The 288,358-nt window shown below is 37.2% G+C and overlaps 19 protein-coding genes, 1 long non-coding RNA gene and 4 pseudogenes across 67 annotated transcripts in view; 15 read left to right on the top strand and 9 right to left on the bottom strand.

The window, feature by feature from the left end:
- The first annotated feature begins 81,601 nt into the window (after positions 1-81,601).
- On the top strand, positions 81,602-91,226 carry LOC137748018 (NADP-dependent D-sorbitol-6-phosphate dehydrogenase-like). Of its 6 annotated transcripts, XR_015954437.1 has the most exons (11): positions 81,602-82,051; positions 82,482-82,565; positions 82,662-82,779; positions 84,090-84,222; positions 84,848-85,067; positions 85,177-85,327; positions 87,099-87,114; positions 87,499-87,654; positions 88,296-88,377; positions 88,741-88,839; positions 90,180-91,226. XR_015954437.1 is itself a non-coding variant. In XM_088682003.1 (7 exons), exons 1-7 carry the CDS (start codon positions 82,013-82,015, stop codon positions 87,104-87,106), a joined length of 753 nt encoding a protein of 250 aa, XP_088538129.1. In that variant the 5' UTR covers positions 81,602-82,012; the 3' UTR covers positions 87,107-87,774. The 6 variants fall into 6 exon arrangements, 1 of the variants encoding a protein (XP_088538129.1); XR_015954431.1 differs by having other exon boundaries at positions 87,099-87,654; XR_015954435.1 differs by having other exon boundaries at positions 87,099-87,654; positions 88,287-88,377.
- A 6,550-nt stretch (positions 91,227-97,776) lies between these two features.
- Positions 97,777-103,727, top strand: LOC137747170 (disease resistance protein RUN1-like). Of its 4 annotated transcripts, XM_088681930.1 has the most exons (8): positions 97,777-97,804; positions 98,958-99,562; positions 99,970-101,065; positions 101,185-101,484; positions 101,628-102,136; positions 102,203-102,515; positions 102,590-103,217; positions 103,311-103,727. In XM_088681930.1, exons 2-8 carry the CDS (start codon positions 99,051-99,053, stop codon positions 103,481-103,483), a joined length of 3,531 nt encoding a protein of 1,176 aa, XP_088538056.1. In that variant the 5' UTR covers positions 97,777-97,804; positions 98,958-99,050; the 3' UTR covers positions 103,484-103,727. The 4 variants fall into 4 exon arrangements, with proteins under 4 accessions (XP_088538056.1, XP_088538052.1, XP_088538054.1 ...); XM_088681926.1 differs by having other exon boundaries at positions 101,628-102,515; XM_088681928.1 differs by lacking the exon at positions 97,777-97,804 and having other exon boundaries at positions 98,926-99,562.
- On the bottom strand, positions 103,649-148,400 carry LOC148698372 (uncharacterized). The gene is made up of 2 exons (XR_015954428.1): positions 148,273-148,400; positions 103,649-103,789 (listed from the first exon to the last, which is right to left on the bottom strand). It is a non-coding gene; the product is annotated as an uncharacterized LOC148698372 (long non-coding RNA).
- On the top strand, positions 103,753-150,604 carry LOC137748659 (uncharacterized). 7 transcript variants are annotated; one of them, XM_068488826.2, is made up of 3 exons: positions 103,753-104,992; positions 105,404-105,697; positions 106,020-106,342. In XM_068488826.2, the coding sequence occupies exons 1-2, from the start codon at positions 104,627-104,629 to the stop codon at positions 105,671-105,673; spliced, it is 636 nt and encodes a 211-aa protein (XP_068344927.1). In that variant the 5' UTR covers positions 103,753-104,626; the 3' UTR covers positions 105,674-105,697; positions 106,020-106,342. The 7 variants fall into 7 exon arrangements, with proteins under 7 accessions (XP_068344927.1, XP_088538119.1, XP_088538114.1 ...); XM_088681993.1 differs by lacking the exon at positions 106,020-106,342 and adding an exon at positions 150,447-150,604 and having other exon boundaries at positions 104,561-104,992; XM_088681988.1 differs by lacking the exon at positions 106,020-106,342 and adding an exon at positions 150,433-150,604 and having other exon boundaries at positions 104,561-104,992.
- LOC137747638 (DNA gyrase subunit A, chloroplastic/mitochondrial) lies at positions 107,125-123,051 on the bottom strand. The gene is made up of 27 exons (XM_068487782.2): positions 122,405-123,051; positions 122,181-122,250; positions 122,027-122,092; positions 120,765-120,866; positions 120,084-120,128; positions 119,900-119,998; positions 119,689-119,775; positions 118,856-118,926; positions 118,301-118,409; positions 118,132-118,194; positions 117,916-117,981; positions 117,649-117,737; positions 116,580-116,628; positions 115,337-115,423; positions 114,976-115,069; positions 114,107-114,177; positions 113,923-114,012; positions 112,907-113,032; positions 112,622-112,779; positions 110,898-110,979; positions 110,631-110,795; positions 110,443-110,544; positions 108,998-109,134; positions 108,303-108,423; positions 108,149-108,203; positions 107,961-108,060; positions 107,125-107,779 (listed from the first exon to the last, which is right to left on the bottom strand). Exons 1-27 carry the CDS (start codon positions 122,824-122,826, stop codon positions 107,665-107,667), a joined length of 2,841 nt encoding a protein of 946 aa, XP_068343883.1. The 5' UTR covers positions 122,827-123,051; the 3' UTR covers positions 107,125-107,664.
- Positions 123,928-132,122, top strand: LOC137747578 (uncharacterized). The gene is made up of 8 exons (XM_068487708.2): positions 123,928-124,657; positions 124,757-124,909; positions 125,020-125,151; positions 125,278-125,388; positions 126,428-126,559; positions 127,296-127,433; positions 128,838-129,071; positions 131,356-132,122. The coding sequence occupies exons 1-8, from the start codon at positions 124,160-124,162 to the stop codon at positions 131,761-131,763; spliced, it is 1,806 nt and encodes a 601-aa protein (XP_068343809.1). The 5' UTR covers positions 123,928-124,159; the 3' UTR covers positions 131,764-132,122.
- On the top strand, positions 134,888-140,038 carry LOC137748708 (ethylene-responsive transcription factor WRI1). Its single transcript, XM_088681944.1, has 6 exons — positions 134,888-135,530; positions 135,669-135,751; positions 136,446-136,534; positions 136,705-136,829; positions 136,928-137,004; positions 139,188-140,038. Exons 1-6 carry the CDS (start codon positions 135,268-135,270, stop codon positions 139,874-139,876), a joined length of 1,326 nt encoding a protein of 441 aa, XP_088538070.1. The 5' UTR covers positions 134,888-135,267; the 3' UTR covers positions 139,877-140,038.
- Positions 143,422-148,271, top strand: LOC137747167 (TMV resistance protein N). 2 transcript variants are annotated; one of them, XM_068487201.2, is made up of 6 exons: positions 143,422-144,188; positions 144,583-145,681; positions 145,800-146,099; positions 146,247-147,068; positions 147,135-147,741; positions 147,835-148,271. In XM_068487201.2, the coding sequence occupies exons 1-6, from the start codon at positions 143,677-143,679 to the stop codon at positions 148,005-148,007; spliced, it is 3,513 nt and encodes a 1,170-aa protein (XP_068343302.1). In that variant the 5' UTR covers positions 143,422-143,676; the 3' UTR covers positions 148,008-148,271. The 2 variants fall into 2 exon arrangements, with proteins under 2 accessions (XP_068343302.1, XP_068343301.1); XM_068487200.2 differs by having other exon boundaries at positions 146,247-147,741.
- LOC137747169 (uncharacterized) lies at positions 148,858-151,043 on the top strand. 13 transcript variants are annotated; one of them, XR_011069925.2, is made up of 4 exons: positions 148,858-149,515; positions 149,927-150,217; positions 150,544-150,628; positions 150,799-151,043. XR_011069925.2 is itself a non-coding variant. In XM_068487210.2 (3 exons), exons 1-2 carry the CDS (start codon positions 149,150-149,152, stop codon positions 150,194-150,196), a joined length of 636 nt encoding a protein of 211 aa, XP_068343311.1. In that variant the 5' UTR covers positions 148,910-149,149; the 3' UTR covers positions 150,197-150,221; positions 150,799-151,043. The 13 variants fall into 13 exon arrangements, 9 of the variants coding, with proteins under 9 accessions (XP_068343311.1, XP_068343305.1, XP_068343304.1 ...); XR_015954373.1 differs by lacking the exon at positions 150,544-150,628 and adding an exon at positions 150,447-150,543 and having other exon boundaries at positions 148,910-149,515; XR_011069924.2 differs by having other exon boundaries at positions 148,910-149,515; positions 149,927-150,221.
- LOC137748019 (protein FAR1-RELATED SEQUENCE 3 pseudogene) lies at positions 150,982-155,221 on the top strand (annotated as a pseudogene). Its single transcript, XR_015951854.1, has 4 exons — positions 150,982-152,119; positions 152,468-152,617; positions 153,436-153,542; positions 154,828-155,221. The product of XR_015951854.1 is annotated as a protein FAR1-RELATED SEQUENCE 3 pseudogene (transcript).
- A 7,068-nt stretch (positions 155,222-162,289) lies between these two features.
- LOC137748194 (uncharacterized) lies at positions 162,290-165,502 on the top strand. 5 transcript variants are annotated; one of them, XM_068488300.2, is made up of 3 exons: positions 162,290-162,456; positions 163,823-164,201; positions 164,745-165,502. In XM_068488300.2, the coding sequence occupies exons 2-3, from the start codon at positions 163,881-163,883 to the stop codon at positions 165,216-165,218; spliced, it is 795 nt and encodes a 264-aa protein (XP_068344401.1). In that variant the 5' UTR covers positions 162,290-162,456; positions 163,823-163,880; the 3' UTR covers positions 165,219-165,502. The 5 variants fall into 5 exon arrangements, with proteins under 5 accessions (XP_068344401.1, XP_068344404.1, XP_088538042.1 ...); XM_068488303.2 differs by lacking the exon at positions 162,290-162,456 and adding an exon at positions 162,514-162,537; XM_088681916.1 differs by lacking the exon at positions 162,290-162,456 and adding an exon at positions 162,547-162,568.
- Positions 165,503-165,887: 385 nt separating this feature from the next.
- On the bottom strand, positions 165,888-170,358 carry LOC137748876 (putative inactive histone-lysine N-methyltransferase SUVR2). The gene is made up of 8 exons (XM_068489065.2): positions 170,199-170,358; positions 169,588-169,853; positions 169,329-169,373; positions 167,733-169,175; positions 167,351-167,616; positions 166,478-166,544; positions 166,301-166,351; positions 165,888-166,220 (listed from the first exon to the last, which is right to left on the bottom strand). Exons 2-8 carry the CDS (start codon positions 169,825-169,827, stop codon positions 166,074-166,076), a joined length of 2,259 nt encoding a protein of 752 aa, XP_068345166.1. The 5' UTR covers positions 169,828-169,853; positions 170,199-170,358; the 3' UTR covers positions 165,888-166,073.
- A 3,376-nt stretch (positions 170,359-173,734) lies between these two features.
- LOC137748277 (uncharacterized) lies at positions 173,735-183,157 on the top strand. 10 transcript variants are annotated; one of them, XM_088681869.1, is made up of 9 exons: positions 173,735-174,069; positions 174,627-174,680; positions 175,656-175,732; positions 175,983-177,717; positions 177,799-178,003; positions 178,851-179,086; positions 179,799-180,579; positions 182,064-182,205; positions 182,296-183,157. In XM_088681869.1, the coding sequence occupies exons 3-7, from the start codon at positions 175,712-175,714 to the stop codon at positions 179,903-179,905; spliced, it is 2,304 nt and encodes a 767-aa protein (XP_088537995.1). In that variant the 5' UTR covers positions 173,735-174,069; positions 174,627-174,680; positions 175,656-175,711; the 3' UTR covers positions 179,906-180,579; positions 182,064-182,205; positions 182,296-183,157. The 10 variants fall into 10 exon arrangements, with proteins under 10 accessions (XP_088537995.1, XP_088537991.1, XP_088537990.1 ...); XM_088681865.1 differs by having other exon boundaries at positions 181,076-182,205; XM_088681879.1 differs by having other exon boundaries at positions 173,749-174,069; positions 175,688-175,732.
- Positions 183,158-192,746: 9,589 nt separating this feature from the next.
- LOC137749029 (ETHYLENE INSENSITIVE 3-like 1 protein) lies at positions 192,747-196,838 on the bottom strand. The gene is made up of 2 exons (XM_068489212.2): positions 196,443-196,838; positions 192,747-195,193 (listed from the first exon to the last, which is right to left on the bottom strand). Exon 2 carries the CDS (start codon positions 195,000-195,002, stop codon positions 193,182-193,184), a length of 1,821 nt encoding a protein of 606 aa, XP_068345313.1. The 5' UTR covers positions 195,003-195,193; positions 196,443-196,838; the 3' UTR covers positions 192,747-193,181.
- A 5,268-nt stretch (positions 196,839-202,106) lies between these two features.
- On the bottom strand, positions 202,107-205,747 carry LOC137748819 (protein ETHYLENE INSENSITIVE 3 pseudogene; annotated as a pseudogene). The gene is made up of 2 exons (XR_015954308.1): positions 205,608-205,747; positions 202,107-204,458 (listed from the first exon to the last, which is right to left on the bottom strand). The product of XR_015954308.1 is annotated as a protein ETHYLENE INSENSITIVE 3 pseudogene (transcript).
- Positions 205,748-210,526: 4,779 nt separating this feature from the next.
- Positions 210,527-212,493, top strand: LOC137746648 (putative pectinesterase/pectinesterase inhibitor 24; annotated as a pseudogene).
- Positions 212,494-213,399: 906 nt separating this feature from the next.
- On the bottom strand, positions 213,400-219,526 carry LOC137746784 (putative pectinesterase/pectinesterase inhibitor 47). Its single transcript, XM_068486790.2, has 3 exons — positions 218,788-219,526; positions 213,987-214,338; positions 213,400-213,509 (listed from the first exon to the last, which is right to left on the bottom strand). Exons 1-3 carry the CDS (start codon positions 219,466-219,468, stop codon positions 213,400-213,402), a joined length of 1,143 nt encoding a protein of 380 aa, XP_068342891.1. The 5' UTR covers positions 219,469-219,526.
- A 3,681-nt stretch (positions 219,527-223,207) lies between these two features.
- LOC148698371 (uncharacterized) lies at positions 223,208-227,021 on the top strand (annotated as a pseudogene).
- Positions 227,022-230,183: 3,162 nt separating this feature from the next.
- On the bottom strand, positions 230,184-234,523 carry LOC137747427 (type I inositol polyphosphate 5-phosphatase 10). 3 transcript variants are annotated; one of them, XM_088681845.1, is made up of 11 exons: positions 234,427-234,523; positions 233,730-233,813; positions 233,525-233,588; positions 232,869-232,959; positions 232,655-232,759; positions 231,783-232,299; positions 231,493-231,686; positions 231,269-231,377; positions 230,975-231,123; positions 230,680-230,889; positions 230,184-230,601 (listed from the first exon to the last, which is right to left on the bottom strand). In XM_088681845.1, exons 2-11 carry the CDS (start codon positions 233,760-233,762, stop codon positions 230,595-230,597), a joined length of 1,479 nt encoding a protein of 492 aa, XP_088537971.1. In that variant the 5' UTR covers positions 233,763-233,813; positions 234,427-234,523; the 3' UTR covers positions 230,184-230,594. The 3 variants fall into 3 exon arrangements, with proteins under 3 accessions (XP_088537971.1, XP_068343633.1, XP_088537973.1); XM_068487532.2 differs by having other exon boundaries at positions 234,096-234,445; XM_088681847.1 differs by lacking the exon at positions 234,427-234,523 and adding an exon at positions 234,096-234,168 and having other exon boundaries at positions 233,730-233,803.
- A 13,641-nt stretch (positions 234,524-248,164) lies between these two features.
- On the top strand, positions 248,165-249,597 carry LOC148698370 (uncharacterized). Its single transcript, XM_088681838.1, has 2 exons — positions 248,165-249,172; positions 249,496-249,597. The coding sequence occupies exons 1-2, from the start codon at positions 248,263-248,265 to the stop codon at positions 249,537-249,539; spliced, it is 954 nt and encodes a 317-aa protein (XP_088537964.1). The 5' UTR covers positions 248,165-248,262; the 3' UTR covers positions 249,540-249,597.
- A 1,305-nt stretch (positions 249,598-250,902) lies between these two features.
- On the bottom strand, positions 250,903-254,916 carry LOC137747428 (type I inositol polyphosphate 5-phosphatase 10-like). Of its 2 annotated transcripts, none has more exons than XM_068487533.2 (11): positions 254,556-254,916; positions 254,190-254,273; positions 253,987-254,050; positions 253,331-253,421; positions 253,117-253,221; positions 252,245-252,761; positions 251,955-252,148; positions 251,731-251,839; positions 251,436-251,584; positions 251,141-251,350; positions 250,903-251,062 (listed from the first exon to the last, which is right to left on the bottom strand). In XM_068487533.2, the coding sequence occupies exons 2-11, from the start codon at positions 254,220-254,222 to the stop codon at positions 251,056-251,058; spliced, it is 1,479 nt and encodes a 492-aa protein (XP_068343634.1). In that variant the 5' UTR covers positions 254,223-254,273; positions 254,556-254,916; the 3' UTR covers positions 250,903-251,055. The 2 variants fall into 2 exon arrangements, with proteins under 2 accessions (XP_068343634.1, XP_068343635.1); XM_068487534.2 differs by having other exon boundaries at positions 254,190-254,263; positions 254,556-254,680.
- Positions 254,917-262,555: 7,639 nt separating this feature from the next.
- LOC137748480 (SUN domain-containing protein 1) lies at positions 262,556-266,916 on the bottom strand. The gene is made up of 2 exons (XM_068488638.2): positions 265,691-266,916; positions 262,556-263,162 (listed from the first exon to the last, which is right to left on the bottom strand). The coding sequence occupies exons 1-2, from the start codon at positions 266,753-266,755 to the stop codon at positions 262,863-262,865; spliced, it is 1,365 nt and encodes a 454-aa protein (XP_068344739.1). The 5' UTR covers positions 266,756-266,916; the 3' UTR covers positions 262,556-262,862.
- Positions 266,917-269,667: 2,751 nt separating this feature from the next.
- Positions 269,668-277,061, top strand: LOC137747560 (ABSCISIC ACID-INSENSITIVE 5-like protein 2). 3 transcript variants are annotated; one of them, XM_068487691.2, is made up of 5 exons: positions 269,668-269,898; positions 270,916-270,974; positions 271,056-271,859; positions 271,947-272,018; positions 276,835-277,061. In XM_068487691.2, the coding sequence occupies exons 2-5, from the start codon at positions 270,972-270,974 to the stop codon at positions 276,913-276,915; spliced, it is 960 nt and encodes a 319-aa protein (XP_068343792.1). In that variant the 5' UTR covers positions 269,668-269,898; positions 270,916-270,971; the 3' UTR covers positions 276,916-277,061. The 3 variants fall into 3 exon arrangements, with proteins under 3 accessions (XP_068343792.1, XP_068343791.1, XP_088537956.1); XM_068487690.2 differs by having other exon boundaries at positions 269,760-269,898; positions 270,916-271,859; XM_088681830.1 differs by having other exon boundaries at positions 269,760-269,898; positions 270,916-271,859; positions 275,181-277,061.
- A 10,578-nt stretch (positions 277,062-287,639) lies between these two features.
- LOC137747383 (protein ZINC INDUCED FACILITATOR-LIKE 1) overlaps positions 287,640-288,358 on the top strand; it is a 6,478-nt gene continuing 5,759 nt past the window's right edge. Inside the window, exon 1 of the mRNA XM_068487486.2 lies at positions 287,640-288,358. This exon is cut by the window's right edge and continues 434 nt beyond it. The gene's annotated coding sequence lies outside the window, so the exon portion shown is untranslated.

The following is a 288,358-nucleotide window of genomic DNA, read 5'->3' as shown; positions in this document are numbered from 1 at the left end:
TATGGATATGTCTATATATGTGTGATTGGTGCTGTGGACGCACAGGTAAGTGCCAGGTAAGTGGCATTCGTATTTGTACGCAGTAATAGTTTGAGATGATTAGAGAGCTCATATCTGCACCCCCGGTGTTAGTGCTCCCGCCCAGAGTTGGGGCATAGCCTTCACGTGTATGTTCACCCGCACCGCATGCTCGCCTTGGATCCAAGTTAGGTGCATAGGCTTGTTGTACATACCACATTAGGTGGTTCCGACTCGTAGGTGACCTGCGATTTATCGCCCAGCTTCACGTGATCGTAGCACTAGAGCATACATATATATTACACCAGCCTGTCGTATAGACCACGTTAGGTGGTTCCGACTCGTGTGCAGATTCAGTTATTGAGTTGAGATTGGAGCTCTATATGCAGCCGTACAGGTCACGTTAGGTGACTCACGGCTGCCAGATTATATGTTATTGATGTGAATTACGCTTGAGCATTTACATTTGATTATGAGATTCTGTCATGGCATATTCTCGAGCATGAATGGCATATTTTGGAGCATGATTGGCATATCTATACATACGTATATATGTTCATTTTCTGGGAAGTATACAGGTTTTACGGCGAGGGGTTAGAATGTATTTTGCTAAAGAGTTTTCAAAAAGCTTTGTTTTTGCCCACTCACGCTTTTGTTTTTGCGCCCCTCTAGGTTCTAGTGGTCTAGCAAGTTCGGTGGTTTTTTCCCAGAGGGCGTCCCGGCATTTCTGACAGACACTCACCATTGTAGGGTCACCTTCGGGTGTAATTATGTCGTATCTTTCCTTTTTGACTGCTGTAGACTTGCTCTGAAAGTGTGTCTCACATACACTAGTATTTGTATTAGTACTTTGTATGCTAGTGTTTTTAATTATTCGTACTTTTATATCACTATCTTATTCGCTTCCGCACACGCACATGGCTACGTCACCTTCGTGTGACGGCCAGCACGCCCTGATCTCGGTCGGGGTGTGTCACGTTACATGTTTGAGGGTGTAGAATATATATGTATCCTACATCGGGGGAAAAAAAACCCTTGCATGTACTTATAAATAATTGTTGTCAATTGAATTTATAATGAAATCCTAACTTTTCATGTGCATATTTGAGATTAATTTGAACAAGTTTGAATAGTGACCTGCTAATCCGTGGCTTGGACTGCAAGGTAGCATGCGTGCATTCTTTTACCATGAAATCACGTGCTTCTTGATGAAGATTCAATTTTGGCAGTTAACATACTCCTGGCTTGATTCGAGTCCAAAAATGCATTCTCTCATACATATTACCTGCTCCATTAGCGTAATACATTAAACATTATAATTACATATCACGGTGTAGCGAAGCCAATTTCTTTAATGAGGCGTGTGTGTGTATATCTAAAATATGCGTGTTTGTACGTGTGTGTAATGAATTATATTAACACGACCAAGTCTTACAATAATCAGGGATATTACTAAAAGAATGTCTATCATGGATTTAAAACACAAAACTCGACGACTCTGTTTACGGCAGAAAATAATACATACCCGGTCAAGCACCGACAGTGTCGAATAACAGCATTTGGGCGGTTGTTATGGTTACTGCATTAAACCTAAAACAACTTAGTACTACTCAAGTCAAAAAGACCATATTGTATTGTTTGTACTCGTCGGTTAAAGCATTTCCTCTTTGGCGCCAAATATTTACCCGACAAATTTTTTTATTGCCTACGAATTATGTTCGTCGTGTAAGAACTTTTAGTCAATGCATGCCTTTGATTTTTTTTTTTCCCTACCACTGGCAATGTCTATCGTGTAAGTGAAGGTTAACCGATGAAATTTTGCCCATTGCCTTAAACTTTGTAGGGCAACCTCAAATTTCTTGTAGTGATGTTTTTTTTTATTTTTTTTATTTTTAGTTTAATACAACATCATGCCAACTATCAAATACAAGTGACAGAGAAAGTGTACATGTACAAAACCAAATGAGAGAAAAACCAAAAAGATAAGTCAAGATTTTTTTGGCCATGCATTGATTTATTTTTCCCTATCACTGGCAATGTCTGTCGTGTAAGTGAAGGTTACCCGATGAAATTTTGCCTGTTGCCTTAAACTTTGTAGGGCAACCTCAAATTTCTGATAGTGATGTTCCTTTTTAATTTTTAATTTTTTAATTTTTTTAATTTTTTTTTTCAGTTCAATACAACATCGTGCCAACTATCAAATGTAAGTGACAGAGAAAGTGTACATATACAAAACCAAATGAGAGAAAAACCAAAACGATAAGTCAAGATTTTTTTGGCCTTCGCTTGTTTTATATTTTAATCCATGGTGTATAAATTTTTTCCTAATATTATTCAAATATATACACTTTATTAAGATGGAACAAACTAAAGTTCTATATTAAGATTGAACAAACTAAGGTTCTATATACCATAAGATTGGACGAATCAATTTTATATATGCCCTATTACATATATTGAGTACAAATATGGAAAATAAAAATAGAATTTTATACATGCGCTCTTACCGCACCGTAACTAGAAAAGGTTTTTCGCATGTGCATGAGCACGTGCAAAAAGGCGTGCGCTTGTAGAAAGGCTAGTTAATACAAATGCAATAACCTCATAATGAGCTTCATGAATTGAATTAAATGGATCTTTTTAACTAAGCGGTAGAGTCCTGTATGATGATCAAAGCTGTTCATTTTGAGGTATCCTTAATGCTATATGTGTATGAAATATTTTCAAGATTTAAGGGATTGATGTCAAGTTAAGAAGTAGTGGGTCATAAAATGTTATACAGAGGAATTAGAAAAACCTCATGACTCATGAGCGCATTACAAAAGCATGTAAGAGAAATTTGTAGATGACACCTCACAATTAGGGATTAGAAAATCCCTCTCATATGCTTATGTCATGCTCATGAAAGGTTTTTTGTCACATCCCGGCCCGGACCCCCACCACATCTCTGACTCGACTCTACCGTAGCACGATATTGTCCGCTTTGGGCCCCGACCATGCCCTCACGATTTTGTTTCTGGGAACTCACATGAGAACTTCCCAGTGGGTCACCCATCATAGGAATGCTCTCGTGCAAACTCGCTTAACTTCGGAGTTCCAATGGAATCCGAAGCCAGTGAGCTCCCAAAATGCCTCATGCTAGGTAGAGATAGGAATATACATATAAGGCATAGAAGATCCACTTCCCTGGACGATGTGGGATGTTACAATTTTCTAATCCCTTCTATGTTGCATTTTCTAGTCCATTCCTTAATAATTTGGCATCAATCCCTTCCCACATTCAAACATAACTATAGGATTAGTAAAGAACAAACTATTTTGAGAATAATTTAGTTATTTGGTTAGCAATGCACACTATTTGGATCATCTATTTATTAGTTAATTGTACAAAATGATTACATATTTTGTATTATTTCTTCCTTTTTTTTCACATATATGAGCCTTAAAGAGTGAAACTCACATTGTGAAAAGAATGAATCATATATTTGTTTGTGTTTTTTAGTAGTTAGGCTACTTTCAATATTACCAATTATTTTTATGATAGAACCCTGATTTTTTTATAATATCAAAGCAGATTGGTCCATGTGTAAATTTCAATAGTAACACGTGTTTTAGGACACCTAAGTTGTGTTATCCACATATTAGGGTTGAATATTAGCCACACGTGAATGTGCATGTTGAGAATATGAATCTCACATTAAAAAAGAAAGAGACCTAGCATGTGTGTATAAGAAGTTAGGCTATTTCCCATCCAGTCAACAAGTTTAAGATGAAGCGTCAACTTTCTTCAAATAATAGCTAGTCATAAGATTTTATGGTATTGTCTAAAAGATAGCAACTGGTACCCTTTATTTAAAAAGGGTACGTGATACCCTTTATTTTAATTAATACTTTAGAATTTTCGTCCATTTGCATAATGTTTTAAGAACAGTCCAATGTTACTAAATATCTGGCTATTTTTTATTTTTATTTTGAGTTTCATCTTAATAGCTACCAATTAACGTATAGCTTAACATAGAGATGCATTAAACAAAGAATTATCAAGAGAAATGAAATGATATCCACACACCTCTTTTATCCTTTTAGGCATAACTTTGTTTATTTTTGTTCATTGATCTTCCTTTCATTTATTTAATCTAGTGGCTAGATATATATATAGGGAGGGAAGATAGGTGTGTGAAAATCTCTTTTCTTAAAAAAAAAAAAAAATTGAAATTAGGATTTAAATCCTTGTGGTGTTAGACCGTTAGCAAATTTAGTTCAAAAATGATTCTTGTTAAATGTCCGTTAAATACATGGGTAAAAGTGTACATCTCCTTCCTTGTCTCGCTGTTCTCTATCTGGAATTTGTATTTTCTTGTCTGAGGCCATTTGGCAGCGGCCGTTGATCTTCTCTTTCTTAGAACGATTGTAAGCACGTGAGATTCTTCGGAATTTGACAGCAGCCGTTGATCTTCTCTGACTTCCGTCACTAAACGAGATTGAGGGGCTAAAGAGTGGCCAAGAACGAATGCTTGCCGCTTGCTGCATTAGTAGAATTCTGATTTGGATTGGGCCAGAGTTTTGAAATTGTATAAAAAGTTTTATTAGCTTGGAATTTTGAATTCTTACCAATGATATTCAACAATGTAGACTAAAAAGTTTATAACCTATACTGAAAAGCAGCTACCTTGATTATGCTTTGAATTTCAAATACTAGATGTCTGAAAAGATGCTACCTTGATTATGCTTTGAATTTCAAGTACTAGATGTCATATCCAGCTAATGCACATTGCGTATGTACGACACCAGATTTGAATTTCTAATTGCACACATGTATCAGGTTTATAAACCATCATTTTTATTCTTCACACTTCCGAAGATTTTTTTTTTTTTTTTTTCAAATCTGGAATTAGAACCTGATATATGTATGCATCCATAGTTTGTAATACTGTATTTCTCCGGCTACAAGATTTGGTCTGTTCTCTTGTTCCTCTATCTGCTTGATTGCTGGGGTTTAAAATAAAAAAAAGGTTGGCTGGATCAAGGATGGGAATTGGCCGGTTAGGAAACCCACGGAATGGTTGGAGATAGACAGATAGGAGAGAAGATGAATATACAAATTACAGAGATTAAAAGAGAGTGAATAAAAAGAAAGAGTGAGGTAAACTACATTTTTATCCCTGCATTTAACAGAAAAATCACTTTTGGACTAAATTTGTTAATGGACTAACACCACGAGGGTTTAAATCCAATTTTTTTTTTACCACGGAACCTATCTTTCGATTACCTTATCACCATAAGGACCATTTTATCCGATTAAGCCAAAAAAAAAAAAAAAAAATCAACGTTAATAAATCAAAACCATGTTAAAGTCCAATAAATAGTATGCACAGGCAAGAAGAAGAAAAACAACAAATAAAGCAAGTGAACAAAAATAATACTTTAAATTAATTAGAATGAAAAACTCAAATTAGAATAAAATCAGGTAGATTATGCTTAATTTCTATTGCATATGGCATTAGATAATGGGTGGGGTACTGTTGTCAAAATCGTTTCACTAAAATGGGTTATTATGTCACATCTCGATTCGGGCTCCACCACATCTCCGGCTCGATCTTGCCGTAGCACGATATTATCGGCTTTGGACCCTGACCACACTCTCAGGGTTTTGTTTCTGGGAACTCCCGTGAGCAGAACTTTCCAGTGGGTCACCCATCCTGGGATTGCTCTCGTCCAATCTCGCTTAACTTCGGAGTTCTGATGAAACTCGAAATCATTGAGTTCCCAAAAAGTCTCGTGCTATAAGGAGGTGAGTATGTACATATAAGGCACATCATCCCCCTTCCGTTGGTCTATTAGGTGGGCTTTTAGTTGCTGGTGCTGGGGAGTCCGTAACTCAAGTTTTGCACGCCATTGCTTTTCATAAATTTGATATGCTTTTCTGGAGCCGCCTTGACAAATCTGCCCAGAACTGAACTATTTAGGGATTTGTTATGCGGAAAGACATTATTCCCACATATCTTCTATCAAGATTATCAAATTAAGCAATTTTAAATTTTAAAATTTAATCCAACAACTAAAAATAAGAGTTCTTTTAAATGTTATAATAAAAATTTAATCGTTAAATTACATTTTAAGAATCTATACCACTTGATCTGATAATCTTAATGGAAGAAATCCGAAAAAAATCTCTTTTTCTCGTTCTGCAATCACAAAAGAAAAGCGTGTGGACCACTGAGGTTTGACAAACGCGAGCAGATTGCTTCCTTGCTTTAGTTGAAGCCAGATTTTTGTTATATAAGTACATTAATTGCCTTAGTAACAGATTTTGATTCTGATGCGAGAGTGAGATACAAAAAGACAGGTGGAATCAAGTATAGATGGGACAGATCAAAGGCATTGATTAGTTATTATCACACTATTTTATCCTTTTGTGTCAACAGGATTTGGTATGTATTCACTCTACTACCAATACGAAACTTCAACATGTGCATTGATTAGTTATTATCACACTATTTTATCCTTTTATGTCAACAGGATTTGGTATGTATTCACTCTACTATTTGGTATGTATTCACTCTACTACCAATACGAAACTTCAACATGTGCATTGATTAGTTATTATCACACTATTTTATCCTTTTGTGTCAACAGGATTTGGTATGTATTCACTCTACTACCAATGCGAAACTTCAACATGTCTCGTTGCAATGTAAAGTGATATTTCATTGAGTATATTTATTGTTACAGGCCATTGTCTAAAGGAACTCTATTTTTATGTCGAAACAGAAACTAGTTGTGGAGTCTATTTTTGCATTGAATTTTAAATTATCTAAAATTTGAAGTTTACTTTCATAAATCATCTTTGAAAAAATAAAATTTCAATGGAGAACAACTTACTCATTAGATTATCACGACGAAACTAATTTTAATATTTCTTAAAACACAATTTTCAAAAATTTCTTTGAACTTAAGTAGATGCGTTAAACATTTTTATTTGATTAATATGTTATGATAATATATGAAATACAACTTAAAAAATAGACATTTTGGATCATTAAAATTTGATATTGAGTGCATGCCACAACTCAACCGATCCCGATTTCTAATAAAAATTTAAATCTCTACTCACTGTTACACAATCACCGTCTAATGTAAAAATAATTTTATATACTTGATCTACAACATTCTTATGAAAAACCAATATGTATTGATCTAGTCTTTAATTTTATAGTATGTGTGTGTGTGCGCTGGTGTGTATCAAGACCGCAAAGGATATTAATATACTTTTTGTTTGGGTTAATATTTAACTTTGGGCTTAAAAGGGAAGGAAGTCCAAAAGAGCTCAATAGAGGAGATTTTGCCCGAGGCCCAGAGTTAAGCCCAGATACCCGTCTTAAGACAATGTGACGGCTCCCCATTAAATGCAAAGGTTAGGTGCTTACAAGGGAAGTGACAACTGATAGAAATCAACCAACTCTCAGCCCAAAAGCACTTTTCCGAATGGCAGAACATGTAAAAATGATGACGACTCACTACCCTCCAGTTGCTTTCGGGCAAGAGCAAAAACAGCACAGTCGGGTTAATTCGCCTATAAATAGGGGAAGAGGGCCTAGAGACAAGGACATTCAACCAATTAAACAAACAAATATACAACTTACCTCTCAGTCAAGCAAATATCTAGAAAGCTGTGCTTTGTCCAGATTCTTCATCCCTTTTAGCCTTAGACTCTCCTTAGAAAGACATCTTTTGTCTATGTAAAAGCTCTGCTACCTTCTTCAAATGTTGTAGAATCGATTTTCTTTTGTAAACCTATTTACCTTTCATCCCTCTTTCAGTACCTAACTCTTTAGAACTACAACAAAGAGATTACAAGGCGTTTAACCTTGCATGACAAGGTGAAATCTTGCCCACCTCTCTTTGTTTTGTCTTTCAATTAATAGATATATTGTTATAATGTATTCCCAAGTACATATTCAAGTCATTTCTAGTCTTTTGATGATCCAAGGTTTCATCAATTCTCAGCTCTGGTTCACTTAGTGATTTTATGGTCATAAGAAGATTAAAAGTGATTAAAATTAATGACCTGATCAAATCTTGATCTCCACCCTTTACGCATACAAGATGAAGAACTAAAAGTCCTTGATCTCAAGGCACATAAAAGAACTTAATGTAGACTTAACCCATCTATGACAATTCTTTGATAACAAGAAGTTAGAATAACTTGGGGCACAAGTAATCGGCTTAAATACACTTGTTCTACATCTGTCATACAAAGATGGCAGTGGCATGCCTGAGCACTTAAGTTAGTTTTGATTGCGAGCCTCAAGACCTACACCTAAGGCCCCACAAAGGCACCTTTCAGAACTAACTTTGTCTTCCTCTTGCAGCATCTCAGCCAGCAGGAGCCCGACAATCGACCAAAGTGCCAACTCCTCAGGGAGCTGTGTGCTCGAGCCAAGGACCCCTCCCTGCGAGATTTCCTACCCGAACACTTTTTATTTGTGTCCAAGTTATATATATGTGGACAGATAAGGAGAGTAATACAAGACTATACTGAATAATTTTATTTTTGTCCAAGTTATATATATTCAAATTATGTGTTATATAGATAGTAGCTAAACCTAATTTCAGAAGTCGACGCAAATTTTATATTATTTCTTCAATGCATGGGTTGTGATTAACGTGATCGGTCAGTATTCATTACTGAAACTTCATAAGAAAAACCCGCTAAAAGATATTACTGTATTTCGAAAGCTCGCAGAACCTTTATTATATTATATATGAATGCATGATTGTGTTAAAATATCGACATGCGAAATTTAATGCGATTAACATGCATGCAATATTCTGTCGTTTTGTGCCCCACCTCATCTGTTATCAGGGCGAACATGTGTACGCTTATATGATTTCACGTTTCAAACTCATACTAGTAGTTTTGCATGCAAATAAAAGTATTTGGAAAGAATTTTGTGCTCCTTGCCCTACGTTTTTCAAGGTTATGGACCCCTGTTGTTGACTAGTTTTTATTCCACGTAGAACCATGTTTTGGTGCATTTTTCAAATTAGACTCGCTCTTTCTATATTGATATGACATTAGTTACCGACAACACATCAACATCTGGGTAAACTACACTGTATACGTACATGCATGCGTCTTCATCTTTGCCACGCATCAAAAGAAGGATCGGCAACTTTTTTGATTGAACGGATTTCATTATGTTACAAAGACCAATTAAAAGAGACATGGCGTTTTAGTTGAGGGAAAAGCATCCAGCGTTCTTCTTTCCACGCCTCAAAAGAAGGATCGGCAACTTTTTTGATTCAACGGATTTTATTATGGTACAAAGAACAATTAGAAGAGAGATGGCGTTTTAATTGAGGGAAAAAGGATCCGTCCACGCATCAAAAGAAGCCTCGGGAACTTTTTTTGATTTAACGGATTTTAGTATGTTACAAAGAGCAATTAAAAGAGAGATGGCGTTTTAATTGAGGGAAAAGGATCCGACGTTCATCTTGTCACGCATCAAAAGGACGATCGGCAACTTTTTTTATTTAAACGGATTTTATTATGTTACAAAGAACAATTCAAAGAAATAGAGCGTTTTAATTGAGGGAAAATGGATCTTCGTCAGGTCTTTTTAGTTGAGATTCTAAAAATTTCGTAATTGTGATCGTTTATTGTATATAATACGATCATAAATTATTTTAAAATTTAAAATTTAAAACTAAATATTAATAGTACCTAACGGTTTCACGGGATCCCTAGGATCCTTAGGAAAAGGATCCAGCGATGATTCTTTTCCTTAATTGAGCCAGTAGGATCCTCTCTAGATTGTGAGAAAGGATCCTTTAATCCTATCTTGGGTAAGAAACTATTTTAAATTATATTATTTAAAATTGAACACAAACAATATCTGATAAAAATCGACCATACGATGTACAGACAGAATTAAATAATCCCATAATCCTTACAAAAAAGGATCCGACGAGAATCCTATCTCTGGGTTGTTTGTCATATTAATAGCCACGTTGTGCACATATTTCAATGATCATCGTTAGTAATTTTCAAATACAAACCTTCAATGCGGTAAATGCTTTGAAATGTCTCTTGTTAGGAATTTTAATTCACACATTTACTTAATTACAAAAAATTAAGAATTATAAATATTCTAACTCTTGAGTTAGGGATAATTTGGTATTGTTATGCATTTAAAAAAAATGTTTTTATTGTGCTGTGATAATAAATAATTCTAAAATAAAATTGTTAAGCGTTTGGTAAATTTTTTATTTTATTTATAAAGGTTCTTTTAATAATAATAATAATAATAATAATAAAACAATGTCTAAATGTTTGATAAACTTTTATATAAATTGTTTTGAATATTAAATGACTAAAAAGAATATAGTATCTATGTAATATAATAATTGTCAATGATAATAATATAGGGGCAAATATTGTAATTTTGTAGAACATGTGGGGGGGATATATGTAACATCCCGTCCCGAATTTCATTTTAACGTACGTGTGAATTTACGATTTTACCCCTAGTTCGTTCGTGTACGTTTAGTGTCGTGTGGTGTGGTGTGTAGGACCACACACCCTCACACATCACTCTCCCTCTCCCGGGATTCCCTTACTCTTTGTCTTTCCCTGTCTCTCTCTCTCTCTCTCCCCGAGTTCTTCTTCTTCTTCAACACACACGGACCACACACAAACATACTCAAATCATCACCCATCGAGGAAACCAAGGACACCATTGAACTCGTGAAGCTCGTACAAGTACAACCATACCAGTTTCAGGTGAGAAATCTTACGTTTTCACGTCGATTCGATAACGGCCGATTTGAGCACTGTTCATGCAAATGTAATCTAGCTTGTTTTTGAACATTTGAAGCTTGTAGTTGTGTTTGTGAGGTCCCAAGGAGCCTCGGAGTGCTTCGTTGGACAAATTTGGACGTCGGGAAAGCTTAGTTCAAAGTTGGCCGAACTTTGATTGTTGTTGCAGGTATAATTCCTTGATTTTTAGGCCTTAAAACTAGTCTATCGTGATTCTACTAGTCCTAAGCTTCATTTTGGTATAAAGATCGTGAAAAATGGTTGAAAAACGAGTGAGAAAACACGATTTGAAATTTTCCCAGTTTTCCGGCCACCGGCGCCGGCGACGGCGCCGGAGTCTCGCCGGAGAAGACAGGGGAATATTCCGTTAAGTTTTAACGGAATATTCCTAACGGCAGTGACGGCGTCAGTTAGGAATATTCCGTCAGTTTAACGGAATATTCCTGACGGCGTCAGTTGACGCCGTCAGTGTGCCTGGCACGTGGGCCGCGTGTGGGGGCGCGTGGGTCCGTGCCTAGTCAGGCGCGTGGGGGCGCGTGCGTGGTCCAAAAATTATTTAAAAAATATGGGTGTGATCCTAAGGTTGTGTAGAGCACGTTGGTATATTCAATTGTCCATTTTGAGCAATGTATGAGAAGTTATTACGAGAAGTTGGTTATATGCTTTTAAATTAACGTTTTCGTAGCTTTTTCGCGTATAGGTGATTCGTTTTCTGAGGACGAGCGTACACACCCGAGTCAGGGGGGCTACGACCCTTCCACTTATCAGTGAGTGGGCTTTTGTTTTCCGTATATACCTATATACATATTAATTCCCAGAAATTAAATAGAAAAGGGTATTTGTTTTATGCCATGCATCATATGAATGTTGTTTACACATCATTGCATGTATTAGTAGTGACATACATATATATATATGTGTATTTGGTGCTGTGGACGCACAGGTAAGTGCCAGGTAAGTAGTATTCATGTTGTTATGCAGTAATAGTTTGAGATGATTAGAGAGCTCATATCTGCACCCCCGGTGTTAGTGCTCCCGCCCAGAGTTGGGGCATAGCCTTCACGTGTATGTTCACCCGCACCGCATGCTCGCCTTGGATCCAAGTTAGGTGCATAGGCTTGTCGTACATACCACATTAGGTGGTTCCGACTCGTAGGTGACCCGCGATTTATCGCCCAGCTTCACGTGATCGTAGCACTAGAGCATACATATATATTACACCAGCCTGTCGTACAGACCACGTTAGGTGGTTCCAACTCGTGTGCAGATTCAGTTATTGAGTTGAGATTGGAGCTCTATATGCAGCGGTACAGGTCACGTTAGGTGACTCCCGGCTGCCAGATTATATGTTATTGATGTGAATTACGCTTGAGCATTTACATTTGATTATGAGATTCTGTTGTGGCATATTCTCGAGCATGAATGGCATATTTTGAAGCATGATTGGCATATCTATACATACGTATATATGTTTATTTTCTGGGAAGTATACAGGTTTTACGGCGAGGGGTTAGAATGTATTTTGCTAAAGAGTTTTCAAAGAACTTTGTTTTTGCCCACTCACGCTTTTGTTTTTGCGCCCCTCCAGGTTCTAGTGGTCTAGCAAGTTCGGTGGTTATTCCCAGAGGGCGTCCCAGCATTTCTGACAGACACTCACCATTGTAGGGTCACCTTCGGGTGTATTTATGTCGTATCTTTTCATTTTTGACTGCTGTAGACTTGCTCTGAAAGTGTGTCTCACATACGCTAGCACTTGGTTTAGTACTTCGTATGCTAGTGTTTTTAATTATTCGTACTGTTATATTACTATCTTATTCGCTTCCGCACGCGCATATGGCTACGTCACCTTCGAGTGACGCCCAGCACTCCCTGATCTTGGTCGGGGTGTGAGAGCTTGGTATCAGAGCCTAGGTTTGGCAGTCCTGTGTCTTTGTGAGTATTCTAATAGTTGGTGTCTTCTGTCAGAATCATGCCGCCTCGTCGGGAACCACGTCGCTCTGATGAGCCTAGTTTCCCCGATCTTACTCAGTTGGGGGAAGTTATTGCTACAGCCCTTCAGACAGTGATGCGCCCTTCCCAGAGGACTCATCTGGAGACTATGTATAATCTGAAGTTGGACAAGTTCAATGGTAGTGAGGGTCATGAGGGTGCAGAGCGTTGGTTGGAACACATAGAGAAGACTTTCCGTGTGTTGCATAAACAGGGGAACCTTCCTATGGAGAGGTGGGTTGAGACAACCTCATGGTTTCTGGAGATGGAGTCTGCAGCCTGGTGGGAACAGGAGCTTCGTAGGTTGACTCCAGCTCAGAGGACTGATTGGAATGTTTTCAAAGACGTGTTTCAGAGGAGGTTTGTACCCCCTGAGTATATTGATCGTAAAAAACAGGAATTCACCGAGTTGAAACAACGAAAGATGACGGCTAACGAGTATTATCGTAAGTTCACTGATCTGTTTCGTTACTATCCTGATGTCGCTGGTAATCCGGCGGAGATGCTTCGTCGTTTTCGCTTAGGCATTAGGAAGAGATGGCGTTCTATGGCGACTACTACTCACTGTGAGTCCTACCAAGATTTTTACGAGATATTGTTGAGGATAGAGGACTCTGAGAATATGTCGAGCGACAGTGATGAAAAGAAAGATGATAAAGGGAAAGGTCAAGTGTCGCTTGGGCCTCGCCAGACTCAGAACTTCAAGAGGGGTGGTATTAGTTCAAGTTCGTCTAGTGGTGGTTTCAGTACCTCTGGACAGGGACGAGGAGGTAGGTTTTATGGAGGTGCTCGAGGCCAGAGACAAGGTGATGGTGGTCGAAACCGAATTCCATTTTGCCGTAGATGTAATAATCGACATTTCGGCGAGTGCAGACATGGCAGTGGTGCTTGTTTCACGTGTGGACAGATGGGACATAAAGCGGTGAATTGTCCCCAGGGTCAGCAGCGGAAGCCGCAACAGACCTTTATGCCGCCACCTGCACCGATTCGGCAAATCCAAGGTCCGAGTAATTATGGCCAGGCAGGTAGAGGTGGTGCCAATCACTATCAGGGTGATGTTATTCCTTATGCTCCGGGACAGTATCAGTACCCCCAGGACCCGTATTCACAGGGTGGTTATCCCTCGTATCCTGGCAGTTACATGCCGTATCCTCCAGCTCCAACGGGTGGTTCTCAGTGGTACCAAGGAGGACAATATCAGCAGGGTGAGATTGCCACTAGTAGTGCAGGGTCTTCGAGACAGATGGGTCAGCCCAGTCAGGACGTGGAACTCAAGGTCGCGGTGTTCAAGCGAGCAGAGGTCGTGGCGGACGACAGCAGGGCCAGGGGCGTATTCACAATATTTCCCTGCAGGATGCTCAGAACAACCCGGATCTAATTATGGGTACGTTAAACATTCTTGGTTATTTTGCTAGAGTCTTAATTGATTGTGGAGCTACACATTCCGTTATTTCTCATACATTTGCTCAATTGACGCAACCTCGCCCCACACCTCTAGGATACGATTTAGAATTCGCTATGCCTAGAGGAGAGAGATGTGTTGTAGATTGTATGTACCCAGGATGTCCAGTGATAGTAGAGGGTGTTGTTATGCCCGCTGATCTTATCCCGTTAGATATTGTCGATTTTGATGTGATTTTGGGCACAGATTGGTTGCACTTCTATCGTGCCAATATTGATTGTTACGGGAAAGTAGTTACGTTTCACCGTCCTGGATTACCTAAGGTTACTTTTGTGGGTGAGCAGAGTGGGGTAGGACACGGCGTTATTTCGGCTTTGCGAGCAAAGAAGTTGTTGTCTAAAGGTTGTCAGGGGTATCTAGCTCATGTGGTGCTAGAGGAGACCGTTCCTAGCAGAGTTGAGGATGTGAGAGTGGTCAGACACTTTCCTGATGTTTTTCCTGAGGATTTACCTGGTTTACCCCCGGATCGAGATGTGGAGTTCACTATTGAGTTGCTTTCAGGTACTAATCCTATTTCATTAACTCCTTATCGTATGGCTCCCGCTGAGTTAAGGGAATTGAAAGTGCAGTTACAGGAATTAGTGGATAAAGGATTCATTCAGCCTAGTACCTCGCCTTGGGGCGCTCCAGTGTTGTTTGTGAAAAAGAAAGATGGAACTTTGAGGCTGTGTATCGACTACAGACAATTGAATCGGGTGACGATTAAAAACCGTTATCCATTGCCTCGTATCGACGATTTGTTTGATCAGCTGAGAGGTGCTTGTGTATTTTCTAAGATAGACTTGAGGTCTGGGTATTATCAGCTGAAGATTAGTAGGGATGATGTTCCTAAGACAGCGTTCAGGACTCGTTACGGTCATTACGAGTTTCTGGTTATGCCGTTTGGGTTGACGAATGCACCAGCAGCCTTTATGGATTTAATGAACCGGGTATTCCAGCCTTACTTGGATAGATTTGTTATTGTCTTCATTGACGATATTCTGGTGTATTCTAAGTCCAAAGCGGAGCATGTTCGACATCTTACTTTGGTGTTGAAGAGGTTGAGGGAACACCAATTGTATGCTAAGTTTTATAAGTGCCAGTTCTGGTTAGATCAAGTCGTGTTTTTGGGGCACATCATTTCTGCTCAAGGTATTCTGGTTGATCCTCAGAAGGTTGCAGCTGTGGAGAGTTGGGAGCAACCACGAACCATCACTGAGGTGAGAAGTTTCATTGGTTTGGCAGGGTATTATCGGAGATTCGTTAAGGATTTTTCAGTAATTGCCTTGCCATTGACGAGGTTAACGAGGAAGGACGTTAAATTTGAGTGGGATGATAAGTGTGAGCAGAGTTTCCAGCAGTTGAAGCATTGTCTTACTAATGCACCTGTTTTGGCACTCCCGGACGATAGTGGTGATTTCGAGGTTTATAGCGATGCTTCCTTGAATGGTCTGGGATGTGTGTTGATGCAGCATGGTAGGGTGATTGCTTATGCTTCGCGGCAGTTGAAACCCCATGAGATGAATTACCCTACACATGATTTGGAGTTGGCTGCTATCATCTTTGCGTTGAAGTTGTGGAGACACTATCTTTACGGAGAGAAGTGTAGGATCTTCACAGATCACAAGAGTCTTCAGTATCTCTTTACCCAGAAGGAACTTAATCTTCGTCAACGAAGGTGGTTGGAGTTGCTCAGTGATTACGATTGCACGATTGATTATCACCCTGGTCGTGCGAACGTAGTGGCTGATTCACTTAGCAGGAAGTCACATGGCCGTATTAATGCGTTGTACGCTAGTCGTATTCCTCTTTTGGTGGACTTGCGTGCCACGGGAGTAAGGTTAGAAGCAAAAGATCGAGAAGTGGCGTTACTTGCTAATTTTCAAGTTAGGCCAATCTTGGTTGATCGGGTGCTTGAAGTTCAAGTAGCTGATGAGCAGACTCAAGAACTAATCCAAGCTCGAGATCAAGGAAGGAGGAGTGATCTCAGAGTTCGTGATTCTGATGGCATGTTGATGTTAGAGGGTAGAATGTTCGTGCCCGGTAATGCGGATTTGAAGAAGGAAATTCTAGATGAAGCACATGTCTCGGCTTATGCCATGCACCCAGGAGCTACTAAAATGTATCATACCATTCGACCATTTTATTTTTGGCCGGGTATAAAAAGGGAAATAGCCGAGTATGTGAGCAATTGTGCTGTTTGTCAGCAGGTTAAAGCGGAAAGAAAGAAGCCGTTTGGATTGTTACAGCCGCTTCCCGTTCCAGAGTGGAAATGGGAAAATATTACTATGGATTTTGTGTACAAGTTGCCGCGTACACATAATGGCTTTGACGGCATTTGGGTGATCGTTGATCGGCTCACTAAGTCGGCACATTTTATTCCAGTGAGAGAAAAGTACTCTTTGAGCCGGTTAGCAGAGTTGTTTATCTCGAAGGTTGTGAAGTACCATGGTGTCCCTGTGAGTATTGTCTCGGATCGTGACCCACGATTCACATCGAAGTTTTGGGTAGCTTTTCAAGAAACTTTGGGTACGAGACTACTTTACAGTACAACATATCATCCACAGACGGACGGACAGTCAGAGAGAACTATTCAGACATTGGAAGATATGCTGCGAGCATCGGTGTTACAGTTCAGTGATGCTTGGCACCAGCGGTTAGATTTGATGGAATTTGCTTACAACAACAGTTTCCATTCGAGCATTGGCATGGCGCCATTTGAGGCCTTGTATGGTAGATCTTGTCGCACTCCGTTATGTTGGTCAGAGGTTGGAGAAAGAGTCTTAGTAGGTCCGGAGATTGTCGAGGAGACTACTCAAAATGTTCAGGTAATTAGGTCTAACTTGAAAGCAGCTCAGGATAGACAGAAAAGTTTAGCAGATCGGCATGCTACGGACAGAGTGTATGAGGTCGGAGATTGGGTGTTTCTGAAGCTTTCACCGTGGAGAGGTGTCGTGAGGTTTGGAAAGAAGGGGAAGTTGAGTCTCAGGTACATTGGACCATACATGGTCACAGAGCGAGTTGGTGAGGTAGCTTACAGATTGGAGTTGCCTCCGGAGTTGGCTAAAGTGCATAACGTTTTTCACGTGTCTATGCTCCGACATTATGTTGCTGATCCGTTGCATGTGATACCTTCTCAACCGTTAGAGATTAATCCAGATTTGACGTATGACGAGGAACCGTTAACGATCTTAGATTGGAAAGAGAAGGTTCTGAGGAACAAGACGGTGAATCTAGTGAAAGTTCTGTGGAGGAATCATTCAGTCGAAGAAGCTACATGGGAGACAGAAGATCGAATGAGGGATTTGTATCCTAGATTGTTCTTTGACTACTAGGGGTTGTTATTTGGTTATTTTGAATTTCGAGACGAAATTCTATTAAGGTGGGTAGGTTGTAACATCCCGTCCCGAATTTCATTTTAACGTACGTGTGAATTTACGATTTTACCCCTAGTTCGTTCGTGTACGTTTAGTGTCGTGTGGTGTGGTGTGTAGGACCACACACCCTCACACATCACTCTCCCTCTCCCGGGATTCCCTCACTCTTTGTCTTTCCCTGTCTCTCTCTCTCTCTCTCTCTCCCCGAGTTCTTCTTCTTCTTCAACACACACGGACCACACACAAACATACTCAAATCATCACCCATCGAGGAAACCAAGGACACCATTGAACTCGTGAAGCTCGTACGAGTACAACCATACCAGTTTCAGGTGAGAAATCTTACGTTTTCACGTCGATTCGATAACGGCCGATTTGAGCACTGTTCATGCAAATGTAATCTAGCTTGTTTTTGAACATTTGAAGCTTGTAGTTGTGTTTGTGAGGTCCCAAGGAGCCTCGGAGTGCTTCGTTGGACAAATTTGGACGTCGGGAAAGCTTAGTTCAAAGTTGGCCGAACTTTGATTGTTGTTGCAGGTATAATTCCTTGATTTTTAGGCCTTAAAACTAGTCTATCGTGATTCTACTAGTCCTAAGCTTCATTTTGGTATAAAGATCGTGAAAAATGGTTGAAAAACGAGTGAGAAAACACGATTTGAAATTTTCCCAGTTTTCCGGCCACCGGCGCCGGCGACGGCGCCGGAGTCTCGCCGGAGAAGACAGGGGAATATTCCGTTAAGTTTTAACGGAATATTCCTAACGGCAGTGACGACGTCAGTTAGGAATATTCCGTCAGTTTAACGGAATATTCCTGACGGCGTCAGTTGACGCCGTCAGTGTGCCTGGCACGTGGGCCGCGCGTGGGGGCGCGTGGGTCCGTGCCTAGTCAGGCGCGTGGGGGCGCGTGCGTGGTCCAAAAATTATTTAAAAAATATGGGTGTGATCCTAAGGTTGTGTAGAGCACGTTGGTATATTCAATTGTCCATTTTGAGCAATGTATGAGAAGTTATTACGAGAAGTTGGTTATGTGCTTTTAAATTAACGTTTTCGTGGCTTTTTCGCGTATAGGTGATTCGTTTTCCGAGGACGAGCGTACACACCCGAGTCAGGGGGGCTACGACCCTTCCACTTATCAGTGAGTGGGCTTTTGTTTTCCGTATATACCTATATACATATTAATTCCCAGAAATTAAATAGAAAAGGGTATTTGTTCTATGCCATGCATCATATGAATGTTGTTTACGCATCATTGCATGTCTTAGTAGTGACATACATATATATATATATGTGTATTTGGTGCTGTGGACGCACAGGTAAGTGCCAGGTAAGTAGTATTCATGTTGTTATGCAGTAATAGTTTGAGATGATTAGAGAGCTCATATCTGCACCCCCGGTGTTAGTGCTCCCGCCCAGAGTTGGGGCATAGCCTTCACGTGTATGTTCACCCGCACCGCATGCTCGCCTTGGATCCAAGTTAGGTGCATAGGCTTGTCGTACATACCACATTAGGTGGTTCCGACTCGTAGGTGACCCGCGATTTATCGCCCAGCTTCACGTGATCGTAGCACTAGAGCATACATATATGTTACACCAGCCTGTCGTACAGACCATGTTAGGTGGTTCCGACTCGTGTGCAGATTCAGTTATTGAGTTGAGATTGGAGCTCTATATGCAGCGGTACAGGTCACGTTAGGTGACTCCCGGCTGCCAGATTATATGTTATTGATGTGAATTACGCTTGAGCATTTACATTTGATTATGAAATTCTGTTGTGGCATATTCTCGAGCATGAATGGCATATTTTGAAGCATGATTGGCATATCTATACATACGTATATATGTTCATTTTCTGGGAAGTATACAGGTTTTACGGCGAGGGGTTAGAATGTATTTTGCTAAAGAGTTTTCAAAGAACTTTGTTTTTGCCCACTCACGCTTTTGTTTTTGCGCCCCTCCAGGTTCTAGTGGTCTAGCAAGTTCGGTGGTTATTCCCAGAGGGCATCCCAGCATTTCTGACAGACACTCACCATTGTAGGGTCACCTTCGGGTGTATTTATGTCGTATCTTTTCATTTTTGACTGCTGTAGACTTGCTCTGAAAGTGTGTCTCACATACGCTAGCACTTGGTTTAGTACTTCGTATGCTAGTGTTTTTAATTATTCGTACTGTTATATTACTATCTTATTCGCTTCCGCACGCGCACATGGCTACGTCACCTTCGAGTGACGGCCAGCACTCCCTGATCTCGGTCGGGGTGTGTCAGTATACTTGCCATCTATGTTTTTCTACTTTCATTGGCAACAAATTTTTTAAAAAACACATTTTTTTTTTTTACCAAAGACATTTTATGTTCCAAATTTTTTAATAAGTTGCTTTTTTTTCTTCTTTTTCTTTTTAAATCAGCATAATCTCTAACCAACCCTTAATTTGTTGACTATATAAGTATTCAAAACTTTTTTTTTTTTTTTTTTTTTTGTTTTTTTTTTGCCTAGTGTATGAGGTATTCGAATTGTGTGTGTGTGTATATATATATATATATATTATATTCTTGCATTCCTCCTCTAGGGATTAGCTCAATCTCCAACTTGCAAATAAAGTATTTTCATGTAGAAATTTCATAATTGGAACTATTCAATATCTAGTCATCCAACTAAATTAGTTCATCATGCTACATGGTATCTACACGGTTGAGTTATTTGATACATTTAGATGACTAAATATACCTAACAAACTTAATGTAAACAACCACGACAATGACACCGCATTTGTAGAAGGTGGTATCTACACGGTTGAGTTATTTGATACATTTAGATGACTAAATATACCTAACAAACTTAATGTAAACAACCACGACAATGACACCGCATTTGTAGAAGGGATGGGCTATCCAACACTCTTTTTACTTCTCACACATTCTTTTTAATTTTCGACTTTTGGACCAAATAAATTGAAGAAGATCAAAGAACAAAAATTAACAAGCGATGTGTAGGAGGTAAAATGAGTGTATGAATAGCACCACCCTTGTAGAAAGAAATATGAATTGAAAAGAGACGACTACCTTTTCTTGTTAATTTAAAAAAAAAAAAAAAAAAAGCTATTTGCTAGTCGAGGACTGCTAGCAAATCCTCATAATTAAATATTAATCATGCAAAAAAATTAACTATATTGAAAATTTCTTAGTTATTAAATATTTATCTAATAAATAGATGAACCATGTTTTTTACTTAAAACACTAAAATTTTGACAATGTTAATTGAAGGATTGCATAATTTCTGATTTGGTTATTTTTTACAAAATTAATTTTTAAAGTGTAATCTAGAAAGTAGAGAATCTAATCATTAAGAAACATTAAAAATGCAAAGAAGAGCAGAACAATAAGGTTGTTAGCATCCTATTTTGAGATCCATTGCTGCACCATGTAATGACCTCATCTCGTCTCACACCACTCCAATGGTCCACCACTTTCGAGTTTCTCACACACAAGAATTTCTCCAATACATGGCCTTAGTGGTCGACTTCAAATCAGGGGTCGGTGGGTTATGACAAATTTTTTTGAGTCTCAGCCGAATGAGTCAGGTGGTCAATTTCCGGACCTAAGTCTTTCTCCTCTCCTGGACACTGGAATATAATTGTAAATTGCTGCGACTTTTGATGAAAGACAAAATCACAAAATCACAAAAACCCGAATCTTGGTTCTTGGAAACCCAAATTAAAATGCAAAATCCCATGTTCTAGATTTTTAGCTTTGGGAGCATATGGAGCTGATGACAAGCATGCATGTATCTATATTATTAAAATTTGAATTTTCTAACACCTGGTTTACGAATAGCTGTAAAACATCATGGTAGCACTTGGTTAGTGTGATTTCGATCTACCAAACTGCTTTAGAAAAGAGTCAGCTAGTGACCAATTCTCCCATTTAATTCTAGAGCATCTTAAATCATATATACATGTAATTATCTCTTCAATAAAGAACAATATATAGGATACCGATACATCTTTTGACATCCACATGCAAAATGCAGTTCAAATTTCCAGAGGTAAAAACTCATACGGATAGTCAGTCTTATGCCTCTATGGTCTATATGCCTGTCATCATTTATAGTTTTGTAGGGATAAATGGCTTTGAGACTATTGGCTGGCATTATGTATATAATCTTAGTTGGGAATTATACGAGGTCTATCACGATTATTCGTTTGTCTTTCTATTTTGTAGAACTGCATGCAATTTTTTTTTGTCTTCGGGTAATTCTTGACGAGCCAAATATAGATCTAGTTACGAACAAGAATATTGATGTTAAGGAAATTTTATTTGAACCCGTATAATCTTTTTTTACACTCAATTACTTATTTTCTACATTTATATTATTTTAAATTAAAGAATTAATATCTCTTTAAACCCAAATTTACTACCTAAATTACATTCACAAACCCAGTTTATAATAAAATCCCAAATCGGATAATTTGGTAAAGTTTCTACTTCTTTATGGGAATAAAAGCTTTATGGAGTTTGACTTCTAAGGACAAGTTGAATAATTTGGTGAATTTTCTACTTGTTTATGAATCTTCCATGTTATTGGGGTTCACATAACTTGAAACAATGCATACTATGAATTGGATGTGCAATCCTTTTGACTAGCATCTTTTACTACACTAGGAGAAATGCTAGGGACATCAGAAGTGACGAGTATCAGTTAAGACCTTGGATTAGTATTTTATTGACTCCTCATAGCTCTTCTCGCTATGCACCCGAAATTGAGAGCAGCTGGGTAGTTTTACAAAATTAAATATAACATTTTTTTTAAGTGGAAGACTATGTATGCATATTCCTAAATAAATATTAAACAATATCAATACAAGGTTGAAGAATTCTCTAGTTCAGTAGTCTCATCTCTGTTAGGAATATTAAGATCCTACGGCTATGAAATGGACATGTGTCAAGAGATTATAGAGTTGGTTAAGTTGGTTATAGTGTAGCTTAGAGTGCAAGCTACCAAAGCAACTATATACATCTTGTAACAAACAATTGTAACTAACAAGAAAGATAATACAATCCCAAAAAATACTTCTCTTTCTAAACTCTATCAATCTTCGACTTCTCCCTTCTTCTCTCTTCCTGCATAATATTCTTCATCAATATTCTTCAATGGTTTACATGGTATCATCACCGAAACAAGCATAAAAAGTTTGACGTTGTTTCGATCTTGGCTTCTTTGCTTCTGTATATCTAGAATCTTTCTCTGCCATCTTCTCTGGTGATTTGGGTTCTCCGTCTTCACATCTTCTTCTTATCCTCCATTGTCAAAAGCATACACACCAAGTGTTTGTGGTTTGTTCTCTGTCAAGATTTCTTGGGAATTCACCAGAATCTACAACAATGGTGACAGCTAATTAGTTACAGATTCTATAGTCTCCAATTGCTTCCTTGATTTCATCAGTTTCAAGTTCCGTAAACATGAAACTGGATGAGACGAATTATTTGGCCTAGCATTTCCTGATGCAGTTACTTCTTGAAGGTCATAGTATCATTGGTTTTGTTGATAGTTAGATACCTTGTCCTACCCAGTTTTGTCAAGATTCTTCTGATAATTCTGCACTTCTGTCTAGTGATTCTTCTAAACGGGTTCAATCTGATGACTACAGGGTTTGGAAAATGCATGATAAAGAACTAATGCAGTTGATTACTGCAACTTTGTCTCCTTCTGCAATTTCTTGTGCGATTGGCAGTACTAGCTCTAAAGAATTGTGGACCCAACTTAAAGAACAATTTTCTACAGTCACAATAACAAGTATCTTTCAACTTAAATCTGAGCTTCAGACTATAAAGAAGGGTAATGATTCCATCACTGTATATTTGCAGAAAATTAAAAAGCAAGAGATTTATTGTCTGCTGCTGGTGTATTTTTTGATGATGATGATGTGATTCTTACACTAAATGGTCTGCCTCCTGAATTCAATACCATAAGATATGTGATTAGGGGTCGTGGGACTATGATATCATTGAAGGATCTTAAATCTCAATTACTTGCTGAAGAAACATTGCTTGAAAATGTCTTTACGTCACTTGTGGTGTCTGTACTAATGGCACAAAGCAATGGCTTAACCTCTAATAATCAGTCTTTTTCCAACTCTGATGGCAAGCATGTGAGTCCCAATTCAAATGCATATAAGTCCTTTAATCATAATAGTAAAGGCTACAATCAGTTATGTCCCAACTTCAATCCAAAATTTGGTAATAGCAAGAAATTTCATTCTAGTCCTGCCCCTGGAATTCTTGGGACATCACCACAAAGAATATTGAATTATTGCTTTCAAGCTTAAATCTGCCAAATATGTGGGAAAAATAATCATTTGACATCCACTTGTAGATTCAGAAACATAACTTTCTCACAGGGTTGTCAAATCTATGGCAAGCATAACCATCTTGCTAATGCTTGCATATATCAAAATACAAGTGTTCCCTAAGGGTGCTCCATCTATGGAAATCCAGATCACAGTGCAGAAACATGTCTTCAAAATAATGTTACTTCTTAAATGATTGTTATGCATGCTACAACACCTAATGGTATTTACTATCTATTCTCAGTGCCATTTGCACCTTCACAGCCACATGTTTGGATTACTGATTCAGGTGCCAATAATCACATGAAATTAAAGTTAAGTAATCTCTCATTGGCAACTTCATATCCATCAAATGAGACAATCCGACAGCTAATGGTGAAGGTTTAACTATCTCTCACATTGGTTCGACTCTTCTCAAAACTCCAATGCTGCTTATAAGATCTATTAGGATAATAATTGTTGTTTGATTTTCAATGCATTTTCATTTTGTAATCAAGGCAAAGCCATATGGAGGACATTGTATAAAGGGCTGTAACAATGGATTGTACCCTATCAACTTACCAAATTCTTATGCAGCTATCAATAAAGGAAGAATTGCAGCTTTTCTTGGAAAACAAATTGCAGTCAGTCTTGGGCATAATAGACTAGGCCATCCCTTTAATCCAATAGTTTCTCAAGTTTTAACATCTTCACATGTCCCTTGTGTTGCTGATAAAACACCTTCACTGTGTCACACATGTTTAGAGGGTAAATTTAGTAAGCTACCATTTTCTTCTTCAGTAGTCAAGTCTGTAAAACTTTTTGATATTGTACATAGTGATGTGTGGGGTCCTACTCCTTGTGTGTCTCTAGAAGGATTCAAATACTATGTAACCTTCATTGATCATTGTACCAAATATTATTGGATTTTCCCAATGTGCAATAAAAATGAAGTTTCAGGTATATTTGTTTCATTTTACAATTTCATTCTAAACTAGTTTAAGTATCCATTTAAACTCTCCAAGGTGATGGTGGTGGTGAATATATAAGTAAAGCAATTAAAAAATTTCTCTCTGATAAAGGCATAAAGCATCAACTAGCATGCCTTCACATACCATAACAGAATGAGATATCTAAGAGAAAACATAGACACGTTAGTGAAGCATCCATCACTTTGTTACAATCTGCTTCCTTACCATCTTTGTTTTGGTCTTTTGCTTGCCAAACCTCAGTGTACCTAATTAATAGAATGCCATCTTCTTCATTGGAAAATAAGTCTCCATTTCAATTGCTTTATAATTCCATACATGAGATACAACATTTGAAAGTATTTGGTTGTTCTTGTTATCCTTGGTTAAGACCATATAACAGTACCAAATTAGATCCCAGAACAACAAAATGTGTCATTTTGGGGTATGCATCCAAGTATAAAGGCTATCTCTATTATGATGTATCTAGAAACAAAATGTATATCTTTAGACATGTAATATTTGATGAGACAGAGCTTCCTTACCATTCTTTGGTGTCTAAACCTGACTCTATCTCTTCTTCACCACCTCCATCATGCATATAAACACCAACTCTAGTTCCATATCACATAATGTTCTTGTGTTACCAAATTCACACAATCACTCCACCATGAGTTTATCACCAGGTCCCACACCATTAGTTTCAGATCCTACATCTAGTGTCATGCCAAATACTGTCATTAATCAATCTTCAGAAGACTCCACTACAGTTCCAGTTGCAGTTTCAAGTTGCAGTGCCGAAGATTGAACTTTTAGTCAATCCATTGATTCATCAACAACATAGGCCTTTTCTTCTACACTCTTTGTGGTACCTGAATTCCAATCTAAACAACTGCAAGTGTTCTCTCTATTCCTCTAGTTAATTTACATCTTATGCAGACAAGGTCAAAGAGTGGCATTATTAAGAAAATTGCTCTACTTGCTGTTGTTCATGAATATGGAAGAGTTGATTTGTCTCAAGTTGAACCTGCAACATACAAATCTGCATTAAAATCCCCAGTATGGCATGCTGTTATGAAAGATGAGGTTTCAGCTTTACACAGTCAAGGTACAAGGTATATGGTCCTTGGTTCCACTGCTAAAATACAAGAACTTAGTTAGGTGTAAATGGGTGTTTAAGATAAAAAAGAATGCTGATGGTTCCATTGGGAGATATAAAGTACGGTTAGTGGCTAAAAGATTTAATCAAGAAAATGACATTGACTATGGAGAAACCTTTAGTCTAGTTGTTAACCATACAACAGTGAGACTAGTTATAGCATTATCGGCATATTTTGGCTGGACATTGAGACAATTGGATGTGAAAATTGCATTCTTTCATGGCATATTGCAAGAAGAAGTTTATATGGCACAACCACTTGGGTTTGTTGATTATAAACATGAAGACTATGTTTATAGATTTCATTAGTCACTATATGGATTGAAACATGCACCAAGGCTTAGAGTGAAAGGTTCACCAAGTTTTTACCAAGTTGAAGTCCACTTATACAGATTCATCATTGTTTGTGAAAATTGTTGACAGTTCTGTGGTGATCTTGCTTTTATATGTTGATGACATTATTATAACAGGGAGTGCTACATAAGTCATTACTGAGGTTATTCAATCTCTCACTAAGGAGTTTGATATCAAAGACTTGGGACCACTACACTATTTTCTAGGGATTCAAATTATGCAGAAGAAAGATGACTTATTTCTCCCCCAGGATAAATATGTTACAGATCTGTTAACTAAGTCTGAAATGTTATTGTCCAAACCTTGTGCTACTCCATGTTTTTGTTGGAAATGTGCCCTAAAACCAATCATATGATGATACTTTATGGACATTTCACATGTTAAACTAATCTAGTTTAATATTAAGGGCAAACATTATTGTTTGAGCCGTCTCATATAAATGTTATATGCTTAAACGATAAGTCCAAGGAATATGTGATTGGAAGAATGCGATCTAAAGAAGTTAGATTCATGAGACCATTCTTTTGTTGACACATCCTAAACGTTCCTGATCATAGGATTGTCAATTGGGCATTGACAGTCTGTTAAGATTAGTACGTGCTATGTCTTCTCTCAGGGAGAGTGACTAGTCTCGAGTCATTGGTGTGTGTGACATCAAGACAAGTACATAGGTGCTCAATAGAGAATGAGTTCACTGAACACGATCAACGAAGAGTTCTCATATTCATGTCACATGAGAACTCATGGTTGGGATAATGCAAATTAGTCTTTTGACCTGAGGCATCACAGTTGTCTTGTGGTTAGGTCCTTAATCTTTGATTATGTCAAAGTCACTCCATCAGGAGGGTGTCCACGACATCGTTGGGGTTAAGCCACTTAGCCATGGAGGCAAGTGAATGCGCAACAAGGGATCTCTAACCTTCAAACTGTTTGAGGGAGAATATTCTATGATATGATTAAGAATCTTTGGCCAAAGTATGAATGAGATTTAGGAATGTGTTCCAAATCACATTCAAGGTAATCATATAAGCACAAGACTCACATTGGATAGTAGACATGAATAAACTATCAAACCAAACAATGTGGTCAAGAGTATTGTATTAGAGAAAGACCGTATTGCATTTGTAATCCTAAAACTGAATAGGTTCTCCACCTCTTCTGATTAGCTTGGGTAACCATGACATGCTGCTAGGCGTCAACCATGGTTTGTGGAAGCCCTAAAAGTGTATTATCACTAACGGGAGAATTGAAAGTAAGTTTCAATTCACAATCGATTAGAAAAAGTTTTAATCGCCCACTGCCTCGCTAAAAGGAACCTAATGGATCGTTCACCGAGTAAGGTAGAGTTTGAAGAAACAACGGAGATGAGTAAGAATAATTAAATGGTTTAATTATTTATCTAAGGCTAGGATTAATTAATATGTTAATTAATCAAACGAATAAGTTCGTTAAAGACCTCGGGTTAGTTTTGGGCCGCTAGGTGATAGGAGCATATTTACGCACCTTAGTTTAGCTTGTTCTTGTTCATTTATAGTGTTTTTCCTTAGTAAAGTAGTCTTTTAAGCTAGTTTTATGTATTTTCAGGTTTTAAGGGCAAAGTATGCAAAAGGATGCATTTTGGAGCCTTTTGGAGCAAATTAGAGCTTGGAATGGACATCATATGCTTGGAGCCAAGAGGATGGACGAAATTGAAGACTTGAAGATGATGATTCCTACCTGAGCAAGGGTTCCTAGTTGAAGTAGGAAAGTCCCTAATGGAAGATGGTTTCCTAGTTGAATTAGGATTCCTAGTTAAAATGGGTTTCCTAGAAGAACAAAGTTTCCTACTCAAATAAGGTTTCCTACTTGATGAAGGAAAGACAAAATCCATATGGTCTCAAGTGAAGCAACAAGGAAGTTTTCCAAGTCCAAGAAGGAGAAGAATTCCAAGATGAAGAAGGATTAGCTTTCCTAATCCTAATGCACAAGGTTTTCAGCCACAAAGAGGAGTCCTAAACACTTTAGGACACCTTATCCTAATCCTATAGGGATGCCATGCACTTTACCTTATCTTGGAGGGTTTCTAGAAGCCTTAGATGCCCTATCCTATCTTTGCCGTGGGTTTTATCCAAATCCCCTTAGTTTTTAGGCTTTCTAGAAGCCCTAACATTATCCCTACAAAGGTGCCACACCCTTATCTCTTTTTCCCTACAAATTTGGCCCTTAAAACATGATTCTAGGAACCTTATCTTATCTCCTACAAAAGTGGCGCCCCAAATCCTTCTAGAAGTGCCAATTTCTGCCACAAAACACTTTGTTTCTAGAACCCTAAAAATCTGGCGCCTCTATTCCTTTTCCTTTGGGGTTTCCTACCTTCTAGATGGCCTATTTCCTTGTGGATTTAGGTTATTCAAGTCCATATCTGATTACACTAGGGTTTTAAGTGCCTATATATACTCATATTAACCCCTAGATCAGATGACCACCCCTCATACACATTCATTAATTCCATAAATTCGTCCAACCCTCTCCACACCCTTGCCGCAGCCACCAAACACCTTTCTCCTTAGTTTTAAGCCTTGCCGCACCATCCCCTTCCCCTAGACACTACTACATCCCTCCATGACCATGCATCCATGCACCTAAGGCCCTAAAACCTGTCCCTAGACCTTTGCCGCACCAAGGAGGAGGAGAAGGAAACTTGGGAGTTCATGCAATTCGAGTTCGCGTCGCTGGAATTTCTAGGTGTTTCTTTTCCTTTGATTTCAATGTTTAATTTCAATTCTCTTTGTTTTGTGCGTATGAGGAACTAAACCCCCCCTTGGCTAGGGGGGGATTCGAAACACATGTTTATGCTTGCGATATGATTTGATTACTTCTAATTGCGTTTCATAAGTTGTGAATTCAATTTACTTATCTATGTGAATTACATTGATTTGTGTGTGTTGGTTGAGAGTGCACGCTTAATTATCATGCATAAATTGGATGCTAGGATATAAGGAAATTTCACCTAATCGTTATGGAATTATATTCACAAGTAGTAAAGGTTGATGATCTCAATCGCGTTAAGTAAATTCTTGGCATAAGTTTCATGCAATCATAGTAACAAGTGCTTCGTCAATGCTTATGGTTTTCATAGAACTTAATGATTCTTGCTTGTATCTCTATTATGCAATCATGTAGGGGACTTGTGGGGAATGTTTTGGGTTGTCGTATGCAATCATCCAATTCAATAACGTTAGGAAAATCTGAAGGTTAATTTAAGCGAACCTAATTAACTTGGGGCGGTGAGAATTCATGGGTTATTGAAAAGCAATTGGAAATCGTTTTATATGCAAGTATAACATGTGTGGAGATGAACCCCCTAGCTAGCTTCCCATCCATTCAATTCCATCAAATTCGTTTTACAATCTGTTCTAATTTAAAAAGTTTGTTTTGTTTTTAAATTCGTCCAAAACCAATCCCCCTTTACTTTGTTGAGTCATAGTAGTTAGAAATCACTTTAGTTTGTGTTTTTAAGTGTCTTAGGACAAGTTAAAACCAATTTTCGTCCAAAGTTGTGTCTAGTGTTCAAAACTGCCCAGATTGTGTTTTTAAGGCAGTTTTGAGTGTTTTGGTGCTGTTTTGAGTCTTTTGGTTTGTTTTGGTGTTTTAAAGTTTAGTTTTGCATTCTTTGAGTCTAGTATAGTGTTTTAAACTTGTTTTTACGTATTTGAGTCAGTTTCCAAGTGATTAACAATCCCTCCTAATCCCCGGTCCAGAACGATCCCTACTTACATTCTTCACTACAATTGATAAAAAGAGGGTTTAATTTGTGTGCTTATAAATCTCGCATCAAATTTTGGCGCCGTTGCCGGGGATTAGCAACTTTGCTAATCCCTTGGATTGTTTTATTTTCGTTTGTTTTATTTTATTCTAGATTCTTCATCTTGTTTTGTTTCTTGTTTCAGGTACTAGAGAAGCAAGGCATGGCAATTGCTAATCTTCAAGCTCAAATAGCGAATCTTACGTGTCAGTTATCACTGTATGCTAAAGGGTCCACAATGCAAAGTGTCCCTACATTTGGTGCTCCTTATAGGCAAGAATATCAAGCAAATCTATGTCCACAAAGAAGTTGGGAGAATGTCAATACTTGGGGTTATCAAGATCATAATCCATCAGGGAACAATTTGTTTTCCAACATGTACAATTCAGATTGGAGTGATCATTCAAACTCTATGTGGTGGGAATCTCAAAAAGTTAAACAAGAAGGATATTGGCAGCCGTATGAGGAGTTATATTCAAGCCCTATGCAGCCACCACAACCTCATATACAACCTGCCCAAACAAATTCAGGTGCGTCTTTGTATAATGATACGCTTATTAAGTTACTCACCAATTTGTCTCAGGGGCAAGAAAATCAAAAGAAAGCAATGCAAAATCGAGACAAAAGGTTGGATCACTTGGAAAAGCAAATTGGGCAGATAGCGGAGTTTGTAGGACAATTTCAATACCAAGGCAAAGTTTTGATTTATTTCATAAAGTTTTGTTTTGAAATATTTCTTATGTTTAAATATATTAGATATTTATTTTGAAAAATTAAAGAAATTTTAGTGGGTAGGTGTGTAATGATTTATTCCATTTCACACACCCCACTTACAAAAACTTTGAAATTTTTTTTAATACTTTGCTTCAAAACCGGCCACCCTACTCAATTAGGGTCCTTGTGGGGCTTTTATGCAATTACATAAAGTTTTGATACTTTTGTGTATTTGTACTTTGACCCAAAAGTTTACGTTTTTACGTAAAGGTCCAAAATCACTAAAAGGACAAATTGTTTTGCTCCTTTAATGAAGTTTTAGCTTTTGTGGAAATTTTTGGGTTCTAGTTGTAATTACATGAAGTAGTGGACTTTTGTGTTTTTACAAAGTGACCCCAAAAGTTTAAGTTTTTGCAAAATGGCCCAAATTAGGTAGAGAACAAAATTGTTTTGTCTCTTTAAATGAGAATTGGATTTTCATTTCATTTAGCTCCATTTAAATCAATTCTATGGATACAAAAACCAAATGAAAATGTTGCATTCAAGTTTAATTAGTTAAAGCGTTAATTAATTAAAGAAAGGGTGATTATGAACCTAAGCCTACTATAATTGAGCTATGTGAAAGGCCGTTTCAAATTTGTTTGAACCATGGGAATGTGTAGATTAAATTTTGGTTGTAATTTGATATGATCAATTGTTGTAAAAGAGCATAAGTTCTTCTTTACTTTAAAGTAATTTGATTTGATCAATTGTTGTAAAAGAGCATAAGCTTTTATTTACTTTGAAGTACTCCTTTCTTGTTTTATTCGATATGCATGAAATTGGAGTAGTTGGGTCCAACGCCCAATAAGACAACACGCTTTAATGTGATTAAACGCGTAACTAAAATCAATCACTATCCCTAGACCGAGATTCAACACTAGGCTCGTGTTGAATCGAATCAAAGGTTCATAGTCATCCTAAGGCCCTAAGGCAACTATATAGTCCATCAATGAATGCAAATCTTATGTTAGTAGTACCATATAGTCTTGCTTTAAAAACCGTTTTAAAAGCATAGTGGGAGTATTATATACTACTAAATCAATCATATGGACCAATAGTTGTAATAGGACCAAAATGTTTTAATTGGATTAAAATGTATATTTATGTGATGAGACCTAAAACCCTTAACCAAACCATTATTAAGTTGATAAGCGAGAGATGCTTTGAACATTTCTTTGTAGGCCTTCCACCGTGGTGGGCTCCAATCGTTTGTGACTTGTACACCGGCTTCACCCTATAATGGGGAAGTTCAAAGTATGTGCTTACATCCAGGAGGAGTCCATAAACATATGATGAGGTGAGTGTAGACAACGAGTATGACCAACATGATATAATTCTGAGGTTATGCTTGAACCTCTACATAAACTAAGCATGGTGGGAATAACTTAACTAAGTGCAATGGTGCCAACATGATATAATTCTGAGGCATTCATTCTCTAGAGGCCAAACTAGATGGGTAATTACAAGAGTTGTAAATGACTAAAGTGTTATTCTCTCATCATTATTTTTGCTAACCAACATGATATAATTCTGAGGTGGGCTTGGTAATGGTGAGTCTCCCATGCCCCGCTAAGAGTTCAATATAACTCTCGAATTCCGATGAGGGATATGGAATTTGTAAAAAATAGTGGGTGGTGCTATTTGATTTAAAGACCCGAATCAAATGGCTTAAAATCAATCAATTTATATTCGTTATGTATTTGTTTACCAATATATTTGCAAACGCTATCCAAAACTTGACAAAGAAAAGCCGAATGCTTTAATTTCCGGACTTAGTTCTACAATCCCATAGATTGTCTTTAATGGCTTGTAGATGTAACTAAGTAGTCTCATCCTCACAATCTTCCTATTGATAATGTATCATTGGAAGAATATGTTAGATAAGTCTAACATGAGAAGGACAACACTTTTAATGTCATAATTCTTCAAATACAAATTGTTGTATGAAGAAATGAGAGTTGCATTGAACAACTCTTGAAAGTTTGTAATTATGTTTAGAACATAATGGTTGGTTGACAAAAATAGTCCATCAACATGGACTTATGATGATTTTGAATCATTGAGTGTTGAAGTGTTAAACCACTTAACGAGACGGAAATTAGGCAAGGACTTCACTTTTGTGTCCCTATCCTAATGGTTCACAAAGTTTATTGTAAACTATATAGTGAACAATAACCACACACTCTCCAAATTGTTTGATGTGTATAACACAATTGAAATAAGTTTCAAGAGAGATAGTGGGAGTTTAGGGACCATGACTATTGTAGTCAAAGGAGAAGTCAAATGAAGAAGGCAAAATAACTCCAAGGGAACAAACTTTCTTTATGAAAGGATGGACATTGGAAGGGGTATTTGCAAGAAATGTCTTGCAAGTGTCAAGAACACACCTTTCGAAGGTGTTGTAATATGTTCTTGAAATAGTTCAAAACAGTTGGTTCTTCTACTTGAATGCTTGATTCCGTATTAGTAACTATGTTTTACAATTGTTGTAAAAGTGTGCTAATAAAAAGTAGAAGATTAATGAGAGAGGAGAAAGTACTTCACATTCGGAAAGTGAATAAAATATAGATCTCTGCGAAAGCGGATTGTACTTACTTCCTCATATGAACTACCAAAGAAATTGGAAAATACTAAAGATTGTCTTTACATTCCAATTTTAAGGAACTTAAATCCGTCACTATAGTAGAGATGGATAAATGTTTTGTTTGACAAAACATTGTTCTTTATTAATCAATAATTAGATTATTGTAATTTAAATTGGTTGTCTCTATAGTAGAGATGATGTGGTAGTTTAACTGTTTAGAATACGATGATGCTTAAAACCCAAAAGGTTGCAAGGTAGTGACTAATCCCAACTGAGTTGTGATACCTCTAAAACATAAGTTACGAGTTGGTCATAGATGGATGCTTTGGATCGTTAGATCCGGATCCAATACCTTCTTGTTAAAATTGTATAGAGGCGAAATGTTCGAATCTTTATTCTTTTGGAAAGAAGAAAGAATCACAAAGTTGTTGAGGTTAATTCACTTAGATGTTAGTGGCACTTGTCCACAACATAATACTACTCATGTTGTATGACATTCACCAAAGATCACTCTCGGTTGGACTATAGTTTATTTTGAATAAACACAAGTCCGAATACTTTGCAAAAGGTTTCAAAGAATTCAAGAAATGTAAGTAGATGAGTAAGACGTCTAAAGTATTTACCTCCTTAGATTTGATCCAAGGAAAAAGTAACACTTTAGATTAATTTCCTTGAAAAATATCAAGGAAAGTAGCATCGTAAGATAATGAATTTCTCCATTAGGAGAAGAATGAACATGAATAAGATTTAGTTCGTTGGACATTATCAATTACCCATATATATATGATATATACTTCTAAGACAACCTAGTTCCTATACCACAAGCTCCAAGGTAGTCCAGAAGGATTTATAAACCGTCTCAGTTGAATGGTTTGAACTTTATGACTATGTCATAGAGTTGCACCTCTTAATTCGAAAGAAATAAGAATGAAAATCCTTCTGACTACATTGAGTGTATATACGATATATACTCAAAGAAATGGTAAAGTACCATTTGACCCGAAATAATGAAACCTTCACAGCTAATTGGTAGCTTAAGGTGACTACACTCAAAGAGAATGGTTGACTTTGAAGAAACCATCTTTGACGTAGTCTTGGTTTCAATTAATTCGAAGATTGCTAGCTACAACTAAATGGTGATTTAATGTTTGAACATAATATGGGTTTCCGAAACCATTATTAAGATAGTCTTGATAATATATGTCTAAAACTATAAATCACAAGACAGGTTAGTTGTAGAGATCCATCCATCATGGATCTTAGCAAGCTAGTGGGAGCTATAAGCGTCTTATGAGAAAAGATCAATTGTATGATTTCTCATAAAGATGTAAATGAATCTTTTGTATACTAGGTTTACAAAAGATTAGTGAGAGTTAATCGTATTCCTAAATTTATATATATATATATATGATATATTAATTTTTGGAAATGAAAAGAGTACTTCTTCGTTAAAGTTATTCTATAACGATAGAATGTATATGGGAGATATAGTCTATATAATGGAATGGAAATCTATAATGATATATTTCAAGATATAATTGGATTATATCAATCCCTAAAATAGACAAGAGATGCTAGGAAGTTTCTCATTTGATGATAAACTTCAATTAGAATGACAATTCTAGTGAGACTAGGAAGTTGTTCTTCTCAAAGGGAATGTACCCTTTGACTCCCAAAGAAATAATGCGTAAATAGAATCCTTTATGCATAAGCAGAAAGGTGATTTATGTATTTCATACTGTATGAAAAACATTGATATAAGATGTACCTAGAAAGGTACAAGACAATATCAGTGCAAGCCCAGGATCAGAACCATGGCAACTGTCAAGTGAGTCCTTAAGTATTTGAGAAATACTAAAGGATATATTACTCAATAATTGAGAAAGAATTAGAGTAACGTAATGGAAGCGTAAATGTATTAGATTATGAATCTAATCCATCATTGGATATTTCTTCATTATGAATGAAGAGATAAACAGATATCTCTTTATTATGACTAAAAAGATATTTGGATGGAAACATTAAAGTAATGACTTTAGTGTGTTCCATTATGATTGCAAAATATATTGCCATATAGAAGTTTACAACAATGTTGTTTGGGATGGGAAAGTTCATTTATGAACTCTCTATTCGGTTCCAACCAGAAAGTGTATGACACTAATGGGGCGACAGCTCAAGCCAGGGAATCAAGGTCTCATCAAGGTCCGAACTCAAATGAGAGACTGAACCACATGATTGAGAATCATATATAATGGTGACGTCGTTATTCTCAAGGTTGCTTCTATGGATAACATATAGATATCCATTGTCTATGCCTACTACTCAGCCATTTATGAAATGACTACAGAAGAGGTATCATCACTGATGATTAAGCTGATTGGCTCTAGTGCAAGTGGGAGATTGTTGGAAATGTGCCCTAAAACCAATCATATGATGATACTTTATGGACATTTCACATGTTAAACTAATCTAGTTTAATATTAAGGGCAAACATTATTGTTTGAGCCATCTCATATAAATGTTATATGCTTAAACGATAAGTCCAAGGAATATGTGATTGGAAGAATGCGATCTAAAGAAGTTAGATTCATGAGACCATTCTTTCGTTGACACATCCTAAACGTTCCTGATCATAGGATTGTCAATTGGGCATTGACAGTCCGTTAAGATCAGTACGTGCTATGTCTTCTCTCAGGGAGAGTGACTAGTCTCGAGTCATTGGTGTGCGTGACATCAAGACAAGTACGTAGGTGCTCAATAGAGAATGAGTTCACTGAACACGATCAACGAAGAGTTCTCATATTCATGTCACATGAGAACTCATGGTTGGGATAATGCAAATTAGTCTTTTGACCTGAGGCATCACAGTTGTCTTGTGGTTAGGTCCTTAATCTTTGATTATGTCAAAGTCACTCCATCAGGAGGGTGTCCACGACATCGTTGGGGTTAAGCCACTTAGCCATGGAGGCAAGTGAATGCGCAACAAGGGATCTCTAACCTTCAAACTGTTTGAGGGAGAATACTCTATGATATGATTAAGAATCTTTGGCCAAAGTATGAATGAGATTTAGGAATGTGTTCCAAATCACATTCAAGGTAATCATATAAGCACAAGACTCACATTGGATAGTAGACATGAATAAACTATCAAACCAAACAATGTGGTCAAGAGTATTGTATTAGAGAAAGACCGTATTGCATTTGTAATCCTAAAACTGAATAGGTTCTCCACCTCTTCTGATTAGCTTGGGTAACCATGACATGCTGCTAGGCGTCAACCATGGTTTGTGGAAGCCCTAAAAGTGTATTATCACTAACGGGAGAATTGAAAGTAAGTTTCAATTCACAATCGATTAGAAAAAGTTTTAATCACCCACTGCCTCGCTAAAAGGAACCTAATGGATCGTTCACCGAGTAAGGTAGAGTTTGAAGAAACAACGGAGATGAGTAAGAATAATTAAATGGTTTAATTATTTATCTAAGGCTAGGATTAATTAATATGTTAATTAATCAAACGAATAAGTTCGTTAAAGACCTCGGGTTAGTTTTGGGCCGCTAGGCCCAATGGGATTTGAATGTCAAGCCCATTAACTCAAGTTGTATGACAACTTGAATAAACAAAGGGCTTGAAAGCCCAATAAACCCTATAGGCCGGCCATGTTAGAAGAATAGGGCTTTTGGTCCATTAGGTCACTTATTTGAAGGGACTATATAAAGGACTTTATAACCTAAAATTCATTAAGGGTTGTTTTTGGGGAAAGGATGAGAACACAAGCTCTTCTTTCTCTCTAAAATTTCGGCCACCTTGGAGGGATCATCTAGCAATCAAACTCCTCCAAGGTCACTCATTTCTTCTTCATTATACCTTGGTGATGAATCATTAGAGGTTCTCAATTTTGGGAACTTGGAGAAACCTTTTCATCCATCCAAATCCATGGATCTAAGATGCAAGGAATGAAGGCCCTCTCTTTGGGTGATTAGCCTTTGCTTATGCAAAGAGGAATCTACAAAGGTATTGATTTCTCAACTCACTTTGTTTTGAGTTGAGTCTTGGTTCACCTATCTACTAGGCTTTGAAGTTCATGGGTTAAGTTTTGTTTTTGAGTGCATATAAACATGATTCCGCCTTTTAATTGTTAATTGCATGTTGTTGATGTTGCTCAAATGAACTTGTTTTTCACAAATATTCCTTCAGTTTTCCCTACAACGAGCTACTCAAAGATGATGGAAAACCTTACAATAATCTTTCACTTTACAAAAGCTTAGTTGGTGCCTTACAATACTTGACATTCTATAGACCTGACATTGCATTTGCAGTGCATCAGGTCTAATAATTTATGCAAAGCCCTATGTAATCACATTTTATGGTTGTAAAATGGATTCTCAAGTACTTAAAGGCTACTCAAAGCTGTGGTATTCATTATGTCAAAGGCTCACTTGATATTACTGCATATAATGATGCAGATTGGGTTGCGAACCCTAATGATAGAAGGTCAACTACTGGAATTGTGGTGTTCTGGGGCTCTAATCCCATTTCATGGATGTCAAAGAAACAAAACACTGTGTCTAGATCATCAACTGAAGCTGAATATTAAGCTTTATCAAATATAAATGCTGAACTTGATTGGATTAAACAACTGTTGAATTTCCTACGTGTTCCAGTTGTAGAAAAACCACTCCTTTTTGTGACAACTTATCTACTATAACACTGACTTGTAATCCAATTGAACATCAAAGTACGAAGCACATTGAGGTTGATGTACATTTTGTTCGAGAAAGGGTAGCAAAACAGCAATTGCAAGTGCACTTCGTGTCTTTGAATGAGCAGTTTGCTGATATTCTTACCAAGGGACTCTCTGCACCACTTTTTCAAACTCACTATGCAAATCTCAGGCTCAATTTCTCTGCCCCTAAGCTTGAGGGGGGATGTTAGGAATATTAAGATCCTACGGCTATGAAATGGACATGTATCAAGAGATTATAGAGTTAGTTAATTTGGTTATAGTGTAGCTTAGAGTGCAAACAACCAAAACAACTATATATATCTTGTAACAAACAATAGTAACTAACAAGAAAGAAAATACAATTCCAAAGATTACTTCTCCATCTGAACTCTCTCAATCTTTGACTTCTCCTTCCTTCTCTCTTCCTACATAATCTTCTTCATCAACATTCTTCAATGGTTTACAATCTCATCGCCTCGACTTATCATGCTAATGGCATAATTAGTTCCATCCCAAAGGGTTTTACGGTCTGTGTGTTCTGCCCATAAAACAACATATATTGCAAAGTACAACACTTTAAAAGAACCAAATAAGTAAAAACTCAGCATTATACACTACAGTTCTGTTCTCTTACTCAAAAAATGCAGAAAGTTGAAAGAAAAAAAAACAAAACTTTAACCCCAACCTATTTAGCTATCAATTAGGGTTGTGAATGAGATCCATAGCTCTGCAACTAAGAAGAACAAAGAATGGCAAGAGAAGCTCCCTATTGTTGTTCTCAAAGCTGAAGAAATTGTTTACTCCAAAGGCAATTTGGTGCCGAACTATCCGATTAGAGAACAAGCTCTAAAATTATTGGGTGGGGTTTATTAACAAATTTTAGTTTTATTGTTAATTTCGTCTTGTACTTGATGGTAATTATGCAATACGATAAAAGTGACAACTCATATTTAAAGCTTAAGCTAAGTACAGAAAAAAGTTATATAGGTTCAAATAAAATTTCTCTTATTTAATTGTTATGCAGATACTAATAAATATATAAATAAAAAGAGGTTTAGCATCCGAAGAATTGATTCGCAATACGAAAAACAATATTGATCAAAATTTTGCACATAAAACACACGTTTTTGCATGAGCTATGTGATCTGTTTAGAATTTTAAAATACTCTCTTTATTTGCTAATGGGCCATATTTCATGTCTGTTTCTACACACACACACACACATGAACAAACTTTATTAAAAATGAGAGTATAAATGTATAAATGTGTATATATATATACATAGTCTGTTTCTATACACACACACACACACGAACAAACTTTATTAAAAAATGAGAGTATAAATGTATAAATGTATGTATATATATATGACCAATTAGGGTTGAGAGTATGCCACTGTCAGAGGACAGAGCCTTATATTATGGCTGGTTCGGTGTGCATGATTGGATTAGAATGCATATATAATTACCCATTTTCAAGGTATATTGAAAGGAGAGAAGTGAAAGATGTGAAAGATTTTTTATTTAGAAGAGAATAGAAGGGGACTATGAAGTAAATTCATCCTTCTAATCCTGCTGTTTTAAGGAGAATTGGAATAAATAAGTATTTTTTTCATCAGTAATTCATCTTTTATCCTTTATTTGGTCATAATTTTCTTATTTCACTATTTAACCTGCTTTTAATTTACTAAGTTTCTATTACAATGTGTACCAAACGAGCTCAAACGGTTCAACTCACATCAATTTGAAACCAAGTGACTGATTGTATATTGAAAATATTATCACTATCAGTTGATGTGGGATGCCTGTCTTTTTTCAGTGACACTGTGCAGGCTCTAGATGCTGCTAATTTACGTCAACGTACTCCATTCAGCTGTTTTCTATTTAATGCTACTAAGTTTCTTTCGAACCGGAACAACTAAAGATTTGCAAGGCCAATTGTTGGATAGGCCACGGCCTAGTTACGCAAGATTATATCCAGGAAGAGTCCTACTTTTTCATTCTGATTGAGCATATCACGATCATCCACTGTTTATGATTAAGTTTCAATCATATTACATAAAACAAAATTGGCAAGCCTTTGGCTTCGTCCAAGTTTTGAGAGTTGGTTGGGATACATTAAGATTTGATTAGGTCAAGGGTTTCCCTCCCTAGCTACATTGTAACAGAAAAACAAAAGGAAATTGACAAGCTACCATGCATGACATAAAGTAACTAGCTAGCATAGGAATATAATTTTGATTTCTGCTTAGGGAGAGGAATAACAGGCAATACAAATTGGATCACTGGTGTTCTTAGTCAAATTCAGATGGACTCAAAGAAAGATGTCGGTGCACTTTATACAATTTTCCTTTGGATCTGCTCTCATTATTCAACACGTATTTGACAATTAGCAGCTACATATAGATTATAAATTATGTAATTTCCAATCATTATCTGCTGAATATATAAAGTCCTGCCAAATCCGGCAATAGTCCTTAATTCTAAAAACAACGTCATATATGTCGGCAAGAAATCATGACCTAAATTAGAATCTCTAGTTTCAAGAGGTTAGACGAGATTTCCTTGTAATTGATTTGTAATGAGTTTGCTGTTATTTCCTTTCCACAGTTATACTATTGACTAATAGAAAAATTATGAATAAAAGATGGTATAATTCAGTATCAATGAAATCATTCTTGCATAACATATTCAAAACTGTTGTATTGTAGGCATAATTTGACTGAACTGTATAAAGGACATAGTAGGAGAGGGGCTGGTGGCAACAGAGAGAGAAGAGAGATATGTAATTATGGGATGTGTTGTATCACCCGGCCTTTATTTATAGTAGTAGGGAAGGTTAAATCCTTACCCTAATAAGATTACAACTATAATAGGATAATATCTAACCCCAGAAAATATTCCAAGAAATCCCTAGATATGTTATAATTTACACAATTACATTCCTAATCTAATAAGACTGCAACAAGAACTTCAATTTAATCCTCAAAAATATGAGTTTTAAACTTTAACATTTTGTAAGATTAAAATCCAATTTTCGTCCATGATGCATTTAATCACCTAATTTATTAACTATGTTTTGATGTTTTATTTCTCTTTTTCTTTCAAATTTTAATGTATTAATTACATTTAAATTTTCATTTCATTTTATTCATCATAATATATTTTGATGTCTACATTTAAGTAAACTAATTTTGTTATATAATATATTCTGATGCAATTTGTGTCACATCCCAGCCCAGGGCGGATCACTTCTCGGGTCCGCTCCACCACCGTAGCACGATATTGTCCGCTTTGGGCTTACCATTCCCACACGGTTTTGTTTTTTGGGAACTCACGAGCAACTTCCCAGTGGGTTACCCATCATGGGATTGCTCTAGCCCACTTCTCGCATAACTTCGGAGTTCTTACGGAACCCGAAGCCAGTGAGCTCCCAAAAGGTCTCGTGATAGGTAGGGATGAGAATATACATATAAGGATCACTCCCCTGGGCGATGTGGGATGTCACAATCCACCCCCTTAGGGGCCTGACATCCTCGTCGGCACACCACGGCCAAGGTTAGGCTTTGATACCAATTTGTCATGTCCCGGCCCGGGCTCCCACCACATCCTGAGCCTGCTCTACCACCGTAGCACGATATTGTCCGCTTTGGGCTTACCATTCCCTCACGGTTTTGTTTTTGGGAACTCACGAGCAACTTCTCAGTGGGTCACCCATCATAGGATTGCTCTAGCCCTCTTCTCGCTTAACTTCGGAGTTCCTACGGAACCCGAAGCCAGTGAGCTCCCAAAAGGCCTCGCGCTAAGTAGGGATGGGAATATACATATAAGGATCATTCCCCTGGGCGATGTGGGATGTCACAATCCACCCCCCTTAGGGGCCCGACGTCCTTGTCGGCACACCACGACCAGGGATAGGCTCTGATACCAAATGTCACATTCCGGCCCGGGGTGGATCACTTCCTGGGCCCGCTCCACCACCGTAGCACGATATTGTCCGCTTTGGGCTTACCATTCCCTCACGGTTTTTTTTTAGGAACTCACAAGCAACTTCCCAGTGGGTCACCCATCATAGGATTGCTCTAGTCCCCTTCTCGCTTAACTTCGGAGTTCATACGGAATCCGAAGCCAGTGAGCTCCCAAAAAGCCTCATGCTAGGTAGGGATGGGAATATACATATAAGGATCACTTCCTTAGGCGATGTGGGATATCACAACCCACCCCCTCTAGGGGTCTGACGTCCTCGTCGGCACACCACGGCCAGGGTTAGGCTCTGATACCAAATTGTCACATCCCAGCCCAGAACGAATCACTTCCCGAGCCCGCTCCATCACCGTAGCACGATATTGTCCGCTTTGGGCTTACCATTCCCTCACGGTTTTGTTTTTTGGGAACTCACGAGCAACTTCCTAGTGGGTCACCCATCATGGGATTGCTCTAGCCCCCTTCTCTCTTAACTTTGGAGTTCCTACGGAACCCGAAGTCAGTGAGCTCCCAAAAGGCCTCGTGCTAGGTAGGGATGAGAATATACATATAAGGATCACTCCCCTAGGCGATGTGGGATGTCACAATTTGTATGTTCTTCATTTAGGTACATTAACTAATTTGTTATATTTAGGTATATCCATTGATACAAATATATAGGTATATTAATTCAATATAATACATTTTGGTACACACATTTCGGTATTGACATTTAGATACATTAATTTAATATACTACATTATGTACGTACATTTTGGCATCTAAATTTTGGTCTTGACATTTAGGTACCTAATTCAATATAATACATTTCGGTACATATATTTAGGTTCATTATACTATATTTTGGTACAAACATTTCAGTACAAAGAAGTCAATTTTATATATTCTGATATAGTCATTTCTATACACTTATGTATTTACATATTTTTGTCACCAATTTCTTCTAATAACTTCTTATTTATGTTCATTTATAATTGAAAGAATTAATATGTGCATATTAATAAAATTAAAATTTTAATGTGGACACATTAAATCAAAATGCATATTAAATAACAAAAATAGATTATAAATTTTAAAGAAATACACTTCAAATGATTAAATTGAATATGTAATCTAGCACTAGGTTTTTTTTTTTTTTTAATTAATTTTAATCTTTGCGAGGCCCAATGTCAAACTATCTAATTTTACATGGTATCAAAGCTAAAGAACCCTTAGCTTTGCTCTACCTCGCTTCTACCAGATTTCCTTGAGCCTATACAACGCGATTTTTCTCTTTCATATCTTTCCTCGCTTCTGCAAGATTTCCTTGATCCTATATTGTCGATCCAAATTTTCGCTGTCTTCAGTCTTGACGAAAATGCACCTGCAAAACAATCAACACCTTTGATCAAAGACCTAAGCCTTATGCGCCCACGAGATAGGGGGGTTAGGCCAATGGATCTCCAATGCCTAAGTCAATTTCTCAGAAAGAGTAAAGTATTTAGGCTTTTTGGGTAGCAAAAGTTTCTGAAAATTGGTAGAATATGAGGTATTTATAGGGATAGGGCCGGCCATGGTGTTAGGGTTTTGCCCTACACGTGACGGCATCCTATTGGCCAAGGTATTTGGAGAAATATTTTCAAGATATTAAATAGGAAATAATATCTTGAGATAATGGAGTAATTATCCCTAATTGATTTAAATTGAGATTACTTACTTAATTGGAGTCAATCTTCAATTGGAATTGTATTGAAGCCTTATCTTTAATCTTTGACTTTTTCTTCCCAAGGGAAGGTGAGCTGTGGGCAGTCATGTTCAGCTGCTGGGACTTTCAAGGGTGTGAGCTGTCGTGGGAGCATCTGACCAAAAGTCCACGTATCGCCTCTAGAATTTTTGCGATTATTTTAGGCTCCACAAATGCCCCCACACCTACTGGGCGGCATGTAGAAAAATGGCAGTAGGTGTAGAAATCCCAAGCTGCTTGGGTTTGTAAAGTTGTTTCCTAATTTGAACTTGATATTCTTTCTTGATTTGGAGATAGACTTCTTCTAGGAAAAAGAAACCAATTGCCCCTAATACCTATTCAATTTTGCCTTAAGCAAGGGATTAAATAAATTTGGAGAACAATCTTCATTCCAACAAGAAAGAAAAGCCAGAGGAAAATTTTCTTCCTCCCCTAACTTCTTCTCTTGCCCTTACAAAGAGCCATCTCTCGTTGTTGTTGTTCTTCTTCATGCCACACCAAGGTAAGAAAATTTTAAATTTTCTTCTTCTTGAATTTTTTTGGTAGTCTATGGACTTGAAAATTTGGCTTGGCAAAGGCCAAGGTTATGTGAAACACGTGGCAGTGGTGCCACTGTGCTGCTGGTGGTATGGCAAGGGAATCTGCTGTCGTGGGCCAAGAGCTTGGCTAGGCTCGGGCTGAGAAAAAAGGTGCGCTGGGGTACGGGGAGGCCAGCTTAAGCTGGACCTTCAAGTCTGTTGGGCATAAGCCTGTGCAAGTGTTGGGCATGAGCCTGTACACGGGCCGAGTCTCTTGCTGGCTTGTTGAGCCATACGACATTGGTCTTTTTGTGGTCATGTGGCCTTTGGGCCGTACCGTAGAGTGTTGGGCACGAGAAAGTGAGAAAACCATGTTTGGGCTATAGGGCCTGGCCTGCTGCTGGGCTTCTGCGGGTTGGGCTCGTGCTGAAGAAGGGTGTGAGGGCCGTGAACCCGCGAATGAGCGTTGGGCTCACAGTCCTTGTATATATAGATATATATTTATTTTTTTTCGCGAGCTGCCTTCTAAATATTTTTCTTCGTACTTTTTGCAGGGACTTTGAGATGTCTTCTTTCGATCGCAAATGTGACAAGTATCCTCCACCCTTGTATTGTCAAGGTGGTTCTTCCGGCAAAATGGGTTATTTCAAGGTTACGGATGTCAAGATCAATTCCGAGAGCTATTTCAGGATTTCTTGAGGTGTACAAGCATGCGATTCTGTCAAGGGTTTGCGTCAAACGGGTGAAAGATGATAACGGGCCATGAACCATGCTGGCAAGGGCGTCACTGCTAGGAAGAAGGCCATCAACTTCCATCCGTATTACTTCGTGTTGAGATTTACTTTTCTCATGCTGCGTCTTTTCTAAAAGATGATCTACTCCGTGAAATGCGTGCCCGCTCAGTGCTCCCCAAATACAATTCGTGCGATGATGGGATTCTCAAACTTGAGCAGGTTCTTTGATCTTGGCTTGACCATTAATGAGTTTTGGTACTTCTTCGAAATTGGCTACAAAGAAGGTGTGGGGCAGCTGAGTTCTCGCCATGGATTGCTTGATGCTTCTTGCAAAGGTGATCGTAAGTGGGCGAGAAACACCTTGGAGATAGTGGAAAGTAGAAGTCTAACTCTTCTCCTAAGCTGCATGTCCCGATTGTCTTTATCAGTAGTAAGTGAACTGCTTCATTCTTGGCCTACTTGAATTTTTGTTGAGTTGCTCCATGACTTCAGTTTACTGATCGTCCTTCTTGTTTTGTGTAGATTTGGAATTTTGCTCAACTCCAAGAACTTCAGCGAATATGAAGAAAGTGCACATCGTCTTAGGCATTCCTGCTAAGTACGCTGAATAACACTGGCTGCTCAACCCTCTTCGTCGAAAGAAAGACGGGCTGCCTCCGAAGAAAGAGATAAAGTAGATAAAGGATGAGACGCTTGCTCGTTCGATTGCTACCATAGAGCCTGCTGCCAATAAGGGTGAAAGAAGAGATCTTCCTTACTTGCTTGTGAGCCTTTGGTCGAGAAGCAGCCGATGACTTATTTTACTGCTCGCGAGGGCTCGTCTGTTATAGAGAAACTTGTCATCGATCTAACTTTTCCTAAGAGGACAAAAAAGTTTGTTGAACCTCAACCTATAAAACATGTTGCTTCGAAGGTATCCACGTCTATTACTGAGAGACTTGCCCAGTGGAAAGGTTCGGTGGTTCCCTGATGTTTGAGTTTGTATCCAAGCGTCAGTCAGGAGCTAAGTCTGGTTCGACTTCTGAGAGTTTCACCGTTATGAAGAGCAAAAAAATTGATTCTGCTGCTAAGGTGGCGCCTAGGCCTGTTCCTTATTCTTTCGTGATGCATTCGTCTACCGAGAAGAGGAAATCTGCTTACACAGATAGTTGTGAGAGATCCACCAAGTCTAAAGTTAGTGAGTTTCCCAAGGTTTGTGAGTTGTTAAAGGCTGACTGCTTGAGGACGTTGATGCATAAACCAAGTTTGTTGACAACATTGGTAAAGTTATCATCTTTTCAGGCTTTTTTGCGAAACGTCTTGCTTACTTGTTGAGGTTCTCCCTGATTGCCACAACACGTAAGACTTTGATCCTAGAAGCTGAGTCTATGTGCGTTGATCAAGATGTTGTCAAGTGAGCTAAGAAGCTCAAAGTGGCGCTGGTGGCTCAACTTCACTCGGCTGCTGAAAAGATTGAGAAACTCGAATCTGAACTCATGGTTTTAAAAAGGTCTGATGTCTATGCACTCCTTCTATACAGTTGGAAATCGCTCATAAGGAAGTAGCTCATTTGAAGAATCAGCTTAGTGCAACTCAGGTGATGTTGGAAACTGCAGAAAAGGAAGTCAGTCGTGTTTCTCCAATGGTCGAGGACCTTGAGTATGTCAATTCGAAGCTACGATCTGCTTATTCTGCCAAGTGCGAAGAACTTGTCTTCTTGCATGTTGAAGTGTTTCATTTCAAGGAGGTTGTTAGTAAGCTTGAGTCCAAGGAAATGAATCTACAATGTGTGCTGTTTGCTAGCGAAATCCTGAGGAAAGAACTGGACAAGCTACAGGGTGCTCTCAATAGGCTTATTAAGGAGAATGTGCAACTGAAGAATGAAAGAAACAGTCAGAAAGTGGCGTTTGCTTATTGTCAAGCCGATTTCTACAAGCTTGGCTATGTAAACCATCTTCAGGGCCGACCATCATATTATGAGTTTTTTTAGAATAACTTCGAGACTTTCTCCATTTCTTTAGTTGATTTGCTTGATTTCTCGTTTGAGTCTGCCTTTGGTTGAGCAATTAAGGGTCAGGTAATCCAGGCAGAGGCGGCTGAGGATGAGCTGATGGAAGCTTTGGCTGCTAGGAGCAGTGCGGCTGCTGAAGGCGTGCCAATCGAGAAACCAGTGGTTGCACAGGTTGCCAAGGAGTAACCTTTTTGCTTAGACTTAGGAATATTCTTCTTTTCCTTTTTGTTCTGCTTTACTTGAACTTTGTTGGCCTTCGAGCTGGTTTATCAATTGTTAGAAATTAAATAAATAGCTTTCCTCGTTTTTCTTCATCCTTCTATTTCGCCATTATTTTTGCAAAACTTTATCCTAGGACGGTTGGCTGGGTGAGTTGCCCCAATGAAGCAGCCAATCCCACGTCATCACTTAGGTTTTAGTTTCATCTTTGGGGCTTCAAGAGCTTTTACCTGCAAGAAGGAAAAATGCTAGATTTCTAACTTATAGAGCCTACGGCAGAACTCATTGCCTTCGTAGAAAGAAGGCAAGTTCACGTAGCTACTTATAGTTGTGAATATCGACCATGTATGGCTTTACGAGCCTTAGCCCTCCCGAAGCGTATTGCGAAATTTTTAACCTATAGAGCATCTGACCGAACACGTGCTTCTCATATAAAGTAGAGGAGTCCGTAGAGCTATTATGGCTGTATTTCGGCTTTGAGTGGCTTCTAGAACTTTGGTGTGGTTTCTTGAACTTTGGTGGCTTCTTGAGCTTTGGTGGCTTCTTGAGCTATGGTGGCTTCTTAAGCTTTGGCCATTTTGGGTACGTTGCGAAGTTTTTAACTTATAAAGCTGTCGGTCAGACTTATGCTTCTCATATAAAGCAGAGGAAGTCCGCGTAGCTACTATAGTAGTACCTCGTCTTTGTCCCTCCAAAACTTAAACGTGATTCCGTTGACTGGAAGTACTACTTTTAAATAAGTAAATGAGTCCGCATAGTTATAGCAGGTATAAGTCTCGGCTTACGGATTACCTTGGGCTGCCAACCATTTAATAGTTGCCCGGGCGTCTTACTTACAGAAGCAGATGACCTGTGTGACCACTTCAAGTGTCATCTAGGCTCTCGGAGGTTTTTTAGGCGTGAGGTGTAGGTGGAATTACACCTCAGAGGCCACATCTTTTCGAGTTGTAACTTGATTTCGTGGGTCGCTTAACTAATATTGCAATGCTTTAAAACCAAACTATGTTCATGAAGACTTACACGTCAAGGACGGACCATCTAGTCAAACCATCTAGTCTCGCGAACTGTTTCATGGACGAGAATCCTGCACTTAGCATCTCTTCCGATTAGAGACCCTGGATCCCGTAAAATTTGAATTCTTCAATCGACTAAGTCTATTCCAGGGGAATGACTATCTTGGCCAATTATGGGAGTAGTCTGGCTCAGGTGGTCACTGCATTCAGGAGAAACTGAGCAGTCATGCCACCCATCGATGTCTGGATATTCCAGATTAGTTTACTCTCTCCTAATTGGAGAGCACACGCCATATCTGTAAAGGTAAAGGGTGTCTTATACTTGTCACAGTGATGGTCAGTTTGTTTATGCATTTAGCCAGGCTTATAGGCAGTAATAGCATAATAACTGATAGTCATCAGAATGCGAGGTCTTGTTCGTCGAGCTACTTGAGTCTTCGAACATTATTCGTCATGAATAAGGTCTAAGGAACGGTAAGAGGTCACACATAGTACTTTCTCAAGTTATAGCATTCCACTACTTTTCGATTTCTTGATCATTTATGGTGGTGAGGGTGTAGCTACCCCTTCCGCCTACTCGGCTGATTTTGTAGAGACCTTGCCAGATAGGGCTATCTTTTTGGAACCTTCCCATCGGGCGATGATGAAGGTTTTTCTGAGGACTAAGTCTCGTGGTTGGAACTGCCAGATTTTTGCCCTCTTGTTGTAACTGGAGATGAGCTGCTACTGATAGGCCACAATGTGGGTGACAACATTCTCGCGCTCTTCCTGTACTAAGTCTAAGTATGTGGCCATCTTTTTCTTGTTCTGCTCTAAATTTAGCAGCACAGTGTTAATGCTTAGCACCGTGACTTTAGAATGAATGACCGCCTCATAGCCATAAACCAGGGAGAATGGAGTTTCACCAGTTACTCATCTCTTGGTGGTGTGATATGCCCATAGAACACCAGGGAACTCGTCTGGCCACTTACCTTCTTGTCTAAGAGGGACTTTTTGAGGTAGTCAAGAATGGTCTTGTTGGATGCCTCAGCTTACCTTTTCCCTTACAGATACTGGGGTATGGACATATGCTGCTTGATGCCATATTTTTTGAATAACTTTGCCGTCTTTGCCCATAAATTGTAGGTCATTGTCTGTGACAATAAAATGTGAGATACTGAAGCGGCAGAAGAGGTTTTGCCATATGAAGTGTTCTATGTCCGTTTAGGTGGTTATACTCATTGATTCGACTTCGACCTATTTTGTGAAGTAGTCGGCTGCTACAATAATCATACATGTACCCCAAGTAGCAGGCGACATTGGCCCCATAAGGTCAATCACCCACTGCATGAATGGCCAAAGACTCGTCTGCGAGTAAAGTTCGATGGTAGATAGTGCGGGCACAAGCTTAAAGCGCTGGCAGCTATCGCACATTTGTATATACTTATTGGCGTCTTGATGTATGGTTGACTAGTAGTAGCAGACATTAAAAACATAGCGGCATCCAGAGTGGTTTCCACATATGTCTTCGTGGATTGAACTAAGAATTTTTATGTCGCCAGGGCATAGGCAGTGGAGTTATGGTCCTGAAAATGATCTTCAAACGAGCATATCGTTCCACATGTAATAATGTATTGCCTTCATCTGGAGCTTTCAAGACTCTAATTTGTCTGCGATGAGCGTTCCGTTAGCTATGTAGTCGATGATGGGATCCCGCTGGTTCCTCATCTATACTCGACTTTTCCAAATACTCGACTGAGATGTAGCGCCTGAGCTGATGGTTTAAGGCGGAGCCTAGGCCTGTTAGTGCGTTTGTATGGGCATTTTTTGCTTGTGGAACTTGAGTGAGTGTGTACGCTTGGAACATCGCAAGCTGCTCTTGTACCTTCTTGAGGTATTAGACCATTCTTGTTTCCTTTGCTACGTACTCTCCTGAGGTTTGGTTGATGATCAGCTGGGAATCGGAATAAATCGTGAGCTTCTTCACCATTAGGTCTTTTGCCAATTGAAGACCTGCTAGTAGGGCTTCATACTCTACTTCTCTGTTTGACGCCTTGAAGCTTAGAGTGACCGCCTGCTGAAGCATCAAAGCGTGCAGGGTAGTGAGGAATAAGCATGCTCCTAATCATTAGTAGTTGGATGATACATCAACATGCAAGCATTGAAAATCTCTTGCAGGTAAGGCTGGTGTGACTACGGTATGCTCAGCTGCCTCTAGGGCATTTCTGGGTTAACTTGTTATGCTCGTCGAAACGTTGGCCGGTTTTCGTGCCTTTAACGTCATGCATCTGGATTATGTGGAATATCGCATTATGACGATGACTGCATGTGTTGAAGGTACGGCCTGAGCTTCTGGTTTGCAACAATTAGCGCAAAAATCAAAGTTTTGATTTTCAAGTGTTTGGTTTTCACATCAAGGAGAGCTTTTGAACTGTGGAACACAGGTGGTCGTGCCCCAATCTCTTATTGTATAATGATAGAGCTTATTACTCCTTTATATATTGCCATCTAGATGCATAGGTCCTCCGCTGCTTTCGGCTTGGATAGTAGGGGAGGTGATGTCAAGTACTTCTTCAAGTCCTGTAATGTTTTCTCACACTTCGTCTTCCATTTGTCTTGCTACGCGTCTTAATCGCCTTGAAAAGTGCTTGCATTGGTTGGTAGGCCGCGAGGGGAATTAGTTAAGTGCAGTTGCTCGTCAGGTCAAACCTTGGATCTCTTTCAAAGTGGTGGGGGGACTTCATATCCAGGATCGCTTAGATCTTCTTTGGATGTATGTTTTGCATGGTTTGATCGCTGCTTAGGGTCAATGAGATGTGCTTGACATTTTTTTCGAGTTTTCATCTTGATTCATCTGTCAGGGCATTGTCGACCTTGATGCCATCTTTTTGACCTGCTTGTTATAATTGCTATTTGACAAAAGTAGAGTTGTCTTTCTGCACTTTAGCTGCTACTGTTGTGGGTGAAAGGCTTCTTCTTAGACTATTTAAGAACTTGTACAGTGCATCTCCAAGACATGGCTTGGTCGCCTTTAATCTTTCCGACTGCTCCTCCAAGGATGCAAAATCGAATTTTTTTTTATACTTGATCGAGGTCACAGCTCTAATCTTCACTAGCTAGGGTCAGCCCAATATCCCATTATAGGGAGGTGGGTCGCTGATGATCATGAAGGTTTGTGAGAAAACAATCAATGGGCTGGTTACGTTAAGTGTAATGGTGCCAATGACAGTTGAGGTGAGTCCATGAAATCCGATCAAGACCTCTGTTTTGCATTTGATCATGCTTTCCAAGTCCATCTTCTGGATGATTGATAATTAAGGATATTGACTAAGCTGCCATTGTGCACCATAATTCTGTCAACGATGGCGTGTGCCAGTTGAACAGAAATCACCAAGGCGTTGTCATAGGGAAAGTCTAGTCCCTCAGAGTCCCGTTCGATAAAGCCGACAATTGGTCCATGTACAGCATCTATGGCTTGAACCTGAAAAACTGGTCTCGCCTGCTGGATCTTCCTCTTCTTGAAATTATTGGTGGCCCCCAGATGCTTAAACTCGGTAAAGATTCTGTTAATTAATATCATCTTGGTTGGGGGTTCTGCATCGGCATCTACTTCTCGCCTTGGCTGAGCAGCTAGTCTGTCGACATATTGGCCGCACTTTCTTTCTTTCATGAACTTCTCAAGGTACTTCATCCATGTGGTGCAGTCATTGGTTATGTGACCACGACCTCTGTGGAATGCGCAGTACTTTGTCTAGTCCATCTTGGAGGTGCCTCATTTCATAGACGACGACGGCTTGAACAACAGCCTATCCTTAAGGTTGCAAAGGATTTCGTAGGTCGAGACTGAGAACTTGGTACGTCTTGGGCACCATGCCTTCCTTCACCGGGGATCGATCCATATGTCTGCTCTCTGGCTTATTTTTGTCGTTGAGCAATTTATCGCTTGCCTTCTTCTGAGTTGACTCTGTAAAGTCAGGCGGCTTCTAGGAGCTCTTTTCTTCATCCCAGAGGGAATGCTTTTGTGCCAAACCATAAGAGTTTGTCAAGCCCATGATCAATTCTCCAAAAAATGGGTAAGCTGTTGGGAGCCCCTTTCAGAATGCTGAGCATGCGATGCTGTCATCACATCTGATAATCTTCGCCTTCTCCGCCTTGAACGTTTTAACGTATATGTGGAGTGACTCCTTTAGGTCCTTCCTTATGTTGAAGAGGTGGTCAAACTTCTTCTTGATTGAGCGGTATGATGAATATTCCTTAATGAAACCAGGGAAAGTTTGTTGAAGCTTCGAATTGACCATGGCGGCAGGGTGTGGAACCAGTCTTGCGCCTCGCCTTGGAGTGTCGTGGCAAAGATTTTGCACATGAGAGTATCATTGTTGGCATAAAGCGTCATGGCGCTTCGGTAGTGCATCAGGTGCATGCATGTCCGGATCTTCATCTTCTTTGAATATGGTGAAATATGGCTGGCTAAACTTCCACAATGGCTCCGTCTGCACGATCTCTTTTGTGAAGGGTGACTTGCTTAGGTTGGCCACGTCTCTATGAAAGGCATCGTCGATAGCGTTAATACATTGGAATTCGCGCAGTTACTTTACTACGAGCCTTTGTACTTCCTATTGGATTTACACCTAGTGGGGTAGCGGAGCCTCTAGCTGCCCCCTAGTGTTGACTTGACGGTCTATATTGCTCTTATGCATGTCCTGCTCATCTATGCAGTGGTTGCGGTGCACGTGATTTATTCTGTGCTGCTCGCCGTCGAGTTTGGTGAGGGCTGCCAGTGGAACTTAAGCTGGACTTCTCAGGTGCTCTCATCTGTCCATTATGCAACTGCCTACTCTGATGCCTTATGCATGCTAAAAACACTTTGGGAAGCTTTTCCAAGATGTTTCATCGGAACTCAAGAGTTTTGTAAGTTTTTCTACTGTCCCGGATCACAACTTGACCTCGTGATAGTATATTCCTATCCCTCATGTTCTAAGTTTCAATTCCATATATGTTATATGTTGAAAATGGTTGAGATTTGGACCCAAAACAGAGCCTTGTAACCTTGTCCAGAAAATTCTCTTTCGTGTAATCGTTAACCTTGACCGGGTCAATCCGACCCCCAACCCGATAGCTCGAACCCCGACCCATTGATTCAGACCAAACTTGATTCCAACCCATTTGCTTTTTAACTATTAACCGTTAGTTTTTCAAAATTTTCTTGAAAACCCTCATAGGCTAATTTTGATGCCCTTTTTGGCATTCATTTAGTGAAACTCCAAAGTTTTACCATAGTTGACTACCTTGGCGGCTTGTTTGACTTTTTGGTTAACAGTTGACTTTTCTGTTGACTTTTTATAAAATTTGCCTGGGACCTTTCATATTGTATTTTAAAGCCTTGATTCCAAATCCGCACTCTGTTTAGCCAAATTTAATCGTTTTAGTTGAGTTTATTAATGGGTCCCAATATTATGCTTTGGTGCGATTACTATCGGAGACTCCGACTTTCATAATTTGAACTGCCATGACCTTCCAAGTAATTTTTAGTGGGTCTTTTCTTTTATATAGTATTTATACTTATTGAGTTTCCACATCTATAATTATTAATGAATTTTCTATGTGATGACATAGTTAAATTAACGTTTATAAGAAATATCGTATTGTTGGGAAATTATGAAATAATCATACGGAATGCACAAGTATGCGTATTATAAGGGGATTCCTTAATTACGGCTATGAATAGTATTATGTTGACTATAATTATCGAATTACTATGGCATGACCTTTATTTGCTCATCGTGTGCTACACTGGTGTTTGTACTCGCCCCGACCTGGGCCAATCTTCACTTGTATGTTAACATCGCAATGTACGCTCACTTTGGTTCCATTGTAGGTGTCAATCCTATCCTAGATTGCTATAGGCAACTAAGACTCATATATGATGCGCATAGCGCCAGTCTTCATGTGATTGTAGCATTAGAGCGTAAATCGTTTCTTTACACCTACTTATGTTCATGTCAGAATACGTCTGCATGAACTCGTGTATTAGCATATGTCAATGAGCACTCAATATGATATGTTAGTTTATGCGAGATATTGTGATTACCAGATGTTATGTGTTTATTTACGAATTATTATGATGTATTGCATTCTAGAGTTATTATGGTTTACAGTAAGTATTTTTATAATATATGTAGTATACTATTTTTGGAAACTATACTTGTTTTACAGCGAGGGTTATTACTTTTTCGAAAAGGTTCTACAAAATTTTATTTTTAGGCCCACTCACCCTTATTTTTCGCCCTTCCAGGTTTTAATGGTAGAGCTTCTGTGTTGACGAGGACTCTTGGCAAATGTTGGTATAGGAGATTACCTTCGATGATATAATTCTCATTCTACTTTTAATTTACTTTACTTATGTTGTGACATCACGAGTGAAATGGGTTTAATCCCGCTCATATGTGCACTCTTGCATTTTTAGGTTTAAATTTACTCATATTTTCTACATCGCTACACTTTATAGCTTTGTCACCTTCCTAATGTCGACCAACGCAACTCCATTAATATTTCCTAAACGACAATCATTTTCTTCGTCAGGTAAAAGTTTCCCATCTTCGGGCCAAAAGTTTACCCGAAGAATGAGTTTCTGCCCTACAAAATCCTTCTGTCGCATAAATATTTTCAGTCAACCCAATATGTTGATGGTGTTCGCCCTACCAACTAAAATATTTGTCGGGTAAAATTTTTTTCACGGACAAAATGCCATCCTTCGCGTAAACTTTAATTTGTAAGGCAAGCCGTATTTTCTAGTAGTGATGGGTAACGACCAAAGCTCAGTTGAGGACTTTTTTTCACTCATATCCTCATCTCCAGTGGAGACAATATTGCAGATCGCTCTCTGACACCCGATTTAAAATTTAAAAAAAAAAAAAAAATCCATCATGAATAAGAGGACTACCCAATCCACTATTCCTTAAGCCATGTCACAGGTAGTGAACCAATTTTATCAGAATTTTTGATGCACTCTCGTCAATGGTTGATTGATAGTGGAGGCTCCTATCACGTCTACTGGCAATTTATCTTAAAAATTATATATTCCATTGAATTTTTTTTTCAACCATCGATTGCGTTGCAGTGTTCATTTTCTAGTTTCGTGTTTACTATCACTCATACGTCATATATGCTTCATACCTCGCACGACTCCTAATGTTTATATTTAGATTCCAACACTGCAATGCAGTGTCCATTTTTTGGTTATGTTTTTTTCATCACTCACACATCTTCTGCAGTTCATACAATTTTAATATTTCTCCATTCTCATAATTTTCATTAAATTTTCCATCTTTTTTAAGGTTTTTAATTATTAAGAAAGAATAATATATAATAACCTTCGCATATTAACATAGAGGATTTGAACTCGATCGAGTGGTTTGGTTCTTGCGGTGGATACTTGTATTAAAGTTTTTAGGGTTTGAATGGTTGTGTGCTTGGTGCTGATTTGGTTCAGATCAGGTTGTTGTTTGAACTCATAATTTTCAATACATTTTCCATCTTTTTTCGTTTTCGTATATTTTTGTTCAATTATGCTCTAAAATCTCAAAGCTCTTATAATACTCATTTGCAGATGGAGATCTAAATACACAGAGCATATGAGCAACAAATAAAGTCTCATTTTTTATTTGATTCTTATAAATTTTCAATAATTTATATCGTAGTAGCTGCTTTTTTTTCTTTTTTTTTCTTTTTTTTCCTTTTTTTAATTACAAATCTCTGTGGTGGTTTTTGTTTCTATGGATGCGGTTGATGAGATCTCCGGTGGGGCTGTCCCTGCTTCAACGTCATAATCTTTGTTTGAATCCTAATCAGAATTCGATGTGCAGAAGCTGGTCTATCTATTCACCAACCTCAATAGGGCTGGAAAAAAATCCCAAAAATCCCAAACCAAACCGAAAAAATCCCGATCCCAAACCAAAAAAATCCCAAACCAAAATTCCCGAAAATTTCGGTATGTCATCCCGAACCAAACCGAAATTTTCGGTATGGGATTCGGGATTACATCTCCATTTTTTCGGTATTCCCATACCGAATAGAAATAAATATTATATATATATATATTATTTTTTAATTGAGGTGTTTGCAAAGGGTGTGGAGAAAGATCATGTCATTCTTCTAGCTGCAAGGTCATCCAGAACTGAAAACCAGGATGCCATTGATGCTGCTATGGTTGGAATGCTTGCCGACCCAAAGGAGGTATAAATCATTTCCAACTTTTCTTGTATGCCCTATAATTGATTCTTCATTAATTCTGGGACGGAATTTTCAATGGATATGCTCATCTTAATGAATTCATTTATACGCAGGCCCGAGCTGGTATTAGAGAGGTGCACTTCATACTCACAGACTAATGAATTGATTTCTGTAATTAGATTTTGGACCTCTGCCTCTGCAAAGAAGATTTCAAGAAGAAGGCTTTTACCATTATTGACAAATATGCTGAACGTGGGCTTCGGTCATTGGCTGTTGCTAGACAGGTTTTATACTCAACCTTGACGTTTTTAGCATCTCTTGGATTGTTGCCTCTTTTCGACCCTCCAAGACATGATAGTGCAGAAACCATCCGCCAGGCTCTTAACCTTGGTGTAAATGTTAAGATGATTACTGGTAAATCGGTTAATATTCAACCTACTTTAATGGGTAGTGGGTAGATTGAAGCTTAATTTTAGCCCAAAAATATAATATGTCAAATTTTAGCCCAAAAACATAATATGTCAAATTTTAGTCCAAAAGTCCAAAAACATTTCGGGATTCCCGATTTGTCCCGAAATCCCGAAATTATTTCGGGATTCCCGAAAATTGGGATTCCCGAAAATTTGGTTTGGGATTGGTATTGAATTTGGGATTCCCAAAAATTTCGGTTTGGGAATCGGGACAAGGGTTTCGGTATGGGATCCCATACCGAACCACCCCTAAACCTCAATCCTTTAGCCAAAGTATTCTTCCCTTCATCTTATTCTCCCCAACACCCTTCCAATTTTGAAGACTCTTTGACCTGGTTTGGTACTGAGGTGATTCTGAAAAAAACTGCTATCAAAAAAAGCTGGGAGCTGTTTTTGTGTTTGGTAAACACTTAGCTTCAGCTTTTTTTCACAGTTTTGGATGAAAAAAAGCCAAAAACAAGAAGCTGCAAAACCCAGCTTTGAAAAACTGGCTTTTTTTCACATCTGTTTTACATAAAAATTTACCAAACACTCTAATACTGTTTTTTTTTTTTCAAAAGCACTTTTACAAAAAAGTTTACCAAACACTCTGCTGCTTTATTTCACAGCTGCTTATTCTCACAGCACAGCAGAAGCAGCTTTTTTTCAAAGCACAGCAATACCAAACCAGCCCTTTGTCTGTCAATAGCAATAGCCTCTCAGTCAATGATATGCCACGTGGTAGTACTTACTAATCAAATACCGACATGCGGAGGAGCGAGATGTAGATTAATGAGAAATTTTTCATTGTAATAAAAATACAAACGGTATATCATATGTTTTTATGCAAGTAATAGAAAATTTAATTTTTTTAAGTTATTAGCTTTTTAACACACATATTCTACTATTTGTATAATGACACATAGTGTACCACATTGTATGCCGGTCAAACTGAAAAATCTCTCAGTACTATGCTACCTAATAATTTCTTCATTATAATTATCATTCTCATTTGATGTTTTTGTTTTGTTTTGTTTTGTGTAATTTGAGTAAAGGGTTGTTCGGATTTAATTTGCGCATAAAGGTAAAATTAATATGTATTAATATGGGCATGCAACACGTGGTCTATGTATTCACCAACCTCAATCCTCTAGCCAATGTATTCTTCCCTCCATCTTTATTCTCCCCAACACCCTTCCAATTTTGAAGACTCTTTGTCTGTCAATAGCAATAACCTCTCAGCCAGTGATATGCCACGTGCTAGTACTTACTAACCAAATACCGACATGCGGACAAGCGACATGTAGATTAATGAGAAACTTTTTATTGACAAAAATATAAGTGGTACACAATATGTTTTTTTTTTTTTTTTTTTTTTTTTGTAAGTGATGGAAAATTTAATTTTTTAAGTTATTAACTTTTTAACACATATATCCCACCATTTATATATTAACACGTAATGTACCTCCTCGTATGCCGGTCACGTTGAAAAATCTCTCAGTACTGTTTTACCTAATAATTTCTTCATTATACTAATAATTCTCTTTTGATGTTTTTGTTGTTTTGTTTTGTGTAATTTGAATAAGGGGTATTTCGGGTTTAATTTGGGCATAAAGGTAAAATTAATATATATTAATATGGGCATGAAGCACGTGATCTTATTCATTTGATCTAAACTTAATTAGCAAAAATATTGCATAGATAAGGTCCAAAATAAAACTGGAACATTGATATATAGCTCACTGGTAAAGTGTTCATTGATTTATGGCTTAAAAACCTTAACTCTTAATAAGACAACTACAAATTATAAAACAATAATCTGTCTTTTAGTTAAGTTTAATAAGAGAACTTTTTTTTTTTTTTATGGTCGGTACGGAAGTCAAGAATAGGCAGTTAAATAGATGCATGTGGTCCAACATCCTAGTGGATAGGATGTTGGGTTTCCACCCATTCGTCTCGAGTTCAAGCCTCTTCCATTTCCTGATGGGTGTTATGCTACCAGCAAACCAATATGGAAGTTAGGAAAGGGAATTAGATTTTCTATGAATTCGGACACCGACAATTGATATGAATTCCTTTGTGAGGGTAAATACAGGAAAGTAAGGATTTTTATAGAGATTTTATGAATTGAAATGTTTCGAATACTTAACCACGGTAAGTTTTCTAGTGGAAATGCGGTAGATTTTAAGTCAGATTTGGTCCATGGTCTTGGGTTTGAGGCACAAAATTGATAAAAAAGCGGGTGATTCTCTTATTGAAAGCTTTGAGAGGACTGGTGATTCTCTATATTTTTTTTTTAACACTATTTTTTTTTATTTTATAAAAATATTGGATTTTAGTATAATGCTAAAGGAGAAAGAAAGTTGAGCTTGGAGGCATGAAAGAGGAATAATTGCAATCCGATCGCGATGGAATGACATTCTCTTTTATGCAGCCGCTCTAACTTGATATCTCCTTCATGTATTTATTTTTCTACTGTCTTTTCACTAATTTTGTCTTGTAAATGATTTTAAATTTCGAGGACGAAATGTTCTAAAAGGGGGTAGGTTGTTACAGCCCATACTAAATCAAGGTATATATGTTGTCACCGAGCATGTAAAATGACAATAATACCCTTTTGATTTAGTGATGTGGATGGACATATATAGTTTTAAATTAAATGGTGCTCAACGTCACGAGCACGTCGACATGAATTAATAACGAGTATGGGCGTAATTCTATTTTTCGAGTTGGTCATTTCTTCTTTGGACCCATTTTTAGGGCCTTAACTCAATGGCCCAATTAAGGGCCTTATTACTTACTCCCTCCCGTGCCTTTTTCCCTTTTTCCCCCTCATTCCAGAAAATTCCTTTTCTCCCTCACACTCTCCCGCACCTCTCCTCCTCTCGGTGATCTCGTCCCCGACATCACACACACGCACATACATATTTGCACCTACTGCAACTATCAAAATTTCTCCCTTTCTTCCTCACGCCCCATATTCACCCTTTCTCACCCTTTGGAATTGTGTAGTTTTCGTATGGTAACTTCGTCGGAATCTCGAACCCTTCGACCAAGATTTCATCTCGGGGAAGAATTTCCCCAGATTTGTTGAAAGTGAACAGTGGTCGCAGTGGTCGTTTGACCATTTTCAGACCAAATTTCCGACCAACTCCGGTTCTCCGTTGGGTATCTTAAGGGTATGATTCTCTTATCTACATTTCTAACTTCAAAATGGCTTTTGAATCATCAAGTTTGGTTTAGTATCGAACTAGAAACTAGCTAGGAAAGTTAGGAAAAAATTCCAGTTTTCTGGAATTCTTGGACCCGTGACCATTTGGCCATTTTAAGACCACTTTTCCGGCGAATCCTGTCTATTTCACGACCCCAAATGGATGTAGATCTATTCCCTGAATTCCAAAATTTACTTAGGCTTTTTAATCATGGATTTTGGTTGAGAATCGAGCTCGAAATGAGCTCTAGAAGTCTTGCGTTCTAAACGGCAAAAGTGCAGATTTTCTCGAGGAAGAAGAAAAAATAAATAAAAATAAAAATAGAATCTGTTGGGCCAGCCCAACCTTTAAACCATTTCAAATTGGACCTAAGCCATTTAATTGGCTTAGGCCTTATGTTCAAAATGGATTAAGTCCATTTAGTTTTAAGTTGGGTTTTACACTTCAACTAGATTAAGTCCAAAAATTATTCTAAAAATATGAGGATGCTCGTGGGATTGAGTAGGCCACGATGGTATATTCAAACACCCTAATTGAGCGACGTATGAGAAATTGATCCTAGGTTTTGTATATGTGCTATCGAGTAGCCCGTCCTACGTTTCTGAAGGACGAGCGAGAGTGTAGCCAAGCAAGACTCGGGGATTACGACCTAGTTACATACCAGTGAGTGGGCTTTTAGTTTTCTATATATATGTATATATGTTTTACGTTTTCCCAGAAACTGCTTTAAATGGAATTACGTTTTTAAATGCCAAGTCAATTGCATTACATTTTATCCATAATGTTGCATGACGCTGCAGACGCCTAGGTAAGCTTCAAGTGAGTATTAATGATAGAAATTGCAGTGAGTATAGTTGTAATGAGGGTCAGCCGTACAGGTCATGTTAGGTAACTCCGGCTGACACAGTACTATTGATGGATGAGGGTCAACCGTACAGGTCACATTAGGTGACTTCGACTAGTGGATGGATGAGTTATAGGTTCAGCTGTACAGGTCACGTTAGGTGACTCCGGCTGATATATCATTTTACATTGATTTATTTCATCTGGCTTACATGTTTACTTCAGAGATAATTGACAAAGCATATACTTGGATTTCCACCGCTTTGAGCATGATTCTTATATACGTATATACTACTATTTTCTGGGAAATTATACGGGTTTTACAGTGAGAGGTTATTATATTTGAAAAGTGAAATGTGTTTTCAAAACTTTGTTTTTGCCCACTCACGTTTTCTGTTTTGCGCCCCTCTAGGTTGTAACGGCTGAACGATCGTATCGACGAGGATTCTTGGCAAATCTCAATATAAGTGATTACCTCTAAGGGTATGATCCTTACCCACACTACTGTACTTTACTTATGCTCTAACAACACGTGTGAAGTGGGTGAATACCCGCTCACCAGCGCACTCTGGTATTTAGGCACTCTTAGGTTTAAATTTATTCACATTTTCCGCATCATTACACTTTATGGCTTTGTCACCTTCCAGGTGTCGGCCAGCACAACTTGATTCGAAGTCTTAGTGGACATTCCGGGTCGGGGTGTGTCAGTTGTGGCCTACTTGGAATATTCGAAGGACGACTTCTTGGAATATTTGAAGGACGAGGAGGACTACTTGAAATATTTGAAGGAAAATGACTACCCAAAATGTTTGAAGGAAGATTTAAGCATTGTTTCTTATAGTATCGTTCCATTATGTGACTGTAAAATGGAAAGAAAAAATAAATCTTAGACTCTTAATCCTAGAGTAGACTATACTATAGTATGCATAATAACTAATCCAACCATAATTCAATTAATCAATACCAATAAGCATACAAATTATTTGATAAAGAAAAATTCAATTCAACTAATCATATGAATACAACTATTCAATTCAACTAATAATCAAGAATTCAAATTTTTTTTTCACCCTAAAAAATAATTTCATAATTTCATATCAGTAATCATAGAATCATATCAATAATCAATAACTAATAACCATATTAGTGCATTACCATATGATTTTATACCAATTAAATGAAATTCATATTAAATAATTAATTAGGGTTAGGGATTATAAATTTAGGAAATAATAAATTTACCTTTGATTGAAGGCTGCAAGCCGACGACTCAGACTTCAGTAGCTGAAGAGTGGCTGGTGATGGCTACAAAAAGCCAACAGGAACTTCCTAAATTTTCCGTTCCGTTGGGCGTTGGCTGCTGGGATTTTAGGGGCAAAGCTGCTCTCTCTGTCTCTGATTGGCGAATGGGAGAGGTTGAAACAATAAAGGGGGTCACGCCCCGATCCCGACATACTTCCAGGATCGACACGTGACGTCACCAAATACTCGTATATCTCATATACCACATCTCCAAGATATAGCAAATCACAACTCGAGAATCAAATTCCAAAGTAATTCGTTTACTTTATGGTTGCATCTAACCTCCTCGTTAGACTGCCTATGTACCCTCAAATAGGGATCAAGCCATTTGTAGTTCATTTCCACAAAACCAGACGTATATTCTACTAAGTTCAAGCAGAGAAAAATAGCATTCCTTAATAATTTATTATAACCTGACAACATGTAATTCTTGGACTCAAGCTACATAACCAACCCCCATGAAAACATGATTTCTCTCCCATCCAACATATAAATCAATATGTCTCATCATGATATCATAATTCACAACATACATCATATTTAAGAACCAACGAAACACAAAACCATTCTCTAGCCGCATTAATTAATTAATTTGATCAAAGTAATAACAATCATTCCCATATCTTCTAAAATTCATACCTTATGAAATCATAATCAAATTATGAAAAATCCCGAAGGAGTCACTCAGACGTCCAACATCTTTTCTAACTCAATTCACAAGACTCTCGAACCATTGACACAAATATATATATATATATATATATATATATATATAATAACTATGGCTAGAGTTACATAGTTAGGCCAAACCTACTTTTCTAAACAATGGAATTTTAGGCCACTCCACGAAATTCAACAACCTCGGGTTCTGGACCACTTAACAGAACCAAACCAAATATGATAGCCTAGAAATGTACCATGTACAACCAATCATCATCACCTTTAGAATGCGTATGGTCCCCCATCACGGATATACCAAGCAAGACCATAGGCATAAACTCGTCATGCAGGCAGTGATCACCTATAGCGAATATACCAAGCATGATCACCCTGAATACATATGGTCCCTCATCACGGATAACCAAGCAGGACCATCCATGTACCACAACTACGTGGTGCAATCTCATCATCACACATTAAACATAATTATACGCATACCTGCTATTGATTCCACATATCAACCAGCATCCAACTATATGGAGCACAACACAAGGAATTCCCTTAATTACTAATTCTACTAAAAATCTAATAAAGTACCCAACTCATCTCTTGACTTCCATCTTCATCTCATGCTAGGTAGTAATGCCAAGTTCACATAGGTATTCAGTTGGCAAGCATATCCAAATAATTATCAAACAATATTTAGATCCCATAATTGTCATAACATTCATCATAATTATCATTCACATTATTAAAAAGTTAATCAAACACATAAATATATCACAACATCAATACACAAGCTAAATCATAGTTAATTAGCATAGGTCTATGGCTAAATATATAAAATTCACATTTCAATAGAAATCATAATTATAATACCAATTCATATTCGCAAATGATACTAATATAAGAAATTAAGATAATAACCATATCACATATGTTAAAGTTTGGTGACGTTCCAACAGTCGGATCATCGATTCACACTTTTACCAATTAACGTATCGTAGAGAATTTAGATTCCAATCATCAACTTATCTCATACAATTACCAAAACTGAGCTCAAGGCATCTATTTTAGCCTAAGAATGACATCGACGACCCCCTGGCCACGGGCCACTGTGGGCGGCGGTCGGCCGTCCCGACTCGTCGGAAAAATCCAACTATTTCCAAAAATTACCAAAATTTATAGAAATGAAGATCTCAATGAGTAGAGTAAACTTTATACTTGCGGACAAGGTCAATTTGACCGGAAAACACCACAAACTGGCCACGAACCGCCGGAACCCTAAGGTGGGTGTGCTTCGAATTCGGCTTCCAATCGACTCCGACGCCTCCAACACCGCTTGGGCTTTGTTCCTGGGGTTGAGGGGAGTCTTTTGGTGGTGGTCATGGACGGTGAAACTTTCCGGAGCCACCGAGAAAAGGGATAAAGCCGCCGGAACACCTGTGGGTTTGTGGCTTCGAACTGGAAAAATGGGAAAGACATTGGGAAATCTAACATTACAAAGATTTATGGCTCATCAAGGGCTTTCCATGGACACCAAGATCACCCAAAACTCGGATGAGGGAGATATGGCTGGGTCAAAATTGAAGTTTCGCGGGTCAAAAATGACCCAACTCGGGTCTCTCTCCCTTCCCCCTCCTTGCCCTCTTCTGATTGGGTTGTTTCCCATCTCTTAAAATCTGATTGGTTCCCTTTTTTTCTTTTTTTTTTAAAACTAACTTAACCTTTAACCCACACGCGGCGATTAAATAATTCCCACAATCTATAGTTCACAATTTCAAACATCCGTAACTATACCGTTAGAATTCGGTTGCAAACGGCTTTCGCCTATGCATTCATGGGTTCGAGATCTATTCGAAAACGTTACTTGTGACTTCAAAAGGTCCACGAATAAATAATAATTTTCCAAACTTCAGTCTTCGTAACTAGTTTAATTGAAATCTAGTTTCACATAAATTAGTATACTTTCTCGAAAAATAATATAAAATCTCAATAATACAAATACGTAGATTATAACAGTATAATCCGGGAACGGGATTTCACATTCTTTTCCCCTTAAAAAAAAAAAAAAAATTTCGTCCTCAAAATTTCAATATCAATTCCATATTCACCAATGCCATATATTTAACAGATAACGAGGCCAGAATGACATTCACACTTTCATTATACTTGAATTTGACTATCATCAAGTTCGTCAACATCGAACCACAACTCATAATTCATTTATCTTCGTTTCAAGACGATCTCAACACCAAATCTTGGTACAAGCACAAAGAGTGTCACATTTAATAAGAATTCATCAATATACTCATGATTCTGGAAACCAACCAACCAAATTTATAATTACAAACTTTCCCCATCATTCCATTTATAGTGAATAAAATCATAACCTCAGTCTACAAGTTTATTCAAGCTCAAAATAAATAAATTAACGGATAGATCATCATGATTCTCACACATATACTTAGATTCCCAGCAACATTTATTGGCAGAATAAATATTAGAAATTCTATCCATACACATTGGCAAAATATGTATCAAACATCAAGCCGCCATCTGAATCGGCTAAATAAATACCAGATTATCGAACCACATCTACCATTGGCTAGAAAAATACTATCATAATGACCACACGCATTGGTAAAACCACTTACCATCATTGACTATACATAGCCTTTACCACGATTCTTCCTCAAAATTTCTAGCCACACCCACTGGTGATACCAATATCAGAAAATTTTCACCATACTCATCATTAGTAAAACAAATATCATAAATTCCAGCCGTAATCCTCATTGGTCAAATAAATATTAGAATTTCAAGCCAAACTATCAGAATTGGCAAATCACATATCAAAATTTCCAGCCAAATTCATTGGAATTCCAAATCACAAATATTCACCACTATATATTAAACCAATCATAGCCTCGGTTTGCGATTTTATTCCCGTTCATAAAATCATCATGACTTCATAAATATTAAAATTTCAACCATAATTATCATGACCAAACACATCACACATATTTATCACTTCGTTAATTTATTCTCACAGCCCACACATAGGGCTTCTCCCCATAAACATTGGGTCTTAGTGCCCACTCATCCAGTTCTCACATTCCACGGCCTTTTCGCCCGATTCAACATTTCTCAATTGCACAGATATAATGCAACATTTCTATTTACTTATCACAATTGCACAATCATCTTAACGTTCAAAATTTTAATATCGCATAACATAATATCAACCAAGAGCAATGTCACATAAGCAACACAAGCCTTCAAACCAACAAGATCAAACGGTTAAGTAGCGTCCCGTCAGAGTTACACATTACCTTACCCCAAAAACCGTTGCAGGCCGATTAATGAATCTCAGGTTTAGTCCAACCCTGTAACTCAATTAAATTCTTTCGTCCTACCAGTACAAGAATATATCAACTTTAAATTTGTTAGTCAAACTAATATCATGTCATCAATCCCCAGAACTCAAAACCACTGGCTATCTAACAAGAAACACATAGTTGCAGAAACACTTCATGGAATTCAACAAGCGTGAATCATTAAATTTCAGGGCTACATAACAAACCACACGACATTCAAGATTTCCACTTCATCAATCAGATAAATCATTATGGTTCAACATAATACCATAATTCATAGCATGTAGCATATTAAAGAACCAACGAAGCATAGTCTTATTCTCAAGCCACATTGCTCCACCAATCTATTCATAATAATAACAATCACAACATCTCATAACCATATTCTCATACAACACAATGAAAAGTAGGGTTAGAGCGACACAGTTCGGCCGAAGCCTACACCTCTGAAGCTGAACTCAAATCAAAAGAACCAACAAGTCAAATGATGCGATTTCGAATAACTTAACGAAATCCATCAACATTAGGCTTCAAACCATTCAATGAAACCAAAACACCAAGTAACAGAGATTCTGAATCATCACTCAACGGAACCCAACCGAAGATACAATTCCAGACCTTCACTCAACGGAATCGTGGAGTGGAATAGGAAGGATTCTCGACCATCACTCAACGGAATCCGAACCAGGACATGATTCCGGACCATCACTCGACGGAATCGCAGAGTAGGAGGGATTCCGGACCATCTCTCAACGGACTCCGAGTGGATACGATTCCGGACCATCACTCAACGGAATCGCGGAAAGGTCAACAACCATAATGTACAACGGCTTAAAGAAATGAGACAAGCACAAGTTACTTAATTTACAAAAGCTCAACCAAGGGAAATAAGGCACAAATACTAAATTTAGAAAGAATCAATGAAGCGGGAAATGAAACAATATCGAAGCAACAAATCTCCATCACAATGGGTTAACGGTCTACCACTAGTCCTCACATTTCATCACATCATGCCAATCAAACAAATCAAACCATATTTCAATATATACACATCAAATCTCATTTTATAAACTTAAATCAATGGCTAAGCATTAAAAATAACAATTCAATAGAAAACATATTTATAAAACCAAGTCATATCCACACAGGGATAACAATTACGAAAACAGGGTAATCACCAATATCACATATATTAACGTCACTCACCGAGACAAGTTTGCAAAGCTTCACTAAGTCTCTAGTAGTACTAATTTTAGTAATTCAAATGGTTCAAAACCCGTTGACCAAAGTAATACCAATGCAAATCATAATTCCCATATATATAAACATATATCACATGAATGCATCTTTATGCATAAAAATTGTGAAATCATGTAACCACATGCATATCATAGTTCACACCAGCGAGACTCAAGAAGGTTGCATATCATAGAGTATGATCATTTGCTCTGATACCACTAAAGGTTGTCACGCTCCGATCCCGACATACGTCCAGGATCGACACGTGACGTCACCAAATACTCGTATATCTCACATACCACGTCTCCGAGATATGGCAAAGCACAACTCGAGAATCAAATTCCAAAGTAATTTGTTTACTTTATGGCTGCATCTAACCTCCTCGTTAGACTGCCTACGTACCCTAGAATAGGGATCAAGCCATTCATAGTTCATTTCCACAAAACCAAACGTTTATTCTACTAAGTTCAAGCAGAGAAGCATAGCATTCCTCAATCATTTATTATAACCTGACAACATGTAATTCCTGGACTCAGGCTACATAACCTTCCCCCATGAAAACATGATTTCTCTACCATCCAACATATAAATCATTATGTCTCATCATGATATCAAAATTCACAACATACATCATATTTAAGAACCGACGAAACACAAAACCATTCTCTAGCCGCATTAATTAATTAATTTGATCAAAGTAATAACAATCATTCCCATATCTTCTAAATTCATACCTTATGAAATGATAATCGAATTATGAAAAATCCTGAAGGAGTCACTCAGACGTCCAACATCTTTTCTAACTCAATTCACAAGACTCTCGAAACTATTGACACAAATATATATATATATATATATATATATATATATATATATATATATATATATAACTAAGGCTAGAGTTACATAGTTAGGCCAAGCCTACTTCTCCAAACAATGGAATTTTAGGCCACTCCACGAAATTCAACAACCTTGGGTTCTGGACCACTCAACGGAATGCAACCAAATATGATAGCCTAGAAATGTACCATGTACAACCAATCATCATCACCTCTAGACTGCGTATGGTCCCCCATTGCGGATATACCAAGCAAGACCATAGGCATAAACTCGTCGTGCAGGCAGTGATCACCTATAACTGATATACCAAGCATGATCACCCTGAATACATATGGTCCCCCATCAAGGATATACCAAGCAGGACCATCCATGTACCACAACTACGTGGTGCAATCTCATCATCACACATTAAACATAATTATACGCATACCTACTATTGATTCCACATATCAACCAGCATCCAACTATATGGAGCACAACACAAGGAATTCCCTTAATTACTAATTCTACTAAAAATCTAATAAAGTACCCAACTCATCTCCTGGCTTCCATCTTCATCTCATGCTAGGTAGTAATGCCAAGTTCACATAGGCATTCAGTTGGCAAGCATATCCAAATAATTATTAAACAATATTTAGATCCCATAATTGTCATAAAATTCATCATAATTATCATTCACATTATTAAAAAGTTAATCAAACACATAAATATATCACAACATCACTACACAAGCTAAATCATAGTTAATTAGCATAGGTCTATGGCTAAATATATAAAATTCACATTTTCAAGGCCAATTTGGCTGGAAAACACCCTAAACTGGCCACGAACTGCTGGAATCCTAAGGTGGGTGTGCTTCGAATTCAGCTTCTAATCGACTCCGACGCCTCCAACATTGCTTGGGCTTTGTTCCTGGGGTTGAGGGGAGTCTTTTGGTGGTGGTCATGAACGGTGAAACTTGCCGGAGCCACCGGGAAAAAGGGATGAAGCCGCCGAAACACCCGTGGGTTTGTGGCTTCGAACTGGAAAAATGGGAAAGACATTGGGAAATCTAACACTACAAAGATCTATGGCTCATAAAGGGCTTTCCATGGACACCAAGATCACTCAAAACGGAGTTCGGATGAAGGAGATATGGCCGGGTCAAAATTAGAGTTTTGCGGGTCAAAAATGACCCAACTCGGGTCTCTCTCCCTTCCCCCTCCTTGCCCTCTTCTGATTGGGCTGTTTCCCCTCTCTTAAAAATCTGGTTGGTTCCCTTTTGTTTTTTTAAACTAACTTAACCTTTTAACCCACATGCGGGGATTAAATAATTCCCACAATCTATAGTTCACAATTTCAAACGTCTGTAACTATACCGTTATAATTCGGACTTGAAAACGGCTTTCGCCTATGCGTTCGTGGGTTCGAGATCTATTCGAAAACATTACTTGTGACTTCAAAAGGTCCATGAGTAAATAATAATTTTCCAAACTTCACTCTTCGTAACTAGTTTAATTGAAATCTAGTTTCATATAAATTAGTATACTTTCTCGAAAAATAATATAAAATCTCAATAATACAAATACGTAGATTATAACAGTGTAATCCAGAACGGGATTTCACAGGGGGACACGGGGCTGAATGGACTGAGGGAAGGAGGGACACAACAACACGCAGTACCCCTATATAGATAGATATATATATATATATATATATATATATATATATAATTTTTTTTATTTCTTTCAAACATCCGAAATGGCACCTTTTTATTTTAAAATTTTTAATTTTTTTTACCAGGACCAAAATGACATCGTTTTGGCTTGGATTTTTTTAAAAAAATAAATAAATAAAAACCCAAATCTACTGTTGCTGTACTCAGCAAAAATAGAAGGGTTGCATTAGTCGATTTTTCGGAGAGGGGAGGGGCTGAATCTAGCTCTCCAGTGGTGTTTTTCGGCGAGGGAAGTGGCAATCGCCACTCCTCGCCCTCAAGTGGCTTCACCACTATGTATATTTGTTTATTATTTCATCCTTATTTATAGAATATTGTTGTACTCTTATTTTCTTTTTAATTATTTACATAATTTTAGTTACACGCAATATTATTATTCTTAGACTCTTAGTTATATTAAGGTGAGGTGAGAGTCTCAACCTAAAACACAATGAACTAAAGAGAAAGAGTTATATAGCATGACAATCTACCACTTGATAATTTACATTTTAATAGACCGTTATTTTATGAGAGTCTTGAGTTCTAATTTAGTCATAAACAGCTTTTGCTTTGTGTGTGTAGAAACATTGATGCATATATATACATGGTTTTAAAAAACGTTAGACGCTAGTCGGGTGGTGGACTGAAGCCTAACACCTAGGTAGACTACATGGATTTGTATTTTTTTAATAAATTTATTATATAATATATAAATAAGTGCATGTTTACGTAAAAAATCATACATGTTAAAAAAAAAATACAAAATATACAAAAATAAATATTTATTATAATATATAAGTATTGTATAAAGCTTAAGAGTTGTTTTAAGATCATAATTTTCAAATTATTATTGGGCCATATTTTCTTTGAAAAAAATGAAGATAGGCCTGCTAAAAATCTTTAAGAACTTGCCACTAAACTTTTAATTTAAAACACTTTATTAACCCAGTAAAGTTAGCCGCACCCACCCATTTTTCTCTTAATTCTCATATGTCGTTTCTCTCTTCTGTCTCCCTCCCTGTACAGACCAACGATCTCTCTCCCTCCTCCGCCATCCCTCTGCAGCAGATTGTTCTTTCTCTCTGCCTTCATATATCTCATAGATCATTCTCTCTCTCTCCCCCCCCCTCTCTCTTTCTCTCTCAGTCTTTCCCTCCCTCTTATTCACTTAGATTTCATCGGGAAATCTAAGGTCGTGACTTGGTGCGACCAAGGCGGAAGGCGACCGAAGAACAGCGGTTAGGAGAGAAGGCTAGAAAAAATGATCGCTTTGACACTGCCTAGGCCACCTGGAGTGCTCCGGCGGGCGCCTAACACTTCCTTGCTTTTGTCCACCAATTGGCACCTAATCAAAGCGGCACTACCGCCTATGTCGATTTTTAGAACAATGCACAAAAACAACACATTGAAACATTTGTGATTAAGCAAACCGATGAAGCTCGCATTAATTATCATACTTTATTAAGTGTCTCACTAGAGTGCACAAGATGGTTGTTGGGACAAGGTTTTCCTTTTTCATGGCCATGATGAATCGTTAAAATCAAGCAATAGGGGTAATTATTTGGAGCTTACTTTCCAAGCATAATGAACAAGTTAGGAAGGTTGTGTTTGAGAATGCTCCCAAGAATCTTAAGTATAATTCTTCTGATATTCAAAAAGATCTTGTCTGTGCTTGTGCCATTGAATTTGTAGATGCAATCACTAAAGATATGGAATGTGCATTTTTTTTCTCTTTTGGTTGTTGGAGCATGTGATTCTTCAACTAAAGAGCAAATGGCAGTGGTATTGCGTTATGTGAACAAAAAAGGAGAAGCAATTGAAAATTTTTTGGGTGTTCAACATGTCTCTTCGACAAACTAGTAGCTCGCTTGAAGAGGCCTTGAGAGATTATTTGCTACAACAAATTTGAGTATGTCCAAGTTACGAGGACAAGGCTATGATGGAGCTAGTAATGTTAGAGGTGAGTTAACTGGTCTTAAAACAAAGATTTTGAACAAATACCCTCAAGCATTTTATATTCATTGTTTTGCACACCAACTCCTACTAGCTCTTGTATTCGCGGCAAAGCAAAATGAGGATGTTGCCCATTTCTTCATCGATGCTAGTAGTTTGGTGAATCTTATTGGATCCTCATGTAAGCGTCGCGATGCATTTAGAGTGAAACAACAAGAACAAATTCAGAAAGCTCTTGATGAAACAACAAGAACAAATTTAGAAAGCTCTTGATCTTGGTCATCTTGAAACTGGGAAAGGGTTAAATCAAGAAAGTAGTCTCATGTGTCCATGTGATACACTGTGGAACTCTCATTATGGTACTATAATTAGTATTATTGTTATGTTTGAAGCCGTGGTGGAGGTGGTTGAATGGATTAAAAGTGATCAAAACCAAGATAATCTTGGTGAAGCAACTAGGTTATTCAAAGACATACAAACTTTTGATTTTGCGTTTTACCTTTTCTTGATAAGACGTATATTGGGAATTACAATTGAGTTATCACAAACAATGCAAAAGAAAGATCAAGATATTATGAATGCGATGGTGTGAGTGGAAGTATGCAAGCAAATACTACAATCCTTGAGAGATGATGACTTTGGGGACTTGTTTCATGATGTAGAAAAATGTTGTAAGGAGCATGATATTATCATTTCTAACATGAAGGATTTGCATTTCGTACCTGGAAAATCAAGACGTAAAGCTCCAAAAATCACAAACTTCCATTACTATCGTGTGGACCTCTATTTTCAAGTCCTTGATATGCAACTAAAGGAATTGAATGAGCGTTTCAATAAGGTAAACACCAGGTTGCTTCTTTATATGGCATGTTTAAGTCCGGTGAATAATTTTGCATCTTTTGACAAAGCAAAATTGTTCGTTTAGCCCAACTTTATCCTTAAGATTTTGATCGTATGGACCTCATGAATCTTCCAATTCAACTTGACAATTACATTCATGATATGAAGATGCATAGTGAGTTTTCATCATTGGGAGGAATTAGTGATCTTGCAAAAAACCGGGAGATGTGAAAGCTATATGTTAGTGTATAAGCTTCTTACATTGGCTTTGGTGTTACCGGTTGCAACCGATTCGGTGGAGAGAGCTTTTTCTGCTATGAAGATTGTGAAAACACCATTGCATGGTTGAGTGATAGCATGGTTGTTTACATTGAGAGATGTATTTGCTTTTATTGATAATGAGCCTATCATGCGACGTTTTCATGACATGAAACCTCACCAGCAACAATTGTAATTTGTTTATATTGATTAATTATGGAAGACATTACTATATAAAAAAATTTAGTTGTTGCTATTTTTCTTTAACCTTGCACTCTTTTAAGTTCGTCCCTCCCCCCAAGAAATCCTGACTTCACCACTGAATATATATATATATATTGATATGCACACAACCATTAGGGGGAGAAACTAGCTAGTGTACACAATACAAAGTCAAAATCTGGAAACCCCTAATAAAACGAGCATGCATTTTATAGATTTCAAGACATCCATATACCTCACTTCGTGTTAACTGAGACTTAGATATGTCTTGCATTGTAATACTAATTCATTGTTGTGAGCCATGAGGTTTATAAAATATTGCAATTCTCGTGCTACTTGTTTCCATCAAGATAGAGAGATACACAGGCGAGCATGAGACAATTTGCATGCTGCTAAAGTGTCACTTAGAATCCAATACCTTCCACATTCTTCATGGATGGCAATACGTACACAACAACAATTGATGGCTGACCACAAAATTATAAATAGTTAATCTTACTCTGATAAGCAGGTTGATATATCACCAAAACCTATAGTTATACATAGGGGAGTCTAAGTAACCCAAGGCTTCTTTACTTTTCGATGGCAAACAAAGCTCTACACGTCTAATATTGAATTAATAATCAATACATTAACCAGAATCAAAATCATGTACAAGTTTGCATTTGTTTTTCTAGGGATACAATTTCTATGATACGAATATCATCGAAAGAAATTAGAGGACTCATATGTATGTACTTATTAAAGGAGATTTGAAAACTGAATTATAGTAGTTGAATTGTGTAAGCTCAACTTGATAATGAGTGAGTGTTCATTCATTCCTTTATATAGAATTACAAATGATGAGGTTGTTACAATTGAAAGATAAAATACAAATATTTGAATTAGATATAAAAGTATTTGAAAGAATTGTGTAGATGATGGACTATGTTGTTACAATAGCAATGAGGAAGTTAAAGATGAGACTGAACTCTTTTGTTGCAAATTGCAGTGGGAAGATTTCATTTGAATTGGTGATGATGACGTGGACTGATCTTTAAGGTTCGTAGAATTATCTAGAATAAGTTTATCACGGCCTCGCAAGCTGACAGGGCGTTGACGAACTGGAAGCTTGGAGATAAGATAATTGAAGCACATAGAGGATAAACCCTTTGTTAAAAAGTCAGCAACTTGATCTGTTGTAGCAACATAACCAACATTGATCTTCTTGAGAATTATCTTCTCCCTGATATAATGATAATCTACTTCAACGTGGCGGATGTGGGCTTAGTAAACTGGGTTAAAAGTAGCAGCAATGGCATTGATACTGTCACACCAGAGACAAGGTGGTGGTAATGGCAGATGTAAGTCATGAAAAATATTGCAAAACCATGATAGATGTGCAGAGGTGTAGGCAAACTGACGATACTCAGCCTCTATGCTGGACCTTGACACACCATGTTGCTTTTTCGAACTCCAGGAAATTGAACTGTCCCTAAGAAATATGCAATGACCTTTAATGGATTGACGGTCATCGGGATCGCCGATGTAGTCAGCGTCAGCAAAAGAAGTGATCATGGATGCCTTTTAACTACCTTAAGATGCGTTTCACTGCAGCCCAATATGTAATAGTTGGAGAGTGCATGAACTCGCACACTTAGTTGACAGCGTACGCAATATCAGGGCGTGTAAATAAGAGGTATTGGAGGGTACTCACGACACTACAAAAAGAAGTTCCATCCGAGAGAGCATCACCTTCGTATAAACTCAAACGTCGACCACTAGAAATTGACGTGGAAATTGTTTTGGCATCAATCATGTTGGTTTTCTTTAAAAGCTCCAAAATATATTTTGATTGAGTGAGATACATAGCAGAAGATGTCCGTGAAACCTCCATGCCCAAGAAATAATGTAAAGGCCAAAGATCTTTCATTGCAAATCGATGTCCAAGCTATTTGATAAACTAAGACAACTGAGCACCGTTGTTCCCGGTGATTAAGATATCATCAAAATAAATTAGTAGATAAATGATTGTTGAGCCATCAAAATATGTGAAAAAGGATGAGTCAGCTTGGGAATATGTGAATCCCAAGTCTTCGAGTTTCTGGGAAAAACATTGGAACCAAGCACGGAGTGCTTGTTTCATACCATATAAAGATCTTCGAAGACGACACATATATGAAGGGAACTGAAGATCGATGAACCCTGTAGGCTGCTGCATGTAAACTTCCTCATTCAAAGTCCCATGAAGGAAGCCATTTTGAACATCAAGTTATCGTATAGGCCACTGGAAGTGAAGAGAAATAGAAAGAATTAGATGAATGGTAGCATGAGTGACTACAAGACCGAAAGTCCCCCCAAAATCTATTCTCTCTTGCTGATGAAAACCATTAGCGACAAGTCTCGCTTTAAAACACTCAACTGAACCATCAAACTTCTTTTTTATGCAATACACCTATTTATTTGGCAACACATTCATGGAAGGCTGATCGGGAACTAAAGTCCAAGTGCCAGTGCGCTGTCAAGCGTTGAATTCCTCTGACATTGCTTAGCGCCACTGGAGACTTATTTGCTTGTGAGAAACAAGTTGGCTCAACCAAAGAATTAGTAACATCACTGATACAAGCATACTTATGATTATGTTTTCGAATGCTCTGTTGACCATGCGTGATCATGCGATGAGTGGACAGAGGATCGTGAGAAGGGACGTTGGCTATTCCAATATTCATGGGATTAGATGTAGTGGTTAATAGGGAATGGGTTCTTGGAGTAAAGGGAGGTAGGGTAAAAGTAGGAGAGGGTGGAGGGTGCAGTGGAGTTGAAATGGTGGCGGAGAAATGCGGTAAAGGTTGTAGTGGGATAGGATTAAGAGTGTTAGGGATAGGTTGAGGTTGACGATATTGAAAAGGACTGTGTCTGGGGCGCTGGTGGATAACAATGGTGGAGTAACAAGTTCTTTATATGGAAAACTCTTTTCATTAAAAACAACACGACGAGACATGAAAAACTTCCATGTGGAAGGATCATAAGATTTGTATCCTTGATAAGTTAATGAATAACCTAAGAAAATACATTGTTTTGAATGAAACTGAAGTTTAGTATCAGTGTATGGACATAAATAGGGAAAACAAGCACAACCAAATACTTTGAGAAAATCATATTGTGGTGATTTGGAAGATAATTTTTGAAAGGGAGATATGTCATTCAAAATCTTGGTGGGAAGACTATTAATCAAATAGTTGGTAACATGAAAAGCATCATCCCAAAAAGTTTGTGGAAGAGAAGCATGAGCAAGTAGGGTTAAACTAATTTCAACGAGATGACGATGCTTTCATTTCACGAGACCGTTTTGCTCAAAGAGCATGATGAACAAAGGTGTGAAAAACTTCAGATTTTAATTTTAAGGGATAGAACCATGCATACCGAGAAAAATCATCCACGAAAACAACATAGTACTTGTAACCATTAATTGAATATGAAGGAGAAATCCATACATCCGAATGTATTAATTCTAAAGGAAAAGACGACGTTGACGAGGACAAATGAAAAGGCAACTTATGGCTTTTGCCCAAAGGGCGTAATGAACAAAAGTCGTAGGTTGCAGTACCATGTAATGGTAATTTATTGTTGGAAATTAAACTACGTAAAACAGAAAATGCAGGGTGACCTAGCCAAGAATGTCAAATAGCATATGATGCTCTAACACCAACAAATGTAGAGACTTCATTGTTGACCATATAACAACTTGAAAATAGATAAAGGCCATTTCTACTCCGGTCTTATAAAAGCATGATCCCCGTTTGAAGGTCCTAGACACGGTAGGAACTGGGAATATAAGGTTGGTGAACAATTATTGTCCTTGGTGAATTGATTTAGGAAGATAACATTAGTTAAGGCATTAGGGCAATGAAAGGTGTTTAGGAGAGTAAAAGAGTGATTTGGTGTGTGAATAAAGGACATGCCAACCTGAGAAATTTAGAAACCTGATCCATCAACCACTCCATTGACATTATCTGTACTAGTGTAAGGGCGTGGATTCAAAACCTGATTCAAGTCACTAGTGATGTGTGCATTTGCACTAGAATCAAAGAGCCAATTTTGAAGACTAGTGGGAGAGGTAGACGCTGAAGTAGGTGCAACAGCAGCATAAGCTTGGAGACAAGGAGCCAAGACACGACCTTCATAGGCCATGTTCAGCATATTGAAACAATTAATGGCGGAATAATTGTGAAGATGATAGATTTGGTACTGGATGCGACCACCATTTTGAGTTGGAGATGGATGAAAGAACACCATCATGAGCACATCTGGGTGGATGAGTAGGCTGGCCTTGACCCAAAGGGCGAGGAACAAATTGACCACGCCACCGTTAAAGTGACCACGTCCACCCCTAGAAGCACCACGACCACGATAAGGGCCTGAGAGACCCCGTCCAGCAGTAAAGGCAGTGGGCCCGTTTTCGAACACAATGTGAAGTTTTTGACGTCTTTCTGCACCTAAAATGAGAGCCTCTAAGGCACTGTAAGTAATGGCCTCATCTCGTGCTTGAGCAGAAGCAATGATACTCTCATAAGCAAGGCCAACATTATTTAAAATAACGGCAACGAGATCAGAATCAGAGATAGGAAAACCAGAGAGGGGGAAAGTATCAGCGAGAAAATGGATACGATCAAGAAACTCAACAATAGTCGAGTCACCACGATGGGTATTCATAAGCTCACTTCACAATTAAAGGACACAGCTAGTAGATTAGGAAGCATAGCATTCATGTAAACAAGTCCATGTAGAATAAAAACTTGTCTTACCAATGAGAGATGCAAAGACAGTGGGATGAACTGAACTGTTGATCTATGAGAGAACCATGGCATCTTGCTGAACCCATGCATCGAATTCAAGGTTGACTTCATCAGTGATTTTTCCTTCATCATCCTTCAAGAAGGCAGGAGGACATTTGTTGGTTCCAATGACAAAATACACCATATTCCTGCTTCGAAGCAAGGGCAACATCTAGGCATGCCATAATGGATAGTTGGTACGATCCAGCTTTATATTTAGAAAGTTAAAAGCATTGGGAAGAGAGGGAGGGCAATGGGATTGGAAGAACTGGAACTTGACGCCATTGGGGAAAACAAAAAATTTAAAGCTTTTGGTCGTTAGACTGTCAGCTTTAAGATACCATAAAGGAGATTTGAAAACTGAATTATAATAGTCGAATTGTGTAAGCTAACTTAAATTTCTGGGTATGCATGTCAATTAATCTTATCGGAGGAGGAAGGAGGCAATATGTATGAAACTCTTCTCTGTGAAAGGGAAGGAATGCCCTTGCTTCATAGTTGATTTATTTCCCAAACCGAACTGATATCCCAAAATTCAGGAATACCAAAATTTTGGGTCGGTTTCAGATTTTAAAATCTCATCCCGAAAGGGATTGGTTCGGGAATCGAGCTTGGGCAGCCCTAGGTATTCCTCTTCACTTATAACTGAGAGGTCTTATCGATTATCGCTAAAGGTGAATTTAAACCACATTATTGTTAACCTATTGTGAGGATAAGTTCAACCCCTCCTTTTAGTTAGATAATATCGTTTATTCGAAAAAAAAAAAAAAAAAAAAAAAAACTCTTGAGACTTTTCATGAACTGCCTCATGTTTTTTGTACAATATTTTTTATAGTGTGGGCGCGAAAATTGACATAAAATTGTGCTAAAGTGTATATGGAAGATCTCACTTTAAGAAATGCTCATTATCATTTCTTCTCCTAAACATATTAAGAGGGTTCCATTCTCTTATTTCCTCAACCACCTTATATTTTCACCCCTAATTAAAAATAGAAAGAGAACATTTTCACACCTATGATTACTCCAACGTAACCTTAAAACTCCAATATTTTTTTTCCTTGAATCCACCCACTGTTCCCTTCATTAAACTCAATATTGACGAATTTATTGGTAAGTTGATCGTTTCTCAATTTCCCAACCTTTTAGATCTGTAAATTAAGCCTTCAAGCATCTAATTAAAACAAACAAATAAAACCAGATACAGTTAATATTTTGCTCTATGAAGACCAACTTTAGTAAGTTTTATTGTGGTTTATTAAACTCTTATCTCTCTGTATTCTTCGTCAATTTTGTCGATCAAATCAGAAAGCCCATCTGAAGAGCACCCAAACTAGTATTCGTCCTACTGCAAACAAACCCAAAGTTTTAAGTTGTTCCACTTTTCCACTATTTACGTTTATACCATGAATCATTACTTAAATTCAAAGAATTGCATAATATCTTTGCAAAATCAAAGTTCTCTTCAATATGAGATATGATATGAGCTGCAAACACCGAAAGGGAGCAACAACTTAAATCATATGCATCTTTCACTTGGTTTTGAGTCCGGTTGTAAGGAGTGGTAGTGAGCTGGAGAGAGACAAGAAGAGGCGGGGCCACCTATGTCACTCTAGTTCTAAAACAAAAACACTTTCTGTTTATTTTGTTTATGTCCTATGTAAGTTTGTAATTGGGTAAACTTGTCATTAAAACCTTCATTAAAAAGTCGGTGAGATAATAAGACAATGGGGTGGATGTGTCACTCTATATTTAAATTGTGTTTAGTTAGCACAAATAGGACTCTTTAGTATTGACAAAATTTTTTGTTAAGAGTTTTAATTTTCAAAGAAGATAATAGAAAACTAACAAATTATTTAAATCCTTCTGTTTTACTTTGGCAAGCAGTAATGGGCGGTTAAGAGTACGTCCACCAGTTGGTGGAAAGTAAGGGAAAGGGATCAAAAGATGTCTTCCAACCCAAAAAGTCATCTCCATCGGCCCAAATTGACAAGGGCAATTGATGGGTCAAGCACTGTCCGTTCAAAAGCCGAAGAAAAATAAGACCGACCTTGCAAAACGGGCAAGCTGACACCGGCCACTATTTTAATTTTTTTTTTTCTCTTAGAAGCGTGTAACACACGCTCGAAAATAGATGCGTGGCTAACAATAGCTGTAGGGGTGGGCCTCGCTGCAGCAAAGCCCCAGCGGCTTTTTGGTGTGGCTTGTTGTGAGCCGTTAGATTTTTAACAGGAAAAAATTAAAATGTCACCGTTGAGACACGTGGTGCGTTCTGGTGTATCCGTTTTCACATCATTTTGAAAATTAATGGTCAAGATTAATCCAACGGAAAAAAAAAAAATTTAAAACAGAAAAAAAAATGATAGAAAAAAAAAATTAGGCCATACGTTGGATGTCCTAGCACCATGCATTGGATGCCCCAAGTTGTGGGCTACTGAGAATAATATTGTTGTGATATTGTACTACCTTGTAGCGTTGTGATTTTGTTTTTTATTTGAAATAAATGATTGAAAATAGACAATCATTTCATTTTCATGGAACAAATTTACAAAGCATAAAAAAACTCTTACCCTTTTCAAACGGGTTAAGTTGCACAGACACAGGTACTATTCAGGGTGAATAGTAAGGACAAGTTAATTGCCCTTGCCTTTACCCTTGCCCTAAGCAGGTATTATTTACTGTAAATGGTAATTACCTTGTTGCAACTTCACCCTTTAGTAATCCACTAACAAGTGGACTTGCTGTTATATGACAGACATCTCAACAACGATGAGTTTCATTTTTTTTATGTAAACAATTTTGACAGATTTGTTAACAGATTTTGACGGTACAAGGGCAAAGAGAGACCCAAGTTGAGGGTTAGGGGTTATATGACAATTTTTCAAAGCACTTTTATTGTCTATGCATTCGTTCTTAATTTAATTTACTTTCTCGCAAGTAGATTAAGTTTCAATTTTTTTTACATTCTCTCTCGATCTTCGCCTTCACCGTTTCACAATATTTGGTTGTTCGTTCAAAGTCTTGTTTTTATGGTAGAGAAAGAACGTAGTTTGAAAAAACGTTCCTTGCTCGGTTGTTCAATCATTTGATTAGAAATCAAATTCAAGACGCAAACACAATAATTTTCACATCGTTTTTACGCTGGTCAATCTTAACAACGTAATAACACGCTCGCTCATCTAAACCAGAGAAAGATCAAAATCTTTCAAGACCGCCCGAACTGGTCCGAATACACTAAAAAATCTCACTCGCTTGCCTAAAGCTCAATACTTCGGTTGTAGCGTTACGAATAAAAAGAGCGGCAAATGGACAGAGAGAAATCATCTCTCTCCTTTGGACTCATAAGAAAGGATATTATCTTAATTCCATCTTTGAATGCCCCACTAATACGGAGAGTGATAAAGGCAAATAGATCAGATTATAGCGGAGCAGCTGCCGTCGCGGACTCCAAACTCCACTGTTACAGTGAGCGAGGCAGAGGCAGAGGCCAAAATCCAAACTCGAAAGAAAGGAAGGAAGGTAGGAAAAATGGCGATAACGCTCAACAATGGGTTCAAAATGCCAGTAGTGGGTCTGGGTGTTTGGCGCATGGAAGGAAAAGAAATCAGAGACCTCGTTATCAATGCCCTCAACCTTGGCTATCGCCATTTCGATTGCGCTGGTATCCAACTATCCATTGTCATTTCTTTCTCTCCTTCATTTTCTCACCTTAATTCTCACCGAACTTTACACTTTGTTCATATGGGTTTGATTTCTTTCCTTTCCTTTCGTTAATTTGTCATCTGGGTTTCGTTGCATCAACTGCTTCTGGTATGCTAGAGCATTGTGTTGTGTGTGCGTGATGTAGGACAGTAGAAATAGATAGTAATATACAAGATATCCGGACTCGCTCCGGCCTTTGGCATCATACCAGTCGAAATTTGGAATCTGATTCCGATTACAGATCATTCTTGTGCCTGCTAAAACATTTGAATCTACGCTCTCAGAATCATTTTTGCCCATATGGCGGTAATTCGTAGCTTGTTGCACAAATTACCTTTGCGGTTGTAACATGCGTTGACGAGTTAATGCTGCTTTCGGCTGATTACAAGAATGAACGAGAAGTTGGGGAGGCACTTGCAGAAGCATTTTCGACTGGGCTTGTTAAGCGAGAGGATCTCTTCATCACCACCAAGGCAAGCGTACTTGCTGCTCCAGCTGACTAGTCCATATCCGTCGTTGTCCAGACTGTGACATCTATTTTTCTTCCTGTTTCTTCATCCTTAATGCAGCTTTGGAATTCGGATCATGGACACGTTGTAGAGGCCTGTAAAGACAGTCTGAAGAAGCTTCGGTTGGATTATCTGGATCTGTACCCTGTTCACTTTCCTGTTGCCACCAAGCATACCGGTATTAATTCTTGGTTTTTGACTACTTTATGCAAAACTTCTCTGTATTATGTGACCTTTGCTCTACTATTTTTGAAATGTGGTTGACAATACTAGTGTGTGATTGAAAACTATAGATTACTCCAATAGGAAAACAGTTTACTTGCTACCAACTGATGTCTCTACAGTTTGGATGGTCAAGGACGTGATTGATGAGTGGAAAGAAAATTCAGAAGGTGTATAACATTTTCTGAATAACCTATTCTAACCAAACTCATTACAGGCTGAATAAGCTCAGTAAGAAACAGAAAGCAATACTAATCCAACTCGCTAATCCAGATCAAACTAGGGTTCCATGGATGATTCTAAAATTCTGAATATTAAAAAAATCAATGACTATGTGAGTAGTTTGGGTTAGGAGATAGAAAGGGCACATTGATTAGGTTGTGTGAGGAGAGTGAAGAGGAAATCAGACTGAGGGGCAAGTGAACCTAGAAAGATCTAGAAGAGGGGTTGATGAAGATAGTATTGGCTTGGGTTTTTCTTTTCTATTAGTAGGAGTGGAACTGAAGCGCGCGGGGGGGGGGGGGGGGGGGGGGGGGGGGAGAGAAATTAAAGTGGGTGCTCATTCTATTACACTAAAACCTCTCTTGGGGGGGAGAGAAATTAAAGTGGGTGCTCATTCTATTACACTAAAACCTCTCTAAAGTAATACTATACAATGGAATAGCCTCCTTAAAGTAAATTAAAAAAACAATTCTGCTGCCAACTTGGGACCAATTATGCATTAGAATAAACTCTATATTGTAATAAGTTATAATTTTTCTTGGTCCCATCTTAAGGAAACACATCTTCATATGGTTATAATTGTCAATGAGTACAAAAATATGCAAGAAATAAAATACTTTGGCGTCCAAGGAATCCTATTTAAGAAATACAGCATTCCTAAGGATAAATAAGTCAAAAAATAATATTTTTTTCCTACACCTCTATTAAGTAATAACCTCTAAAGTTATAAAATTGGTTTGGTCCCAACTGTATAACTTTAGAGAGGTTTTATTGTATATTGGGGAAATGGGCATTCCCACCCGCAACCAATTCCAGAGTCCCGGATCCAACCTTAGTTTCTTTTTCATGTATGCTGGTTAACAAATGATTGTGAAAATTTATTTTGTTAAAACGGTGCCTTTAGATGATTAAAATATAAAAACGATAAAAAAAATTCATTCTTATCTTGGATTCTCGTACGAACTGTTTTCTTTTAGTTGTCAAATATATTCATTCCTGTATTGATTATTGAATTCATCTGTCTCTTTATTTGCATACATGCAGGAGTTGGTAGGACTGGCAGTGCTTTGGATGAGGATGGGGTGCTAGAAATAGACACAACCATATCTTTGGAAACTACCTGGCATGCTAGGGAAGAGCTGGTCTCTATGGGTTTAGTTCGTAGCATTGGAAATAGGTGATCATACAAACTTTGCACATTTCAAGGATCATTACTTGAATCAATAATGATATTGCGAATTTAGGTTATGTTTTCCTTTTACTTCCTATGCAATATATTACAGTATTAGCCATGCAAACTAGTTCATTTGGGGTATTTATGGGAAACCAACTCACAAAAATATAAGTGAATGTGCTGAAGAAAATTGAAACGTTGCAGTAATGTGTGTGCGTGTTAAAATGGTAATAAATTTTTACAAATACAGCTTCGGTTGGAGATATCATATAGTTTAGTTCAGGAAGGGGTTAACTATTGTGTCTTATTGCTTGTTGATGTATAATACAAACTTACACATGATATGTGCAGTTAGAGAAAGATTATAAATTATGGCGCAATATCACTAGGTTTATTTCAGTAATCTCTGAGTTGTGCCACACAGTATCAACAAGTTTGGGTGCTTCTGAATATGCACAAAATGATATGGGAAGCTCCTTTAAATTTTCCTTATCTCTTTCATGCTTAGTGCAACATATGGCACCAGCCCTAGTGGAAGATTCATAGTATATGTTCTGGCATTTTAATTTCATTCATTTGTCAATTGTTTTGCATATGAATTGTGCTCTGATGAAACAATTATCTGCAGTAACTATGATATCTTTCTGACGAGAGATTGCTTAGCTTATTCCAAAGTGAAGCCCGCCGTGAATCAGACTGAGACTCACCCATACTTCCAACGTGAATCTCTTGTCAAATTCTGTCAGAAGCATGGCATCTGTGTCACTGCCCACACTCCTCTTGGAGGTGCTGTGGCCAACAGCGAGTGGTTTGGTTCAGTTTCATGTCTAGATGATCCAGTTCTTAAGGTAAGCTCCTTTTTTTTATCACTTGAAGTTGAATTACTGGATTTATTTACAAATTACCAGTAAAATATAGTAAGATTGTTTCTTGTCAATCACATTCCTCTTTTGTCAGAATCTGGCTGAGAAATACAAAAAGACTGCTGCCCAAGTTGTTCTAAGGTGGGGCATCGAACGGAACAAAGTTGTCATCCCGAAGATGTCAAAACTTGAGAGATTGAAAGAAAATTTCCCAGTTTTGACTTTGAGCTCACCAAAGAGGACATTGATAAACTCATATTTATATAAATTTTACATCAAATTCACTTGTCTTTTCTTAGTTAGTTCCTTATATTTTTAAGCTATTTACTTTGTTTTTGTGTTTTGTAGGATTTGTCAAGTAAAGAAAAGAAAAATAGCACAAGTGGAATTTTAAGTAACAAATTCGTCAAAACTGCCTGTGCAAATCAGCTGACTTTGGAAGCAAGTTGCAGACAGCTCATAATGAATTAGAGAATGAACCTTATATGCTTGGAAAGCTACGGATGTCTATTTTCTGGAGGATTTTGCGGATTGTTAATATCATATTTGTTATGGCCGTTTTAACACTAAAAGGTTCCTAAGAGGCTGAACAGTTTGTAACTGAAAAGAAAGCATTGAAAGCAATAAATCCAATAAAATTAGCAGCCAAAACTGATGCAGCCAAGAACAAACCAGCTGACACCTATTCAAATATCAGAGGAAATGGAAAATTAAGTGGGAGTAATGGGCATAAAGGCTGCCCAAAGAGTTACAATTGTTTTAGCATTTCCTCTCACTTATTGTCTTCACTAAATGGCTGTTAGTGGGGTGAGTTATGGAGAAAAAACTGTGGCAGCAGAAAAGAAGAAAAGGGTTGCAGGTTGTAGCGGAAAAGAGCGAAAAAGACTGGAAAAAAAGAGTGGAAAAAAAGGTGGAAAAAAAGATAGAAAAAAAGGAAGGAAAGCAAGGAAAAAAGGCAAGGCTGCTGTGTTGGGAAAGGAAGGAAAGGAAGGAGGAAATTTTGGCATTCTCTTCTTTCAGTTTTATCTTCTCAAACTCACGTCTTTCTTTTGGTTTAATTTGAGAATTATGTGTAACTAATTTTTAGTAGTTAGGGGTTGTTTTGAAGCCCCGAATATGATTGCAAGTTTGTTATGACATTTCGTTTGAATTACTTTTATGAATGGATGAAAATTGGTTCACTACTTGTCTCATTGATGAATTCTTTATGTGTTTTCTACGGATGCATACTTAGTAAGCATATTTAGGATTCTAATGCTATGAATATGTGTGTGTCTGCCCTTGTTGAATGAGGACTTACATATGTTCTAGAGTAGTACTTGTTAATTGTGATTAACATGTGAATCAATTTCTAGGATAAGTAAGACAACGCTAGTACTTACGATGCCTTGTGATGACTCAAACTCTTTTCGTTCTTAATGATTTCTACTTTTTAAATCTATGAACACACCATTCTAGATTGCATGTTAGGGACTAAGTTAAGTTGAAAACGCCAATCTCTTAACATACTACGTAAGAAAGAGTAATAGGTTGAGTTCTAACATTGAGCCAACTTGAGCATCTTCATCCGAAAATGAAAGGACTTTGAATGAAACATAAAATGTTTGCATGATTATTTGGTGGTGGATAGCAATTCCCCTAACTCGTTTTTCTTAATTTGCAAACTACTTAAAATCTATTTTTGTCCTGTTTTTGTTTGATTTAATTTAAATAACAAATCAACTCTAAAAATCCCAAAAATTTGTGTGAGTGTAGCTCTATGTGTCTAGTATCTGTATATAAAATTTCGTAGACTTTAGATAAGTGTAAGTCGGTCTAAGAATTAGTTTTCGGTGGCTGGTCAGTAAGGACAACAGCCCAGTTTTTGTGACATTTTAAGTAGTTAGATAAAACAATCTTCTGCGGGAAAGACCCTTATTTTCATATGCTATAATTGACAAATCTTATTGTTAATAAGGAAAATTAATAGGACATTTGTGTGCTACTTTGTGGTGTGATTTCAATCCTATCAGACATGGACCTGATTGCAAAGGTAGACAGGAAACACCGGACAAACCAACCTGCCAAGTTCTGGGGCGTTGATCTGTTTGCATAGATTTGCCTGTAACTGTTCTCTCTACCCATGAGAACAAATGCCTTGTGGTGGCTAACAATAACAGAGTACTAGAGTCATGTTTCTTTCTCCGAGTTGTAAACTTCAAGCTGAATCATTCTTGAAGGTTGAATAGACATGTTAGATAAAACTCGTACACAAACTAAATTTGATCTTTCAATGAACCTACTCTTTTTACTGTGACTGTCTTCCCTTGTATGGCCTCGGTTAACTTATAAATTCTGTAACCAGTTAATTCATAGGGTTGATAGTGACTGTGTCATGTACTTATTAGATTTTATGTTTTTCCTTTGTTTGCAAGAGGTTGCTGAGACCAACTGTGCCTAAAGAAATGTGATACACCATGCTATTAGCGAGCACACTCAAATATTGCAGGATGTAGCTGCAGATCCTACTCTTCCTCGAACTAAATCCGTGCGTTGTGCTGAGTGCAAGCATGGAGAAGCTGTCTTCTTTTAGGTTATATGCCCAATCCTCTATATGTTGTGGTGAATTTTATTGGTAGTTATGCCTTTTCAAACTTTTGGTGTTAAGAGCACAATGCTAAATATTTTAATGTCACATAAATATTCCAAGTCATCAATTTTTTGGATGAAATTCCAACTACTAATCTCTTTATCATTAGATAATTGGACTCACAATGCGTTAGGGCCAGTTTTGCTATTAGTATAGTTAGCTAACTCTAGAAATGCATTAGGGTTAAGATTTTTTCTAGTGTTTGTAAACTTCTAGCGCTTCGTGTATCATTGCGTCTTCCCCTTCACTCTAGATTTCAACTAACTATTAACCAAGTATCTATTAAAATTAGTGACCATGGGTTCTTCTATGAGACGCTTAACTTGTATTGAACCCGAGTTCTTGTATTATTTATTCTAGAGAGATTGTTAGGTCACTTTGTATTGAAACATTCTTCTGTTTTGAGAAAATTTCTACCATTGTATCATTGGGAAGTCGATTTCACTTTGTCTCGGGGGGGGGGGGGGGGGGGGGGGTGTATGTCCACTACCATGCATATGGTGATACCATTTTGAACAGTTAGATAGAAGTCTAAAGTGAAAGGGAGGTTCTAATTGATTGTGATTGTGTGTTAGTGTGTGTAGGTTAGTAATATGTACGTTCAGTTCAGGGAGGAAGAACATGCTCAAGCTGCTCTTCTGAATCTCACTGGGAGGTTCTATGCAGGTTAGTTCCCTTCTTTTTCTTATCTTGATATGTTACGAACAACATGATCGATAGTTGTGATGGTATGGTGGTTTTATCGTCACTGTAATATGTTTCGCCGAAGTCACTTTCCTGTCTTTTGATTGATTCGTGATTGGTAGATGTATTGTGCTACATGACAGTTCAGTAGTAATAGTTGATAGTTGTATGGTTTTTCCATCTGTTAATTGGGGTTCATATTTCACTAAGATCGCTTTGAATTTCATCTAATCTTCTTTTATCCTCCGTTTAGTTCCTGAGAAACTGTATTGTGTTGTTGGATTTACTTCATTTAACAGTTTACATGTTTTCTTATATTTATTTATTTCTTTTCTTTTGCTGCAGCCATGTCTGTCCAAGAAGATGGATTGTGGAACATTGTGAGGGCCAGTTCTTTGGATTTCAATGCCTGGACTACTTAATTGAAGAGACAGGGTTGCAGAGGTGATGTTGACCCTAAAAATTACAAAGCCTACGTGGTGCGCAGGCCGAATAACTAATAAGCTAACTACGTCCTTCGGTTAAATGCGGGGCGTGCCAACTCGTCGGCCGAGGAGTAAAATTTGTTGATGTTGCGTTGAGCGCGTTGCTGACTTCTTTATCTTGCGACTGCGGTCGAGGAAGGAACAAATCTCGGCCTTTGGATTCTCGAGCCTAAAGACAAGGCTGCTAGTTCTACGAAGTTCAATATCAAATTCGGCTTTCAGGGTGCTGAATGTAGTAACCTGGTAACACCTCACTTCGCCGAGAAGGCTAATGAGATGACCTCTGCCAATAAGGATTTGAAAATCCTTCTCGACCGAGACTTGGATAAATAACCAGTCGGCCTTGACGCAGTGCTGTTTATCCAAACTGAAGGTGCTTCGGGAACGGCTGATTCTACGGCAACAGTGCTGTTTATCCAAACTGAACATGTTCGCCGGTTGCCTTCGCAGTGTTGTTTATCCAAACTGAAGATGTGTCAGCGGAAAAAAGAAAAAAAAAATCTCAAGATGTTTGAGAGGTTTTGCGCAGGGCAGTTGTGTGTTGAATTGGAGGTCCCTTCCATGTTGCACGACCTCTTGTATTTATAGTGAAGTCTCTGCTCACAACCTGATGGTATTTGTAGAATTCAATTGCAACTTAAACTCTTAGACGTGTTGTAGAATCCAAGCCGTGAACATCCAACCATCTTTGATTAAATCACAACCATCTTTTATCCCAATCTCAATTACCGCGCCATCAGGTGAAATCACAACGGGATAAAATGGCATATGCCATCTTTTATCCCATATTTCCACGTGCATGTGTTCATAAAATAAACAGCACCTTTATTGGCTAACTATCTAGGCAAGTTACCCCGTGCTGGATGAGTAACCCAATTTCCTCCACCTTGTTGAACAATCAACAATGGTTATCAGATCATCTTTATCTAAGCCAGCTAACTTTGATCAAATTCCAATGATAATACGATCTCATCTTTATCTCCATTGTATTTGTATAAATGCATGGAAGATAGTCTGCCATACTCCTAACTTCATTCATGATAATCATGCCATCTATCCACGAGATTGCACTAGTATTAATTCACACGGCATCGTATCAGATCACCATGACTTTATCACCCAACTGTGCTCTAGATAATTCAATATATTATTAAGAGATAATTATTATGATAAAAATCACAACATTATTCCTTAACAATAACTAAAATTATCCTGACTCAGACACCTAATGGCTTAGAACTTCATTCACTCAATAGCCTCGATCATTCGGGCCGATTGTGTAATTTTGGGTCCAAACAGGTGCGTTAGCTAGATTTTTGAGACATTAGATGAATTGTTTGGGTGAGTGTGAATCATCTAAGGTTTGGTAGAGAAATTGTTTTTATTTAAATGTGAATAATATGAGGTTGCAAAACTGTGAACTTCACTGTACTTTCTACATGTTCTTAGATATTTTTGTGATTGTCAACTGCCTTAGCATACCATGGTTTGCCCATGGTTTCGCATTAGTGATTGCATGCTACATTTTCTAAATAAGATCTCTATTATCATTATTTGTTCGAGAGGCTAGTTTTTGGCAAGAGTTGTAACTATGATTTGTTGTATAGGATATTATCATCACATGGATGCTTGAAGGCACATAATAGTTGCCTTGACCTCTAAGAATATATGTATGGTAAATGACCGTTGCTTAATCAAATTTACTATATGCTTGATATTATTAATACATGAGTACATGCTTTATCATTGAAGAAGTGAAATTCAATTCTGATATAAGTACATACTTTCTTGTTGACAAATTGGTTAAGATTCATGGCTACAATTTGATTATGGATTAAGGATGTTTTTGTTTGTGGAACTAATTTTTATTCTATTCGTAGAATTGGGCGGGTTGTTGTCATCACACAAAAGTTCGTTTTTGAGGTCGCAACTGATGCTCTTCACTAAGCCACTAAATTATTCTCCTCTTTTCCTCTTGCCTCATGGCACACTCCTTTTCTTGTTTTTCTATCACTTACTAGCTAAATATATTGTGGTCTTACAGGTTTGAGAATTAGCACAACACTAAACGAATTGCTTTGTATTTTGTTGGTATGGTGCACTTTTGTGATCAAATTGGTTGCTCTATGGACATGGAGGATGTGCTCGGGAGATTACTTTGTGTTTTTTGGTATGATTTTGTTTTGTAGTCATCATTAGGTACCTCTGTCAACTTTAGGATGTGCATCAATTGTAAAAGCAACAAAACAATTCAAATTTTTTGTTTGTGCCAAAACTTCCAATTGTACTGTAATTGACAATATTTACTAATTAATCTAAGTATTTGGAATGTGTTTATGATGATAATTGTTATATTTCTATTGTATTCATTTCAATATTAATTTAGATGTTATGAAGTGAGGTCTGTCTAAAATGAATTGTTAAAATAAAAATTAAAATAAATGTAAACTAGGGCATGCAAAATCAACATTAACTATTGATGGTAGTATTCTATTACGATGTACGACGTATGTCGTAATTGCCTTTACAGTGTTATAACACTCAATAAACGTTGTATCTAATATAAATTTGGCATATATGTATGCCGTAATTGGTTTTGCAGTATTACAACACTCCATTAATGTCGTATCTAATACCAATTAAGGTGCGCAATGCACGCCTTAAAGATCAATTATGGCGTGTTTTGCTTAAATTATTCACAACTACTAGAGTACGTCGTATTTGACAAAACATCTTTTACGACAGGGGCTTTTACTGCTTGGGGGCTCACATCATGAATAACCGTTTACAGCGGTCTTTGTGCGCCGCAAAAGACCAATTCTGTTATAGTTTTTTTTTTTTTTTTTTTTTGCTCATTTAAGCTTGATTTTTAAGTGAACTGAGTTGAGGTCAAACAAAATAATAGATTCGTTAATAAAATAAGTTGTACCTTATCTCTATTACAAATCCAACAATACTCCTTTTTGAAAAATATTCAAATAATTATTTATACCTTTATCCCCATGATTGATATTATTTCTGTACATTTCTTGAATGGTTGAAGCTTTTTCCTTTGGGCACATAACTTGAGTGGTTCAAGCTCTTTGGTTGAAACTTTGTAGGTGAAGCCTTTTCCTTTGGGCACATAGCTTGAGTGGTTGAAGTTTTGTAGGTGAAGCTTTTTGGTTGAAACTTTGTAGGTGAAACTTTTTGGTTGAAGCTTTGTAGGTGAAGCCTTTTGGTTGAAGCCTTGTAGGTGAAGCTTTTTGGTTGAAGTTTTGTAGGTGAAGCTTTTTGGTTGAGCCTTTGTAGGTGAAAATTTGTAGGTGAAGATTTTTGGTTGAAGCTTTTTTGAACCACATAAATAAATTTTGCTTCCACACTCTTATTCAAGAGTGTGGAAGGCTTTTTGAATTTCTTGTTGAAGCTTTCGGTTGAAGTTTTTTGAACCACATAAATAAATTTTACTTCCAGCCTCTTGAGCAAGAGTGTGGAAGGCTTTTTGAATTTTTTGTTGAAGCTTTCGATTGAAGCTTTTTTGAACCACATAAATAGATTTTTCTTCCACACTCTTAAGTAAGAGTGTGAAAGGCTTTTTGAGTTTTTTGTAGTTAGGCAAAGTGTGAAGCTTCCTCCTTTCAAGGTGTGGGAGGCTTCCTCCCTTAAAGTGTGTGAAGGCTTTTTCCCTTCAACGGTGTGGGAAGCTCTCTCCCTTGGGTGTGGAAGCTCCCTCCCTTCAAGGGTATGGGAAGCTCTACCCTTCAAAGTGTGGGAAGCATTTTACAAGACTTAACAAATTGATTTTGCTTCCACAAGAGTGTGGAAGGCAATCTACATGTTGTAGTTATCTCCTATGTGTAGAAGTTTTGTTGGCCTTCTCCACATGTCATAATTAATTAAATAATTATTAATTAATTAATTTTGGATTTATTTTTGGCATAATTTTTTTTTTTTTTTTGCTAGATTTTTTTTGGTGAACTGTGGACGAGAAAATGTGGGAGAGACCACATATATAGATTTTGCTTCTCTACTCTTGAGCAAGAGTGTGGAAGGCATTCTACATGTTGTAGTTGTTGGAGGTTTGTTAAACCATATAATACGATTTTGCTTCCACACTCTTGAGCAAGAGTGTAGAAGACAATCTACATGTTGTAGCTGTTGAAGGTTTGTTGAACCATATAATACGACTCTGCTTCCATACTCTTGAGCAAGAGTGTAGAAGACAATCTACGTGTTGTTGCTATTGAAGGTTTGTTGAATTATATAATACGATTTTGCTTCCACACTCTTGAGCAAGAGTGTGGAAGGCTTTGTTGAGTTTGTATATGTCTTTTCTGAGTTGTAAGGCTTGAAAAAAAAAATTACAATGATTTCTGACCGCACAATATACGATGAACGAATGTGATTTGATGATTCCCGAGATCATCACAAAGAGGATCCAGCGAGGATCATCACTCCCCAAACCTATTGATTATTTCCTCCTTCGATTAAAAGACATTTTGGCCTGAAATGGGCTTTGTGGGCAAGTTAGGCCAATATTAGAGTGAATCAGGTCCGTCTCATTTGATTTGAACATTGTTGCACACTTAATAAGGGTTACTTATATGCTATCACAATCTAATAGTAAATCTCTTGATTCAGTAAGTGTTAGATTTTATATTCGACTCATGTAAATGGCTAATTCAATACTAAATTATGATATTTGACTCATTGTGCAGCTAATTCAAACCCAACACCTCTTAAAATATAATAGAGACTTACCTAAAATACCTAAAATAGTGGTGATAGATTGGTAGATGTAACCCAAGCCAATTTTATAACAGTTTCCCTATGATATCTCCCATCTCCTCCGATCCCTCAATTATGGCCATATGTCTTTTGTTTGTGGATTTGGAATGAAATTGACCTAGTACCCTTGTTTCTTGTTAATCGTTCTCGCATTCAAAACAAAACACCACAATTTTCATGAAGTGAGCACCACATGTAGGGATTTAATATGCTTGAAACAATTCGAATCAACTTTTTTTTGCTCATCTAAGCTCAATTTTCAATGAAATGAATTGAAATCAAACAAAATAATAGATTCGTTAATGAAATAAGTCGATATAGAGCTTTGCTATGTTTAGCTCATAAAGATAGTGAACTGCTCGTATCTTTTTATTAGATAGCTCGAATTTGGTTCAAACTCAACTTGTTTGTTAAAGCTTGGCTCATAAGTGTACCTTATCTCTATTACAAACGGTCCAGATCACTGACTGTTGGAAATTGAACGACTCACAAATTGCCACGTGATAGAGCCGTTGATGGTGGCTGTTGGATTGTTGCAGCAAACCCCACGATAGTAGAAGTTGTTGACCCACTCGCCAACTTCACGCGTGCATTGCATGCTCCATGCACAAAAAAATAAAACCATGTGGCTAGCGTATGTTGACATTAGCTATGCCAAAAATCGCAAGGTCAAACATAAGTTGCTCAGGCGTTTGGGTAGGCTTCACATGGCCTACCACTTACCATCTTCTTTTAAGCCTGTTGGAGCATTTTTTTTTTGGTTTGGAGGGAAACTTTAAGGCCCTTGGCCTTGCCTTCCATCAATGAGTGGACTGGCTCACATTAGAACTCAAAAAACTTTAGAGCAAGGCCACAGATTGGTTTAAGGTAAGGGCAAGGGCCCTAAAGTTGCCCCGCCAAACCCAAAAAATTACTACATATGGTCTAAAAGAAGAGGGTAAGTGGTGGGACATTTGTGTCGCATGGCATTTTCAGGTGAGTCGGATTTTAGATGAGTATAAAATCAAAGGCCAGGATTAATACAACGACAAAACAATTAAAATTTGAAAAAACCAGGATTTGTTTTTGTTATTCTATAAAAACCCAACCATCTTTTTTCATATCGATATCACAACTCAATAATTATTTTTACTATGACCATCTATATTTGTTTCCACTTTCCAAATCAATTTTTTTTTTAACAAAAACATGATTGAGAAGGCAATTTGGTCGGTTGGCAAAGACGTTTTTTTTGCTTGAGGGTTGGTTGAGATGAGTAGGGAGAATGGAAGAGGTTTGGTGTGAGTATATGTGGTGGTTTGAAGGGTTTTTACAGAGAAATATGAGGAACCAGAAGATTGGATAAAGGATACGTTGCACTATAAAAATGGTCAAGAATCTAATAAAAAAATATGAGCGGATATTAGTATTGGATAATGACACGTAGCATGACGAGAGTTGTTGAAAATCTAATTGGAAATCTAAGGAGAACATGACACGTAACATCTGATTGCATTTTCCAGCTGAAATGGAATATTACTATTGAAATTGCATTATACATCCACAATAGCCCTAAGAAGACATGTTCCCAAGCGGATACTTGGCATGTCCCCCTCTTCCCGGCCCATCACAAGGAAAACGAAAACCAAGATTTGCTTTGTGAATATCAATCACCTTCACATCCCGGGCGAGGCCCCCACCACATCCTAAGCTCAACTCCACCATAACACGATATTGTCCGCTTTGGGCCCCTACCACACCCTCACGGTTTTGTTTCTGGGAACTTACACGAGAACTTCCCAGTGGGTCACCTATCATGGGATTGCTCTCACGCACTACTCGCTTAACTTCGGAGTTCCCATGGAACCCGAAGCCAGTGAGCTCCCAAAAGGCCTCGTGCTAGGTAGAGATGGGAATATACATATAAGGCTTACAGGATCCACTCCCTGGGCGATATGGGATGTTACAATCCACCTCCCTTAGGGGCCCGACGTCCTCGTCGGCACACTTCTGGGCAGGGAATGGCTCTGATACCAAATTGTCACATTCTGGCCCGAGCCCCCACCACATCCCATGCCCGACTCCACCGTAGCACGATATTGTCCGCTTTGGGCCCCTACCACACCCTCACGGTTTTGTTTCTGGGAACTCACACGAGAACTTCCCAGTAGGTCACCCATCATGGGATTGCTCTCGCGCGCTACTCACTTAACTTCGGAGTTTCCATGGAACCCGAAGCCAGTGAGCTTCCAAAAGGCCTCGTGCTAGGTAGAGATGGGAATATACATATAAGGCTTACAGGATCCACTCCCTGGGCGATGTGGGATGTTACACCTTGCCCTCGTCTTTGCCCTTATCCAACAGGTGGAAGTGCACAAAGGCAAGTACTATTCAAAGTGAATAGTAAGCGACGTTAAATGCCTTACCCTTGTCCTCCTAAAACCAGTAGAACTACTCTTAACGAGCCAATTAATAACGTGTGTGGCGAGTCACAACTTTACCACTTTTTTTTTTTGTGAAACTTGTTCGTAAACATTTTTTGGTGATGCTAAAGCGAACATCTTTTGAGACCATATTTGTAAACCACATGATGTGGCAGTTGATGGTTTGATTCTTTTTACTAATCATTAAAAATGGAATCTAACAATCATCTTTCACATCATTTAGTTTATAAAATATGGTCTAAAAAGATGGAACAAATGACCCAGTTAAAGATTTAAATTTTTCTCAGGTAGCAGTTTTTTGTTAGTTCATCGATCGTAATCGATGGCTTTTGTGAGAGCAACTCAAGGAACCTCCTCTGATTTCGACACTTGTTGGTGATTAGTTTACCCTCTCGCACTGGAGAGCATGTAAATCGTTGTGAGTGCAGTTGAGCAAAACAAGATTGCAAAACAATTGAAATAGTCCTTAGCATGTGAGGACTTGTTCGGCGATTTCTTGAGACTTCGAACTGCTCGGATAAGCGTGAATGAGGTTTAGGTGGTGATGACGAAATGTGAGATTCGTATTTAGCAGATGATGTTTTGTTCGTCTGGGTAGTTGTCGCCACGGATTTAGCTTCATCACATTTGGTGAAGTAGTCAATCGCTATGATCATCATGCCTATGTCCCCGTAACAAGCGACATTGGTCCCACCAAGTCGATCTTGTCCTCAAGTTAGTTATTTCTGGAAGAAAAAAAAAATATATTGGAATTGTCCTCAAGTCGATCTTGTCCTCAACTTCTAGACATCCCTCAAGTTAGTTATTTCTGCAACTTCTCAAAAATATTTTTATTAAATAATATATTGGAATTGTCTTATAGAATACTTGATTGGATTTATTGTAATTTTGACTTGATTGAGCTGTCTAGAAGTTGCAATAAGCAGCTTAGGTCTTCTCGATGGTTGAACTGCATGTATAACAAACATGAACCTGGGGCCATTTGATGAGGGCACTCTAGTCTCTTATGAGTAAAAGTTTACTTGTTAGCTCCAAAGTTTTCTTTATTATTTTTTGCTCCACAACTGTATTTGATTTTATTTTTCTTAATATAAATAAATTCGTTCTAATTTACATTTTTTTAGTAAGCAGTGGATAAAAAACAACACAAATAATTAAGTGTATTGGGTCTGTCTTTTGTTTTTTTTTTTTTTTTTGGTCAAAGATAATTAAGTTGTATTGGGTCTCTATCTTCAATTATACAAAAAGGTAAAATCATTTTCAAAGAAGATGTCAAATCCGTAGAATGCTATGTAATCAAATTTAAGGGTAGAAGTAAGCTTCAAACGATATGTCAATCCTATGTGGATTGACATATGAGAAAAAGTGACATCAAATAATTTTTAATTATTTTATTGTGTGAATCCATTAATGCACTAATTGTAGACCTTAAATTTTTATTTTAATTGGTTTCTTTTTAAAATGAGTTATACAAATATCATTTATAACAAAAAAATCATATCGATAGGGGAAAAAAAATGATATTGCTACATCAGCTATCAAATTAACATTTGACGTTTATCTTTTTGACATTTCTATTAGTAATGCTTTAAGACGCGTTTTCATTTGCTTGACTAAAAAGCCCCAATTAATAACAATTGCTTTGACTAAAACGACCCAACTAATTTTGCTTTGACTAAAACGAGTCAATTACAAAAGGATGAGACGAGTTTTCATTTGCAATTTTTCCAGGAAGTGGATTGGAATGAGCCAAGTAATTAGAGCCTCAAATATTTCCCTGGCAAAGACACAGCATTTATTTTGTCAAATCTTAATTCAAATGCTATATAATCAAATTTAAAAGTAGGAACAAGCTTCAAACAATGTCAATCTTATGTAGATAGAAATATGAGTTTTCATATGTCAAATTTGACATATAAGAAAAAGTGATATCAAATCATTTTTAATTATTTTATTGTGTGAATCCATTAATGCATCAATTATAGACCTTAAAAATTTATTTTAATGGGTTTCTTTTTAAAAAGAGTTATACAAATTTCATTTATAACAAAAAAATCACACCGATTGGGGAAAAAAAAAACAGAGAAAATACGACATTATCATATCAGCCATCAAATTAACATTTAACATTTCTCTTTTGACATTTATATTAGAAATGTTTTAAGACGCGTTTTCATTTGCTTGACTAAAAAGCCCCAATTAATAACAATTGCTTTAACTAAAACGACCCAACTAATTTTGCTTTGACTAAAATGAGTCAATTACAAAAAGATGAGACGAGTTTTCACTTGCAATTTTTCCAGGAAGTGGATAGGAATGAGCCAAGTAATTAGAGCCTCGATTATTTCCCTGGCAAAGACACAGCATTTCTTTTGTCAAATCTTAATTCGAATGTTATGTAATCAAATTTAAATATAAAACCAAGCTTTAAACAATATGTCAATCCTATATGGATTGACATATGAGTTTTCATAGGTTAAATTTGATATATAAGAAAAAGTAATGTCAAATAATTTTTAATTATTTTATTGTGTGAATCTATTAATGCACTAATTATAGATATTGAAAATTTATTTTAATGGGTTTCTTTTTAAAAAGAGTTGTACAAAAGTTATTTATAACAAAAAAATCACATCGATTAGAAAAAAAAAAAAAAAAAAGAGAGAGAGAAAATACAACATTACCATATCAGCTATCAAATTAACATTTAACATTTATCTTTTGACATTTCTAATAGAAATGCTTTAAGACGCGTTTTCATTTGCTTTACTAAAAGGCCCCAATTAATAACAATTGCTTTGACTAAAACGACCCAACTAATTTTTCTTTGACTAAAACGAGTCAATTACAAAAAGATGAGATGAGTTTTCACTTGCAATTTTTCCAGGAAGTGGATAGGAATGAGCCAACTAATTAGAGCCTCAAATATTTCCCTGGCAAAGACACAGCATTTATTTTGTTTGCTCATTGATCGTAAACTATGGCGCTTGTGAGAGCAGCTCAAGGATCATCCTCTGATTCCAACACTCATTGGGGTTGCCGTTACGATGTTTTCTTGAGTTTCAGAGGCGAAGACACTCGCAGGACTTTTACCGACCACCTCTACACAGCTTTGAACAACGCAGGATTTCTCACCTTCCGAGATGACGACGAACTTGAGAGAGGAGAAGATATCAAGCCAGGACTACAGAAAGCAATCCGGCAATCACGAACGTCTGTTGTCGTGTTTTCGAAAGATTACGCGTCATCCAGATGGTGCCTTGATGAGCTTGTCATGGTCCTTGAACGCAAGAGGACTACCTCGGACCATGTAGTATTACCAGTCTTCTACCATGTCGATCCATCCCATGCGAGGAAGCAGACAGGAAGCATCGGAAAAGCATTTACAAGACACGAGAAAACTCAGTCGCCGAATAAGGTGCGGCGATGGAGGGAGGCACTTGCAGAGCTTGCTGATCTAGCAGGGATGGTCTTATCAAATCAAGCTGATGGGTAACATTCACTTGCTCTCTTTTATCTTTCCAGTGTCAATATTGGAAGGTTAATTTATTTTTAACCAACAATTTGTTTTGCCTTCTTTTTTCACATGAACAATTTGTTCTTGTCTCTCTAAACCCATGTGTTCTACAGGTGTCGAGTTCGAATCCCCTCTCAGTTTAAAATAGTTTGGTTATCTAGACTTGACCTCTGTGTATACAATAATTCTTTTACCAAAACTGCATATAATAACTTTTAAAATAGTTTCATGTTGTCAACAAAGTTTCATTTTTATTTTTAACTAATTAAGATATGCTGTCAAAATGATGTGTATGTTTAGCATCCTTCCAGTTGTTACCTTTGTAACTTTCTTAGGTAGACAACATGTTTGATTTATATTTCATTTTTTTGCAAATCCGTAGGTACGAGTCAAAGTTTATCACAAAAATTGTCAAGGTGATTGGTGACAAGCTAATTCGCACACCCTTGGCTGTTGAATCCAACTTGGTTGGAATCCAATCTCAAGTCAAAAACATCAATTTGTGGTTACAAGATGGATCCACTGATGTTGGTATAGTTGCTGTGCATGGGATGTCTGGAATAGGGAAGACAACAATTGCTAAATATGTTTACAATTCAAATTTTACAAGTTTTGAAGGGAGCAGCTTTGTTGAAAATATCAGAGAAACGGCAAGTCAACCGAACGGGTTAGTTCAAATGCAAATGCAACTTCTTTATGATATTTTGAAGGGGAAGAAGGAGAAAGTGCACAACGTCAGTGAAGGAATAAGTAAGATTGAAAGAGCCATAAGTTCTAGAAGAGTTCTTCTTGTTCTTGATGATGTAGACCATATGGACCAATTAGATGCAGTACTACGGATGAAAGATCGGTTTTATCCCGGAAGTAAAATAATCATAACAACAAGGCGTGAAAGGTTGCTAAAGGCACATCAAGTTACTAAGGTCCACGGAGTTGAAACTTTGGATTACAATGAATCGTTGGAGCTCTTAAGCTGGCATGCGTTTGGCCAGGACCATCCCCCTGAAGATTACATGGAATATTCAAAAAAGCTAGTGCGGCATACTGGAGGACTTCCATTAGCTCTTCAAGTTTTGGGTTCTTCTCTGTTAGGTGAAAGTATGGGTGTGTGGGAAAGTGCATTGGAGAAGCTAGAAGTTATTCCTAATGGCGAAATCATGAATAAACTAAGAATAAGCTATGACAGTTTACAAGATGATGACCAGAAATTATTCCTCCACATTGCTTGTTTCCTAATAGGAAGGGACAAAAACTACATTGTTAGAATACTAGATGGATGTGATTTCTATACAACTGTTGGCATTCAAAATCTCATTGATGGATGCTTGGTGAAAGTTGATACAGACAACAAGGTGAACATGCACGATCTGATTCGTGATATGGGAAGAGAAATAGTTCGCCTAGAATCAGAAGAGCCTGAGAAACGTAGTAGACTATGGCGTCGTAAGGATTCCTTCCAAGTACTGAGGGAAAAGACTGTACGTAGAAACATGCCTTTTAGATATAGATATATATATATATATATATATGTATGTATGTATGTTTTTCTCATCTTGTGAAAATTATCCATATTAATGTTGTTCCCTTTTTTTCTTAGGGTACACAAACAATCCAAGGTCTTGTCCTGGACATGCATTGGCATCCTGTAAACAGTCCAATAAACACAAATGAGACAGTCTTTGAAACCAATGCATTTGAAAGGATGCACAAATTACAACTACTCCATCTTAGATGTGTACGGCTAGAGGGATGTTACGCAAATTTCCCTACAGGATTAAGATGGTTGTGTTGGCCTGAATTTCCTTTGGATTCTATACCCATTGATTTTCCTTTGGAGTGCCTAATTGTTCTTGAAATGCAATATAGTAGCTTGACACAAGTCTACAAAGGAACAAAAGTATGTTACTCTACGCATCTCAATTCATTTTCCTTCTTTTGCTTTTTTAAGTTTTGATTCGTTGACTAATTGCATATGTTAGAATTAACTCCCACAAATATTATTTCTCTTTTTTTTCTTTATTTTAATTTTTTTTCCTGCAGTTTCTTCCTTCATTGAAGATCCTTGATGTGAGCCATTCTCATGGCCTTAGTCAAACCATGGACTTCTCATACTGCCCCAATCTAGAGGAATTGATTCTTGTAGATTGCGAAAGCCTGCTTGATGTTCATGAATCCATTGGAAACCTAGAGAGACTTGTGTACTTGAATATGGAGGATTGCAAGAATCTTAGGATGCTTCCTAACATGTGCATGCTAAAACTTGAAACACTCAATTTATCTGGTTGCTCAAATCTTGATGAGATGATGAAGAAGATGGAATCTGTGAAAGTTCTCGAAACAGATGGTATTCTAAGTGTATTACGGCCTGGTACAAGTTCGAGTATCTTCACTTATTTGCCATGTTCTTTAGTAACGTTAAACCTTAGTAGGTGCAATCTTTCTGATGATGCCTTTCCTACAGATTTAAGTAATCTATCCTTGTTGCAATATCTATATTTAGATGATAATCCAATTTCTAGCCTACCTGTTTTCATCAAAGGTTTGAGGAGGCTCAATGATCTCTCTTTATCGAGATGTAAGAGGCTCGAATCTCTCTCTTTATCGGGATGTGAGAGGCTCCGTTTTCTCTATTTATCGAGATGTAAGAGGCTCGAATCAGTTGTGGGGTTGCGGAAAATTGAATACATTGACGCAGATGATTGCATATCATTAAAAACTATAACATATCAAGCCAATGAGTTGAGAGCATTGACCTATTCGGGTGAGAACCACAATGGTAACTACAATGTAATTGAGTTGAAGTACTATCACATTGGCAGAGTTGATGCGGAAATGATGAAACTTTTCAGCTTGCACAACTTGGAAATGAGGAAACGTTGCGGCTTGCAAAATTTTGAACATGATGCTTCGATTTGGAGTCCCGTTCAGGTCTCTCTCTCTCTCTCTCTCTCTCTTATCGGAAAGAGTTGCCTAATATAGTTGTTTCCGTGCCATGTACACAGGGACTGCATCAATATGGTATATACAGCACATTTTTGACTGGGAATGAGGTTCCTGGCCGGTTCAGCTATAAAAGTACCAAGTCCTCAATTTCTTTTATTGTGCCTTTTCTTGCAAGTCACAAAATTCTAGGCTTGAACATCTTTGCTACCTATGCAAGCGAGGAGAGTTGGAGTTTTTGTACTTGTCCTAATCCAATTATGAGTATTGAAGTGAGTAACAAGAGCAAGGGTCTGAAGTGGCTCTATGGCCCACCATTCTTCGTTGGTCCAACACAACTCCACTCCAGAGGAGAAGATGTGACATGGTTGAGCCATTGGAAAATGGACAATCAAACAATAATATTAGAATGTGGAGATGAAGTGGTTGTTTCCGTAATGACGACGGTACGTGATGAGTTTATTCGGGTAAAGGAATTTGGTGTGGAGCTTGTGCAAGAGCACCAAGACAAGATGAGTACCCAACACAACACCACTCCAGATCCTAATGATCCATTTGTCATCGGTGGAGATTTGTCACCGCTGGAGAATGTATCAGGACAATATGACTTTTGCTGGTTCAGTGAAGAAGAAATGAAAAATGTTGATTTCTGTAGGCCGAAATGGTTGAATACACTCATCATGGACTCAGGTAAATTATGCTCCATTAAAGCACTTAGGGGTCTGCCCGTATTCATTTCATTCAAGTTTTCTCAAAACTTTCTGTTATTTGTATGTTTTTCAGACAAAGAAGAAGAGCAACGGAACGATGTTGATCACAAAATTGCAGCAGCGAGTGCCAGAGGCAATAACTGCCATCTGGGAGGATGGAGGGGGCTAGTCACTGCTGCCATCTTCCTTCTCACGCTAAATCAAATCGTTCGGCCCTCCATCTCTCAGAAAAAGAAGCGACAGTAGTCAAAAAGCCCTCCATGAGTTATTAATTTTACTAGATAAAGACATCTCTACATTATCACCTTGTCTTCAAGATGTTCTCTGCCTTCAAACACAAGACTTGGGAGTTCATAACTAAGCCATGTTAACCGCTTGGGATATGAAAGACCCTTGCTATCCTATTAGATATCAAGTTCAAATGTCTTCAGCATCATCAAATATTGTGTACATTATGGCATTAGCGTTACCAAATTTTTCTTCCCTGCCACTGATTGCTTACGACCTCATGCAACCGAATACTTCGGCACGGGGGAAAAGACTTTTACACACCTTTTTGGCAAGAATCAATTCTTTGAATTTGGGGGAAAAGACTTCGGCACGGGGGGGAAATCTTTAAGATGTTGCAAATGACAATTGCAGAAATACAATTCCAGAAACAATCAAAATTTCAGAAATCCCAAATTTTCACAAACCTAAAAATCAACCACAGAAGAAAATAATTCGAGTCCTAGAAATTGTCAGCGGCGGCGCCCTAACGACGCCTCTCCATGAACGTGGCGTCTCGTCGTAAGAATTCCAGGCCGAGAGACTTGGTCCAATTTAGACTTGAGAGAGAGAGAGAGAGAGAGAATCAAAGTGTATGGAGGACTGAGGAGGAGGCTAGTCGAGAGAGAGAGATTTGGGTTTGGGCGGAGAAGAGCGAAGAAAAGTGGAGAGAGAATCAGAATGAAGACAAGTGACTCAAGAGAGTTTTAATTATAAATGAATGATTGAGATTAAATCTCAACCAAATCTAACCACCTATAATAATTACAATTGTATATTTAATACTATAATTTGATTATAAATTATTATAATCTAATTTTCGGTTCGGGACGGGGTTATCGAAAGAAAGCATAAATTTTTTGGGATCGGGTACCGAACGGTTCGGTTTGGAAATTTCGGGATTTTATTCCACCCAATAGTAATACCAGCGGACTGTTAAAGTGGCGTGGCATCTCAAGAGTCTTTCTTCTTAGCGTTTCTCATTTGAGTGCATTCCGCGTTGCAAAATGGGGTTCAGATGTATTGAGTTTTAGGGTTTAGTGAATAAAAGTGAGTATTCCATCGGAATACAGAAGGGAGGAGGAAGACAGAAGGGAGGAGGAAGAACTATCCGATCCGAGCATGGAAGAATTTGACAAGAAGGTATCAATCACAGACCCAATGGAAGAAGAAAGCGTGGCATCTAAAACAAAAACCGTCGGTTTGCTCCGCGAGTTCCTCGGAATTCAGCAGCGGAGGGCGGAGGCCTACGCCAAGCTGAAACGAGGGTTTGGGGAGTATATGGAGTCGTCGCCGCCGTCGTCGGGAGTAGATGCGGAGTTGGCGTACCAGCAAGTTTGCAGTGAGGTGACGCTCGAATTCAACGAGTGCTCGAAGCAAGTTCTTCGGATCGAATCGCTGTTCCTCAACGATCCCGATTTCTCCCGGATTGATTTAGCCCATCTCCTCAGAGCTGTTCAGACCCACGAGAAGCAGAAACTGAATTTGGTAATTTAACTCGTCATATCCTTCCAATTTTTTTTAATTTAATTTAATTTTCTGTTTAATTCATATTATCATGTGTAATTGCCGCTCAAATAATTTGGCAAGGCTTTGCTTTGTTGGTAGCAAGTTAATTAGATGCTTATAGCCTTATAGCCTTATAGAACAACTAGATAAAGAACCCCATGATCCACGTAAAGGGCTCGTAGCTCAAGCGGTTAAGAACAATTACTCAAGGTCTTGTGTGCAAATTCCCCTCCTCTAATATTTCTTGTATGGATAGAAATGAAGAAAAAGGAACAATCTTTGGTGCACTTCTGCTACTGTGAGCAATGTGTGTACTTATGTTGTTTGTTGCAAGATTTGGCTCCATTGTTTTCTGACATGAAGTATACTGGTTGTTTGTTTGTTTTAAAGACGGTGACAATTCAGGTGTTGAAGAGGGCTGGAAGACCCTCAGAGCGTCTGGTGAGTCATGAAAATTGCAGATTTAACAGACCAATGGAGCATGAATGCGTGCATCTCCACGAGATAACAGAAGCTGCCGGAACTGAAGAGGCAGAAGCGAATGCCCAGTATGATAATGATCTCAAGGAGGCCATTAGAGGGGTGCAGGATGCTGTAACCGCTATAAATGAGCATTTGGAAGAAGTCAGATACGAAATTGCTGCCCTTGAAACCGAGTAGTAAACTCATATGTTCATCACATAGGTATACTTTTCTCGGTACTGACAACTATAGTCTGAAACTCTGAAAATTAACCAGATATACACTTGGTGCATATAAAATATGATCTAGGAATAGTGGAGGTTAATCTATTATTTGAAAACTTTGTGAAGTAATGATGAATCAGAATAGATTGACGCTTTCTTGATTGTTTTAATAACAGTATGGATGTCTTCGCTCGCTGAAATGTATGTAGTTCCTCGTGTGCAGCACATACGAAGATCAAGCTACAAACTGTGTAATTTTCCGAGTGCCATACATGAATGTTCTGAATCTATGCTTTCTTCTGTTCTTCCAAATGTTGCAGGTAATGGGAAGAAACGTAGCAGTTACTTATGTTCCAAGAATAGAGCTATCATATCACAAAAGACCAACGTTCTTTGCAATTGCATGTATGCAAAACACCACTTTTCTATCGGGAAACAGTGGAAGTTGGTCGTACCATTGCTATTTTGTGTTCAACTTATAAACAATCTAATTTCTCCTTTACTTGGTTCATTGCTTAGCTATTATAGACCTATTTGTCGATTTGTCTACTAAACTTGTTTAGAGCTGCCAATTTCATCTATGAACTTTAATTTTAGCCAATTAATCTCCTAAACTTTTATAAATAGCCAATTTTTTCCATGACATTAGATTGTGAAATTTTTTAATCCAATTTTCCATCCATCATGCGTACAACACATGATAATTGTATGAGGGCAAAAGGTTTTTTGTTTTGGCAAATTGGGCGCAATGCCAATACTTGCAGCTGCTAATTGGAACCCCATGACTAATTCGAACAAAAAGACACAATCTCTCTTCTCGTGCTGCACCCTCTCTCTGCCCTCTATAATTGTTCAGTAAATTATGCCAACAACAGCATGCATATTTTTTGAGGCAAAATTTTCATCAAGATAGGGCAACTGTTGGGTCTTGTTAGATTCGCTTAAAATTCAATCCGATCATGGATCATGTTTCAGCAGGCTGCCTGCAGATTTTAGTTTCCGATCTCCAAATCTGACAAAGGTTGTATTTTGTGTATTCAATCTTGGTGTCGCAATCTAAAAAGAGAATTGATTTTCACTCTTTTTAGTTTCTTCAACACCTCTTTATTTTTGACAATTGAACTGAATTAATCAAATAGAAACAGACAAGATTAAATAGGAGTAGAGCTAAAAAATGCGTGTTTATCATTTCTATATAAATATGAAAATTTTGTGGTTAAACTTGAAAACCCTTAAAACCATGGAGTATCAAATAACCATTTAATTGTACCAACCGCAACCGGTGTGCCAAAACAAAAAAAAAATTGCGCCTTGAGTTTACAAGAAAGGGTGAGCGATGAGTATGTCGACTTTGCAGGCTCTAGTTTATAACTTAGATGGTACGAGTTTCCTACCACACGGCACTCCTCAATAAACATTACCATGTAGAGAAAAGCTCACATATATTAAAACTTTGTTAGACGAAAGCACCAAAATGACAATGAATCCGTTCCAAGTAAGTCATTCTCCAACTTTAGTGTCATATGACGTATTTCTCAAGGTTGGGTTGGTTTCCTTAATCTCATCTCATGTACTTGCTAACCATTTTACCCTAGGGTAATATTGTCATTTACCACTCGGGTAAAATTTGATATCTGAAAATAGTAAAAAGGGTGGGTTAAGCAAGGACGCCCTTACCAACTGACCGATATACATTACCACCGTGGAGAAGCTTTAGGGTTTAGCGCGACTAATCGGTCACCCTTCTCAGTAGAATCCGGTCACCAAATTTGTGGTTTAGCTTACCTGTACATACATATTAGCGCCACAACACTGGCCAACACAAAACGATTGATTAGCGCCACAAAACCGGCCAGAACAGAACGATTGATTAGCGCCACAAAACCGGCCAAAACAGAAACAAGGGTTGCTGCTACAAGTTGATCCTCCTATTGCTAAGAGCTATTCACTTGTTAAGATTAATGGTTAGCCATGTACGGCAGCTTCAACTTCTACCTCCTCAGGCTCCTCGTCCGTTGCTGAGATTAACGAAGCAGACTGAATCTTTCCAGCATGATCAAGCCGCATCAAAATAACTCCCCTGAAAACATGTATATCGATATAAAATATATATGTAATACTAGCACGATTACAACCACGGCCACAATAAGAGAATAAGCATTTGACTTTTTGACACATGCAAATCCTATTGTTCGATTGTACTGGTATTTAAATTGAAATTTCAGAATATAAGGAAAGAAAAAACCAAAGTTGAAGTCTACCTTGCATAGCGGGACTGTATTGAAATATCCCGCACCTTAATTCTGTTGACTGTGCCACTTTGGCTTACTAAAACCACTTGTTCATCGCTTTCTCCATCTTCTGTTAATTTACATTCAAGTTAAAAACGGCTCCAGAGAACACTCGTAGCCATCAGAGTATAGACTAAAAATTAATTTACAAATATCACCTGCCACAGAGAACCCGACCACAAAAACTGCTGCCAAGCGATCCTCTAAGGCAAACTATTACAGAGCAGGGAAAAAGGAATGAGCCCAAAAGCTGAAGACAAAGAACAGATCACAAAGCTTTCAACAAAGAATTTTATATAATCATACGCATACCTTGTACCCTATCAGACCAACCCTATTCAACCGGGAGGAGTGAAATCTGCTTAAGGGAACACGCTTTCCATATCCACTCTCAGACACAAATAACAACCACGGTCCCTTCAGACTTCTAGTACTGTAGAAAAATAAACACAAAACATAAGATTAACATATCAGATAATTCTGGTTACACTGCTCTGGAGAATTATTGATTCCAATAACTAGGGTCAACTCACCTTTAGGTCATGGTAATTATATCATTGGTTACAGCTTTAACCCATGCTATTTTTAACCTCCCTCCAGCCATTTGTTTGCTCAATTTAAACTATTGGTTCTCGGTATTTAGCCCACAAGTAGGTCTATAGTACAAATGACCCACTCATGTCGAATGACTCTACCTCTGATTGTTTGCTAATCAACCCCTACCCTAAATTTGGTTTATTTTATTTCTTAATCTAACTTGCCTTCAATCCCACCATCACTTCCACTTTCTAACTACAGATTGCCCAAAACTGTCAACATTCTCTCCCTTTTCTTGATAAATGAGAAGCCACTCAGATTGGGTGGAACCCAAACATCCAAGAAAATTTTATTACTAGGTTTTGGTCAGTCAAGCTAACCCAGCACCCCTAAAGTCCAGTATCACGCTGATCAACAATTAGTTAATAACAAGCTAGAAACAACTCAATTTTATTTCTAAAGAAAATTACGTGTCTTGGGGAGCTTCAGACACCCTCTCCAAGTCTTTCCACATGGCTGCTGGTATAATGTCCACGCTAGCCATCTTATCCCCCTCTCTAAGTCTCATGGCCACAGCGCCCCTAGTGTTTCTCCCTTGTGCTCGAATCTGGTACAGAACATGAAAGGATGCAAAATGGTAAGTAAAAGTATCCTTCAAGGATTTTTACATCAATGTTAGATAAATTTTGAGATAATTTCTGTTGAATGACCACGGATTGGAGCACAGATAGTACTAGCCATGTACTAGTCACATTAAACACGATGATAAATTCCCCAGATAAAAACTCTCACAACTTCCCTAACCTATATTTGAACTAAGCAACAGTAACGGCACAGCCCTTGGCATTACTTGACATCCAATATAATGAAAAAATAATAAAAAGCTATCCATGAAGGCTATCTAAAAAATTAAAACACTGATAACATAACCGAACTCCAAATTCAACTGTTATACACTACAAAGCACTTTGACATAACAGAAGGATGACTTAGATCAAAGGTAATCATGATGCAGATGCATCTAGAAGACATTGGTTTACTTGCATCTCTTGAAAGTAACATAAGCATGACTCAGGTGAAAAACAGAGTTTTCCAGAAGCAGCATCAGTATGACCCGCATAAATCTTCTTGAAACTATTTACAACATGCTAGCATTGAAATCATTTAGGTAATTTCTTTTTTGGTCAAGAATTTTATTTTCTCACTTTCAAAATATATACAATTTTGTTAAGGACATAAGCTTTCCAAATTGCCTCCACTTCTGCGGTTTTTGTATCAATGCTTTGTGTACATACAAACAAACTACAGGAATTGATTTAACTATATTAATATGTGAACAAGAAAACAAAATCAAACAAGAAAACAAAATCAATCATAGGTAACTTTTGTTTCAGAACTCTATTGGAATCGCATGTATATCCTCTTATTCTTCCTGTAACTTTCTTTCTATATGATTATATGATATGATGAATCTTACTTAACATTACCCTATCATATCCTTACTTAACATTATCCTATCATATCATATCCAAACTTATTTTAAAGTAGTGCAAATTAACCATGTTGTTTGTACCCTTACACCACCTTATACAAAGCAGTTTTGCATAAAAAATAAAATAAAAATTAGCAGTTTTGCAAGCTCCGATTCTTGCTGTTGCAATGTGGCAAATCATGTTTCAGGCAAACACTGATCGGAAATAAGTTCTGGACTTAAATAATAAAATGATCTTCTTTCAGTGGTCATGAATAACTAGAGTGCCTCCTCAGAGAGGTGAAAGAAAATAGTTGTAGTAGTGCTAGTAATTACAAAAATAGTATCAATAGTTTTAGTAATAGTTGTAAAAGTTAAAAAATGTCATAGAGGTTTGAACTGCAAATGAATGTATGAACGAGAAGGAAATTGCTGTATACTTACAATACCAGAGGAACTTAAGATGACCATTCCATTCTGAGAAGCCATTGCTACAAGGTCATCATTTGTGCAGCAACGAACCCATTTCAGTTCATCACCAGGAACCTGTCACATAAATGATGAGCCGTGAGCCAAAAGAAAATTTTATGGATGACCAGTAATCAAGACTAAATCGGCGAAAGAGGACAAACCAATTGGATTGCTATGATTCCTGTTGACCTGATTGACGAAAAAGAACTCAAAGAGACCTTCTTGATGTAGCCATTTACTGTAAGCATAAGTAGAAATTGATCTTCAGCAAATTCACTCACAGGAATAACAGAAGTAATCCTTTCGCCATCCGAGAGTGCTAAGATCTGGCTCCAGTGTAAAAACAATGATAATCATAAGTAACTTTTAATAGAATGTCGAGAAAGGGGTGATTGATTAGTAAAAGCCAAGGACAAAAGGTAAATTACCTGAACCAATGGCGTCCCAGCAGCTGTGCGGGTGCATTCAGGAATTTTATACGCACGACCAGAGTAAACTGTTCCTTTATCACTGCAAAACAATTTTTGTAAGTCATCCATCACCAAAATGAACTACATGGGATGCAAGGAAGTTAGAAGTAAAATCTAGATAAAACCAAACAAACAAATTTGAAATGTATAACAATTCTAATTCTGGAACCAGATGGAAATGTCCACTCAAATTAAAAGTACAACAGAAGATTCCTTGTTAACTTTCAATGGGCAGACCATAGGGCATGACTCCAAGAACTAGGTTTGCAGTCTTTTAGGATTAGGAGCTCCCAAATCAAATGCAACTCTATAAAGAAAAGATTTCAGCCAAGTGACACCCTTACAAGCACCAGTAAAAGCAATTAACATTACAGAATGTCAAATCTACATTTATTCATTGTCCATTGATGATTTATCAATATGTTTTCAACAACTTGATATTTTCTGGGATTCCGCATGAAGTAGGCTATAATTAGTAAATGCATACAGAACAAGTTGGAAGCCTGTGAAAATCATTACTGTTTTTATCTTCCAACATCCTATGTGACGACAGTGAACAAGTAGATGCATAGGGGCACATCATGATGCGCCAGATATAACCATACAAGGAACTAATCCATACATCAAACCAGACGGGGAACTAACTCAAATATAGAGTATTGTGATATGAAGTGCAAGACAATAAAAACTTGGTTAGAGGGAAATAATAAGGAGACGCATGCCAAAAATAGGTTATTAAACGGGACAGAGCCCAAGCTAAAGACAAATGCATGTCTCAAAATCTGGATTCAATCAGCTTTCTCAGTTCGAGCCTTCTAGGTTAACTGAATTGATGTAGGTTGTGATTAATAACCTGTTACATGATTCACATGTTTTATGCAACATATTGTGTGGGCTGTGAGTCAGTGGTTAACTGATACTTTGTACCACATATTGATGAATAATTCATGGGATGAGATCAGTATGCAGTTTAAGTATGTTTCACGTGCATAGTACCTAAGTTCCTATGCGGTGGCAGTGAAGAAAATTCATGCGCATGAAGAAAATTCCACTTGGTGGCAGTGAAGAAAATTCCAGTTGGAACAACAAAGACTATAGGGCCTTACAGTGTCTCATCATGTTGAATGATGTGAACTTACCATTGTGATAATTAACATTGCTAATGATAAGAACAAAAGTATTGGATCTAGTCAATGTTTTAAAAAACTAGTATTGAGAGTAGCCAAGGCCCTTTTTGGGCAGGGCTATCAAGAAAACACCTCTGCCAAGCAGGAGTGGGCTATATGCTCGTCTAGGTGTTGTCGAGGCACCACCTGAGCGTTTGATTCTTTTTAAAAACAAACACTGCCCAAACCCAAAACAACGTCGTTTTGGGCAGGGTTCTTATAAAGCTCAAACTCGTCTCTCTCACAGTCTCTCTCACACCTCAAGGATATTGCCTAGGTGAGGCTATCCATCAAACACCTTGGCTTTGCCTTTGCCTTTTAAAACATTGGATCTAGTTCTACTTCTCCAAATACCACTTTAGCAAAGGAAGTATTATTTTTTCAACATCAGCACGGAAAGCGCAAGAGTGCACCACATTACGATACTAAGTACCACTTTATAAGTCCTCAAGTACATATATAGAGTTCCAAATGTCAATTCTTCAAATAATTAGACAAAGTTAGGGAGAGAAGTACCTGAAGTATAGAACATGATCATGCGCGCGACAAACAATAAAGTCTGACATTGCATCGTTTACCCTCAATTTCCCAACAGATTTACCAATGGTTCCTCTATTTTGAAGATTGAAAGTGTTAGGTTTCATCCGCTTAACATAGCCTTTTTCACTGAAGGCCTGAAAATTATATGCAAAGAAAATTTGAAGAAAGAAACAAGAAGTACAAATGGTTTATTTATTTTATATTTTCTTTGGAAAAACGGCCAAAATGTAATTCCATGAAAAAGATGATGTTAGCATTTACCAAAAGCATTTCTTCATTAGGAATAACATCTATGTCATCAACGTGGCCACCATCACTGTCCTCCAACACTGAACGCCTCAGACTGGAAAACTTGCTTTTTAACTCGTTTGCTTCTTGTTCAATCAACTAATTAAAAGAAAAATAAAAAAGCATTCTAATTCAAACTGAACCATAAATGTCACATAAATGTTTCCCTTTTTCAGTACAGAATGTTTCATAATAATGGGACAAATAAAATACCTTCCCTATAAACTAGGATAGCTTAAGATCATTTAAAACCACTTCTAAACAAGGGTACAGAAAATAATAATATCTAGAAGTGAAAAAGATACGAAGGCAGCCTATGCACCAATTATTTTCACAATAGCTTTAATTAATCCTCAAGATCCCACTCCCAACCCACCAATTAACTGCATTCTACACTTCCCCAAAATAAAATACAAGGGTGGACAAGAAGTCCACAAAAGCATAAACAGAAGCAGGATAAACAGCAAAATCACCCTGCAACATAGAAACTAAACTAAAACTCCACAAAACCAACTGATAGCAGCATTCCACAAAATCAAAAAGCGAAAACAGAAGCAATAGCTTATAGTATTTGCTAATACCTTGATTTTACTGAATGTAATGGATTGAAGTGTGAAGGTCATTAAGCTTTGATAGAAAGACAAGGTAATTGTTTTAAGAATTTCAGTTTACTTTCTATCTTTTGCATAGTATTATACAGAAGAAAAAAGCATACATATTATATGATTGTCTATAATACAGGAGTTTATTTCGTAGAGCTAAAAAGCATGCAAATGGTGTGAACACTTCAATAAAAAAGTATACATGTAATACTTAATAACTATAACACCAAATCCAAGATGAGTCCAACTGGGCTATAACCTTAGCCTAATTAGGCAGAGGTAGGGCTAGCAAATAAGAGGAAAATCTATGCAGTCCCTGTACCATATGACTGGAAAATGCACATGCACCTTTGCAATACACGCAACCAATTGGAATTAGATTTTTACCTGTAACATGGATTTCTTGCTTGACAATAGTTCTTCTAATTTTGAAATTTGCTCCTTTAACGATTCACTTTCATTTACAAACTTTTTCCTCTGCACAATATGAAGAACAGGATAAGAAATTAAGGAGCAATGCCTCTCATTAAGCAATCAAACAATGCATTTGAATGGCAAGACTATTATGCACCTCAAGCTGGGTAATTCTTCTTAGACTAATATCTAATATAGCTTCAGCTTGTTTCTCAGAAAGACTGAACTCTGTAAAAGAGAATACGAGAGAATATTAGTGCTTTGACCCACGCCTACTGCTGAATAACAGCCATTACAATTAAGTAAATGATATGAAAACAAACTGAAAAAATTTTCACAGTTGATGACAATAAGGAAACTCAGGAACCTGCTAAGGTGTAAGCTGACATTGCATCTGGACATATATATGGCTTCACAAAAATTATTTATGCACTTTTAAAACTAGCGCATCCAACCCAAAATCCATTGGCAGATTTTACACACAGTTGATCAAGCTCAGATATCCATTTGAGAAAAAAAGAAAATAACATATCAGGTTATGGACCGAATAAAAAGTTCGAATTCCAGAGATGATAGAACTCCAAATGTCAAAGAAACTAAATGCCAAATCCAGGACATCAAGGAAATGTGAAATAATTGAAAAACATGATTAGATTAACTGTTACTGAATTGGAATTCTAGCCTATTTCATAAAAAGCCTCGCTAAGCGAGGCACTAACGAAACCTTACCCCTAAAAACCAAATTAGACAAAAATAAAAGCTCACTGAATGGTTCTGACTGATTAAACCATCAGTGTCCGTAACTTTTATTGCACTAAACCCCAAATAAGTGCCAAAATAATTATGTTAGCAAAGGGAAGTCCACAAAACCGAAGCAAGAAAACATAAACAACACAAAAAATTAGATATCCAGAAAAACAGAAGTTTAATGACAATGATGGAATACCATGTCTCAGTTCTTTTCAAGCATAATTTATCTACTTAAGTTGAAGATAAGGAAAAACCCAAAAGCATAGGGGAGCTTACCAGTCCTTAAACCAGCTGATGCAACTGCATTGCTTGAAGCTTCCCTTAGTATATGAATTACTGAATCCAAATTATCAAGGCCCACAACAATGCCCTATTTCAACGAAGACATACATATGAACAATGAGTCTGCAGTGTAGTATGGATATATCAAATTGGAGTCATGATAACACAGCAGCGCATAAAGACAAGCTAGAATAATATGAAATGCAATGGGAAAAAGAATGAAGTCTTCTCCAAGTTCCCACCTGTGGTTTAGAGAACAGATCCAACCACATACATGGATGTCCACAAATCTCTATATTATAATTACGACAACTTAAGAATATGTTCATTAGAATTAGGAAAAAGACTAGCATACCTCAACAATATGTCTTCTGTCCTGTGCTTGTGAAAGTTTGAACTTAGCACGTCTCTCGACAACAGAGCATCTGAAGTCTAAGAATGCCTGTCAACATTTAATAAACAAAGTAATATTGATCACAGCCTTAACATATAAGAAATTGAGAACCTTGTATCAAGGCAACTACCAATATCTTAATGCTAGAATATGATAATCTCTATAAGACAATGGTTGAAAATAGATTAATCATCAATACTTAGGAGTGATGAGCCAAATTAGGAGTGATGAACCAAATATCAATCATTAATTGCATGAACCAAATATCAACCATTAGTTGCATGCTTTAGAACCAAAAAGAATAAAATTAAAACAGTAACAAGATAGGTTTGAGTTAAGAAAATTTATCCAAGAAGTCACATAAAATCCCTGCAAAATTATCTATCAAATCAGACATCTAAATTTCCCAATGACTGCTGTGGTGACTAGACTTATAATAGGGGCAGGGGAACTAAATGGCAAATAACATTTAAACCAGGGGCCTCAAGAATCTGAACTACCCAACCGTCCAAGTGAAATATTTCTGAATTTTGAAGAAGTTTGCCATTAATGTAAGTATAGTTTGTCAAAACCAGCCCACCCTACTATGTATTGAAGTCAACTACACTTTAGAAAAAGTTTACTTATAAGGAATAGGAATTTGAACCACTTTGATTCTTGAGTTACCCGCGTTTACCTAAATATGGGTAAGGGAATCATTTTACTCCTTAATTTTCCCGTGTTTACTTACACGTAAGGAATTGGAAAAGTGCAAGTTTTTCCTTAAAATTCATAATCAAATACCTAAAAATAAGGAATTAAATCGAATAGGAAGGGCTAGTTGATTTGATTCTCTTTCCTTACTTCTTCTATTTGTACGCTCTCCTATTCATTCATTTTTCGATTTCCGTTAAGTAAACATGCCCTCAGTGTAAAACCATAAAACCGAAATAAATTCAACTATAAAGTAGCAACTAATGAACCAACATCAGCCCAATTAGCACTAAGTAAGACATGAATTCTTAAGGGGGAAAAGGAATCCGGCAAAAAAAATTCTTAAAAGAATTTACCCACAATAAACCAAAAACAACAGTCAAGTTTTCGAAGAGAATTTGAAGAAAACTTTTGCTTACGCATTCTATCTCCTATGATAATAATATATGCACAAGTGAAAAAAATAGAACAGTTGTTGGGCATCCATACTATAAAGATCAAACATAGGTACCTGCAGCAATTCCTTTAGACCCATCTGCTTAGGTTGCCCATTATGAATACTGTGAATAATAAAAAATACTAAATGAAAATCCAAGTATTGTGATGAATCACGTGAGCAGGAAAAATTCAATGTAATTTTCAGAAAGAGGAAACCAAAGTTCAGGAACACCAGAATCATTTCGAAGGAAGAAATTCAGCCCATGGGATTGTTTATTAAATATATTGTGACATTGCAATAAAGGCTACATTGGACACTTCACCACTTTGGTTCTAAACAACTTCCCAATTATACATGTATAGATGATGTCAAATCTAAAGATAGACCACGATATAAAAATCGAAAATATTTGACAATATTTCTCTGATATTTCTGGTTTACAATGAAGAACTAATGGCAGTTTTCAGCCATCTGATGCAAGCATGGTCAACAAGTATTCCACAAGTTCACAGAATTAATTACCTTGTGTTTGTCCAATTGTATCTACCATTACCATATACAGCGTTTCATACGGAAACAAAACTTAATAACCTAAACTCATTACTTCTCATTGAACCTTTCTCATTTTGCAATAAGACATGTATGTTTAGTTGGTTGTTGCATTTATCACCCCATCCTTGTGGACATTACAACGGCTTTCATCAAATTTGCCCTCAAGATATCCCAAGTCCCAACAACGTTGAAACAAATACAATGAAAACCCATAAGGCCCTGAGCCTTGAAAACCATGGCTCTGTGTTTAATTTGATCAGACAGCCTTGTAAACCACTACCAACAATTGAGATATTTATTTTACTAGCTTTAACTGAAATAACTTAATCCAACAACAATAGACTAATTTCATTTTTGTTACGAAATTAGTATATAAGTAGGAGTTTCAACCATATATCTTGGTTCCTTGAAGTCATAACATTTGAGAAATAATAATCGCTTTCAAGGAAAAATATCAAGTTTCAATTTTAGCTCAAAAAGCCAGCTAGAGCTGTATAGGGAAAAAAATGCATGCACCAGTCAAGAACCAAGAGCCAGAAATCTCAACTCTCTACCTATATTCATGGTTATTGAGAAAGATATCACTCACCCCACCATGTTACAACTAAAACTGCATTGAAGAGAAGTGAGGCGATAGAGATTATTTAAAACAATTGATGGATCGGATCCTCGCTTAAGCTGAAAAGAGGATGGAAACAGATCACAATCAATTGCAGAATAATTTTTTAGTATTTGACAAGAACAGCATACCATTTTACAAACTAAATTTCCCATAGTATGTGAGTTCTTCAGCATGTTTGTATTTAAAAGCTACAAGCTACACAGGGCAGCACACCGCATAAAACAAATTTCATACCTCAATGACTACACGCATTCCTGAACGATCACTTTCGTCCCTAATATCACTTATGCCTTCCAAAATCTGAAGGAAGAAAAAAGAAAAAATAATTAAAGAAAAGGGAAACATGAAAGGAACAAAAAAGCGATGACAATTAACAACAGTGTATGATCTTATTACTTTAAGTGAAGAATGCACTTTTTAATGATCGTTTACTTCTTGCAAGAATGTCACCTTATTTTCCACAAGTTCAGCTATCTTCTCCACAAGAGCTGCTTTGTTGGTTTGGTAAGGGATCTAATTTATTCGCAGAGCAGAAAATCCATAACATAAGAAACTCTTTGATGAAAACTAAGAATATGCATATTTAATGCAAACTATACAATACGACCAAGATAGTTACCTCTTTTATGATAATTGCATTTCTCTTTGTTTTAGAATCAAGCAATTCAACATCAGTTTTCCCTCTTACAACAATACGTCCTTTTCCAGTTCGATATGCGTCCAAGATTCTTGAAGAAATGAGCGTATGTTAAAAAATTAATGAATGCATTAGGAAGCAGTCAGCTAAGAAAAAGGGATAACTATGCCACCATGGCATTCCTATATTTCTCTCAAACTTATTTGATATCTTCAATCACAGTAGGTCCACTATTCTTCTCTGTTGTTCAGACAAATGTAATAAAACTGTCAACTACAAACATAGTAATATAGCCCCATGAAAATAGCAGCAAGTGTGTAATATAAGGCATATCAGTTATCACCACTTTCCATCACCACATTGAATTTTACTGCATCCCTCTAGAAACAAACTATTCAAGCGAAAACGTTGAAAATGATAAAAACTAGTAAAAACCAAGGAAAGAGCTATTAAAAGGAGGATGCTATCCATATCTCATATGCGCATATTAGAATAGACCATGTTTCTAATTGCAAACTATAACTGGTTCCCACTTACCCAAGGTTACCCATAATCAGTCCTCCAGTTGGAAAATCGGGTCCTGGCATGTATTCTAGTAATTCTTGCAACTACCACAGGGAAAACAAAACGTCAAAAATTCAAAAGGCAAAATGAAAGGGAAAATAAAGAAACCACAAAAAGAAAAGACAAATAGAATAAAAGTTCTTTTTAGTTGAATCGAGGGTTCAGAATATGCCCAATGAAGCCTCTTACTTCTATGAAGAAAAGTGATAGGAATGGTAGTCATACTTAAACGTTAACGTGTATGTCACAATAAGTGAGATGCTTTAATATCAAAGTTTCAAATCATCCTAAAGGATGGCTCAACTTCAAGAGCAATCCGAAATATATCAAAACCCATTGTAGCCCATAGTTATATTTGTAATTGCTGCATTTCTACAAATCAATAGATGTAGTTTTGAATGGAAAATGTGTTAAAAGTTTGTTTGACAGAACAAGGGTTCTAGCACAGATATAGGATGAAAGTATATCCATCAACGGTGTCAGTGGAACAAGAGCTGCCACTGTGTGAGAAAAAGATAGAAACAATAATGCGGCTGGAGATAAAAGAAGAGGAGGTCAAGCTCTGTTACATTCAGTTGGGTTTTGTTAACGGACTAAATTTTATTGTTTACAATGAAAGTTTTTTTCCCCAACAATACGTTGTGAAAGTCATTTGAAGGATACAACACATATTTATAGGTATTATCAACATGCACTATTAACCAATTTAAAGTAAAACAGAATTTCTACTTTTCAAAAGAATAACTGTAATATACCTAAACATATATGAAAAAGAAAAGATAAAAAAAAAAGCTTTAACCACTTACCGTAGCTTCTGGATTGTGAAGTAATACGCTAAGAACATCTACCAATTCCCCAAGATTATGCGGAGGAATGTTGGTTGCCATGCCAACCTGAAAATATATATACCCATATGTGAATAATATATATACACACACAATTACTGAAGAAGAACAAGAACCAAACAGAGGCAGCAGCTTTTGATTATGAAGGACAATGAAATCTTAAAAAAATTACCGCAATCCCAGAAGCACCATTCAGTAATAAAGTTGGAAGTCGAGCAGGTAAAACTGATGGCTCTTTTTGTGAATTATCAAAATTTGGAGTAAAATCAACCTGCACCACATTAATCACATTGTGCACAAACATATTAATGATGCAAGTAGATTAGCTGTATGACTAGATAATGAATGGATCTTACCGTATTTTGATCTAAATCTGCCAATAGCATTGCTTCTGTCAGTGCCTGCAAAAACAAAGCATATGAATGAAAAATGGGACTTATTGAACAAGTAATGCACCATAAATATCAGCATGCCTACTACAATATGATGTCATAACTTTAATAGTTATCAAAAACAAATTTTTTAGGGCCTTATAACAACTTTTAATAAAGATTATTACTGATGACAGAAACTATTCATGATGACACATTTACTTGGACAACCAGCTATGTGGCACAGAGAGGTGGTCATAAAAAAAGCAAAAACGAAAAAAAAAATGCTTTTGAATAATGGTTCACAAACTGCTTGAATATGTATCCGGACTCCAGCACAATGCAACATGTTCACACTCTGCCACTATCCAATGGACATAAAGTTAACACTCTGGATCAAGATCTTTTAACTTTTAAAACACTAAAAAATTATCACAGAATCATTATAATTGACATGCATATCAGAGGGAGAGGGGAAGGGGAAGGGGAGAGAGAGAGAGAGAGAGAGAGAGAGAGAGAGAGAGAGAACAGAGAGAGAGAGAGAGAGAGAGAGAGAGAGAGAGAGAGAAAGAGAGGTTGACCGATTGCTGGAGTAAACATGTATGATAAAGAATAGCATGTCAGGACCAATACGGTGTTCAACGTAACTACAACATATGAACATACTTCCAATCTGCATTCCGTGTAACGCATAGCAGCTGCAGGGTCAGCATCAATAGAACCAAAATTCCCATGCCCTTGGATTAGTGGGAATCGTAAGGAGAAATCCTGGAAATATTATTAAAGAAATCAGAACACTTGAATTAACTAATTAAAATTCGATCACATCAGAATTCAGCAAAGAAAAGAAAACTAAAGAGCAAATTCAGCAGAATCCAGAAGCTGGAATTACGGGAAACGAGTTTTCCTTAAGTAATGGCATTTTACTGTAATAACATTAAGGGGATATTCCCAAGTGTACTAGGATACAGAAATTAATATACACAAAGAGAGAAAATCAAAAGATGCAGCAAAGGATGGTGTAGCCTTTCTTGTACACTCAAAGAGTTACCAATGATGTTGAGCTTCTGTTCTCCAGATTGATTACTCTACCGTCAAAAGCTCTTTTTCTTTCCAGCCATAAATACCAAAGACGCACAAGTTTGTTGGTAAGGAAAAACCTTTTCATAAAAAATCCACCAAGAGCAGAAAGAAAAATAACCCATAGAGCTACATCTATATGAAGAAACTAAGATCGAACAAGGCACTGCACCCTTCCAATTTAGTGTAAATGGTCAAGAGAGAAGAAAACTATTAAAATTTGAAAAAACAAAATAATGTCTACTGAACAGATAATCCACCAAAACAACACGTCAACAGAACCTGAACATCAAAGGAAACAGTAGACTTTCTCTCATAATCGGATCCCCAAAACTACAAATTGCAAGCCTGCTTTCCAGGCAATTACATAATAAAATGGCATAGAACAAAACTCAATGACACAGAAGCCAAAAGTGAGGACCAAAATCTGACTTTCCCCATAACACCTCCATCCCCACTTCACTATAATTCTCCAAATCATATTTTCCCCAAACGTTGGGCAAAGTGGTTTCTCAATAACTATTGTGATTACACTTTTCAATAAACTTACAATGTCATCCAGAAAGACATCTTTAAAAAACACACGACAGGCACACAAAGAACCCCAAATAAAGAAAGAACCCATTCAAACGTTTCAGAATAGTTCTACAGAAACTAACTCCTAAAGTTGAGAAAACTCAAAATTTGTAATAAATGAGAAAAATGAAACACTACAAGGCTCAAGGAGGCTACCCAAAAAAAAAAAAAGAGCACATAAGTTGCGGTATTTTGTACATCTACAACTAACATTGCCACTTTAACTTTAGAAATGTATTCACTTGTTGGTTAATAGGAAATGCTATAGTTACCTGAGCCATTCGCACCAAGGAATCATACACGGCAGTGTCTCCATGGGGATGAAATTTTCCTAGAACCTGTATTAAAGCGTGATGATACATGTTAAGTGTAAATGTAAAGATACCGGGGCTTCAAATAAAAGAGAAGTGTCAAAGTATTATTAACCTCTCCAACAACCCTAGCACATTTCTTGAACGGTTTCCGCGATACAATCCCCAATTCGTGCATTGCATACCTGTGGTTCGAGAGAAAGGTAGAATATGAAGCATCAATCTGAGTCTCTGACTAATAATTAGTTTAGATGCCTAAAATTATTAGGGTTATTAGTCCTTTCTTTTCCCTACAGCTTCTCTCAGCAACCAAACAATGTATAATCAAACATCACTTACAAAATCCGGCGGTGCACGGGCTTCAAACCATCACGAACATCGGGCAGGGCGCGGCCGAGCAGGACAGACATAGCGTAGGCCATGTAGGCTTCAGTGGCCTCCTTATGGAGCTCAACGCGGACAATTCTTTCGCTATTCTCGCTTGTGTCCTTAACCAGCACGCTCCCGTTCCCATCTTGCCCCTCGCCGGGGTCATCCTTTTGGGGTTCGTCAAGGAGCCTGGCTTTAATTGGGCGGACGCGGGTCCCGGTGCGGGAGGATGATGCTGAAAGGAAGCGGAGCTCCGAGAGGTTTTGGCGGAGCCCGGAGAGTCGGGTCCGGTTGAGCGGGGCGGCGAGGCGGTAGCGGAGGATGGAGGAAGACAAGCGGAGACCGGAAGCTAGGGACATGGTAGGAGGGTGGAGGGAGACTGACGGTTTCATAGAGATAGGGCAGAAGGCGCCATTTGGGGTTTTGGGGTTTTTAGATTAGAAACTACCCTGGCTTTGCCAATTGCTTTGGAATTTCGAGGGTTGTTGCGCGCCGAGATGGATGGGGTTTCGACTGGGAAGCACGCACGCACGTGACTTTCTAGCTGGAAAAGTTTTAGGTTAATACATAGCGTTCCACTATTCCATGTTTAGGTGTTACTCTAACCATCGGTGAGCGAGATCTCAACTCGTTGGCCAATTTAATAAACTCGGATTAGCATGGTTGAAACTCATTTTCACTCAAGAAAATGGACAAACCAACCCAATCACCCAAATCACTCTTGGGCAGATTGAGTTGGGTGAGTTTCACGGGTTGGAATTAATTGTTTTCTATCTAATTCCTAATGTAAGTACGAGTAACAAATAATCGACAATTTATGTCATATTAGGCTTCAATCATGTTGAATTTGGTGTTGTAAAATAACTACATGTTACATAATATTTGAATTTTATAATTAAATAAAGTATAAATAAACTATGCGTTTAATAACTATTTAATTCTATGTATATGTCAATCTAATATAATGTATATTTAAAAAGTGCTGACAATTTAATGGGTCGGTTTCCATCTGGTTAACAATACTTCAATTAAACCCAACTCACCTATTGAATGGGTGATAGAGTTTCTATGTAATAGTAAAATTTTAAGGTTTTTCAGCCAAAATTATTCATGAGATTGGCATAAACTTATTACTCTAGCCCTTGAAACTAAAAATCAATAGAAGTAGTTCATAAGTTTGTCTATTATAAATCATTTTAGTCATTCAGCAAAAACTCTGTAAATATCCTCATCAAGTGGAGGGGTTAGTTTGACAAAAAAACCCATAAAAAGGTGGTCATGATAATTAGGAATTACTATTTAACTCTTCGTGGTTGATTTATAAAATTTTGTGTTTATTATCAAAACCAATCATATTATAAATCACGCAGTAAATATCATTTCTTGAAAAAAAAAATCAATAACATAAGAGATCATTTAGTTCTAGCAAAAATGAATGAGATCGTTTAGTTATCGATTGCATATAAATAGATGGACGGATGGTATAAAAATTTACAAATCGTCTATTTATTTACTATAATTTAATTATGTAAACAATTTTAATTTTAATTAGTTTTTTAAATAAAGATGATCCTGGATATACCGTCGATGTTACCAAACCTCCAACCGACTCCTCAGGTATCAAATCCTTCTGAATTGGACTCCTCCTTGCAAGATTCTGTAAATCGGATAACATTCCTCCCTTGATAAAGACAATAACAGACAGCAAAAGCAGCAGATAGAATTATGGCAGTCTCAGCCTTCAAATCTTCAACCAAAAGAAGCACCGCCACCACCACCACCACCTCCAACTTCTCAGCACCGTCGTCATCTTCGTCATCTGCCGGCAGACAAATCACCGACAAAGATAATCCACCGCCAAAGAAAGCCCCAATCAGACGGTCAAGAAGCGTCAGCGCTTTCTCAAGGACCAGCCTTGACGCCTCTGCTGAAAGTTTCTTGAACAAAAGAGACAACCCTCTTTTCTGGTCTACTGACTCCCAAGCCGTTGACTCTCAGAACCTAGTCAAACCCGCCAAATTCGACTCTGTAACGTCCAAAGATTCGAGACCTGCCACCTCCACTGGAGCTGATACTAGAAGGGGCCGATCTGCTGCGCGGAATGCCGACGCCTTGGGGACCCGGAAGGAGGTGGGTCGGAGCTTGTCGAGGGTCGACCCGGGACGCCGGAACCGCTCCGTTTCGCGTGGTCCGGATTCCAGAGGGAGTTTCGTCAATCCCAAGGTTTTGTATTATCTTGATTTCTATTCAATTTAGAGTAATTCGGAGTTAGGAAACCGAAAAAGATGATGGATTTGCTTTTTTTTTTTTATGTGTGTATAGAGTGAGGATGAACAAGAATGCGGTTCATTGAGTAAATTGGGCAATGATAGGAAAAAGGGTGGTTTAGTTAGAAGTAGTTCTGCTCTGTTGGATCAGGTGAAAGGCCTGCGGACGTGGTCCAGTCAGCATTCGCAGGAATTGGATGCAAATTTGGTAAAAACTAAGCTGACCCCTTTTCTGAATTTGTATGATATGACTTTTAGTGTTATTATTAGCATCTTGATTGATGATTTTGGCTCTTGTTGTTTGTGATTGTCTTTCAGTCTTCGTCACAGTCTCTAAATTGGGAAGATGGAGTTTCGGTTGCAAGTTCTTTGTCTGGAGCTGAAGAGAAGACTGTTAAAGCAGTTTGTGAACAGTTGAATGTGAACTGCGGGCGTCCTTTCAATGATTTGGTTTGTATATTTCTTTTGTTTTTGTGAAATGCTTGTCTGCAAGCTAGTTAAGATATAAGTTGGAATGCTGCCTTTGAATATAGGTAGTTGGTTATGATAATAAGATAAGTTGCCTTTTAATTTCAGTCAGTTCAAGGGAATCATTTGGAAGGGGATACCACTACCAGTAGTATATATGAAACAGTTCGTTCTGAAGTGCGAAGAGCTATATCTGAGATTCAAAACGACCTTGCAAGTGTAAGTGCTTGTGGATTTTATTTAAGGATTCTTATAGGTGTCTAATGTATTATTACGTTGTATGCAAGTTAAACATGATCGTTTTGGTTGAATAGCTTTACCTTTTCGTTTTGGTATCTACTCTTAATTTCTAAACCATTCTAATAGGAATTCTTGCTAGCTAAAGTGAGGGGGCCTTTTCAAATTGAGTAGGATGAATTAAAATCTCACATGAATACCTTAAGAATTAGTTTGTCTCAATTTGCCAAAGATTCAATTTTAGTTATCAAAGTAACAATTAATTTCCCTTATTTGACGAGGAAAATGTTATAGTTGATTATGCATTTTCAATGGAAAAATATGCCCAGCATCTTAAACTTACAATTGGATGTACTAAATTATATAGACAGTCATAAGCAGTGCATATTTAAATAACCTATATCTGTAAACACTATAATATTGGCACCTCTTCAAATGTGAAACTGCAATTTGATATTGTTCTATGTGAATTCAATTCTATGGACTTGGATACGTCAATAGAGATCTCAAGCCATCACAATTTTGGATTAAATTAATTTGATGTGTACGTTTACAATTTGATGAATGTTTTGGAGGTGTTAAGGTGCTCAATCAAGAGATCTTAATGAATCTATTACATCTTGAATGGACAGATAACCTCCAGATTTTAGATTGGTTGATTGAGAATTCATCTTTTGGGTTTTGGCATTTGTGGAATATGGATTGTGGCATTATCAACACGACAAGTGACAACTATGTGACAGCCACTTTCTTCAGTTGACTTGTAATTTAAAGTTTTTTTTTTTGGTCGAGTATACATAATTTAAAGTTTTTTTGGTCGAGTATACCGAGAAGAATGTATCCATACCATATGTACATAGGTTCCCTAGTTTCTGTAACACTTGTTAAATTAGTTTTTGTGCTCTAATGATGGCAAATAGGCAATGCTGAGATGCCGGCATGTGTTTATAATTCTTGCTTATTTGCTTGCAAAATGCTGTCACAGTTATTTGATATTTCTCTTTCCTTCCTATAATCTCAGGCTATGCAAAGGAGTAATACTCCAGCACTTGCAAATACTGACATTTCTGATATCCCTCCTGACCTGGTAAATCCAAGTGCAGTTGAATTAGTTTTGGACATCAGAAGAGAGTATGCCAAAAAGCTGGAGCAGGTAATTTTCCATTTCCGTAAACTGACTAGAATTTTGTCACGCTGAGCAATCTATTATGGCTTAATTGAAAATGCCATTGTTGAAGAACTTACTATATGTTAGCATTTGAGCAGACATCTTCATGCCTTGATTTAACTAATAGGAGTAAGTGCAAACAATTTCTTCAAGGTTTAGAGTTTACTTTAGCCATACAGTAGAGTATGTCTCATTGTGTTACCATTGGCATCTTCTTGTGGGTGTGGTTAATGCAGAATGTCCATTCATTGTTGGCTGGCGTACTGTGTGGAAGTACTTATGTAATCTATTTATTTTATGATGATGTTTATTGATGTGCTTTAACAGAAGTGTTTAAATTACTTTTACACTTTTACAGTCTTATAGTATCTCCATATTGCAAGTGCGTAGGTTGAAATCTTTGAAGTGGTTGCTTCATGAACCTATGTTAAGGGTTTCAACATATTTAGCTTCCCCGTTTGGACAGGTCTTTGGGTGATGGTCTTTTCAGTGAATTGCAGTGACTTCTGTTTATCAGCATGATCTGAAACTTTTTATGTTGACATGTTTTACAAGAGAGGTTTTTCTACTAGGCATGCTACATCAGATGTGACATTAAGGAAACAATATTGTACTAGGCATGCTAAGATTCCATACTCTTTTTTCTTTTCTGTTGTTACCTCTTCTCCTATTTGTTTCTGGGGATTAAAACTCATAAAGGACCCATGCCTTAAGCTTGCAGTCACAGGAACGCGCTAGAAAACTTCAATCAGATCTGGCTGTTGAGGAGCACCGTGCACAAGAGCTCAGCAGAATTCTGAAGGAAGTTCTTCCAGATCCCAAGACCCCTAGTGTGCCAAAGTCTTGCCCAGGAAGAAAAGTAAGATTTTTTTTTTTCCCGTCTTCCCTCTAAATTTTTACGTGAAGTTCTATGCGTATACTTTCATTTATTTTCTTGGGACCATGGTAAGCATGTTTGCTTTTCTTGTGTATATCTTCATTGCATTTGTACCTCTTTACTAAAATTGCACATGGTGCTTCTAGAGTTTAAGTCAACATTTTCTAAAACGAAAATGTATTTGAATGTTCAAGCAATAATTCTCAATGAAAAATAACAGAGTTCACAAAATCTGAGATATAATAAGTGTATTTCTGAATTTATATTCCACGATCTTCATGAAGCTTAAATCTCAATAAGAAAAGATAAACCACACAACTCAACACAAGAATTGTTTGACGTGGAAATCCCAGAAAGGAAAAAACTGTGAGAACTTTGCCAGTTAGAAATCCACTATGAACTCGGTCAATTACATGGTCAATCAGGGGTAATTAAGCTCAATCCTATCTAACCTAGGTAATAGGGCAATTAGCATTACCACTGTACAGCACCAATTCATCAGAGGACTCGTATGCTTCAGATCTTGATCTATGCAGCCTCTTGAGGTCACATGTCTTAATATAAACTCTAGCAGTTTCTTAGTCCAAAGCTGTAAACTAAGCAATGATACAGGATTTTGAATGAGGTCAACTAATTGATGCTTATTATAAGAGAGCTTATTTAAAATTCAGGGAGAAAAATTAAGAGCAAGCTCAGCAAAACAAGGTATCTGGTTTTCTCATTAAAATGAATATCGATAATCGTAAATCTAGAGAGAAGAAAACCTTCAGTTAAGTATGAAGAAACATGTGTCCGCTGCAGGTTTATGATTCACTGGGTAACATGGAAGGTAAGAAAAGAATATTAAGAAAATGATGCAATACATACAACCTTATTGAGCCAACGTTCATATATGAGTTCTTAATATCCCAAGCACTCATGAGTTAAGTTGTGGAATGAGTCAACATAGAGGCTTCAATCTTGATCATCCTAGAAATTTAGTGTTATCCTGAAATCCTAAAGCAAGCTTTAAGTGTTTTGTAAGGTCTAGGAAAATGCCAATCACAAAGGTTCACATTTACAATTTCACTTCAAAGTGTGATTCTTTTGCAAAATGTCATCCGTTTGTACACAAATGCTTTATATAAGTGAAATGTTTTTCACCCCTTGACCTTCATCTCTGTTATATTTGTTCATGGATAAATTGTGGAATGTTTTTTACCCCTTGTTCTGCATCTCTGTTATATTTTGGTTATGGATAAATTTGCATTAGTATAAATAAATTATTGGAGAGCAATTCCTTGCATCCATAAATAGTTGAAGTTCTTACAACTAGCATCTAAGTAAAGAGCTTAACACTGTTGGGTTTTTTAACTTTCCTTTTATTTTATTAAATTGCGAGTACAGGCTAGCATTGAAAGAAGAAAGATGTCCAAACGTCTAACGGATGAAGCCATGGCTTATTTTGATGAGTGTGTATCCCTATCAACTTTTGACAGTTCCGACTTCTCATCCCCAGAGGACCCACCATTCAACTTAACTGGCTTTACTACCCCAGTCAGAAAAGGCTCATCTTTACTCCAAGCAAATTCAGTTGCTTCAGTCACCAATAGCTCGAACTTTTGCCTCAATGATTTAAAGGTCCATCTCATACCTTGGTGCTTATTATTCCATTTCCAGATTTCTTTTTTGTATGCCTTTTTTCCCCAAAATAGCACAGTTATCAACGAAAAATTTGGCTACTTAATATTGGTTACTAACTTGCATGTGTGTCATTATATGGGTACAACTTTTTGCATAATTCTAAAACCATACTGGATATCGATTCAGACAGCTGCTCATTTACATTTTTATGGTCCAACTACTGAAACAAACACCAGTCAAATTGTTTGTTTGTAAATGTAATACAACAACAACAAAGCCTTGTCCCACTAAGTAGTTAAATTTTGAAAAGTAAATTGTTTGTTTGTAAATTTAATAATTTATAAATATTTTAGATTTGAATTATAAGACTATTTAAAAGTAAATGTCAAGTATGTTTTTGTTGCTAGATGTCATATAGTGATAAACGTATATGGTCTTAATGCATGAATTATGTAGGAAATATGTAGGGCTGCAGATAGGGTTTTCTGGGCTTATGGCCCTGGTTTGGAAATCTAAAGTTCCTACTAAAGTGAAGGTTTTTACTTGGTAAGTGGCTCATGGGAAAGTTAACACTTGTGACCTGCTCCATTCATGCCTACAACCTGATTGGTGCATTTTATGCAACAAAAGTTCAGTCTGTTGATCATTTGTTTCTTCACTGTCCGGTGGCTTTAAATCTATGGTTGATTGTTTAGGGTGTTTGGTATGAGTTGGGTTTTACCTAGGGATTGTTATTATGGTAGAGAAGCATAAATTACCAGGAAAGGGGAAGAAAGCCAAGGTCTTATGGGGTTGTTTAGTTTCAGCTATCTTTTGGGCCATTTGGATGGAAAGAAACAGGCTGATTTTTTAGAATTACGCAGTCAATAGAAGGGAGGATCTGTGGGATGGTTCGGTTATGGTCATCTCTGCGGGCATCGGTTACTACAGAATTTAGAGATTTTTCTTTTTCAGAAATTTTGTGTAATTGGAATGCTGCTATTTGTTAGTTTGTGATGTTTTCATAGTTTCTAGTGATGTTGCTACTTATCCTTTTTTGTTTGTGCTTCTGTGCACTTCTTGCCCGCTCTTGTATTTTCATTGTTTCTTGCAATAAAAGTTGTTTTCTTCTTCAAAAAATTATGGTGGCTGAGAATAAGTGGCAAGTTTGATTCTAATTACTGGCATATTAGGAGAAACAGAACTCGTCAAAGTGAAATATTATATTGTCATAAAGTTTCTTCCTACATTGTTCTTTGCCCTCATTCTTACTAAATTATAATGTAACTCCAAAAACTGTCTGTTCCAAGGAAAAAAAGAAGTAAAAACTGGTCATTTCAACGGTTTTTTAAAACTATTTTGTGGTTGTTTGTCCCAGTCTTTCTAGTTCCTTATGAACATTCAATTACAAAGTCATAGTGGTTCAAGTTAATTGTGCACTTCTAGAGTCATTTAGTTATATATGTTTGGCCAAATTGCATTTGTGCTCGATAGTTTGGGTCATTTTATACTTTGGTTTTCATAGTGCAAAGGGTTTAGGTTTAGTTCATGGAGCGCCCAATGGCATGGATGTCCAGGGTGGTATCTCTCTGATCTTGTGCTGCCCCAAAGCAAATACCCATACAAGTGCATAACCAAATACCCTTGAAGTACTTTTGATAAAAATCTAATGTGACCACACTTGCAATCCGTATAATTGAAACGTAAATCAAACAGAGTGGATAAGGACCCCAGTATAAGGACCAATAACCTTTATTTTTCGTTATTAAAGGATTTCTTTACTTTTAGTTTCTCTTGTTCCATAGTAGTTGAATAAGTACCCATGTGGTTTACATATTTGGTTCGAAGCAGAGACTGCGTCTTTTCCTTCAGAATTTCTTCTCCAATTATGAAACTGCACTGTTGTGAGGTAAATAACCAAAGGGCATTATTTCTACCCTGGAAAATCTGATGTTGCCAACTTGTACACAGTTCCATGAAAGGAATATTAACTTTTACATAGAGAGAATGGAGATAAAAAATGGAAGAATTCATGACTTGTTTTGGTGCAAGAAGATTTGGAAGAAATTTGAGTCTACAATATTCATGGCTTGTTTTACTAAAAAGTTGTTTATCCCTTGTTTGATGAGGAATTGTAGAAATAATCTTGATTAGTCATCTTGTTCCCTTGTTTGAAAGACAGAATGTATCTCAATAATCTTGATTAGTCATCTTACCTGTTTGACATTGAAAACCATGAGCTTGCAAAAGCAATTTACTGAAAATAATCTAGTTTCTGAAAACATAATGTCCATTTTTTCAGGAGTTGAACATCGAACGTCAGTTTTCCAATGAACGGCATGCTTCAGGACTGATGGCCAGCGGTGGTCGTAGGGAGCCAGCTCTGAATCAAATTAGTCCTAACAGTGCCAAGAGAGGCCAGGATTGGAAGTTCTCGTTTGCTCATAAGCCAACAGCAGAAACCCTTGATCTTCAACAGGACATTAAGAAGTATGTCCGACATTTTGAGAAAGGAAATGAGAAAGATGACACGGAATTGCAGATTGTACGATCAAACTATTGTGATTTGGGTGACTATAAATTGCAGGCTGCAGCACAAAGCTATATGTTCGACAGGGTCTTGTTTAGAAACAGAATACAGACCGGTGGTATTTTACTCTGCGGTACTGGTATTTTGAACCCCTTTTCCCCTTTTGCTTCATTTGTTTGAGATTGTGGTCTGAGGCAGAGCCATAAATCGAACAATAGGCAGAAATAGAATTTTTATCTTCTTTGTTAAAATTTTGTAAAAAGGTGTAATTTGTTTCAGAGGTGAAGTTGGGTGTACTTAGGTTTTTTTTTTTATCTTCTTTGTTAAAATTTTGTAAAAAGGTGTAATTTGTATTGGAGGCCCGGGAAGGACAAGGGCGATAGTCGAGATCTGGCACGTGTGTGAAGGTAAAAGAGAGTGGTTTGATGTTAAAAACATTTACACACCGGTGTAATTTCCGTCCCTAGTCGCTTTGTGGTGTTGAATGTAAACTTGTACCAAAAATGGTTTAATGAAATGAAGTGTGTGGTTGCATGCTACCGTGGCTTAGAATTTTTATTTGTAATAAACCGTTTGGCTTGCCGGCCCTACGTAGTGGGATAAAATTTTATTGTTGTGATAATAACTGTTGTGCTAGGGCTAGGATGAAGCCTGCCTTGTCCGTCATGTTTCTCTTTAATTGCATCAACTACTCGATTTAAGAAGAAAACCTAGAGAGTTATTCTAACGCTTCCCGTGATAGCATCCATTCTTCAAGCGGATTGAGCACGTAACCAATGAACAAAACCGTCCCAGTCCACCACATGAAAGTCAATTTTGTGTGGATTCTACAGTTTTTTTAGTGAAATTTGATTTAAATATTTTTTTTATTGTTTCCGTTGTTGGATTTAATTTTGATCCTTCAGAATTTTTTTTTTTTTTTTTTTTTTTTTACTATTAGATTTGTTTATATTCAACCGTTGTTGTTTGATTTAATGTAGCCGTCACATTAACCAACGGTCTAATCATGCAGCTGTTAGATAAAAAAAAGTCGTTGGGCTCAGAAAGTGTGACCGACAAAGTTGTCAGGTGCTAACGCTTTGTCGCATGCGGGGCGTTGCGTGCTTCAATGCACTATGGTTAGTGAGAAGTGAAGGGCATTTACGTATAGTGGTTGGACCATCGTATATCCTAAGCTTAAATTCTTGGTGGAATTGCATGGAAAACTACTTTTTCTCCCCATGGCTTATTTTAGCCCAATGCTTGAAAATGTTTTTTTTTTTTTGGTGGGGGTTGGGGGGGGGGGGGGGGGGGGGGGGGGGGGGGGGAGTGGTTGGGTGTTTTAAACCTTAAATTTTAAGCTTTAACTCAACCATTGCATTTGGTATGATAAATGGTACACCCTATTTGTTCTTTGATCTTCTTCAATTTATTTAATTCGACGGTCAAAAATTGAAAGGAATGTTTATAAGGTAAAAAGAGGTGTGTGGATATCACCCTTCAATTAATCACCAGGTAAAGATGTCCAAGAAAGGATCCCAATTTGAAGCACCATCCTTCAATATCAGCCCAACAATTTGGTTGTTGATGTAATTTTTGCACCCCAACGAGGGCAGACTTATTCATCACCAAACAAGGTCCTAAAAATCGCTACACCCTAGTCGGGCAACAGCGGGCATGAGCCTATTACCTAGGGGCCTAGGCAGAGAGTTGATTGAAGAGTGAGTTAAAAATTAGAATAACAATTTTTTGAAGTAGATAAGAGTCTCAAATGAGTTAGCAAATAACACTTAGAGCATCCCCAGCGTGGGGTTTTGCTCGGGGGAAGGGGTCCAAAACAATGGCCCGAGGGCCGGTGGCTTGGCTCCAGCGTGGGGGAGCCGGATGGAAGGGGGAGGCCCGAGGGCCAGGCCCGTGAGGGATTGCCAGGCCTTGAGCCCGAGGTGGGGGTGACGCAATGCTGACGCCAGGGTGGCGTCAGCGCATTATTTAATTTTTTTTGTGTCAGGCGCGTGCACCCCACCCGCGCGTGGGGGCGCGTCGCCGACACAAAAAAAATTAAAAAAATAAAGTGTCAGTTACCGTTGGGAAGCCACGTGGCTTCCCACGGTGCGTTAGATCTTAACGGTCAGTTAATGTGGACCGTTAGATCTCAACGGTAAAAAAAAAAAAAAAAAAGTCAGATTTAATATCCACCGTTCGATCTGAGATCAACGGTGGATATTAAAATGCTTTATAAATTAAAAAATAAATGAAAAAATAGTTTTAAAAATCTGAAAAGTTACCGTTGTGACACGTGGCACAATCTGGAGTGTTGGAATTCAAATTTTTTTATATTCAACGGCAGAGATTAATTAATTGAATAAAAATTTAAAAAAAAATTGTAAAAAATTCAAAAAAATTCAAAAAAATATCTGAAAAATCTGAAAAAAATTGTAAAAAAAATTGTTTTTACTTTTCTATAAATACCTTCTCATTATCATCTACCTTATTTGTTACTTATTTGTTACATTTATTTGTTATGTTGTTTGTATTATTTATTTTTTACTTATTTTCATTAAAATTAATGTATAATATCACTTACATTAAGAAAAAAATTGTGTATATTTAAGGTTAAAATTATTTACTAAACTTGGAACTCTAGCCCCATGTTATGATTAACATGACATATATATATATATATATATATATATATATATATATATATATATATATATATATTTGCTAGGTATACATTTGCATGATAATTATTTATTATAATATTTGCTAGTTACTTATTTTCATTATAATTATTTATTTGTTACTTATTTTCATTATTTACTAAACTTGAAGCCTTCTTACTTATTTTCATTATATTTGTTACTTATATATATATATATATATATATGTATATATTTGCTAGTTACTTATTTTCATTATAATTATTTATTTGTATTATTTTGTATTATTTAATAATACTTCGGATAATGACACGTGGCGCAAAGAGAACGATTAAAAATCTTATCCGATATTACAATTAAAATTATTTTGTATTAATTTTATAAATAAAAAAAATACTAATATTTTATTGCCTATTGCCAGGGCTATTGAAGTGTAACGGTGGAGATGCAAATTCTATTGCCAGGGCTACTTACTGTTCATTAAGGGCAATTACTGTTCATTAGGTGGATTGAATAGTGTATTGCCAGGGGGGAGGGCTCCAACGCTGGAGTTGCTCTTAGAGAAGCTCTTAAACAGAGGGCCTACCCAAACCCAATGAAAGCAACAGACTTACACACGGCAGATCCTTCAAGTTTTTAAAAGTTTTAAGGATACATACATACATACATACACAAGCGATAGTGAGAGGGAGAGAGATTGATATTTCAAAGCCTGGAAGAGCAAGTTCGGATTGGTAGCATGGCTGAGTGCAGATGCCAAGTGTAGGGTGTTTAATTAACTTTGAGTTAATTTAACCCACCCCTAACTTTGACCCCCGGTTAACTTCATCGGTCCTGCTTCTTTGCTTCTTTGCTACTACAGTGGACTGTCTCCTCCCTTCCCCTCTCCCTCCCTTTTTTGGTAAACCACTTTTGGCTACCAAATGCCACTTCTTCTTCTTATGCTTCTCCAAGTACTCCTCCTCCTCCTGCATTCAACTATCTCACCATAAAAACCTCACATGCATTTATTCATTTTTTTCAAGTCCACAGAATATCCAGATCGATGAAGAGGTACTCTAGTTTCTCTTGCTCTTCTTCTTCTTCTTCTTCTTCTTCTTCTTCGTGCTCAGGGCTGGAGATTCCGAAGCACAACGTTCAAGCCGAGATTCAGAAACTGAAACTGAAACCGAAACCGAAACCGAAACGCGTTCGAAAGAAGAGAAAAACCGCAGAAGCAGCAGCAGCAGCAGACAAATGCAAGAATGGCAACACCCCAAAGTCAGGAACGGGAGGCAGAAGAAGCTCCATTTACAGAGGGGTCACCAGGTCACCCATCTTTTTATATTAATTAATTTTACAATTTCTGCACTGAAATTGCATGCCGACTTTCTCGATTTATTTTTTGTTCTTAATTCATTTGCATGTATGAAATTATATTACATTTTTAATTTTGGTGGTTTGCAGGCACAGATGGACCGGGCGGTTTGAAGCTCATCTGTGGGACAAGAGTTCATGGAACAACATCCAGAACAAGAAGGGACGACAAGGTAGTGATTTAATTTCTAAATCCGGATTGGATCAATTTTTCTTGGTTTTATTTTTTATTTTTTATTTTTTATAAATCTAATATAAATATAAATATATATTTTGTATTTTGTATTTTTCCTGTTTCTGACTCTGTTTTTGTTCCTGTAAATCCCTGTCAATGCAACGTTCATCCTCACCACTTTTGCCGCTGCTTAATTAGTTTATTTAGGTAAGTCAGACTCTTCCTTGCTTGTTCTGCTATGTTTCTGACTATGTTTTTATTTACTCTATCTTTCCATTTTTAATTTTAATTCTTAAGAAAGAAAAACAAAGATTCTTCTCTTAAGTAACCCTTAATTATGTGGTCATGGTGGCTGGCAAGTGACCCTCTATTATATTGGTGGAGAGGGGCTGACTTCTTAATTTAACATTTAATCTAACAAATTTATCGTTTGATAAAAAATAAAATAAAAATTAAAAAAAAAAAGGTCATGGTGGCTGCCTGGTGGTTATTAATTAAAGTAATAACACAATTGGTTAAAAATTTGAAAAGAAAAAACAAATCATTATGGCACTTAAACTTAATGTTATGAGCTATATTTTCGGCACAGTCAAATATTTATTATCTGCCTGTCTCTGACGAACCCATATATATATTATTTAAAGTTATATAGGCATTTGGAAATTTATTAATGTAATTGGTGTTGCATACAGGGGCCTATGATAGTGAAGAGGGTGCTGCTCGTACCTACGATCTAGCTGCCCTTAAATATTGGGGGCCTGGTACAATACTCAATTTCCCGGTACATTTATTGTTCCGCCGTCTTTTTCGTTGCCATATTATACCGTGACACTATTTCGTTTACATTATTTGTGTGACAGTTTAGTATTAAAGATTGTACTCACTACTACATGTTAACGTCTACTAACCTTACCGCGCTAATATATGATTGAATGTAAATTTATGTTGCAGCTAGAAACATACACAAAGGAAATTGAAGAAATGGAAAAGGCTACCAGGGAAGAATACCTAGCATCATTGCGCCGGCTGAGCAGTGGATTTTCGAGAGGAGTTTCAAAGTACCGTGGGGTGGCGAGGTAAGTAAATTCGCACTTGCATGCCGAAAATTGGACAAAATGTGGCTACTATTGTTCAATATCACGCTCTTACTTGCTGAAATCAATGTTTTTCATAGGCATCATCACAATGGGAGATGGGAGGCGAGAATCGGAAGAGTTTTCGGAAACAAGTATTTATACCTCGGAACTTATAGTATGTACTTTAACCACCATCTCTTTACTTTTATTATGTTTTCTCCAATTTTAGATGCATATCATGCGTTGTCCAAATGCTTCAAATTTCTTTCACTTTCCATGCCTTGACATTTTTATTTTCTGTACGAATAATAAAATAATTATTAATTAAATTATCTCCTCCTAGCAAAGCCCCGCAAGTAAATTCCACATGTGAGACAGGACAGGACCACCAAAAATGTACCAACTATATTTTGTACGAGTAATGAAAATCATTTTCTCTCTATCAAAATCCCAACAACTATATATGTGTTTAAATTTTCGAAATTAGTAGGGGGATAAAGACGATTTCTTGAGCGGTATTCTAGTTTAATCTATATTATGGTAAGGAAGATTTCAATTTAAAGTATAGAAATGCATGTCACTTTGTAAATAAGAAATTTTAGATTCGATTTTCGCTAAATACATATTCGAACCAAATTATTATGTTTGTGACTTGGCCCAATCACTTATTTGTGTAAAGAAAAATGCTTAGGAGACCATGTTTTTAGGCCATACCATGCGAAGCCGCAGTTAGTCATTGGATTATTATTTTACTGTTGCTTCATATGTGGTTTACAAAATATAATTTTAAGTAGATGATCTAGCTAGCGTTACTAAATAAATATCATTGTATTCAGGAAAATAAAATTACAAAAATGCATGTTGTTTTAGCCAATTTTGCGATCCGCCCCTAAATAGTAGTATTTGGTGGGGTTTTGGGTTGGGTTGTGATTTTCACACCCCGTTAACTACTTTTCTCACACTCCTTTCTATTTTTTAATACTTAATTGGTATTCTACTATTTAATCTTTCATATATACCCTTCCTACTTTTTGATAGTAATTAATGAAAGATTAAATAGTAAGATACAAATTAAGTATTAAAAATATGAATGGGTGTGAGAAAAGTAATTAAGGGTGTGAAAATCACAATCCTTTTGGGTTTAGCACTGGCAAAATCTGGTACATGCGGAAGTACAGTAGCAGGCGACACGCAAGCATTTGACTAGATCTGGGTTTAAAGCAGCAAACAGAGTGTGAGTTTTAATTGCCAGCACTGGGGGCACGTGACTTCCTTTTATGGGAGAGAAAAATAAATAAATAAAAGTAGGCTGTCATTCTTCTTTCAGATTTCAGACTTTTATTTATTTATTATTATTATTTATTTTCATATTTTATTTTTGGTTTTGATCCAAAAAAATGAAAAGGAACCTCTTCGGATTTCTTTCACAAAATTTAGCAAATTAGGAAATTCGGATCCTTAAAATTTGATCAAATAATTTAAATTATTATTATTTTTTAAAGAACCCTTATTTTTAATCGTTAAATCAAATTTCAAAAATCTAAATCTCCTGATTGGATGAATTTGATAGAAGGAATCGAGAGATGATTTCTTTTTCCAAAAAAACCTTTTAAAAAGCTACGGGTACGGGTGCTCACGTGTCTTATTGCCCTGCTTGTGGCTCTCTCTTGGTGTGCCAAGTCATCCTGGCCGTGCTTTCCTGCCAGATCCTAACCGTCCAAATCTTGGCTGTGATGTGTGTCTGCTTCCCAATTCCCATCTTTATTTCTTAGAGAGAGAAAACTAGAAATAAGTAGAAACCTAGTGTCCTTTTCATCTTGTGTGCACGGTTTTCAATCGTTGATAGATGCTTCTATTGTTTTATGGTTATGTCCGCCAACGGTTGGCAATTGTTCACTTGATTTATCAAAATTCAACTAGGAATGGAGATTGAAATGTGTGACTGTATTTTCATATTAATAAAATAAATAAAAAGGGACACGGAATTTGACAAACGAACATGTGGAAACAGTACTAGTTGCCTTCACCTAATTCCTACCTTCTTTTTTGCTTTTTAATGCATCAAAAATTAGGTATTGTTGGGCATAAAAATTCTCATAGATTAACTGCATGTTGCAATTGTACGGACGAATCTTCAGTTGTACGTACTTTTACTTAAACTGCTATCGATAAACAATCATAACGCTACTTGTGTATTACATTGTACATCACATCACTAATAGATATAAGTATGTTGCACAAATATACGAAATTTATGATTCTCGCCTCTATTCAAGTTGCAGTCTATGTAGTTCACATGAATAATCCAAATAGTTTTATTAGTCGTTTATTGATCGTTAACTGTTTGTTTTTTTGAAGATACACAAGAGGAGGCAGCAGCTGCATATGATATGGCGGCAATAGAGTACAGAGGAACAAATGCAGTGACCAATTTTGATATCAGCAACTACGTTGACAGAGTCAAGAAGAAAATCCACCCTCTGGATCATCAAAAATCAGAGGGTCAACAGCCTTCCAATTGCTCGAACACTGGACCACACAAACAAGAAGAAGAAGTCGAATGCAAAGTGCACCAATTGCTACCACAACAGCAGCAGCAACAACAAGAACAAGAACAACGCAAAGTGCACCAATTGCAACCGCAACAACAGCAACAAGAACAAGAACGAATGATTTACCCTCATCTGCTGCATTGCATGGAAAGCAATACAATGGAGCAAGTAATGGATCGTGATCATGCAGAGGAGCACCAGTTTAGTTGGAACTTTTTGGACACCGGAATGATGACTCAGCAGGTTCCGGTTCCCGATGACATCCCTCTTGACAACAAGTCGTTGGAGTTACCGGACTCGTTCGAGGACTTGGGGTTCGAAGAGAATTTTGAATTGATATTTGGTGCAACTGATGATGGCAGTTTGGGTGGCTTGATGGAATCTGCTGGGTGTGGGGTGGATCAGGTGGGTGTGGATGTGGGTGTCCCAGGAAACTTGGAGGATAATGGGTCTTCTTTTTCTCCATCATCAACAACTACCTCTCTTTCTTTGTAACTTATTGTGTTTGAACTTGGAAGGGTGTTGGTCAATGTGGGAGGGTTGGGGGATTGTTGGGGTTGGTCTCAGTTTGTTGTGAATCCATGTGGGTGGGTGGACTGGGAGGATTATAGACCAACAAAAATTATAAAACAAGAGAAAGGTTTTGCCTTTTTCGTACCTTTGGTTTTGGGTGAAAGAAAGAATTTTCCTTTATTTTTTTAGAAGTAGAGAATAGTAAAGGGAACAAAAAGTGGGAATCTTGATAAAGATTTCCTCACTTTTAACCCTTAAAAATTAGATTCGTTTCGAGTTAGGTTATGTTTGGATGGGGAATTTTCGAATCATGAGATTGAAAGTCAAATCATAAAGAAAACGGTAGGGGTGATTAGGAAATGCACCTTTTAAGTATTGCCTTTGGTTATGTTTGGGTGAAGAATTTTCGAGTCATAAGATTGAAAGACAAATCATAAAAAAAAGGGTAGGGGTGATTAGGAAATGCACCTTTTAAGTATTACAAAGGCAATGTAGGAGAGATTTGCATATTACACATTCAATTCAAAGGAGGTTAGCTAATTCCTCTGCCCTTGTACTTGTAGCGCTCAAACGATGCATTTTCTAATCCCTCCTACCCAACATTTTATGATCATTTTCTTCATAATATGACTTTCAGTTCCGTAACTTGGAAATCTCTCACCCAATAGGTTTATATGCATATATTGATTAAAAGGTTTAGTCTTAAAAATATATTTACTAAAAGGTTTAGACTTAAAAAATCTGTGTTATTAGCACTCTACATTTATAATACTTAGTAGTCTCAGCTTAAAAGTTTGACCTGACTTTGAGAGTTTGCTTGTTACTGAAGCCCATTAAGATTTTTAAGGTATGGAAGCAATATCCCAAACAGGTTAGGGTAGAAAGACTTGTATTTCATCATTTAGTTTTTAAATAAAGTTTCTAGCTGTTTGCAAAGTTAACTGGACATTGTCTATCTGAAAAGACCATTGTATACGACATTAAAGTTAGCATGGTCTCGTGCTACGCGTGTTGGACACGTGGTGGATATAGAGGTGTTTGTCTGTTGAACAAGTTTACTGAACACTGACCGCCCAAGAAGCTTAAATGCATAGATTCTTACCACATGTCAAAAGTTACAAAGCTTCTAGTTGTAGAATGCAAATATTCCTCAGACATGAGGCTTCATAGGTGTCTCATAACCTAATGTAAAAACTATTCGGTTTTGTCCCTCAAAGAAAAGAGACAAAAAGTTAAGCCAAAAACACATCAGGTGTTGCCCAAGCACCATTGATCCAAGTGAGGGATATTGCTAGCACATTTAAATCAATCACTCCATCATTTGTTGCTAGATTAATCAATGTAGATACTCTTAGAGGCTCAACACTTTGAGAACTTCACATGACCAATCATGAAGATGAAGATATCCGAGTACGAAGAAGATCCAACAAAGCTGCACGTGAGTGGTTAGGGATTCAAGTGAGTTAATTTCTTAATCCTTATCCTTTGTTGCTATATCAGTTACAACCAATTGAATATATAATTAAGAAAACATATGTATGTTATTTATTTTTCACTGCGTATTTAACTATACAAATTAAATTTATACCAATATACCCAGAGGCCAACATAATGCACTATAGATGCGAGGGAAGGAGTTGCAAACTTGTAGAAGAAACTCTCTCATCTCTTCTCTATGCACTAATCATCCAACGTATATTCTTACAATTACGCTCGACAATTTTTTAGGCTTATAAATTGAGATTTTATGGTAATCTGCGAGTCTAAAATGTTATTTTGGGCAAACACATACGTAGCCAACTGAAAACGTCAAAAGTGTCCATGCACATAAAGTCACGTTTTATTTCTGTCGCCAATTTTAAAAGGCTTAGAGAATCTCCAATGATATAGGCAATTAAAGTAGATAAAATTGTACTATAAAGGCCAACGTGACATGTTACCTACTTAATTGATTAATGAAAAAAGTTTATCACTTCAATGGATTATGCAAATCAAGTAGGCATACTTATATTTTATTATTTTATTTCATTTATAACATTTACTTTTATATTTTAGTTTTGCCATCTTCCTCTATATAAAATATTTTACTACCAAAAAATTGTGTTCCCGAATTGCCTAGTCTTGGTATTGTAGGCAACATTGCCTACTTTGAGGGAGTAGGCAAAATTTGCAAACTCAATTGCATATATCATTGGAGTAGTTTTTGCCTACGCGATTCATTAAAATGCATTTCGACACTCAATTGCTTGTACCATTGAAAATGCTCTTATAATGGTACTAAAATTGCCAAGATAAACAAGTTACGCGGTCACTTGCTTTTTTATTTATTTATTTTTTTGTCAAGAAGGGTCTTAATTTGAAGAGTAATTTATAAGAATAGGTTTACCATTATATGATATTTTGATTCAATAATACATTATCACATATATACAAACTGCACATAATAATGTATTATTAAACAAAAATATTACGTAACCGTGGACCGTTCCATGTAATCATACTTAAATTTGAATTATTTCCTAAATTACGAATTTGATATATATGTAATTATAAAATGTTCTCTTACACGTTATAATTACCAAGTGGAGAGTGAAAATGTCAACCGAAAAGAAAAAAAGAAAAGGGTAGTTTTGATATAGGCAGAGACAGAGAGTGCAGTGACGAGGATGACAAAACCCTCTTTCTTTTTCTGGGTTTTTGGTTTGGGGCTTATGCTTTATGCACTTACACTCGGCTACTCTTTTAACACAAACAATTGGAGCTCTACCCTCTTATACTTTTACAGTTACTTGGCCCCAAATTGGCAAACCCTAATTTCCAACACTTTCAGGAAATTGAAGCGACAATGGCACTTCAATTCCCAGTCCCAAAATTGAGGCTCGAAGAAACCAGGTGAGATTTTCGTTTATTTATTTAATTATTTCACACGTTTTTCTTTGCTTCGTTTGATCCTTTTTTTGTTTTGTTTTGAAATGATATCTGAACTGAATGTTACTTTACTTACTGTTTTGTTTGAACTAGAAAGGTAATGAATTACTGTGAATGATTTGTGTTTTTTTACTGTTAAAGTTATCTTTTCTCTGTAAACACAAGAAATCAGGATTCACTGTGACACCGTTACCCGAGGTATATGAGAAAAAGTGATGTCAAATAATTTTTAATTATTTTATTATGTGAATCTATTAATGCACCAATTATAGATCTTGAAAATTTATTTTTATTGGTTTCTTTTTAAAATGAGTTATAAAAATATCATTTATAACAAAAAATCATATCGATTAAAAAAAATAAAAGGAAAAATATAACATTACCACATCAATCATCCAATTAACATTTGACATTTATTTTTTGATATTTCTATTAGAATTGCTTTAAGACGCGTTGATTGACTAAAACCCCACAATTAATAATAATCGCTTTGACTAACACGACCCAACTAATTTTGCTTTGACGAAAACGAGTCAATTACAAAAAGATCAGACGCGTTTTCATTTGCAATTTTTCCAGGAAGTAGATAGGAATGACCCAACTAATTAGGAGTTGGAATTTTCTGCACCGACAAGCCTCTGTGACCTCCCTGTGGCCATTCTTAGAGTTTGACACCAGTCAGCTACTAACTCTAGTTTAACACTGTTAACTCTGAAAAAGATTAAAAAAAAAAAAAAAATGGATCCATCTCCATCCCGCTCTCAGCTCTCTCAATCTCACCCTCTTCTTCTACCTCTCGACCCACAGAAACCATAGCATTATTTTGTTTTTTGTTTGTTCATCGATCGTAAACTATGGCGCTTGTGAGAGCAGCTCAAGGATCATCGTCTGATTCCAACACTCATTGGGGTTACCGTTACGATGTTTTCTTGAGTTTCAGAGGCGAAGACACTCGCAGGACTTTTACCGACCACCTCTACACAGCCTTGAACAACGCAGGATTTCTCACCTTCCGAGATGACGACGAACTTGAGAGAGGAGAAGATATCAAGCCAGGACTACAGAAAGCAATCCGGCAATCACGGGCGTCTGTTGTCGTGTTTTCGAAAGATTACGCGTCATCCAGATGGTGCCTTGATGAGCTTGTCATGATCCTTGAACGCAAGAGGACTACCTCGGACCATGTAGTATTACCAGTCTTCTACGATGTCGATCCATCCCATGCGAGGAAGCAGACGGGAAGCATCGGAAAAGCATTTGCAAGACACGAGAAAACTCAGTCGCCGAATAAGGTGCGGGGATGGAGGGAGGCACTTGCAGAGCTTGCTGATCTAGCAGGGATGGTCCTATCAAATCAAGCTGATGGGTAACTTTCATTTGCCCTCTTTTATCTTTCTAGCGTCAATATTGGAAGGTTAATTTATTTTTAACCAAAAATTTGCTTTGCCTTCCTTTTTCTGAACAATTTGTTCTTATCTCTCTAAACCCATGTGTTTTACAGGTGTTGAGTTCGAATCCCCTCTTAGTTCTAATCCTCTGTGTATACAATAATTCTTTTACCAAAAGTGCATATAATAACTTTCATAATTTCGTTTTCCCTTGTTTCATGTTGTCAACAAAGTTTCATTTTTATTTTTAGCTAATTAAGTTGTGCTGTCAAAATAATGTGTAAGTTTAGCATCCTTCCGGTTGTTACCTTTGTAACTTTCTTAGGTAGACAACATGTTTGATTTATATTTCATTTTTTTGCAAATTCGTAGGTACGAGTCAAAGTTTATCACAAAAATTGTTAAGGTGATTGGTGACAAGCTAATTCGCACACCCTTGGCTGTTGAATCCAACTTGATTGGAATCCAATCTCGAGTCAAACACATCAATTTATGGTTACAAGATGGATCAACTGATGTCGGTATAGTTGTTGTGCATGGGATGTCTGGAATAGGGAAGACAACAATTGCTAAATATGTTTACAATTCAAATTTTACAAGTTTTGAAGGGAGCAGCTTTGTTGAAAATATCAGAGAAACAGCAAGTCAACCGAATGGGTTAGTTCGAATTCAAATGCAACTTCTTTACGATATTTTGAAGGGGAAGAAGGAGAAAGTGCACAACGTCAGTGAAGGAATAAGTAAGATTGAAAGAGCCATAAGCTCTAGAAGAGTTCTTCTTGTTCTTGATGATGTAGACCATATGGACCAATTAGATGCAGTACTACGGATGAAAGATCGGTTTTATCCCGGAAGTAAAATAATCATAACAACAAGGCGTGAAAGGTTGCTAAAGGCACATCAAGTTACTAAGGTCCACGGAGTTGAAACTTTGGATTACAATGAATCGTTGGAGCTCTTAAGCTGGCATGCGTTTGGCCAGGACCATCCCCCTGAAGGTTACATGGAATATTCAAAAAAGCTAGTGCAACATGCTGGAGGACTTCCATTAGCTCTTCAAGTTTTGGGTTCTTCTCTGTTAGGAGAAAGTATGGGTGTGTGGGAAAGTGCATTGGAGAAGCTAAAAGTTATTCCTAATGGCGAAATCATGAATAAACTAAGAATAAGCTATGACAGTTTACAAGATGACCATGATCGGAAATTATTCCTCCACATTGCTTGTTTCCTAATAGGAAGGGACAAAAACTACATTGTTAGAATACTAGATGGATGTGATTTCTATACAACTGTTGGCATTCAAAATCTCATTGATAGATGCTTGGTGAAAATTGATAAAGACGACAAGGTGAACATGCACAATCTGATTCGTGATATGGGAAGAGAAATAGTTTGCCTAGAATCAGAAGAGCCTGAGAAACGTAGTAGACTATGGTGTCGTAAGGATTCCTTCCAAGTACTGAGGGAAAAGACTGTACGTAGAAACATGCCTTTTAGATATATATATATATATATATATATATATATGTATGTATGTTTTTCTCTTCTTGTGAAAATTATCCATATTAATGTTGTTCCCTTTTTTTCTTTAGGGTACACAAACAATCCAAGGTCTTGTCCTGGACATGCATTGGCATCCTGCAAACAGTCCAATAAACACAAATGAGACAGTCTTTGAAACCAATGCATTTGAAAGGATGCACAAATTACAACTACTCCATCTTAGACGTGTACGGCTAGAGGGATGTTACGCAAATTTCCCTACAGGATTAAGATGTTTGTGTTGGCCTGAATTTCCTTTGGATTCTATACCCATTGATTTTCCTTTGGAGTGCCTAATTGTTCTTGAAATGCAATATAGTAGCTTGACACAAGTCTACAAAGGAACAAAAGTATGTTACTCTACGCATCTCAATTCATTTTCCTTCTTTTGCTTTTTTAAGTTTTGATTCGTTGACTAATTGCATATGTTAGAATTAACTCCCACAAATATTATTTCTCTTTTTTTTTTTTCTTTATTTTAATTTTTTTTCCTGCAGTTTCCTTCATTGAAGATCCTTGATGTGAGCCATTCTCATGGCCTTAGTCAAACCATGGACTTCTCATACTGCCCCAATCTAGAGGAATTGATTCTTGTAGATTGCAAAAGCCTGCTTGATGTTCATGAATCCATTGGAAACCTAGAGAGACTTGTGTACTTGAATATGGAGGATTGCAAGAATCTTAGGATGCTTCCTAACATGTGCATGCTAAAATCACTTGAAATACTCAATTTATCTGGTTGCTCAAATCTTGATGAGATGATGAAGAAGATGGAATCTGTGAAAGTTCTCGAAACAGATGGTATTCTAAGCGATTTACGGCCTGGTACAAGTTCGAGTATCTTGACTTATTTGCCATGTTCTTTAGTAACGTTAAACCTTAGTAGGTGCAATCTTTCTGATGATGCCTTTGCTACGGATTTAAGTAATCTATCCTTGTTGCAAAGACTAAATTTAGATGATAATCCAATTTCTAGCCTACCTGTTTTCATCAAAGGTTTGAGGAGGCTCGATGAGCTCTCTTTATCGAGATGTAAGAGGCTCGAATCACTTGTGGGGTTGCCGAAAATTGGATGGCTTATTGTATGTGATTGCATATCATTAAAAACTATAACATATCAAGCCAATGAGTTGAGAGCATTGATCTGTGTGGGTGAGCAACTCAATGTAATTGACTGGGAGTACTATCACAAGTTAGAACCTATTGGCAGAGTTGATGTGGAAATGATGAAACTTTTCAGCTTGCACAACTTGGAAATGAGGAAACGTTTCGGCTTGCAAAATTTTAATGAAGTTCCTTGGGTTTGGACTCCAGTTCAGGTGCCTCTCTCTCTCTCTCATCGGAAAGAGTTGCCTAATATAGTCGTTTCCATGCCATGTACACAGGGACTGCATCAACATGGTCTATACAGCACATATTTTGCTGGGAATGAGGTTCCTGGCCGGTTCAGCTATAAAAGTACCAAGTCCTCAATTTCTTTTGTTGTGCCTTTTCTTGCAAGTCACAAAATTCTAGGCTTGAACATCTTTGCTACCTATGCAAACGAGGAGAATTACGTTCCGCCTGATCCACTTGTGTGGATTGAAGTGAGCAACAAGAGCAAGGGTATGACGTGGGTCTATGGATCAAAATTCTACGGTCTTGCAAGAGAGGGAGAAGATGTGACATGGTTGAGCCATTGGATAATGGACAATCAAACAATAATATTAGAATGTGGAGATGAAGTGGTTGTTTCCGTAATGACGAAGAGACCTCATGAATATATTCGTGTAAAGGAGTTCGGGGTTGAGCTTGTGCAAGAGCACCAAGACAAGATGAGTACCCAACACAACACCACTCCAGATCCTAATGATCCATTTGTCATCGGTGGGGATTTGTCACCGCGGGAGAATGTATCAGGAATGTACCACTTTTGCTGGTTCAGTGAAGAAGAAACGAAAAATACTGATTTTTGTAGGCCGAAATGGTTGAATACCCTCATCATGGACTCAGGTAAATTATGCTCCATTAAAGCACTTAGGGGTCTGCCCGTATTCATTTCATTCAAGTTTTCTCAAAATTTTCTGTTATTTGTATGTTTTTCAGACAAAGAAGAAGAGCAACGGAACGATCTTGATCACAAAATCGCAGCAGCGAGTGCCAGAGGCAATAACTGCCGTCTGGGAGGATGGAGGGGGCTAGTCACTGCTGCCATCTTCCTTCTCACGCTAACTCAAATCGTTCGGCCCTCCATCTCTCAGAAAAAGAAGCGACAGTAGTCAAAAAGCCCTCCATGAGTTATTAATTTTACTAGATACAGACATCTCTACATTATCACCTTGTCTTCAAGATGTTCTCTGCCTTCAAACACAAGACTTGGAGTTCATAACTAAGCCATGTTAACCGCTTGGGATATGAAAGACCCTTGCTATCCTATTAGATATCAAGTTCAAATGTCTTCAGCATCATCAAATATTGTGTACATTATGGCATTATGGTTGTATGCGAGTTGTAAATAAGGAAAACAAAAAGACTTTCACACACCTTTGACATAGGTATCTTTAGCAACACTGGCAAGAATCAATTCTTTGAATTTGGGGGAAAAGAGTTCGGCACGGGGGAAATCTTTAAGATGTTGCAAATGACAATTGCAGAAATACAATTCCAGAAACAATCAAAATTTCAGAAATCCCAAATTTTCACAAACCTAAAAATCAACCACAGAAGAAAATAATTCGAGTCCTAGAAATTGTCAGCGGCGGCGCCCTAACGACGCCTCTCCATGAACGTGGCGTCTCGTCGTAAGAATTCCAGGCGAGGATCTGCGACGGTGAAACCGAGACCGAGAGACTTGGTCCAATTTAGACTTGAGAGAGAGAGAGAGAGAATCAAAGTGTATGGAGGACTGAGGAGGAGGCTAGTCGAGAGGGAGAGATTTGGGTTTGGCCGGAGAAGAGCGAAGAAAAGTGGAGAGAGAATCAGAATGAAGACAAGTGACTCAAGAGAGTTTTAATTATAAATGAATGATTGAGATTAAATCTCAACCAAATCCAACAGCCTATAATAATTATAATTGTATATTTAATAATATAATTTGATTATAAATTATTATAATCTAATTTTCGGTTCGGGACGGGGTTATCGAAAGAAAGCATAAATTTTTTGGGATCGGGTACCGAACGGTTCGGTTTGGAAATTTCGGGATTTTATTCCACCCAATAGTAATACCAGCGGACTGTATAAAGTGGCGTGGCATCTCAAGAGTCTTGCTTCTTAGCATTTCTCATTTGAGTGCATTCCGCGTTGCAAAATGGGGTTCAGATGTCTTGAGTTTTAGGGGTTAGTGAATAAAGTGAGTATTCCATCGGGCCTGGTGGCGGTCGAAGACAGAAGGGAGGAGGAAGAACTATCCGATCCGAGCATGGAAGAATTTGACAAGAAGGTATCAATCACAGACCCAATGGAAGAAGAAAGTGTGGCATCTAAAACAAAAACCGTCGCTTTGCTGCGCGAGTTCCTCGGAATTCAGCAGCGGAGGGCGGAGGCCTACGCCAAGCTCAAACGAGGGTTTGGGGAGTATATGGAGTCGTCGCCGCCGTCGTCGGGAGTAGATGCGGAGTTGGCGTACCAGCAAGTTTGCAGTGAGGTGACGCTCGAATTCAACGAGTGTTCGAAGCAAGTTCTTCGGATCGAATCGCTGTTCCTCAACGATCCCGATTTCTCCCGGATTGATTTAGCCCATCTCCTCAGAGCTGTTCAGACCCACGAGAAGCAGAAATTGAATTTGGTAATTTAATCCATCATATCCTTCCAATTTTTTTTAATTTAATTTAATTTTCTGTTTAATTCATATTATCATGTGTAATTGCCGCTCAAATAATTTGGCAAGGCTTTGCTTTGTTGGTAGCAAGTTAATTAGATGCTTATAGCCTTATAGCCTTATAGAACAACTAGATAAAGAACCCCATGATCCACGTAAAGGGCTCGTAGCTCAAGCGGTTAAGAACGATTACTCAAGGTCTTGTGTGCAAATTCACCTCCTCTAATATTTCTTGTATAGATAGAAATGAAGAAAAAGGAACAATCTTTGGTGCACTTCTGCTACTGTGAGCAATGTGTGTACTTATGTTGTTTGTTGCAAGATTTGGCTCCATTGTTTTCTGACATGAAGTATACTGGTTGTTTGTTTGTTTTAAAGACGGTGACAATTCAGGTGTTGAAGAGGGCTGGAAGACCCTCAGAGCGTCTGGTGAGTCATGAAAATTGCAGATTTAACAGACCAATGGAGCATGAATGCGTGCATCTCCACGAGATAACAGAAGCTGCCGGAACTGAAGAGGCAGAAGTGAATGCCCAGTATGATAATGATCTCAAGGAGGCCATTAGAGGGGTGCAGGATGCTGTAACCGCTATAAATGAGCATTTGGAAGAAGTCAGATACGAAATTGCCGCCCTTGAAACCGAGTAGTAAACTCACATGTTTCATCACGTAGGTATACTTTTCTCGGTACTGACAACTATAGTCCGAAACTTTGAAAATTAACCAGACATACACTTGGTGCATATAAAATATGATCTAGGAATAGTGGAGGTTAATCTATTATTTGAAAACTTTGTGAAGTAATGATGAATCAGGATAGATTGACGCTTTCTTGATTGTTTTAATAACAGTATGGATGTCTTCGCTCGCTGAAATGTATATAGTTCCTCGTGTGCAGCACATACGAAGATCAAGCTACAAACTGTTTAATTTTCCGAGTGCCATACATGAATGTTCTGAATCTATGCTTTCTTCTGTTCTTCCAAATGTTGCAGGTAATGGGAAGAAACGTAGCAGTTACTTATGTTCCAAGAATAGAGCTATCATAGCACAAAAGACCAACGTTCTTTGCAATTGCATGTATGCAAAACACCACTTTTCTATCGGGAAACAGTGGAAGTTGGTCGTACCATTGCTATTTTGTGTTCAACTTATAAACAATCTAATTTCTCCTTTATATAATAATTAGCTTTAGTTCATATATATATATATATTGTATAATTAATCAGCTTGTTTTATTGTTGCTTCAGCGGGCGTAATCTTGAGGAACTCTTCACAGTCAGAGCTAAAGGAATGATATACTTGTTCATATATTTCAGAAAACTCTCACTGGTGTAAATCATTACCAAGTATCGACCCAATCATGGCCAGAAGGTCTTGTTTGGTTGTGCATTACTTCACAGTCAGAGCTAAAGGAATGATATATTTGTTTTATTGGTGCTGTAATTTTTGATACAATGTATCGACCCAATCATTACCAAGTCCCCTTTGCTTCTTTCACTGGTGTAAATTGTTTGGTTGTGCATTACTTCTAGATGAATCTGAGTCTTCCTTTACATGGCTGTTTTGGACATGGCTTTCTGCCATGAATGATCGGCCTCCTGTCTCTATAACTACAGACCAAGACAGAGCCATAAAAGTAGCAGTTGCTCAGGTATTTCCAGAAATGCGGTATATGCAAGTGGCATATTTTAAGAGAAGGTCATGAAAGAGTGGCTCTTATATATCTTGGTCATCCTTCCTTCTACGGAGAGATATATAGTTGCATTAACTTTTCAGAGACAATTGAGGATTTCGAATCATCATGGGCATCCCTTCTTGATAGGTACGATCTACTGAGAAACGACTGGCTACAGGCTGTGTATAATGCTCGAAAGCAATGGGCCCCGGTCTATTTTCATGGAACTGTCTGTGCTGCAATTTCCTCAAACCAAGGTGTTAGTATTTTTTTCCGATGGCTATGTGAATCAACAGACAAGTATACCTCTGTTATTTAAGCAGTATGAAAGGGCTCTTGAGCATTCATTAGAAAAAGAAATAGAAGCAGATTATGATACAATATGCACTGCTCCTGTACTGAAGACACCTTCACCAATGGAACAGCAGGCAGCTAACTTGTATACCAAAAAAGTTTTTGCAAAGTTTCAAGAGGAATTGGTTGAAACTTTTGTTTATACTGCAAATAAGATTGAGGGTGATGGGATAGTCCGTAAATACAGGGTTGCAAAATATGAACATGATGACAAGGCGTATATAGTCATATTAAATTTATCCGGAATAAAAGCAAGCTGCAGCTGTCAAATGTTTGAATATTCAGGCATCCTGTGTAGACATATTTTAACTGTCTTCACAGTAACAAATGTTCTTACCCTTTCATTACATTACATATTGAAGCGATGGACAAGAAATGCTAAATCCTGTGTTGGACTAGATGAACAGAGTTCAGATCTGCAAGGTATTGAGACATTGACCATGCGCTTTAACAATTTATGTCGGGAAGCCATTAAGTATGCAGAGGAAGGGGCAGTTGCTGTAGAGACTTACAATGCAGCAATGAGTGCTCTACAAGAGGTGGGAAAAAGATTGCTGTCGTAAAGAAAAATGTTTCCTTTATACCTGAGGTCTGGAGTCTTATTTTGGAATATGTTCTCTAAAGATATAGGATTTTGACCCATTTTAGGTGATAACTTTTTCGTTAACCAAATTCTACTTTAGTGCGGAAGTGATTTATCATCTTGTGAAAACCATTTAAATATTCGTGCTATTTGTGTTGAACCCATTTAATTATTCTTTTCACTGTATTTTCAAATAACTTATGCTTGCTGAATTTGGTCACTGACGTAGCCTATTTGTGTTGCTAGTTCCTTGTCATGTACCCTACTTGGCTTGTTGTTCTAATTTCTTTTACTTCAACTGTAGCTACAAGATTATGGGAAGAATCCTGCAGGGGAGAAAGACGTACAATTTAGGCTAACAAGGGTTGCACTAGAGCCTATGTTAAGATTGATGGCCTATGTCAGTCAGCAGCTCTCTGCACCAGCCAACAGAGTTGCTGTCATCAATTTGAAGGTATGAAAACTCAAAGTTTCGGCCCCTCTCCCATCAAATTTTCTGAGGAAGTTCAGTTTGCTGAGATCTTTTAACAGTTTTTTCTTTGTGTTAAGGTAATGACAATTAAATTTCTAGGCTTTCACCCTAGTTTTACAATTGGATTGGCATCACATTTCGACTTGTGACACAGAGTTGTCAAATGTAAGACGGCTCTGATTTCCAGAGAATTGGGCTATCTGCTGTCAGTATAGGTTGTTGAATGGTATAGAACTAAAGATTTCTGGATTAAGCGGCCAATATAGGTTTATGGTGGGAAAGTATAATAGTGAGTAACCTGCAAAATAATTTGTGGGTTTAGTTCAACAAAGTTAAGTTTTAGGAATTGTGCTGTAGCTTGTAGGTAAGATTTTGGGCTTCCAGAATAAGGATTTCCTGTCGGTAAAAGGATCGGGAAAGACAGACTTTTGGGTGTAAAAGGATATGCCAATGGGGTGTCAAGGTAGGAAATGTTAAGCTATTTTCTGGCTGGAAGCAGCAGGAGGCGACAACAGTCATCAGGGATTTGATGGCTGCGCTTTGCTGAAGCTGAAAGGGTCATTTTTTTTGGGTCAAAAGCTGATATGTCCTGGGTGTTATCTCAGATTTTTTATGAGGTTCATAATTCTGTTATATTTAGGGTGGGTCTAGCTGGATTAAGCATAATCCAGTCCACCAAACGGGCCATATGTGGTCAACATTTATGATATCGTTAAGTAATCCGATTTTATACGAAATTATTCTGTTTTCCTTAAATTTGTCTGCCCAAGTGTTCAATGGACATTATTGTGGTTTCTCAGCTTCAAGATACAAAGACAACTTCTGGAGAAACGGAGGTCAAGTTTCAAGTTTCCAGAGATACACTAGGTTCCATGTTGAGATCAATGGCTTAGCAGCTATGACAAATGTAAGCATACTATTTGCTGTACTACTTTGGTCTTAGAATACGAAATTATTGAATGAATTATTTTGATGCGTTGTAGTTTCCATTTCTCTTGAGGTGTTGTTCTGTCCCTTTCCCTTTTTACTATTTTGTTACATGTTGATTGGAGAGTACTTTTTATATCTATTTCTTACATCCGTACTACCAACATATCTAGAAACATTGACATTTAATCCTTTTTTGTATCTATATACCTAAACCCTTCAAATAGGAGAAGCACGCAATATAAGTTAACCTTACAACCGAAACCTAAACATTACAATGTTTCTTTCCAACCTTGCGTGGCCTGTGCAAATCCACAATGTCAAATAGGTTCTTGGTTCACCCAAAACCTTACAACAAACACCTTGTGATAATCGCTTAGATAAATCTCCATTGGTCATGCATGAACTGCAGAAGTAAATAGACAGCACAATACTCTACAAAACTTTATAAAAGTTCCCCGGTGTTTTATACATAGGTTCTTTTGTGAATACCCAAAGATCAAGGAATTCAAAATCAAACTGTCTATAGCTCCCTAGTAACACAGGGATTCCAATCCCGTCTCTCGTATTTGCACTCTCAGGGAACTAGGAAGGTGGAGTATTCTGCTATGACATCTAACTGCTGTAGAAACTATTATCTGCTCTCAAGCTTCCATCTCTCTCTTTGATGCTGAAATTTTCTGAAGGTTGAAGGGTAAAGATTTCCGTTGAAGCTTGAAGTTCAAAAAATAAAAAATAAAAGTAAAATAAAAGGATGTGGTCAACTCTCAGTCTCGAGACCTTGATTGTTGTGGTTCACTTGCCCTTTTGGGCGGTTAACTGGGAAGGCTAAACCAGCACGAATAACTTTATCTGAGAATCCAACTTCCCCACAACTTAATTCTGATTCACAACCCGATAATGTGAGAATCAAGGATGGTGGTTGGTCTTACAACCTACCCAGGCTTAGTCTGGAGTATCATTGCTGGCTAGGTTGGCTGCGGTCATTATTAGTACCTAGGAGCCTCTATGAGCGCTCACCCCTCTACGAGTCTAACCTGAGTGTCTTTGTGCTGCTGCAGCTCCTCAGCGTTTTTGTACCTTTCAGACGATCTTGATATCTTCAAAACCACACTAGGATACTTTAGCAACTTAGCATTTACATAATGTTTTGTACTTAATTGTACTGATTCTGTATGAAGTAAATTTTGGGAGAAATGGATTTGTTCCTTCTTGGTACAAGTGTTATAATTGGTGACTATATCATGATTCTGTGTTGAAAACAGAGAGGTTCATTCAGATGCGAAGTATATAAACGAGAGTCATTTCATCTGCCTTGAAGTCGCCTTCGCCAGAAGCTTCGAAACCAATAACCGTCTCAAAGTTTTCATTGTATGAAAGGTGGCACCAGAGATTGAGGAGCGATGACTTTCGATGAAGAAATTCGGTTTAGTTGTAGTTAGATGTTTTATTCATAGGCCTACATCTTGTTTAGTTTTAGGTAGGGGGTATATAAATTGTTTCCATGTAACCATGTTTTCGGTGTATTTATATGCGCATGGTTAGTTGTGGCTGTCCAGATGCAATTGAGCCACGGCGTATATTTTGTATCTCAAGCTTCAGACTGGTGGTTCGGTTTATAAGAGCAAATTATAGAATTAGTCTCTAGAGTTTAAACTAGTTTGGATTTTGTCCCTAAACTGCAAATTCGTTAATTTAGAGCTCGTTTGTATATGCTTTTAAAATAACTGAAAGTGCTTTTGGTGAAAAAGTTTTTGGAACAAATTTTTAGTAAAAATGCAAGTAAATTCTGAAGAAAAAAAAAAGAACTTAAAGTGCTTCCTGGAATAAGCACATAACTGATGCTTCTTACAGAAAGCATTTCAAGTGCTTTTGGAACCCAAAAACATTTTCTTTAAAAACGTTTTTAATCATTTTAAAGTACATCCAAACGAGTCCTTAGATTCCTGAATTTTATCTAGAGTACAACATCAGTCCGTCTATTAAATTTTTTGTTGAAATCTTTTTTTATTATTATAAGAATTCTCCACATTTGGTGAAATTTAAGAACTTTAATTAACGAATTTTTAATTTAGGGAGAAAAATCTAAACTAATGTTAAAGGTGAGGCACTAATTCTATAATTTAGTCTCTAATTCATTGATTGGACATCTCATTTTATTGTTGTATAAAACTCAATATTTAAGCCATTTGATATTTATCTTCACTTGTAAGTGAGAAGTCTTAAGTTCGATTATCGTCAAATACAAGTTTGAATTACATTATATCTAGCTCATTATAAGGTTAAGCCGATTCCTTCCTTACTAGCGTAAAATATTGTTTGTTTAAAAATAAATAAATAAAAGAATATGTGAGAGATTGTCAGTGACATATGAGTCAATGCGACTCATGTGGCATTTTAAGAAATATTAGATTTAGCCTCATCACTTGCTTTATGGCAAAAAGATTATTGTCTCTTTTTGTAGCCGATCAACCAATCCAATCAAATCAAATCGAATCTGTCAAAATCTAGTTTAAATCATCAAATCAAACAGTTTCAAACTCAGCATCCATTTGTTTGAAGATGTGAACGTGAGCCATCGATCGTTTTGGTCGACGCCGAAAGCCTTTCCGTCCAAAAACATGACACGAATTTCGGCATCGTTTTGGAGTTTTATGGGTCAAACAACGACTAAAGACTGAAAATTGAGGTCAGCGATTTCACACAACGTATCAACTATAACAAGATATTGAACTCCACGTAAACATTGAATTCTGCTTGCATTTTATATAAGTCAAACTTCACCCTTTCCACTTACAAGTGAAATGTCACAGGTTGGAGTTCAATCTCAAATCCAAACCAAAAACCATGAAAATTTGATCGTTGAAAGGGTCGGGGCACCCCGAAACCAAAGCAACATCACAATCATTCATTACCAAATAATGATGCCGAAGCTATTCTAGTTTACCACCAAATAATGATGCCGAAGCTATTTTAGTTTACTTAGACTTTGACAGTGAAGAAAGTTGAGGTTTCACCTTCTCATTAAATGTGGAATTGTTCCATTCCCATTAATGTAGAATTCATTCTCAACATGCACTCTCACGTAAGGGTAATTTGTTTTCAACACGCACCCTCACGTAAGCCTAACACGTGGACAACTTGCTTTGATATCACGTAGAGCACGTGTGGCTGTTTAGCTTTACACGTGGGACAACTTGCTTTGATACCACGAATAAAGTTGAGGTTCCACCATAAAACCAATTGGCAATATAAGGAGTGGTTCAACTTATTTATAAGTTCATGCACGGTCTATCTTCTCATCAATGTGAGATTCATTTTCAATAGACAGAAGAACAATTACATAAACTTCAAAATTCAAATCCCCTGCTGTCTCTAATGTTCTGACTTCTCATTCTGAGTACTGAGAGAGCTTAGCCAGCAACCATTATAACTACAAAGCCAAGTTCCTAGCCCACTATAGCATAGTAAAGGACCATTACTAAAAGAAAGCACAATTCCTAATTAAAACACCGCTTGGAAGAAATCAAGTTACTAGGAAGTATTATATCGAATTTGAACTAGCCACCAGATTACATTAATGGCATTGCATCAATTTTTCATTTTTTTAGGCTTTTTATCTAAAATGATCCATGAGATTTGTAGAACTCATCAATTTGATCGCTGAGATTTGAACTCAATAAAAGTAATCCCTAAGTTTGTTCACTATCAATCATTTGATACCTAAGATATTCCGTTGTACATACATAGCACAATGCTATTGAGGTTGTACATTATTATTAATCAAAAGCTTAGACTCATCCCATTATAACAATTGCCTAAGCCCTCGTCGTATATATGTTCGTGTCATACCATGCACGATTTGTATAGTTTGTACACATGTAAGAATATAGATAAGGTCAGTCAAATTATTGACGAACGTGCCTCCCTTCGTTGATACTTACTGTGGAATTGCGTATTACATGATTATGTAAATTTGGCATAGTTGTGATTCCCTATTTAAGTTCTATTCATATTTACTGTTGGATTGCATTTGGACAAAATATGGTTTCGATGATACTGTTTCTTGCCTTCTTCTGCATGCAAAGTTTGAAATTTGAGATTCATATGGTAAGAATGTCCTACTACCAGTCTTGTTCTCTTAGATTTCATGGTCTAAAGAAATTGTGGTCACTCACTGTTCGATCTTAATGCAACGACAAATGATTATCTAACTTTGTTACTGTACTTTTTTCTTCACCGTTAAATTAAGATCGAACGACGAATAAGGATTGACTTGATGGTGAGCTAATCATCTTATTAGATTAATGTATGGATTCACCAGCTAGTTAAAAAGCTTCTCCTTTCTGGTAAGAGGGAACAGGAATTATGCGAGCAATCATAATGGATATATTCAAGGAAATGCCACTCAACAACAATTATTTTTCAGAAGAACCCACGATACTATAGCCCAAATACTGGCTTAAGCATTTGGGCTTAATAAACATTACAAACCAGACAAAAGAACCCATTCTATGTAACTTTTGTCTTTGTATAATTATTATTACTACTTCGTGTATTTATAAAATGATTTTGAGTTATAGAGAGTTTAATTACTGTGGCAATGGGAGTGCGAGCGAGTTTGAATAGGTCTTGTTTATGAAGCGGCAATGGGATAAGAACAATGGAAATCCAATTCAGATAAAGCACACTTTGAATGAATTGCAGAACAGTGATTTATAGTTTTTGTTTTCTAAATGGGTTTAAAGATAAATTTTCATATTAAATTGGGTTTATGAAGGTAGTTTAAGTATTAAATTTGAGTTTAAAAATATATTGATAATTTAATTAACAATTTATAAACTCAATTGGGCAAGATGTAATTGGAAAAGGATGCGAAACTAAACCCGATCATTTATTGAGTTTGGTTTGGATGGCCACACCTCTAACCAAACCCAATATGAGTTTTAATCTCAAATACCAAACTGACACATCTCGACTTAAAATGTCCACCTAAACATCCGAATTGAGGATATTTTTGTTATTTTAACCTTATTTAACAGAGATTTTTTGTGAAATGATCAACATGATTAATGATGGACAAAATCAATGATTACTTCTATTAATTTTAAATCTTAAAAATTAAAATGAGGAATTATGTGAATAATGGCCAAAAAGACTTTCCTTTATGAGCCGCTCAAACATTATGTCATGGGTCATGGGTCACGTGTCATTGTTCTTTTTTGTTCCTGGTCTCACTATTTGCGTTGTAACAATAGAAGTGGAATCAAATCCTGTCCCCACTAAGCCATGTGTCATTGTTCTAAAGAGACTACACGCAGATCTCGAAAGCCACAGTTGCCTGTCGTCGGGCAGACCCACAATGTTTTAAATATTACACGTCTCAGTTTTTTATCCCATCAACGCCCAACATGTTGATGGAGAAAGATACGTGATTCAGTGGTAAATGACGGATTATAAATTTTTTTTAAAATTAAAAATTGGAGATCTTGGTTAGAAACTCTCTAAGAGCAACTCCAGCGTTGGAGCCCTCCCCCCTGGCAATACACTATTCAATTCACCTAATGAACAGTAACTGCCCTTAATGAACAGTAAGTAGCCCTGGCAATAGAATTTGCATCTCCACCGTTACACTTCAATAGCCCTGGCAATAGGCAATAAAATATTATTATTTTTTTTATTATAAAATAATACAAAATAATTTTAATTGTAATATCGGATAAGATTTTTAATCGTTCTCGTTGCGCCACGTGTCATTATCCGAAGTATTATTAAATAATACAAAATAATACAAAATAATACAATTATTGGTGATGGATTTCTGATAAGATTATTAACCAATCACGTCGCGCCACGTGTCATAATCGGTTCACAATCTGTAAAGATAGATTTCTATCAGATTTTTAACGAATGACGGCATGCCACGTGTCATAATCTGTTTACAATCTTTGAGGATAGATTTCCATCAGATTTGTAACGAATGACGGCATGCCACGTGGCATTATGCAGAACCTAATCCTTTCTGAATCCTCTATATAATCCACCATCCATCCTCACAAATCTCACACCAAAATTCTCAAGATCTCTATCATTATTCATAGTTTCTGCTTCCTTATTCACAAAAATTTGTATCATTATTCATAGTTTCTGTTTCTTTTTTTCAATGTCGTCTTCTTCTTCCTCAAGGATGATGTGGGAATACAATCAGGAAGAGGAAGAATTGTTTAACGAATCTGAAGCAATCTTCAATCACCAGAGGGTAAGAAATGAGAGGGAAGAGGATGAGGAGCGTCAAATGAGAAATGACGAAGTAAGAAGGGGCAGAGCCTCACATTCCCGTCGAGTCATCCAAGCTGCGGCTCAGATCTGCAGGCCCAGCCGTTCCGGAAACCTTGATAGAAGCAGGCAACGACGAGGTATGGAACTCTTGGATGATTATTTTGTTCCTAATAGTGCATTCCCTGATACGTACTTTAGACGTCGTTTTAGAATGGAACGACATTTGTTCAACAAAATCATGAATGCTGTTTGCAACCATGATTCTTATTTTGTGCAAAAAAAAGATGCTTTTGGTGCTATGGGTCTACTGCCTGAGCAAAAAATTACTGCTGCCTTGCGGATGCTTGCATATGGAGCATCTGCAGACCAAGTGGATGAGATAACGAGGATGGGGCAATCAACCATTCTTGAGTCCCTGATGAGGTTTTGCGGAGCAATCGAATCTATCTACACCGCTGAGTACCTCCGCAAACCTACACGCATGGACTTGGAGCGGCTGTTGAAGAAGGCGGAGATGCGTGGCTTTCCTGGGATGATTGGAAGCATTGATTGTATGCACTGGACGTGGAAAAACTGTCCAAGTGCATGGCAAGGCGCTTACGGGGACAGAAAATGAGCAAAAAGTATCATTCTGGAGGCGGTGGCATCTTTTGATACATGGATTTGGCACGCCTTTTTCGGGGTCCCGGGAGCTCAAAATGACATCAACGTCCTTGCCCAATCCCCAGTGTTCAACGATGTCCTGCAAGGAAAGGCACCAAAAGTTACGTATGAGGTCAACGGACGTATGTACGACGGGCCATATTACCTAGCTGACGGCATCTACCCGCGCTGGTCAACCTTTGTCAAAACAGTGCCACGTCCGCGGAGTGCAAAGGAAAAACACTTTGCAAGCTGTCAAGAGGGGTGCAGGAAGGATGTGGAGCGTTGTTTCGGTATCCTCCAAGCTCGCTGGGCGATCGTAAGGGGTGCTGCCAGATTGTTTGATGTAGAGTCGCTTCGATCCATCATGATGACGTGCATTATTCTTCACAACATGATTGTGGAAGATGAGTAATGAAAATAAGTAACTAGCAAATATATACATATATATATAAGTAACAAATATAATGAAAATACGTAAGAAGGCTTCAAGTTTAGTAAATAATGAAAATAAGTAACAAATAAATAATTTGAATGAAAATAAGTAACTAGCAAATATATACATATATATATATATATATATAAGTAACAAATATATATATATATATATAAGTAACAAATAATTATAATGTAAATTTGGGTATCAAATAAATAATATATTGTTACCTGATCCGAGTAATTTTCCCCACTTCGAATATTACTACTAGCTTGTGCCAAAGCGTCTCTCCACGTACTAAACGATTGGCTAAGTAATTTCCAACGACTGGACATCGATTCTTTGGTTCTTTTCCCACCAATTTTCTCAAGAAAATTGGTATGAATAAGACTCCACATTTCTCGCAACTGCATCTCATTACCCGTAAGCGAACTATGAGTAATTTCAACCCAGCTAGTACACAACGCAACATCTTCAATAAGCGACCAATTCGTACCTGCACCAGTGGTCATTTTGTTGAAAAAAAATGGATTCAAACTTTGAGACAAAGAAATGAATGTGATTGAAAGTAGTTGAGAAAATATGAAATTGTTGTGTAAGGTAGATGATAATGAGAAGGTATTTATAGAAAAGTAAAAACAATTTTTTTTACAATTTTTTTCAGATTTTTCAGATATTTTTTTGAATTTTTTTGAATTTTTTACAATTTTTTTTAAATTTTTATTCAATTAATTAATCTCTGCCGTTAGATATAAAAAAATTTGAATTCCAACGCTCCAGATTGTGCCACGTGTCACAACGGTAACTTTTCAAAATTTTAAAACTATTTTTTCATTTATTTTTTAATTTATAAAGCATTTTAATATCCACCGTTGATCTCAGATCGAACGGTGGATATTAAATCTGACTTTTTTTTTTTTTTTTACCGTTGAGATCTAACGGTCCACATTAAATGACCGTTAGGATCTAACGGTCCACATTAAGTTCCCAACGGTAACTGACAATTTATTTTTTAAATTTTTTTTGTGTCGGCGACGCGCCCCCACGCGCGGGTGGGGTGCACGCGCCTGACACAAAAAAAATAAAATAATGCGCTGACGCCACCCTGGCGTCAGCATTGCGTCAGACCCACCTCGGGCTCAAGGCCTGGCAATCCCTCACGGGCCTGGCCCTCGGGCCTCCCCCTGCCTTCGGCCTCCTCCACGCTGGAGCATCACCACCGGCCCTCGGGCCATGCTTTTGGAGCCTGTCCCCCGAGCAAAACCCCACGCTGGGGATGCTCTAATGATGTAGAAGCTAAACTTATAATCAGAAAAAGCTGAAATATTTCTATGAACTTGCCATCAATTATCTTTTCTACAAAAAAAAAAAAAAAAAAAAAAAAAAAGACACGAGAGAACACACCACGATGCGAACAAAAATTAGCAAAAGTCGTCCGCTTTATTTCCAACACGTCTCTGCCTCCCAATATGAGAACTGTTGTTTTGGCGCGATCTACCACCACCACCACAACTCAGACAGTCCTCTGTAGCCATCGGTGTGAACTTCTCTCTCTCTCTCTCTCTCTCTCTCTTACTTTATATGTTGATTTTACTGATTCCAGTTCATTGGTTAATTGGTAGGCTTTCACTCCATTGTGCCTGAATCATGTAATTTATATCTTTTAATATTCATTTCAAATCATCTTAATTTTCATATTTTGCTCACTTCTTCTCTCCCTCTCAGAAAAACCCCGCAACCGCTGTATTGTTTTTTAGTTTGCAAATATTAATTTTTAGGGTTCCAGAAATTCGAAAAAATTGGTGTTGGTTTATTCTATAGCTAACGATATGCAAACTTCGGTTTTTGTGCGAACTTCGGTGTTCTGCACGACACTAGTGTAAGAGTTCAAAACTTATTTTAGATGTGAACATTACAACATGGCATACCGCGCAGTCTTTTCGAGTTCAGTTGAGGCATTTCATTGAACATTTGGTGGGCCTGTCGACATTTTGTTGGTACCTCCAGGTCTTTTTTTTTTTTTATATTTTTTTTTTAAAAGACACCAGCTATCATCTGTACATAGCTCCGTTGAGTCTCGGTATGCCATGTTGGATCTCATAGGATTCTTGTAGGACCATACGAACCATTTTTTCCAGCTTCCGTAGGGATCCCGGACCCAATATGTGCATTAATGGATCCTCCGTTACATATATAGATGATTTTTTTGTATGCAATGATGAACCTTGAATGAGGAACTAAGCGTAGACGGTTTTAATTGTTGAAATTCGTTATTCAGATGGTCTTAGAATTAAGGGCATCCTTAAAGTAGCAAGACCATATATATATGCATAGATGAATCTTTTGCAAAAAGATCAACTTTTTTAACTTTAGAGCGTCTAATTTTCATATTCAAAACGTCTCTAATTAGAAAAATGAGGGACAAGCTAAAGAGGGATGTGTGAGAGGTTAAAATTGGTGTGTGAAAATCAACTCTTTCTTCTAATACACAAAATGCTTATGGTCATTGAATTGTCCAAAAGTAGTAAATCAGGGATGACACAATTCGCATCAAGTGTGGCAGTGTGCTTGTATCTTGTTCTTATAAGGAGAAGTTTCGGTTCCTTCATCTCTTGTTCTCTGGTTATACAGTTTGATATGTTGCATTTACATGCATCCTATGGTTAGTCTATTGGGAGCATTTAGAGGAAATGTTGAATATTCGATATGAAAATTCTATCGAGACATAAAATCGATGCAAAGGAGTTACATGGTAACCTTTCATTTCGGAGGATAGGTTTTGGCTATTGAAATGATGCAGAATAATATTTAGGATATTATTTATGCTCTTATTTATTATGGAATTAAGATTATCTACTGGTGTTGATATTTCCTTACAGCCTATATATCTGTGGTTATTGCAGAAATCTGAGGCATAGAGGGAAATAAAGGGAGAAACGAAAGACTAATCAGGTGGCCACTATGTCAACGACATACATTTTCCCACAACTTTCTTCTCTTTTCGTCACATCAATGTCAGTGATTAGCTTCACAATATTAAGCGTGTATGGGTTCTTGGAGCTAAGAGAAAAGCACTTACACTATTCCAAGTTCTGGAATTCCGGTTCTAAAACCTTCGCTGTAAAGGAAATCAAACTATCTAGTAGAACAGGCATGCTGATAGCTTATACTCCGGCATTTCTTGCAGCTGTAGCATCCTTTGTGATTTATCCTCAAGAGGATATCAGAATGCTGTTGCTGTCTTCGGCTCTGACAATTCACTTTTTGAAAAGGATTTTAGAGGTACTAGTACTACTTCCCCCACTTCCCCTTTATTCTTCTCTTTCCAGATATGGCCAAGAAATGCACAAGCTCATTTGATGATTTTTTGAGTATATAGTCTCCTCTAGCTATATTAGTAAATAAAAAAAAAAAACCCCGAGAACTAGAAGGTTCGTAGAAAAACACTTCAACAGCTCAATTGGAGAAACGAAAACCTTCATAAAAAATCACTTTGTCATGCTCTAATTGATTCTTGGTTATGAAATTCCTTTTGTGTTCCAATGTAAGCTGGATGTAAGTTGGGGTTTGCTCAAAAGTATTGCGTTTGAAGTGTTTTTTTCTTTCTAAAGTGTGATGTTATAAAGGGCTTATGCATGAAAATCCTTACCTAAAACGAGTCTGATATTTTATTGTTGCATGTAAACTAGTAAAACCTGGTGGCTAGGACTATTCAGCTCTATCCTCCAGGGAAGAAGTTTTAGCTTTTAATTATGGTTGGTATCATTAACAATAATTTCAACTATTATTCAAGTCACGGAAAATATGACCTTTCGTGTTTTCTAGGTTCTTTTTATTCACAAGTACAGCGGAGGAATGATCCTTGATAGCGCGGTTATCATCTCTCTTAGTTATGGTGTGTGTACTGCTAGCGTGACTTATGCTCAATCCTTAACGAAAGGGCTTCCAGAGCCATCAATCGATTTGAAGTACCTTGGCTGTCTGCTGTTTATACTGGGGATTTCTGGCAATTTCTACCATCATTGCCTTCTTTCGAGAATGAGGAGGTTAAAGGGTGACAAGGAATATAAGATTCCCAAGGGTGGTTTGTTTGGAATCATTATATGCCCTCACTATCTCTTTGAAATCATAGGATTTGTAGGGGTTGCTCTTATTTCTCAAACTCTGTATGGATTCTCCTTCACCATAGGTTCAGCGTTATACTTGATCGCCAGAAGCTACATGACGAGAAGATGGTATTTGTCCAAGTTTGAAGATTTTCCCAAAAATGTTAAGGCTCTCATTCCTTATGTTCTATAGATCAAATGTTTTGAATTTGATTGTAATCGTTTATGTATAAATGATCTGTTTGGCTACTTAGGCCTCGTTCGGTATTGCTGTGTTTTTAGAAGAACTACTTATGTTTTGTTGTGAGAATAAACAATTGTAAAATGAAGCAATAAGGTGCTTGGTAAACTCTAGTTGTAAACCAATGTGTTAAGTATTTGGTAGATTTTTATATAAAACAGTTGTGAATGTATAAAATGACCAAAATGAGTATGGTGGTGGATGTGATCTTATCATGTTCATCTTTAGTTCTTTTTCTTAATCTTTTTCTTCGTTGCCTCATTTTCTTCTTTCTTCATTGCCTCCACCTTGCTTCTCTCCCATTTTTCTTCGTTGCTTCCCTCCATCCAATCCATGGCTTCGCCCTCACTCAATGTAACACTATCGTTAATAGGCAAATCCAGTATCTGTTTTATGTTAGCAAAGTGAAGTAACTACCAATATAGCAGTAAAAGTAAGACGTAAGGCGGATAGGCGAGTGAAGCGTAAGAACCTGCCCTTGGGTGGAGAGCAACGGCTGCAAATACCTCTTGAGGCTGAGGAGCAAACGGAGGAATCCGCCCGCGGATGCTCTCCCATCCCTCTCCACCAACCCCACCACCACAAATTCCCTTTTTCCAGATCAAACCAATAACACTTGGCTTTGAGAAAGTCAATTGAAGGCACCAAAACACAAGAATTCAATCTGTTGTCATGTCCGCAAAAGTTCAAGACGTTCTGCTTGAGGGATTTTTCCATTACAACAGCAGAATTCATTACCAAATTAGTAATTTAATCAAAAAGCATGGTAACTATTTTATAGTATGAGATGACATATTGTGCTTGAAACTACACTCTGCATCGTCTTCGTCGACCGTAAGTGCGTAGCTGCACGTCACCCTTGGACTCCTTACGATCACGGCAGAGTGGGCTCCCACAGAGACATCGAAACGCATTCATGGGATGATCAAACTCACAAAAGTCAATGCCATAGTCCTGCAGCAACAGAGACATATGAAAGCTGGACCTTGATACCAAACAAACACTAATAACATGTATTGGTGAACCCCTCTTACCCAAGTGAGCTCCTCCATAGCAGCAATGTTTCTTGTTGTGAAAAGGGCAAGCTGCAAGAAGGAAAAACATCAAGTAAGCTTGTGTTTACTGTATCCGTATGCAGAAATGCATTGACAAGTTCTAGTCGTAAAAACAAGATTGAAAGGACGAGGTCATTAATTTTTTAGAAATCATACATGATAATAGTGACGATCCGGGGTCTCCACTTCAACAGGAATCTCAACCAAGGTAGCATCAGAACACCTGAACAATAAATGTACTATTACTATACAATCAAGATACTGAAGAATAAAAACCGTTCAGGTATATATATACTCGACTGACGCTGAGACAGCTTGAATGAGAAACATGGTGTTTCAATAAAGAAATTATAATACATTCTGAGATGAATGATTCTTGTCCATGATCGTATTAATTACCATTCATTTAGTTTATTGAATGCCACACATTCGTCCAATATTTCAGATATTTATATTGCAGGATAAAGTTTGAATTTTTTTTCGTTTGTACAACAGATTAGTGACTGGACGATTAAGTTTGCATGCAATCTACGACAGAAAAAAGAAACTGGGCAGTCCACAGAAAAGATTTCATGTTCATGCCCAAGATATTTGTAGGGGAGTCCTGTTATGTAACCGGTTAACTTTGGCAGAAAAGGGTAACCTGAACTGAGTTGAGGATAAAGAAACTGAAAACCACGTAAAGGAAGAGCAGAGGATAAAGAAACTGGAAACAACGTAAAGGAACAGCAACTGTTATCATCGTTGTTGATCAAGTGCATCAGATTTCTTCCTATAAATGTACATAAATGTGTCTATATTAAGCCAAAATTACTTCGCCCGTAATAGTGCAAGTAGATATATCCAGTAAGAGGCAGAAATATTTTTAACATCAGCAGAAATAGAATATTGTTTCATCCCCTGCGGCGAAAAGCAAACTTGAAAAGCAAGAAAAGAAACACCAAACAATAATTATTATAACAAAAAAGTTCAATGTTGGCGGAAGGGGGAGGAGGAAGTGTCCTGTGTATATAGAGTATGAATGTTCACCTGTGATTGATAAATCTTGCAACATTTCCATAAACAGTAGCGTCCAAGCAAAGTGCCTCTTCATCTTTCAAGACACCCTTCATACCCCAGCCCGCATCTAGTGGCACTGCGTAATATGCATGCTTCTTACCAGTACTTGGCACATTTCGCTCATGTAGTTCTGTGTTGGTTAATATCTCTCCAACATACTCACAAACAAAAGCTCCTCTTGGCAAGTCCTCCAGTGTTCGAAGACCCCATCCTTTCCCTTCGGGTGTCAAAAATACCTGGAACATATAAACAACCACTCAAATGACTCTAGCATTTAAAACTGATTTAGCTCTAGCTATGTTATTAACTAGGGTTACAACTTATAACTGAAACTTACAGAGAATAACCTAACCTGCAACTTCCCCCTGATGCCTTGCTGAACAATACGGTTTCCACAGTTCTTATTGCATCCACATGTATGCCAGCACTCCTTAATAAATTTATGTAACAAATGGCCTTTGCATGCCACAGAACTTTTCTCGTACTTAGACTTTTCGAGAGGGCACTCTCTACAATAGAAGCAGTGGTGTTGTATAGGTTCCCGCTTCAAGGCTATACATTTTTCCAGAAACTTCTCTTTGACCAATCCTCCTGGTGTGTAAGCAAACTGACCCCCAGTTTCAGAAGCACAGACACAAGGCATGGGCGATGTCAGACAATCCCCATAACAACGTGAATAGCAACTGTCATGAGACATACGACCAAGTGAAAATTTCACAGAGGCATTCTTATAAACTAAACTCTGACGGATGTAAAGAAAGTTTGGCAGATCTTCAACATTTTTTCCATCCTCCAAGGAAATTTTCACTCTCTCCTCACCTCTAGTTATGTCTTCAAAATAAACACCGGATTTTATAACTCCAATGGAAGAATGGTAGTCATGAGCAACCTCCTCCAACTTGCGTAACTTTGGAGATTTATGGCCTTGGAAAATCACTAATCTCTTTGCCGATTCACCACAGATGCTCTCAATATCCGTACTTGAAAAACCAATTAAGCGGTGAAGATCATTAAAACAGCCAAAAGCTATATGCTTGGGTATATGGGGAACGACCTTGATAAGATTCTGAAATACAAATAATTCGCTCGGGGAACTTAGAGTATTGCAATCATTGGCTTGATAATGAGATTCAAGAACATCTTGTGCATCAGAATTCTTTAACTCTGCTACATCTCTGGAAATTGTACTTTCATCAAAAGTGGAATCAAATCCTGTCTCCACTAAGCATTCTCTGACCCTGTACGATTTCATGCATGTCTCTTCCAATAATTCTAGAGCTTCATCAGAATGTGGAAGATCGAAATCAGAATGTAGAGAAGGGTGACAAATCAAAGACATTTCGAGCTCTCCCTTTGGAGGAGATGATTCAACATCAAACAGCGACAAATCTAAAACAGCTCCTCTACTCTCCACAGTGGATGATTTCACTTCCAAGAACTTCAAGCCACCGTCATCAAAATCTGAAAAACTATCTTCACACATCATATTGAGACTTTCTTCCAGCTGTGTATTGCGATTACGTACAGGACTGAAGTTATTCCCACTAACCAAAACCTCTCCTTCTTGGAGTCTCCGGCAACTTCTTCTCACTAGTGGTTGAGAGTCTTCAGATTCCTCAGAATCCTCATTCTGATGTGCCATTTTTGATGGAGTTTCTACAAGGCAAGGTGTGGCGCATTTCAAAGGGGACAATGCTTGTTTTGTCTGTTGCCTTGTGCAATATCTCTTGATTGGAAGTTGAACATCTTCAGTTTTACCATGAGATGGAGCTGCTTTGTTCTTACGTTTCACAGCCTGGCACAAAATTATATGAAACACGAAAACACTAGAATATAAGCATGCAAGTGGGAAAAGAAAAAGAACTATAATGTCTATAAATGCCGTCTGCATTGTCAACGAGAGCTCCATGACATGAAACTTCACAACCACGAATCAAAAAGTACTCACCTTTGATTCACATATCGAAACTCCTTTGCCCTTTTGTTCCACTATCTAATGAATGAAGCATGAGGACCAAGCATAAGCATAACGTATACGTAGAAATGAAGCGCGAAAAAAGAAACGATTCAGTTGAAACATTTTCATAGTTCCCTCCTATGACATATATACAAGATGAGAGTAATTAAAGACAAAATCTAATAATAATAACAAGCATTCAACAAGCCAAACATCCCATGACAAAATTCGATAAGGAAAACAATACTACCTCTTCGTCTGCCTCTGCCTCTTCCTCTTCCTCTTCCTTGTTGTTGTCAGTGTCACCTTCCAATAAAAACTCAAGCAGCACTCTGTGATTGTCCTCCACAATAAGCTCCCAGTTGTTCTCATACAATTTCAGAAGTTCCATAACCCCCGCCCTCGTTCGAACTTCCGAAATGCCAAACTCCTTCATTGCACGGCAGGCATCAGCCGCCATCTTTCGATTTTTCTTCGGCATTGGCGGCATGGGTACTGAACTTCTTTAAGCTGTAACTGTCACATCCAAAAGAACCCTAATTAAAATTACTAACCCTCAATGCATTATACTGGAGTGAGTGACTGGCAAATTCAACTAAATCACCATAATTTGATCCAAAAAATGGCAAATATATTTGTGAAAAATGACCTGAATCACACTGTAACGCCAACAAATAGAGAGAAAGCAAAAAGATTCAAACTTTGAACCCCCAAAAGAGAAACAAAACGATGAAGCAGCAACTGGGAATGAAGAAAGAAGCCATTTTACAAATTAACAACCACACAAATGAATAGTACATATACATACATATATATATATATATATATAATGATGAGGGAAAGGAGAGTTTGTATGTATACCTCTGTTATATACGAAATGAAGAACTCGGTGACTCTCACTGTCAGCAGTGCTTGTAAGCTTGTCTCTCTCTCTCCTCTCTCAACTCTGTCTGAGGAAGAAGGAAGAAGTTCAAGGCTCTAGACTTAAGAGAGAAGGAGGTGGTAGATGAAAAGTGAAAATAGAAATTTTTTTGGGGAAATACTTTAACGATAAAAATGAACATGTCCGATAATGTTTCATTAAAATTTCTAATATTTAATCATACTTTGTAATATATAATTTAATGATTAATGATTAATAATTAATTATTACTTTAAACATTAATTAATGTATTTATCTTCTATTGACAAATTACTTCCGTGTTGATTAAGATATTTACAAATAGCTTAAATGTGAATTAATGGACTGATGGTTGGTGTACTTTGTCCTGCGCTGCCAGAGCCAGTTTATATTTTCTATGTGAAATTTTATCATTAAGGTGACAGTGATTTTTTTTCTATATTAACCGTTAGATGTATTTTAATCTGACGATTGAGAAAGAATTTCTGGGGATTTTAACAACAATCCCGATGGATTGTGGGTGTGGTGATTCATGCAAACAAAGAAGCATATAAATAAATTTGTATCGAACTCATTAATTGATAATATTGAAATAGTTCAATTATTTATCTGAGCATGCAAGGTTATTTTTTTCATTGACATGACATTAAGAATCTCTAAGAATATAAAAAACATATCTAATCCCCATATGGATCAGATTATGTGTCTCGTGGAGTAAATATGGTCGATTTCAACAAGGTTTGTAAACATTGCCTATCATTCTGGAGCTTAATAGGATGTGGTGACATTGTTGATCCGTTTAGACGGCTTAGTTCGATTGGAACCGTTGACTCCATAACAGGACTTCTGAAATATTTATTTATCAATCCGCCTTACTCCAACCCAATAAAATTCATCATTCACGCGCCTATTAGTTGTCAACATTTTACACAATCCTAAGACAAACCCCAAGTACACAATAGATAACAAAGAATACTCAAGCTTGAACCAAAAACAAAATATGCAAAATTGTTCTTAGTACTTTGGTTTTTCAATGAAAAAGGTGGAGATGGTATACTTTGTGGGAATCTTCATCTTCGTTTTCTTTGAGAATTCGTCCTCAATTTATAGATGTTTAAGTGTCTCACAAAAGACATGTCTAATCATTTGAATTTAATTTCAAACTCCTTAAACATTGTTCTAAAATCCATGAGTAGCGCCATTTAGGCCTCGTCTAGATGCTAGGTGGCTGGCCACCACTCCAATTAATCTTTAGGTGTCTAAAAATTAAGAATTCATGCATAGAGCTACCTACGCCCTCACTTAGGTCGTGACTCTCACTTAGGCAGAAAATAGATAATTTTCATCATGCATTTTATATTTAAAAAAAAATTGTAAGATACTTGTTGAATATTTGGATGAACAATCATTATATGTTTGTTTCCTATGTTTTCAATATGTTTTAGTACTTTGTAATTTATATATTATTCTATTTTGCAATTTATGTATCCTAATACAATTTTGTATTTTTTTAAGTCTAAATAACCTTTATTTATATGTTACAAATAAATTTAATTTTTTTTTTAACAAACGATATTATCTACATTAGGGGGAGGGGGTCACTTAGCCTCACAATATGCTAGCAATAATGTAGAATTGAACCTACAACCTCTCACTTACAAGTGAAGAAGAATATCACTAGACCATAGTACTAAATGACGTTGCTAATAAATTTAATTAAAATAAAAAAAAACCGCCTAAGCCCCCATTTAGACTTGCCTAGACGCCTAGGCGAGCCCCTGCCTAATGCTCAACTAACACTAAGCGCCTTTAGAACCTTGCTTAAACATGTATTTAAAATGATTTTAACATTACATAGAAGTATCAAAGCTTTAGCCACTTAGTACTACGGTCTGATGATATTCCTCTTCACTTGGAAATGAGAAGTCTTAGGTTCGAATCTCGTGGATGACAAATTCGATACCAAATTAGATTGCCCATTGTGTGGCTTAGCCGAAATCCTCTTCTTTCTAAGGTAAAAATATCGATGTACTAAAAAAAAATATATATATATCTCAAAGCTTTAAACCAAACAGACACGACTCATCCTCCGAAGGGATGCGATCGGTAGCCCAATTTCTCCTACCGGTAAAATCATTCTAAAAACTTTTATTTCGAAAATTTTCTAACAATTTAAGTGACTTAAATTGACGAAAAATTAAATAGAATAGCTTTGAAATTGTAGTCAATTTGGATTTCAAATGATTTTAAAAGACTTTTTTAAGTGACAGATTTCAAATGATTGTAGAAGCTTTACAACTTTGAAATGGATTTTTAAGGATTCTTATGGATTTTGATTAAAGATTTGAAAGGATTCTTACGGACTTTGATTAATGATTTGAATAGATTTTGAGAGACTCTCTTGTCATTTTAAAATTAATTTTAAATAAAAAATAAGATAAACTTTGAAAAAATAATGAAGAGTTGTGCCCAGTTCTCCCAAGTAACCCCAATCCTCCATGATCCTCCACTAGTAGGAAAGTTCAAATACAAATTAAGCTTCCCAAAGTCTACCTTCCACCATAATCATTCATGAAAGTAGGATTCAGAAGGATTCCAAGGGTAGATAAAATGGTTGGGTTGAAGGCTTCCCGTGTATATTCAAGTCAACATAATGAACTCGATATACTTGGAATTAAGACCATGATATATCATATAATAATAGTAGAAAGAAGACAAGAGGACAATTGAGTAGTTAGGAAATTGTATGATTGAATCGAATTCTATAAACCAAAATAATAATTTGATTAAAAAACAAAATAGAAAGCAAACCCAGGTGAGAGATCAGATTCAGCACCTTGTTGGGTGGGTGGCCAAGACGCCAGAAGGAAGGAAGTATGGAAGGATGGGTTTCCGAGAGAAAATGGAGTGTGCGAAAGAAAGTTCGAGTTGCAGAATGGAGAGAAAGAGAGAAAGAAAGTGAGAGGATTGAAAAGAAATCTTAGGGGTGGTGTTAGGATTTTGTTATGCTTACCATCCCTTAACAAATCATACAAAAATCTCTTATTGAATGAAATCCTTCAAAATCTATGAATGTTTGAATAACTATAGATTTGCATGGTCCCTATAAAAACTCTTTAAAATTTTAGTTTACTACACTAGGATTCTAAAGCCTTTTACAATCCCTTAATTGACTACCCATGTATTTGAAGGGACTTTTTTACAATCCTAATTTTCACTCGGGTAATAATTTAGAAACTGTATTAGCAGTTTATATTATTTTAATAAATTAAATATTTTTTTTGAGAAAAATAAATTTAATATTTTAAACAAAGGAATTATTATTAGCACTCCAAAAATTTCATTCTATATTCCAAACTTTCTGTATTAAGAAAGAAAAATATATATAGTGATGAGTGTAGAATAAAATTTTTAAAATACTAATACACTTCGCTTAAACAATACTAAATTATTATGTGTGAAAGTCTATATTTGTATTTGGTTAAACAAAAAAGTCACGTGTGAAAGGTAGCACGTGGGATGCAAAGCGAAACGGCACAACGATTGGATTGTGCCATTCTGTTGCGAATTATTGAAGCCCACACACGAATTTCCATCGTCGCAACCCGAAACACGATTGCCGTCCCGCTTTTCTTTTCGCTCCTTTCTCAACAAACCCACCCGAGTTTCAACTTCCGATCCCGAATTGTACTTTCCGAGTCCGACCCACTTCTATACGTTTAGCTCGTCTTCTTCCCTGCAATTGTCGTTTTCGGGTCTTGGATCTACTTTCTCGGAAGACCAGTCCGATATTTCGGAGTCGGAAAATCTCGGCTTGTTGGAAAGCTTCAAGTAAGTGCTTTGTGTTAATTTTCAAGTGAATATGAGATGAATTGATTCGAATGCCAATAGGGAGTTGGGAATTCTCTGAGTTATAGAAAAGTGAAAACCAAATGTTGCTGTTAATTCATATTACTTGTTTGGTTGCTGAGAAAATGTAGGAAAATTAAAGGAACTTTTTGAGTTAAACAGCGCATTACATTGTATTGTTTACTTTTGGAATCTGGAGATTAGTGTTGTCTGTCACTGAAATGACCTGAATTTTCTTGTGAAACTATTCATTTTACTACATTTTTGTTATGATTTAAAAGCAATGGAAAGGAAAAAATTATGGAATTTTGCAACTTGTATTGCCTGCAACCCTGAGAAAATGACATATGCATTTAGTTATAGTGTTATATATCGAAAACTTGAAATTTTGGATTCAGCTGTAAAAGTTGCTTGTGTAATTTGTTCTCATGGATGCCCATGATGAATTCGGGGAATTTCTTATTGCATTGCCTTCTTTTTATTTGATAATTTCTGGATGCTACCCTAACTGTGTTTTCATTTGTTATCAATTGTTCCAGTGGCTATAAACTCATGCCGTCTTCTTGCTCAAAACAGAGGTGTGCTATGCAGCGGTAAGTTCTGGGGCTTGGGGTCGTGGTGCTTGGTTTGTCTGTGTTGGAACATTTTCTTTTTCTATTTTCTCTACCTTTGCAAACAAAGAAATAATTTTACATCTACTCCCACATTACACGTAGTTGGTACGTATATTAAGTCAAGATTGCATTACCAGTATGATTTCATTTGTTGATTGGGAAGTCTATATGATTAAAAATGATATATTATTTGAAAATAGGCAATAATATAACTTTGGGGAAACTAGTGCGATGGAATAGACTTAATGTTTGTTTCCTTCCAACATGTGACCTGTTCAAATTATGTTTGTTTCCTTCCAACATGTGACCTGTTCAAATAATTTGAAGTCACATGTTGTAACTTTGGCTGGGAGATATTGATAATTTTACCAATATTATGTGAATATTGCTGATAACTTCACATTTGCAAATTGGTTTGATTTCGATAAGTGTGAAACTATTTTTCTTTATGTTCATGAAAGAGACAAAAGAGACTTGGGAGTTTAATTTTGAGGTCATATTTCGGATTAATAATGATTAATGACTAAATCTTTTTCTTGTTTATTTTGATTTGCACATCATTTATGAATGAGGCAGTTCATTAGCTTTTTGTTTTTGTAGGTAATTATATCTAAATAAGTTAATGTCTTTGAGGGTTATCACTAAATGCTAGAGTCATAAGTTAACACTGGTAGTAAAACACAACAGAGGTGAAACATCAATCTTCATCATGTAGATTGACATGAACATGGTTATGCCAAGCCATATCACTTTGGTCAAAGCATGTTTCTGAAACAGTAGTGTGGTTTCTGATAATTCTTTTTTAATTTGTCATTAATAAGTTCCATTTTTCAGAGAGAATTTTAGAGTTTATATGCTTTAATATCAGATGAAGTTTTTAAACCTAGTTTTGGTGTTATTTAATTTATTTTAATTTCTCTAATCATGGTTTTGTGTATTGCGACTTCAATTCAGCGTATTAACAGCTTATTGTGGATTATTCTCAGAAGCTTTTTGACATTTCCCAAAATATGCAGCACAAGGATAATCAAGTGAGCTTTATTTTTCATGTGTTTTTATCTTTTCTGGTTATCATATTACAATATAATATTTGAGGTTGGATAACTTGCCTTTCAACGTAATCTTTGAGCTTGGATACTGTATTAGCCGAGCTTAAATACCTTGAAGTTTAACTTATCATCTCAAACTATGGCCAAGACAACAATCTATTTTTCTTTTATCGTATACAAGTGCCTTTGTGTTCTTTCTTTTGACATTTGTCTACGATGCATTAATCATCAGGGTTCAGTTCCACCTCGTGCTTCTGATCCTGGCTGGGCCCATGGCATTATGGTGAATGGAGGTCGTCAGAAGATTAAGTGCAAATACTGCCACAAAGTAATGCTTGGGGGTGGAATTTCCAGACTAAAACAGCATCTGGCAGGGGAAAGGGGGAATGTAGCTCCATGCGAGGAAGTACCTGAAGAAGTTAAAATGCAGATTCAACACCACCTAGGTTTTAAAGTACTTGAGAAGCTTAAAAAGCAGAAAGGATTAAACACTAGCAGGGATTCTGCATCCTACCAGTATAGGGAAGAAGACAATGAAGATGGAATGAGAACTCAAAAGAAAGTTTCCACACGAGGCACGCGAAGGAGAAAAGGAAAAGAGGCTACAGAAGGAATTTCCAATAAGAAACACAAAAAGCATTCTTTTCCTGCTGCAACAGCTAATATCGCTCAGCCCTTGCATCAGAGTTTTGCTTCTCAAGATATGATAGATCAAGCTGATTTGGCTGTTGCAAGATTTATGTATGAATCTGGTATACCATTCACTGCTGCAAATTCTCATTTTTATCAACAGATGGCTGATGCCATTGCTGCTGTTGGTCCTGGCTATAAGATGCCTTCTTATAATGCTTTGAGGGGAAAATTGTTGAACCACAGTGTTCATGATGCAGAAGAATATGGAGAGGAACTGAGAAGATCTTGGGATGTGACTGGGTGTTCAGTCATGGTTGATAGGTGGGTGGATAAAGGTGGTCATACAGTTATCAACTTCTTTGTATACTGCCCCAAGGGCACTGTGTTCCTCAAATCTGCAGATGCGTCAGACATCTCAGAATGTCCAGAAGCACTTCTTAATTTATTTGACGGTGTTGTTCAAGAAGTTGGGCCTCAGAAGATTGTCAATTTTGTGACAGATGCTTCTCCCAGTTGTAAAGCTGCTAGAAACCTTTTAATGGAGAAATATAAGACCTTTTTCTGCAGTACCTGCGGAGCACATGGTGTTGACTTAATGCTTGAGGAAATTGGGAAAATGAATGAAGTTAAAGAGGTCTTGGCAAAGGCAAAAAAAGTAACTCGATTTGTATACAACAGTGCTTGGATGCTTAATCTGGTAAGGAAGAAAACAGGTGGAAGAGAGATTGTCCAGCTTGCAACCACAAGGTTTGCTTCCGTCTTCCTTACGCTGCAGAATATTGTAGCTCTGAAGCACCAGCTCCAACAAATATTTACCACTGCTGCTTGGATGCAGTCAAATTGCTCTAAGCAAAGGGCTGGACTAGAGGTAGCAGAGATTGTTGCAGACCAACTTTTCTGGTCACTGTGTGATCAAACTCTGAAGGTGACAAAGCAGCTACTCTCGGTTTTTCATCTTATGGATTGTGAGGAGAAACCATCTATTGGTTACTTATACAATGCAATTGAAAAGGCAAAGAAAAGTGTAATTGTGGCATTTGACAATAATGAACCTGATTACTTGCCATATTTGAAGGTTATTGATCACGTTTGGCAAGAGGAGCTCCATAGCCCACTTCATGCGGCTGCATGCTATCTCAACCCGTCTATATTTTATAGCCCTAGCTTTTCTACTAACAAAGTCATCCAGAAGGGATTGCTTGACTGTATTGAAACCATAGAGCCTAACTTAACAGCTCAAGTTGTGATTACAAGCAACATAAATTTCTATGAGGAAGCTGTAGGGGATTTTGGTCGACCCGTGGCTTTACGATGTCGAGAATCATTGGCCCCAGGTTGAAATAATCTTCACTTGTTCCAGATTTCTAGCTTTTTTTATGCATTGCAGTATTAAACTATGTTGTCTTGTTTTGCAGCTACTTGGTGGTCCCTGTATGGAGCTGATTACCCTGATCTCCAACGGTTAGCTGTCAGGATACTAAGTCAAACTTGCAGCATTATCCGGTCTAAGAGGAGTGGGAGCATATTTGAACGTATGTGTTCAAAGAAAGGGAACCGATTGGAGCAACAGAGGTTGAACGACCTTGTATTTGTTCATCATAACTTGCACCTTCAACATATGTAAGTTTCTCCACCCTCGGTATCTTTTCTCATAGTATATCCATAAGATTGCTCATAGCAAGGAAATAAATATAATCTGTACTACCATTTCATTTGCTTTGATTTGTCTATGTATTTTATACTCCAAGGTTGCACGAGACAGTGAGTCTTTGTGGGACTTAGGTATTTACTTTTTAATCTTGTATTTACTGATTAATTCTCCACATAAAAATGGACTCATGTCAATTTTATTTTAAAACAACCACCAGAGTTAATCTTTTTCTGTTGTCCACTTTTCTTCCCTCTCAATTAAAGGTCCTTGTGATGCCCTCAACTTTGGCAAAATTGGAGCATTGGTCCCTGAATTAAAAATTGATCCGAAGTCATCATAATGTGAAATGATGGTCCTTTTGGGTAACATGTTAGAACTTCCGTCCAATTTAAAGGGTTTTAAGGGAAAATAAGAGGTCTAACAGAGTTGCCCAAAAGTACCATTGCTCCACATGACAAGTTCATGGGCTACTACTGACGGATTTTTAGTTCGGGTACTAATGCTCCAATTGGATGAAAGTTCAGGGACCAATGCTTTAATTGGATCAAAGTTCAGGGACCAGTGCTCCTTTTCTCATAAATTAACTCAATTAGGCTGAAACACAATTCAGGAATGGGATATTTGTGAAATCTTTCTTTTAATCTAGTATCACAAATTTAAAACTACCTTGTCTCTTTGGATTATTAAGGAAGAAAATTGAATAGGGCAATGCTTGTTGGTAAAGTTTGTGAGCATTGTACAATTCCAATTCTTTCTTCAGACACAACTCATTTATCTTTTTCCTTTTTCTTCCTTATTTTGGCTTAACGGAAGCAGGTGTTCTGAAGCAAGTAAAGGCGTTTATACAAGAGGTACCCTGGATCCTATATGTTTAGAAGCTATGGATTCCAACATTGAAGATTGGGTGGAAGACCTGGGAGATACTGGCAGCGATGAGTTAAGGTGGATGGATGTAACGGTCCCTGGTGAGTGGAAAGTTATGAATCATAGAGTACAGAGTACCGACGATTGTAATGACAGTACAGATGACAGAGGTAGTGATGATGGGAGAGGTATGGACATAAATGATGATTAATTGTATAGAATATCTCGATGGTTGTAATGACAACGCGGATTAGTCTGGTAGCTGGTGGTTTTAGTTTATTTTCTTATACTCTAGTATGAATTGCTGGATATAAGCGATGTTAATATGAATTAGCTCAATCGTTGAGTTTGATTCAATCATTTGAATGATAAAGCAGTAATAGTGTGTTTTGGAATGGAGAACACTGCATTGAAAGGTGTATCCCAAACACTTAAGAACACTTAAAATTTAAAAACAGGTTTATGGGGGTCGGTTGTGAGTTGACTATCAGTATAGTCTGTTGGATTAACCATACTCAAAAAGTTCGTATAGTTTTGAGTACAGCTTAGCTAGGTCACGAGCTTGAATGAAGTTAAATCTCTTTACTGTTAATATTTTTTAACTCTTAACGCTTATATTGGAACGAAATAATTGAATATTTAGGATCACAATTAACTGCATATTGTCTTCATTACATTCTTGTATATTTAACTGCATATTTAACAGGAACTGTTAATGCTCTTTTAACTCTAAAACTTGTATCGGAATGAAATTTTTGAATATTTAGGATCCGTTTAAGGACATAATGTCTTCATTACATTCGTAAAATTACAGGATATATACTCAGTCAGAACATTAAATCTTGTGTACTCATTACGAATCTGTATTTGGTGACCTTTATCTCATGGTGACTGCAACAGAATATAATTCTGGGGTGAAAAAAGGAGGGAAAGGGGAGTTCTCACTTGGTACAAGACTTGATGGATCAACCTGGCTTACGAATGTAATGAAGGTCTCCAGCCTCTAGGCAGGAAGAGAGCAAAATCTTCATTTTAAAAAGCTTCCCTTTTCCGTCCTGCCAAACAACTCTTCGGTGGTAAGAGATTAAATTTTAAAAGGAAATTTCAATCTTCCTTGTTTGGTGTGCATATGCACTCTTTCTTCTTTGGAAGGAAAACACAGCTTAGATTTTTACAGGTTAGATTTGTTCTTCCAGTTTCACTCAATTCTGGTACATGCTTTGATAACATAAAACACCTGAATGCTAAACAAAAAGTCAGCCCTAAACAGAAAGTCTTCTGGGGCTGAAAGTTACCGTTTTTGGTTTTAAAGTAAAAAGTAACTTCTCAGGCAAAAATGTCGATTCAAAGATAAAACATTATTGCTGCTACTGAAATTTTCCGCAGTTTAGCCAGGCTAAGTAGACTACCTTGGATTTTCTATATTTTCCTTGCTCTGTGAATTAAAGCAGCGAGGCGCTCCTACTTTCCATGGCAGAAGTTAGCATACAGTTAGTTTCAATTTTCATGTTTATGGTCATTGGTCTTCCAAGGACACAGAGAAATTAACTTCCGCAGTTTACTGGAAAAATTGATGGCCATTGACTGGATAAACGGAAAACTATAATGGTCGAGGATGGGAGAGGACTACATCTTGGAGGGGCCTATCTCTCTACACATGGCAGCTTTGAACTCATCAAAGGTAACTTTTCCATCACTGTTTGCATCCATCGGATCAAATATTTCATTCAATTTACCAGGTTCGGGTGATATCAGCTGGAAGGCAGTCATCCGGCAAAAGCCTCTTCAATGTAGTTTTATTTAGTCATAATCTCATTTGAAAACAACCAAACAATTAGGATAAACCATGTGAGATTTAAGGTGATAGGGGAAGATACATTACCCTGAGCATAGATGCTAGTTCTTCTTTGCTGATGCATCCAGACCGATCCGTATCATACATATAGATGTGAAACAAAATAGTGGGACAAATAGAATAGGGATAATGACAGTGAATTAGGCAGAGCAGCAGAGAAGACATTATGGATGGTAAGAGCTATATGACGTTCAATTAGTAGTAGTTTATTTAATTTAGTGAGCAAGGTTTGATTTTCTCAGGAAACTTTATAGTCCAAATTAGTTTGGTTAGACTCTTGGAGTGAGTTTTTGTTATGTACTTGAACTAACTGAAAGTACAGGAGAGTGCACCTGGAAGCACAGGCGGAGAGCATCGTCTCCTTGTCAGTTCTTGAGACTAGAGAATCCAGACAGTATCTCTCACATGTCAATGGTGCCATCGTGATTTTTGTCGAATAGGTCAAAGATTCTGGGTGTTTTAAGGGATTAGAGACGACATTTTCATTGCTTTCAGCACCTCCTTGAATTCTGAAAAAGTAGCATTGTCACCTTTTACGCATTTGCACATTGCCAAATTGGAATTTATAAAACATTGGATTACCAGATAACTTAGCAAAGGGCTCTTGCCAGTGTAATTTTATGATTGCTTAAACAGAATAAGTTTGTCATTAAACTGAAATACGTAGCCATGTGATACATATAACTGCTATATATGCAAGTTTTTACCAGAAACTGGATGCTAAGTACTGATGATTCTCTCTGTCTGACCTACATTTTTACACCACATTCACAGATAATTAGTTGTGCAAAATGTGCTTGACTAGTCTCATTTTCTTAAAATGTAAACTCAGATTCTTGATTTCGTCTGGTTTAAGGTCATGGGATCCTAGCAATGATTTTAGCTTCTTTGTTCTTAAGAACATCGAGCTTGTCCACATGTTTTCTATTGCTGCAGCACAGAGTTTGTGCCGTGCATTAAACCTCTGCAGTCGTGATACAATCTCAGTATCCATTTGATCCTCTCTGGTTGAAGGACCGACAACCCATGGATGGTTCTAAGTTAGTTAGGCTAACAAATCTAGAGGACTGCATTTTGGTGCTACCAAGAACTACTCTATAAGAGTTCATTTAGTTACTATATAGCTCAGACTGATATCAACGTTTTGTCGATATTGTTGATGCTTGATCTCTTCTCTTGCTTACAATTACAAGCCTACCTCTTGAGCACTAGGTCTCTTGTCATGGTCGACTTTGAGGAGGTCCGAAATCAACTGCTTTGCTGACAAAGAAATGCCCTTCCAGGTCATAGAAACTGAATTCTCCCTGCAGGACAAGCATTTTCTCGTTATTTGAACAGAACCTTGGACAAAAGCGAATCATTTTAATTTCTGTGTTCTAGTAGAATGTCAATGCTAATTACTAACAGGCATAATCATCTGTTGCTTTTGCTGATTCGACTGGGAAATAAAAGGTGGGTACCTAAAAAGCAAATCATATCATTTCTGTGTTCTAATATGCTTATACACTACTAATGTTACAGTCTTCCGTTTGGTTTGCCCAGAAAATGAAGAAAAAAATATGAACACACGGAGCCCACATGTCGTTCTTAGAAGTGACCAGTCCCTGAGAAAGAGCCTCTGGTGACAGTCTATGGAACCAAACAGTCCCACAACAGGGTCAGTGAACTCATCCACAGAACTCAGTCCAAAATCCATAATCTTCAGCGGAGAATTGTTGGTGTTGTTCAAGAAGAGGCACGTTCCGGCTTCAACTCCCGGTGAACAGTATTTGAGCTGTGAAGAGCTGCCAAGCCTTGTGCAATCTGCCTCACCACAGCTGCAGCTCCAGCCTCACAATACCTTTGTTGCTTCACAATCCTATTCCTATCAAACAGTTCCTCCTGAACAGAACTCCAGCACAAAGTGGACCCCATTCTCATCCTCGGACACATCGGGCAAGTCAATCACATTCGGGTGTGGCGACACATTCTCAACAATCTTCCTCATCATCATGATTTCATTAGTGAGCAGCACATTTGACATGGACACCTGCTTCCGTGTTTGGAAAGCGGCGGCAGCAAAGCTTTTCTGGTCATTGCCCCGGGTGTGGGGCGGTAGAGAAGGAAGGTTTGTGGGTGCAAACAGCCTTTTGAGTGTTTTGGTTGCCACATTGTTCTTGTCGCTGCTACTGCCTGACTTTCTGCTGATGCCTTTCCTGACCACAGAATCCTCCTCTGCCTAAAATCTCTGATATTTTTCATGCTTATCTGCATGTCTTCTTGTTTCTTGTCCAATGATTAGGACAACGATTACGATGATGACCAAGACAAACCAACCTTTGATGAGATGGAACTGGCAAAGCAAAGACCCAACGAAGAGGGATTAATAGAATTATATGGCTGAATTACTTCTTACTATTCACAAGATTAAGAATATATATACACAATCCTTGTTCCACAAGGAAACATAAAAGGACACAAAATATATCCTTCCTATTAAAGGACTCCTAAAATATTCACATAAACTTTACATCCTTAATTAAAATTCACGTTAACACTCCCCCTCAAGTTGGTGTATAGATATCACACATGCTAACTTGATCAGTGAGTCATCAAACTTCCTACTACACACATCATGAGTAAGAACATTTGCCAATTGCTCTTCAGAATTTACAAATGGTATTGACACAATCTTCTTTTCAAGTTTCTCTTTAATAAAATGCCTATCAACCTCCACATGCTTCGTCCTATTGTGTTGCACTGGATTGTCTACTATATCCTTTGTAGACTTGTTATCACAATATAGTTTCATAGTCTCCTTCGGTTTGAACCCAAGTTCCCAAAGAAGCTTGCGTAACCACAAAATCTCACATATCCCTTGTGCCATACCTTGGTACTCAGCCTTAGCAGACGACTGCGATACCACTTTATGTTTCTTACTACGCCATGTGACTAAATTCCCTCCAACAAAAGTGAAATAGTCAGATGTAGAACGCCTGTCAGTTACATCACCTGCCCAAGCCGTAACGGTAAATCCTTCAATTCTTAGATGTCCATGTCTTTCATACAAAATCCCTTTACCAGGTGCATACTTCAAATATGCTAAAATAAGCATGACAGCCACCATGTGATCTACACTTGGTGAGTGCATATATTGACTCACAACACTTATCGCATAAGCAATATCAGGAAGATTATGAGCCAAATAAATCAGTCTCCCTACAAGTCTCTGATATCGCCCTTTATCAACCGATTTCTAATCCAAATACACGACCAAATGATGTTTTTCCACAATAGGAGTATCCACAAGCTTACACCCTAACATACATGTTTCCTTTAATTTAACAAATCCAAAACATATTTACGCTGAGACAAGAAAATACCTTTGGTTGAACGAGCAACTTCAACCCCAAGGAAATACTTCAAATCACCCAAGTTCTTCATCTCAAATTCTACCGCAAGATGCTCTTGCAAATTCACAATTTCGTCAAAATCATCTCCAGTGATAATCATGTCATCTACATAGGTAACCAGAGCAGTTACTCTATTCAGTCTCCGCTTCCCAAATAACGTGTAATCAGAATGACTTTGATGATATCCATTCTTCTTCATGACTTGAGTGAACCTATCAAATCATGCATGAGGTGACTGTTTAAGCCCATACAGCGATTTTCGTAATTTATGTACTCCTGTTTTTCCACCAACATCATACCGAGGAGGAAAATCCATGTATTCTTCCAGATTTCCATGAAGGAAAGCATTTTTCACATTGAACTGTTTTAGTGGCCAGTCCATATTTGTAGCTAAAGAAATAAGAACATGTACCGTATTCATTTTGACTACGGGAGAAAACATTTCTTGATAATCCACACCATACATCTGAGTATATCCTTTTGCCACCAATCTTGCTTTGTATCTATCAATCGCTCGGTCAGCTTTGTATTTAATTGCGAACACCCAACAACATCCAATAGTCTTCTTCCTATTGGGCAACTTCATTACTTCCCAGGTCTTATTTTTTCTATAATGCTAACATATCCTCATCCATCGCTTTCACCCACTTTGGATCTTTCAAAGCTTCCTCCACTCTGGTAGGGATTTCAATGGACTCCATATTATTCACCAAGGCTTCACGTTCAAGTGCATGATTCATGCATGATACGTAGTTAGCTATTGGGTACTTCACTTTCTCTTCCGGAGAAAACCTGTTAAGAGGCACACCTCAATTTTGTCTTGGTGGCAACTTATTTGTACTTACAATATTATTTAGATTAGTTGCATAATCATCTACAATACTTACCTCAAGTATATTCAGAGAAGATGTATTGGACGACATTGTGGAGCTAGAGAAAGGGTAATACACTACTAGGCTCGCTATCAGAAACTATTCAGGACTAGGCTCAATAGGAACTGTTGAACCAAACTACCACTGTCGGTAATTTCTTGCTGTTGTTGGGCATCATTGCTTTTGGCAGCTGCTTGTCGAGACTCTTCTGTTCTATTCTAGGCAGAAACTTGCTGGAAATCCTTCATGCTGCTCTCGGCAGCAACTCCATTGACTCCTCATGCATCCACAGCTCCCTTATATCCAACCAACAAAGATCATCCATAGTATCACCCTCCCCATGGTGATCTAAAGTCGAGTGGAGTGGAGCATAAATATTCAGATTATGAAAATGTAACATCCATAGTCACGTACATATGGTGAGTGTCAGGATGATAACATTTCCTTTCTGATGAGTGGAAAAGCCAACAAATACACACCGAAGTGCACACGGATCAAGTTTACTTCGATGAATCTTTTGAATATGAACATACATTACACACCACTGAAGCATGTTGGGTGAGTTTCTGAAGAGGTCTGAAAACCGACAACTCGGGATGGCATACGGTTGATTACATAAACTGCATAAGTGACTGCTTCAGGCTAAAAACGCTTAAGAATAAAAGCACAAATGAGCAAGGCATAAGTAGTTTCAAGAATATGGCGATTTTTCCTCTCAACCACCCCATTTCTGGAGTGTGAGGACATGTCATTTCATGAATAGTTCATTGATTATGAAGAAATTCGGACACCTCAAAATTAATATATTCACCTCCATTATCAGAGTGAAGAAATTTAATAACAGAGGAATATTGAGTTCGGATCATCTGAGAAAAAGACCGAACCACCATACTAACATCACTTTTATTTTTCATCACATACAACCAGGTCATACGAGTGCAATCATCAACGAACGTAACAAACTATTTAATTCTAGAAGAAATACTGACAGGGAATGGTCCCCAGACATCAGAATGCACGAGATCAAACGGAAATAATCTTTTATTCATACTTGGAGGAAACGAAGCACGATGGCTTTTAGCAAGAATACATACTTCACATTGTAAGTCTGATTCAATTATTTCACGAAATAAACTAGGCAACATATGCTTTAAATAACCAAAAGACACATGGCCCAATCGACGATACAATAACCAAACTTCTTGTAAATTACTAGCATGAGACGCTCGAACAGCATTAGCTCTTCGAGGAATGACGTCATCCACATAATACAACCCTTCTCTCTTAGTACCACGCCCAATTATCTCCTTGGTCTGAATGTCTTGAAGTAGACAAAAGGATGAATAAATTATATAACACAATCCAACTGCTCAGTAACTTGTGGCATAGATAATAGATGATGAGATAAGGATGGCATGAGTAAACAGTGATGTAACGAAAGAGAGGGTGTAAGACACGATGTTCCCACTCCAACAACCAGAGCAGTAATGCCATTGGCAGTAGCTATGCACTTTCTACGAGATATTGTTATATATTGAAACAAAGTTTTATCGTAAGTCATATGATTCGTTGCACTAGAGTCGAGAATCCAACCTATATGATGATTAGTATCAGAGGCTAAAAGAACACGTCCCACAATACTTGTATTAGACGATGATTCACCAGTACTAGTTAACATAGATTGACTCGAATCACTAAAGGGTAGCTCAGCTTCCTTAGTACTGCTTGGTGTGGCAGCGGCTAAGGATGCACATCTTCCCCTTGTTCCATTATTTGCACGCTCCTTTGCTTGTAAGCATTTCTTCAACTCCGAAAACCATTCGGGTACTCCATGTTTCGCAAAACTTGTATCCTCAGTGTGGTGGGTTTGACCACAGAAAGTACACTTCAAATCATCTTTGTTTTCTCTAGTCAAGGGACGAGAATTCACAGATGAATTTGAAGACCCATTGGAACAAAAAACGCGCAGATAGCCGAGAAACCATAGCCACCGTAGGTACCCCTAATTGGCTAATTGTGTTACTCCCACCCATCATGGTGGCATGGCGTTGTGCATCACGCCTAACCACAGAGAACACTTTTTTGACTGATGGTAAAGGTTGAGTTTGTAGAACATCACTACTGTAAAACCCCTCCCTAAATTTAGTGTTTAATTTTACGTTTCCCCTAAAAGTATTTGAAGTTTTCAATTTGGTCCCCTTATCCTTAAGATATCCAGACCCTCATTTTAGATTATCATATCTCTCTGTTTGCCACGTGGCATCACCCCAACTCATCCCCTATTTCTCTCTCTCTATTGCCCCGAGACTCACTTAGCTCACTCTTCTCTCTCACTCTATCCCTCTCTCCCTCTCTCGTCGATCTAACTCGCACCCACGCATACCCTTAGAAGCACCCCGGTGACGGCGCAACACCACCATCACCCTCATAGACTTCCTCTTCCTCTCCATTGTCTTCATAAAGCTCTAGAGTACCCATAGAACACCAAACCTATGTCTGGCGAACTGTGGGTGTGCGAGTCCAAATCTGGCTATCTTCGGCCGTTTCACGGCAAACCTCAGGTACTAACTTCTCCCTCTCACCTCTACCTTCAATTTCGTAGGTAGAGCGTAAGTTATGGTGACCAAACGACGATGATTGGAGCTCAAGAAGCTCCGGCCTCCTTCTCTAATGAGTAATAGGTCGAATAACCCAAGCTTAGTGAACCCAGACCCTTTAGGCTGTTTAAGAGTCGGGCCTTAGGCCTATTAGCTATTAAGCCTAAACCCAAAATCATTTTACCTATTTATTTTCCTTTTATTTTTATTTAAACCCAAAACCCTTTTGTTGGACTAGGCCTTCAGCCCAAGACCAAAGGCTTTGGCCCGTAAGCTCTTAAGCCCAAAACCAAACCCTTTGCTTTGGGCCAGGCTTTCAAGCCCAGTCCCCTTGAACCAAAACCCATCAAATAAGGCCTTTGGGCCTTGGAACCCAAGCCCACTCCTTTAGGCCTAACCTGGTCCAACCCTAAGCCCAAAACGGTTGACCCAACCTAGTTGACCTGTTGACTTTGACCCGATCTGACAGTTGACTTTGACTTTGACCTAGGTAACGGTCAGTGTTGACTTTAACTTTGACCGGTCAATGGTGAACATTGACTTTTCGGCTGTTTTGCGGGTTTTCATCCGGGACCCCATGCTAGGCTAATTTCAATGTCTTGGACCCGTTTATGACATTTGTTTTCCCAAATTCAATCGTTTGAGTATAGTTTCATTAATTGGACCCTTTTATGTGCTTAGGTGCATTAATTATGGTGAATCCATCTTCGCTAGTTTGCATGGCTCTTCGGCAACAATGTATCTGTGAGTGGACCCCTTCTAAAATGCATGTTTTAATAGTATAAATGGCATACATGAAAAGCATGATTTACTGATTACGTTTTATGAAATGTTTTATGAGATATTATGCTTAGAATATTTTGGAATACCATATTTTCTATCAAACCCATGTTCTATGTAGGGTATCTAATGGATGACGATATACTATTTAGAACATGTTTTTAAACACTGCTTTATAGTATAGATGATGGATGACTTTATACTATGAAATTGTTTTTGAGATATATGTACCTATGTTTGGAAAGACTATGTTCAATAGTTTTGTGCTTATCTAGTGGTCACTATTCCACCACGGACGAGGTTTATGGTGCTGGCATGTGGGCTTGGAGAAATAATCCTTGGCTTCACGTCGACGGACATGGAGTTGGCAAGGGGCCTGGAGAAAAAATCTCTGGCTTTGGGTCAAGAGACAGAGCTGGCAATGGACCGGGAGATATTATTATTTGCACTATTTATCACACTATATATGAGATGTTTTATGCCATGCTAGGGTTTTTGAAAAAACCTACCACTTATTATGCTATTAGTTTTCATAAAGCTTTGTGGGTTAGTATGTTGATAACTGTTTTATTATATATGTATATCAATTTGGTCCACTCATGTTTGTTTTGCGCCCCCTCAGGATTTAGATTCGAGGCATACAATCCTGGTGTCAAGGCACATCCGTATCGGCATCTTCTAATCCTCTCGGTGTAGGACCCATTCTTTTATTCATTCAATTTTATATTATTTCTTTTAGTGTTCTAGTTAGTTGTATGCTCTGAACACGTTCCTCATTTGCATATTAATTATATTTAAATTTCTTTTATCTTATTCATATTTTAGTTCTCATATTTTCAATAAATGGCTTTCTTCACCCTCGGGTGTCGGCTAGCACGTGACCATTCTGATGTCCCATGGACATCGGGATCGAAGCATGTCAACTACGAACCTTATCATCTAGACCTGCTAAAAAAGCATAAACTTGGTGCAGTTAAATCTCTTCTCGAAGTGTCTTCAAAACATGAGCACACTTTATCTTAATTGGTCTGCTTTAATCCAACTCCTGCCACATGAACTTGAGATCAACCACCCCTTCACAATTGCATTCCCTGTCTCCCACATTTCATACTCAGTACTGCCTTCATTCGGTTCCTTGATACTTCCTGTCACGAATCCCTTCTTACTGCGTCCAGCGATATGCATCTCCAACACTCTGGACCAAAAGGGATAGTTCGATCCATTGAGTTTGATAGCACTTGGCATAACAGAAGCATCATTCTAAATTACCACAGAGTTGAGAACAGACTGACTAGTTGAACCAGTAATTCCACCCCTAGGTTTTTGTTCTGAGCCTCCCTCATTGTCGTTCAGCATTGTTGTATCGCAGCACACTCACGGCAGCATAGCAACACACTCACGACAGCACAGCAACACACACACATATCAAGAACAACGAGCACAGTTCTTGCAGACACAGCAGCGGCACGATAAAATTTTTTACAGTTAGGGTTACAGCAAACTAGGCTCGGATGCCAAATAGAATTATATGGCTGAATTACTTACTTTTTATTATTCACAAGATTAAGAATATATATATACAATCCTTGTTCCACAAGGAAACATAAGGGGACACAAAATATACTTCCTAATAAAGAAAATATTTACATAAACTTTACATTCTTAATTAAGACTCACGTTAACAGGATTCATATGGGAAGTGAGGGAATATATTGTCCAAGTTAGTTGCTGAGGAAAAAAAGAGTCAGTCAATTTGATTTTGTAGCAAGTTTTATGTCTCTTGGGAATTCTCCTCTGCATCAATTTTGAAGTTTGCACTTTATAATGCTTATCTCTAGTTGCAGAGGAGGAGTTACGTAGCACTTCGGGCCCAAGTAAAAGAGTCAGAGGCCCAATTCCAATAAAGGAAACAAGCTGCCTAATTAGAAAAATCTTATCATCTCACTAGAGGTTAGAAGTAGGGGTGAGTTTGGTCGGATCAGATTGGAAACAAGCATTCGTATCATATATTTGTTCCAGTTTCGGAAATTTGGATCATCAGAATTTATTGAAAATTTTGGAATTAGTTTTCTCTCAGAATTTTCGGAACTTGATTCAGATCTCTTATATTTTGCAAGACAGAGAAATTTTTTAAACTTGTATGTGTGCACTATTCAATATTCTTTTCTTTTTTATGACATAAGACCATATTAGATAAGATTAAACAGTATGTATGATTATACTCTTTATTTTTAGTATATAATAGTATGATTAAATATACAAAATATGAGATAAAACATACTAAATATAATAACAAACATGATAAAATAAGAATATGCATGATTTATATATATATATATATATATATAGGAACAAGTTTGAGAAATTTCAAATCGGATAGGTACAATCCAATGGCCATCTAATTTTTTTGAAAATTTTGGGAATCAATAATGTTTGGACTCGGAATGGAAATTTTCTGTTCAGATTGGAATCTCTAATCCAACTTGCACCTCCTAGTTAGAAGGAAAGGAAGGAGACAATGAACCTCGTAGATAAGGAAGCAAAAGTTCACACTGCCAAGCCACAATTCTAATGGAGTCATAATGACTCCGAGGCTTGTGTGAATGTCATGAATTGGGATGAGAGTTCTCTCTAATTCAATTGAGTTTAGTAGTAAATTAGAGATTGTAACGTGGGAGCCCAAAATTTTTATTTTCCGCTTGTCCATTTAAAATACAAGAGAAATCAGTAATCAGAATAATTTTAGTACTCGTTTCAGCCCATTCTAAGTTAGCATGCCATAAAGTTGAAATAACGCAATTAGTCCTTTATACTTGACGCGCCACAGTTATCTTATGGAAAGGTTTTTGATCCAATTTGACACTTCGTCTAGTCCAATTTATTCTATGCATACCATCAGGTTGCCTACATGTATGTTGTGATAATGTCAATAAGATTAATAGAAATTTTGTGAGTCTTTTTGGTTCCTGGAATGGGTGGATAACCGTGGTTTCCCACCAGTTATTTCTCTTTTAAAATTTAAAAAAAAAAAAAAAGATTAATAGAAACTTGGCCTCCTAAGACCATCTCCAACCCTTGGTAAAACCTAAAATGTTTAAGCCTGAAAATTTAGGTTTTAAACCCAAACAGTTTTTCTGCTTCAACCTTGCTGGTTAAATTTTTAGCCCGAAATTAGGATAATTTTTTGCTTAAAGTTTTCTTAAAGTAACTTTAAAAAAATTATCGTAATTTATTTTTATGAACATTTTAACCTAAAAATATTTAGATTCTGATAAATATTGAAAAATTACTAAACCGACACCATGAAACTCGTGTAACACTATGAAAGAATACGAAACACATGAATTTTTTTTTTAATTATTTTAGTTGTTGAATTCAAATTTGGACCATAAGATTTTTATTTTTATTTTTTTTACCGTTGGATTTAATCATAATAAATTTTAACCATCAATGAATTTATAAATATAAAACTAAAAAAAATACACATATATGGTGAACTTCAAATTTGTGTTTTACTCAAAAAGTTGGAGTAAGTCTAAGAGCAAAAGGGGTCTTGATGATGAGAAATTCCTGTGTTTTGGAGCTGCTGAATCACATTTATCGTCAACGGAGCGGAACGGTGTTGCGGGCGGATGCCCTGGCTGCTTGGGGGTGACGGATGATGTTTTACAGCAGTAGCAGCAGCAGCGGCAGTAACTGCTTGCCTTCTTTCGTTCCTTCTTGTTTTCTATGCGTACACGATTTGAACTGGACCCAAATAAGAATAGGGAGACCTGGAGTCAATGAGAAGAGAATTCATCTCTCTCCCTTTCCGGTTGTTACTATTTATTTGATCGAGAATCTAATGACTCAATAAATACAAGAAAACTTGCCTAACTTTGACCACAAAACCAACTCTTCTTTCAAACTCTTTGACCCAAAAGAAAAACTTGGACACGCTGATGTGACAAATAAAGAAAATAATACAACCCCTTTGAAAGGAGGATAATGATTCGAAACCAATCACGCGTGACTGTGTGAACAAGTTAAAGCAAATCACGACGAGATGCGTGGGGCTAAAGAGATTATGGTTGCATCTAAATTTCTCCCGTGCATCGTGTATGTGATGTACAACAGTACAAGATTTGAGAATTGAGGAATTTTAGATTAAAGCATGCAAATCCAGCCATCCAGCCATCCAGCATCAACTAAAGCGGGAATCCCATGCATCTATGCACTGTAGAATTTTTTACAATAAAGATTCCTACAGTGTATCGGTGCACGTAATGCAATGTATAGGAAGAACAGTTGATAGCAGGCAAATCTAGCACTTTGAATATTGTTGTTGATAGCACAAAGGAACAAGCAAAAGGTACATAAAAACCACCACATATATAGATGTCTTCTGTGTACACATTACATAACTGCACATGCCAACATCGACTTCAGCAACCGGAAAAATGTTTCCCGCATTTTAACAATAGTACGGAACAACGGATTGGGTTTTCCAGTCCTTTATTGGCTCTACTCAATACTGCAACCAGATAACCTATACTTAGATGAGGAAGTTACCGTTCGAGTTTCGAGGGTTATAAACATCTAACATGTTCGACAGACATACGCAACTAAACGTAAACCACAACACACACACCCCTCCTACCAACACATAGATTGGAGCAGTCATCTAAACACCTAACAAGTCCCGGCAGAAAAAAAGTGCAACTAAACTTAAAAAGAAGCTTCACCTATTCGGTCCGCAACTGTGTAACTCCAACACATTGGAGCAGTCAACATAAGAAAACCCCACTTCAATGGAACCAAGGGGGAGCATCTTGCTTTGGCGGAGTGTCCATAACATTATAATCAGCTGGTGCCAAGTGCAAGGGGGAGTCGAATCTCATGTTGACGTTTTCAATGGGATTGTTACCAAATGGAGAATCAAATGCGATGCACTGATCAAACTGAACTTCCGGGGATGTGAAACCTGGATGAAGCATAGGCATGGGGGCCGGTTCAGACATGTTGATGTTGCATCCTGTATCCACCCCTTGACCAAAAAAGTTATCATTCATTGGAAATTGATATTTCGACTGCTGCTGGTTGCGGTTCTCTACAATATGGAGGTTTCCAGGATTGCAGTTCTGGTTCTGTTGAACATTACTATCATAGAATGACATAAGCTCAGATATCATTTTCTGCCCATCATCAACTCCCGAAGCATTAAACCTACTTGCCTGGTTCACTGATTGTTGAAATGTGGGTGCAGGTGGTTGAGCAATGGGTAGAGAGAAGCCCACAGATTTCTCATTGTGAATCTGAAAGCTTGACATTCCAAACACTTGCGAAGAATTACTGCGGTATTGACAGTTCATCTGGTGATTATTTCTTGCAGTTATGTTGAGAAAGCCTAGGCGATAATCATGACACGGGCACTGCGGATATTCGCAGGTGTAAATCTTCTGATTTAACATCATTTGTGGCTCTTCAGACAGCTGCTTCCTCTTTTGACCAAAATCTGAGTTGATCTCAATCAGCTCTCCCTTAATCTGAGGTACCGGCCTCTCTCTTTGACCAGCAGTTCCAATGTTGAAGTGATTTACAAGAGGTTTGCAATCCTCTGTTTCAACATTTTCGTCATCATCAACACCTTCAACATCATAATCACTGGTACCGCTGATTGCGAGAGACCCACCACCACCAGCCAGTGGAGGTGGACATCTATCAGGATATAACCTTCGGGCCAAAGCTTCCTCCTGGTTTATAATAGCTAGCCAAGTGGCGCTCTCCTTAGCAGTCATTTTGTCTTGCAAACACTTGGACTGACGAACAAGCTTGCGGATCTTGGCAATATCTGGTGACATATGCTTTATCACAGCTGTGAGGACACCAACCTTCCAAGCCTTTTTCAGATCATGAGGCTTCTTGTATGGGGGAGGACCCTGATCCTTGGGCAGATTTAATTGAGGCCACCAATCCTCATTACCGGTAGGCCACCAAGGTGGGGCAACACCTTTCTCCAATGGGAAACGTCTTTGGGGTGGATCGCAGTGCTGCATCAAAGCCGACAAAAGTGAACCAAGCGTGGTGTCTTGCAGCTCCTGTAAAGTGTGAGGAGTGGATGCCACTACACTGCAGTCTTCATTCTTCCCAGGGATTGAATGATCTGCCTGATACTTAGAAATTGCAGCCGGGCCATTACGATCAAATCTTACTTTTTCCTTCCACCATGCTCGCAGATTGTCTGAGGCACCACTCACTGGTTTTCCTTTTTCTGGGATAATTCCATAAACAAAACCCTGAGCTTTGCAAACTTCCATCATTTTCAGCATATATTTCAGGATCCCATCTTGTGCCCGTGACATCTTCTTCCTCCGAGCTTGTTCCTGTGATTGACGCTGTCTCGCATTGTCAACTCTTTCCTTTCCCTTAGTTTGTTCCTTCAGCTTCTTCAATAGCATTCGGTCTCTCCACATCCTCCTCTCCAGCTCATCAACATCCATTTCTTCATCACTATAATCCTCCTCCCCAGTTGCCTCGGGTTCATGCTCTGGAGCTGCTTCGCCTTCCCCAGATGGAGCCGAAAGAAAGTCAAGATTACCACAGAAACCCATTTCTTCAAAGATCCCCATTAGCACCGACACAAAAAACAACCCTGATTATATAAACGGGTAATCAAATGCAAACTACGTCAACTTCTCTGCCCTTCTCTCACTCTTTAAAAGATTTCCAATCTTGCGCACAGTTATTAGCTTTAAAATCTCTGAAAGCCAAGGTCCACCGATAAAGGATACTCAACCCAACGAAATCAAATCTTCTGCAACTACAATAAATTACAATAACTCGGTTAACCACACAATTGTCGTGAATCATAAATCAGGTACATTGAACTAGCAGTAATGATAATTCAATTAAGTATATAATTTTATAAATACAATTAATCACAAACAAGTAACACAATAAACAATTCGGATTCACTTACACAAACATACCATAAATTATATGGGCATCAAACCAAACAAATAATGCAAAACAAGCAAACAAAGGAACGTAACGGATCTCCTTGTTTTCACATTCAAAACGTAAACAAAAAAAGAACCAAAAGATAATCCCAACACATGGCCCTCGTCACTACAAACAACAAAAGAAGTGACTCTCGAATAACCGAGCAAAAAGAGAAAACAAGAAAAAGGAAAATAAAATATCCATCATCATCCCAAAAATCACGAGGTAGTCACAATAAAAACCAAATTTAAGTTACACGGAATACCCTCCAACTTTGAACACCGCTACCATGTAGAGAACCAGGCACCTCCAGATCTACTATCATCCAGATTCATTTTCCTTACAGTTACACGTTATTGATGAGTATTGAGAGGACCAAGTTTTGGGTTTTTAATTTTTGTTTACACAAACTGATATAGCTTATAGCACAGGTTTACAGCAAATTTATCACATATCTAAGCAACATAATTCACTTATTAATCCTTTTTATCATCATTTAATATAAATTCGAAAATTCAGGGTAGCCGACTTTCGGATCAAAATTTCCAGGTGCTCCAAAGTACGGGATACTCCCGGTGTTTTAATCATTAGATCCTGGTTTTTTGTATTTTTAAGCAAAGATCTAGCCGTCAAAACACCCGGAGTATCTCGTGCTCAGATCAAAGGCTGTTCATACGCATCCCTCCATCCAGATTCAAACTACTCACATCCAAATTTTGTGAAAAAACAGATTAAAACAAAACAAAGCAGAAAAAACCCGGCAACTAAAAAGATCAAACAGAAAATACAAAAAAACAATATATATGGTAAACAACAAAAACAAAACCCAGATAAACATGTAGATGCAAGTGAATAAGAGAAGAACCCTAGAGTTTCTACAAATCAGATGCAGTAGGAGCAATCAGATCAACCATTAAAACCCTTGAAAAGTCACAAGATTTAACAACAAATATATCTATTTATTAACTAATATGCAGATAAGAACATGTTATCATAAACCCAATATACACCGAACAATCACAAACAAAACAATCTAAGAAGAAAAGAAAAGCAGAAAATGAAGGTACCTGATTGATGGATATCAAGTGGTGGTATAAGGCATTGAAGCTCCTCAAGCACTCTCTGATTACTCAGAGAGGGAGAGGGGGAGAGAGAGAGAGATAGAGAAAGACACAGAATTTTTTTCCTTTCTGCTCAGAGGAGAGATAGAGCTTAGTGGGTTTTCTTTTCCTTTGTTAATGGCAGAAGAAAATGAGAGAAAAAGATAGAAAGATGGCTGGGTGGGTGGGTGAGTTGGGGAGGGACAAGGATATGAACAAGCAAAGCAACAGTAACTTTTTATTTTTGGAAGGTGAACTATCTAACTAGGGTTAGGTTATCGTTTAACCGTGGTTAAGACTTTGGAAGGAGCCACGTGGGGAGACTTTACCATTGTAGTGGATATTTCCTTGTCGTTCTTTTTGTTTGTACACTTTTCTCTTCCCTCAAGTCACTTGCCAGTTGCCCCCTTAAGAAACGTGCGCAAATAGTATTCAATTCAAATAGTCAAGTCATTGATGTTTATGTTTGGTCAAACCAAATTTTACCCAATGTTCTGTATATCCAATTTTAGCTTGTAATTCCTTGAGATCTTAGAAATTCTGTAATCGTGACCGTTTATCGTCTATCGTGTAATTAAAAATTACTTCAAAATTTAACATTTAAAATTAAATATAAATATTACCCCGAATCCTTTTCCTGTAATTATGTTGGGAAACTCATTGCAAAAGACTGGACTTTAGATTATTTTTAAAGGAGAAGTTAAATACATCAATTGGGACTAAAAGACATTAAGATTTTCTAAAGTGAGATGTCACAATTGGCGGAAAGCTGAGTTATTTTATTTTTTATCAAACGATATTATCTACACTAAAAGGGTGAGAGAATAGGTTAAGCCTCAAAATAAGCGAGCAATAATATGGTTCAACTTCGCCTTTGGTAAGAATTGAACTTAAGACATTTTACTTACAAATGAAAAAGAATATTATTAAACAGTATTGCTAAGTGACGACAATTGAGTTGTTTGATTTCTTACTTTCAAGTTGTCTTTATTGATAACAAACAAAAATAGAATCAAACGCCTTTAATTTATTTTTACATAAATCACATTGATAACCAATATGATTATGATAGCTGAAATCAATTTTAGTTATATTTTAATAGTTAATGTGACCATTGGCCCAATATATTAATAAAAAAGTATTTGACAAAAGGAGATTTAACATATATATTTAAGAGAACTTTAACAAAAAATTCTCAATACTATTTACTTTAATGAAAAATCATATTTTTACACTAAAAAATCAATCATGATGCTATTCACTTTACCCTTTATTTTGTCCTTATTGTAAAACTCGAAGTTACCAAGTTATTTTCATTAGTTTTCCTTATATTTAATTGGCTACATTAATCATTAAATAAAATTTTGACATATTATATTTAATATCAATTTTTTTTAATATAATGATATACTAAATTGTAGTATTGAACAGTAATACATACATTATGAGTAATACTACACTTATCGCATATTTGTATTATCTCTCTAATAGTGATAGGGTTCACAAATACATGTGAGTCTTATCTCTATTAGATAGTACCAATGATTGTATAAATATGTGGTGAGAGTAGCATTTTTAAGATATTATTATTAGACCTACTCCAACCCTTGGAGTAAAACTCAGTTCTAAACCTACCAAACTTGCTCCAACTCTTGGGTCAAATATGAGTTTTAACCCAAAATTCATTTTTTTGGCAAATTTAGATCAAAATTTTCCACGGGTCATCAGTCTGGCCCACCATATGTGACATCCCACATCGCCCAGGGGAGTGATCCTTAAATATATATTCCCATCTCTACCTAGCACAAAGCCTTTTGGGAGCTCACTGGCTTCGGGTTCCGTAGGAACTCCGAAGTTAAGCGAGAAGGGGGCTAGAGCAATCCAATGATGGGTGACCCACTGGGAAGTTGCTCGTGAGTTCCCAAAAACAAAACCGTGAGGGAATGGTAAGCCCAAAGCGGATAATATAGTGCTACGGTGGTGGAGCGGGCCCGGGAAGTGATACACCCCGAGCCGGGATGTGACAATTGGTATTAGAGCCTAACCCTGGCCGCGTGTGTGCCGACGAGGACGTCGAGCCCCTAAGGGGGGTGGATTGTGACATCCCACATCGCCCAGGGGAGTGATCCTTAAATGTATATTCTCATCCCTACTTAACACGAGGCCTTTTGGGAGCTCACTGGCTTCGGGTTCCGTAGGAACTCCGAAGTTAAGCGAGAAGGGGGTTAGAGCAATCCCATGATGGGTGACCTACTGGGAAGTTGCTCGTGAGTTCCCAAAAACAAAATCGTGAGGGAATGGTAAGCCCAAAGCGGACAATATCGTGCCACGGTGGTGGAGCGGGCCGGGGAAGTGATCCGTCCCGAGCTGGGATGTGACACCATATATATGTTTTTAGTTTAATATTTATAAATTCATTGAATTCAATGGCTAAAATCTAGGCCCCATTTCGCCTCCTAACTAGCACCTAGTGTCTTTTAGAACCTTGTGCATAGCATGTGTACAATCACTAGCTATTACTTCAATTATCTATTAATTAGAGTTTTTTTGTGTATCCTTCATCTTTCAAACTGAGAGAGTTTGTTTTTTTTTTTCCACAAGCGACATTAGAAAATATGAAAAATCAAATACAAGACTTGGAGTGCAAAACCAAATATAGATGCGTCAAAATATCGGGCAATAAGCTCACTTGACTCAAATAACTCTATATTACTCATTGTAATTCCTACTAGTGATGCAAATTTGCCACTAAATCATATTTTTAAGAGCAAAAAATTTACCTCCAAAGCTTTATTTAACCTTTCATTTCATGATTGAAAATGGCATTTCAATCATGAAATCAGCTTGAGCTACAAGTCTCTTGCGTTCGAAAGCGTGGGTGATTAGTGGAACTGTAAAAAAAAAATAAAACAAAAAATGCAATGGTGAAGGGACACGTCGAAACGTGCGAGAAAGAGAAATTTTCAAAACATGAAACAACCAATTAGATAGATTACTTTAAATAATAATAAGAGTGCTACTAAGTCCACCACAGTGTCTTATTTCCCCATCTACTTTGAAATAATAATTTTATTCATCTATCCTAATGTTGCTAATTGCTTAATTTGTTTATGACTTTATGTACCAGACTAGGATGAAAAAAATTGATGTATGAAATATTGAAAACCAAAAAAATTTAGGGTAGTAAACTGAGATCAACCCTAAAAAATAATTAAATAGAGAAATATTTCCGCTTAGCACTCTAGTATAGTATTATTCCTCACTAGTAAGTGAGATGTCTTATGTTCGAATCTCTTTAATACCAATTTATCTCCCCACCTCCTTAGTATAAATATAAAATGAGTTATATATAAGTAAATGGAGGTGCATGCTATGATATTAATTAGAGAATTGCTTAGTATGCACCGGTGTATATTATTTATCAAAATCTGTGACCGTTGAATCATTGACTGTGGATCTGTTAGTGCATATTAATGCTTCATTTACCTCATACATACTATACAGCAAAACATAGTAGAATTTCGATTAATTATACTGAAAAGTTTGAAATATCTCATAAAAAAAAATTGAAAAAAAGGAGACAAATAAACGTAAAAAATGACTCATTTTCTTAATCTTTGGACTAAAATAAGACAAACCAGTCATGCACACCATACACATCAAATTTTATTCATCTATCCTAATGTTGCAAATTGCTTAATTTGTTTATTGTAGATACCTCTCGTGTGGAGCTTGGGCTGGAAACATTTTCTGCTTGGTGTCATGGTTGAGGATTTGGGGGTGTTGGTAGTTACAATTATGGGATTTTTTGGGGGAGGGAGCTGCTGCCTGCTGATGATATTTGAAGTTCTTTTTTTGAGTAAATCGATATTTTTAGATTATGGGTAGGGAGAGTTTTTGAGTAATGATGATTTTTTTTTAAATTAAAATAATTTTTCAAAGCAAGGAAAATTTGAAGAAAGAATATGCAAGGTTATTTTGGAAATAATGGTGAGCGGGAAAAGAGTTTATGTATTTTTTAATATTTTATTAAGGATATAAATATAAGATGAGTGAGAAAATAAGACATTAGGATGGGTATAACACTACTCGATAATAATCATAATTAGTGGATTGACTTTACCATAATAGCCTTGATGACTTTTTTAATTCCTAATTTGGATGAATCAATCCCTCCCACCTACCCACCCACGTATACACGAGACAACCAAGCAGTCATCGGCCACGTTAGCACCCATTAAATATTTGAAAACTACAAACCACGTGCTTAACTGTTCATCGCACTACGGTATCAAATTATTATAATTATATTATTGAGAAGAGCTTAGCTCCATAAAGTTGAAAACAAGCCACTTCAGAATATTTTGTGGCCTATTTATATAATTTCATGTTATAATCAGAATTGTTCGTTTTTATAAAAATATAATATAAAATTAAAATAATATTAGGGTGATTAAATTTTTAAACTAAATATACAAACCAAATAATAGGTCATTAATAGAAAATAAACACATTAATCAACATTCAATAATAATCCAATTATCAACATCTACATCATTTGGTTTACAAAATTTAGCTAGAAATTTGGTATCTCTAGCATTACCCTTAAAATTAATATTGTTAGGTCATCAAGCTGTATAAAAATTGCTTGACAAATTCAATAAAAACATTACGAACTATTTATTTGTTTCCTATTGACTAAACAATCTTAGTTTTAAATAACTTTTTGTAAAAAAAATGAACTTTACATAGTGATTTATAAAATAAACAATTTTGATCATACAATTCAAGTTATGTGAAGGGCACGAAACATTTTGAAGAGGAACTCGTCCTCAAACCTTAAAAACTGAACGGCACAAAATTCTGTAAATAAGTCACGGAACATTTTGAAGAGTAACTCTTCCACAACTTAAGAAGCCAGGCTCTCTTCTCTGTATTGTTTAGCTCAGTCGGAATCATTATTCCTTGGTGCAAATTATCATTATATTGTGACATATATGATCATTTGATTTCACGAAACATTTTGAAGAGGATCTTTACCTAACTTTGACCCCTTTTCAGTCTCTGCCTGATTTTTCAGTCCTAAGATTCCTAACACGGAAGACCAAACTGATTCACATGATACCAGTATCATGGCTTCGAGGGGCCGAATTCATTTGTCTCGTAGAATAATACGACTAGATGAGAACCACTTTACAAGGCACAGTGCACTGCCACGGAGCACTACCACAAGGCATCTCATGTCAATAAAATAATACCACACGAACAAAAACTTATACATGCATGTTTTTATTTTATTGACATAAAACTCCATCATGACAGTACGCTTGTATCATGTAAGCCCTCAAAAAACTGTGTGATTGTGTCATATAAGTCCTCAAAAATTGTGTGCTTGTGTCATGTAAGTTCTCAAACGACCAAAAAACTGTCCAAAACATTTCAACATAAGTACTGTATCTGTGTATAAGATTGGAAGTAGGATTCTCTCCTCTCCTATTCCCATCCCCTTCCCTCCCTTCCCCTCCTCTCACATATTGTTTTTTGTCTTATTGTCTCTATGAAAAATCAATATAAGATGTTAACGTGGTTAAACCGTAACCGTTCAAATAGGAGGGGATGGAAAGGGAGAGATTAGGAGGGGAAAGAACCCTCCTCCATAAGATTGGGTTCTTTCCAGGCCTTTATAGGCCCTACTCAATACTGCACTGAGAACAACTATGAAACCTAGACTTGATGACAAAGTTGCAGTACGAGAAACTCCCCAAAATTTGTCAAGGGTTATAAACATCTAAAAAGTCCGACCGATAAAAATAAACCACTAACTTGAGAAGTTTCACCCAATCGGGTCCAATACTGTGTCTAAAAAACCTAAAGAAAACTGAATTATCACGAGACAACCAGAACTGTGTCGAGATAATCTGAACTGTGTCGAGAAAACATCCCTCCCCCGCTCACAAACATATGAACATCCTTATTCATATATTGGAGCGCAATGCAAGCAAACCCGGCTTCAACGACACATCCAGAATGGATCTTGTTCCAGCATCGAGTCAAGACTATAGTCATCTCGCGGCAAGTTGGTGCCAAATCCTAAGTTGTCAGTATTATCGGGAAGATTACCAAATGGAGAATCAAACAAGTTGCACGGATCAAGCTGAAATTCTGTGGACGGGAGAGATGGAGGAGCTGGAGTAGCTGGAGGAAGCATAGGCATAGGCATAGGCATAGGTGACGCTTCAGACATGTTGGGTCCTATAACCAACCTTTGATCAAAGAAGTTATCACCCATTGGAAATTGATAATTCACCTGATGCTGGTTGTGGTTTTCTACAACATCGAGGCTTCCAGGATCCGAGTTCTTGTTCTGCTGAGTATTACCATCACAGAATGACATAAACTCCGATATCATATTCTGCTCATCCCCAGCAGGTTCAAGTCCGGAAGCATTAAAACTACTTGTCTGGTTCACTGGTTGTTGAATAGCTGGATTAGGTTGAGGACTGGGTAAGGACCCCACAAGTTTGTCACCGTTAGGATGAGCGCTTGACATTCCAACTTGTGAAGAATTATTCCTGTAAGAACAAGTCAACTGGTGATTATTCCTTGCAGTTATGTTGCGAAAGCCTAGGTGATAATCATGATACGGGCAATCAAGATATTCGCAGGTGTAACCCTGATGATTTAACATCATTTGTGGCTCTTCAGGCAGCTGCTTCCTCTTTTGACCAGAGTCTGAATCGGTCTCAGTCAGCTCTGCCATAAAATGATGCATCAGTCCATCTCTTTGTCCAGATGTTCCAATATTTAAGCGATTAAAATGAGGTTGGCAGTCCTCTTCTTCATAATTCTCTTCATCATCAACCACTTCAACATCATAATCACTGGTACCACTGATTGCAAAACTAGACCCACTCCCAGAAGATGATGGAGGTGTACATCCATCAGGATATAACCTCTGGGCCAAATTCTCCTCCTGGTTAAGGATGGCTAGCCAAATAGTGGTCTCCTTAGCAGACATTTTGTCCTGCAAATATTTAGACCGATGAACAAGCTTCCGGATCCTGGCAATATCGGGTGACATGTGCTTTATCACAGCCGCGAGAACACTCACCTTCCAAGCCTTCTTCAGATCATGAGGCTTCCTGTATGGGGGAGGACCCTGATCCTTGCGCAGATTCAATTGAGTCCACCATTCCTCATTGCCAGTGGGCCACCAAGGTGGGGCAACACCCTTCTCCAACGGGAAACGTCTTTGGGGTGGATGGCAGCGCTGCATCAAAGCCGACAAAAGTGAACCAAGAGTGGCATCATGGAGCTCCTGTAAGTTGTGAGGAGTGGATGGTACTGCATGGGACTCTTCATTCTTCCCAGGGATTGGATGTTCAGCCAGATACTTAGAAACTGCAGCAGGGCCATTATGGTCAAATCTTACTTTTTCCTTCCACCATTCGCGAAGACTGTCAGACGCACCAGTCACTGGTTTACCATTTTCGGGGATAATCCCATAAACAAAACCCTTGGCTTTACAAACTTCCATCATTTTTAACATATATTTCAGGATTCCATCTTGTGCCCGTGACATCCTCTTCCTCCGAGCTTGTTCCTGTGGCTGACACTGCCTAGCATTGTCAGCTCCTTCTGTTCCCTTATTTTGCTCTTTAAGCCGCTTCAGTCGCATTCTATATTTCCACACCCTCCTCTCAAGCTCATTAACATCCAATTCGTCGTCACTATCATCCTCCTCCACTGTTGCCTCTGGGTCATGCTCTGGGGCTGCCTCACCTTCCTCAGGGAGAACCAAAAGAAAGTCCAGGTCCTCAATGAACTCCAACTCCTCAATGATCGCCATCCACCACCAAAACAAAGAACAATGCTGATTGTATACAAATATATAACAATTTGGTAATGAAATACAGTCCACGCCAACTTCACCACCCTTCTACTCTTTATATGATTAGCAAACCCAAAAACAAATGAAATCTTCTGCAAATGATAATTACGAATAACTCAGTTAAAGCCACAATTGTCGCATACGGGAGATCAGGAACATGGAACTAGTAACAACAACGTTATTTCAATGAAAATAAAAGGGAAAATTACATACTTTCACGAATACGATTAATTGCAAACATAAAAAGTAATACATTAAAGAAGTCAGAACCACTTAGACAAGCAAAGCTATATATATTAATTGATCATGAATCAAACAAGTAATATTAACAAACAAAGAATCGCAACGGATTTCCGCGGTTTTGCATTCAAAACAAAAAAGACGAAAAAAACCAAAGCAAAACCCTAATACAAAAACCTTATGCACAAAAGCAACAAAATCAGTTACAAACCAAAAACAAAATGAAATATGAAAAAGAAAAAAAAAACTAATCAGCAACATGAGGAACATGAGATCATTAGAACAAAAACCAAATGTTACAAGTGCATACCCTGCAACTGCAAAAAACTTCCAAAGGACAAAGAACAGAACTGGGTAACAACAGATTCACAACTAATCAGTTTCATATTTTTTCACAAAACCATGTTACTGATTTTCATGATTTAACTCAAAATGTTATAGCTTAATATAATGCAGGTATGCAGCACATATTCCACCTATCTAAGCAATATAATTCACTTATTAATTTGTTTGTTCATTGTTTAACATAGATACGGAAATTCGGGGTAGCCACCCTTCGGATCATAAGATGTTCGAACTACAAAACTATACTATCAGCAAGCAAGTGGTGGATTGCCCCGGTGGTTAGGGCCTTCCTATTCAACCCATTGCCCTTAGTGTGGTTTACTCTTGTACTAAAAAAACCATGCTATCAAATCCAAAGTTCTAGAAGATTAAAAATCAAAGAAAAACACGAAAAATAAAAAAGATCAAACAGAAACAAAAAGGGTAAATTCTCACACCAGGACCTGCAACTAAAGGAAGTACAATATAAAATACACACCAAGAGAACAACCAGATAGCATTAACACAGAGATCAACCATAAAAATACATGAAAATTCACACGATGAATAAAATAAAAATATTCATTTGACAATTATTATTTTTTTAGTTGACAAGAAGAGTGAGAAATGAAACAAGTAGTTTAAGTAAACAAATAAAAAGCAGAAAATGAAGGTACCTATTTGATGGGTTGGTAAGGGCGGAGGGATGGCGGCTCCTCCCTCCTCAACACCCTCTGGTTCCTCAGAGAGAGGGAGAGAAGTTGTGTCCTGGTCAGGAGAGACAGAAATGGAAGAAGAAAAAGACAGACAAAAGGATTGGAAGCAAAAGTGAAATTTTTGTCGGAGGGCGTGCTATTTAACTAGACTCCGCTACGTTTTAACCGCGGTTTGAGACGTGGGTGGGTAACTTATCCTTTTTCTTTTTTACTTTTGGTAAGCGTAACCTTTTGGTTTTTGGTTTTTTACTATTTAGAATTTTAGAGTAACTTATATAGCACGCATACTACCGTTCCGCGTTAATAATTCAAAAATTCAATTTTTCATTATAGTTGCTTTATCGATATTTAACGTACTATGTACCTTCTTTCCTTTCTTTAAACTAAAACTTGCATTGAAGATCAAACATTAATGCTAATTTACGTTCCATTGTGTGCGACAATATTATTATTATGTCCCTTTTGTCAATTCAACAAAGTGTGACAATTTCATTATATTGCAAACTCAATGTATACATCTCCCATCAAGTGTTCTCGCTCGCCTATTTTAACTCGAACTCAAAAATCCTCTTTGTGGTAGTTTATTAAACTATATTATAAAAAATGAACAAGTAATTTTGACACAAATTCTTGATTTTATGTTACATGGGGTAGAATTTGGGTATAATTACCGCTCTGGGTGTTCCTTTTTTACCATTTACCCATCTCACTATTTTGAAGAAAGAGAAAAATTGGAGGTTTAAGTTAAGGGTATTTTTGTATTTTCATTTTATTTTTAATTAATTTTTTTAAATAAATAATATTATCTACACTAAATAGATAGGAACGTAGGCTAATATAGAAGTTCAAAACGTTGTCCAAAATTCTAAATCGGGCACAAAACACCAAATATAGCGAATAATAATATGGCTGTTATGGATACCTAATTAGCTTATTTCATTAAAGACAATTTATATTCAATTATCCAGATGTATTACTTAATTAGCTATTATATTTTAATCTTATCCAAGCTTTAATCTCAGCCGTTGATACAGATTTAACAGATAGAATTGAATGTTACCCCTACTGTTTTTTCTTTTCCCTTCTCGATAAACATTGGCAAGAATTTTTGGCTATAGTGATCTCTTTTTCTTTTTCTTTTTTTTTTCTAGGAAATAAACTTTATTAAGAAAAGAAGAATTCTCGGGAACACTAGGTTGGCGTGCTTCACTAGGAAGCACTGAAGCACCCTATCTCAAATACAAATGTTGTCAATATTGTTACTAATGAGTGTAATAGCTTCATTTAGGAAGTTTGCTTCTTTATAAACAGCAACTGAATAGAATTAAAAGAGGTCATTAGTTATTTGATGTTCTCGAAAATAGTTCTGAAACTCCAAGAGATCTTGCATTAGTCGAGAATCTCATTTATAACCATCTTGAAATCACCTTCAACCACCACATTCTTGATATTTCTCTATTTTGCAAAAAGAAGTGTATCCCGAAGTGCAAGAGTCTCAGCTACGGTAATAGTATTTGGATCAGATGTGTTGCAATCACAATTTCTCCTCCTTTGTCTGCCTTGCCAATTGAGAAATAAATTTTCTTTATTAAATTTGTACAACATACGTGTTAAGAAATAATGTATTTTAATTTATTTTAAGCTTATGCCATAAATTGGTTTCTGACACATCTTGACCTGAAATGACCACATGTCTATCTGAATCGTGATGTGTTGGTTAACATCTGGAGGATGAAGAAGCCAGAGTATGGTTGACAAAAATGAAATAAATTTGAACTTTAATTAAAGAAATCGAAGTGCACAACGAAATTGGATAGAAATTCGAGCATTCGGAGTTTAATTAGATGTATCAATTTCGTAATATGTTATTATTCACAAGTACACAATATTCAAGTGTATGAAAAGATGTTTAATTAGGCTTTTGTTTTTCATTTCATTGAGATTTTAGCAACATTATTAGTATTACCAGGTGTATGGTCGTTGCAATCAAGATTAGTAAATTGTTTAGAGTGATACAATGATTAGTCCCTAATTAATCAAGGAGGCAAGATCACTATACTTGTATTACATATGTGATTAGTTGTCACGCCCCGATCCCGACATACGTTCAGTATCGACACATGACGTCTCCAAATACCCGTATATCTAATATACCCCGCCTCCTGAATATATACAAAGTATCATTCAAGATCCAAATGCATAATAATTTTTCGTATACTTTATGGCTGCATCTAACCTCTTCGTTAGACTGCTTACGTACCCTCATTAGGGATCAAGCTATTCGTAGTTCAACTTCTCTATAACTTGACATATAACACGATTCGTACAAGCCAAAAAGGCATAACATTCCTCAATCAAACATTTGGACTTGACAAGCATGAATTATTCAATTCAAGCCACATAATAACCCACATGATAATCAAGGTTTCTATTTCCTTCATCATAAACATTATTATGTTTCAACATAATCATGCAGGCGGTGATCACCCAACGCGGATATGCCAAGCAGGACCATCCATGTACCTTTGCTACATGGTGCAATAACTTCAACACACAACTTAACCACATCTCAACCTCTATGAGTTTCAACGTAGTCATCTACACCATCAACTTCTCAAGGCCATCACTAATATGTCACACAAGCATATAGGTGCTACAACATACTTCAAATAGGATTCTAGGATAACCTTATCATAAAAAAAATAATCATACACATCAATCACAGTACTAAAAGATAATTAAACTCAAATATATCTCAACCATCATCAGTACACAAGCCAATTCATGTTTAATAACATAGTCTACGGCTAATATATAAAATCACATTTCAATACAAATCCCATTTATAAGACCAAGACATATTCACATACGATATTAATAAAAGAAAATAAGTTAATATCCATATCTCATATACTCAATCAATCTCTAACCAATGTAAGCCCACTAGACTTCAATTAGTCCCCCGTTGTATTAATTTTAGTATTTAGAACGTTTCAAAACATGTTGACCAAAAGTCAATTCTCGGTCAACAGTAGGATCCACAACGCTACAAAATTTGATCCAGAAGATCCGCACATCATAATCTAGATCCGTAACTTTCTAAGGTCCACATTATTCTCAAAGAACAACATACTAAAATCTCATCGTGATCCGACGGTCGAATCTCCACCAATTACTAAAGTTAAGTGGAGATCAACAATTTATTTTACAAACTTAGAAAACCAATTCGGGAAGATCCGTACGTCGGATTCCTGATCCGTAAGTTCCTAACATCCTCAAATATTACTTATTATAATCTCGTAAAGTTTGGTGACGATCCAACGGTCGGATCATCGGTTTATATTTTGACCTATTCACGTATCGAAAAGAAGCTAAGTCCAGACAATCAATTTACGTCATACGGATATCAAACATGAACTCATGGCATCTAAAAGTGCTTTAAAAGACATCATCGGCCCACAGGCCAATCGCCTCTGCGGGTGGCGGTCGGCCGCCCCGACTCGTCGGAAAAAATCCAACTATTTCCAAAAATTACCAAAATTTACAGGAATGAAGATCTCAATGAGTATAGTAAACTTTATACCTGCACCCAAGGCCAATTTGGCCGGAAAACACCCCAAAATGGCCACGAACCGCCGGAACCCTAAGATAGGTGTGCTTCGAATTCGGCTTCCAATCGAACTCTGATGCCTCCAACACCGCTTGGGCTTTGTTCCTGGGGTTGAGGGGAGTCTTTTGGTGGTGTTCATGGACGGTGAAACTTGCCGGAGACACCAAAAAAAGGGATAAAGCCGCCGGAACACCCGTGGGTTTGTGGCTTCGAACAGGAAAAATGGGAAAGAAATTGGGAAATCTAACACTACAAAGATGTAAGGCTCATCAAGAGCTTTCCATGGACACCAAGATCACTCAAAACGGAGTTCGAATGAAGGAGATACAAGCGGATCAAGTTTGTGGTTAACGGGTCCAATTCAACTCCAAAACGGGTTAGCAGCAGCCCTTTTCCCTTTTTTTTTTTTTTTTTTTTTTTTTTTTTTTTTTTTTTTTCCTCCTTCTTGGTTCTTTTCTCCTCCCCTCAACCGGTTCCCTTAACCCAAATATATATTTGGGCCTTTTACCCTCTAGTGGAAATTAAATAATTTTCACAACCTAAAGTTTCACAATTTCAAATGTCTGTAACTATACTGTTATAACCCGGACTCACAAACGGTTTTCGCCTATGTGCTCATGGCTTCGAGACCTAATCGAAAACGTTACTTGTGAGCTCAAAAGGTCAACGAGTAAATAATAATTTTCCAAACTTCATCCTTCGTACCTAGTTTAATTAAAATCTAATTTCAAATAAATTAATATAATTTCTCAAAAATAATATAAAATTTCAATAATACAAATACGTAGATTATAACAGTGAAATCCGGGAACAGGATTTCACATTAATAGTGAGTTCATGAATAACACTTACATTTATATGTTCTAAACTAAATTTTATAAATCAAATTATATGGACGTTAATGATTGAATTATTACTTAAATGTTAATTAACGTGCTTATTTCCTATTGGCGATACATCATTTGATTTCTAAATTTGATTTAAAATTTTGATTGCATTATCCTGAAGTTAAATACACCATGTTCATATAATAATCTTGGATGTATGTGTTGGGGGGGGGAGGAAATCGGAGTGCACGAATAATACTTTTAACATGTGAAGCACTCCAGTCTCCAGCAGTTGAATGTTACCAAAAGTAGTAAGTGCAAAGCACGTAGTACCGCGTTAGGCTACCAATATGTTTATCCAAACCCTCCATATATATATATAAACACACCCAACCACCATCCCTCATGCAACCCTCGACCACATAGGAAAATCATTTAGCATTATGTCTTCCATCAAATCCTATGGCAAGATTGATGAATCCAAGCAAGCCCGGCTCGACGCTCGTCGGGAAACTCGAAGGAGAGTGGCAATCATAAGCCTATCGTCCATAGTTCTTATCTGTGTCGTTGTTGCTGCTGTGGTTGGAACCACCGTTCATAATAAATCTGATGGGAACTCTAAAGGTTCGGCCATCTCCACTTCTGTCAAGGCTGTTTGTGATGTGACCTTGTACCAGGATTCATGTTACAGCAGTCTTGGTCCTCTGGTTAACTCCAGCAATGTAAAGCCTGAGGAGATTGTCAAGTTGGCGATTCAGGTGGCGATCAATGAATTGTCGAAAGCCACTACTCATTTTTCAGCTGATGGGGTTCTTAATGCGACTGCCAAGGACACACAATCTGTGGCAGCTTTGAAAGATTGTCAAGACCTTTTGAGTCTGGCATTGGATCATCTCAACGACTCATTGTCTGACACTAAGTCGTTGGTTGATGTGTTTGATGATCTCAAGACTTGGCTGAGCTCTTCAGGCACATATCAGCAGACTTGCATTGAAGGTTTTGATGATGTAAAAGGAGAACTCAAGGACAAAGTTGTCGGCTACTTGAAGAACTCCAATGAGTTAACTAGCAACAGCCTCGCCATCGTCTCTTGGATTTCCAAAGTCCTTAACTCAGTAAATCTAAGGCGACTGCTGACACACCCTGATCCCACCGATAAGTACAGCCAGGGTGTGCCAGAGTGGCTGCATCGGAAGGATCGCAAGCTGCTTCAGAGTTCGGATTTGAGGAAGAAGGCAGACATTGTTGTGGCAAGCAATGGCAGTGGCAAATACAAAACAATTCAGGATGCACTCAAGGCTGTTCCGGATAAGAGCAAGAAGAGAACAGTCATCTACGTCAAGAAGGGGGTTTATTATGGGAATGTGAGGGTTGAGAAATCCAAGTGGAATGTTTTGGTGGTCGGTGATGGTTCGAATGCAACTATTGTAACCGCCAAACTCAACGTTGTGGATGGAACTCCCACATTTTCCACTGCCACATTCGGTAAACTTTCATTTGGCATTAACTTATAGTTCGATAAAACTCGGTATAGCTAGCATATTTACTGATCACATTACTGCCACGTCCTTTTGAAAGGGGATTCTTCTCATGCAAATGAGTCTTCTTTCAGTGAGAGATCTGATCAGCAATGTTTGCTGGTAAGTGTTTCATATCATAGTGGTAATAGAAACATTTATTTCTTTGTATGCAGCTGTTTTTGGAAAGGGATTCATTGCCCGGGGCCTTGTTGTCTACTGCTGATCAGTCAGTCTTCTATAGGTGCAACATTGATGCATTCCAGGACACTCTCTATGCTCACTCCAATCGCCAATTCTACCGCGAATGCAACATTTATGGAACAGTGGATTTCATTTTCGGGAATTCAGCAGTTGTGCTCCAAAACTGCAACATAATGCCCAAGGTTCCCATGCCTGGCCAGCAGAACACCATCACAGCTCAAGGGAAGTTTGATCCCAATCAAAATACAGGAATTTCGATTCACAATTGCAGCATATCGCCCTTTGGAGACTTGTCCTCGGTCAAAACTTTCCTCGGGAGGCCATGGAAGAATTACTCCACAACTGTGTACATGCAAACATACATGGGAAACCTCATCAGCACTGACGGATGGTTGCCATGGGTAGGCAATAGCGCTCCCGACACCGTATTTTACTCGGAATTTCAAAATTTTGGACCTGGTGCTTCCACAAAGAATAGGGTTAAATGGAAGGGGTTGAGAACCATCAACCAAAAAGCAGCCAGCAAATTTACAGTGCATTCATTTCTCCAAGGAACTAAGTGGATCTCTGATGCTGGTGTTACCTACACATCAAGCCTCTGACCAATATATTTGATAGTTTCATGAACAAAAATTGTTTTTCTTTTCCCAATTTATTATTTTCCATTTCACACTTTTTGATCATGATTGTTTTGTTTGCCTTCTTATACTTTCTGATTGTTTTTGCACAGAAAATTGTGATATATTTCGCTGGCTTTTATGTAATTGTCGAAAATTAGTATATACAAAGTCCAACATGTCTGACATTTCATAATTCATATTTCCAATTAAATTAATTTTCAGATCATTCATGTGTAATACTGGAAATTCAAATATTACGAATTAAGTTAATTCTATTACCATCTGTTTGTAAATTTACACTGGCTACTTAGAGTACGGAATTATAAACCGAGGATATATATGATGAACATGAATGAAGTTGCCATTAAATTAAGCCAATGAATAATTAAAAAGTTTTTAACAGTACTAAATACAATAATCAGTAGAAATTAGGATCTCATTTGGTACGCCGTATATAGCATTGGATGAGACTATTAATAAGAAGTCAAGTGTTTGGTGATTTGATATATTAAATAGTAATTATCCGGCTCCACCAATGTAGTACGCTTTACGCCCGCTTAATTATACATCCCGAAAGAGCATATTATTAGTCCAACTTCCTCCCTCCCTCCCTTTTCCCGCAGCCTCTTCCTCTTCGATTGTGTCGAAGACTCGAAGGTGCCTGAGCCAGACCCTCCGGGTCACGCTCATGGACCTCGGCAGTTAACCGTCCCCAATCTGATGGTGGTGGGTCAGTTCACTTCGGAGCTCTCTTCGATTTGCAACATCCATGAAGTTCTCCGTCCTGCAAATAGTTTTAACGCACTAGACCCTAAGTTTGAGCAACAGTTCTTGACAGGGATTTTCAATTTGACAGAAACCCAGTTTGCGGACGGTTGATTTTTGTCAACCACGAAGCAAATGGTTTCAGCAGAGCCCAGAACGAATTTTACGACCCCTTTCCCCCTTTTTTGTTTTCTAATAGTAATTAAGTTTCTATGTGGAGAGGTCAGCATTGTTTCTTACAGCTACCGCTTGGTGCTTTTCTGGACCTGCAGTGTTCCTGAATGTAATATCTATGGCCACAAATCGTTCGGCAGAAACAGCTGCAACACAACAGATCATTGAGTTTCAGACTAATTAAGCATGATGAAGTAAAACATAAATAATTAATACTCAATTCACACGTGTTCAAACTAATTTTCACTATGTTACACAAAGTTTGACGATATTTAGTCATCAATGAAGTAGAATTCGACTGGTACTTACTAACTGAAGGCCATAAGGATTATGAAAATTATGAACCATGCATGTAGAGTTGTTCTCGAGTACATTGGCCAAATAATTGAGTTTAAAAATGATGTGTTAAAGAAACAAAACTTATCATCAAATTTGGATACATGTCATGTTTCAATTAAAACTATTTTGTCACTCAGTACTGTCACGTGACAAGACACAATAGTTTTTTTGAGCCCCTACCAGGGTTTTGGTGGGATGAATGTGATTCAAATAATTTTTATACGCACTTTAATTTCAAGGGGGCCAGAAGAGAAAGAGGTAGCTAGCAGAAATGTAATTCTTACCAAAGGTTGAGGAGTTGAAGGTAGTCCAACCATCGACAAAACTATGGTTTCCGGTAATGACAGTGCTATTGATGCCATCTCCGAGCAGCATTATGTTAGTCTTGTGTTTGGCGATGACAATGTACTCATGATAGCATCCTCCTCTAACATAGATCACAAAGTAGCCATCTTCAAGCTTCAACTTCTCGGGAGCAGAAGTAATGGCATCTCCGATCGATGTAAAATTGTCCGTCCCATATGGACTCACAATCACCGTGTCGTTAACCAGAATGCCACTGCTCTTCATTTCTTCAAGAATCCTCTCACCTCTTTCAAAAATCGTCGAGTTTTTGCCGGAACTTTTCCGAAGTGCCTGCAATTTATTTTTTATTCAAATGAATTCTTCCTTAGTTACTCGCGAATCTCTACGTAATCACTTGTTCTTTTATCAACTGTGGTTCATGAAATTTAAGCCCACGAGTCAGGATCTCTCCTCCATTAAAGTGATTAGCCACTAGACTAAATGATCATATACTTAATTATATATATACTGTAGCCGTACTGTACACATTGTAGTCAATGTGATTAAGCTTGTTCTATAGATTGTAGCCGTACAGTAAACATTTGTTAAATTTTAATTTGTGCAAGTATATTGAGTATTTTGATCATATTTACAGATTATTGTTTTAGTACACTGCATTATATATTAGTATTGGCACATGACCTAAATTCAATACGGATTTTCACTCATCAATTTACGTCGAGTTTTGTTTACACCCAACATTCCATCTTTGGACACTAAAATTTTTTAACACCCATCTCAAAATTTTGGACACCAAACATAATTAACTCTAATCAAAACCAGCCTTTGAAATATCTTTGTATTTAAAATTTGGTTGTAAATAGAATCGCTCTTTAATACCGTGTAAGATATACCAAAGTCACTTATTAAGATACTTATTACTTGGTAACATGTTAAGAATCGTTTTATGTCATATGATCAGATGGTGAGTTGACCAGAAAAATATAAGGATGGGTGGTGGTGGTGGCGGCGTGCTGCTTTGATGGGGGAGGCCATTGACGGTGCAAATTCCCCGCGATCGATCCTACTTACAAGTTATTAACGTACAATAATTGACATGGGTAGGTCAAGGCCTCTTATTTTGACTCCATTACTCCAGATCTAGCTACTTCTATCAGACAGAGACCCACTTGACTTGAAGAAACAATTGAACACTAAATTGAGATCTTTGTGTTGACAAACAATTTTTCGTAACTATTTAGAAAGAAAGAAAAAAAGAATTGTACCTCAGTTGGCTTGAAACATTTTGTTCCGCACCTACCTGAGTTTTCTAATTCGACCAAAAAAAAAAAAAATCAGAAAAATGTTGAATGAAAAAAAAGAGTAGAGAAGGTATCTTTATGATGTACTATCTACTTTGTGATTGTCCCTGTCAAATTAAGTCTCTATGAACTACATATCTTATACCAATTTAAGTTTTTATAAAAATAAAACTCACAATTTGAAGGGTAACATTATGAAAAAAATAGATATACAAGTTAATTACAAATAGTGACTCTAATTATGATTCTTTTTATTAAGAAGCTCTAATTTATAGAGTAACCATGTGTTTACAACCTCAATTATCATCAATTAAATGAAAAATTGGAATTTTTTGCATAATAAAATGAGAAGTTGGAAATTTAAGTGAAGCTACTATTACATTTCACGCTATTAAGATGAGATGTTACTCTTACTCTTAAAATGTCATCATGCACTCTTTCTATGTGTATTTCAAATATACAATATTCAATTTTGTGTATAAAATTGCATTATAAAAGTTTTATGTAAAAAATATAAATTGATACTAACATACGATTCAGCAAACCACATAATATAAAAATTCAAGTATTTTTCCCAATTGTAAGTCAAAAACCCTACTTCACTTTATAATTTTTTGGGAAATGATAAACACACTCTTTTTAAATTTTTTTTTTTTTTGAGTAGATCAATATTTTTACACTAAGAGGATGGGAAGTTCGGCTAGGCCACATAATGGGTAGCCTAATTTGGTATTGAATTTGACATCTACGAGATTCGAGCCTAAGATCTCTCACTTTCAAGTGAAAAGAAATATCACCATACTGTAGTACTGAATGACCACTCTTTTTAACTTCTTACACACTATGGTTAATTCCATTTGATTTTTTTCAAACAAATGGTTAAAACAAAAAATAAAAATATATGGAAAACTAAAAAGGTGCGTGAAAATTATTTTTCTAATTCTTTTCCCAACCGCCACAATATTTATTAGACCATCCCTAAATGAGATGTCAAATATGCCAAATGAGACTAAAAATTATTTAAGTGTTCCCCAATGGATATGTCATATATGTTGTGTGACAGCCCGTCCCAAATGTGTATATTATTTTATCCTCGAGAGCATGGAAATTTCTAATTTACCCTTGGATGTTGATGATGTTGTGTGACATGCATTTTGGTTGTGGTCCAATTCATGTTTTCCTTAGTTTTTGGAACCAATTAGAACTTAAGTTTTATTTTTTTTTCTTTTGTTTTGGTTGGTGACCCATCTGGACCACACACACACACACACACACTCCCGTTGACTCTCTCTCCTCCTTCTCGGATTTCTTTCCATTTCCATACAATTGTACGGACAATTTCTCAAACCACTTGATCATTCACGGATCGAGGTTGTGGATGTTGTTTTTGGACTCCTTGCAAGCTCAGGAGTCGATCTATACTCGTAGTTGGACGTGAGAACTTCGAAAGCTCAGGAACCAGGTAACCCTGATGAGGTGCACTGTTCATCCATCGTGATCGAGGAGGTTTTGTCGAGTTTGGAGGTGTTATAGAGCCTTAGAACTTTTTCACAAAGCTTAGGGAAGAATTTTAGAAGGTTTTGGACGTTCAGAAGCTCGGGTTTGACAAGTTGCAGAGGTGCCCAGATTATCGTGATTTTTTCCGGCAAGATCCTGTGAGTTTTAGGACCTTTCATCCTAAGCTTCATTTTGATTTAAATTTCATGAAGTTTGGTTGAAAAATGAAGAAGATATGAAGATTTGAAAATTTTCTAGTTTCCAGCGATGAAGATTTGATAATTGAAATGGTTTTGAAAATCTCTGTTTTTGCCCACTTACACTTTCTGTTTTGCGTCCCTCCAGGTTTTAGGTAGGAGTGATTGTTGGTGACTTACGAGGATTTAGCGGAGGTTCTGACATATTATCACCATTTTAGGATCACCTTTGGGTGTTGTATAATTAGTATTCGTCCTGCTGGATTGCACTTAGGCTACTTATGCTCTGGTTGTGAATTCACACTTATTTTCATCTTTCACTTATTCTTATCTAGTGCTCTAGTTGGTTTGGTTTTTGTTTATTCGCATTTCTTATATTAATATTGCTTCCGCACTGTGCACATAGCTACGTCACCCTCACGTGACAGCCAGCACGCCTCGATCTAGGTCGGGGTGTGTCATATTGTGACAGTTGAGTCTTTGACTTTTTGCTTTCTAGCTATCTTAAAGAAGAAGTCAAATATATTTAATTTAATTTGTTAAAGCATGGGTCCTATTAGTAACCAAAAGAATAAAAAACTAAAATCAATTTTAATTATTTTTAATAGTTAATGTAACTATGAGGCCTAATATAATAATAAAATAAAAATTTGACACATTATTAGAAAAGAAAAAAATTAAACATTTGTATACAATTGGCCATATTAGCCATCAAATAAAATTTTAACTTGACATCTACTGATGCTCTTAGAAATTCCACTTACGAGACCGAAGATAAAATGAAAGTCTTGCTATTTGTTTGTGAACACTATTCGGCTGCTACAAATTAACAGCAACTCTTGTTTCTATCCAACCATAAATAAATACGTGTCCAATCTATAGAATTTTAATTATTTAGATATGTATTTATCTGTAATTAGATACAAGTAGGAGCTGCTGCGCAGCGAAGTAGTGCGCTTTGTTTGTTGGAATCTAGTGTCACATCCCCAGATCCTCTATTGTATCTGCCATTTTGATACCTTTTATAAATAATCTAACGACACTTGTTATGTTTCTTGGGTTCCGAATTACACTAATATAGAGTTTCATTCCATGCATTGTTATTCAACAATATTTTTTAAGAGAAATTAATGAAAAATATTTAAAAATTTTGAATTTTAATGAAAATGATAAAATAAGGGATAAAGTGAATAATATCATGATTGACTTTTTAGTGTAAAAATGTGATTTTTCGTTAAAATGAACAGTACTGAAAGCTTTTCGTTAAAGTTTTCTATTTTTTATTAGGTAATGCTAGGGAGAATTATTTAGATTATATTTTGTAAATTATATGATGTAGTGGTTAATGATTGAATTTATTATTTAAATCATTATATAAAAAAGTTAAATTATCCATCGTTACATCATGTTTTACAAATATAGTCTAAAAAAATATTCTTCCCCATATTTTCCTTTTTTATTACCCAATAGTTCAACAAAGCTATAAGCATGTAGCCTCTGACTATCAGATATACTACAAGATTTTGTCCAATTAAAATCTTAACTAGGGTACTGACATATATATCAAAATTATCACAGAAAAAAAAATGTAAAAAAATGAGTAATACTACATTTACTATCTATTTATATAATTATTTGTATTATTTTTCTAATCAAGATAAGGTCCACCAATACATGGTCCCATCTCTATTAGAAAAATAGTGCAAATGAATGGTAAAATAACATTTTTGTGAAAAAAAAAAAAAAACCAGAAATGTCAAGAAAAATGAACTCAAAAGCTTTACCTTAATAAAAGTTTCAAGTGGTTCCCGGAATTTGTGCACATTTTTTGTGCCGGAGCCCTCACTGCCTCTCTTATGCTTTTTGAGATTACGAGCCAAGGATTGCGTGACCAACCCAAGCGACACACTATAGAGCTGCGTAACATTAGAGAAGGCCACGGCCAAAGCCGTGGTGTTTCCCAAAACGCTGCTCTTAGACACCACAAGCCCATCGTAACAAGTCTGCTGGTTGGTCACAATGCCGCTTAGCAACGTCTGTACCTTGTCCACCAGTTCCTCATTCAGCGTCTCGGCAGACTTGAGCTCTATCGAGATCGCCTCCAAGTGCTCTACGTTCAGCTCCGAGAACTGCTGGCAGTCCTCCAGCGCGTTTGACTCGCTGTCGTTTATGAAAAACGACTTGTGCTTGATTTTTCCGAGGAAGTGGTTGATTGTTGTGGAGGTTTTGCGTGCCTGTTTCAGGCATTGTTTGATGGAGAACTTGCCGTAGTTGTAGGGATCGGACGGTGAGGAGCGAATGGTGGAGAGCATCGAACGGCAGAGCTTTGGGTAGAGGGTGGACTTGCATGCTGAAGAGGCTGATGAGGGGGATGATGCAGCAGCACCAGAGGTTAGCAGAAGTAGTGAAAAGAGGGATAGAGAAAGGAGGAGGAGGAAGAAAGGAGAGGAGGGTAGCCGTGGCATTTTGAGTGTGAAAATGTATTGTTTTTCGGGGGGCTCTAGGTTGAGTTGAGTATGAAAATGTGTGTTGGGGATCTCTTTTATATATATATATATATATATATATAGAGAGAGAGAGAGAGAGAGAGAGAGAGAGAGAGAGATGCAGAGATGCAGAGATGCAGGGATGCGCGTGTACATTATTAGCAGGGGAATGGGGTTGTCGGTTTTGATAATTTAGAGGTCAGCAATTTTAATGCAGAGGTATGTAATGCAGTTGTGTTGGCAACTGAGAACGTGCAAGGAAGGACATACTCCTACTCTGGCTCCATCGTATTTTTTAGGCTAACAACATTTCACACCTCAGAAGTAATTTTTTTTTTATGGCATATTGAAGATAGAAGTGAGTGATTTTTCATTTGGAGTGAATTAGATGAGGTATAGACATACTGTTTTGGAGATCATTGGAAAGGATAAGTTTCTTTCATAAGCAATTCATTTTCTACTCTCTAGTGTAGCATAAATTTTCTCTTTTTCCACTCAACCTACCCTGAAATTAAAGAGTTGTCTAATCATTTCCAATCCTCAATGGTGGCTTTTGGAGAGAGCGAAAGGTGTCATCACATAGGGTTCCAAATTTAAAAGGGTTCTCCTCATAGTCACTTCCCATGATAGCAATATTGGAGTGAGATTGACTCTGCGGTTTATAAAATATACACATGGTAATTTTTTCTCATTTTTATTCTTGCCTATAATAACCATATTTTTCCTATATTTTGTAGTTTAAACTCACTTACTAGGATCCAATTAAACAAATTTGTAGTGCATAAGTAAAAGGTTAAAGTTTCACCATAAATCAATTGACAATACAAAGAGCAACTTAACTTGTTTATACGCGCATACAAGATCTCTTTTTCCATTAATGTGTGATTCATTATCAATAATAAAACTATTGTAAAACTTGAAAGAATTGTGATGACCCACATAGTAAAAGATGGTGGATGAAATAGCAATGTTGGTGAGATATTTGTTATAGTTACTACATGGCTTATTGACTTTTGAGCAATACGATAGTCAAGACTTTTGATTAGGCATGTAATGCTTTGTGTTGAAGCATACTTTGTAAACTTTCATATCTATACAGAGGGACTCTTGTAAACGTTAGAACACACCAATTCATTTTGGTAAAGGCATTCTTACTCTCACTACAATAATATTGAGCAACAGTCGCTATTCTTTGTCACAATTATCACATTGGTTGGGATTGCTTCTTAAAAAAGTTCACGCAATTGTAGAAATATGACTCCTTGAATTAATGATTCATAATGGAACTTACAATATATATATATAAGGTTTGACATAACCCATATGTGAAAGAAATCCTAAAAATAAATACAATTATATAAGTACATTCCTATAATTATGAAGAGGGTTCCGGTTTTTCTATTCTAACATCGCGCCCCCATCCCCCGCAAATTGAATGAGCCTAATCAGACAAGTTTGAGACTAAGAACACCATGTCTTGGTTGATAAAAAGCCTTGGTAAGTAGGTCAACAAGTTGATTAGTGGACGAAATATAACAAACTTGATGAGAGTGACTGTGAACACGAAAAATTCCTGAAATTTCGATGTCTACAGTGACCTTTTCACGAACAAAGTGATAATCGAGTTCAATATAATATGGGCGAGCATGATGAACAGGATCAGAAGCTAGGTCAGTGGCACTAAGATTGTCACAATGCAGAAGGACAAGAAAGGATAGGCAAACACCTAGCCAGTGAAGTAAAAAAATAATCCAAGTGGTTTTGGCACAGGCATGAGAAAGAGCATGGTATTCTGACTTAGCACTGGAACGTAACCTACTTTTTGGAGTACCAAAAGATAAATTTGAGTCAAGATAAACAAGGTAGTCAGTGGTGAAATGAACATCAGAATATGCAGATAGGGTAGCGGAAGCAACCTCAGTCAAGGTGATGCCGAAATCCAAAATACCTTTTATGTAGTTGAGAATCCGTTTGGCAGCAATCATATAAATAGTGCAAGGCGAGCTCATAAATTGGGCAGCATTATTGATGACAAAGAAATATTAGGAATAGTGAGAGTGAGATACTGGAGGGAGCAAACTGACTTACAAGGTGAAGTAAGAGAAGCCAGAAGTAACCCATCAGAAGCGTGAGAGAAATCTTAGCGACAAGAAGCGTGGATGTGGGCTTGCACGTAAGTATATCAATTTTTTTAAGGAGCTCCTGAGCATACTTTAGTTGATTAATATGGAGATAAAAGGGGAGTCAAGAGTAACTTGTATACCCAAAAAATAACTTAGAGGATCCAAATCCTTGATGCTAAACTGTTTATCAAAGAGAGTAGTAAATTGTTAAGAAGATCAGATGAGCTGCCAGTAATAACGATGTCATCCACATTAGTAGCAAGTAAATAGTAGAGGAGGCATGTTGAAAAATAAAAAGTGAAGAATCCGCTTCACGCCATCAAAAACCGAGGCGAAACAAGAAAGAACTGATTTAGTGAAACCATGCACGAGGTGCTTCTTTAAGACTCATATAATGATTTCTGAAGGTGGTAGACAAAATGCGGACAAGCAGGATCCACAAAACCCGGTGGTTGAGCCATGTAAACATCTTCATGAATGCATGAATGCATTTTTCACATTCAGTTGACGAAGTGACCTAGCATGAGAAATAGTAAGACTCAAGACAGTGCGAATAGTAGCTAGTTTGACAACAAGACAGAACTTTTCAAAATAATTAATGCCACAATGCTGATGGAAACCCTTAACCACAAGACGAGCTTTATAGTGCTCAATATAACCATCGAGATTCCACTTTATACGAAAAACTCATTTGCGACCAACAATATTCTGGCCAGGTCGGGGCAGAACAAGAGATCACGTCTGATTGCGAAGCAATGCATTAATTTGCTCAATCATGGTACTGCACCATTCCGAATGCTTAGCGGCATGAGAAAAACAAGTAGGTTCACCACAATTAATAGACGCTAAGAAAGCGTAAGGAAGAGGATACCGAACAGTGCCTCAGTATACGAGTCTTCGGTTTGTAGGTTCCATCACGAAGACAAGTCACCATTGGATGAGTGGACTGCATGGTGGAAGGGGTAGCATAAGGGAGAGTCGGTTGGACCGTGTCAGAGGGCATAGGCAGAGGGACACACGCGCTAGGGCACGTGAAAGGCAACATGCTGGGGCCGGCAAGATCACGTAACGTGGGGTGTCGATGTGTTCAACTGGAGTGCGCTCAATAGGAGGCAGCAAAAAGAATGACTTCTGGAGTTTGCAACGAATGTAACTTAGAAACTAACACCGATAAAGTGGCATTGCTAGTTGCTTCTTGAGTTTATCCAAAAAAGAAGGGGAAACTGTTGAAATCCTTGTATTAATTGTTCATCCACTCCATGATTTGATGCTCCACATGCAGTGCAGAATCCTAGTTGGCAAGCATGGGTGTATGTACCTGCCATCATTACAATCAAAGGAAAGACAGCAGGGAGGACATTAACTTCTGGAAAGGAAGGTTGCATGTGGTTGCTGTGCTGTTGCACCTGGACAGCAGGGAGAACATTTTAATATTACTGCATGTGTGCTGTTGCTGCATGTGGCATCGGTGTAAAGCTTTCTCCTCATGTAGTATAGGTGTAAAGCTTTAATCTTATTGTATATAAGTATGCCTTCCCATAAGGCTTTAATGTATTGAAAATGTATGATAGTTCAAATCAGTAGGAAATCAATTCTTCCTACATACATACACTTCGCCATTTTTACATGGTATCAGAGCACCTTCCTGGTGCCTGAAACACTTCCGCTCGATCTCGTTGTTCATCATGAGTGACGAAGAAACTCCTAAACACAAACCACAACTCACAACAACAATGGACATCACTGATCCATTCTACATCCATCACTCGGATCACCCGAGTCTACACCTTGTTTCCAAACCATTGGATGGTGACAATTATTCCACATGGAGTCGTGTGATGACAATCAGCCTCAGCGCCAAGAACAAGCTCGGTTTTGTGGATGGTTCGATAGAAGCCCCGCCAAATATTCTCTTTGGAAACGGTGCAATGATATGGTCCTCTCATGGGTCGTTAGTTCTGTTGGTAATGATTTGATGAGCAGCGTCCTATACACAGATTCACCCTCTGAGATATGAGAGGATTTGAAGGAACGTTTCTCGCAAGGAAACGTTTCTCGCATTTTTCAAATTAAAAGAGAGATCATTGAACATCGACAGCGTCAACGATCCATATCGGCATACTATACCAAACTCAAAGGACTTTGGGATGAACTAGCGTCCTACAATACCATTCCAGCTTGCACATGTGGAACGATGAAAGCGATCAATGAAAGAGAACAACAGGAACAGGTTATTCAATTTCTCATGGGATTGGATGACTCTTATTCGGCTGTTCGTGGACAAATCCTCTTAATGCAGCCACTACCAAACATTCGTAAGGTATATTCTTTGACTTTACAAGAAGAAAAACAAAGAGAGGTGGCAGAAGGTGGTGAAAGTAACACTACACATGCCATGCACGTATCCAAGACCACCTGGAATAAGCAGCCTCGCAAGCCGAACAATGGTGGCAAGGCAAACACTGGTAAGGATTTTCATTGTACTTACTGCGATGGAACTACTCATACAGTTGATTACTGTTTCTACCTTCACGGATTCCCTCCTGGCCACAAGTTTCACGGGAAGGACGTAAAGCCTCCCAACAAAACCAGGCGCGCAGCAGCCAATAATGCCCACAAAGAAGAGGGCAAGTCGAGCACTACCAAAGAACCTGTTGATTTGAAATTCACAGTGGATGAGATCAACAAAATCAAGGCTATTCTTCGTGGTGATGGTAAAAATCAGATTTTTGCAAATGCAGCAGGTATACCTAATACACAATGCTATTCTTTTTCCACAAACAGTCCAGATTCTTGGATTATTGACAGTGGGGCTACATATCACATTTCTTCTTCTTTCAATTTACACGACAAAAGGAGACCACATTCTTCCTCTGTCAATCTGCCAAATGGGTCACAAGCACCAATTTCTTGTCTTGGTTCAATCAAACTCACTCCAAATTTAAACCTAAAAGATGTCCTTTGTGTCCTTGGTTTTCGAGTTAACCTGATGTCAGTTAGCAAAGTTACTCGGGGATTAAATTGTTTGATCATTTTCTTCCCTACTTTTTGTCTCTTACAGGATTTGGCAACGAAGAAGTTGATTGGATTGGGGAAGGAGCGTGATGGCCTGTATTACCTAGTCCCAATCACAGAAAACTTCGTCTTTCGACAAAATAAGCCTGGGGTCGTTGCTGTTTCTGCATCCGCATCATCCAATGTCTGGCACCAACGCCTTGGACACCTTTCCACTGGTCCAGCCCGTGTCTTATCTAGTTCCATTCCTGATATCTTTTTTAATTTTGATTCTCATTGTGATGTCTGTCCAGTAGCCAAACAAACAAGGTTACCTTTTCCCTTAAGTTCTACTTCTAGTCTGCAACCTTTCGAGTTAATACATTGTGATATTTGGGGTCCGCATCGTTTGCCATCTTCATCAGGTGCTAAATACTTCTTAACCATAGTTGACGATTACTCCCGATTTACTTGGCTCTTTCTCATGAATTTAAAATCTGAAACACAAGAGAAAATCAAACTGTTTTTTGCTTATGTCAACACTCAATTTCAGCGTCAAGTTAAACAAGTACGCACTGATAATGGCGCAGAATTCATATCCATGCGTTCATTTTTTGCCAACTCAGGCACTGTTTTTCAACATACTTGCCCACACACACCTCAACAAAATGGGGTGGTGGAGCGTAAACATCGACACCTCCTTAATGTAGGTCGTGCACTTCGTTTTCAAGCAAACCTTCCCCTCAAATTTTGGGGAGAAAGTCTTCTCACTGCCACTTATCTTATCAATCGCACACCCACCATCGTTTTATCAAAAAAAACACCTTATGAAATGCTCTACACACGCCCCCCACTTATATGCACTTACGGGTTTTTGGGTGCCTTTGCTATGCTACACACACCTCCCCTAAACACAAGTTTGATGCTAGGGCTCACAAGTGTCTCTTTGTTGGTTACCCTTCTGGACAAAAGGGGTATCGTCTCTACAATCTTCACACTCATCAATTTTTTACTAGTCGTGATGTGGTTTTTCATGAGCACATCTTCCCTTTTGCTCATCATCCTCCCGACACCCAACCTGATGAAGTTGTGCCCGTCATTCCTCTTCCCCTCACCGATACCATATCAGAATCTTCCACCTTTCCACAAGAACCCTCATCTCCCATCATCTCTACTCCGCACACTTCTCCTCCTTCACCTGCCGTAACTGTCGTCCCTTTCTCACCATCACCTGTGTCGCCACCATCACCTGTGTCGCCCCCACCACCACCTGCCCTTGGTCGTGGCCTCCGCCCCAGGCAACCTTCTGTCTTATTAAAGGATTATGACTGTTCACAGGTCACCACGGCGCCTTCCACGTCCACTTCTTCTTCGCGGTCAGGTACTCGCTATCCCCTCTCTCATTATCTCTCTCCTTCACATTTATCACCATCTCATCAAGTGTTTATCAATAATATCACTCGTAGCATCGAACCTACTTCTTTTTCCCAGGCCAACCTTGATCCTAATTGGCAAGCTGCCATGCAGTCTGAACTTGCTGCACTTGCACAGAACCATACCTGGACACTCACTTCCCTGCCTCCTGGAAAACGTGCTATCGGCAGCAAGTGGGTTTACAAGATCAAACATCGCTCTGATGGCTCCATCGAGCGCTATAAAGCGCGTTTGGTTGCTTAAGGTTACACGCAAATTGAAGGCCTGGACTATTCTGAAACATTTGCACCCGTGGCCAAACTTACCACTGTTCGTTGTTTATTGGCCGTGGCTGTTCAACGCCACTGGCCTCTCCATCAGCTCGATGTCCAGAATGCTTTTCTCCATGGTGATTTGGACGAAGAAGTTTTCATGTCTCCACCTCCTGGACTTCGTCGACAGGGGGAGAACTTGGTTTGTCGACTCCATAAATCCCTCTATGGCTTGAAGCAGGCTTCCCGTCAATGGTTTTCAAAGTTTTCTCAAGCTATTCAACTCGTGGGGTTCAAACAATCAACTGCAGACTATTCATTGTTCACCTGCACTACTGCGCATTCCATTACAGTGGTTTTTATCTATGTTGATGACATGATCATTACAGGGAACAACCATGAGGCCATTCAACGTTTAAAACAATTTCTTCATCATCAGTTTCGTATTAAGGAACTCGGACCTCTCAAATATTTTCTTGGGATTGAAGTGGCTCGTTCACAGCAAGGCATTTCTATCTCACAAAGGAAATATGTTTTGGACATACTGGACGATGTTGGACTATTAGGGGCATGTCCAGTGGATTTTCCCATGGAACAAGACTTGAAGTTAAGGCCAACGGATGGTGAATTATTAAAGGATCCAACCAGATATAGAAGGATCGTGGGACGACTCATTTACCTCACCATAACAAGGCCAGATATCACATTTTCTGTCCAAAATCTTAGCTAGTTCATGAACCAACCACGCAAGCCTCATCTTGAAGCTGCTATGCGAGTCTTGAAATACCTCAAAGGGACTCCAGGACAAGGTCTATTTTTTCCATCTACAGATGCTTTACAATTGAGTGGTTACTGTGATGCTTCATGGGCATCATGTCTAACGACTAGAAGGTCTGTGACAGGTTATTGTGTGTTTTTGGGGAAATCACTTATCTCCTGGAAGACTAAAAAACAACATACGGTTTCACGATCATCTGCAGAGGCAGAATATAGATCAATGGCTGCAATCACTTGTGAACTTACGTGGCTTCGTTATCTGGTACAAGATTTACAGGTCTCCCATGCAGCTCCAGCTCATGTTTACTGTGACAATAAGGCAGCGCTACACATTGCAGCTAATCCAGTTTTCCACGAGCGAACTAAACATATCGAATTAGATTGTCACTTGGTCCGAGAAAAGTTACATTCAGGAATGATTGCAACAAGGTTCACACCTTCAAAACATCAGTTGGCCGACATATTTACAAAAGCACTAGGAAAGGCATCGTTTCATTCTCTTCTCAGCAAGTTGGGCAGTCAAAACATTCATGCTCCAACTTGAGGGGGAGTGTTGAAATCCTTGTATTAATTGTTCATCCACTCCATGATTTGATGCTCCACATGCAGTGCAGAATCCTAGTTGGCAAGCATGGGTGTATGTACCTGCCATCATTACAATCAAAGGAAAGACAGCAGGGAGGACATTAACTTCTGGAAAGGAAGGTTGCATGTGGTTGCTGTGCTGTTGCACCTGGACAGCAGGGAGAACATTTTAATATTACTGCATGTGTGCTGTTGCTGCATGTGGCATCGGTGTAAAGCTTTCTCCTCATGTAGTATAGGTGTAAAGCTTTAATCTTATTGTATATAAGTATGCCTTCCCATAAGGCTTTAATGTATTGAAAATGTATGATAGTTCAAATCAGTAGGAAATCAATTCTTCCTACATACATACACTTCGCCATTTTTACAGAAACACTTTTACATCTCTTTCACAACAATTCTTTGATTTGAGAGAGTTTGAGAGAGAATTTCTCTCGAGATAGCTAGTTTTAGAGAGAGAGAGAGAGAGAGAAGGCTTAACTCTCTAAACTTCTCTCCTTCCCTACGCTTGTTTTGTACTGCTGGTCGATTTCCATGCCACCCTTCGGGGCGGCTCTTCCTCCCTCGGTCGTGGCAGCTTCTTCACCCTTGGTGGTGAGCTTGTTCTGTGCTTTTCTTTGGAACTTCATGTTTTGTATTTGGGCCAATTGTGTGGGCTGCCTAGTTGGGTCTTGTAATGAATTTAATACTCACTACCGGATAGAAATATTCTTTGACTTTGATTGTATAGGATCCGATACCGTTAATTGTACAAAATCGGATATAAGTTTAGTTGTATAGGATCCGTCGAATTATCGGATCAAAGATAGACGATCCGGCCAATATCCATCCGTTTACAGCTCTAAAGCCAAGGTTAATACTGTAGTTAGAATTGCAGCGATAGTGACACCCTACTATACTGCAAAATATACGACGTGGGTGTCACTGTACTACAAAAGTTTATGACTACGAAGTAGTGTTGTGACAGAAAAATGCATTGACAGAGGAGTTCGACTGCGCAGTGCAAAAATGCGTCTCTGTAGAGAAAAAAACAATTGAAACAGTGACACGGACCACTTGCCCCACTACATTGCAACATACTGACCTCCTTGTCCAAACAATTGTTATTAAAGAACTGTAATGCAGATGACGCTTTATTATAATGGTGAAAAACATCAATTTTATACATTTTAGTGCAAATTCAATCCTCACTGATTCTTTTTCCTCTAATAATTAATTTATAACCTACTAATGCTATCGCTCAACTAAAAAAAATAAAGATAAAAAGAATTGTCATCGTTTGGTTTGAAGTTTATGAGCGGTGGCGAAATAATACGAAGGGAAATAATTGTATGTCTTGTTTGGTTGGAAAGTTCCAAGTTATGTGCACAAAACTTTGCCCTTTTTCTTTTTTTTTTTTTTTTTTTTTTGATCGAAAAACTTTGCCGTTTAAAACTAGGGCTTTAAATCCTTAGATCCATTTTTGTACCTAAGTTTGTTCAGATGCTTCTGCGTCTGCAACTAGACTTGGACTTCTTATTGGTTTAGGGCCGAGTAAAAGTGTTCAGGATTATGGAGCTTTTCAGGATGGACAATGCTTGTGTTCCTTATATGAAAACCTACTTATCCCTGAACTTATAATTAATGTCTTTTCATTATTTGTTTGATGCATATGAATGGTTTAACGATTTTCAAATTGAATGATTTTTTACCGATATGATTTTTAGAAAATGATAAAGAGAATGAACGATTTCAATTATGATCTTCATTGTTTGATGCATATGAATAGCTAAACGATCTCTATATTTAATAAATTTGTTTGCATGTATGATCATTAGATAATGATAAAGAGAATGAATAGTTTCAATTATGATGTTCATACAGTAAGGAGACATTAATTAGTCCACTAAAACCCCAACCACATTAATTAAACATGGAACAAAACCAAAACATCAATTACATTGACCCGAAAGTGGTGAATTAATATGGTGACTAGGGTCAAAATTTTCAACTCATTACGTCTCAGGTTCAAACCCTCTATTCTCTCTATCTAGACAAAAAAAACTTGTAAAATATATTAATTTCCAAATAATGTTCCGAAATTTCTGAGATTACCCTAACTCCAAAGTTTTTGAAAATTCCAAATTTAAAAATTGTGTTCCGATCCAGTCCCAGTCCAAAATTTCGGATTGGATATTGGTAACATGGATTCTGATTCTGAAAAACACCCGTACATTGGCCTTAAATATTTGACACTCAACTTATAACTAAAAGGGTTCGATTACCAATGCAATGCCAATTTGCATACAAAGTTTGAAACTGAATGTGCTGCTTAATACTATATCCTGTACTCAAACTACCATATGGTGTATTCTCACCTTCACCACCACCGACCTAAAAGTTTCGCCTAGTTAAACACGTTGATATCATGCAAAGGGTTGTAGCTTAATTGTTTAGAGCCTTTTTTTGTGTATCTGAAGTTTCGTGATCGATTTCATGCGCTCCTAGTATTTCTCGCATTAAACACAATGAGATCATAGATAAGACCAGATGGCTTGTGAATCAAGCAATTTTATACCATCAGCTCCATTCCCTTTTGACCTAAATTTAGGCAAGAGAAATGGGAATGTCTACAAATAAATATTGTAACTAACACTTTGATAAATGACGAGAACAAAGACAGCAGAAATTCCCACAATAATCTGTCACCTATTAATATCTGCCCTTCAACTTGTTAGGAAATCCGAATATATCCAAAGCCGAGCATCTTTGCTGTGAGAGAACATACTTCATATTGCCCACAGGAGAAGTCAAATATTTCGGTACAGTACATCTATCACTTAATGGAGAATTATTCTGCACCTCAGTGCTGCAAAAAACCTTGCATCATTAAACCTACGTCATCTCATTTGATAAGCAAAACTGGGTATTTCTTCAAACTTTCAGTGGTTACGGTTACTGTTTAGTACCTGACAATACAAAAGGACGATCAGGGAAAGGACTTTTAACAGTAGGCAAAGAACTAACCAAATTTAGCTATAACTTACATGTTTCTCTGGTATCTAGCAGTTGGTAAAAGCTCTTCAAATTCGATTTTCATATTAGAGCTAGGCGATCCCTTCTTATTTTCATTCTCATTAACTACAACATCCACAAAAAATGCTGCACACACTGGCCGATGGTCAGAGAACTGAGACTCTCCACGTATGTAAGAAAGTTGTCTAATCCCATTTCCATGCCATAGTATTCTATCACACCTGCAATTTTAAACGAGTCAAATAAACTTCTTTGTTAAAGTCAATTGGGTTCCGTAAGTACATTCTTTTCTTCCAGTCGACCTACCAAGCTGGTGTTCTTCTTTTCTTTTTTGATGTTTTTATCTCTCCAAAATATGTGTCTGAGTTATAAAAGTATTTGTAAGTAGGTAGAAAGTAGATTTTCCCCTCTTTCCATCCCTTGAATACTCGCCCTGCTTCTCTTTCGATCTTGAGCTATATATGCAACCAAAAACAAAATTATTAGTACACCATGAGAGAATGAAATGTGATCTGCTTGTAACGAAAAACGAATCTTATGTTGTACATGTAGTTCAACTCCAACATGAATTTCTTATTCTTTCGAGGCAAAATCAGTTACCTGATCTTTGTCAAGAAGTGCATCCCAGTCGTTGTCCATCAATAGCTTTTGGGTTTCAGAGTAGCTCAAAGCAATGCGGTAATTCAAGTCCCCTAACCATATGACCACACTAGATCCATTTGCAAAGAGATTAATCAGATAATCAGGGTCAATAAATGTGAGAAAATAGTGTTGGATTATAAAAAGGATTCAGTACTTTAATAACAAGGTTGAAATATGCTTACTCATGTCCTAGAATTTTATCCGGCATCCTACTATGAGCCGTTTTGCAAATCTTCGGAAACTGAGTGCTTTTAAGAATCTCTAATACATCCAGATTTCTCCTAAGCTCATCCCCCTCTTTCTCCCCAGATGCCAAGTGACTGCAGACAAAGCAAAAGCTTGTCTGATGGAATAAGAAGCTCACAGATATACAGCCCTGCAACCAGTATACAAAATAATCAATGTACTGTCAAAGGTTTTTTTTTTTATGTATAACCGACATCCGGTGATTGTAAAAGTTTTAACAAAATACCTTGTTTCCAAGTCCCATTATCCCGCGACTGATGCAAGAGATCCTCAAGTGGCTAACATATTGTATATACTCTTTCCTCGCCCAAATAGTAACAAAAATTCCTACCATTTGCTTACTTGCTATAAGGCCGTACTTCATCTGGTTGGTAGCAGAGGCCATGGAAATTTCTGATATATCAAAGGCATTAGATCCATCCTCATCCGGATCTGAAGAAAGGTCGTCTTCATTTATGTTTGATTGTTGGCACCGAAAGCAAAAATCTTTACTTTGTTTCCTTTCTAGTTCAAAAGGGCAGTTGCAACTCTTCAACCTCCGTTTGCTCTCTGTCCTAAAAGTCTTACTGACCTTTTTAAGGGAAGGCTTCGAGGAAAATCGTGAACCACCTGCTTTGCTTCTTGAACACCCGTCAGGTGATTTGTTTAGTGACTGATTGATTAAAGCGAGCCATTTTGCTGCAGGTTCATTATCTTCTAGAACTAGTACATTTCCAGCATTTAGCGGAACAATTTCCTGGAAACTGATGGAAAAAAGCCTAAAAATTAATAAGATGAACAATCAATATCTTCTACAGAAGCACAAACAATATGGAATTACATTTTCATTTTAAAGGTTGTACCGAACTGATATGACAAAACAAAAAATACACGCAGAAGATAAAAGTCACTAGTTTCTTTCTACAGCGTGTGTGCCTCTCTTTTTGACACATTATCATACACTGTGACTCATATCACAGTCCGATGGTTTCAAAAACGAGTACCCAAATGTACAATTTCATTTGAAAAAATTGTCAAAATAATTTATCCGTTTGAAACTATAAAAATCAAAGGCAAACACAAAGAAAATGAAAAAAAGAATAAATAAAGAGACCATACCCCAAGACATATATGTCTGATTCATTATTAACCTGCAGAAAATCATCCAGACGAAGGCCACTATGAGGAGATTTCCCTCCCGCATTCCATGTCGCTACAAAAACCCTGAAACAAAAAACCGAGAAAACAAAAGCCAAAAATTAGCGCATATGCATTCTTGCCAGGGGATAGAAAGACAGAAACAAGAAATAGTTGTAGAAGATATTCCAATTACCGAAAGGACTGAACATATTGACCGGCAGGCATTTGAGACCCTGTGTCACTTATAGATTGAATGTCAACTGACGGGTTAGACTGCTGTGCTTCTGAAAGAGGATACAATTACGTAAAGACTTCACGGTAAGATGTCAAATATATAAGAATTGTAGGCTAAGCAAGACAGAAATTTTCTTTGGAAGTTAAAAAGGAAGCAGAGAGAGAGAGAGAGAGGTGGGGATGTGAGGGACATTTTCTATGCTTGCTAGTCGCTACCTTTCTTGCAGTAGCTTAGATTTGAAACATGAATATATTCTAAGATTACATTTCCATGGTGCTCTCCCTCTCACTGTAGGCATCGATATCTTTCTTACCAAAAACGCCATTTTTAGACCCCAAATGTCTTATATGGTTGGACCAATGTCCCTATCTTACAAACAGTTAAAGAAAAACAAATCAATTCGAAAAAAGAAAAGTAAATCACATCCTTCAAAAAGCAGATGGGATTCTATTCTGCAGTTCCAAAAAGAAAGATAACATCAACTATAATATAAGTCCCCAGTTGCAAGGAATATCCTCTCTCTCTCTCTCTCTCTCTCTCTCTAGATTTTCTCCAGTGGAAAACAATGGTGATAAGTGATTGAATTGAAACCAGAAAGAAACACATTTACTCACCAGAGAAATCCGAAGAGCCGCTTCCTTCTTTCTCCTTTGTGGTGAAGATTTTGTGAATAAAAGACTGAAACAAAAGGGTAAAATCCAATTAATTAACAAAATCTGATTTAAAAAAAAACACCATTCTGTTTGCCGAAAGAACCATTTTTTTATCTACAAAATTGAAAAGACGAAGAATTTGGAAACAAAAATAAGAAAAAGGAACCTTCTTTTTCACGTCTTGATTGCTGACAGTCATTTCCGAAGGTGCAACTTTTTCATCAACTGTTAGTCACAGACCTTCACAAACCTACAGATAACAGATTAATACTGCAATTAGATCAAAACCTTCCTAAACGGATAATTAAATTGTCAAAAAAAAAAAGGAAATTTCATGAATTGGACAAAATAAATTATAGATTAAAAACAAAGAGGACAGCATGAGAATAATGGTAAAATATTGAGATTGAACAAACGAATACAATTCCCAGAGAATAAGAATATAGTTACCTACATCCAACAAATAGCATCAAACACAAACACCCAAATGCAATTCAGTTTCAGATGACAGAATAAATAGAACATAAATTACCAGAACTTGATGAAGGATTGACAGTCATGGAGGAGGAGGAGGGATGAGATCTCTGTAAACTTATATAAATACAATATATATGATATATGTACATATTATTATAAAGAAAGAGTGGCAATGGCAACAAGAACAACCAACCCATGAAACAAGTTGACAGGCAACATGGGTTTTCTCGAGAAAGTCAACTGGACAAAGCGATTCCCTGTTCCTTGCCTTGATAAAATATTTGGATTTATTTGTTTAATTTATTTTTTACTCCAGAAAAAAAAAAAAAAAAAAAAAAAAAAAAAAGGAGATGGAGAATTGAACGTGATAAGACTGACAAGGAGACCTGCATATTCTATATGGATGGCTTCAAACTTCCACCTCTTGTTCTTCTATAGTTGGTGTTTCAAGAAAAGTCCTCTCCCTTTGTTTTTTGTTGATGGACAATACAAACAAAGACAAATGCAACAAATAACTTCACGAGCGAAACTTATTAGTGTTTTTAATATAGTTTTATTGATTTTAATATATATATATATAGGTTACGATTCGGAGACACATCGCTTTTCACACATTTTAACACTCATTTGATAGGGCTCACTTCCTAATGTATTTCAATGATCCGAAACGTCGGTATTTAGTACATCATTTATAGATCATCTTTACTAAAAATTTAGACAAATCCAAAATAATTATGAAATTCATTTGTAGTGAAAAAATGGTCGAATATGGTTCTACAAAGAAACACTAAATTTAATCCAACCGTATAGTAGTTTAGATTTGAGTGATTTTTAGTGTACATAATTTTTTAGGTAAGATGTAAAAGATAGACAGTTAGGTTGTTGAGATACATTACTGGATGGGTCCCACAAAAACCTGTGTCAAAATGTATATAAAAAACGTGATTTTATATATATTATTTATTATTTTTAATATGTTTCTTTAAAATATTTATATATTTTTTTGACATTTAAAACGTCATTTCTCTTTGCAATTTTTTTTTTTTTTAGAATTTTCTATAAACTTTATTGAAACGAAAAAGAAAATGACAATTCTCAAGTATTACAATTTCTTTTTCAATTAATTTTTGGTGACATTTGATATGTTCTTAAGAAAGCAAATTTTCTATCAGAAAGTGATTTTACACACTTTTTAGCTTTTGACTTCACTCTTTATTTTTGACAATTGAATTGAGTAAATCAAACAGAATCAACGAACATGATTAAACATATGTGTAAGAGGTTTAAAAGAGTATATTTATATTCCCCTTTTTTAGCCGATGCTAGCACTAGTATTGGTCTTCATGTAAAGACACTCGCATTTGAGATATGTCTGTCAAACTAAGGCGAGATTTGTTTTTCTATTTGATTCTGGTTATCCTTGTGGTTGTTTTTATGGAAACTTGCCCTTTTTGATAAAAAAAACAATTTATAACAAAATTAAGTATAACAATCTGAAGAAATAGAAAGGTTCTGCAACTCAACTTAAAAAAAAAATGATAGCAAAAAAATAATAAAAACACGACGTTAAATATATGTAAATCTTATCAGTCACTAATTCCGACATAACTCTCCAAATAAATTTAAACACAAAAATATAATTATATATGTGCAATTAGCAAGTAAAATGCTAAACATTATTGTTTTTTTGTTCATGGGAAAATTTTGAAGACAATGATGAGGGGGGTCAAAAGAAAGAGTGGGGAAGAGAAGAATGTGAAATGTCCCATCAAATAAAGTCCAGACACAATAAGTTGGGAATTGGGATTTAAAACGTTGAGTTTTATGTCAGTTTGTACTTTGTTTTCAGCTCCAGAAGAAAGTTGGTTTTGAAAATGCGGATGTTTTTCTTTTAATCTATTAAATCAAAGAATTGATTCTATTGAAATTTGATCCAACAGTTGAAATTATTATAATTTTTAAAATAGACCTCTATTTTTAGCAATTGAATCAAATTTTAATTACACAAATTCTCTAATATATTGGATTATAAGGCAGATATCTAAAAAAGATCCCTTTTCTTGAAAATCTACATACTACTTGTTTCTTCATCTCTCAAATAATTGAATTGTTATGACGAAATCATTGGCATAATTATTTTTAAATGAGAAAAAATCTATTTGGTACTTTGTCCTTAAGTTTTAGCATTGTGGTGGTGGTTTTCGTGCGTCCCACTTTCTAATGCATTAAATTTTGATGGGAGAGAGAAACAAGAGGGAAGGGTTTATTAAATGTCTTTTTTATTTTTAATTTTGTGTGACAGAGGAAAAAGAGGCCCCACGTGTGTATGTGTGTGTCTCCGTCAAACAGTCAAACTTGGGGAGGCTTTGTTTGTGGGTTATGGTTTCCTGGCAGCACGGCAGGCGTTGCCACCGCTGCCGCCAATATAATAATCTTAATATTCCCCTGGCCGGTCCCCGGTTCGGGCTTTTGGGGCTCATCGTGCACTTTGCCAATTGTCAATCTTTCTTTCTTCACTGTTAAACTACATTTTACATGCCATGGAAAACGTTACTGAGATTTTCATAAAAGTAGGACTCTTTATAGATACTTTGACATCTCATTCTTTACATAATTTTGATGCTGACAATATAAAATTTTATGCTTAAAACATGAGGTGACGGAAAGTTCTACTTTAAAAGAGTCTTGCATTTCTCTTTATCAAAATTTAAGGCCAGTCTCATGATGGACTATGAGATTTTGATTTTCATATAGCACCATGATAATTTTGACTAACGTTAAACCAATTTACACATTTTTGTTAGGTTGACCGTTGGAGGGTGAGTCTCAACTTGGATTCATGAGCAGTTAATGGTTGACCATACAATCAACTTAAATTGATGTAAGTTGGACGAACGTCAAAAGTTTAGGATGTAATGTGAAAAACATGATATTACGTGATCTGATTTGTATTGAAACTCACGCCAAACCTCAGTTTGTTAAGGTGCACTTAGCCCTTTTATGGTTACACTTGCGTACAAAAGGAGGACCGCACTATTGGCATTTTCTAGTGTTGGAGTTTCAAATAAAAAACAGTCTAAAAAGACAAACCAACTAACTAATCTCGATCGATATTGTACTGAAAGCGGTCTAGACAAACGTTGAACAGGTTCTCAAATCATGAATAGTCGGTAAAGTACAACCAATCTTAAACTGTCAGTAAAATCAAACCAACTGACTCAGTTTTAAAATATTCATATTTTGATGTAGAACTGGAACCTTTTGGACTGAAATTGAGCAGAACAAAAACTTCCAATACAACTTTTGCATTCTTATATGGAACCAAACTAATTCTATTTTGCTCCACATTTCTAGTCTTTTGTTTTCCTTCCCTAGTTCTATTGGTCTTGGGTTTGTCAAGGGCAAAGCCTTTGGACCACGTAACACAGCTTACAAGAAATGGTTGTCGACTGTTTAACCATAAAATGCTAAGTATTGGTTTTAGGAAGAAGCTAATTAAGCATTCAACAAATGTGTAAATTTGATGGTACCAAAAACAATGTCGAAAAAAGGAAGATCAATTTCTTCAAGGTTGGCAAAGTGAGGGAGGGGGCTCCCAGTCCCAGACAACATGTTTTGGACTCAACATTTTTGTACTTCAAACTTGAAGCTGCTGGATCCCATTCCCCGCACACACTTCTCAACGGGACACAGTTTTTGTTTTTGTATTTTGAAAATGCAATTCTTTATCTATTTTCCACATTTGTAAGGCATGCACTCATGGGTGGATTTATAGAGGGACCAGGGTGGTTTCGGGACCATCCGTGGTCTAGGAAAAACATGTATGAATGTCTTTTTTTGACCCTCCAACTGTTTTGGGCAGAGAGGAATGTTTTAATCCTAGGGCTACATGTTCTAGGGAGGACCGTTCTATTCATAGAGCTAAATGTTCTACAGTCTAAGCAGTTTATTTGAACCTTTTACATTGGAACCTTCCGGCCTTAAAATTATGGACCCGCTATTGCATGCACTTCTTAATTAACAAGCTTGATAAAATAAGCCTTCCCATTAAAAAGTGAACCCCCTCATATTTTTAAAATTCAATATTTGAATATAATGTTTAATCTGCACTTTTGACTGTGTTGGGATCTAATATCTTGAGTCTAATTGTGCCTTTATATTAAGTTTGTAATGGATTATGGGTGTGACGAGGATTTTCAGTTATATAATTATTTAAAAAGAGGTTATTCAATAAATTCATATTATGTTTCTTGAGTATGCAAATACGATGGTTGTGATGAGACTGAATAGTAATGTTTGGACTCAATTGTTCCACATTATAAATTTGGATCATATCAAGGATATATACTTTTAACACGCTACTCTATAATGTATTTCAACGATTCAAACATTTATTTTTAGGTCTTCTAAAATAATAATATGATTTCTCTTTAAAAGTGGATAAATCGATAACATTAGATAAATGAGCTTGTTGTCTCCATGTTCCAAACTTAGGACCCAATTCCGAAGAACAACATACCTTGAAGTGGTTTGAGAACTCTTAAAGCACCATATTCTCTTACAAGTCGAATTTTAGGGACAAGTTCTACTCATGAACTCTAAATTCTATCCACTCCGCCGGTTCTCTAGTCCACTCTTTGCCGTTTTGTTGCTATCTTAGTCCAAACTTTTTGGACCACAATATTGGCAACAAGAAAAAAGGGTAGTCAAAATATAGTTCAATCAATCATATTGTTAAGACTTGCTTTCTACTTACAGCGGAAAGGTGCAGACTCTTTGAAAAGAACCAGTGAGTGAGAAGACCCTTCTGGTCCCAAAGCATCAATATATACATATATATACATATATATACATATATATATATATATATATATATGTATATATATATATATATATATGTAGAGTGTGTGTGTACAGACACATATAACATATTCGTAACCTGTAACACCAATAATATTCTTACTTTTTGGTTTTAGATTCTAGATTATTAAGCAATACTTGCAAAAAATTTATGTGGCCCTTTGATGCTACCAGAGAACAAAATATCCAAACTTGCCCAGATAGTCGCTGGCACGATGTTCGGCCTGACTATATTCTTATGATTAATATTAGAAGTTTGTGATTCATTTTAAAGATTTAGCCTTGCAGAAGGTATGCGTTATGATTTATTTCTTCATTTGAATTGTCCACAATATTGATAGTGTTGCTAAAAATAAACCTGCACTGTGAGAACCCCATTTTGATTACCATGAAACATTAAGGGCATTGACTCAAATAATTAAGGGCATTGACTCAAATAATTAAGGGCATTGACTCGAGCTCATGTGTTTGAATTCTGTAGTCTGGAAATATCACTTGTATAAACAAAACAAAGAACCCCATTTTGATTACCATGAAACATAGAAAGTAGAAAATGTTGAAATATCTCACATTGGCCTTATAAAGAAAGAATGAAGTGTTTAAATATCCTAACCCCATTCAATCTAACATCAAGACATTTTGTGATAAAACTCCACACTAACGAATTGTACAAGTGATAATTAACAAGTTAGGGATAATATTAATGTTGTTGGAAGTGGGCCTATGACTCGTCTCTCTGATAATTCTATAGAAAAACCCTTCGTTCTTTTTCCCACGTCGAGGAACCATTCTTTCTATTATCTTTAAACATGTTTTTGGGTGCTAGCCTTTTAATTAGTTCAGTCAAACCCAAAACCAAAGCATCAAAGACCAAAATATGCTTAAAGGTTAAAACTTAAAACTAATACTATGTTTCAAGCGGAAAGGTGCGAAGTTTTTTGGAAGGAGCCGAGCCAGTCATCACTCATCAGCTAGTGAGATTTATAGCCTTCAGTTCTGGTCCCAAAGCATCCAAGATATCATTACGTTCCAAATAGTAGGGGTTACTTTAGGCATTTAGGGGGAAGGCTAAGCATACAAAACATATGGGCATTTGATATAAAAGGAAGAGCATGTTTCCTGGGTTGTTACTTTAGGCCTTTAGAGGCAAGGCACGCACCGAAAAAATTATAACTTCTGGAACATAAAAGAAAGAACATTTTCGATTCTTTTGATTACAGTAATAGATGACCCGAAGCATAATAACAAGTAAAATGATGTACACAAGAGGTAGGCTTTCAAAAGCATGATAACATACTCAGCTATTAAAGCCCAAATGAAGCAAAATTATCTGCTAGAAAAATATCGTTCACGATCCAAGACATATAGTTATCCATCAAAGCTATTCATGCATTTAGCGGGTACGTGTAATAAACAAATTAGCAAAACATCTCATGTTTGTTCTTTTGAATTGAAGCATTCAAGGTTTATGATTTAGTTCAAAACTTTATCTACGTAAAAAATTCTCTAAAATATGATATAAAACAGTTATAGACATTAGAGGGATCTAGATATTATACTTCAAAGGTTGGAACCCATTAACGATGAAGGTTTTTCTAAGTCCAATCTGATGAATCTTGATGCAAAACTTGATATTTGGATTTTGTTGGTGGATTACCAAACTCTTTTGGTCATTTACTCGCACCCCTTCTTTTAGAATCTTTAAGGAAAAGAAGAAAAGAGGAAGAAGATGGAATAATTTGACGTTGATGTGTGAAACAAAAGAAAGAGGATCTGTTTTGTTTTGTCCCACATCGACCAGCTGAGCATGGGCAACATTCTTTATATACTTGACACGTGTTGATTAGATCGCCGAGTTCAGTCGCGTGAACTTGTGACCCAAGTGGGGGCATTAAGGATGGTCTGGAAGCGATTGAGTGGTGGACAACCTGGGGTATGTGTGAATACATTTGAGGGGCTTAGTGGGCCCTTGTCGGCGTGCCACTGTGGACCCAGGAGACACAGGTGTTCGCGCGCGTGGTATGTAAGAGAAGCGGTCGCCCTGAAGCGCGTAGGCCGGAGCCGCTGGCCAGAAGCCCAGCAGCAACACAGTTGTTTCCGGCCACTGTCGATAAGCACAGCGGCGGCGATACAGTCCTTCCGCCTTGTAAAAGAGTAGCTGGAAGATTTCTTTACCCCAGTGTTGAGTAAAGCCCGTTGGCTTATCAGAGCAACGGGGGCTCTTACTGCTGAACTCCTCCTCCGCAGTGGATCACACGCCGGCACCCCTCATCTGTCCCACCACCGTAGAACCCGCTCCTCAATTCTGACCTCCATCTTTTTTTTTCTTCTATTTATTTAACGTTTAATTTTGTTTTCTAAATACTTTTTATTATAAAGTGGTCAAAGTAGTGATAATACCTATAGTTCAAGGTCATTAATTACAAAATGGTCTTAATAACATTAAGCGAGTTTGCATTATAAATGGTCCCTAAAAACTGAGCTACCTCTTTAAAGTAATGCATCGATCAAAAATTGACCAATATCGTCTCTGAATATAAATCGGCAAATCAATATCGTTTTTTCTAGAATTTTGTCAAAACTTCTTATTACTAATGTAAAATGAAATACCTACCCATGCTCCACTACACAATTACTAATTAACACTAAAATATCAAAGATGTAGTTTAAGGCTTATTTAGGCGTCTCATTTTTAATGGTCTAAAACAAGCCCACTCATAAAATGTTTAACCACTTTATCCAGTTGCTAAATAAATCAATGTTTTGATATAGTTTGGGATCGGTGCTAAATAGTCCAATCCTAGTCCTAGGACCAAAAGCCGGCCGGAGGGAGCATGGCTGGCTTCTCAGAACCAACATGAAAGGGCGTCGTTTCCTCTTCCTCTGCGCACCGCCGCGGCCTCCCGCTACCTCCATCTTTTTGCATCATCGCCTTCAGCTTCATCTGGCTATAAAGGCTCTCTGGTCCTTACAATGGCTATAAGCATGTTATCCACCAACTCCACACTCCCCTTCAACTTTACAATTGCCATTTGAACTTCAAACCTTGTTCCTCTTTGCCCACCAAACTTTCAATTTTGTCATAAGTTCGAAGGAGCGCCCAACCCTGGAAGTGAAGTACAGGGGGAACCGCCTTCGTGAGGTCCAAGGTCAAGTACTCTTTCACATCAATGGAACAAGAAGCATGCAGAAACAAACACAAAAACGAAAATTGATAAATCACAATAATACTCCGGAATATACAAGAAAAATCTCTGTTTCTATACCTGTAACCCGTGCCTGATTTCATTACTTGGTGCATAGACAGGAAAACACAGACAAAATACCATACACCTACCAATACATTAATACAAACTAAAAATATCAGAGAGACAATACACGATATCGACAACTCTAGAAACATACCACAAATTTCTACCTACCAAGTTATAAATTAAACGAAAAAAATATGAGTTCATATTCAAAGCAGAAGTGGCCTAAGAATGCTGCTGCACGAATATGGTAATGGCATTAACGCTACTGCTCCATGGCCATCATAGACAAAACGTCTGGTTCATGTCCGTGAACTCTCAATCGATATATGCAAGTATGAGAAGGGCTTCCATGGTTGGATGTGAAGTCCAACCTCACTGTGTCAATGAGGCCAGACACTGCCGAGCCCATGATATTGAATGTCTGGGCATTGCTTTTCTCAAGGTCATAAGAAAATTCGGCGAGGCGAAACATCTCTGTATAGACTTCTGGATTATCCCCCCCTTGCAGCCACCCAGAGATCCTGCAGTCCTTGGGAGCACTCGATCTGTCATAAGCGACACTCTGTTCAAATATAAAAACAAACATGTTAGCATATTTTTTAAGGACGCTATCAATGAACACAATAGAAAAGAAAATCAAGGACAAAGAGATCGGCAAAAGAACACAATGGTGGTGAGCTGAAATCAGAATACTTGTGGAGACAAGAAAATGCTTTTACATGTTAGTTGGTTCACATGACATGGTACTCCAACATTGCAATAGATGTTAAAGCTTCCCCATAGCCAAATAATATAGAAATCAACAAAGTAACCAAAACCATAAAAGGAATTCAAACTAATCCTACAGAGTGGCATTGTAAAGGAAGTAATATATAAGCAAGTCCAAAATTTATTGTAAACAAAGTTAATTACAGAGTACAGTTATAGAATCAGTAACTATTCAGTTTCGTTTCTTGCTTAAATGCTTAATCGATGTCTACGCTCAAAGCTTCCAAGTAACCAAATAAGACAGAAATCCCCACATGTTTAACTAAAGATATTTGGAAGGATTAACTACAATATCTGCAACCAATTTTGTTATGCCAAACCATACGACAAAGGGAATATGTAAATTTGTTTATATATCTAATCCGAAAGGTAATTATTTGGTCCAGTAAGGACAGGAAAAATAATTATACAATCAAAATACATCCCAATATGGGTAAAAGAAATAATCAGAAACATGTTCCCACAGACTAACATTATCACGTTTTAATATTAATTTATCGCATATATTTAATATTAATTTCTTGCATACGCAAAGAAAAACATTCTTGCAACTAATTTTGATTCCTAACACCTTATTCTTAATTTAATCCGCAGTTAAACCAAAATATCATGCCCAATAGAATTTGGGTTCAGTTTACGACACGAGCACATAAAATAACTATTCTTATTTGACCATCTTTTATGCACTGGTACATTACAAGTTCCAGTTCATAGTAGGCCTCATGAACCGCATCATTCGAGTGTCTGTAACTAGATGATTATGCTTTTCAATACTTTCCTATTTGCTTGCTGCTTTAGCCTACATTTTACAACCCAAGCCTTCCTACGATAAGCAACAAGAAGCTCATTCCTGAATCCCTGTCACCTACCGAAACTAACATACGATATCCATCCACATATTCACTGGCAAATCAAACATATTTTTCCGACTAAGCATTTCCATATATTATAGGTCAAAGTCAAACTAAACAACATGGTGCATAATAGCAAACAGACAAGAACAAGTACACGTACAACTCTATCGTATGTTTTTGCTACATGAATTCAGAGGCTCCCCGACTATAATAAGACTTTATTTCAATTTTATCAGCCTACCACTCAGAACATAAATAGACTTCTTACATAAAATAAGGAGACTTGGAACTATCTATAAATATTAATATAATTAAGAGGATGTGTTTCTAAAAGATAGTAGGACAAAGGGTTCAATTGTGGACATAATTAAAGCCATTCCATAGCTTCAAAGGGTTTCAATTGTGGAACTAGTAAGGACTAAGGACCCCACAAAAAAATGGTTAGGCTTGATTCGCAAATTTGCCAACCTGGTTAGTGATCCTTAAAAATACAAGTGTGCGCATACACACACACACACAACACCCCCACATAGAGTTTGAGATTACTCTCCATGTATTGATAATTTTATTTTCATGAAAATGCTTTAGAGATTTATATGTTACACAAGCCACTATGTTTTGAGCTTTTATATTGGTATCGATTATACAATATAAAAAAACATGTAAGTCATTACAACACAGCACAAATATCTACATACAAATCAAGCTGTGAGAGAGCATACCACATTGCTTAAAGTAAAGGCAGACGAAACCCGCCCACGAACTAATAGCAGAAATAGCAAAGGATTTCAAATGAGTACAAAAACGCTTTCGACCTACTGAATGCGAGTCTTCAACAAAAAGGGGATAGCTCTACTAAATTGGTAACCATTTTAACTCTCTTGACAAATGGCTCAGAGCCTCAGAGTATTAAGCTTCCATGAAGGCAGGGTCTAGGGAGGGCAAGATATGCGCAGGAAAAGCCTGTTCTAAGTGATATTACCTAAGGTTAAAAAAAATCCAGCCTAAAGATAATCCACCTAGACTACTTCACAACCCCTTACAGAACTTCTGCAAATTTAAAGTTACATGTTGTACGAAATGACAAAAAATCAACTATCACCAACAAATTGACTAAAATACTTCAAAATTAAGAATTCATTGTCTAGTTTGGAATCTTGTAGTTTAACCTTTACTTCAGCATAACTAATAACCGAAACAACTTATTACCAAAAGAGTAAACATGTCAAAGTTCCGAGAACAGTAACTACAATAGATCTATTATTGCGTGAAGGTCTTTGACTATATATCTCAATCCCACAGTTCCTAGCACATTAGAAACTAACACCGAATGTAGGAGCCAAAAGAGTGACTTCTGGAGTTTGCAACGAATGTAACTTAGAAACTAACACCGATAAAGTGGCATTGCTAGTTGCTTCTTGAGTTTATCCAAAAAAGAAAGGGAAACACTTTTTACATCTCTTTTACAACAATTCTTTGATTTGAGAGAGTTTGAGAGAGAATTTCTCTCGAGATAGCTAGTTTTAGAGAGAGAGAGAGAGAGAGAAGGCTTCCCTCTCTAAACTTCTCTCCTTCCCTACGCTTGTTTTGTACTGCTGGTCGATTTCCATGCCACCCTTCGGGGCGGCTCTTCCTCCGTCGGTCGTGGCAGCTTCTTCACCCTTGGTGGTGAGCTTGTTCTGTGCTTTTCTTTGGAACTTCATGTTTTGTATTTGGGCCAATTGTGTGGGCTGCCTAGTTGGGTCTTGTAATGAATTTAACACTCACCACCGGATAGAAATATTCTTTGACTTTGATTGTATAGGATCCGATACCGTTAATTGTACAAAATCGGATATAAGTTTAGTTGTATAGGATCCGTCGAATTATCGGATCAAAGATAAGACGATCCGGCCAATATCCATCCGTTTACAGCTCTAAAGCCAAGGTTAATACTGTAGTTAGAATTGCAGCGATAGTGACACCCTACCATACTGCAAAATATACGACGTGGGTGTCACTGTACTACAAAAGTTTATGACTACGAAGTAGTGTTGTGACAGAAAAATGCATTGACAAAGGAGTTCTACTGCGCAGTGCAAAAATGCGTCTTTGTAGAGAAAAAAACAATTGAAACAGTGACACGTACCACTTGCCCCACTACATTGCAACATACTGACCTCCTTGTCCAAACAATTGTTATTAAAGAATTGTAATGCAGATGACGCTTTATTATAATGATGAAAAACATCAAGTTTATGCACTTTAATGCAAATTCGATCCTCACTGATTCTTTTTTCTCTAATAATTAACTTCTAGCCTACTAATGCTATCGCTCAACTAAAAAAAATAAAGATAAAAAGAATTGTCATCGTTTGGTTTGAAGTTTATGAGCGGTGGCGAAATAATACGAAGGGAAATAATTGTATGTCTTGTTTGGTTGGAAAGTTCCAAGTTATGTGCACAAAACTTTGCCCTTTTTCCCTTTTTTTTTTTTTTTTTTTTTTTGATCGAAAAACTTTGCCGTTTAAAACTAGGGCTTTAAATCCTTAGATCCATTTTTGTACCTAAGTTTGTTCAGATGCTTCTGCGTCTGCAACTATTTATTTGGATCAACTAGACTTGGACTTCTTATTGGTTTAGGGCCGAGTAAAAGTGTACAGGATTATGGAGCTTTTCAGGATGGACAATGCTTGTGTTCCTTATATGAAAACCTACTTATCCCTGAACTTATAATTAATGTCTTTTCATTGTTTGTTTGATACATATGAATGGTTTAATGATTTTCAAATTGAATGATTTTTTACCGATATCATTTTTAGAAAATGATAAAGAGAATGAACGATTTCAATTCTGATCTTCATTGTTTGATACATATGAATAGCTAAACGATCTCTATATTTAATAAATTTGTTTGCATATATGATCATTAGATAATGATAAAGAGAATGACTAGTTTCAATTATGATGTTCATACAGTAAGGAGACATTAATTAGTCCACTAAAACCCCTACCACATTAATTAAACATGGAACAAAACCAAAACATCAATTACATTGACCCGAAAGTGGTGAATTAATATGGTGAATAGGGTCAAAATTTTCAACTCATTACGTCTCAGGTTCAAACCCTCTATTCTCTCTATCTAGACCAAAAAAACTTGTAAAATATACTAATTTCCAAATAATGTTCCGAAATTTCCGAGATTACCCTAACTCCAAAGTTTTTGAAAATTCCAAATTTAAAAATTGTGTTCCGATCCAGTCCCAGTCCAAAATTTCGGATTGGATATTGGTAACATGGATTCTGATTCTGAAAAACACCCGTACATTGGCCTTAAATATTTGACACTCAACTTATAACTAAAAGGGTTCGATTACCAATGCAATGCCAATTTGCATACAAAGTTTGAAACTGAATGTGCTGCTTAATACTATAATCCTGAACTTAAACTACCATATGGTGTATTCTCAGCTTCACCACCACCGACCTAAAATGTTTCGCCCAGTTAAACACGTTGAGATCATAGATGAGACCGGGTGGCTTGTGAATCAAGCAATTTTATACCATCAGCTCCATTCTCTGTTGACCCAAATTTAGGCAAAAGAAATGGGAATGTCTACAAATAAATATTGTAACCAACACTTTAATAAATGACGAGAACAAAGACAGCAGAAATTCACACAATAATCTGTCACCTATTCATATCTGCCCTTCAACTTGTTAGGAAATCCGAATATATCCAAAGCCGAGCATCTTTGCTGTGAGAGAACATACTTCATATTGCCCGCAGGAGAAGTCAACTATTTCGGTGCAGTACTGTTAAAGGAAAGTATCAGACAGCACAGCAAGGGTGTACAGCAGCAGACTAGCACATGGTGTCAGAGCATGTGCTCTGATGTATTACAGTATGGGCAGCTAGGCACGCCACCTTTATGTCTGTAGTTTATTGCATGCGTGTGTGTGTGTAAGATGTATATAAAACCATTGCAGCAGAGAATGAAAGATATAACAAAATATCAAATTGTAGATGGTATCAGAGCACCGATTCCGGTGACTCTTTCATGCTTCCGCCACCACAAACACAATACCCTCCAACATACCTCAACATTCCATCACTTGGTCTGGGCAAAATCTTTCCGCCAAAGCTGCACAGAAGCTTTATTTTCTTCCCAGACACAGAAGCTTTATTTTCTTCCCAGACACAGAATCATCACTTGATTATAACCAATCCTAGCTGCCATATCAATAACCACCGTAACCTTTACCATCACCATCAAGTAGTTTTCTTGCTCCTTCACCTTCGCCTTTCCGTAATCTCTACAGCTCTCCCACAAATACCATTGACCACAACATGACAGAACCAGTCAAACCCAAAAACAATAAATCAGATGAGAATCTCATGGAGTTCTCAGACCCATATATCATTCATCACTCAGATCACACTGGACTTGTCCTGGTTTCCAAAACTCTTGATGGAAACAACTACGGGCAATGGAGCCGTGCCATGCGCATGGGTCTCAGCGCAAAGAACAAGATTGGGTTCATTGATGGAACCATCAAGGCTCCCTCATCACTGGACGCAAATTATGCGGCCTGGAAAAGATGCAATGACATGGTTACATTATGGATTGTGAATTCAGTCCACTCAGACATAGCCGGCATCATCATGTACACCGAAACTGCTGCTGCAGTTTGGAGCGACCTCAGAGACAGATTCTCACAGGGCAGTGACTCGAGGATCTACCAGATTCGACAAGAAATTGTTGAAAATCATCAAGGGCAGCTCTCTGTTTCTGCCTATTACACAAAGATGAAGGCCTTATGGGATGAGTTAGCGTCATATCATGATCCATTAGATTGCACTTGCACAGGTTTGAGAGGACTTGCTGAACGGGAAGAGAAAGAAAGAGTTATGCAGTTTCTGATGGGATTGAACGAATCCTATGCAACTGTACGAGGCTCGATTCTGATGATGAGTCCACTACCTGATACACGCAGAGTCCATGGCCTTATTCTTCAACATGAACGGCAGATGGATGTGGCTAGTCGTCGCGATATGGGGACATCCTCGCATGCAATGCAAGTCCAGCGAACTTATGCATCATCCTCATCCAATAGCAAGACCTCCAACACCTTTTCACGTAAGTCATTCAAATGCACTTACTGTGATGGAGATGGACACTTGGTGGACCATTGCTATTACATCATTGGGTTCCCAGAAGGACACAAATGGCATGGAAAAAATGTGAAGCCCAGGAACAAGAGAGGAGCAGCCAACAATGCCGAGGCTATCACCCCTACCACAACCACCAAGACCAATGCTTCTGATGGTCCTACATTCACTACCGAGCAGTATAATCAAATCATCGCCATGCTTCGTAACGGTAATGGACAGCCACTTGCCAATGCAACAGGTATTTTCTTGCCTAAATGCAATATAGCACAAACAGATCCACATTCGAATCTATGTTGGATTGTTGATAGCGGAGCCACTGATCATATTTCTCATTCGCCACCAACACACAACATCATGGATGCTCAGCATGACTATGTTGGCTTACCAAATGGGGGGCAAGCGGAAATAAAAAGGATTGGTTCAATGAAATTGTCACATGAGTTATCTCTTGATAAAGTTCTTTATGTACCAAAGTTCCGCGTCAATTTATTGTCGGTTAGTAAATTGACAAGAGCTTTGCGATGTATAGTGACATTCTATCCTGATTTTTGTGTTGTGCAGGACATGGATACGAAGAGGATGATTGGCCTGGGCAAGCATTTTGATGGGCTCTACTACCTCACCCCGACACAAAATCCTCACCTTGCCAACCACATTTCCCACACCACAAATCTTTATATGGTCTTAAACAGGCGTCCAGAAGTTGGTTTCGAGAATTTTCTTCGGCTATCAGTGACATCGGTTTCTGCCAATCTAAGGCAGATTACTCTCTGTTCACCCAAGTCAAGGGTACTTCACTCACTATTGTATTGTTGTATGTTGATGATATGGTGATTACAGGCAACGACGAGACAGAAATCAAGAACCTAAAGACTTTCCTTAGCAGTCGATTTCGAATTAAAGACCTTGGACCTCTAAAATATTTCCTTGGAGTCGAGGTTGCACGTTCGAAAGCCGGAGTCACAATTTGTCAACGGAAATATACACGGGACATACTGGAGGAGACTGGGTTACTTGGTGCTAAACCCATGAAAGTTCCAATGGAGGCTGATTTAGTGCTAACACCCACAGGAAGCACTTCACTTCATGAACCTGCGAGGTATAGGCGCTTAATTGGCAAGTTAATTTATTTGACCATCACAAGACCGGAAATAGCATACACTGTCAACACGTTGAGTCAGTTTATGCAAGATCCGCAACGACACCACCTTGATGCAGCATATCGACTCCTTCGATATCTTAAAGGAGCTCCTGGGCAAGGTTTGATGTTTTCTTCCCAAAGTGAATTATCTTTAACTGGTTATTGCGACGCAGATTGGGCTCGTTGTCCCATTTCACGTCGGTCAGTGACTGGTTATTGTATTTTTCTTGGAAAATCACTGGTGTCTTGGAAAAGCAAGAAACAAGTTACAGTAGCTCGTTCATCCGCGGAAGCGGAGTATCGGTCCATGGCTACTGCCACTTGTGAATTAAGTTGGTTGAGGTATTTATTGGAAGATTTACATGTTAACCATCCTCAGCCAGCAAGATTGTTTTGTGACAATCAAGCCGCTTTGCACATAGCTGCAAATCCAGTGTATCACGAACGTACAAAGCATATCGAGATCGATTGCCACACAGTCCGTGAACGAGTTCAAAAAGGAGAAATCAAAACTTCTTATGTCAAGACGGGGGAGCAAGTCGCAGACTTATTTACTAAGCCATTACGTGCACCCATCTTCCATGCACATCTGGGCAAGTTGGGTGTGATTGACATTCACACTCCAACTTGAGGGGGAGTGTTAAAGGAAAGTATCAGACAGCACAGCAAGGGTGTACAGCAGCAGACTAGCACATGGTGTCAGAGCATGTGCTCTGATGTATTACAGTATGGGCAGCTAGGCACGCCACCTTTATGTCTGTAGTTTATTGCATGCGTGTGTGTGTGTAAGATGTATATAAAACCATTGCAGCAGAGAATGAAAGATATAACAAAATATCAAATTGTAGAATCTATCACTTAATGGAGAATTATTCTGCACCTCAGTGCTGCAAAAAACCTTGCATCATTAAACCTACGTCATCTCATTTGATAAGCAATACTGGGTATTTCTTCAAACTTTCAGTGGTTACGGTTACTGTTTAGTACCTGACAATACAAAAGGACGATCAGGGAAAGGACTTTTAACAGTAGGCAAAGAACTAACCAAATTTAGCTATAACTTACATGTTTCTCTGGTATCTAGCAGTTGGTAAAAGCTCTTCAAATTCGATTTTCATATTCGAGCTAGGCGATCCCTTCTTATTTTCATTCTCATTAACTACAACATCCACAAAAAATGCTGCACACACTGGCCGATGGTCAGAGAACTGAGACTCTCCACGTATGTAAGAAAGTTGTCTAATCCCATTTCCATGCCATAGTATTCTATCACACCTGCAATTTTAAACGAGTCAAATAAACTTCTTTGTTAAAGTCAATTGGGTTCCGTAAGTACATTCTTTTCTTCCAGTCGACCTACCAAGCTGGTGTTCTTCTTTTCTTTTTTGATGTTTTTATCTCTCCAAAATATGTGTCTGAGTTATAAAAGTATTTGTAAGTAGGTAGAAAGTAGATTTTCCCCTCTTTCCATCCCTTGAATACTCGCCCTGCTTCTCTTTCGATCTTGAGCTATATATGCAACCCAAAACAAAAATTATTAGTACACCATGAGAGAATGAAATGTGATCTGCTTGTAACGAAAAACGAATCTTATGTTGTACATGTAGTTCAACTCCAACATAAATTTCTTATTCTTTCAAGGCAAAATCAGTTACCTGATCTTTGTCAAAAAGTGCATCCCAGTCGTTGTCCATCAATAGCTTTTGGGTTTCAGAGTAGCTCAAAGCAATGCGGTAATTCAAGTCCCCTAACCATATGACCACACTAGATCCATTTGCAAAGAGATTAATCAGACAATCAGGGTCAATAAATGTGAGAAAATAGTGTTGGATTATAAAAAGGATTCAGTACTTTAATAACAAGGTTGAAATATGCTTACTCATGTCCTAGAATTTTATCCGGCATCCTACTATGAGCCGTTTTGCAAATCTTCGGAAACTGAGTGCTTTTAAGAATCTCTAATACATCCAGATTTCTCCTAAGCTCATCCCCCTCTTTCTCCCCAGATGCCAAGTGACTGCAGACAAAGCAAAAGCTTGTCTGATGGAATAAGAAGCTCACAGATATACAGCCCTGCAACCAGTATACAAAATAATCAATGTACTGTCAAAGGTTTTTTTTTTTATGTATAACCGACATCCGGTGATTGTAAAAGTTTTAACAAAATACCTTGTTTCCAAGTCCCATTATCCCGCGACTGATGCAAGAGATCCTCAAGTGGCTAACATATTGTATATACTCTTTCCTCGCCCAAATAGTAACAAAAATTCCTACCATTTGCTTACTTGCTATAAGGCCGTACTTCATCTGGTTGGTAGCAGAGGCCATGGAAATTTCTGATATATCAAAGGCATTAGATCCATCCTCATCCGGATCTGAAGAAAGGTCGTCTTCATTTATGTTTGATTGTTGGCACCGAAAGCAAAAATCTTTACTTTGTTTCCTTTCTAGTTCAAAAGGGCAGTTGCAACTCTTCAACCTCCGTTTGCTCTCTGTCCTAAAAGTCTTACTGACCTTTTTAAGGGAAGGCTTCGAGGAAAATCGTGAACCACCTGCTTTGCTTCTTGAACACCCGTCAGGTGATTTGTTTAGTGACTGATTGATTAAAGCGAGCCATTTTGCTGCAGGTTCATTATCTTCTAGAACTAGTACATTTCCAGCATTTAGCGGAACAATTTCCTGGAAACTGATGGAAAAAAGCCTAAAAATTAATAAGATGAACAATCAATATCTTCTACAGAAGCACAAACAATATGGAATTACATTTTCATTTTAAAGGTTGTACCGAACTGATATGACAAAACAAAAAATACACGCAGAAGATAAAAGTCACTAGTTTCTTTCTACAGCGTGTGTGCCTCTCTTTTTGACACATTATCATACACTGTGACTCATATCACAGTCCGATGGTTTCAAAAACGAGTACCCAAATGTACAATTTCATTTGAAAAAATTGTCAAAATAATTTATCCGTTTGAAACTATAAAAATCAAAGGCAAACACAAAGAAAATGAAAAAAAGAATAAATAAAGAGACCATACCCCAAGACATATATGTCTGATTCATTATTAACCTGCAGAAAATCATCCAGACGAAGGCCACTATGAGGAGATTTCCCTCCCGCATTCCATGTCGCTACAAAAACCCTGAAACAAAAAACCGAGAAAACAAAAGCCAAAAATTAGCGCATATGCATTCTTGCCAGGGGATAGAAAGACAGAAACAAGAAATAGTTGTAGAAGATATTCCAATTACCGAAAGGACTGAACATATTGACCGGCAGGCATTTGAGACCCTGTGTCACTTATAGATTGAATGTCAACTGACGGGTTAGACTGCTGTGCTTCTGAAAGAGGATACAATTACGTAAAGACTTCACGGTAAGATGTCAAATATATAAGAATTGTAGGCTAAGCAAGACAGAAATTTTCTTTGGAAGTTAAAAAGGAAGCAGAGAGAGAGAGAGAGAGGTGGGGATGTGAGGGACATTTTCTATGCTTGCTAGTCGCTACCTTTCTTGCAGTAGCTTAGATTTGAAACATGAATATATTCTAAGATTACATTTCCATGGTGCTCTCCCTCTCACTGTAGGCATCGATATCTTTCTTACCAAAAACGCCATTTTTAGACCCCAAATGTCTTATATGGTTGGACCAATGTCCCTATCTTACAAACAGTTAAAGAAAAACAAATCAATTCGAAAAAAGAAAAGTAAATCACATCCTTCAAAAAGCAGATGGGATTCTATTCTGCAGTTCCAAAAAGAAAGATAACATCAACTATAATATAAGTCCCCAGTTGCAAGGAATATCCTCTCTCTCTCTCTCTCTCTCTCTCTCTAGATTTTCTCCAGTGGAAAACAATGGTGATAAGTGATTGAATTGAAACCAGAAAGAAACATATTTACTCACCAGAGAAATCCGAAGAGCCGCTTCCTTCTTTCTCCTTTGTGGTGAAGATTTTATGAATAAAAGACTGAAACAAAAGGGTAAAATCCAATTAATTAACAAAATCTGATTTAAAAAAACACCATTCTGTTTGCCGAAAGATCCATTTTTTTATCTACAAAATAGAAAAGACGAAGAATTTGGAAACAAAAATAAGAAAAAGGAACCTTCTTTTTCACGTCTTGATTGCTGATAGTCATTTCCGAAGGTGCAACTTTTTCATCAACTGTTAGTCACAGACCTTCACAAACCTACAGATAACAGATTAATACTGCAATTAGATCAAAACCCTCCTAAACGGATAATTAAATTGTCAAAAAAAAAAAGGAAATTTCACGAATTGGACAAAATAAATTATAGATTAAAAACAAAGAGGACAGCATGAGAATAATGGTAAAATATTGAGATTGAACAAACGAATACAATTCCCAGAGAATAAGAATCTAGTTACCTACATCCAACAAATAGCATCAAACACAAACACCCAAATGCAATTCAGTTTCAGATGACAGAATAAATAGAACATAAATTACCAGAACTTGGTGAAGGATTGACAGTCATGGAGGAGGAGGAGGGATGAGATCTCTGTAAACTTATATAAATACAATATATATGATATATGTACATATTATTATAAAGAAAGAGTGGCAATGGCAACAAGAACAACCAACCCATGAAACAAGTTGACAGGCAACATGGGTTTTCTCGAGAAAGTCAACTGGACAAAGCGATTCCCTGTTCCTTGCCTTGATAAAATATTTGGATTTATTTGTTTAATTTATTTTTTACTCCAGAAAAAAAAAAAAAAAAAAAAAAAAGGAGATGGAGAATTGAACGTGATAAGACTGACAAGGAGACCTGCATATTCTATGTGGATGGCTTCAAACTTCCACCTCTTGTTCTTCTATAGTTGGTGTTTCAAGAAAAGTCCTCTCCCTTTGTTTTTTGTTGATGGACAATACAAACAAAGACAAATGCAATAAATAACTTCACGAGCGAAACTTATTAGTGTTTTTAATATATTTTTATTGATTTTAATATATATATATATATATATAAGTTACGATTCGGAGACACATCGCTTTTCACACATTTTAACACTCATTTGATAGGGCTCACTTCGTAATGTATTTCAATGATCCGAAACGTCGGTATTTAGTACATCATTCATAAATCATCCTTACTAAAAATTTAGACAAATCCAAAATAATTATGAAATTCATTTGTAGTGAAAAAATGGTCGAATATGGTTCTACAAAGAAACACTAAATTTAATCCAACCGTATAGTAGTTTAGATTTGAGTGATTTTTAGTGTACATAATTTTTTAGGTAAGATGTAAAAGATAGACAGTTAGGTTGTTGAGATACATTACTGGATGGGTCCCACAAAAACCTATGTCAAAATGTATATAAAAAACGTGATTTTATATATATTATTTATTATTTTTAATATGTTTCTTTAAAATATTTATATATTTTTTGACATTTAAACGTCATTTCTCTTTGCAATTTTTTTTTTTTAGAATTTTCTATAAACTTTATTGAAACGAAAAAGAAAATGACAATTCAAGTATTACAATTTCTTTTTCAATTAATTTTTTGTGACATGGAATATGTTATTAAGAAAGCAAATTTTCTATCAGAAAGTGATTTTACACACTTTTTAGCTTTTGATTTCACTCTTTATTTTTGACAATTGAATTGAGTAAATCAAACAGAATCAACGAACATGATTAAACATATGTGTGAGAGGTTTGAAAGAGTATATTTATATTCCCCTTTTTTAGCTGATGCTAGCACTAGTATTGGTCTTCATGTAAAGACACTCGCATTTGAGATATGTCTGTCAAACTAAGGCGAGATTTGTTTTTCTATTTGATTCTGATTATCCTTGTGGTTGTTTTTATGGAAACTTGCCCTTTTTGATAAAAAAAAAAACAATTTATAACAAAATTAAGTATAACAATCTGAAGAAATAGAAAGGTTCTGCAACTCAACTTAAAAAAAAAATGATAGCAAAAAAAAAAAAAAAACACGACGTTAAATATATGTAAATCTTATCAGTCACTAATTCCGACATAACTCTCCAAATAAATTTAAACACAAAACTATAATTATATATGTGCAATTAGCAAGTAAAATGCTAAACATTATTGTTTTTTTGTTCATGGGAAAATTTTGAAGACAATGATGAGGGGGGTCAAAAGAAAGAGTGGGGAAGAGAAGAATGTGAAATGTCCCATCAAATAAAGTCCAGACACAATTAGTTGGGAATTGGGATTTAAAACGTTGAGTTTTATGTCAGTTTGTACTTTGTTTTCAGCTCCGGAAGAAAGTTGGTTTTGAAAATGCGGATTTCTTTCTTTTAATTTACCAAATCAGGGAATTGGTTCTATTGAAATTTAGTTCAATAGTTAAAATTATTATAATTTTTAAAGTAGACCTCTATTTTTAGCAATTGAATCAAATTTCAATTGTACAAATTCTCTAATATAATGAATTAGAAGGCAGATATCTGAAAAAATCCCTTTTCTTGAAAATCTACATACTACTTGTTTCTTCATCTCTCGAATAATTGAACTATTATGACGAAATCATCGGCATAATTATTTTTAAATGAGAAAAAAATCAATTTGGTACTTTGTTCTTAAGTTTTAGCAGATTCTGGTGATGGTTTTCGTGCGTCCCACTTTCTAGTGCATTAAAATTTGATGGGAGAGAGAAACAAGAGGGAAGGGTTTATTAAATGTCTTTTTTATTTTTAATTTTGTGTGACAGAGGAAAAAGAGGCCCCACGTGTGTATGTGTGTGTCTCCGTCAAACAGTCAAACTTGGGGAGGCTTTGTTTGTGGGTAATGGTTTCCTGGCAGTACGGCAGGCGCTGCCACCGCTGCCGCCAATATAATAATCTTAATATTCCCCTGGCCGGTCCCCGGTTCGGGCTTTTGGGGCTCATCGTGCACTTTGCCAATTGTCAATCTTTCTTTCTTCACTGTTAAACTACATTTTACATGCCATGGAAAACGTTACAGAGATTTTCATAAAAGTAGGACTCTTTATAGATACTTTGGCATCTCATTTTTTACATAATTTTGGTGCTGACAAAATAAAATTTTATGCTTAAAACATGAGGTGACGGAAAGTTCCATTTTGAAAGAGTCTTGCATTTCTCTTTATCAAAATTTAAGGCCAGTCTCATGATGGACTATGAGATTTTGATTTTCATATAGCACCATGATAATTTTGATTAACGTTAAACCAATTTACACATTTTTGTTAGGTTGACCGTTGGAGGGTGAGTCTCAACTTGGATTCATGAGCAGTTAATGGTTGACCATACAATCAACTTAAATTGATGTAAGTTGGACGAACGTCAAAAGTTTAGGGTGTAATGTGAAAAACATGATATTACGTGATCTGATTTGTATTGAAACTCACGTCAAACCTCAGTTTGTTAAGGTGCACTTAGCCCTTTTATGGTTACACTTGCGTACAAAAGGAGGACCGCACTATTGGCATTTTCTAGTGTTGGAGTTTCAAATAAAAAAGAGTCTAAAAAGACAAACCAACTAACTTGATTTGTCGATAACTAACTAATCTCGATCGATATTGTACTGAAACCGGTCTAGACAAACGTTGAACAAGTTCTCAAATCATGAATAGTCGGTAAAGTACAACCAATCTTAAACTGTCAGTAAAATCAAACCAACTGACTCAGTTTTAAAATATTCATATTTTGATGTAGAACTGGAACCTTTTGGACTGAAATTGAGCAGAACAAAAACTTCCAATACAACTTTTGCATTCTTATATGGAACCAAACTAATTCTATTTTGCTCCACATTTCTAGTCTTTTGTTTTCCTTCCCTAGTTCTATTGGTCTTGGGTTTGTCAAGGGCAAAGCCTTTGGACCACGTAACACAGCTTACAAGAAATGGTTGTCGACTGTTTAACCATAAAATGCTAAGTATTGGTTTTAGGAAGAAGCTAATTAAGCATACAACAAATGTGTAAATTTGATGGTACCAAAAACAATGTCGAAAAAAGGAAGATCAATTTCTTCAAGGCTGGCAAAGGGAGGGAGGGGGCTCCCAGACAACATGTTTTGGACTCAACATTTTTGTACTTCAAACTTGAAGCTGCTGGATCCCATTCCCCACACACACTTCTCAACGGGACACAGTTTTTGTTTTTGTATTTTGAAAATGCAATTCTTTATCTGTTTTCCACATTTGTAAGGCATGCACTCATGGGTGGATTTATAGAGGGACCAGGGTGGTTTCGGGACCATCCGTGGTCTAGGAAAAACATGTATGAATGTCTTTTTTTGACCCTCCAACTGTTTTGGGCAGAGAGGAATGTTTTAATCCTAGGGCTACATGTTCTAGGGAGGACCGTTCTATTCATAGAGCTATATGTTCTACAGTGTGAGCAGTTTATTTGAACCTTTTACATTGGAACGTCCCGGCCTTAAAATTATGGACCCGCTATTGCATGCACTTCTTAATTAACAAGCTTGATAAAATAAGCCTTCCCATTAAAAAGTGAACCCCCTCATATTTTTAAAATTCAATATTTGAATATAATGTTTAATCTGCACTTTTGACTGTGTTGGGATCTAATATCTTGAGTCTAATTGTGCCTTTATATTAAGTTTGTAATGGATTATGGGTGTGACGAGGATTTTCAGTTATATAATTATTTAAAAAGAGGTTATTCCATAAATTCATATAATGTTTCTTGAGTATGCAAATACGATGGTTGTGATGAGACTGAATAGTAATGTTTGGACTCAATTGTTCCACATTATAAATTTGGATCATATCAAGGATATATACTTTTAACACGCCACTCTATAATGTATTTCAACGATTCAAACATTTATTTTTAGGTCTTCTAAAATAATAATATGATTTCTCTTTGAAAGTGGATAAATCGATAACATTAGATGAATGAGCTTGTTGTCTCCATGTTCCAAACTTAGGACCCAATTCCGAAGAACAACATACCTTGAAGTGGTTTGAGAACTCTTAAAGCACCATATTCTCTTGCAAGTCGAATTTTAGGGACAAGTTCTACTCATGAACTCTAAATTCTATCCACTCCGCCGGTTCTCTAGTCCACTCTTTGCCGTTTTGTTGCTATCTTAGTCCAAACTTTTTGGACCACAATATTGGCAACAAGAAAAAAGGGTGGTCAAAATATAGTTCAATCAATCATATTGTTAAGACTTGCTTTCTATTTACAGCGGAAAGGTGCAGATTCTTTGAAAAGAACCAGTGAGTGAGAAGACCCTTCTGGTCCCAAAGCATCAATATATATACATATATATGTATATATGTATATATATGTATATATATATGTAGAGTGTGTGTGTGTGTATGTACAGACACATATAACATATTCGTAACCTGTAACACCAATAATATTCTTACTTTTTGGTTTTAGATTCTAGATTATTAAGCAATACTTGCAAAAAATTTATGTGGCCCTTTGATGCTACCAGAGAACAAAATATCCAAACTTGCCCAGACAGTCGCAGGCACGATGTTCGGCCTGACTATATTCTTATGATTAATATTTGAAGTTTGTGATTCATTTTAAAGATTTAGCCTTGCAGAAGGTATGCGTTATGATTTATTTCTTCATTTGAATTGTCCACAATATTGATAGTGTTGCTAAAAATAAACCTGCACTGTGAGAGGCTCGTCTCATGACTCAAATAACTAAGGGCATTGACTCGAGCTCATGTGTTTGAATTCTGTAGTCTGGAAATATCACTTGTATAAACAAAACAAAGAACCCCATTTTGACTACCATGAAACATAGAAAGTAGAAAATGTTGAAATATCTTACATCGGCCTTATAAAGAAAGAATGAAGTGTTTAAATATCCTAACCCCATTCAATCTAACATCAAGGTATTTTGTGATAAAACTCCACACTAACGAATTGTGCAAGTGGTAATTAACAAGTTAGGGATAATATTAGTGTTGTTGGAAGTGTGCCTATGACTCGTCTCTCTTATAATTCTATAGAAAAACCCTTCGTTCTTTTTCCCACGTCGAGGAACCTTTCTTTCTATTATCTTTAAACATGTTTTTGGGTGCTAGCCTTTTAATTAGTTCAGTCAAACCCAAAACCAAAGCATCAAAGACCAAAATATGCTTAAAGGTTAAAACTTAAAACTAATACTATGTTTCCGTTTCAAGCGGAAAGGTGCGAAGTTTTTTGGAAGGAGCCGAGCCAGTCATCACTCATCAGCTAGTGAGATTTATAGCCTTCAGTTCTGGTCCCAAAGCATCCAAGATATCATTACGTTCCAAATAGTAGGGGTTACTTTAGGCATTTAGGGGGAAGGCTAAGCATACAAAACATATGGGCATTTGATATAAAAGGAAGAGCATGTTTCCTGGGTTGTTACTTTAGGCTTTTAGAGGCAAGGCACGCATCGAGAAAATTATAACTTCTGGAAGATAAAAGAAAGAACATTTTCGATTCTTTTGATTACAGTAATGGATGGCCCGAAGCATAATAACAAGTAAAATGATGTACACAAGAGGTAGGCTTTCAAAAGCATGATAACATACCCAGCTATTAAAGCCCAAATGAAGCAAGATTATCTGCTAGAAAAATCTCGTTCACGATCCAAGACATATAGTTATCCATCAAAGTTATTCATGCATTTAGCGGGTACGTGTAATAAACAAATTAGCAAAACGTCTCATGTTTGTTCTTTTGAATTGAAGCATTCAAGGTTTATGATTTAGTTCAAAACTTTATCTACGTAAAAAATGCTCTAAAATATGATATAAAACAGTTATAGACATTAGAGGGATCTAGATATTATACTTCAAAGGTTGGAACCCATTAACCATGAAGGTTTTTCTAAGTCCAATCTGATGAATCTTGAGGCAAAACTTGATATTTGGATTTTGTTGGTGGATTACCAAACTCTTTTGGTCATTTACTCGCACCCCTTCTTTTAGAATCTTTAAGGAAAAGAAGAAAAGAGGAAGAAGATGCAAGAATTTGACGTTGATGTGTGAAACAAAAGAAAGAGGATCTGTTTTGTTTTGTCCCACATCGACCAGCTGAGGATGGGCAACATTCTTTATATGCTTGACACGTGTTGATTAGATCGCCGAGTTCAGTCGCGTGAACTTGTGACCCAAGTGGGGGCATTAAGGATGGTCTGGAAGCGATTGAGAGGTGGACAACCTGGGGTACGTGTGAATACATTTGAGGGGCTTAGTGGGCCCTTGTCGGCGTGCCACTGTGGCCCAGGAGACACAGGTGTTCGCGCGCGTGGTATGTAAGAGAAGCGGTCGCCCTGAAGCGCGTAGGCCGGAGCCGCTGGCCAGAAGCCCAGCGCGCACACAGTTGTTTCCGGCCACTGTCGATAAGCACAGCGGCGGCAATATAGTCCTTCCGCCTTGTAAAGGAGTAGCTGGAAGATTTCTTTACCCAAGTGTTGAGTAAAGCCCGTTGGCTTATCAGAGCAACGGGGGCTCTTACTGCTGAACTCCTCCTCCGCAGTGGATCACACGCCGGCACCCCTCATCTGTCCCACCACCGTAGAACCCGCTCCTCAATTCTGACCTCCATCTTTTTTTTTCTTCTATTTATTTAACGTTTAATTTTGTTTTCTACATACTTTTTATTATAAAGTGGTCAAAGTAATGATAATACCTATAGTTCAAGGTCATTAATTACAAAATGGTCTTAATAACATTAAGAGAGTTTGCATTATAAATGGTTCCTAAAAACTGAGCTACCTCTTTAAAGTAAAGCATCGATCAAAAATTGATCAATATCGTCTCTGAATATAAATCGGCAAATCAATATCGTTTTTTCTAGAATTTTGTCAAAACTTCTTATTACTAATGTAAAATGAAATACCTACCCATGCTCCACTACACAATTACTAATTAACACTAAAATATCAAAGATGTAGTTGAAGGCTTATTTAGGCGTCTCATTTTTAATGGTCTAAAACAAGCCCACTCATAAAATGTTTAACCACTTTATCCAGTTGCTAAATAAATCAATGTTTTGATATAGTTTGGGATCGGTGCTAAATAGTCCAATCCTAGTCCTAGGGCCAAAAGCCGGCCGGAGGGAGCATGGCTGGCTTCTCAGAACCAACATGAAAGGGTGTCGTTTCCTCTTCCTCTGCGCACCACCGCGGCCTCCCGCTACCTCCCATCTTTTTGCATCATCGCCTTCAGCTTCATCTGGCTATAGAGGCTCTCTGGTCCTTACAATGGCTATAAGCATGTTATCCACCAACTCCACACTCCCCTTCAACTTTACAATTGCCATTTGAACTTCAAGCCTTGTTCCTCTTTGCCCACCAAACTTTCAATTTTGTCATAAGTTCGAAGGAGCGCCCAACCCTGGAAGTGAAGTACAGGGGGAACCGCCTTCGTGAGGTCCAAGGTCAAGTACTCTTTCACATCAATGGAACAAGAAGCAAGCAGAAACAAACACAAAAACGAAAATTGACAAATCACAATAATACTCCGGAATATACAAGAAAAATCTCTGTTTCTATACCTGTAACCCGTGCCTGATTTCATTACTTGGTGCATAGACAGGAAAACACAGACAAAATACCATACACCTACCAATACATTAATAAAAACTAAAAATATCAGAGAGACAATACACGATATCGACAACTCTAGAAACATACCACAAATTTCTACCTACCAAGTTATAAATTAAACGAAAAAAATATAAGTTCATATTCAAAGCAGAAGTGGCCTAAGAATGCTGCTGCACGAATATGGTAATGGCATTAACGCTGCTGCACGAATATGGTAATGGCATTAACGCTACTGCTGCATGGCCATCATAGACAAAACGTCTGGTTCATGTCCGTGAACTCTCAATCGATATATGCAAGTATGAGAAGGGCTTCCATGGTTGGATGTGAAGTCCAACCTCACTGTGTCAATGAGGCCAGACACTGCCGAGTCCATGATAGTGAATGTCTGGGCATTGCTTTTCTCAAGGTCATAAGTAAATTCAGCGAGGCGAAACATCTCTGTATAGACTTCTGGATTATCCCCCCCTTGCAGCCACCCAGAGATCCTGCAGTCCTTGGGAGCACTCGATCTGTCATAAGCGACACTCTGTTCAAATATAAAAACAAATATGTTAGCATATTTTTTAAGGACGCTATCAATGAACACAATAGAAAAGAAAATCAAGGACAAAGAGATCGGCAAAAGAACACAATGGTGGTGAGCTGAAATCAGAATACTTGTGGAGACAAGAAAATGCTTTTACATGTTAGTTGGTTCACATGCCATGGTACTCCAACATTGCAATAGATGTTAAAGCTTCCCCATAGCCAAATAATATAGAAATCAACAAAGTAACCAAAACCATAAAAGGAATTCAAACTAATCCTACAGAGTGGCATTGTAAAGGAAGTAATATATAAGCAGGTCCAAAATTTATTGTAAACAAAGTTAATTACAGAGTACAGTTATAGAATCAGTAACTATTCAGTTTCGTTTCTTGCTTAAATGCTTAATGGATGTCTACGCTCAAAGCTTCCAAGTAACCAAATAAGACAGAAATCCCCACATGTTTAACTAAAGATATTTGGAAGGATTAACTACAATATCTGCAACCAATTTTGTTATGCCAAACCATATGACAAAGGGAATATGTAAATTTGTTTATATATCTAATCCGAAAGGTAATTATTTGGTCCAGTAAGGACAGGAAAAATAATTGTATAATCAAAATACATCCCAATATGGGTAAAAGAAATAATCAGAAACATGTTCCCACAGACTAACATTATCACGTTTTAATATTAATTTATCGCATATATTTAATATTAATTTCTTGCATACGCAAAGAAAAACATTCTTGCAACTAATTTTGATTCCTAACACCTTATTCTTAATTTAATCCGCAGTTAAACCAAAATATCATGCCCAATAGAATTTGGGTTCAGTTTACGACACGAGCACATAAAATAACTATTCTTATTTGACCATCTTTTATGCACTGGTACATTACAAGTTCCAGTTCATAGTAGGCCTCATGAACCGCATCATTCGAGTGTCTGTAACTAGATGATTATGCTTTTCAATACTTTCCTATTTGCTTGCTGCTTTAGCCTACATTTTACAACCCAAGCCTTCCTACGATAAGCAACAAGAAGCTCATTCCTGAATCCCTGTCACCTACCGAAACTAACATACGATATCCATCCACATATTCACTGGCAAATCAAACATATTTTTCCGACTAAGCATTTCCATATATTATAGGTCAAAGTCAAACTAAACAACATGGTGCATAATAGCAAACAGACAAGAACAAGTACACGTACAACTCTATCGTATGTTTTTGCTACATGAATTCAGAGGCTCCCCGACTATAATAAGACTTTATTTCAATTTTATCAGCCTACCACTCAGAACATAAATAGACTTCTTACATAAAATAAGGAGACTTGGAACTATCTATAAATATTAATATAATTAAGAGGATGTGTTTCTAAAAGATAGTAGGACAAGGGGTTCAATTGTGGACATAATTAAAGCCATTCCATAGCTTCAAAGGGTTTCAATTGTGGAACTAGTAAGGACTAAGGACCCCACAAAAAAATGGTTAGGCTTGATTCGCAAATTTGCCAACCTGGTTAGTGATCTTTAAAAATACAAGTGTGCGCATACACACACACACACACAACACCCCACATAGAGTTTGAGATTACTCTCCATGTATTGATAATTTTATTTTCATGAAAATGCTTTAGAGATTTATATGTTACACAAGCCACTATGTTTTGAGCTTTTATATTGGTATCGATTATACAATATAAAAAAACATGTAAGTCATTACAACACAGCACAAATATCTACATACAAATCAAGCTGTGAAAGAGCATACCACATTGCTTAAAGTCAAGGCAGACGAAACCCGCCCACGAACTAATAGCAGAAATAGCAAAGGATTTCAAATGAGTACAAAAACGCTTTCGACCTACTGAATGCGAGTCTTCAACAAAAAGGGGATAGCTCTACTAAATTGGTAACCATTTTAACTCTCTTGACAAATGGCTCAGAGCCTCAGAGTATTAAGCTTCCATGAAGGCAGGGTCTAGGGAGGGCAAGATATGCGCAGGAAAAGCCTGTTCTAAGTGATATTACCTAAGGTTAAAAAAAATCCAGCCTAAAGATAATCCACCTAGACTACTTCACAACCCCTTACAGAACTTCTGCAAATTTAAAGTTACATGTTGTACGAAATGACAAAAAATCAACTATCACCAACAAATTGACTAAAATACTTCAAAATTAAGAATTCATTGTCTAGTTTGGAATCTTGTAGTTTAACCTTTACTTCAGCATAACTAATAACCGAAACAACTTATTACCAAAAGAGTAAACATGTCAAAGTTCCGAGAACAGTAACTACAATAGATCTATTATTGCGTGAAGGTCTTTGACTATATATCTCAATCCCACAGTTCCTAGCACATTATTGCCTGCGAGTTAATTCCAACACACATCTTAAACAATATTCATATTACTGAAACTGTAGAGAATTTAAATTGTATCCAGCATAACCAACACAAAAGATAAAGAAACAACACATGAATAAGCAAAGACTAGATAGTGAACAAGAACATCACCTTTGCAACATGTTCCAGAGTGATAGCCTCGGGAATGATCTTAGTCCGCAGCTTAATCTGGACAAACCCACTAGTCCCTTTCAAGGGAAAACAATGGCCAGGCTCTCCAAAACTGGGTCTCAACATCCTATCAGCATCACCGTGAACCCCATTTTTCGTACTCTTCGAGAACCAATTGCTCCCTTTCCCCACCAAATATGGCTCTGAATGCTTCACAATGGAAGCCCCACCAGTGGCCAAAGCATAATCCACCCTGCCAAGCCCATCCGCCGCGTGCTTCTCTATTTCTTTCTCAACCACATTCCTCGCATAGGCCCTTATGTCATCCAAAGTCGCACCCAATCCGCCATCTTCGCTGCTCTTCACCTTCTTCTTCAAATCCTCATACACCTTTTCAAACTCTTGCTTCGACAACCACTCCACGCTCCTCAAATCGCCCACCGACCTCTCCAACCCTTCACCTTTTGCCTCCAATTTCTTCAACTCACTCTCCAACGCAACCCCTTTATCCTCTATCTTCTTCTCCATTTCTTTCCTCAACCCTCCGACCTCGCTCTCGATCTTCCGGTCCACAACCTCCACCTGAACCTGAACCATCTTTGTAGTGGTCTTCATAAACGCTTCGACCTCCGCTATTCGGCCTTCCAAGTCCGTAAACGCCATGGGAACCCCAACCCCAGACCCCAGAGCGAGTCTCCTGACAATCTGAAACAAACCCAGAATCAGAACAAGCAGAATGAAGTTTTTGGAGAAGATTCGGAGGACGGTGACCCATCGAGGCTTGGGATCAGCGGCTAGGGTTTTGCGAGAGCGGCGACTGGACGGCGGCGAAATGGTGGAATTGGGCCCGGTTTTCTTGGGTTGAGCGGACCGGTCAAGACCCGGTTCGCCTCTGATGGAGTGGTGGCTCAGATCTTTAGAATTGGTAGCGGCGTCGTCGGCTTTGTGGGTTTGGGGTTCGGCGGAGACAAGTTCGATGTTGGAGGACTTCTTATCGACGGCCACGACGGGTCGCCGCCGGGTCGTCGCCGGGTTCGCCGTTATTGAAACGGTCGACGCGGACATTGGATTTGAGATTCGGGTTTTGCTGGATTAGATACAAAAATTTGAATTGAAAGGTTGAGGAATGAAAACGAGGGAAAACGGGGGAAAGCGAAAATCAGAAGATAAAAGGGGAATTTTGGGTTTGATTTGAAAACGATTGAGGAGTGAGGAGATTGGAGGCCAAGCGATCCGAAAGAAAATTAAAAATAAAATAGTGGGGAAGTTGGGCGATCCGGAGCGACGGTTTTGGGCGGCCCAGTTCTTACTTTGGGCCGGCTGTTTCCATGAGTAAATTGAATGGCCTTCCTCATTTGGTTTATGGCAAGTGAACAGTAACGGTAGTGGTAGAACACATAATTGTCGCACATTCTGAAAATTTAATCTTGAGACGTGACTAAATATATGAACTGAATTGCGTAGTACTAATGAATTCTTCTAATTTTATGGTTGCATCTAACTTTTAAAATTAGATTGTTTACGTACTATAAAACTAGACCAAGCCATTCGTAGTTTACCTTTTGTTAAGATCCAAAAACATCTTATATTTACAATGACTTCTAAAATTTATCATGTTCTAAATAGAAGGAAAAAATAGGATTCCAGAATCACTTAATGAAACTCGACAAGTGGGATTTTGAACCAACTCGAAATATAAAGGAATAAAGGATTCTAGACCAATTCAACGGTACCGAATGGGAAGTGACTAACTCAACAAAATGCAGAGGAACATAGGGTTCTGGACCAACTCAACAAAACCAAGTGGGAAGTGAGATTCCTGACCAACTCAACGTAATATAGAGGAATATAAGATTTTAGACTACCTAATTGAATCGAATCAGAAGTGAGCTTCTAGACCAACTCTACGGAATGTAGAGTATATAGAGTTCTGGACCAACTCAACAAAACTAAACCAGAAGTGAGATTCTAGACCAACTCAATGCAATTAAGAGGAATATAGTGTTATGGACAACTCAACGAAACCACCCCCGAATGCGTATAGTCCTCCTAACGAATTAAACAAGTAAGACCATAGACATGCACATGATAGTGTCGTCTCCCAATTCGAATCATAATTAAATTATTAATTTGATCTATATCCTATTACTTAACATCAATTCGTATCAAAATGTTTTCCATTGATACCTCCTCCATCTTCAAGTGGAGTTTTGCAGGCGCACATGCACTGAGACATGATAATTATTTAATTTTGTTGAATTTTGTTTTTCTTATTTAATCTATAAAGCATAAAAAAATAAAAAATAAAAAAGTCTTGAAAAAGTCTAAAAACGTACAAATAGGCAGAAGGAGCATGGAGTGCCACGTGGCCACTGTCTGTTGCATTAGAGTTATTTAATTCGATTTTGTGCCTACAGAGAGGGGCGGAGCAATTTCTTCCACAGCGTTTAATCACCACTGGACAAAACCCTCGTTTGTTGGGTTCGTTCCACGCACTCTTGCTCCCCTGCCTGCCTTCCCACGCTTATATCTGTACCGCAATCATGTCCTCCAATAAACAATTTCAATTATTATATGCTGTTTTCTAAATACAAATAGTTAATTTTTTTAACAACGACATAATTATATTAAAAAAATTAATAAATAAATTAATATTAAAATTGCTATTTATGAAATTCGAGTAGCGCTCTGTGGAAATGATATGTAGCCTTGTTGCATATTCTTATTTATGTCAGAAAATCCAAAACAGTTGATTCAATATGTGTTCCATATAAATTAATTTCTTCTTACTTTCTTTTTTTTTTGGTAATTTGGGGGTTAAAGATTTGAGTTCAACTATGCGACTCAAAAGTGATAAACAATTTGGAGTTTTTGATTTGAGGGTAATCAATTAAAAATTACTATTATTGATGTAATAAATAATTAGAATTTTCAATTGATTTGAACATGTGACGTAAGACATAAATGTTCTATTATGTGTCGTATAACATAACGTTCTGTTATGTGACGTAAAATATAATGGAAGCGTTATGTGAAATATAATGGAAGCGTTATGTGACATAAGACATAACGCTTCGTTACGGTACACAAGACATAACGCTCCATTATGTGACATAAGATCAATGTTTGAAATTTCTTCGATAAAGTCAATATTTCCGTGGAAATATAAAAAAAATTAAAGAAAGATATGGAAAGAGGGGTGAAGTCTAGATTTCACCCTATCTTGGAGAAATTCTTAAGTTTCAGTTAAAATGGACATATTTTGTCAATATTTATGATATATTGGTTAAAAATCGGAGAAACTCTTATATTTCGTTTAAACTAGTGTTTAACATTCCTTAAAATTTCATTTTGAAGTCCTATCATTTCTATTGAAAGTAATTGATATAAATATTGATATATCCATCGATATTTTCACAAATTTTCATATTGGTATTCCATCAATACCAATATTTTAAACACTTCGTAAGACATAATGCTCTGTTATGTTATGTAAGACATAACGCTTGTTGTAAGAGAAATGGAAACAATTTTATCACTCTTAATTTTTTTAACCATTGAATTAAATATATCAAATATGATTCATAAGCTAAGAGTAAGTTGAACAAATTCAGTCGAAAATGTAACTCCTTCTGTCAACCTTAGTCAAACAACCTTATCGAATAATTTTTTGTGATGGTGGCATATATAGCCTTGTTCTACTTGGTCAAACAACCTTATCTAAGTACCTACAGTTGAACTTGATGTCCAAATTTTGAAATTAAAACATTAAAAATATATCTATTTAATCTATACATTTAATATCGAATCTAAAAGCGAGTGATGATATAGACGGACGATTTTGTGGTGGCACGAGTGGACCAAGCAAATTGGCAGTCCATAATTAATTAACTGATGAGGGCGCAGGTAGAGGAGCCTGGCAAGGATAAAAAAAGAACTAAATTTTATAAAATGAAAATTGGGAATTTTTGGTTTTTGCAGAAAGCCAGAAACCTCTCTCTTTCTCTCTCTCTCTCTCTCTTACAACTGCGCTTTTTGAGTTTTGTTTTTCTGCAAATTGGATACATTCAACAATAGATACAGTTGGTATGTGTGAGTACTGCTGCTGATGATTCCAACCTCAACACTCAAGCAAACAACAATCTCTTCAACCCAAAACTCTCCCTGTGATTCAGATCGCTCTCTCTCTCTCTCTATCTCTTTCTAAAGTGAGTGCTCTCTCTCTCTCTCTATATATATATATATATATGTATGTATGTATCCGATGCTCTTTATTCAGGCAGACCTCTCAGTTATTCTTCTTCTTTAAAAGAAAATTGTTTGAACTTTGTTTTATTTTCTGAGGAAAGACATTCATGCATTTGGGAATGAAATTGGGTCAGTGATTTTTTTCTCTTTTAGTTAGAAAAACACTGATTTCTGTTGCATGCAAATCTAATTTCTGGGATTTGGGTTTTTCTGTGTTGAGGTAATGTTGTGAAATTTTGTTCCTTTTTGGAGAATGATGTAATTTCATTTTTCATGCTTCATTGTGTTGCTCTTTGATTTTCTGGGAAAATTGGATTTTGGGGCTTTTCTTTTGTGAGAATTTGATTGTGGGTTTAGCGTTTGAAAGCATTGGGTTAAATGGAGGCTTTGCAACTCCTTCAATCACTTGCATGCAAGAGTTCATTGCTGTTTCTGGCAAATCCCTATGTTAGTTTAGACCCTGATTTTTAAAAATTTTTCTTTTTTAATCTCTATATGTGCTTGATTAGATTTGGGTTTCAATAGCTTATACCCTGATTTATTAGTTTTGTTTTCTCTCTTAACAAATTTTGTTCCTATGGATGTAGAGGTTATGATTTCAAGTTGAATTTGCAAGTTGGTAATCTGTTGGTTTTTGTTTGTATTTTCTAATAAATTGGACTATTCTTATCCATTTAAGGGAATTTAAACTGTAATTTTATGGGCATTAATCTAGCATCTTTCATTTTTTCAAAATTTTCCGTCTTTTTAATAGCAGCTTATGGCTCTACTGATTACATGCCTACATGACCTGATGAGATCCTTCAAACCGTCATTCAAATTTATGTGTGCGTGTGTATTCATTTGCAAATCATGTTGATGTGTACTCACCTTTGTTGTCATTCTTCTTTTAGTTACTTTTGGCATTTGTACCATACACGATGTTGTTAACTACTAGAAAATTCTTAGTCTGAAATATCAATGTTTTCTCGACATAGGTTTCTGATATCAGGTTGATTGCCTCAAGTGGGTTTTAGGCTGAAGCTGCTGAGCTATGGTATCGCTTAGTATATTTAAAAATTTAGACTTGCAGTGTAATTGGCAGTTTCTTATTAAGAATTGGTGAATGGGGATACAGACAATGGGATCTCAAGGTGGGGCTGATGGTAATTGCAAACAGTCACAGTTCCAGCCTTTGCCACGGCAAAACTCAATTTACAGTCTTACCTTGGACGAGGTACAGAATCAGTTAGGTGACTTGGGGAAGCCACTCAGCAGCATGAACCTTGACGAGCTTCTAAAAAATGTATGGAGTGCTGAAGCTAATCAGATCATGGGTATAGACATTGAAGGCACGACACTGGTCAATCAAGCTCAACTGCAGCGTCAGGCAAGCCTGTCATTAACTAGTGCATTGAGCAAGAAGACAGTTGATGAGGTTTGGAAAGATATTCAACAAAGCAAAGATGAAGAAGAACAGAAATCTCAAGAACGACAGCGGACTTTGGGAGAGATGACTTTGGAGGATTTCTTGGTCAAAGCCGGAGTTGTTGCTGAAGCTGAAGCATCTTCAGACAAAAAATATGCTGATCCTCTTGTTGGGGTTGATGCGAATGTGGCAGCACAGTTGTCACAAGGTCAGTGGATGCAGTACCCACAACCACAATATCAGCATCCACAACAAAGTATGATGGGGGTATACATGCCAAGCCAACCTTTACCACCGCCAATGCACGTAGGTGCTGGAGCTATGATGGAAGTGCCGTATCCTGACAACCAAGTTGCGGTGCCTTCACCCTTAATGGGTACGTTATCAGATACGCAGACACCTGGGAGGAAAAGAGGCAACCCTGATGACATTGTTGAGAAGACTGTTGAGCGAAGGCAAAAGAGAATGATAAAGAACCGGGAATCTGCTGCGCGTTCGCGAGCAAGGAAGCAGGTCAATATTTCATATCTTTTGGTTTATAAGTCCACACACAAGGTTTTCTTCTTGCAATTTTAGCTGAAAATTGAAAACTGTTAACAGGCGTATACAAATGAACTGGAGAACAAAGTTTCACGTCTGGAGGAGGAAAATGAAAGGCTAAGGAAACAGAAGGTCAGGTTTCTTTTAGTATGATGTATGTTTGTATTTGTTTCATTTGATTTCTCTAATACATCTTGAATTGGTGATTGATGATTGTAGCTTGCTTTAATTCAACTGCGAAAACTCTTTCTTTTCTCCTCGTTAGAAACGAGAGAATCTTAGTTGGCTTCTTTTCTTTCATTTGGTAGTAGGAAGTTGTTTGTTTTGCATCAGATTTAATTATTTAGATACAAGCCTGTTGCAGGTAATTGAAACATGCACGCACAGGCACCACTAACTAAGTTCATCAATGGATGATTATTATGTTTCTTGATTTTGGATACTGGCATACTGCTGAAATCTGATTTATCGGAGACAGAGTCATTGATTCTGGAGACAGTGATGTAGGAATTAGGATAGATTTGAAAAATATTGTATAAATGCTTTAGCTGGTAATTTTTTTTTTTTGGTTTGTTTTTTTTTCTTTGCTGACCCCAAGTAGTGGGAAAAGGCTTTTTTGTTGTTGTTGTTGTTGTTGTTCGCTGTTTTTTCTTTCTTTCTGAAACTAGTGTGTCCGAATCTTTGACCCAACTAATCACTGGGCCCTCCTGCCTGACCCCACAACATTTGGGGAGCGAGAAACTCTAGCATTTGTTAGGTGGGTACAGTGGGAGAGAGTCGAACCCCAGATCAATTGGTAGGTAGAGTTTGATAAAATTACAGATTGGTAGCTGCATGATTGAAAAACATGATTTTGTTTTCTTAAGAAAATTCTATAGAAGGAATGAAGAATTCTAAGGGGCATTATCCAGTATACAATAAATTAGAAACATCAAAAGCAAAAAAACTCATGAAAGAAATGAAGGAAACAGGGAGAACATTAAATTGTTCATTCATCAATACCATCTTAAGGACTGCACAATTGTCTTCCTTAAGGAGTGTTTTGCCCCTTCAATAGCTGGACTTTTCCTTTTAAGCAAGATGCATGGAGGAGTTCTTGAGATTCGAGAATATTGCGTTTAAGAATGGGAAAAATAGAACAAACTCCGGAAATCCAAAACAAATAACCAAGATAAATAACACCAAGAATTTACGTGGTTCGGCAATATGTGCCTACGTCCACGGGACAGCCACACTATATCAATAATGAGTACAACCAATAATCTTGCCAAATCTCTAGAACTAGGACTTGACGAAAAACCTGAAAGAACAAGAACAAGAACAAGAAATACACTATCTCTTTTCTTTTCTCTCGCACACAGTTTACAATATTCTCTCGCTCTAATCCCTTGAGTGGTATACAATTTATTGTTTTGCTCCCTTCAATTCAAAACTAGTACAATAGCCCCTTTATATAGACATAATAAAGGTCTTCTTCAATAAGGATTATTAATCCTAATTGGAATCTAGTTATGAATCCTACTCCAATTGAGAAACTAACTCCAATTGGGCAAACAACTCCAATTGGGAAAACAATTTAATCCTCTAAGACTATAATTCCTTGTAGACTTAGGACAACTTATCATGGGCTGGAAACACCTAACAGGAGTCACTCTCCAATTCCTTTTTTACATTTTCCGTGAAGTTTCCATGCCATCCTGCAAGTAAACCACTAATTGACCCTCGTAGCATCCATTTAACATTGAGAAAGGACAAATAGCCCTAATTAACCTGGAGACGAAGTGATAAATACGATATGATACAAAATAAAACTTTGGCGGGGGTGAGTTTATAATGGATAAGAATGTAATGTTCTTTCTTTCCTGCTTCCTAGAAAATATTGGAGTCCACTTCCTTTCTAGGGCCTACAGATTGTGAATATGATCCTTTCTATTGAATAGGAAAACAGTAATTGCCTTGTGATATCGTGAATATTACTTCATATCCAGGCAAAATTTGAGCCCGGGTTTAGGACCTAAAGTAGAATCCTTGACATATGGGCGGTTAAGAATCTTTTGTACTTTTTCCTAGTTCCTGGAGAAGATTGGAGTATGTAACAGTCTTTGCCTCAATCTCATGAATGAAACTTCATATCCTGGTGAAATTTAAGCATGGATTTTGGTAGAGCCCTCGACTTATGTTCAAATATAAGGGAATCTTGGTTGTTAGATGCTAAGGCTAAACCAAGTTTTATCCTAAATCAGTGCCTCCACTGGTTGGGGTCTTTCACCCTGAAGTTTGATTTTACATAACCCATTATATCGGAACTGCAATCTTGACTAGTAGATCATAGCAGTCACTGTGTGCCCACCAGATATGTGCACAGTTGTGGCAGAAGATTTCATATATTTTTGAAAGGATGAAGTGTGAAGCTCTAGACTGAGGGTTATGTTGTAAGTTCTTTTGGTACTCCTAGCATCTCAGTGTACCTCATCAGGTTTGATAATTTGAGCACATGTACTCACTTAATTCAGATGTACATGTATAAATTACTCAATCTAAGAGTCTAAATGAATGAGGTTTAAATATAAATGCTAAATGGAATTTGATGATATTCAACCTAAGGATTAAAAAAGAAGCAGCATAAAGGTAATGGTATATATAGCACAATATAACCTTAAAGGGGTTGGGGGCTCATCCCATTTCACCCACTCTTTTACATGTGGCTATTAGTTAGCTAACTTATTACAAAATTTGCAGAGAGTTTGATACAAATGTAACTGCCCAGGAAAAGCCATCTACCAACTAATTTAAACATTTCGAAGATATTGAGTCATCACACACTTGTTTATTGCATGTTTTAAGGCTAGTAATTAGAATAACCAATACAACTTTGTATCGCATTTGTTTGTAGATGATTTGGTTGTCTTAGTGAAGAGGATTTTTCCTCAATAGTGTTAAACTTACGGGGTGATACCTTTTCTTAACGCAGTTATTTTGTGCATGAGTAGGATTTTCCTCAAGGATTTTCATGAGCATTAATTCATGGATAATTATAAACAGCTTTACAAGTGGCATTATTGAGGAGATAGTTTGAATGTCTAGATAAGGTTTTACCTTGCTTAGATACTTGATCATACTTTAATGTCCGGATGGCTTCCGTATATGACTATTTTCCCCATAAATTAGAGTTTTGTTACAGGTAATGTTGGGAAAATCTATAGGTACGCTACAATGCATACTATACCGACCTTCTATTATGTAAACTCCAAAATCACTGTTTACCCTCTAAACAACATTTTTTTTCTTTGAAAGGAAAACAAATACTAAACTGCTTCTGCTTCTGGATTTGGTGCCGGCAGGCCTCCCTGCAACCCTAATGTGTGTTGCTGGGAGACAAGTCCCAGCGGGGGACTCACCTCCGGGCAGGGAAGACTTCTTTTTATTTTTATTAAAGTTTTTTTTTTCTTTTCATTTTTGCTCTTTTAAGCTTATTCAAATGGTAAAGATAGGAAGTTTCGGGAAAATAAGGTGCATGGTTAATACTGAGTAAATTGTTGGGTACCCCCAATTGAATTTTCCAGGATGTTATGATTATGTAATTATCAATGTTTTAACTGACATGCTTTCAAGACTTATGATCCAGAGTTAGTAGTTTAGAGTTTTAGCATTGTAAGTTTAGGTTGTAGTTTGTGTAGTGGCTGATGAATGTTCTTACTATTAGTTCCACCTTGAATATTGGGATTGTTTCTTGCTCTCACAATGCTTTTGTTGACAAGCAGATACTCCTAGTTTCTAATGAATGTTTAAGTTCTAGGGCAAAGTTGGACATGGCATGATTTTTTGGAACGTGGTGATTGTGGATGAGGTGTAGAAGTGTGTCTGGGTTTATTTTTCAACTTTGCCTTAGGTTTGGGGAATGGGTGTGAGTATTTAGCATCCTAATATGTCTAGTCATATCCCTTTGAGGAGCACTTGGTTCTTTGTAAGTTTGGCCATAAGAAAGACTGCTTGTCCAATTATTCTGATGAAAGTGCAAGAGAAAGTGAGAGGGGAAAGTTGGTGTAAGGGGATGTAATTGGGTTTAATGTCTGTCGGGATCTTCTAACAGGATTGGAATGTAGATTCTGAAAGGGATTATTGTTTCAAAATCCTTGTGAGTGGCATACTTTGCAAGGGTTGACATGCCACCAATTTTTTAATTGTAAATATGACTGGATTATCCATATGTTCGGGCCTTCTTGTACCAGTTGTCAGTGATGCAACCCATTTCTACATGTGTTAACTAAAATTAGTTCCTAGGAATAAGTATGGAAGAGAGAGCGGAGAAACTTTAACTTAATTGAGGACTCAAAGTGGGCAGCAAATAGAACAAACTGAATCGTACCTTAAAACGATAGTCTGGAAGCCAATATTACATTTGTTGGACTTTTTATTTAATAAAATGTTTGTTTCTCCTCACAAAAGTAATTAAAAAAATTGGTGCTTCAGATGTCCCGCTTTTTAATTTTCATCTGTAGTTTGGACTTCATTGTCTACTTGTGTTGTTTTGGAGGATCTACTTCCTCCTTTCGTTATCTACACTTTTCATTCAACTTGCATTCTATTTTTCCAAGCTGGTAGAAAACTTGCTGCCTAGTTTGTTCTTGACTTTGCATGACGTTGAGACAACGCCTTGATTAACTGCTCATTTTCTACCTTGTATGGTTTTGATCGAAAAGCTATATGGATTATCAACTAATGAAAGAGGGGAGAGGGAGATGAGACCAAGAAGAGAGATGCAAATTTTGTTCATCTCTCTCATCTTTCTATGTCATTTGTCCTTCCTCCATTCTTCAAATATTGTTGAAAATAAAGAAATTTTTCAGACCAGGCTTGAGAATTTTCTAAATTTTAAATCAAGAACGAAATAAAGTATCAATTTTTTGTATAATAGATATCTTATTCGTTTTACTTTTTGTCCTTGCAGGAGCAAGAGAAGGTGTTGCCGAGTGCTCCGCCTCCGGAGCCAAAGTACCAGCTTCGTAGAACGACATCATCTCCATTCTGAAATTTGTATCTATTTGCATCTGCTGCTTGTGCTTTCCTTTCTTTTCACTTCTTTGTGACATTAGTTGCGTTAGGAATTTTCATCGAACCATTTTACTCAATTGTCTTTAAGACTTGTCCAGAAAATATTAGTGTTGTGTTTTCGAATTTGTTGTGTTCATGGTCTCTTGCTGCCTGCTGCAACCCATGCCATATAGAACTAGTCCACACCCGTTCTTAGCCATGGGGTTCGGGTTTGGGTTCTGTTTCTAGTAAGTCTAATTCGTAGTACAAATATATCTGGTGATGGTAAAGTGATGACTCATTGGCATCAGGGGTTGAGTATTGGCACGAAGCGTCATGTTCAGGTTTTCACTGTACAAATTTGATTGGTACCGCATCATTTGGTGTACCTAGTATTATTTTTTTTATTGGAGCTATAGTGATTCTTGTGGGGATGTTAAGATTTGTCTTACATCGGAAAGTTAAGAAACCGTGTTTGGTTTTATAAGGAATATGAGTCACTATTCTATTGTCAATTCTCCCCAAAAGATGTTTATGAAGAAGTTAGGGCAAAAATAATTCCTGGAAAAATATGACCTCTGAAATCCCATAGGGTATGAAACCAATATTTTTCAACGGAAAACATTGGCCTCATCACATTTTTATCTTGGGTAATTCTGGCACTGCCGCACCGCCACCGTCACCGCCTTGTCTCTGAAATTGCATCTGAGCGGCTGCCAATATGGCCGCAGCGTGTTGGTCCAACTGCGGTAAAGAGAAAACAGCAAGCTCTGAAGAACCTCATAAAACACCATCCAGAAGTGCCATAACAGCAGCTGCATCTCCTTCGAACACCAGTCTAACGTCTGCAGGGAAGTTTCCTTGCAGAAACTGGTGGCTCTCTCCTCGCTGCCAATAATTCAGCAAGCAGCGGAGAGGCCACCCAATCGCTGCTACCAGCCATCCCAGCCACAAAGGAACCCTCCTTATCCCTTGCAACTAACTCCAAAGCCTCTCCTCTTTGAGCTTTCAACCCCACGTTCCGTCGAAATTGCACTTAAGCCAACCATCACTGGGAGCTACCCATCTCTGTCGCATACTGGTAGTGCGAGGGTTTCTCTGACCATGCCAGTGCTTATAAACCTTCAACCATTCCTCGACATTCATAACGAGCTCAACTGGAGTTGCTTTCCTTGCCATAACAGTTCATTCCGCGTCTCCCATAGGTTCCATAAAATCATTAGTAGTTCAAACTTCGCCACAGGAAAAGAGGGAGCACTTTGTATCAACCAAGCCTTTATACTTAGGTGACCAAAGACATTAATCCTCAAGCCTAACCCTGCCAACCAACGGCAGCAGCAAAGGAGCAATCTCGAAGAACATGCTCTATTGTTTCAACCCGTCGTCCACACGCTAAACACAACTCGTCAACATCGACCTTCCGATGCCTTAGTTTAGCTTTTGTTGGTAACGCATCCAAGCAACTCCGCCAAGCAGCAATCTTCACTTTCCCCAGTGTTTTGGTGTTTGGGTGGATATTTAAAGTTGGGCTCAATACATTTAAAGGCCCAACATGCAAAAATCAGAAAGGAATTAGGTTGGGACATGTGTCAGCTCAAGAAGAATTTAAAACCATTTCTAGCGGCTAATAGGCAACATGCCAATGTAAGAAGTGACAAGTAGTAGAGGGCAACTCACCCTCAGCAAAATATACTTTTCCATGGCATGGGTATGTAATTAGCAAAGGTTGATGATGACTCACAGTGCTCTGGAAGGCATCACCAAAAGGGAAGGCTTGGACAATCGGGCTAAAGAAGTCTATAAAAGCTATGATGGGCACAAGCATATGTCTCTCTCTCAACCAATCAATCAAGCAACTCTTAATACACTCAACAGTGAAATCAGAAAAAGCTTTAGTTTGTTCATCCCTTGTCCCTTTCAAGTCACAGGTCTACCATAGAAAGCTCTCTTTTGTCCAGTTTTAGAAGCTCTACTACCATTCTTTTTGTTGTAGTATCAATCCGTTGAGTAAACCTTGTTTATATTTCATTTTCCAAGATTTCAATCATTGTCAAATACAAGGAGAGGTGTCTATAAGAGGATGAACCTTGCCCGACAAGGTTGTAATCTTGCCCAAATCTCCTTTATTTGTATTTACGTAGAATAGATCTGTTATTTCTATATCTTGAATTAAACCTTATATCATTTTTAACTAATTCCATTCAAGTGTTAGTTATGATTAACCTTGTTAAACTAATTACTCTTGTTTCCTTGCCATCCGCTTAAGCTAATAATTAAGGAATTAACTTGAATGACCTTGAACTCTTTTGTGAACGAACGTATGATGCTATAAATGAAAGTCCTTGATCAAAAGGCAAGAAAAGAACTTAATACAGACTTAACCCATCTATGAACAATCCTAATAATCCAAGAAGTTAAAGTGACTTGTGGTGCAAGAAATCGATTAACTGAACAACCAAGTAAACAATCTGTTAGACAAAAAGAACAGTGGCACACTCAGATTCATGTTAGTTTTGATTGTGAGCCTCAAGGCCTAATAAAGGCCCCACAAAGGCACCATTCAAACTACCAATAAACGTACATCGCAAAAGACGCAGCAACAAACCTTGCTCGATAGGCAAGATAAGGGGAGTTATGTGAGGGACAAGTCTAGCCCGAACATGCGGCACTGTCACATTCCACAGTTTTTTCCACAGCCACTTTTCACCTTCCTCTGAGACTGAAGGTCCCGCCGCACTACCACCAACTTCCACAGCTAGGCGAAGGAATAAACACTCTTAGTGAAGGTAATAAACACAAATTAACAAAAAGGATTACAAGAGTTACAAAATGTGAAAGACTAAAAGACTCCATCTTAATTTTCCATTAACAACAAATAATGACAACAAATTTAATTTTCCACTAATATCAAATAATGAGAACCGTCTTAATTTTCCACTAATGACAACCATAATTATCTTATTTAATATTAAAAATGCACCAACATAAATCACCAACTTGATCAAACTCCAGTAACTTAATGTTACCAATTTCCTTTCCTATATATATGCACCAACCATTAACATATTCTCGTTTCTGCTATTCACCATTCTCATACACCAACCCTTAATCATGGCACCTTACCGAGCCTTGACAATCCGTGCTTCCAACGCCGTTGTGTGGGACTACTGCACAGGGCGGCCACTGGATGAGCCCCCAAGTCCGCAGCCGCCACCACGAGATTTGATACGTTATGCTATGCCAAATGGGATAGAGGCTATAGCTTCACTAATCAACAGAAACATAAATGGTCACCATCAACTCCTACATCGAGACACAATTGCAGCTTGTTATGCCTTTCGCAAAAGGGCCAAAGAAAGGATGGGGACGAGAAGAATTTCGGGCTACTACAATTGATTCTCTGCTGGCCATGAGTGGCTTTTGGATGGCTGGGTGGCCGAAATCAGGACCACGCAGTCGGGCCAACATTGGGTAACAATCTCTAGCATCTAAACTATTTTCATATTAAGTGATTCTATATATTTTTTGCCCATTTATATTCAAGGTTCTAAAAAACGTTAGCCCTCCAATTGGACGGCGAACAGGGCTTAGCACCTAGGCAGTTAGGTGGATTTATGTAAATTTATTATATACCTTGTAAATAAGTGTTTATTTACATCTAAAAAAACTATACTTGTATGGATAATAAAATAATGATAAAATGCAAAAATAAAAGCAGAAGAATATACAAAGTATATACATCCAAAAAGTTCATTATCTAAAAAACAGTAAACATATAATCATAATGAAGAGGATTTGGATGATAGACTAAATTCTTCTTGTTTATGATCCTTGCATTGGATTGGACATAGACTAAATTATATAACCTTGTTGTATCAAGTTTATTTCTTTTCTTTGTATGTATCCCTTCAAAAGTGCTCCAATTCGTTTCACTATTGGATCCTCTTAAGAAGGGCTTTCATATATATATATATATATATATAATGTTTCATTTAAAGAAAAGTACCGATCTTTTTGCATATTTTTCTACTTTGCATGTATGTGCAGCTTTACTACGATCCTCTGGGGAAACAATATAACTCCAAACAGAAAGTTCTGAAATTCTGGGAAGACCAGCGACGCTATGAAAGATGAAAAGGCAAGTTGAAGACTAGCTATCTGCATGAATAATGGCATTCTTTCATGCCAAAGTGGGAGTAGGATTCTCTCATCTTCAGTCCAGTTCCCTCCTTTCTCACTTTCTTTTTTATCTTTTTGTTTTTATTTTACTCTGTATAAAGAAATCAACATTAAATATTGACGTGGCTTAATCGTGACCGTTTAAATAGGAAAAAAATATGTTTAAAGTGTTTTTGATCATTTAAGCACTTTTGCGGAAGCGTGCACCAGTCAAATGCTTTCCCAATTAAATAATATTTCAAGAAGAACTTAAATTGTTAATAAACTTTTCAGCTTGTTTCTAGTAAAAGCACTTGTAAAAAAGACGCAAATGAATATAAATACTTCCTACATAAATAGTCACAAATAAGGCTTTAGAGTCCATAATAGTAGGAGTGGTTTCACAATCTCTAAAATTACAATGCCAACTTTTCTTGTTTCCAACCCAACTCTTCTATCTCCTCCTCCTTAGCCATACAATTTTCTAATGGCTTCCACAGTATCCAAGCTAGTATAACTAGTGGGGCTCCTCCAAGAGCAACAAGAACCTTTGGTCAACCTCTCAAATTGTGAAATCCATATATATATATATATATATTTTTTTTTTTTTTTAATTATATGATTTTAGATTGAATTAGATAATTTACTAAACTCATTATATATATATATATATATATATTTTTTTTTTTTTTGAGGAAGAAATGGATGCATTTTTTTATGGGGATAAGAAAGAACAAGTCGTTTCTTTGAGAACCAATCCCTCTTTCCCTTCAACTTCGGCAAAATTTTAACCTTCACATTAGTTATCAAATTCAATCCAGTTACAGACACGAAAGAGACCTTAATTCCTTGGAATTGTATGGGTTTGTTTGATCATTTGTGATTAGCCATTCATTTCCCACGTTTCTGAAGAAAAAAAATATTTTAGAAATAATGGATCACATAATGCACGAGGAAACATTAGGATATTGTTCAATGACAACATTCATCTACAAGGCCCGGTCCACTTGATTCAGGTAAAAGAGGCTTCCAACATGTAAAATAACGAAAAGGGCAGTCAAACATAAATTATATTTTTTTTTACCACAATTAAAAAATATAGGGGAAATTAAGAGTTAGTTTGGGATTACTGTGCTTTTAAAAAAAACTGCTTCTGTTGTGCTTAAAGAATAATTAGATGTAAAATAAAGTAGTTGAGCATTTGATAAACTATATTTCTATAAGTGTTGTGACTATGAAAATTAGTGTAAAAGCATTTGGTAAATTTTAATGTTGAAATTGTATAATTTTGTACAATAACAAAAATAGACATGGTAGGCGGTGGTGGCGACAACATCAGTGGTGGGGGCATTAGTGGTAATAGCGGTGTGTGGTGGTGATGACTAGCGACAATGGTGAGGGTATCTTGGTGATGCCAATAGGGGTGTGGTGGTTAGGGTACAGAGGTAACAATGGTGGTAGAGGCGGTGGTGGTTGTGGTGGCGGTAGCAACGGTTGTGGTTGTGCTAGCAGTGGCAGTAACAACACAATGGTGAAGGCAATGGCAATGGTAGCGGTTGTGGTGGGGTTCTGATTGTGGCAGTGGTGGCGGCGGCGGTGACGATTGTTGTGGTGGTAGAAGGTTAGTGTTAGTAGTAGTTGGTGGTGGCGGTCACTTTGTTGTCCAAATGAGAAATGTGTGTTGAATAATAAATAATGTTATTTTTTTGAAAGAGAAATTTTGGATACGGTTCCTAACGACCAATGTTCCTTGACTAAAATTTTGGTGGTTTTCAATCTTTGGCTAAGGTCCCTGGCATTAATGTAAATGTGTTTCTATGTAGGTTGTATAAAATCAATAAAAAGTTACAATATATCAACAATATTTATGTTAATTAAAAATAGCTCAATCATATATTGTGATATTTAAATGCATTTAAAATAAATAAAAATTACAAAATCTGCCACTACAACTAGCACTCACTTCAACTAACACCCTATTTCTCATTGTATTTTGGAATAGGTCAATATGGATTCAGACACTACAGTACAATATCCAATTCTTGATTATGTTTTTTTATGTTACTTTGACATTTAGATTCAGACACTGCATTTCCTGGTTCTGTTTTTGACATTTGGCTTCAAATACTACAGTGAAGTGTCCGATTCCTGGTTACGTTATTTTGACATTTGGATTCGAACGTTGCAATGTAGTGTTTGTTTCCTGGTTCTGTTTTTTTTTTTTTTTTTTTTACATTTTGATTCAGACACAGTGTCTATTTTCTAGTTTCGTTTTTTACATTTTGAATTAGACACTACGTTGTAGTGTCTATTTCATGGTTCTATTTTTTTCATCATTCACACGCTTCCTATGCTTCACACCTTATGTGATTTTTACATTTGAATTCAAATGCTGCAATACAGTGTCATTTTTCTAGTTCTGAATTGATGATCGTAAAATTGCAAACGCACCTGCAATTCAGATGGATTTTGATGGACACTACCCTAGAAAAGAATCTCCACGACTAAAACCCTTGTAAGTTGTTGGAATTTGTAACATCCTTCTTCTGCTTGCTCTTAGGTTTTTCCTTCTTTTTTTTTTTTTTTTTTGGCTGAGCAAATCACGATGGTTTGTTTTAGACGTAAACAAGGGAAGTGTTTGGGCGCCATTGCCCATGACAGCACGTGAGTTTTACTCAACTTGGAAAGCAAAATTACTAATTACACCGGAGAAAAGAGAGAATGAATAAAGTTAGAGAGGGGAGACCATAAGAAAAGAAATGAAGTTAACAGAGAAGAGTATAAGGGTATAATAATTATTTTCTAACTAGCTTAAACCCATGTGACATGCTTTATTGATTTATGAATAATTATTATAAATTGATTATGTTCTAAAAGAAAATTGAGCACTGATATATGGCTAATTAGTAAATATTTTATTAACCTTTAGCTAAATAACCTATTTTGGGAGTAACAGGGTCTTAAGAAATTTTTAGATTATCTAGAAATATCTTTAGATTATCTACTAAATATTTGTTAACTTTTTTTTTTAGTTTGAGTAATCTTAAGTAAGTTGAAGTTTGATGACACCAACAATTATTTCTTAAGAAGCAATCAACTATATATTAAGATGCAGTCTGTTACAGAGAAATAACTATGCCCAAACTTCAACTTACAATATTGCCGTGAAATTTTAACTTATTTATTATATTGTTATCGTCTCTAAATTTCAACTTATTCACGATACCATAACTACCTCTTGATTTGTCATTGTTATTAATAAAAGTTTGTTAAATATTTTTCATTAGAAAATTCATGAAAACTCTCTTAATTTAATAATTTTGAGGGAAAAAAAGAAGGAAAAAAAACCATGATAATGCGAAACGTCAAAAGTAATTCCACATGATACAATAACAAGAAGATGCGCAATTAAAAGGGGCAACCGACATCAACTTTAATAAGTAAAACGAATAAAGAGACCACCATGTCCATGTGATGCGACTCGATCACATGAATTGTGATTAACAAAGAACATATCTTTATTATGGGATCCACTCTTGATTGAACTTCACTTATCCAAATTGTTTACGTTGTAAATCTCGATTTATACATTATTCTTACCAAAATTTAATTCAATCCAAAATCATTTTTTCATTTAAATGAAATTTCATTGTTTCTTAGATCATATTGTTGGTCAATGTCGTTGAACTCAATTAGATGTGTCAAATATTTCTGATTTGGCTAATATTTTGCAATATGATATATGAGGTGCAACTTGAAAAATTAATGGTTCATATCATTGAAGTTTGATGTCGTTTGAACCAACAACTAATCCCCATTTAAAAAAAAAAAAATGTGATCCCTTCTCTTAAAGGCTCTGTGTATGTTATGTAAAAAATAACTTAAATATTTTTTTCACTAGAAGTTTGATTGTATTTGTGAGGACTTACGTGAAACAAATTTATCATCACGCAACTTTTCAATTCAATAAGGTATTAACTAGTATATGCCCACACACACTAAAAGAGCGTGTGAAATGTTTTATTTTTGTTTTTAAAATTGAAAGAGGGGAAAAGAGTGTGAGAGAACAAGAGAGTGGAGAGAGAAGGAGAGACGTTTTTTTTTTTTTTTAAAAAAAATTTTAATTTTAAAAATGAGGAATGTTAAAATCACCGTAGGTGATGCTTAAACAAAAAACAGAAAAATTTTGTTTTGTGTAATTACGTTACTACCCTTAACTTTTTTGTTGTGATAGAAGACTAAATAGTCTTTTCACCATTTTTTTATTAACAAAAATATTTTATTAATATATAATCTCTATTAATTGATGAAACTCTCTTTGTCAACCAAAAGAGGATGAAAATACCACTTAATCTTCTATCACATACAAAAAATGATGGGTAATAATGTAATTTCACATATCCAAATTTTACTGTTTTTTATTTAAGCCTCACCACTCCCCCCACGTTCAATATTAAAAAAAAAAATCCAAAAACAAAAGTCTCCCACTCCCCCACATTCTCTCTCTCTCTCTCTCATCATGTCCTCCTCATTTTCTAAAAAAATAAGTTCCTACATACAAAGTGTGTAGACAAATGCTAATTTAGATAAAAATAATTTTTTTATATATAACAAAGCATTATTAGATCAAGACACTACGATAATAATAAAAAGTAAATTCATTTCATAAAAATGGTTCTCATGTCTGTGGCTCGTGGCACATGCTTTATGGCTCGTGGCATGATGTTGTGGACCAAAACAATAAAACGATTTGAGAAACAAACAACACGCGAGTGAAAGGCTCCTGTTTACTCCAAATGGTGATCCTTCAATTATTTGGTGACCCAGATCCCTGTTTTTGCTGTCAATTGGCATTATTTATGTGCAGACAAATTGCTCTACCATTTCAGACTTTAGCTGGCTGGAGCCTACCATACACACTCAAACAAATTATGACCATGTCAATTAACATGTCGGTTGTTTTATTTGCTAATATATTGTAAAGGTCCGCTTGAATAAATCGTCGTCGTAATGATATAGTAGTTAAAAGATAGTTTTTACTATAAAAAAATTGAATATAAATCTTTGTAGTGAAATATGTTAGAATTTAAGACTGAAAAACAGATGCTAATGGCTAAAGAGAAACACGAGAAAAAATAATTCATCACTTTGTACATCTTTACCATATTTTTGCTCTGAAATTTTAAGTTTTATTCATGAAAAAAGCAGAAAAATAAATTCACATGGATAGAGCAAACATGGAGCTACGAGACAGAGACTGGGTAGGAAATGAATGGAAAATTCGATGACTCAAGCCTTTCAATTTCACTAGCAACCAAACTTGGTGTAAATTATTGTACTATACTTTTTGTTGCCGCTGTGAATTTTCACGTGCCATTTAATTAGAATCTTTAAAAATAATATGTGCCCATGGTCACTCGATATGATGACAGTAGCTACCACTTTGTTGTAATTGCTTTTAGAAATCAAATATCATAAACTGTACTAATTGTGACTCCAAAGTTGTTGCTTGTTCTACATCGAAAAAGAAAATTTTGTATGAGAGATTTAAATAATGTTGGATCTTTTTTGTTGTCAATTGATTTTAGATCGGATATTCATTTTTTAATATTTTTATACACATTATTTAGGAAAGGAGTACGTAACAAATATTTTAATCACTTGAGTTACAAATTTTTTTATTTTTAATGCTAATGAAATACTTTCAGTCACGTACATAAATGCTAGGTAAACTATATTTTAGTAAACTACATTGTACAATATTTCTATTGGAGGCGGAACTATTAGACCCATCGACAGAAGCAGGTCCTACCATTGTTGGAGAATATAATATATTTATTAAAATATAGTCTACTTAGTATTTTTCTATCACATTAGTAGAGCCTACGAGTACAAGTAGTGTCCTTTTTTTTAGAACAACTTATATGATACGAGTTCACAGTCATGTGGTGTCACATATTTATATAAAGACACAAGTTTTTATTTCATTCCCGCAAGACACAGTAATGACAGTGTACCTGTTTCATATAAATCATTTTCTTATTAAAGACAACATGGTATATCTAGTATTTTTATGTCACAGTTGACATATTGCTAGGCTACGTATTCCATCCCATATGTCTTATATTAATTAAAGCGAACTTGAATCATTATAAAAGATGAAATGAACGGCTAAGAAGCAACATGAGGTGATCTATGGTTGAAGAAAAGTAAGAAGACGTTGCTGTGTCAGGTGACGTTTCTTCTTGCAGGACCACTCTCCTTTGAGCGGCATTTCCTCTTCTTTTTTTCGTTTCGGCGGAACTTCCACTCTCCTTATAAGTTCTTTCTTATAGCCTTACTCTAATTTTGAATTCCTCTTCAAATATGTTAATCCACATAAATTTAAAACAATTCAGCTGGACTGAATGTTGGTATTTATTTTAAACGTTTATAACTGCTACATAAGAATTAACATCTTTTTTGAAAATATGTTTTCGTTTTTTTTTCTTTTTTTCTTTCACATATTAGAGGAAAAATCGAATTTGTCCAGTACATAACAAGTGAGTTTGGCGTTTTAGTAGTGAATGATTGACGACGTAAACGAGCCAATTGTCAAGCAAATATTTGGGAAGAGGTTGAATTTCGCCACTTCATCAATGAAAGCTCAGTCCAGCAATCAAATATTTGGGAAGACGTCCCTACTCCGCTAATTACAATCCTAATTGTCTTTTGCTTTCTTTCCTTAACACAAATATTATTATTTTATTCTGATATATCTACACCTTATATTTTATTTCTTGGACTGGAAAATTTTGCAGGTTCATGGATCTTGATTCCATCTCATTATTAATAATACTATTTTGTTCGTATTTATATTGTCACATTTTCCATGCTGGTCATCGTCCAACGCCTTTAATGATTATGATTTTTTGCAAGGACGAGAATTTTTATAGTACAGATGAACCATGTTCGTGTCATATATTATTAACATTTTAACTGATTGTGTTGTGTCAAACTCATTATATTAACAAGCTTTTAACACTTGATTCGATAACGGCCCAATTTGTCAAAGGGTTGTGTCGTTTCGTTATCGGGTTAACAAGTGGTCATGCAAAAATTGTTGTGCATAATGTCTGAGATCTGACAAACAATATTTTAACAGTTTCTTAACAGGTGATCCGATAGCAGCATCAATTAATGTGTTACACGATAACAGTCTAACTTGTTAAAAGAGTTAATTCAAAATCTATTATTTTTCGTATTAAATTAACCGGTTGTGCAAAAACTGGTTAAGCTTACCG

Source organism: Pyrus communis, chromosome 2 (genome assembly GCF_041283825.1).
Source record: "Pyrus communis isolate YQ-2024b chromosome 2, ASM4128382v1, whole genome shotgun sequence".
NCBI lineage: Eukaryota > Viridiplantae > Streptophyta > Magnoliopsida > Rosales > Rosaceae > Pyrus > Pyrus communis.
The sequence above is the reverse complement of the archived record's forward strand: the minus strand, read 5'-3'. Positions and strand labels throughout refer to the sequence as shown.

Coding starts and splice junctions, on each gene's coding strand:
- LOC137747428 (XM_068487533.2), bottom strand. CDS start 254,222: ATGACTATCAGCAATCAAGACGTGAAAAAGAAG. Junction 252,762..253,116: donor TCAGACATATATGTCTTGGG/GTATGGTCTCTT, acceptor TTTTTCCATCAG/TTTCCAGGAAATTGTTCCGC. Junction 251,351..251,435: donor AAAAGAAGAACACCAGCTTG/GTAGGTCGACTG, acceptor TTAAAATTGCAG/GTGTGATAGAATACTATGGC.
- LOC137747560 (XM_068487690.2), top strand. CDS start 271,044: ATGGGGATACAGACAATGGGATCTCAAGGTGGGGCTGATGGTAATTGC. Junction 271,860..271,946: donor GTTCGCGAGCAAGGAAGCAG/GTCAATATTTCA, acceptor AACTGTTAACAG/GCGTATACAAATGAACTGGA. Junction 272,019..276,834: donor AAAGGCTAAGGAAACAGAAG/GTCAGGTTTCTT, acceptor TTGTCCTTGCAG/GAGCAAGAGAAGGTGTTGCC.
- LOC137748277 (XM_088681869.1), top strand. CDS start 175,712: ATGCAGCACAAGGATAATCAA. Junction 178,004..178,850: donor AACTTGCACCTTCAACATAT/GTAAGTTTCTCC, acceptor TAACGGAAGCAG/GTGTTCTGAAGCAAGTAAAG. Junction 179,087..179,798: donor AGGTAGTGATGATGGGAGAG/GTATGGACATAA, acceptor TGACTGCAACAG/AATATAATTCTGGGGTGAAA.
- LOC137748480 (XM_068488638.2), bottom strand. CDS start 266,755: ATGTCCGCGTCGACCGTTTCAATAACGGCGAACCCGGCGACGACCCGG. Junction 263,163..265,690: donor CTCTGGAACATGTTGCAAAG/GTGATGTTCTTG, acceptor ATATTTGAACAG/AGTGTCGCTTATGACAGATC.
- LOC137748194 (XM_068488300.2), top strand. CDS start 163,881: ATGTCAACGACATACATTTTCCCACAACTTTCTTCTCTTTTCGTCACA. Junction 164,202..164,744: donor TTTTGAAAAGGATTTTAGAG/GTACTAGTACTA, acceptor CGTGTTTTCTAG/GTTCTTTTTATTCACAAGTA.
- LOC137747167 (XM_068487200.2), top strand. CDS start 143,677: ATGGCGCTTGTGAGAGCAGCTCAAGGATCATCGTCTGATTCCAACACT. Junction 145,682..145,799: donor AAGTACTGAGGGAAAAGACT/GTACGTAGAAAC, acceptor TTTTTTCTTTAG/GGTACACAAACAATCCAAGG. Junction 146,100..146,246: donor AAGTCTACAAAGGAACAAAA/GTATGTTACTCT, acceptor TTTTTCCTGCAG/TTTCCTTCATTGAAGATCCT.
- LOC137747170 (XM_088681926.1), top strand. CDS start 99,051: ATGGCGCTTGTGAGAGCAGCTCAAGGATCATCCTCTGATTCCAACACT. Junction 99,563..99,969: donor TTATCAAATCAAGCTGATGG/GTAACATTCACT, acceptor GCAAATCCGTAG/GTACGAGTCAAAGTTTATCA. Junction 103,218..103,310: donor TACACTCATCATGGACTCAG/GTAAATTATGCT, acceptor TATGTTTTTCAG/ACAAAGAAGAAGAGCAACGG.
- LOC137747638 (XM_068487782.2), bottom strand. CDS start 122,826: ATGAAACCGTCAGTCTCCCTCCACCCTCCTACCATGTCCCTAGCTTCC. Junction 122,093..122,180: donor GTGCTAGGGTTGTTGGAGAG/GTTAATAATACT, acceptor GCTTTAATACAG/GTTCTAGGAAAATTTCATCC. Junction 116,629..117,648: donor TTTAGTTGTAACATGGTGGG/GTGAGTGATATC, acceptor TATTATTCACAG/TATTCATAATGGGCAACCTA.
- LOC137748018 (XM_088682003.1), top strand. CDS start 82,013: ATGCCCTCAACCTTGGCTATCGCCATTTCGATTGCGCTG. Junction 84,223..84,847: donor GTTCGTAGCATTGGAAATAG/GTGATCATACAA, acceptor AATTATCTGCAG/TAACTATGATATCTTTCTGA. Junction 85,068..85,176: donor TAGATGATCCAGTTCTTAAG/GTAAGCTCCTTT, acceptor CTCTTTTGTCAG/AATCTGGCTGAGAAATACAA.
- LOC137749029 (XM_068489212.2), bottom strand. CDS start 195,002: ATGGGGATCTTTGAAGAAATGGGTTTCTGTGGTAATCTTGACTTTCTT.
- LOC137747427 (XM_088681845.1), bottom strand. CDS start 233,762: ATGACTGTCAGCAATCAAGACGTGAAAAAGAAG. Junction 233,589..233,729: donor ATCAAGACGTGAAAAAGAAG/GTTCCTTTTTCT, acceptor CTTTTGTTTCAG/TCTTTTATTCACAAAATCTT. Junction 232,300..232,654: donor TCAGACATATATGTCTTGGG/GTATGGTCTCTT, acceptor TTTTTCCATCAG/TTTCCAGGAAATTGTTCCGC.
- LOC137747578 (XM_068487708.2), top strand. CDS start 124,160: ATGGCAGTCTCAGCCTTCAAATCTTCAACCAAAAGAAGCACCGCCACC. Junction 126,560..127,295: donor ATGCCAAAAAGCTGGAGCAG/GTAATTTTCCAT, acceptor TTAAGCTTGCAG/TCACAGGAACGCGCTAGAAA. Junction 127,434..128,837: donor AGTCTTGCCCAGGAAGAAAA/GTAAGATTTTTT, acceptor TTGCGAGTACAG/GCTAGCATTGAAAGAAGAAA.
- LOC137748876 (XM_068489065.2), bottom strand. CDS start 169,827: ATGCCGCCAATGCCGAAGAAAAATCGAAAGATGGCGGCTGATGCCTGC. Junction 169,374..169,587: donor AGGCAGAGGCAGACGAAGAG/GTAGTATTGTTT, acceptor TTCATTCATTAG/ATAGTGGAACAAAAGGGCAA. Junction 167,617..167,732: donor GCATCAGGGGGAAGTTGCAG/GTTAGGTTATTC, acceptor TATATGTTCCAG/GTATTTTTGACACCCGAAGG.
- LOC148698370 (XM_088681838.1), top strand. CDS start 248,263: ATGCGCATGGGTCTCAGCGCAAAGAACAAGATTGGGTTCATTGATGGA. Junction 249,173..249,495: donor GCCACTTGCCAATGCAACAG/GTATTTTCTTGC, acceptor TGTGTTGTGCAG/GACATGGATACGAAGAGGAT.
- LOC137748708 (XM_088681944.1), top strand. CDS start 135,268: ATGAAGAGGTACTCTAGTTTCTCTTGCTCTTCTTCTTCTTCTTCTTCT. Junction 135,531..135,668: donor ATTTACAGAGGGGTCACCAG/GTCACCCATCTT, acceptor GGTGGTTTGCAG/GCACAGATGGACCGGGCGGT. Junction 136,535..136,704: donor GTACAATACTCAATTTCCCG/GTACATTTATTG, acceptor TTTATGTTGCAG/CTAGAAACATACACAAAGGA.
- LOC137746784 (XM_068486790.2), bottom strand. CDS start 219,468: ATGCCACGGCTACCCTCCTCTCCTTTCTTCCTCCTCCTCCTTTCTCTA. Junction 214,339..218,787: donor CACTTGAAACTTTTATTAAG/GTAAAGCTTTTG, acceptor AATAAATTGCAG/GCACTTCGGAAAAGTTCCGG. Junction 213,510..213,986: donor CTTCAACTCCTCAACCTTTG/GTAAGAATTACA, acceptor GTTGTGTTGCAG/CTGTTTCTGCCGAACGATTT.
- LOC137747169 (XM_068487210.2), top strand. CDS start 149,150: ATGGAAGAATTTGACAAGAAGGTATCAATCACAGACCCAATGGAAGAA. Junction 149,516..149,926: donor AGAAGCAGAAATTGAATTTG/GTAATTTAATCC, acceptor TTTGTTTTAAAG/ACGGTGACAATTCAGGTGTT.
- LOC137748659 (XM_088681993.1), top strand. CDS start 104,627: ATGGAAGAATTTGACAAGAAGGTATCAATCACAGACCCAATGGAAGAA. Junction 104,993..105,403: donor AGAAGCAGAAACTGAATTTG/GTAATTTAACTC, acceptor TTTGTTTTAAAG/ACGGTGACAATTCAGGTGTT.